Source organism: Bos indicus x Bos taurus, chromosome 13 (genome assembly GCF_003369695.1).
Source record: "Bos indicus x Bos taurus breed Angus x Brahman F1 hybrid chromosome 13, Bos_hybrid_MaternalHap_v2.0, whole genome shotgun sequence".
Taxonomy (NCBI): domain Eukaryota; kingdom Metazoa; phylum Chordata; class Mammalia; order Artiodactyla; family Bovidae; genus Bos; species Bos indicus x Bos taurus.
Window position 1 is genome coordinate 63,898,306 of NC_040088.1, and position 288,358 is coordinate 64,186,663.

Genomic DNA, 288,358 nt, shown 5'->3' on the forward strand with positions numbered 1-288,358 from the left:
TCTTGTTTACTGTCACCACTGCCCTGGTAAATATAATTAGCTCTGCTTTGCATTTGAGGAAATTGAAGGTTTAGGATTGTTATATTTCAGGAGAGGAAAAAGGCAAACCTCACAGAGAATATTCAGCAAGGTTTAGAATTCTCGAGTATTTCAGTTGCAGAAGAATGCAAGGATCGGCTACTCAACCCAGTCACTTTACAGATGAAGACAAGGAATTCCCTGATGGTCCAGTGCTTAGGATTACGTGCTTCTGCTGCTGAGAACATGTGCTCAATCCCTGGTTGGGAAACTAAGATCTTACAACCTGCGCAGTGTGGCAAAAAAAAAAAAAAATATATATATATATATATATATATATGAGGGTAGGGCTGATAGAATGATTTCGGTGTTCTATGCAATGAACTTCAATACGTCTGTTTCATTTCCATCTTTTGAGTTTGAAATAAGAATATTTATGTTAGTTATTTTTCCTAATAATAGAATTATCATAACCACTAATGGCATTGTGCCAAGATGAATGGAAATGTGTGTCCATCTGACATCTCACTAATGGGCAGTGGAGCCCCCAAAATGTTGGGCTGAGGGTAGGAACCAAGGCCCCACACCATCTATGACACTAACCCTGCTTTCAGTAAATAGTTCTCAGACATGCATCTTCATCTCTAAAATTAGGAGTTGGACTAAATCTTTTAAATGTTCTTAGAGTTCTAATGCACCATGGTTCTCATTTTCTTTATATAATTTTTTTGAATGCATAATATATACATTTGTCAGAAGAGATGTAAAATCAGACACTATAAAGAGAGGAGGGAAACAGAAATTAAAAATAGAAGATTACATTCTATTTGACTATATTTCAAAACTAAGTGATCTCTAAAGAGAAAGATGTTGATTTGGTATTTTTTAATGTTGTATTTGCTAGTAGACAATAAATTCTGAAGCGACTGGTTCCACTTAGGGTATGTTTATTTGCTGTTCTCTTCATCAGGTTTTGGGAGTCTGTGTTTCAAATAGGCATCAAATTCTGTTAGTTTAATATGTTGTGGCTCCCCTTGTTCACCAGAGTGTTTCAACAAATCAACTCTTGCAAGTCAGGGAAGAAAAGGGCGGGGGAGTATCTCTCCGGATGAGTCTCTTTTGGTTTGCTTAGAGTCTGTCTGTAGCTGTAATTCTTGGCTGGCAGTACCACCTCATTCCTCTCGTAACCGATTATGTCATCACAAACAGAGATTTATGAGCCCCGACTCTAAAGAAACAGAAGGCAGGATGAATTATGAGAAGTTCCAGGTCTGCAAACAGTTTCTTCAATAATTAGCCTAAGGTGGGGAGGAGGGAGAAATTAACCTCACTAAACTCCCATTTTCCACAAACCAAATAACACACTGCTAGCATCTGACTGAGCACAGAAATTCATCTTGAGGTGATCCAGTTTAAAACCCATTTGTAAATTCAGTGTGAAGGGCTTAGAGTGGAAAGGATGAAGGTCTGGAAAATGCACAGTGGGGACCAGCCAGCCCCTCCTCAGGACAGCCTGGATGGCTTAATAGGGTGTCTCAGCCCTGATGGATGGATCTCTGAGATGGCCCACAGGTAAGTGGGAAATGGTTTTGTGTTTCAAGAGGGAAAGGGTGAGTTCGTCATCATGAACACAAGCTTTTGCATTTTCCTCATGCAAACAGGGAAGCCAATATGCAGAGGAAGTGATGTCCTCTTCAGCCCTGGCTGTGGCAGTGTGAGTCTGCAGGTTACCAAAGGTAAGGGCTACATCCTTCACTTAGTGTGCTATTTCTCAGGGACATTCCATTAGCTATAAAGAGGCAACCTAATATTCAACCCATGCTACATTTGTCTCCTCTCGTAAAGGAGAGGGTACCTTGGGGGCAAGGTGATAGGTCTCCATTAATCTACCAATGAATATTTATTGTGTATCCACCATGTGAGAGAGATTACTATGAGACCTGGTAAGAAATAATAACTAAAAAATACACAAAATATGTCTAGCTCCCAAGAAACTTTTAATTTTTCACAGAAATAGAATAAACAATCCTAAATTTTGTTTGGCACCATAAAAGATCTTAAACAGCCAAAGCAATCTTGAGAAAGAAGAACAAAGCTGGCATCATCATGCTTCTTGATTCCAAATGATGTTACAAAGCCATAGTAATCAAAACAGTATAGTGTTGGCATAGAAATAGACAGGTAGATTAATGGAACAGAGTGGAGAGCTCAGAAATAAGCCCATACATGTGTTTATTAATTTATGACAAAGCAGCCTAGAGTATACAGTGGGGAAAGGACAGTTTCTTCAATAAATGGTGCTGGGAAAACTGAACAGCTACCTACAAAAGAAACTGGACCACAGTCTTACACCACACAGAAAAACTTACTCAAAATAGATAAAAGACTTGAATAGAAGACCTGAAACCACAGAACTCTTAGATGAAAACAGGCAGTAAATGGCTTGACATTGGTTCAGCGATGATTTTTTGGATTTGATATCAAAACAAAAGCAAAGAAAGAAAAAATAAATAAGTGGTACTCCATCAAACTAAGAAGCTTTTGCACAGCAAAGGAAATCATCGACAAAATGAAAAGGCAACCTACTGAAAGAGGGAGAAAATACTTGCAAATCATATATTTGATGAAGAGCTAATATCCAAAATATGCAACTCAGTAACAACAGACCAAAAAATTCTAATAAAAATGGGTAGAGTATCTAACATACCACCCGCTTTTCCAAAGACGACATACTGATGACTATCTGATCTGTGAAATGATGCTCAGTATCACTAAACATCAGGAAAATGCAACTCAAAGTCCCATAAAGTATTACCTCACACCCATCAGAATGGCTATTATCAAAAAGACAGGAAATAACTAGTGTTTGTGAAGATGTGGAGAAAAGGGAAGCTTCGTTTACTGTTGGAAGGAATTGGTACAGCCACTCTAGAGAACATTATGCTGTTTCCTCAAAAAAAAAAACCAAAACAGAACCACTGCATAATCTAGTAATTACACTCCTGGGTATCTGCTCAAAGAAAATGAAAGCACTAACTCAAAATATATATATACCCCCATGGTTTTGTCTGCATAGACTTTTTCTATTATCCTGAGGAACTTCTGGCCACTAGAGGAACAAGAACTGCCGAATTTTCTCTGTAGCCCAGGGTGATTCTCCACTCCACTTGTCAAATGCATAATTTGCAGGGGGGGGGGGGGCGGGCGGAATATCTGGATTCTATGGAGACAGAAACCTAAAAATTCCAGGAATGTAAGCTTACTCTCATGGCCCTGAGTTGGAGCACTCAAGTCTCTGAAAAGGGTGCATCAAAACATTGAGACTAATGAATCACGATGAAGGATGAATCCATAATTTATCCTCTAAATGCCTTAAAATGCTGGACCAAAGAAAGTGGAGACCACAGTTCTTCACCTGGCAGGGGCTCAGGTCTGTATTTGCTTCCTCGTCTTCCTCCAGTAACTTTGAAAGTTGGGCGATAATGGCTGAGTTTGCAGTGAGATGGAAATATTCACCAGGACCGACCTGAATATAACAAATCTTTGAGGATATGGCCTCGATTCATCAGTGTGAATATATCCAGGAAACACCCTGGTGCAAATGTCTTTCTCTTTTTTTTTATTTTTCCTTAATGGGCATTTGCTTTGTCAGACTTGCATTTCAGTGGAGTTATAAATATAGGAATGAAATATTGATGACTTGTCTCAACTCATCTACAACTTGTGTGATATCACACACTGCAGAGCTATGGAAATGGAGAGGATGGGGGTTTGCCAGGGCTTTCAGGAACTGGACTCTCTTGAATGGCTCATTGGCTGAAATTCATTTTCAAAAAGCACTTTTTTTGTAGACTATTTCAAGAACCAGAAGTAAGGCTTAGGATAGACATTTTTCCCATGAAAATTAGGGCCTTGTCGTCTTGCGAATCTTTTCCTTCCCACCCACAGAGCTGGTCAACCTCCATTCATTTGGGTACCACAGGCATGCACAATAATGGTGGTTGCCCAGACGGTGGCTGGGAGAGGCCCACTGCCACCCAGGCATTGACACAGCTCTCAGCCCAGAATAGCAAGCAAGCAGCAAAAGAATAACCCAGGCTTGTTTTGATTGCAGGCAGAATGCAAATAATGCATTCCCTAGATGTTAGGTCAAAACAATCACCAACCTAAACAAAGCAAGAGAAAGAACTTTAGCAAGAGTAAGCAGCTTCTCATTTCCCTAAACTTGTTCTTGGGCAGAGGCTCTATTAGTTTTGCATGGGTAAGGCTGGTGGATGCAACCATAATCGAGTTAAATAAAAAACAGTATTTGGAAAAACTGACATAAGAGATTCCTGATATGGTTCCTTGAGAAGGACAGAACATTACTTTGTGGTATTCCTGCCAAGAATTCACAAGCAGAATCCAAGCATGAGGAAATATCAGTAAACCCACATTGGAGGATGTTCAAAATAATGGACTTGCCTTGTTCAAATGGTGACGGTCAAGGGCAACAAAGAAAGGACCAAGGAGCTGTCACCAATGAAAGATATTAAAGAGACACACAAAAAATACATGAAACGCATAATCTTGAATCAAATATTTGAATATGGACTGGAATAGACAATGGTATTATATCAATATTAAATTACTTGACTCTGATAATTGTACTACGGTTGTATAGAATGGTCTCCATTTGTAGGAAACATAATGAAGTAGTTATAAAACAAACATAATGTTAACTTAGTTTTTAATGATTCAGGAAAGAAAACTATCTATCTAGAGAGAGAGAAGAAAAGAGAGAAAATAATGTAGCAGATGGGACAAAATGTAAACAAATTAGGAAGTCTGGGGACTTCCCTGGTGGTCCAGTGGTTAAAACTCTGCACTTCCAATGCAGGGGGAAAGGTTTTGATCCCTGGTCAGAGAACAAAGATTCCATGTGGCATGTGGAATGTGGCAGGATGCACAGAGTAGCTGTTTGAAGACTCTGAAAAGTCAATTTGTCGTTGTTTAGTTGCTAAGTTGTGTCCAATTCTTTGCAACCCCATGGACTGTAGCCCACCAGGCTCCTCTGTCCATAGGATTTCCTGGGCAAGAATACAGGAATGGGTTGCCATTTAGCAGCTGACAGATTGGAAAATACATCTAAAATTGAAGTATCACTGAACTAGTGGAGAGTTCACTATTTTGTCCATCCTTTGTCATGTTCTCTGACCTAAACCCAATGCAGCCTGAGATCTAGAAGTGGGCCTCATGACCAGACACAGACCAGAAAAAGACCTCCAGTTCTGTCTCTAGGAGCCTAAAAGGGAGCACTGCACTCTCTCTGAGAGTGGGGGAATCATACATCATGGTTCAGAATATCGAGTCAGAGATCTGATAATTGTCTCTGAGATGACTGGATGCAGATGGTGTAGTGAAGATCCTTCACAGTCTCTTTGTACACTTATAATTGTGAGCTGACCCCCTTTCTTAGAACCATCCAACTCTTTTTGCTGGATTTATGCTTAACAACGGAGAAGGCGATGGCACCCCACTCTAGTACTCTTGCCTAGAAAATCCAAAGGATGGAGGAGCCTGGTAGGCTGCAGTCCATGGGGTCGCTAAGAGTCGGACAGACTGAGCGACTTCACTTTCACTTTTCACTTTCATGCACTGGAGAAAGAAATGGCAACCCACTCGTGTTCTTGCCTGGAGAATCCCATGGACGGGGGAGCCTGGTGGGCTGCCGTCTATGGGGTCGCACAGAGTCGGACACGACTGAAGCGACTTAGCAGCAGCAGCAGCATGCTTAACAAGCAGCCTTCTGGTAGTTAGCTCATTTATTCGTTCATCCACTATACATTTCTTGAGCACCATCACTGTGACAAATATCACACTCGGTGCTGGGCATCCGAAGATAAATAACACATATGCAGTGCTCCGAGCAGCTCACAGATTTTGCTGCAGGGTAGAGAGTGTGATGGCCCGCTGACAGGTATTCCAGACCCTGTGGCAGTGATTTTCCACACTGTGATTTAACAAGATAAGGTTAGGTGCAGTCAGTTATTCTCTTGTGAATTTGCTTGACAAAAATAATTTTCCCTGAATTTTACTACACCAAGAAAAAAATTACAAAACCCCAAGATGGGAGCCTGAACTGCCTATTCCAGTGAGGAATTGCCTACATGTGAGATTTCAGTTTATGTCACAACACTAATGATCCACCTTAGAACCTAAAGTTACTTTCATACTCAACCCACACTCAGCAATTTTGCTCCAACTCCTAATTCTTCTTGTTTACTACCTTACACCATCTGTCAGACAACACACCATCCTCACCAGGCTGCAAAGTGAGGGTAGGAACTGAGTTTCCGTCATGCTGATATTCCATCGCTCCATCTCATCCTCAGCAGCTAGTTCAGTGCTTTGAAAATGATCCTGCAAATGAATTGCAATTTATGTTTATGTGAAAGAGGAGAGTGAGAGAGAGAGAAAGAGCGACAGAAAGGGAACAAAGAAAGGCTAAAACCACTTGGAATTTGAAGTTTAAGTGCCTCTTAAGCAAAGCATATTTTTAATAGACATGTACAAAAAATATACTTTTCAATGGGGAAAAAAATGGGCTCTAATTTTGCTGCCACTCATTAGCTATGTTATCTTTATAAGGTAATTATCATCTCCAGCCTTCGTTTTCTCAACCATAAAATGAAATGATTGGGCTAAAGGATTTCTAAATCATTCCAGTACCCGCTGATTCCAGTATTCCTAAAAACAAAATCCTCTCTTCAGATCCTTATCTGTTTTTGTTTCATAATTTGTTTCACCATTTCCGCTTGATACTTAAAAGGACTTTGTGAAAATGACAAGTTTTCCTAGTAGATTTCCAATAAACATCATATCATATATGTTTCCTATTAGGGCTTCTGACATTCCACATGTTTTTCAAAGGTAATTGGAAATACTGGAGACAATTTAAGGGTCATTATTGGGTTAGCCAAGAAAATAGCTAATGATGACTTTAGCTACCGGACTATTCAGCTGATCATAGAACCCATTAGCTCAATTAAGTAAATCAAATAGGAAAAAACATTTAGACTTAAAAAGCCACCCACCACTACCTACTATTTGCCTTTGAACTCCTATTTTATGGTGAATTCAAATTGTTCCTTCTATGAAAAAGACCAGATCATCTGATTTAGCAGATGTAGTGATTCAAGATCACTCAGCATACATAATTATAAACCAAAAATTACACCACATAGCAATTTTAAGAAAGCAGGTAAGACTAGACCTTCTGTGTAAACAGGGCATGAACCTGTCTTGAGTGGCTTATTGCCCGGTACTGGGGCAGGTGTGTGTGGGAAGCAGTTAGTGGTCTTCCCTTCCCTTAAGGAACTCGTTTCAACTCTGGCATGGTCTGTAGGTTCAGATTTTCAGGAAGGCAAGGGACTAGCTTTGAGATGAAGATTTATGACTGTAAACATCCTAATTCTAGCAGTTTATAGCATTGAGAAACTGAGTAGGCACATACGCTTTTAAAGACCACGACTTCCAGATAATGCTGACTTGAACTTGTAGCTTTTTATGATGCAAGTGGGAAGGTCACAGGATGCTCGAAGTGACTCCCAGGGAGAAAAGAATATGATGGCTCATATTATTTAATATTTATTAAGTGTGGTAATTATGTTCAGACTATTATGCTATTGCTGGAGAGAGCTGGTCTATCGAGTGAATGTTTGAAATTAATGTAGCACATATTTTATCCAATTATAGATTCAGCAACTGATGTAACCAGTGATGCGCTGGCAAGTGCTTGACAACCAGCTTCTCAGCATGGATGCCATGGTGTAGACCCTGGTGAAGACCCTCCCCTCAGGGTGGGCGGATATCAAGCTTCTGATATGACATCATCTGACTTGCACAGCTGCTGGAAATTCAACAGTCCGCTCTAGCGAGTAGGAACAAGCAGCTCCAGCACCCTTCCGGATGTGACCTAAGCTAAGGAATAAGCAAAAGGGTGGTCTACATATACTGGAACTCCAAGACATTTCTTAAATGACACAACTAAATGCTTACATTTTTGCCAAACTTAATCCCAAATTGGCAGGGGGTGTTGAGTCACTTAGTCAAAGACCCTTGTGAAGGAGCCTTTTGGAAAAGAAAGACTAGTTTGTGAGAAATCTGCATTTTAAATATCAGCTATTCCTCATCTGCTCTATAACCATGGGCAAGTTATCCCATTTCCCCAGGTGTCATACTTACAATAAACAGATTGCATATCAAGAAGGCCTAAGTTCTCTTCCATTTCTGCTGCTCCGTATGCAGGTCAGTCCAAACTCAACTCTACTGCAGATCATCAAAATGGATGAAAATAGTCAAGTAGGTCATGAACCATACATGGTCACTATCCACTCCAGTACGAGGTAGGAAGTCTCTAGTGCTTCTCCAGGGACCTCCTAGGGGCTTCATCTCTCCCTGACATGGGCCACGTTAATGACCTCACAAACAGGGGCAAGTCTACTTTCTCCAAGGCTGTGTCTTTCCTTCTGCCGACAATCTCCCATCATCTCAGCCTATCCAGTGCTGTGCTTCATCCCACTTAGGTGCTATGGTCTAAGAAACACGACCTTTCTTTCCTATTCCCATTTCACCTTTCGCCCCTATGTCATCAGATAGTGATGTATGACATTATTTCTTATACATGCTGAAATACTCATCATTGAGAGCAAGGAAAAGATCAAATCTGCAAAAACAAGACATGATTTCAGCCCTTAAGTACAATATGGTAATATAATGAAACTCGTCATTTATTGCTGCCTATTCAACTGTACTTTAATATTCATTATTTCTATTGAGACCTATCTATTTAAACATCAGCTCTGCACAGTCAAGCCTGTAAGTATCTGTTGAATGAGTGAATGGATGTCTGATGTTCAGTCTGAACTGGTAAGGCGGCCACGGGTTCCATTTTCAGGTTTTCTAGTGCTATGATACACTTTTCCTATTTTGATATTTTTCTTTAGGTTCTCTGTTCATTTCTAAAGAATGGCAAAGAGCGGCATGCACTGTGGGAGGTAAATTTTGGCGAATTTCACTTTTGGGTGAATTTCATTATCTTTACCTGTCAGCTAACTTCCAGAAATGCATGAACTGGGAGACGGGGAGAGGAGAAAACACAGCACACGATCGCTGACAGTTGGTGGAGCAGCAAGTGCCCCAGAGTGGGTGTCACTAGCCCCTGCTTCCACGCTCTGCTCTGAAGCTTGTACAACAGATGTACTGGGGGTTGGAGAACAGGGTGCTCATTTGCGGAGGTGAAAGAGCAGGGAAAACGCGCCGGCCATGATGGTTGGGGGAGGGTGGGGAAGCCGAGACAGTGCCGCGGGCTGGTGACCCTGTTGCTTCTGCTGGGTGTTTTTCCTTCAGAAATATTTTTAACCATTTGCAAGGCTAGAAGCTACAGAAAACATTGCTAATTTACCCTTTCTTTCGAAGGCCAGAGCACTGGGACTGGCTTGCATGGAGCTTCTTGTTAATTTCATGTTTATTTCTGAGTAGGATTTAACCTCCCTCTTGACAAATATAACATCCCAGAAGGTTTCTGTTAATCATAAAATATTGCATGAACGTAATATAATTCTGGTGTAAAAAACTGAGTAATTTTTTTTCCCGGTAATTAACTGGGAGGTTTTTTTATACTTGAGTACTGAATACTTATTAGCCCTGTTTTTATTTTTAATCTTTTCTTTTATTTTTCTTTTGGTCTTCCTGTCTCTCACATAAGCCCACAATTTACATTCTCATTTCCATATTTCTCCAAGTAAAAGAAAATTCCTAGGAAGTTGAAGCAATACCTATCTATTTGACATGCCAAATACATTCTTCCAATGATCTAATGGTATATTTCCACAATAAAGATGGTTTAAAAAAAAAAAGTTTCTGACAAAGGAGCAGTTAACTCACAATTATCATTTCAGAGTTAATCCGTAACTTCATATTTTAATTAATGTGTATATTTTACTAAATGACTTTTCTGTCTTTATTTGACCAATAAAAAGTTGAAATTGCATAGATTTTTCTGCTCCTCAGAATGTAAAAAATGGGAAGCTATAGAAGATGCAGAACATTCTGACTTTTGAAAAAGCTGGTAGAGGGAGAGACCATGTCTGCTTCTAGTTACACAAACTAGTTAAGAAAAAGAATTTTAAGCCAGCTAATATTTTTCCTTTCATTATTTGTGATTTAAACCAGCTCATCTTTTTCCTTTCATTATTTTCATGACATCTAATAACTGGTCTGATTGAATTGGAACATTTGCAATGGGTTTGTGTATGTTAGAACAAGAGTCTAAAAAAGTCACATATTTCACTAATAGTTTTATACTTTTCATGAAATACAGAACTGAAAAAGGCTATTTCTCTATTCCCTCCGTTCTGATCCTCTGCAATGCAAATTAGGTCATTAGTTATTGACAATACTGTCAATTAAGAGAGTAAAATCAGTATCAACCCACATGCCTGACCTCCAATTGTGTATTTCATTTTAGAGGAATGTTGCATCAATGACAAACCCAATATTTCTGCTTATCACTTCGATTCTAAAGCCACTGAAAGGATCATGGTATAGAATCTTTGTGAAGGTGAAAGTGTTAGCCTCTCAGTCCTGTCTCTTTGCGACCCCATGGACTGTAGCCCTCCAGGCTCCTCTGTCCATGGAATTTTCCAGGCAACAGTATTGGAGTTGGTTACCATTCCCTTCTCCAGGGGATCTTCCTGACTCAGGGATCAAACCCAAGTGTCCTGCATTGCAGGCGGATTCTTTACTCTCTGAGCTACCATGGAAAAGAACTTTTAAAAAAATTATCATCATCATACCTAGTATCTGCTTTAGCTTAAATAGTCTCAGGCCCTAGCACTGCAGCGAGTGGAGATGGAATCATGAAAGATATTGACTGCCCTTGTACCTGCAAGGCAGTCCATGCCCCCTTCACATAGTGAGTCCCCGTAGAAGAGAATAATGAGATAGAGTTGTTAGAAAATGCTTCATGATCGTGAAACTGAGGAGAAATTAGCCTGGTAACAATCAGAAACAGCTTTTGTGGGTTTGGCCTTAGAGCTTGGCCTTCTCTCTCATCTGCACACAAATTTATTAACTGCAGGGGTAGGGGGCTGGGGTTTCCTCTACCTTGCATTCCTCTGTAGCCATGAATTAATTCCCAAATGCCAATGTGAGTCTGTTTTCCTTTTCATGCATCATATGTGGCGAGGCAGCTGGAAATACTACTCTGTGTGCCCCCTGCACTCACTCATCTCAGCCTCTTGTTCACGCAGGGGGGTAAAGCAGTTAAAAGAAATTATTCATCCTTTTCCTTATCTCCATGTGTGCACAATAATTGTCTCAAAATTGGTACAGCTTACTTTGCTAATGAAAACATCCAAAATATGGACAGAAAATAATAAAGTCCATGTCAGTTAAAAAAAAAAAAGCCCTAACTTTTATATTCCATCAGTCAATAATCATAGAATTGTAAAGCAAAAAGAATTTTACAGATCTTGAAAAAAGCACAAGAGTAGAGATGAGTTGGTCTAAAGAGAAAACAACAACACTGAATTTGGAATCAGAAAATCCAGGGAGGTCAAATGTTGTATGAACAAGGAAAGTTCACTGTAGCTTATATGACTTTTATTTTTATGTTTTATTTTACACTGGAGTATAGCCAATGAAATGGCAGAAAGTGAAAAAGAACTAAAGAGGGCATCAAAAGATGAGATAGCTGGATGGCATTACTGATGCAATGAACATGAACTTGGGCAAACTCCAGGAGATGATAAGGGACAGAGAGGCCTGGAGAGCTGCAGTCCATGGGATCACAAAGGATCAAACATGTTGAAAACAACATCGTAGCCAATGAACAATGTTGTGGTAGTTTCAGGTGAACAGTGAGGGGACTCAGCTGTATATGTACGTGTATCCATTCTCCCCCAGGCTCCCCTCTCTTCAGCCTGCCACATAACACTGAGCAAGAGTTCCCTGTGCTGTGTAGTAGATCCTTGTTGGTTATGCATTTTAAATATAGCAGACTTTTATATGTCAATCTTCTGAATGTCAAGATGATACCTTTTAAGGAGTTTTCAACAGAGACCAAGCACTGAGTACAGCATGCTTCTTTTCAAAAGACATGCAAATAAGAAGACAGAGATGTGGCCATTTTAGTACTAAAGGAGACTTTCAACCCAGAATTCTATATCCAGACAAAATAGCCTTCAGAATAAACTCAAAAAAAACAAAAAGACTTTTTCAAACAAACAAAAACTGAGTGATTGAACGTACTGGTAGGAGAGCTGCTTCAGATCAGACAGAGACTTCAGTTCAGTCGCTCAGTCGTGTCCGACTCTTTGCGACCCCATGAATTGCAGCGTGCCAGGCCTCCCTGTCCATCACCAACTCCCAGAGTTCACTCAAACTCATGTCCATCAAGTCAATGATGCCTTCCAGCCATCTCATCCTCTGTCGTCCCCTTCTCCTCCTGCCCCCAATCCCTCCCAGCATCAGAGTCTTTTCCAATGAGTCAACTCTTCGCATGAGGTGGCCAAAGTACTGGAGTTTCAGCTTTAGCATCATTCCTTCCAAAGAAATCCCAGGGCTGATCTCCTTCAGAATGGACTGGTTGGATCTCCTTGCAGTCCAAGGGACTCTCATCTACACAAAGAAATGAAGAGCATTAGAGATGGGATGAACAGCAGTAAAACACATTTTTTCTCATTAATTGCCTTAAAAAATAGCTGTTTAAAGCATAAATAGTGAAAATGTCTTAAATGTTTACAGAATACACAGAAGTAAAGTTTATGACAATACTGCAAAGAATTGGAATGAGGAATTGGAAATACACCATAATGAGGTGCTTTCCCAACAAGAAGCAATAAAGTTTATTTGAAACTGAACACAAATTATAGAAAAATTATATTGTAAATCTTAAGACAACCACTAGCAATTATCTTAAAGAAGTTAAATAATTCAATAGAGGAGATGAAATTGAATTATAATTGCTTAATTAAACCTAGACAAGTCAGAAAAAGAAGGAGAATAAACAAAGAACAGATGGAACAAATAGAAATCAGACAGCAAGCTAGTTGATTTTAACCCAACCATTTCAAAAAATCACTAAGTGTGAAGGGAGGAACTGGATGTTTGGGCCAGATTTGTGCTTCAAATCTTCAGGTAAAATTTTTTAGAGTTACCTATTTTATTCCCCAAGCTCACCTTTCCAGAAAAGAACTGGCTCCCTATGTGAAGCTGGGGTCCCTGTATGCTATCTCCTGGGAAACACTGCCAAGTGCAGTGAGAGTTATCTAGACTGGAATTCAAGGTTTGGGGATTCCAGCTGGACTGGACTCTTGTGGGCCAGTGCTCAATAGTGCAGCGAAGATTATATCAGAGGCCTCTTGATCCAGGAAGAGAGCCGCCTGTAGAACAGAAGAGTCCAAGAGGGCTTTGCAGAGCAGTAGGACTTGAGCTGTGCCTTCCCCAGTGGCTCAGAGGTAAAGAATCTGCCTGCAGTGCAGGAGACTCGGGTTTGATCCCTGATCTGGTAAGATCCCTAGAGAAAGAAATGGCAACCCATTTCAGTATTCTTGCCTGGAGAATCCCAAGGACAAAGGAACCTGGAAGGCTAGAGTCCATGGGATCACTAAGAGTTGGACATGACTTATCAACTAAACAACAATAGGACTTAAGTTGCATCCAGAAGTTGCTCAGTGGCAAACAGCTTTGAATGAAGGGAAGATGGCAGGGTGGTGGAATGAGGCCCAGAGGTATTTGATTTTGCCTAAGATTTCTATCCTACTAAATATTTCAGTAGTTGCTGACCTGAAAAGTGTTTGTCAGCTTTGCAGACTTCCTATTTGCTGCTTCAGAGGTAGAATCTGAATATAGCTATTAAAACATCTTTGGTGGCTGTTTGATCTCTTGTCTGAAGCCTTTGAAATGATTTTCCATCAACTTCATTCATGGTGATTTTGGAGGGAGGTAGGGCCTTTGAGTTACTCTCATTTTTACCTGAAGGTACAGCCTATCCTTTTGTTAAATGCATTTTACTGGTATTTATGGAACAATTTATGCTGTCTAATCAAACAAATTAGAACACTTATTTTTGCTTTCCTCAATTCAGTCAATTGTTAATAATCATGTTGTCATTTTTTCTCAGACTTGGCACCAAAACTTTATTCATTTTCCTTAGAAATTCTGTCACCAACCTACTATAAAAACTGTCATTATCTCTCAAAGTCACAGTCCTGACATCTGTTAAGTAAAGGTTTATTTTACACTTCAAAAGTCAATCTGCACAGCTGACTAAACTCCTTCAGAATTTTACAGCTTGCTCTTGTCAAATATTTGGGAAAATAAAATTTGCTTGTAGAAAAATATTTGGTTTTCATAGAAAAGAAAATACTCTTTATTTATCAAAAGATTCTTTTGTTTCTTCCCCCCCAAAAGAAAAGAACTTTGCTTATCAATTGGTTTTTAGAAAAAGAAATAAGAAAGTTGAATTAATGTCTGTGTGTTTTATTTCAAGTGACACACCGATTTCTTTCTTCTAACATCCCTGAAGGTTGAATAGGTCATCTAAATTCCACAGAACTTAATGGAAAGCAAAGCTGAACAACCTTCTCTAGTTGGCCTGGAGAAGGAGGGGAGACACTGCTTGCTGTTCCTCTGGGTGCCCCTCCAGTCTCTCTCCATAGCTCCCTCACATCCACCCCAATAAACTTGGATTTGACCATGGCTCTCTGTGCTAATGAGCCTCTGTGATTCATTATATTAATCTAGGGCTAACTTTTGGGCCTTGGACTGGTATCTCCCATAAGATCAGCAGCAGCATTAGATTAGAAATAAAATGCATGACAAATGTAATGCACTTGAATTGTCCTAAAAGCATCCCCCCTCCCCCCGGTCCATGGAAAAATTGTCTTCCACAAAATCGGTCCCTGGAGCCAAAAAGTTGGGGACTGCTGTTTTGGGGGACAAATTCCTACTAGTCCTCTAATGTCTCTGAAAGCAAAGGAAGGTAATGAAGATCTAATAGAGTATTTTCTTTATATTGAGGTTTATGCTAAGAATATTCCACAGGCTTCTTTGTTTAATCCTTGCAAGTCCTACAAGATAGGTATTGTCTCCACGTCCCAAGTCAAAGCTTATGATTGGACTCTCAATCTTTGCTGCTTCCCAGCAGCCTCCCTGATACCCTGTTTGATCCTTTTACTAATACACCTTTTTTTTTTTTGCTGTGTTTGGCATCTTCTGATTCCAAGCTTCCAACTTTTCTTTAGTGAGAGTGTGTGACTTGGTAGCTACACAAAATTGTGAGCCTGTAAATTCTTAACTGTCCTTTTGTGCTTTAGAATTATTTCCAGACAAGCTCTGTTCTTGGACTGCTACCTACTTTCTCATGTGGATTTAGTATCTAATATAAATAGAGGTGGGGATGAGCATGGAGTGTACAAGAATCTCTATAGGTGAGTTTAGGTTCCAAGCTTAAATGATTCACTACTGCTTCTGACATCAGATCAGATCAGTCGCTCAGTTGTGTCCAACTCTTTGTGACCCCATGAATAGCCATGAAACAGAAGATGCAATGTACATGAAGTCAGAAGACCTGATCTCTGACATTTGTTCTGTAATTAATTCATCAACTGTTTCACTTTGGATTCTTCCAATGACATTCTTATTTTGGTGCCAAATGGAGAGATGATAGTAACTATCTCTGGTTTCTGTAAAAACCAAGTAAGTCATGTGGAAGTAGTTTGAAAACTAAAGGACTTTCAGAGATGTTTCTAATCAACTTCATTCTTGTTACACCTCTAATGGAGTCTTTTCAGGCTTCTGTTGTCCTTAAGTTAGAAACCAACCTCCTGATCACTCTTCACTGATCCGGGTTCTAGGTTCTAGGTGACTGAGTTCTGATGGACTTAGACAGACAGGGGGGTTTTGTGAAGATGGTGGCAGGCTCACAGAATCCCTGTTTGGCTTGGAAACTAGAAGGACGGAGGGGACTCTAGAGGCCAGATGGAAGGACCAGCCCCTGGATGGCTCTGCTGCCACTGCTGGATGCACAGGTGCCAGTGCCATGAATAAATGCCACATTCTTCCTTCGACTTTGCAACTCCTGCCCAGAGCCAGAGACCAGAGTGATCCAGGGTGTGTGAGCGAACAAACACAGGTCCTGTGACTATGCCTTGGATGCCGGGAGATGGGAGGTGAAGGGTCTCTCTGCTTCATTCTCCATAACAGGAGATTATAGCTGTGGATACAACTGATGTCATGGAGAGTGGGAGATGCCTGCCAACGAAAGAGTGGGTGCATGCTAGATGGTGAAACCGAAACAAAAACAGTTCAAACCTGCGTGACCTAGCCATGCTTCACTCATTAGCTTTATGTGGCACCACCAACACCCTCACACCCATGCTGCACTGACTAATGTTATTTCATTTCCTCTTTTGTGCCAAGCTCTTTATCACCTCCAAGCCACCCAACTGGGACGTTTCACCATTTCATACCTTCTTCGATGAACCCCTCTCAGCCTCTAAGTTTCAGCTTCGGTGAAACTTCTATGGGAAATACTTTTTGGATCACCACTACTTTTGGCCAAATTGAGGTTAGCCCCTTCCCCACACACTCATTGTATACTTCCACATAAACCCACGCTTCTTTTTCATTGCACTTACAATGAAACAATCATTGGTATTAGTTTGTAAATATCTGTCTCACTCACTAGACCAAGAGCTTCATGAGTATAATGTGTTTATCTACCTTATTCACATGTATATCCCAGTTTCCAGTCACGATTCAATAAATATTTATTGGGCAAATGACTGAGTTAATAGACAAGGGTATGAGGATATGTTTACCAGCAACCTGAGACCCTCAGGTAGTCCCACGTCCCTAAATATTAGCAGCCATGGCCCTCTCCTCCTGCCTATGGTGCTGTGAGGTCCTGAAGGACACGCCCACATGCTTACTCCTTTTTGTACCCCACTCGTTGGTATAATTTTAGGAATATGGAGTAAATGGATTACCAGATGAATGGATGGATAGATGCATGAATGAAGCATCTGGAGTTGCGATGAAAAAGCTCTTCCTACTGTTCTCCTCTGAGCCCCTTCAGTATGTCTTAAATTAAATTCCTTTTGTTACTTCAAACTAGGAGAAAAAAATGAGTATGAGCATCTTCTTTTATCAGCTGATCGATATGTACTAGATGTTCTGTTAGGTATCAACAGGGGTTAAAAATAATTTTAAAACTTCATTTTCCCCTCTCCAGGAGCTTATCAACAAGGCAGGGAGGCAGGTCAATAATACATGAGGAAGTAAACAATAAAGGTTGAAGCCAATAACGCAAGACAGTAGTAAGAGAGACATAACAGAATGCTGTATCATTAATTGCCAATAGAGTGCGGACGAGAAGACTATTCATTCCGAGGAGACTGAGGTTTTAGCTTTTAGATTGGCCCTGCTTTCTATACCTGACTACCGTTCATTCACACAGTGGATATGCAAATTCTTCCCAAAGGAATTGCATCTTCTAAAAAACATTTTCTCTACCCTCTCATGGCATCCCCTCCCTGGCCTCTCCACTTTCCCAAGTACCCTTTGAATTGTGCATCCTGGAAACAAGTACCATCCTGTGCTCTAGGCTTGGGGCAGCTGTAATTCTGTGTCTTTCCCAAGAAACTCCAAATGTGAACCCTTGTCAGCCCAGAGGCCCCATAGGAGCTGTTCCATAGAAGATCATCATGAAGGAGAAGATTGGTTAGGAGTTGCCCATTATCTGTTTTGGCTAGACAACTCCTTCATAACAAATTGTAGAAGTTGCTATGTTTCATCTAGTTTTGTTAACTGGAAATGTGTCTATCCTTCAGAATCTTGGATTTTCTCTGTGTCTATTGGACACTCAGCTTGTTCAGGAGTTTGGGCCAAGTCTGAAGCCAGACTAATGAGTTTGAATTCTGGCCCTGCCACTTCCTATGTGTTTTTAATCTCTTTAGGCCTCAGCCTTCTCATCTGTAAAATGGTCACCATAAAAGACCTTGCCTATAAGATTTAGTATGAACGTTAATAAAGAGCATGCAAGTGAAGACAGCACAATCCCTGCTACGGAAGCAGTGCCTGGTCAACTTTACCTTGTGTGTGTATGCTCAGTTACTCATTTGTGTCTGACTTTTTGCTACTCCATAGACTGTAGCCTGCCAGGTTCCTCTGTCCATGGGATTTCCTAGGCAAGAATACTGGGTTGTCGTTTCCTTCTTTGGGGGATCTTCCTGATCCAGGGATCAAACCTGTGTCTCTTGCATCCCTTGCATTGCAAGCACCCTTTGAATTGTGCCACTGCGCCACCCAGGAAGGCCACCTCCAACTGTCGTTCTTAGGTAGCCAAAACCTCTCGGTCTGCCTTCTTTTTTTCCTCTGTGGATTTATTTCCCCCAGTTCCTTCATGTCCTTTCACTCTTTCCCAGCACTGAACTTCATAGGGAAGTTTTCTGATTGGACAGATGAGTGCTGTGAACTTGCCCCTTTGTATGGAAGTCTCAGGGGAACAAGCCAATGTGAGTCCTTCACAGCCAACAGTAGCGTGACTCCCTCCTAGAAAGTGTGTGCTGTTAGGAGTTATCCTGGGGACAGGAACCACACTAGGAGTCAGAGTGAGAAGTGTGAATATTGTGGAGTGAGCACCAGGCAGGAGCAAACAGCTTCAAGATTGCTGCTGGGGCCCTTACAGCCAGATGACAGAAAGTGGGCCTCTCTGATCCGGCCTGGGCTCATCTCAGGGTCTCTGGGTAGGGAGATGCCTTTCCATCTCATCAGGGCTCTTGCCAATCCAGGGTCAGAGTGATTGCCAAGACCGATTGCTCTGGTGCATCAGTAATCAGCAGCCTAAATTGTGCTCATCTCTGTGAGATTAGAAAAAAAATTCCCAACCGCACTCTGGACCTCGCAGTCTGTGCAAGCACACTAATCAGAAAAACAATTTCCACCCGGGCAACTCCGCATCCAGGACAACAAACACCATGTCATTTTTGGGCAATTAGAGACGGTGGCTTCCCTCTCACCAAGGACGTTAAATTGTGTGCATACATCGTAAGACAGAAACACTGCACAGAAAGGGGAGAAAGAGACCTGTGATCACACTTTAATTAGCTTCTTCTCTGACATTAGTCAGGTCTCCCTCTGTCCACCTGTCCTAGGTCCTGTAATCATCTCTTACCAAGGGCGATGAACATATGTCCCTCCTGTTCTAACAGGTACCTGTCTGAACAAGGAAGGAGACCAAGGCTCGCCCCTCCCTCCCTGCCGATGGAGATGTTTAAGCTTTCAATTTCATTCCAGGCCCCTGGGTCTGAGGCCCAATTTTGAACAAGTTGGCATGGGGTGGGTTCTGGTGGTGTACTTTTTAATTGCATTATCCTGAGTGATGAAAATCCTTTCATTCTTCACGCATAAAAGCTCAGGCTGCACGGGGTACACGCTCCCCACCGTGACTTTGAGCTAGGGCCCAGTTCCCTCCCAGGGCCACTTTGTCAGCTGTTCCAAGATCTTTTGTCATCTCGGTGCTATTAATTGCCCTTGAGCAGCACCAGGCTTTTTAATTCAGATTTTCCTAGAACAGCAGGAGGGAAAATGGAATGATTGTAAAAGGGAGTTAATGATAATTGCTAATGTAGGTAGAGGTTTTTGTTGTTGTTTAAGACGGTCCTTTAAATTTTGTAATCTTGAAATAAAGAAGCAAAGATTGGATAAAGCGTCACAGTGCAAGGACCTTCTTGATAAGCTGGAGGAGAGGCAATGACTATGCTTTCTTTTCTCTCCTTGTTTTATGGAATGAAGTTGTCCCACAATCAGAACATCCAAAAGATCTTGCTTGAATCAGAAATGCAGGAGATTCCTGTGAGGACCACCAGTGTATGTCCTGATTTCAGAGACTTGAAGGGGAAAAGAAACATTCAACCTGAGAAACATAAAGGAAAATGTACATAGACATCTTAGGAGACTTTAAATGCCATCCATATTGGGATTTCCCTGGGAGTCCAGGGGTTAAGAATCTGCCTTCAGTTGCAGGGAACTTGGGTTCAATCCCTGGTCAGGGAACTAAGATCTCACATGCTGTGGGGAAGCTAAGCCCATGCTCCATAACTACTGAGCCCATGGGACACAATAAAGATTCTGAGTGATGCAGCTGAAACCAGACACAGCCAATACACACACACACACACACACACACACATACACACCAACTATAGTTCTGACTGCAGGTGAAATAATAAAGTCTTAAAGAAAAGCTCCCAGGGCTTCCCTGGTGGCTCAGTTTGTAAAGAATCCATCTGCAATGGTAGGAGACCTAGTTTCGATCCCTGGGTCTGGAAGATCTCCTGGAGAAGGAAATGGCGACTCATTCCAGCATTCTTGCCTGGAGAATCCCACAGACAGAGAAGACTGGCAGACTACAATCCGTGGGGTCGCAAAGAGTTGGACATGACTAAGTGACTAATACACCACCACCACCAAAGAAAATCTCCTAACCTTTGAGGAGTTTGGAATAAATATTTGAAGGATCAGGCCCTTGACATAGACTTTAAAAGAATCCAGAGAGATTTTTAGCATTAACACGTAAGTTAACCCACCATCTTGATACCAAGTAAAGGAAGCTATCTTTTTTTTAAGACAGAATTATCAACCATTTCCATGGCAACCCCTTCCAGTATTCTTGCGTGGAGAATCCCATGGACAGAGGAGCCTGGTGTGCTACAATCTATGGGGTCACAAAGAGTTGGACGTGACTGAGTGACCAAACAGCAATAGCCATTAAAATTGTGTTTTAATTCTGCTCAAAATGTATCCTTACACAATTTCTTAATATAAAACATCAATTATTGTATTGTGATAGATGAACATTCCTCTTTCCTTAAATAGTAGTCATCAGAAATCCAAAGAAGTGTGGCGTTTTGTCCTCACTGAGCTCCCATTCCAGTCTCTTCTGCATCAGTCTCTCCCCTGCCTCATGCATCAGATGGGAAGACGCAGCCCCTCAAAACCCAGTGGCTTCTTGCCAGCATTTTGGAGGCCACGGTAGTTTTCTTGAGAAACCACTTATGACCTCCACCCTGGATCTGCTGTAAGTTCTGTGGAAGGTCAGTCTCTCCGCATGGAGACCTTGAAAATGATGAACCATCTCCCTGCCCTTGGGCTTTGAAGCCTTTCAGGATGGTTTCAAATGGTGAGAGGCAAGTTGATTTCAAGGTCACTCTGGGTTTTTTGCTTCAGCCACTCTCCTCTCTGAGTTTCAGTTCAGTTCAGTTCAGTTGCTCAGTTGTGTCCAATTCTTTGCAAAACCCCATGAACCACAGCACTCCAGGCCTCCCTGTCCATCACCAACCCCTGGAGTCCACCCAAACCCATGTCCATTGAGTCAGTGATGCCATCCAACCATCTCATCCTCTGTCATCCCCTTCTCCTCCTGTCCTCAATCTTTCCCAGCATCAGGGTCTTCTCCAATGAGTCAGCTCTTCGCATCAGGTGGCCAAAGTATTGGAGTTTCAGCTTCAAAATCAGTCCTTCGAATGAACACCCCGGACTGATCTCCTTTAGGATGGACTGGTTGGATCTCCTTGCAGTCCAAGGGACTCTCAAGAGTCTTCTCCAACACCACAGTTCAAAAGCATCAATTCTTTGGCGCTCAGCATTCTTCACAGTCCAACTCTCACATCCATACATGACCACAGGAAAAACCATAGCCTTGACTAGACGGACATTTGTTGGCAAAGTAATGTCTCTGCTTTTTAATATGCTGTCTAGGTTGGTCATAACTTTCCTTCCAAGGAGTAAGTGTCTTTTAATTTCATGGCTGCAATCACCATCTGCAGTGATTTTGGAGCCCAGAAAAATAAAGTCAGTCACTGTTTCCACTGTTTCCCCATCTATTTCCCATGAAGTGGTGGGACCAGATGCCATGATCTTCATTTTCTGAATGTTGAGCTTTAAGCCAACTTTTTCAGTCTCCACTTTCACTTTCATCAAGAGGCTTTTTAGTTCTTCTTCACTTTCTGCCATAAAGGTGGTGTCATCTGCATATCTGAGGTTATTGATATTTCTCCCAACAATCTTGATTCCAGCTTGTGCTTCCTCCAGCGCAGTGTTTCTCATGATGTACCCTGCATAGAAGTTAAATAAGCAGGGTGACAATACATAGCCGTGACGTCCTCCTTTTCCTATTTGGAACCAGTCTGCTGTTGCTCACATCTAAATTCCAGGAAGGGGATGCACAACTCCAAAGTGGCAGGGACTCCTCTGCGGCAGATGTGGACTCATGCGGGATGAAAGAGCCAGCACCTCACAGAGGACAAAGGGCTGTAAGTTGGAACCCTCTAAGTGAAGGGTTTCTGATGCGGGTGCAAGCACCCCACACACCAACCTCTCCTGGCAACAAATATCCTCACTGAGGTCAGATTCAATGGCTAACACTTAATCAAAAATATTGCCATCTTCAAGTCTCAATATCTTCTTCCAGGATGTGATTAAAGACCCATTTACATGACAGTTGCTTAGAACTGGCAAGAAATGGACACCTCAAGGTATTGTTAGTATTATTTTAAAATTCTCTGGTCCTGTTAAAAACTCACTCTTCCTTACACACATTGGGTCCCTACTCTGCAAAGGCACACTTCTGTGGCACTGTGAGAAATAAGAGTTTATAGGTACAGGTGTCACTTGATACCTTTCCCATTCAGAGTTGGAGAAATTTGCACTTTGTTATCCAGCCCAGCATCCCACTTGAAGGCAAATGATTTCTGCTTATTGTATTCCCTTTTCAAACTAGGCAGGAAGACAGACCTTAGGTTCATCCTATGCCTGAAAACCCTGGGAAACTTGTTTCTGGGAGTCAGCCAACAACCTGAGTAGGACAGTGTACTCGGATTCTGTCTTGCACTTAAGAACCCTGTGAAGAGCTGTAACAGGCCCCAGGCCCAGGCGGCCCCTCAGGGTGGAGCTGGGCTGGGGTTCTGACAGTGCCACTTCCCCTCTGGGTGGCTCTAGGCCAGTGATAGAGTCACTCTAAGCCCGTGCCCTCAGCCGCGTCCTGGGAGAAGGACACCTGGGTGGTAGGGCTCATGGGAAGATTAAAGTACAATCAGAGCACTGAGCAGACGCAGAGAAAGGACATCTGGACATGGGGAGGACGGGGAGGGAGGGGCAAATTGGGAGCACAGCACTGACATACATACACTGCCATGTGGGCTCAGACGGTCAAGAATCTGCCTGCCAGGCGGGAGGCCCGGCTTCGATCCCTGGGTTGGGAATATTCCCTGGAGAAGGAACTGGCAACCCACTCCAGTATTCTCTCCTGGAGAATCCCATGGACAGAGGAGCCTGGAGGGCTATAGTCCACGGGGTCACAATGAGTCAGACATGACTGAGTGACTAACACACACACACACACGGGTGTGTAAAATAGAGAGCTAGTGAGAAGCTGCTGTATAGCACAGGGAGCTTGTACAGCTTGGTGCTCTGTGATGGCCTAGAGGGATGGGTGGGGGAAAGATGGGAGGGAGGCTAACAAGGGAGGGGATACATGTATGCATATAGCTGATTCACTTTGTGGTACAGCACAAACCAACACAACATTGTAAAACAATTATACTCCAATAGTAAAAGTTTTTTTTTTTTTTTTAAGAGTATTTAGAATTATGGGTGGTACATGACAAGTACTTGGTAAACGTCAGCCTGCACTGTGTCCTTGGGCACCTGGGTTACATCGTAGGCACACACCTAAGATGAGAGGGACATTTGGGAGAGTGAGAAGGAGTGCCGTTTTTAATCACACTAGGACAAAAGCTGGAGAAGGCAATGGCACCCCACTCCAGTACTCTTGCCTGGAAAATCCCATGGACGGAGGAGCCTGGTAGGCTGCAGTCCATGGGGTCACGAAGAGTCGGACACGACTGAGTGACTTCACTTTCACTTTTCACTTTCGTGCTTTGGAGAAGGAAATGGCAACCCACTCCAGTGTTCTTGCCTGGAGAATCCCAGGGACGGGGGAGCCTGGTGGGCTGCCGTCTGTGGGGTTGCACAGAGTCAGACACGACTGAAGCGACTTAGCAGCAGCAGGACAAAAGCAGGAGCTAGGACAGCCCCAGACTTAGGTCATCCTCAAGAAGATCACGTCCTACTTCCCCAGCAGAGGTCTTGCCTGAAGCTTTCGGTAGTTCCCGCCTTTGCTTTACTTCCAGTGTGGCATCCCCTCTCCTGGCTCAGATGTGCCTGATGGAGATCCAGGCACTCTTTATCCCTCTCCTCTGGACCCCAACCTAAGCAAGCCCAGCCACTCTGGAGTGTGGGCAGGCCCCAAGCTCTAATGCCACCAGGCTTTGTAGCTAATGCAAAGTGCAAAGCCCTTTCCCGGTGTCTGGCCGCTGGCTCCTTTCATCGAGATAAGGCCCTCTCCAGCAGGGAATTCTAGCCCTCATCTCACTTCTGGCCGCCCAAACATGCCAGCCCCACTCCATCAGCCTGCAGCCGCTGCAGCACTTAGAGCTGCAAATGACAAAGACACTTCGCAGAGGGGATCGATGGCGGTGTGAGCAGAGCCATTTGAGCGTGGGCAGCAACAAAGATGCTCCGGTGCTCAGGCACTGCTCTACCCTCTGGGGAAAAGCGAGTCAACATTTTGTTCTCTGGAGTTGCCACTCCTGCCCACCTGCCTATCCTGAACACAAGCCCCCCCCCCTTTTTTTTTTGAAGACGATCTCCACTAAAAAAATAAAAATCCAGCCATTTGATTTAGCTCTTCTTTGTTCTCACGGGTAGCCATACCAAATTTGCTGTTTGTAAAGTGAAGATTGAAAGGAGAAACACCTCTTTCTGACTATTCTCCCAGAGGAACTTTTAGAGACTTAGAAGAAGTAAAATGAAATCAAACCATATTATTTAAACTTGCAATTGTTGTATGAGAAAAGAGTTTGTAAAATCTACCGTTTTATTTCCTTTCTTCCGGAACAGTAAGCAGCCACAGCTTTTCTGAGTCTGTGAACTGCATATTCTTCCCTTTCCTCTGTGTTCTGTCAACTCAAAAATGTGGGTTAATAATGCCTTCCTCCCAGCCTCTTCAGATTTTCTGTGTAGATTGATGATAATAAAATAACAGGAATAATCTGTGTTTATATGGTGCTGTACAGTTTATAGAGAAAGCAGTTTCACTTAATCCTCACAACGACCCAGTGAGGTGGGTAATATGAGATTCTACACATGATGGGGGTTAAGAGCATCACGCTACAAAAAGCTGGGCATTGTGCTTATTGATGGTGTAACTTAACAAATGATTACAAATTGTGTCCATGTGCTTGGCTCTTCCTGGAGGAGGGTTGGAGCCCCCTTCAGCAGCCTGAGTAAGTCTCAGCCTCAGTATTTTGGCTTCCCAAGCAGCTGGGTGAGCCGAGAAGCAGGGTGGGGGTTGCTGGAGGAAGGGCTAGGACTAGGTCTCTCCTGCTCATGGCCACAGTCTTCCAGGGAAGCCCTTTCTGGATCATGACTCCCTTAGAGTCTAGTATCATCTTCCCCTTCTCCGCTCCAGTTTGGCCTCACTCTTGCCCCCTGTCCTGCTCACTGCCTCCCACAGAAAGAACCTACTTGCCAGGTGTGTTCAACATCAATGACACAGTAGAGAAACCCACCTCCACATCAGCCCAGAAAGCCAACAGGGATTCAGTCTCTTTTTCCCAGGAGGACCAGCACCATCACTCCGTTGGCACAAACATCACCTCTTCCATCCCTGACTAAACTTCAGAGATTAGACTTCTGGAAGTAAATGGATTTTGCAAACGATCACTTGAAATTATTAAATTTCCAATCTGGATTTCTGCTCCATAAATACCAGCCCCTCCACTATGGAATATTTTTCTCTTTGGTCTTGGATGTCACTTCTTTGAGGCACCTGTGTCCTTCTCCAAACTGGTTGCTCTTCCTGGGGCTCCCCTGGCTTCCTTAGGGGTCACCCTACTGAGACAGTGTAAGCCTTTATGTTCCCTTTTCCCTCTCTCAGAAGACTATGAGTTACTTGAAGGCAAGCACTGTAATCTCCTATCTTTCTACTTCAGGGATCTAGCACCTGGATGAAAAATAATTTTCAAATGAGTCAATAAATCTAATGAATTCATCAAAGCAGCCTAGAAAGGAGAGGAAGGTAAACTCAGCACATTCCTGGATTGCACATCATGCGTGACTCATCGGCGCCCATTGGATGACTATATTTGCCAGAATCAAAGTGGCTCAAATGAATCTCTCACCCTCAAGGTTATCCCCACTTTGTCCTATTTTTAGACTACAAAAGCATCATCCTTAAACCAACAAGCTTGCAAGATGATTACAAAAGGGAGTTGGGAGGGTACATGTGAATTTTTTTTCTAAAATGCTTAAAGAAAAATATGAAAATGATTAATAAAAATGATGAACTAACTTTGTCTAAGGCTCACTACCCTGATTTCTTTGGGCTCATGAACACAGAAAAAGCTCACCATCTTTGCTGGTTAAATTGTCCAGCTCGCACGGACAACTGGTCTACTCAAGCTGATGTGGCTGTTGAAGAGCGTAAGTGGATACCACGCTGTCAGGAAGCAGTGCAAGGGCTCTGGGGATGACCCCCTATCAATCTGGGCCAAACATTAGTGAGGAATCTCCTGGCTTGATAGCCAGTGTCTGCTGCTGTGCATTCTTAGCACTCAACTTCTGTCGCACTTCAGTTATTTCAGACAAGTACCACTCTGGGTGATTGATCATTATTTTTACTTTCATGAGGTTTAGGTGGCTGGGAAGAAAACCACAGCAAAAAAGCATGGCAGGAAGTTTCTTTGCAAAAGATTCATGTATTACTTCTGGGTTATGGCTTCTTAAAACCCAAATTCTTAAGTGTTCTGAGGTTAAAAGCTTCCTATTTGCCACAAAGTTGAAGGATGATGATTTACCTGGTGTTATTTTACAAGCACAATTTTACATTCGGCCATCTCTAGATGAATGAGTCTTTAATTTTCACTTGGGAAGGTCATTATTAGAGAAGGAGATTCTGGATCCTGACAGAGCTCGTCAGGGAAACGAAATGAAGGGATTACACTTAAAGTGTACAGCCTACTTCTTCCCTGGAAATGTTTTTGGCTATGGGTGGGAAGGAGACTGGCTGAGTCATCCAGATATGGAAGTTGTATTAGTCTGCTTCCCAATTACTTGAGAAAAATGGAGGGAAAAGTAAGAGTATGGTCATAACTTGTAAACTTTCCCCTTAATTTCATCTTTCTCTCTTGATACATAGATTGACTAGAAAGGAGCATTCAATTCAATGAATCTAATCACAATATAGTATTAATTTTATAATTATAGCTACCATTCACTGGAACAGAATATGTGTACTCCAGTGAGCTGAGTACTGTCATTATCTCTGTATTTCTGATGAGGAAACTCCAACTCTGAAATGGGGAAAGTTACCTCCTTAGGGTCACACTGCTGGAAACATGCAGAGCCAGGATGAACACAGAGGTCTGTCAGATGCCACAGACCAGCTGTGCACTCTTAGTCTACGATTCTTCTCTTCCTTAGAGCATGAGACGAGGATCTCTGCAGGTACTGAAGGACTCGGTCTGCATCTCACCGCACTACTGGTACCGCTATGATGACAGCAAAGGTCTCCAGACCCGAGGCTCTCATTTTGTTATAGCTCTGTGGCACTGTGACCTGACCTGGCAACCATTCAGACATGTACCTGCGATACCCTGAGAAATGTCCAATTGCTTATCATTTCTTGCTTTCTAATAAGCATTCTTTTTGTTCTAACAATTTTTTTTGTAGATTTCTCTTTGTTCTGCCAATAAATTTATAGCTAAGAAGTCCATTTTCTTAGCTCATGTATCTTAATTTCTGACTGGAAAACATGACCACTCTGAAGAGCTGCCCTACGTATAGGTTTGGAACAAAAGTGCCCGTGAGGGATGACTAAGCTACCCTAAGGCTGGTCTGAGTAGGCGGCACTGAGGGAGCAAGTGGGAGCTGAGGGGCTCTGAAAAGACTGACCTGATGTATTTGGACTCATCCACCCACTGTCCTCCTGAGAGTCTCAAATTCCTGGTATTGCAGTCCTTGCTTTGGATTAAAGCCTCACATCACCAATTAAAGCAGGTCCATGCTGTTGTTTAATGTCTCTAGCTATCTTACTGCATTGCATTGAACCAGACAGCTGGCTGACTGGGAACAGGTAGGTGGATGGGATAGGATACAGAGGAGGTAGATTTCAGTGTAAGAAGCAGATTCAGGAAAGAACTGAGGCAGGGGAATGCACTGTCTGGTCAGGGTCAGTCAGGTAGATCAGTGCCCGCTAGGGCACTTTGAGTTGAGGCAGGTAAATACTGAAGAAACAGTTTGCCAGGGAGTAAAAGTAATGGTTCTCCGGTTGGCTAAGAGGCTTTTAGGAAACACTGATGAATAGGTTGTGTAGTTGGTGGATGACATAGCACCAAGTGTTCAAGGTAGAGAACCCGAGAAAGGAGAGGGGTGTGAGAGGGGCAACAAGGGACTGAAGAAGGTAAGTCTGTGAAATACTGATGGACCCAATGTCAGGGCTCCTAACAGAGAGGCCCCAGAAGAACTCAGACCACGTGGCTTCTGGTGTGAGAACAGCAAGGGGCATTGAGACCTGTTGAGTCTGTAAAGGACACTCAGCTCTGGGGGTCCCAGCTTCCTCCCTTATCTGCAAAGCAGGAGTAGCCGCCACCGCCTCCTGCAGCTCTGTGTCCACTGCGAGTCATCGCATTGCCACCCAGTTGGTTCCCTGTTTACTTCTGAGGCCTGGCAGGCATTCACTCCAGGGGGATGAAGGTGGAGAAGGGTCATGGACACCACCGAACTCCAGCATCTCTCTCTGCCACCACTGCATCCATTCTACACCCGAGATCTAACCAGCCTCACAACAACTAACCCCCCGCATTCCCATCAGATCGGTCTTCATTTATTCTAAGATGCGGATGAACACGATGCAAAGCACAAATTAGGCCCCAAGAGTGCCTTGCTGCTAAATTGGTTGGATAAGTGGCAAGTGTGGCGAATCAGCCCTTAGCGAATTTAGAATTTGAGAATCTTGATGATTATCCCTGGATGGGAGAGGAGGCGGTGGGGAGCCGGGTAACCCATCCCTGACCTCCCGTTGTCGAGTAATCAAGGCCAATCATAGACTCGGGCTGAGAGGAGAGGGCTCTGCCAATCATGTGTGCAGAAAATGCTATTTAGGCAAAGGAAAGCCTCTTGAGCACGCATCTTGCCTATTTTGCGGGTTCGCGGGAGAAATTATGTAAGGAGAGGTGTGCTCACAGGAAGTGAAGCGCAGCCTCCAGGGGGCGGCCCCTCCCTCTCGGATTCCCAAGACCGGCCTCCCTTTTCCTAGCTCTACTCAGGCAACAGCACCCCTTCTGCCATCAGTGACTAGCTAGCCCGCCCCCGGCCTCCTGGCATTGGCGTTTGCCCCCTTGGCAGCTATCTAGGTCGATTGCTCCTATTTCATCTGGTACAAGTTTATTCTGAAGCGTTCTCCTGAGCCCTGGCTTCACTGTGAATCCAGAGGCTCTCTCTAAGGTTCAAAGGGCACGTGCCTCTCTTGAGAGTCAAACAGAGAATGTGGTTGGCTTACTCAACGGCTGCCAGCGAAACAGGCCCTTCCCCACTCCCTGGGGAGGACTCAACCCAGAGGATGACAGATCCTAGGGAGCCTCTTCTCCCAACACGAGGTTCACTCCAGTGGTCTTTCCCCACACAGACTCAGGAGATGTCAACCATGTTTAATAGCAGCTTGAGTTCACCAAAGATGGTTCCAGAAGGATTTTTCCTTGGCCTATTTGTTTTTGGGTTTTTCGTTTTTTTTTTTGTTAAAGAGAACAGCAATAGAACTAAACATATATACGATGGCATTTTGAAGTCAGGCGTCTTAGGAAAGTAATACCATCGTTGTTTTTCAGGCAGCCTAGGCTGTGGTCACATGATTTCATTTCTTTATTTAACACATAATTATTAAACACATGCTACATGCTGAGAATTGTGCTGTGCATTCAAGATATGACTGAGCTTGGGAGAGATGACAGGTTTTTTTTTGTTTTTTTTTTTTTGGTCCAGGGGAAAGAAACACAGGCTGTCTAGAGAGACCATCAGAATAAAGAGATCTTTAAATAAGATCCTCTCCTGTGCTGGGTAAGACAGTGTCTCCTCCTTAGATATGTACCTTAATACTTAATAGCTCAACGTTTCTATAGCTCTACCTCCCTGATAAAACTGTTTTTATTCCTTAAAATAAGGAATTAAAAAAACCTTTATTCCTTAGAAATCGATTCCTTAGTGATTCCTTAGAATCACTGCTTTGAGGCTATTATTACTGACCACTTTTTTCTGCCCTAGGATGAAATCTGGACTCTAGCTCAATCAAGTGTTGGCCTGAATATTTGTTTAATAATGTCTGTGAGTCAAAAACATCATTATGAAGCCATTCCTCGAGGTAATGGAAGAAACAGGTAGATTATGAAGACTTCATTGCTGTGCAGGGTTTCTAGCCCCCATTATAAAATTGATGGATCCAGCACATAGGAGAAATTACAAATATGTCACCCTGATAATTGGTACAAGAGGAAATGCAAATAAGAAACACAGGGAAATCATTTATATTTTCACAAGGATAACCAAAGAAGTGCATACCAAAGCAAGTTTGGGGAATCATTTGCTTCTGAATTAGAAAAAAAAAAAAAACTTTTATCTAAACTTTATGAAAAGAATGATCTTATACATTTACTTCAGTTTGTTTACTGTTGGCATTGTTCAGTTCAGTTCAGTTGCTCAGTCGTGTCTGACTGTTAGCAACCCCATGAACTGCAGCACGCCAGGCTTCCCTGTCTATCAACAACTCCCACAGCTTGCTCAAACTCATGTCCCTCGAGTTGGTGATGCCATCCAACCATCTCATCCTCTGTCATCACCTTCTCCTCCTGCCTTCAATCTTTCCCAGCATCAGAGTCTTTTCAATCCTAAAGGAAATCAGTCCTGAATGTTGATTGAAAGGACTGATGTTGATTTCCCAGAAATCTTGATTCCAGCTTGTGCATCACCCAGCCCAGCATTTTGCAAGATGCACTCTGCATGTAAGTTAAATAAACAGGGTGACAATATACAGCCTTGATGCACTCCTTTTCCTATTTGGACCTAGTCTGTTCTGTGTTGGGTTCTAACTGTTGCTTCTTGACCTGCATACAGACTTCTCAGGAGGCAGGTCAGGTGGTCTGGTATTCCCATCTCTTCCAGAATTTAACACAGTTTGTTATGATCCACACAGTCAAAGCCTTTGTTGTAGTCAATAAAGCAGAAGTAGATGTTTTTCTGAAACTCTCTTGCTTTGTCAATGATCCAATGGATGTTGACAATTTGATCTCTGGTTCCTCTGCCTTTTCTAAATCCAGCTTGAATATCTGGAATTTCATGGTTCACGTACTGCTGAAGCCTGGCTTGGAGAATTTTGAACATTACTTTCCTCGTGTGTGAGATGAGTGCAATTGTGCTGTAGTTTGAACATTCTTTGGCATTGCCTTTCTTTGGGATTGGAATGAAAACTGACCTGTGTCCTGTGGCCACTGCTGAGTTTTTCAGATTTGCTGGCATATTAGTGCAGCACTTTCACAGCATCATCTTTCAGGATTTGAAATAGCTCAACTGGAATTCCATCACCTCCACTAGCTTTGTAGTGATGCTTCGTAAGGCCCACTTGACTTCGTACTCTAGGATGTCTATCTCTAGGTGAGTGATCACATCATCATGGTTATCTGGGTCATGAAGATCTTTTTTGTACAGTTCTTCTGTGTATTCTTGCCACCTCTTCTAATATCTTCTGCTTCTGTTAGGGCCACATTATTTCTATCCTTTACTGTGCCTACCTTTGCATAAAATGTTCCCTTGGTAGCTCTAATTTTCTTGAAGAGATCTCTAGTCTTTCCGATTCTATTATTTCTTTGCATTGATCACTGAGGAAGGCTTTCTTATCTCTCCTGGCTGTTCTTTGGAACTCTGCATTCAGATAAATATATCTTTCATTTTCTCCTTTGCCTTTAGCTTCTCTTCTCAGTTATTTGTAAGGCCTCCTCAGACAACCATTTTGCCTTTTTGCATTTATTTTTCTCGGGGATGGTCTTGATCACTGCCTCCTGTACAATGTCACAAATCTCCATCCATAGTTTTCCAGGCACTAAATCAGATCTAATCCCTTGAATCTATTTGTAACTTCCACTGTATAATCATAAGGGATTTGATTTAAATCATACCTGAATGGTCTAGTGGTTTTCCCTACTTTCTTCAATTTAAGTCTGAATTTTGCAGTAAGGAGTTCATGGTCTGAGCCACAGTCAGCTCCTGGTCTTGTTTTTGCTGACTGTATAGAGTTTCTCCATCTTTGGCTGCATAGAATATTATCAATCTGATTTCAGTATTAACCATCTAGTGATGTCCATGTGTAGAGTTTTCTCTTGTGTTGTTGGAAGGGGGTGTTTGCTATGACCAGTGCGTCCTTTTGGCAAAACTCTGTTACCCTTTGCCCTGCTTCATTTTGTACTCCAAAGCCAAATTTGCCTGTTACTCCAGGAATCTCTTGACTTCCTACTTTTGCATTCCAGTCCCCTATGATGAAAAGAACATCTTTTTTGGGTGTTAGTTCTAGAAGGTCTTCATAGAACCTTTCAACTCCAGCTTCTTTAGCATTACTAGTTGGGGCATAGACTTGGATTACTATGATATTGAATGGTTTGCCTTGGAAACGAACAGAGATCATTCTGTTGTTTTTGAGATTGAATCCAAGTACTGCATTTCAGACTCTTTTGTTGACCATGATGGCTACTCCATTTCTTCTAAGGGATTCCTGCCCACAGTAGTAGATATAATGGTCATCTGAACTAAATTCGCCCATTCCAGTCCATTTTAGTTCAGTGATTCCTAAAATGTCAATGTTCACTCTTGCCATCTCCTGTTTGACCACTTCCAATTTACCTTGATTCATGAACCTAACATTCCAGGTTCCTATGCAGTATTGTTCTTTACAGCATCAGACTTTACTTCCATCACCAGTCACATCCACAACTGGGCATTGTTTTTGCTTTGGCTCTGTCTCTTCATTTTTTCTGGAGTTTTTTCTCCACTCTTCTCCAGTAACATATTGAGCACCACGTACCAACCTGGCAAGTTCATCTTTCAGTGTCATATTTTTTTGCTTTTTCATACTGTTCATGGGGTTCTCAAGGCAAAAATACTGAAGTGGTTTGCCATTCGCTTCCTGTGGACCACATTTTGTCAGAACTCTCCACCATGACCTGTCCGTCTTGGGTGGCCTTACATGATGTGGCTTATAGTTTCATTGAGTTAAACAAGGCTGTGGTCCATGTGATCAGTTTGATTAGTTTTATGTGATTGTAGTTTTCATTCTGTTTGCCCTCTGATGGATAAGGATAAGAGTTGGCATTGTGAATTGGTATAAACCTTTTGGGGAAAGTAATTTGACACAGAATAGGGCAACAAAGAAGTTTGTCATAAAGTTTGATCTAGTAATTTCTCTCCTAAGACTTTATCTTAAGAAAATAATTTAGTAGAAGCCAAAGCTCTATGAAGAGTATTCTCTAAAACATTACCAACATGAAGGGGAAAGGACACTCTCTAAATGTCCAACCATAGGATCATGTGGGTACAGTATACAATGAATTAACATGTAGTCACCAAGAGAAATAGCTTAAGAAGAATATATGAACAATGTGAGAAATGTGATGAAACATTATTTTAAAAAAATTAAGACCTTACTGTGTAGCACAGGGAACTCTACTGGATACTCTTTACTGGCCTATAAGGGAAAACAATGTTAAAAAAGAGTGGATATATGTATATGTGTAACTGACTCACTTTGCTGCATACCTGAAACTGACACAACATTGTAAATCAACTACATGCCAATAAAGTTATTTTTAAAATCAGAATTAAAAATGATACTATGATTGTCATATGTAAAATATGCACAATAAGGAAATTGTAGCCATTGTGTTAAGATGACATTTTTCAATATCTTTCTTACATTTTTATGACTCATTTTTAATGAAAAAGTATTCACAAATGAAATCTAAGTCCTCTGTCAAATACATGATGGTCATGCACCATCTCCTAACAGTCTCATGAGTTACAGTTGCACTTTGGGGACTGGGAAATGACTTTTAACCAAGATCTATCCCAAGGATGCTGGGGCTTCCCAGGTGGCTCAGTGGTAAAGAACCCGCCTGCCAATGCAAGAGATGCACATTCAATCCCTGGGTCAGGAAGATCCCCTGGAGAAGGAAATGGCAACCCGCTCCAGTATTCTTGTCTGGGAAATCCCATGGACAGAGCAGCCTGGTGGGTGACAGTGCATGGGGTTGCTAAGAGCTGGACATGACTGAGTGACTAAACAACAACATCCTGTGTTGCTGAATAGTGTGAAGTGTATTAGAGTAGCAGCAGCAAGGAGAAAATGGTCATACTGGTTCAGGCACCACATATCCAGCTCCGTATTGCAGAGCACATTGGACTCAGTGGCAGGCTTCCCAGAACTCCAGCATCCTGGTGGAAATACCCTCTAGAAAGCATGGAAAAGCCAAACCCATGGAGCTAGGCTGAAAGGTTTTTAATTAGATAAGAAGGACTGACTGTGGCCTGGGTTTCACATGACACATGTATTTTTTTCATCTATTTTCTCAGGCAAATACTATTGTTGTTAGTGTCTCTAGGATACAGTCAGCCTAGATTTAATATAATATTATTTGGTTACCTTTTTAGATATATGATAAAAGTCTGACTCTTCATAAGACTTACAGATTCTTTTCTGGGCGTTTGAAAATGAGTCTGTCCTTCACCTAAGTGTACTCTCCAAAATGTCCCCATCTTTTTAATTCAAGTAAAGAGAGACAAAGACCTGAGAGCTGCCAGGAAGCTGGGCTGCCCTTTTGTCTGTACTTAGCACTTTTGATCCAAGACTTCCTGAGAGGAGAGACAGCACAAACCACCCATGCAGGGGGCCAGAGGGCAGCGAGTTTTATATTGCTCTCATTTCCTCTGGAGGACCCCCTGGGTGTGACCTCTTGGCTTTCCACAAGAAACATGGGGACCCTGACGCCGCCTATTTTAATAAATAGATGGTACCCAAAGCTCTCTGATGACACTTTATAAACCCCCCTCCACGAGAGGACCTCTGAGCCTCCAGGCCCCAGGTAACTTCTGAGTCCAGGGTCACCCAGCTTCACCTCCTGCAAAGACTTGGTCCCCTCCAGAGTACTTGTGAGCAGGGAAGAAACACAATTGCTTCCTTTGAGCTGTAACTCATTATTCAAAAGGAATGGCTCCCCCTCTGGGAGTGTTTCTCTGCTTCTTTGTTACTAAATAATAAGTGCAGAATATAATGAAGTTACCACTGTTGATGTATTAATGAGGGCATTGAAATTTGACTAAAAATTCATAACCACTGAACTTACATCATCATCTATATTTTGCCTTCTAACAGTCATGTGAAAATCCCAAGGATGTCAGATTTTATGCCTCTATTATTGGCCCGGGCATGATTCTTTCTGTGGAATCACACCCTACTTTGAAGAGGGGTGTCAGTAAAACAGTTTCAAAGCTGCTTAGCAAGATGCAAAGGGAAAGACTGTATCAAACCTATTTGCTGTAAAACAAGCATCACATGGGGTGAGCATGTCTTGAGTTTTGGAATCCAGCCAATGTTGCTCTCATGGAGAAAAATTCAGAAACTTAGAAAACCATCACCCTCTTCAGGGCAATTTCTAGAGCAAATTCCATCAGTATATATTTCCACTCTGTTCCTTATAAATTAGCACCATCTGTTTCCCCAACAATTTTTAAAATGTAAACTATCTTGTAAGCTATTGTAAAATTTCAATTTAATTCATATACATCAGAATAAAAGTGCTGGAAGTTTTTAAGGGGCATGAGGTAGTATGTATGTGTTTTTAGTCATGTCCAACTCTTTGCAACCCAATGGATGATAGCCCATCAGGCTCCTCTGTCCATGGGATTTCCCAGGTGAGAATACTGGAGTGGGTTGCCATTTCCACTTCCAGAGGATCTTACTGACCCAGGGATGAACCTACATCTCTTACGTCACTTGCATTGGCAGGTGGATTCTTTACTGATAAGCCATTGGGGAAGCCCAGCATAAGGTTGATAGGTATGATGACAAGGATGGAAAGTTAGCATTCTAGCCCTTTCTGTACGGTGCTGCTTAGACTGGCTTGTAATTGCCTCCCTTGGAGCCTAGATTACTAAATTAGCCCCAAGACGGTATCATACAGAGCATCCTGAGAAACTTTGCTCTTTACAAAGCATTTCCTTCTCAAATTTCCAGCTACAGGACTTCCCTAGCAGTCCAGTGGTTAAGACTCTGGGATTCCAATGCAGGGTTCAATCCCTGGTCAGGGAACTAGATCCTGCATGTTTCAACTAAGACACGGCACTGTCAAATAAATTTAAAAAAAAAACAGCTATTTATCCACAGCTACTATTCCTTGGTGACTGAGCAGAGCTTTTACCACTTGAGCTGTTTTGTATCAAGACCAAATAAAATGAACAAGTACAGTGTTTTCAGCCAAAGTCCTGTGTGATAATTTTATTGTGATCCTACTTCATGACTTCATGACTACATTCAGAAAGAAGTTCTTATACAGTCCTCAGTAGCATTCTTAATCTGTAAGAGAAATAATCATAAGGCTGTTATCTTATCCGTGTGCCAGAAGACCAACATAGCAATGGGAGTCTTTCTTCTCTCCTTCATCTGTGGAGCCAGAATTTCAAAAGTAATGGTGGTGGTTGGCAAGAGATTTTATTGGGTATGATTTCACCATCAAAGTTCAAATACAACTTTTCTCATTTCCTATGCATTTACCTCCTTCTCTAAATATAAAACCACAATTTTCTCTCCATATCCTTTATTATCTCCTAAGGAATTGATAAGCCACTCTCTTCCAGCTTCACCTCTAAGGTCTCCCTCCTAGTTTCAGTCTCTTTAGATGTTCAACAAAGCAGAATCAACAGAATTATCTAAGGAGACACGTTAGAGTTACTGTGAGTACGGAGGGCAGCCTTTCTCCTAGTGTTGTTTGCTTTTATGACTGCATGCATTAAAATACTCAACATTGTAACTCTGAGTAAAATAGGATTTTGAAAAAAGTCAGTTCTCTGGTGGGAGGGGAGTGAAGAAGGGGAGGAGGGAGGAAACCTCTCATCAGAACTTACAGATGTTGGGGAGGAAAACCTTCCCCTTCTTCTAGGTTCTTTGGCTACTCTCATAATTAAATTGACACAAGACAGATTAACCAGAGAAAAACAAATTTAATTGTGTACACTAGGGCACCTATAAAATGTGATTCCCCAATTTGGTCCAAGCAAGAAACTTTAATATCTTTTGGACAAGGAAACAATACATTTGTGAAGAATTGACAAAGCAGAAGGGTTGATCTTGGGGTAGTAAATTTGTGAAGAAAGTAACAAGGTTTGTTTATGCAGCCTTCTTGGCACTGAATTCCCTATTTTGGGTGATAAGGATGCCTTTTATCCTCACAGTAAAGGGAGTAGACCTCTGCATGTGAAACTTATTTCCTGCTTTAATAGGGACACAGTGTCCTTCTTGCACTTGTACTTTTGCGGTGGCTTATTTTGCTCCTCTTCAGCTCTGCCTTTGAAACTGAGTCCATAGATTGCTCTATTGAACTCGTCTCCTAGTCTTGGAAGTACACCAGTTTAGTTAAACGACTGTGTCTCATTTAGGAGGTGTGGTAGGTGGGATTCCCAAAGTTAGTCCTACATGATGTGAGTATTTCCACCAGGTTTAAAAATATTAATGAATTTATTTACTTGGCCATACCAGATCTTAGTTGCAGCACCCTAGATCTTTAGCTGTGGCACAAGAACACTTACTGGCGTGTGGGATCTAGTTCCCTGACCAGGGATCGAACCTGGGTCCCCTGCACTGGGAGCACAGAGTCGTAGCCTCTGGACCACCAGGGAAGTCTGTCCATCAGGTTTTCAATAAGACACATTTCTGTGAAAACAAAAACAATGGTTAATGGTCAGAGCAAACCATAATCCCAGTTTCTGAATTTTGAAGGCAATCAGTCCAGAAGATTATCTCTATGTCAGTCTGGAAGTATCTTCAGAGGCTTAAGACCAGCAGTAGCAGTCTGACAGATTTTCCTGGTTTGTGTACCAAAGGTCTTGTACGGTTTTTCCCAGTGGTCATACAGCAAGAGGCATGAAGGTTGGCCATATGTGGGCCACTGTAGCAATCTCTTCAGAACTGACATCAAGTTGTCCAAAGTTACCTTATGTGGCTTTGAGAAAAAAAAGCACTTTAGTTCTCAATGATTCTGAGTCAGAAGAGTGAGAGAAAAATTGGAAACTTTAGTTCGGAGAGTTGCTGCCAAATATTGGAGGAGTTGAGAACAATTCAGTTTCTTGTTCAGTTTACAGATAGAAAACAAAACTTAAAAAAAAAAAAAAAGCTAACAACTAGAATCTAATATCCACAAGTGTGTATTATAGTTTCTACGAAACTACAATTTTTCTCTCTACACAGAAGATGCTATAACTGGAAACTCAGGCTAGAAATAGGGAACAGGGAGCAGTCCAACAAGATTATCAAACTTTCAACTAAATGAGAAATCTTCTGCTAGTTATGACAAGAAAAATGCATGTGTTTGCCCTAGGGAAGACACAACCGCTATTAAAACCACATTATTAAGGGCAAAAAAGCCACATCTTGATGAATAGAATCAGGCTCCCATGCTCTCAGAAACTGGTGAAGCAGTACCGCTTCTTGAAAATTCTTAAGTAATTATTCATAAGAGATGGTAAATATTGTACCTGCCAAAGATCCTTGGGGGGTAGCACCTGAAATTACGTTCTATAAGCCAGAAATTTATTTATAATTTCTTATTTTCACTTAAAAAAGTTCTGTAAATTGTGCTTTCTACCCTTTCATATACTAGTGTTGATTTTAATATAAAAATAAAGTTTTAAAGTTTCTTCTGTGTGTGTCTGGCACACTACAGGGTGTACATGCTTCAATTTAATAAGCACCCAAGTGGAGGTGCTTTTGACCTGCAGGAAGCACTTGGAAACCTTATTAAGATTCAGATTCCATACATCCAGGATGGGATCCCAGATACCGGATATCTAAAGAACTCCAGGTTGTCCCTATGCAGTTGGTCCAACAGCTACATTTAAAATGTCAAGACTGTGGGCCAACAGATTGCACAGAGTAATCTCTGACCAGCAGCTTTAGCATCTTCTGGGAACTTATTAGTAACACAGACTCTTGGCCACTTGTTAAGATCTACTGAATCCAAAACTCTGGGGGTGGGATCCAGAAACCTGTGATTTTAAACAAGCCCTCCATGAGGGCTTCTGATTTAGACTTCTTAACCAGGTTAGTAAGCGTTAAGCCAACTGAGAGTACAGGTTATGGAGGAAACCTGTGATATACGGATGGCTTGAAGATCCATGCAGATAACTTCTAACTAAGAAAAGGAATTTCCTGGACCTGACTCAGGAGTCAAGAATCAGAGCTGAACTCATTGTGACCAGGCAACCTAAACATATTGTACATAAAGATCCATAGGAGATCATCTGGAGGTAAAGCTACAGCGGAGATTAGGAGGAAGTTTCCAAGAGGAAATGAAAGTCCACTAGGACCATTTTATCCTCTTGAGGCTTGGATTTTAGATACCTGAGGTCAGCATTCGAGCCTGATGAGTGGGCAGAGGGGGTTAGGGAAGGGATGGGGAATACCCCTGCATAGCCAATGTGCCATCCGATTGTAATAAACCTGGTATGCAGAACATTGATTTCTACATGTTAGCAGTCACTCTTTTGGGAAACTTTGTTTTAGGCATTTTAGAGTCTCCATCAGTTTCCTAAGGGAAGCTCCCAAATACGTTCTTTAAAAAAATAAAAGGTAAAAAAAAAAAAAGAAAATATATTCGCCAATTTGATTAAAAAAAAAAAAGAGAAAGAGAGAGAGAATACAGACACATTAGGCTTCTTCAACAGGCATATCATCTTGTTTAACATTTAAGAAAGCAACAGAAGGTATTTCAGACCATGAGGCTATGTACTAATGAAAAATGAAAGAAGAAACTTACGACCAAAGCAAAAAGAAACAAATGCTGCCTGAAAAATAGAAATGACCAAAACAAAACAAAAATGATTTAAAAAACCACCTGCAGGATAATCCTGATTCTGTTCTTAAGGAGCACAACAAATCCATTCAATTTCGTCAAAATCAAGATAAGGCTTAAGGGAAATTTGAGATGCATACAATAGTAGTTTAGCAATACTGTCTACTACCCAAGTAAAAATATTGTATGTTAATTAATAAAGAAACAATGGTAGGAGATTTCATGAAGTGTGAATAAAAAGGTTGACATGAATCTTTGTGCAAAATGCTTAAAACTGGGTTAAAACAAAATCTTTAATAAAAATTTAAGATCTAAGTATATAAAAAAAACAATGAATCTGTATAAACTTTTGCTTCTAATGGGGAGAGAAATATGTCCAAATCCATATAGAATTAACTATAGAAAGAGTACAAGGGGTCATGTCTGGGAGTACTATAGCCCCAAGGAAAGTAGCAGGAGCCTCTGGTGAAATGATCAAGCCTCTTGGCTCTCCTGGTGGCTCAGATGGTAAAGAATCTGCCTGCAATGCAAGAGACCCAGGTTTTACCTCTGGGTTGGGAAGATCCCCTGGAGAAGGAAATGGCACCCCACTCCAGCATTCTTGCCTGGAAAATCCCATGGACAGAGGAGCCTGGAGGGCTGCAGTCCATGGGGTCCCAAAGAGTCGGACACGACTGAGCAACTAACACGCATCTTCTGGCTGCCCAAAGGTGCTCTCACTACTTCACCATATTGCTAAAGCTGGACAGCCTCATAGCAAAAAAAAAACAAACCCAAAAAACCCTGGCATTCAGTTTGGAATGAAGCCAAGACTGCAGTCCCCAAATATTTGATATTAGTTCTCAGAAATGAGGTGTTTAGAGATATGAGGTGCAGCTTGTGATTTTATCATCATGTTTCTACCAAAGAGTAAGTGGCAGAGTCATAGCTTCAGCAAAGGATTTCATTTTGTTCTGTTCTCTTTGAGTGTTTTATTTTTTAAGTTTTTAGAGCCAGCCTCTAGTTCATAAGCAGTCTCTGTACGGCAGGAGCTTTGAGGAGTCCCTGGGCTGCCAGCTTTCCCCAAGGCCCCCCAATAGCCTGCTGTAGCTCTGCCCCTTTCTCTGGCCTGTCTGGAGGTTATCCTCACCTCTCCTCCAGATGACAGAGGCCAGGCCTGGTGGACCAGCAGGTGAGAGGATGTGATACCTTGTGTGAACAGCCCTGGCCTGAGTGGGGTTCTTGAGTGGATCAGGATATAGGAACCAGGTCATGGGCTGTCACAGACTCCCATAAACTGTAAGAATCAGAGGCAGGACTGCCCTGGTGGTCGATTGGTTAAGAATCTGCCTGTAAATGCAGGCAACTTGAGTTTGATTCCTGGTCTGGGAATATTCCACATGCTGAGTAACTAAGCCTGGGTACCACAACTACTGATGCCCACACACTCAAGAGCCTGTACTCTGGGACAGAGAAGCCACCCCAGTGAGAGGCCTTGCACTGCAAACATAGAGCAGCTCCCCCTCGCCTTAACTAGAGACAGCCACGCACACAGACCCAGCACAGACAAAAATAAATAAAATAAATAAATCTACAATAGCATTCAAGAAACAATAAGATGTTTCACTCAAAAAATAATAATAATAATTCAGGGGCTTTCTTCTTGTCCTGGCCCCATTTATTCTCTTCATCCTCTATCTAGGACCCTTGATCTTCTTCACCAACTTTCCCTGCACCCTACAATGAATACTTTAGGAAAAAGAAAGGTAACAGTCTAGATGACTGCTCTGAGAGAATTTGGACAAAATACATTTATATAGAAGCCTACATATAAACAGATTGTGTGATCACCCTGCCCCCTTAAATGCTCCATCCAAAGAACACAAAAGATTTAAGTCGAAGAGGTTAACCCCTAAGACCTAACAGGATATTCAGAACAAGAACATCAAATAATTAAACATAGCTATCAAATTGTTAACAGGTGCTAGGTACTATAATCTATAAGGAGACTAAGCAGCCTATGTGCACAGTGAGTTTCTCAACAGCTGTTTCTAGTTATGCTAAGTTTTTCTACAATGTATCCACTTGGTTTTCAGAGAGACAAGGCTTCCATCTGAAGGAAGATCCTGAAGCATAAATCAGACACCCAAACACAGATATTATGAAGATAAAAACTGAACTATACCATTTGTTTTATTGTGTTTTCAAAAGAAAACTTCATTAACCAGCATAGAATATATCTTCTTCATAATCACAGCATGATGCCCAACATTTATTGGACAATTACTAAGAGAAAGTGATATGCTAGTTACTATAGCTCTACTTAACATGATTTAGTCCTTACCAGATCCAACACTGGGGCTTCCCAGTTGGCTTTAGTGGTAAAGAATCCACCTGCCAATGCAGGAGACATGGGCTTGATCCCTGGGTCGGGAAGATCCCCTGGAGTAGGACATGGCTACCCCCTCTAGTATTCTTGCCTGGAAAAATCCCATGGACAGAGGAGCCTGGTGGGCTACAGTCCATAGAGTCACAAAGAGTTGGACACAATTTCTAAGTCAGAAGTGACTTAGCAGCAGCAGATCCTACACGGCAGAGGTGGAAACAGGACAGGAACTACTTGAATGCCAGTCAGTTCCACTGGAATGGATGAACTGAAACCAGTTAATCTTCAGCTTTGCATCGTCACCCCATTGAATCACCAGAATAACTTTGCAGTTAGCTGAGCCCAGGATTTGTGCCTGGTCCTCGGCTCTGCTGTGATAGGTGAAGAAGGAGTTGGGAGAAGGAGTCTCCAGGGACGCAGATGTCTTCCTGACTGGAAGGCGTGCTCCTAATCTGTGCCACCAAGGTTGTGCCCCATGGTAAAGAGGAAAGTCTCCGGAAAAAAAAAAAAAAACAACACAACAATCAGAGCAGTTGTTAAAAAGGCAAAATGTTGGGTACTCAGAAAAGGGAAAAATTCTACTTCAGAAACACCAAAATACACTCAATATAAGTTTTACTTTAAAAAACTAACTAACTTGCTTCCAGCAGTGTTATACTATCCAGAATGACAACTGAATAAAACTTACTAATAAATAAATCTGTTGAAATTCTGTGTCCACTGATGCTATGTCCTAAGGCCTAGTCTCTAAGGTCTTAAGTATCAAGAATTAGTTTCCAATTTAATTCCTGGAAACTAAGAATTTACTAATGTTGTTGACTTTTCAGTTTCCTCTCTACCCCAAAGGGAGCATTAGAAATGTTCTCCAATTTGGAGAACAAAAAAGTTGTCCTTTCCATCCTTAATGAGTCCTCAGAGCCTGGCTCTAAGACCTGAGGCTGAAAAATGAGGAGCAGGAGGAGAAATAAAATGCAGGAAAGGTGGGGAAATGGGCAAAATTTGAAAGGAAAGAAAATAGATAACAAAGTATGGTGGGATGAATATGTGTGTGTGTGTGTGTGTGTGTGTGTTTGATTAAAATCAATCAAATTTGATTTGATTGAAATCAATCTGATTGAAATCAGAACAAATTGGAGGAGGATTATGGAAACAGGGATGGAAGAAGGAGATGATAAGATGAGCAATGAAAGGAGAGAGGGCAGAGAATGCACTGGTCATAACAAACACTCTTCCCACAACAAAAGAGAAGACTCTATACATGGACATCACCAGATGGTCAACACCGAAATCAGATTGATTATATTCTTTGCAGCCAAAGATGGAGAAGGTCTATACAGTCAGCAAAAACAAGACCGGGAGCTGACTGTGGCTCAGATCATGAACTCCTTATCGCCAAATTCAGATTTAAATTAAAGAAGGTGGGGAAAACCACTAGACCATTCAGATATGACCTAAATCAAATCCCTTATGACTATACACTGGAAGTGAGAAATAGATTTAAGGGACTAGATCTGATAGAGTGCCTGATGAACTATGGACAGAGGTTCATGACATTGTACAGGAGACAGGGATCAAGACCATCCCCATGGCAAAGAAATGCAAAAAAGCAACATGGCTGTCTGAGGAGGCCTTACAAACAGCTGTGAAAAGAAGACAAGTGAAAAGCAGAGGTGAAAAGGAAAGATATAAGCATCTGAATGCAGAGTTCCAAAGTATAGTAAGGAGAGATAAGAAAGCCTTCCTCAGTGATCAATGCAAAGAAATAGAGGAAAACAACAGAATGGGGAAGACTAGAGATTTCTTCAAGAAAATTAGAGATAACAAGGGAACATTTCATGCAAAGATGGGCTCGATAAAGGACAGAAATGGATGGACCTAACAGAAGCAGAAGATATGAAGAAGAGGTGGCAAGAATACACAGAAGAACTGTACAAAAAAGATCTTCATGACCCAGATAATCACGATGGTGTGATCACTCACCTAGAGCCAGACATCCTGGAATGTGAAGTCAGGTGGGCCTTAGAAAGCATCACTACGAACAAAGCTAATGGAAGTGATGGAATTCCAGTTAAGCTATTTCAAATCCTGAAACATGATTCTGTGAAAGTGCTGCACTCAATATGCCAGCAAATTTGGAAAAGTCAGCAGTGGCCACAGGACTGGAAAAGGTCAGTTTTCATTTCAATCCCGAAGAAAGGCAATGCCAAAGAATGCTCAAACTACCGCACAATTGCACTCATCTCACATGCTAGTAAAGTAATGCTCAAAATTCTCCAAGCCAGGCTTCAGCAATACGTGAACTGTGAACTTCCAGATGTTCAAGCTGGTTTTAGAAAAGGCAGAGGAACCAGAGATCAAGTTGCCAACACCTGCTGGATCATCAAAGAAGCAAGAGAGTTCCAGAAAAACATCTATTTCTGCTTTATTGACTATGCCAAAGCCTTTGACTGTGTGGATCACAATAAACTGTGGAAAATTCTAAAAGACATGGGAATACCAGACCACCTGACCTGCCTCTTGAGAAACCTATATGCAGGTCAGGAAGCAACAGTTAGAACTGGACATGGGACAACAGACTGGTTCCAAATAGGAAAAGGAGTACATCAAGGCTGTATATTGTCACCCTGCTTATTTAACTTATATGCAGAATACATCATGAGAAACTGGATGGAAGAAGCACAAGTTGGAATCAAGATTGCCGGGAGAAATATCAATAACCTCAGATATGCAGATGACACCACCCTTATGGCAGAAAGTGAAGAGGAACTAAAAAGCCTCTTGATGAAAGTGAAAGAGGAGAGGGAAAAAGTTGGCTTAAAGCTCAACATTCAGAAAACGAAGATCATGGCATCTGGGCCCACCACTTCATGGGAAATAGATGGGGAAACAGTGGAAACAGTGTCAGACTTTATTTTTCTGGGCTCCAAAATCACTGCAGATGGTGATTGCAGCCATGAAATTAAAAGATGCTTACTCCTTGGAAGGAAAGTTATGACCAACCTAGACAGTATATTGAAAAGCAGAGATATTACTTTGCCAACAGAGGCCCATCTAGTCAAGGCTATGGTTTTTCCAGTGGTCATGTATGGATGTGAGAGTTGGACTGTGAAGAAAGCTGAGCACTGAAGAATTGATGCTTTTGAACTGTGGTGTTGGAGAAGACTCTTGAGAGTCCCTTGGACTGCAAGGAGGTCCAACCAGTCCATCCTAAAGGAGATCAGTCCTGGGTGTTCACTGGAAGGACTGATGCTGAAGCTGAAACTCCGATTCTTTGGCCACCTCATGCAAAGAGTTAACTCATTGGAAAAGACCCTGATGCTGGGAGGGATTGGGGCAGGGGGAGAAGGGGACAACAGAGGATGAGATGGCTTGATGGCATCACGGACTTGATGGACGTGAGTTTGAGTGAACTCCGGGAGTTAGTGATGGACAGAGAGGCCTGGCGTGCTGTGATCATGGGGTCGCAAAGAGCTGGACACGACTGAGCAACTGAACTGAACTGAAGTCTTTGATAAAACTTTTTTTCTCATCATGAAAAGGTAAGGGTGGTATAAAGGGATGTGACAGCAAAAATTTGGCCACATGCAGCATTTTTATGGCTTCATAGAAAAAAATCTTCCTAGGATTAGAAAGAGACCTTAAAATTCATGCAGCCTTACCCCAAAGTTGAATCATAAATTCCTCTTTCATAACTTCCAAACGGAAGAATCATGGTGGAGAAACAGAATAAGTAGCCAGCTGGATAAATTCACACATCTGTGATAGGACCTTGATTGACTGTAACTTGACCATTCTTATCCACTACTTCTTTTCTCTAACACAATGTGAAGCTGATTTTTCCATGAGATTTTGCCATAGGCTAGAACAAATCTGACTCCATATTGTATCTGTCTCTTTAACCTTTATATTCTATTGCTTTTGCTTCGATTGTTATTGCCTAATTCTTTTGCTATTGCCTATCACCTCAAATGGACAGGATAGCCCATTCTCAAGGCTCTGACCTTTAAAGGTATAACACTTTCCCCTTCCTATAAAGATAAAAAGTTGAAGAACAGAGAATAACACTTATCCTGTTGGAGGTTTACAGGAACATCATGACATGACCTCCATGGACAGCTGCACAAATGAAGGATTCCAATACCAAGAAGTCTGCAACAACCAACCACACCCTCCCTCTCACCTTGCCTTTAAAAACGCTTTGCTGAAAGCCTTCAAAGAGTTCAAGGTTTTGAGGGATATGGACCACCTATTCTTTTTCATGGCCCTGCAATAAATCTCTGCTCCCAACATTGATATTTCGGTGATGTATGGACTCAGTGTAGGTCAGGTACATGAACTTCTATTTAGTAACAATTGGAGAAACCGTGTTCTTCTATGACGTCAACACATGCAGAGTGAATAGTTGCATTCTGTACTTTAAGGGTTGTATATATTTTTGTTTTTAGGCAACTTCAAGTTATAATTATTGATGAATAAGCATCCCATTGGCCAACCCAGGAAAGCTGATACTCTTTTAGAAGTAAGTTTACAAAAAGTGGCCTTCCTTCAGCCAATATCCTTGCCTGCCTCCTGCCTTTCCTTTCATCATGTTTATCCCCAATTTCCAAACTGTGGTCACAGAAAACTGATGGGGTGAGGAAGCAGATTCTTATCTTTATCTTTGTTCTCCTTTTGTCAACTTAGAAATTCTGTACAAAATGGATGTTTTCTGCATGCATCTAACAAAAAAATGCCTGAAAAATCCACGGTATACATGGCTGTCTGTGAGAGGTATCTTCTTTTGTTGAAAGTTTTAAATCACTAGTTTTAAATTAAAATTAACACTTGATGTCAAAGGGTAGGCATTCATGGCAGAAAATTAACATCTTGGGGAAAAAATTAACTGGTGAGATAAATACACACATACTTTATGGTATGTCCTGTACATTACCTAGTACATCTCATGCATGTTTCCTGGGAATTGTACATGCATGGTTAAAAGCAATAGTTTTTCCATAAACTATCTTGTGCCAATGACTTGCTTTGTACAGATATAAAAGGTGTACATGGATGAATGCTGTCTTTGAACGTAAACCTCCTGGACTCGTACATTTTGCTGGTCACAGCAGTAGATCCGGGAAATATTCAGTTGGTTGGACCTTTCTAGTAGTTTCCTTTTTAAAAAAATCAAAAGCAAAAATCAAAACTATTTTCACTGCAAAACCAAATTCTAAATAACACCCACCAGAATTAGCCAAGCAACATTTCACCTGAAAATCACCTGCGGAATTTAGAAGGCAATTTAGAATTAGTAATGGGTGTGTTAAATGGATATATTGAGAAAATGCTGTGGTGATGAGTCAACACTTCTGAAAGAAACCTCATTTCAGGGTTTCCTGAGTGAGGGCTCTAAATTATAAGCCTACCTACACATTAGCACATGGGTGAGAGAAGTCGGTTCACCCAGACATTGGTTGTGTGCGTAACTTCGAAAAGAATAAACACTACTTTGGAAATTGCTCTGGTTCGTTCTGCCAAAAGGAACACCCTTTCTGGGCACATAGCCACTCGATAGTTGCCCTGCTTTCTTTGTGACTATGGAACCCTGAAACACTGTTTGCAATTTTATCAAAGGATTCACTGACTCAGGGTAATCAGGGAGAACTATTGGTGATTAAAATGTAAAAAGGCGGGCCTGAGGTTCCTTCAAAGAAATCTAGCCTTCATCTTAATACACTGCTGACCTTTTAGGTATTTATTTAAACTTGAATCCTGTCATCTATCTCTATTGCCACACAACCAACATTTCTTATCAACTCCTTTTAAAATTATTTAAATATATTTATTGAAGTATAGTTGATTTACAATATTGCCTTAGTTTTAGGTGTACAGCAAAGTGATGCAATTTATATGTATGTAAATTTTTCAGATTCTTTTCCATTACAGGGTTATTACAAGATACTACTATAGTTCCCTCTGCTATATAGTTTGTTATCTATTTTATATATAGGTCCTAGTTGGTTATCTATTTTATGTATAGTCATGTATATCTGCTAATTCCAAATGCCTAATTTATCCTCCCCCCCCACCACTTTCCCTTTTGATAGCCATAAGTTTGTTTTCTGTATTTGTGAGTCTATGTCTGTTTTGTAAATAAATACAACAGGAGGTCTATAAGACACATTTTCATGTCTGCCACATGGATCCCATATAATTTCAATCAAAATCCCATTGGTATTTTTTTCCCACAAGGTGATGAGCTAGTTCTAAAAGGTACATGGAAATGTAAAGGAATACCTAAAATAATTTGGAGAAAAAAATAACAAAATTTGAAAACACACATCACCTAATTTCAAGGCTAACTATAAAGCTGCACAATCACACATACATCTGAATCAATGAAACAGCATAGAATCTAGAAATAAATGCATGCATATATGGTCTATTGGGTTTTTTTAAGGTGCAAAGATAATGAAGAAATGATATTCTTTCAATAAATGATGCTGGAAAAATTGAATATTGACATGCAAAAAAATGAACTTGGACTCTTACCTCACATTGCATATTAAAATTAACTCGAAATAGCTCATAGATGTAAATGTAAAATCAAAACCCAAAATCTCTAGAGGAAAATATACTAAGATAATATTTATAATTCTTATTTAGGCAAACATTTGTTAGGACATGAAAATCAAGAACTATAAAATAAAAAATTTATAAATTAGAATTTATCATAATTAAAAGCTTTTGCAAATACATTATTAAGAAAATAAAAAGCAAGAAACAGACTGGAAGAAAATGTTTTCAAAAATATACAGATGGCCACCAACTTAAAATGGTTCGATTTACAATATTTTCAAATTACAATGGGTTTATTGGGAGATAACCTCATGATAAGTTAAGGAAGATTTGTATCCAGAAAATATAAGCAAAGCATGTAAAGAGCTCTTACAACCCAGTAATAAGAGAAAAAGCTCAATTTTAAAAAGATAGAGTCAAAACTTTTGACCAGATGCTTCACAAAAGAAGATATATATATATATATATTTTTATATATATATGACAAATAACATAAAGATATGTCTAATATAAAAAACTATTGGAAAAATGCAAATTAAAGCCACAATACTATACCACTACATATGCACTAGAATATATAAGACGAAAAAGACTGACAATGCCATGTGTTGCTAAGGATATGCAAACACTGGAATGCTCATATATTGCTTGTAAAATGCAAATGGTACAACCAATTTGGACACCACTTTGGCGGTTTGTTATAGAGTTAAACAGGCACTTAACATATGATCCAATAACTCCATGTTTTTGTATTAGTATTTACCCGAGATAATGAAAAATATATGTCCACACAAATACTTGTAAATTAAAGTTCATTGCAGCTTTATTTATAATAGCCCCAAATTGGAATCAATCTGGATCTTAGAATATCCATATATTCACACAATGAAATTACTATTTACCAATAGAAAGGAATGCTCTGCTGGTACACACACATAGATAAATCTCAAAAGGACCATGCTAAGTGGAAAAGGCCAGATATAAAAAGCTGTATGATTCTATTTATATGAAATTCTAGAAAAGGGAAAACTATAGTGGCTTATATAGTTTCAGAAAGATCAGTGGCTTCTAAAACCTGGAAATGGTAAATGGAGATTGATGGAAAATGAGCACTGCTGCTGCTGCTGCTAAGTCGCTTTAGTCGTGTCCGACTCTGTGCGACCCCATAGATGGCAGCCCACCAGGCTCCCTTGTCCCTGGGATTCTCCAGGCAAGAACACTGGAGTGACTTGCCATTTCCTTCTCCAATGCATGAAAGTGAAAAGTGAAAGTGAAGTCGCTCAGTCGTGTCCGACTCTTCTCGACCCCATGGACTGCAGCCTACCAGGCTCCTCTATCCGTGGGATTTTCTAGGCAAGAGTACTGGAGTGGGGTACCATTGCCTTTTCCGAAAATGAGCACTAGGGAACATTATTTGGGTGATGGGGTTGTTCTTTATTCTATCAGGGCAGTGGTGGTTACAGAACACTGCATGTTTTTCAAAATTCATTGACTTTTACCCTTAACATTGGCAAATTTCACTGCATGCAAATCATAGCTCAATAAGGTTGATTTTAAAAATTAAGAGAAAACAGATATAAAGTGCAGGGACATAAAGTACAGCTGGAATAAGATTAAGAAAAATGGTGCTTATTCATTAAAGGACCATGGATTTGGTTCTAAGATTTCTCACTGCCATCCTGAAAATGGAAATCTAATTATTTACAAAAGTCACTGTTCTTGGATTTCAGTCCAGATAAGAATTCCCCTATTTTAAAGCAGACACCATATGAAATCAGAACAATATTATTATAATATAATCCACAGTGAATTTCACTGTACTATTTCTCACATTGACCCCATTTTACAGGCAACTCAGTGAAGCAATTGGGGAGATAGTCCTTAAAATATTTTAAATAAGCAGTTCTTTACTGAGTTGTCTTAATTCATGGTGAGATTTCAGAGCATCTGAGGGTACTCTGCACTCTGTAATCTTCAATTATTTTTTCTGAAATGTTATTTCTCTCAACAGAACATTTAACAAACATTGGCAATGAGCTCAAGGTTGCATTTCTTGGCATGAGCAGAGATATAAGCTATTCTATGGTGCCACCAACTCCCGTCCCAAACATTCTACTCTGAGTAAAAGTCAAGGGTTCTAACAAGAAAGGACTGTGTGAGCTTAACCCTTTGAGCAATATTCTCTTTTAGTATTTTCACATGAGAAATACACAGAGGTTAATGCCTTTTAGCTATTAACCTTCTCTAAAGCTTCTCAGAGATTAAGAAATTCAAGCCAATTGTATGTTTTTATGAGGTTCAAGTTTATTAAAAATGAAGATATGCTAAAACAAGCCCCTAAATATTATAATAAAAACAATGCTAGGAATTAATAACTTACTATGAATTAATAGTAGTTCATAAACCTTGTCAGTGTATCTGTATTACTGCTTGTCTACCTTTATTTGGAGATAATGTCAAAAATTTACATTGAAGCCCTCAGAAGTCCACATTCTTAACCATCACATTATAAGGCTGAACTGTACAAAGATGCCAATTGTTCATCATTTGCTACCTACAAAATTAGCAATTTCATGTGGTTCCACTTAATAGAATGCTGAGGTTGACTCCAGCCGTGTTCATATGAGTCTGCATATATGGGACACACTGGTTTACTGCCACTCAAGAATACACATCCACCTTTTATCTGACTTTGGCAAATGCAGTATTTATATCTGAGTGCTTTTTTGCTCCGGGGCAAAGACATTTTAAAATCCATGTCTCCTTTGTGAAGACATGGGAGGCATAGGAAAGTTGATGAGGGCTTAACCAAAAGAAAAGCTTCCTAACGATTAGAGCTGTCAAAGGTGGGCTGAAGGCCAATGTGGACCATGGTGGGGGCCTCTTGCCTGAGAGGCATCCTCGGAGGTGGGACCTGCTATTATCCAAAACGTTTATTAAGGTTCATTCTCTCAAGGTGACTCACCCGGGGCAGGAGGTGGGCACGCATCTGCTTGCCCACAGAGTGGTAAGCTTGCTCTGCTGCCCCCTGTACTGTGGATGCTCTGATATTTATGCTAGATGCCAACATTTAGAAATCAAAAGCAGGGATTTCCCTGAGTGGTTAAGAAGTGTGCCTTGCAATGCAGGGGACACAGGTTTGATCCCTGGTTGGGAAGCTAAGATTCCACATGCCACGAAGCAATTAAGCTTTCACTCCACAGCTACTGAGGCTTCGAGCTACAACTAGCCAGTCTGTGTGCCACAACGCAATGAAGATCCTGTGTGCAGCAAGAGTGACACAAACTAATAAATAAATATTTTTAAGATTACAAAAAAGTAAATCAAAAGCAAGGAAATTCTACTGGAAAATAGTAAACATTCCTTTTGTTTCAGCTGAAAACTTTTGTAATTTACAAAAGATTTAGAGAGAAATAATGCTATGTCTTTAAGAAGCCAAAGTTTGAGAAACTGTATAGTTAATTCTCATAAATTCCTTTCCTGCCTCTAACAGCTTACTAAAACCATCCATTCTTTCTTTTGGACAGATCCCGTAGGGCTCTTTAGATATTCAGCATTGGGATTTAGTAGCATTGAATTTGCTATAAATTGACTCTGGAGAGTAATCTGATCATGGCCACTGCCCTCATCTGCATTTTATTGGTATATGGTGCTTACCTGTGTTCACCTTGATAACAGAACCACTCAAGAGACCTGCTCTAAACAGTGGCCAGATCCCAGGGTCCCGACTAGAGCTGGAAGCCAAAAACTGCTGCCACATTCCACTAACCAGCTCATCCTGACTAGTAGGACCACCAAGGTGAACAACATCCAAGAAACAAAACCCAGGTGTCCTTGAGGCTGCACAGAACTAGGTGGAACATTTCTGCAGGCTAGAACATTTCTCTTTCCTTCCACACTACGTCCACACAGGGCTCGCCTGAGCTGGACAAGGACAAGCAGAGTCCTGTTATCTGTGAAGTTTGGTTTCACTGATTACAGATTGTCATGATCATCGGACTCAGTTAATTCAGTCTTAATTTTCCCAAAAGGCATTTTACGTGGGGACTAATGTGTTTGTCCCTCGATCATCCTCATCAGCAGAGTGTTCAGTGGTAAGGATCAGATTAGAAATCATTTCTTTGATTTTCCTCTAATGTCTCCAAAGGGAGGAGACTCTCTGCCTCTCCCCAAGTGTTCTCTGATGATGCAGACAGCCCTGGGACAGTTGGGATGGGGGTGTCCTGTTTGCGACTCCTAGTCACTCATTGTCATTGGCCAGTCTTTTGACATGTGACTCAGCCATGAGACAAGTGGTTTACCCCTCAAGACTGCATCCTGTTTTACAGCTGTTCTTGGATCTCTGGAGCCAAGAGCAGGGTGAGATACTCATCACTGCCTCCCCAGTTCTATCAGAGGCTGGTACAAGCTTCACTTTCTGCTCATTAGTTTTCTCTGGCTTATAGATCTTCCCTGATGGCACAAGCAGTAAAGAATCCACCTGCAATGCAGGAGACACAGGAGACATGGGTTTGATCTCCAGGTCAGGAAGATCCCCTGGGGGAGGAAATGGCAACCCACTCCAGTATTCTTGCCTGGAAAATTTCATGGACAGAGGAGCCTGGCGGGCTATAGTCCATAGGGTTGCAAAGAATCAGACATGACTGAGCACACATGAACTTATAGATCTTAAACAAAAGCAGCAGCCAAGAGTCTCCTACCCAGCAAAAGTGACCAAGAGCAGGACAGCAGGGCCATGCACCCGGGGTCTCCTCTCCCTGGAGGTCTGCACTGCTTCATGCTGGCCTTGTCTCTTTCCCCACTCCCCATGCCTGCCAGACAGCCCCCAGGCACATGCAAAGTGCCTCCATTTTCTGTATCACTTTACTCCTCTGCTCCCAGGCCTTGGAATAATAAATTCTAGTTCCCTGGATTGGTTCCCCTTTGCATTATATTATTCAATCCTTTCTCCTCCAAGTTTTCGCTTAACATAGTGCGTGCTCAAGGCTGCTGTCTGGGTCTTTATCAGAGGAGAATTTTAAGGTTTTGGCAATTAAGAGAAAGAACCATGGAAAATTCCTTCCACTGCTCCCAGCCAGGTCAAACAGAGGAGAGGAGAGGACAGCAAATATTAAACTAATGCCAGCCATCATCTTCGAATAAAGGCCAGAAAGCAGAAATTATTGCTCTGTGTCAGTGCACATGTGTATTTTAGTCAGCAAATGAAACTGCTGTAGACCCAACACCCCACTCTTCTGTGTAGGTGGCTGGCCCAGACTGAAGGATGGATCTGATATTACATTCTGTGATGTCGCACCAGTGACTTCAATAACCACATTTTCTTTTTACATCCAGATCACATTAGGAACCCATTTGCTTTACTCAAAAAAACTGTAAGCTGTTTAGTCCTGAGTCTCCGGTTATTGTTGACATTTGTACATGACTGAGCACAGTGACTAAAGCCTCTGCTCTTGTCACCAAACATTCAGAAACATTTAGAACTGTGATTTTTACGTTTTAACCTGGGGCTCTTCAGTTTTCCTAATGGAAGAAATCCAGATGATAACATTAGACATTATGCTATCAGATTAGCTATTTTACAAAAAAGAAAACAATAGGGAACAAGAATAAATGAAATAACACCAGTCAGGTGAGATAATTAAACCCATCTTCACACTGAGAGAGGAATGTCAGCCCATTCCTTCTTCTTCTTCTTCTTTTTTTTTTAACTGTGTAAGCTTTAGCTCTTATTTCATTTCAAACAGCTTTCCATATCACTGCTTGTTTTACAGATATAAATTGGCAGAATGAATTAAGTTTTGCTCGCAGCATTTAGTTTAGTGATAATCTGCTTCTCAGAGGAGGGGAAACGAATGGGGAAAAAATTAGCAAAGTGCATCCACCCTACAATGCCAGGTCTGCAATGAGATCTAAAGAGGCTGAGAGAAAAGCACTGTTCAAGAGTATTACAGCCAGGTTTTGACATTATTACTGAACCCTACTGGAGAAAGCACTGTCAAGACCCATCTGAAGTGTAAATGTGAAATGAAAGTTATTCTTTAATGTGGATGAGGAGTGGAAGGATAAAGTGCAGCCGTTAAGGGAGGCCAATAGGTGATGTCCCCAAAGGAGGTGAGATCCCGGTCACGGAGCACTGTGGAAACAAGCCACAAAGCTCAGAAGCCCAGGTGGGCAAGAGTTAGTTTCTCTGTAGTGGTCCTGTGGTATCGTGGAAGGAGCAACCAAAAGGAGAATATATCTGCTTGAGCCTGGGGTCTACCACCTTGGGGCAGTCTGTTTGATGCAGGCAAGCAACTATGACTTTTCATTGTCTGGACCATCTTTTTTGGCACACTCTTTAAGAGCAAAAAGTAAAAGGATAGCAGAAGGATATGAAAAGAAAAAAAGTTTTTTTTTTTTTTGGTTCTCACCAATTTTAGAACACTTTGATAGATTCCTTTGTTTTTACTTTTTAAATGCAAAGTTCATAGAAAAACAGTAATTTTTAAGAGGATATCTGGTCACATGATCCCTCTGTTTAAAATCTCATGGTGGTTTCTCCAGGAGAAAATTCAAATTTCTCAGAATGGCATGCCTGGCATAAAGGGGATATTCTACTTCAGTTAAGTGAATAAGTGAAAAACTAGTATCACTGGCCACTAATCTGTGGTGCCAACAATAATAAGTATGAAAAATGGAGTATTGATAATACTTTGATAACACTAAGCCCAGAGCTTAAGACAATTTTCTTGGCTTCCGTGGAAGATTCACACAGGCGACAAAGGTGTTAAGAACTTTCCAGAACTAAAATGAGAAGTTATCTTTAATCAAAAAGATTGAACGAGAATTAAAGAGACCAGCTTCCACTCAGTGGCTCAACATTGTCTTACACAAAATCACTGGAAAACCATTGGATGCCTGTACTACAGATCTCTCCCTTGGTCTGAGAAACATTATCTTACATCATCCCTTTACACTCTTACTGTTTTTCTACAAAAGCTGACCATCTCTGAGTTCCAGCCCATTAGGAGACTAAAACTAATTTGATAAACTCACTTAAATGGAGGCGTTCATGGATGATAATGGCTAAATTGGTGACGAAATCCCAAAGGGGATCATCCCTGTGTGTATGAATCAAGTCCCAGGGCACAAAACAAAAAATGGTCCAGAGGCACCTTGACAGCCAAGAAGGAAGGAATTGGCATGATTTTCTCCTTTAGGTTGGGATGAAGGAAAGATTCTGGGTGGCCCACCCTCGGAAGTACAAGCCCAGCCCTATCATTTATGTAGTGTAGTTTACATCCATGTGTTGTTAATCCACAGATACTATTGTCGGTCTTCATTCTTCCTCCAGTTTTGTGCTTCCTTCTGGAATCATTTTCCTTCAGCTGAAATTTCTTCAATGTTTCTAAGAGAATTCCTAGAGAAAACTGTTCTCAACTTTGGCTTGTCTGAAAATGCCTTTGTTTTTGCCTTCAGTTTTGATCTCCATTTCCCTGCCATTTTCTCATAGAATTTTAGCTTTTCTTTCTTTTACTTTAGCATTTTACAGGTGTCATTCTATTGTCTTCTGGCTTTCATGATTCCTGTTGAAATGTCAGCCATCAATTTTATTGTCCCTCATTTAAATGTAATGTGCTTTTTCCTCAGGCTAAAGATTTTTTCCTTTGTTTTTGGTTTTTTAGAAGTTTGACTGTGATATACATAGGGGTAGTTTCTCTGAATTTATTCTACTTAAAGCGTACTGAGTTTTGTGAATCTATCGGTTTGTGTCTTCAATCAGTTTGAAAACCTCAGCAATTATCACTTCAAATATTTCTTTGAACCTCTTCTCTATCTCCTCCTGGGATTCCATTAACACATATGTTAGACCTTTTATTGAGCCCCACATTTCTCTTGTGCTTTATCTGTTTCCTCCATTCACTCAACACTCCCCTGAAATGTGTGCTTCACTTTGTTTCTTATTGATCCACCTTTGAGTTCATTAATCTGTGTTTTTATTGTCTTAGTTTTAACATCCAAAGAGATCTTAATTTTGAATACTGTATTTTCCATTTCTAGACCATCCATTTGGTTCTTTTTTCTGGATTACAATCCCCTGTTGATATTCTTCATTGTCATCCTTTTTTGTACATCTTTTGCTATATTTTCTTTAACATATTAATAGTGACTTTAAAGCCCTTATCTCTATGTTTGAGTCAGGAGGTATACGGGCCCCCTAGGGTAAAATAATTGGAGATTCAATCTCTATTGACCAAAACTCCAAGATAAGAATAGCAGGACAATTAAGGGAGAAGGCTGGATTCTGCACAGATCACATGTTTCTTGTTCCTGAAGTCAGGAGACCTCCTTGACCACACATGTGCAGAAAAGGCTCTTTGGAAGCCAAAGGGGCATCATGTCAAGGGATGTTCTACCCGTAGGCCTTTGCAGTAGAATCCATCTTGGCTAAGAGATGCATGTGCACACATGGGAGGATCCTGAGATACACCAAATATGGACTGTGAACCAGACAAATCAAAATGATTGCCCAAAGGAAACCCAGAAGAAATGCCCCATAAAAGTAATTCAAACTACCTTGAGGGCATGACTCAGGAACTCTCCTGCTGAGTCTGCCTGTGTGTCTATCTACACATACTGTACTCTTTTTCCTCTAATAAATACTTTACTTGCTACTCTACTTTCCATCTTTGTGGAATTTCTTTTCTACAAAGCTTAAGGGCCAGGGCCCTTGTCACTGACCACTTGTCTAGTGTCTAGGATCTGGTGCTTTCACCACTGTGACCCAGTCCAATTTCTGGCTGGGAACCTAAGCCCCCACTTTAAGCCATTGTAGGCCGAACCCACCTGAGATCATGTTCATGTCTATGGGTCTCCTACTGCCTCTTATTTTCTCCTGAGTATAGGTGACATACCTACAAAGGTCCATATAGTCAAAGCTATGGTTTTCCCAGTAGTCATGTGTGGATGTGAGAGCTGGACAATAAAAAAGGCTGAGCGTCAAAGAATTGATGCTTTTGAACTGTGGTGTTGGAGAAGACTCTTGAAAGTCCCTTGGACTTTGAAGAGATAAAGCCAGTCAGTCCTAAAGGAAATCAGTTCTGACTATTCATTGGAAGGACTGATGCTGAAGCTCCGATACTTTGGCCACCTGATGTGGAGAGCCAACTTATTGGAAAAGACCCTGATGCTGGGAAAGATTGAAGGCAGGAAGAGAAGGGAATGACAGGATGAGATGGTTGGATGGCATCACCAACTCAATAGACATGAGTTTGAACAAACTCAGAAAGATAGTGAAGGACAAGGAAGCCTGGTGTGATGCAGTCTATGGGGTCTCAAAGAGTCAGACACGATTGAGTGGCTGAACAGCAATAGGTCACATATTTTTGCTAATCACTAGTCTAGTAAGTTTTGATAATATTTTGGACAGTATCCATTTAAAAAGTCATAAAATCTCCAGAAGACATCTTTCACCAGTAAGTATTTACTCTGTTTTCCTGTCAGGTAGCTAAAGCAATGGGTTAATCACTGTGATCCACTTATAGATTGAGCTCACACAGGAGCAGTGAGTAGTCTTAGTGTGACTAACTTCATTTTTTATCCAGCCTTTTTTTGGGGGGAGTGGAGGGAGAAGAGGGGAATGGCCCTTCTGAGATTTCTGATTAAGAGCCTGATGTATATCTATCTATTCAGTCCTGGAAGACTGCAGGGAATTAAATTTTGTACTTCAAAAGTATTAGACTTGGTTATTATATCTCTTATTTTCCTCTCCAACACCCTTCAACTCTTCTCCAACTTTTCCCAATGGCTCTGAAATCTTGTACATCAGTACATATCTTGAAAGGGAAGTCACTCAGTCGTGTCCGACTCTTAGCGACCCCATGGACGGCAGCCTACAAGGCTCCTCTGTCCATAAGATTTTCCAGGCAAGAGTACTGGAGTGGGGAGCCATTGCCTTCTCCGAAATGCAACTTAGGCCTTAGGAATTTTGTACCACCTTGGCCAGTTCTGTGTGGCTGGTAACCTTAGCCACCAAAAAAAAAAAAAAAAAAAAAAATGCTTTTAAATCATTTCCATGTAACAATTAGATTAAAATTTGTCCTTTGAAGTCTGCTTGAGTTGGCATTTTGGATATCACTTAAATTGACAATCAGGGTGTTTGAAGCAGGCCATCTCTCTCTAGTAGAACTTTCTTCTGTAAACCTCCTAAGACTATGGAAAATTTCAAAATTTCTGTGTTTTTGAGAAGCACGTGGAACTGTTTTCAAACCATCTATCTCATCCCAGCTATCTACTGCTGCTTTGCAAACCAGTCCCAAAGGTAGTTGCTTAAAAGAGCAACAATCATTTCTTTTGATCGTGAATCTACCATTTGGGTAAGTCCTGATAGGGATGCCTCATCTCTGTTTCATAGGGCATCTGCTGGAGTGCCTCACCTGGAACGATTTGATCCTGTGTTTGAAAGGATCTGGTTCCATGATAAGTTAACACATGTCTGGCTATTTGGTGATATCTGTCATCTGGGAGATTAGCGGGAGCTATTGGCTGAGATTCCTTTCCACATGGACCTCTCCATGGAGCTGTTTGGATATTCCCACAGTATGGAGTCTAAGTTCTAACAGGCAGGAAATGGAAACTGCAAATCTCTTAAAACCTAGACTTAGGATTTGTTACAGCATCACTTCTGCAGCATTTTGCTTGTCAAAGCAGTCACTTAGCTTGCCCAGATTCAACAGTAGGGGACATAGAGCCTTTGATCAATTGCAGAAATGTCTAAGAAGCTGTAAGTCACCTCATTCATGCCATCCCATAACTAAATAAATGTCCTATGAGACAAATAGACCTCAATTTTAGACCCCCTAAGTCTCTAATATATAATTTCAGCCTTTCATAATCACCAAAAGCCTCCCTAGTTTCTCTTTCCTTTAGAAGAGTGCCTCTGAGTGGGTCACTCGAAGTATAACCCTCTGTCTGGGCCCAGAGTCTGAGAATGTTCTCAGAGCTGAAATTACTCACCTCTGAATGGCATCCCCTGGCTAGGATTCAAGTCCATCTTTGCTGCTTCCAAAGTTCCTCAGCAACTTGAAACCGTGGTTCTTGTTGAGACTGCCTTGTACAATATATTAAAGTAAGAAGAGAAGAGGGCCCAAGAGAGAATCCCAAGAACCTCCAAAGTTAAAGAAATAGAAGTTAGATTAGACTGAGAAGTACCAGCCAAAGAAGTAGGAAGGAAACCAGGGGAGAGCAGAGCCACAGAAGCTAAGGTTGAGTGTTGAACGGGTGAGAGTGGTCTCATGCCACAGACGGACCATTAAGTTAAGGAATGAAGACTGCCTTAGATCTAGGGACAAAGAGACGGTGCAAGCGGTGTTTTGGTACAAGGATGGGTGTAGAAGCCAGAAGTATATGGTTAAGGAGTAAATGGGAGGTGATTGATCAGGTGAAGACACGGTGAGCACACAGTTCTTCCAGTTTATCTAGTTGTAAAGAGGAGGAGAAAGAGGGTGAAAGCTGAAAAGGGACATGAGATTGAGTCAAGGATTTTTTTAATTTAAATATAGGATTAACTTGAATGTGCTTGAATTCTAATGGAAGGAGGCCAATAGAAAGAAAGATATTGAGACTATAGAAGACAAAGGGGTAACAGACAAACATCAACATCTCTTGAGACGCAGCGAGAGAGCTGATCCAGGACAGACGTGGAGAAATCAGCCCTAGGCTAGGATTTGCACAGTGTGACTGAGGAGGAACTGGGTAAATTCTTTTCTTCTATTAAATCGGGAAACAAAAAGGAAAGAATGGGATGCCTGAGCAGCTCAGTTTCAGGTAGGGCAGCAGAAAATGGTAGGGGTTTCTAGAAAATTATTCCGTTTTCTGAGTGAAATAGGAACATAGCTCCCTTCTAAAAGTATGATAAGACATGCAGAGGTAGAAGATTTGAGAAGAGATTAGGTTTGAAATAAGCACTGTGGGGAATAAGAAAGATAGATAAAGATTACTGGGCATCTTTGAGTCTAATCGAGGCTATAAATCAGCATTACGCAGTCTGAGAGGTTTTTGATAAAAGGAAACATAGAAGTCAAACAGTTAAGCTAACTTGGAGTTGGAATTTTATGGAGCACGTGTCTCTGAAGAATAATAGATCAAAGACACTGAGAATTTTGGCAACCAAGTGCTTAAAGCAGTGGTCCAAGTAGTCTAGGCTGGAAGGATGGAAAGATAAGATAAAGCATTAGAACGAATGAATTAAAGCAGTCAGAGATGTGTGCATATGGTCAAGGATCAGGGTGAGAGTTAAGGTAAAAGTTTACAACTAGAGAGTAAGATACAGAAAGTTAAACTTTCAGAGCAAAAGAGTTCTGAGCAATAGCAAAGCAAACAGCAGAAACCTGAGCAGATGGCTAAAGTGAGGGATTGATAAAAGACCACTGATGGTGAGGGAGTCTGAGAGCTTCAAGGCCTGGTTGCTAAACCAGCAGCACAAATGAAATGATAAAAATTGCTGAGTGGATTAGAGGTGTTGATGGGGATTCTGAAGTATGTGACTGAGAGACTCAGACCCAAGGAGTGGGTAAGTGTTGAGTGTGGAGTGTGGGCATAGATGAGGCAGAGGAGAGGACCCAAACTGTAGACGAGAGGACCAGTGCAGTGTGAGAAGTGGTACTGGGCTTCCAGAAGAATGAGAATACCATCTTCCAAGACTGTGGATCACAGAGCTACCATGGGTCAGTGGGCATCATTCTTTTACGGAGACCATCGGCACTAATGGTCTTCAGGGGTAAACCAGGTGTCATCTGCAGCAGAGAAGCTACTCTGTTAGTGCCACCTGCCTTCTGCTGTCACGGGGAATAGATGGGGCTCCACCAATAAATGGGCTGTTTTCAGTTGTGTGCTTGTGACTGCTGCCCTGACCAAGAGGGAGCAAGTCGGCCATCACTTCCTCCAAACCCCTCACCCTTCTGAAGATACCAAGGAGACCCTAGACCCCAAAGCTCTCAGCATGTTCACTCAGGCACAGCTACCTTCCCAGGGAGTTGTCCCTGGCCTGGGCAACCAACAGGGTCTCCCTCCCCCAATCTCATTCTCTGCTGGAGCATCATGATATTAACCGTCGTGGGCCAGCACAGGAAGAACAGAGGCAGATGTCATACATAAATAGACACTCACTTCATGAAAGACCATGGCTCAGAGTGCTAACAAATTAAACTTCGCTTTGATTCCAGTGCAGTAAAGCGAGGCAAGGACCGTGTCATCACGTGCTCCCTTTGTAGCTTTGGATGCGTGAGCAGAACATGGCAGCTGTGCTTCCTACTGAGACATAGCTGATGTGGTTTCTGCAGAACGAGATCAGTCATCCCTTTGAATTAAAGCTGACCATTGGGATGTCACTGACTTTATAGGTTTGCTTCTATTTTGTTTGTAGATTTTTTTCAAAGCAAAGTGTTTTACTATTTAAGTAACATTATAAAGGAACACTGAAATCTATAGATTATTTTTCTGGAAAGAGGGTCTCTCTGTACATGATTGTGAGAAACAAGTGACAAAAAAAGAAAGTTCAACAGTACAGAAGTCTCGGCTGAAGTCCAACGACAAACAGTTATGCTGGGCGAAGCCTTGTAGGTCCTCCATGTTTGCCTGGGAAGCTTGAGGATGAGATCATAGGTCTTCAGTCTTCACTGCAGGTTCCTGGGAAAAAAGAACTCAGTTTTGCAAACACTTTCTTGTTCACGCTCTGCTTTCACTTAAAAAGAAGGGATGGGAGGAGGGAGGGAAGAGATACTTTCATCTATATCTGGGGGTACCCTGGGGAACATGTGTATGGAATTACACTATCTCTTACAAGCACTTTTCATTTGCTATGCTGGCAATTCAAGGATGGCAGAATGTAAGATACCCTAGACTATCAAGATGGCCTCCACTCGAAGTGCTTGGAAATGCCACTTGTAATCTTAAAACAAAACCCACCTTCCCTCTCCAAGAACAGTCAGCAGTTTAATTATGCTAAGTACTTTTCACCCCAGGAGGCTTCAGGTTGCTGTATTAAGCAACAGAGCAGCATTCTTTTAAGGCTTAAGGCTATACATTTAGAAAGCTAGTAAATGTCTCACATCAGAAAGCCTAAAGTCTTTTAGGTAATTTCCAAGGATCGCATCTTACAAACGCACTTTGCAGTTCATGCAAAGAGAAGCCGTATTACCCCTAGCTCTTTACAAAGCCTCCTTGGCCTTGCTAAGCTTTCTTAGATAAATATGGATGGAGACTTTTCCCAACAAAGACAAAAACATTTGGTTGAACATGTAAATGCAATTGTTCAAGCTGTAAATTAAATTCAATTACATACAGAAAGTAGTATCTTAAGCCTAGTGCTAATTATACTGGTGAGTTTCAACTCATTCAACTCGGATAATGCTCAGAAAGAAGAAATCTGGCGGCAGCCAGCCATGCGTCCAACCGGCCTGTCCCCTTTTGTCACTGGGGTTCTGTGTGTTGGCAGAATCATTTGACATTCAGAGTCTAAGGAAAGTAGAGAGAGACATCCAGGGTGTGATGATGGAAAATGTAGACAAGAGTAGGGTTGATGTGCACCCCACGAGGGTATTGAAGAACAAAAAAGCTGCTTCAAGGTACAAAGAAGCAGAGGAGGCCTTTTGAGGGAATATGCTAGGAGGTGATGGATCTGTCCTTGTATCCAACCACCCCGCCCCCAGGGCAACAGTCCAAAGCCAGGCAGATTCCATCGCTCCTCTCCTTGGTGGAGCCATTGCACTCTTGGCTGGGAGTCTCCCCGGGAAGATTAGCTGACTCATCACCCTGTTGGTCGCTGGGGGCTCGTCCCCTCTTTCAGCATTGCTCCCCCTTTTTGCTGTTGACTTTCACTCTGACTTTGACCCCTTGGTGACCAAGTTATCTGATAAGTGCATTCCAGGGAAGGAGATGACAGTGTGCTAACCAAGCCAGAACTGTTTATTCTTAAAAAGCCCTCATGGGGAGTACAGCTTCGGCCCAGAGAACCAATTGCTGAGGTTGAGATTTCAAGCATTCATCAAGGAGATGTGTCGAGAGAGGCAGCCCCTATCCCTGCAACCCCGCAACACTCCAAATCACACTCTGGGTCATTCCTGCTGCTAGGCTGGACTGGATCACAGGCATTGGATTTGTTCAGAAGATGTTGATCCTAAAATCCAGGCATTGCCCTGGGCTTCTGTTGTGGAGAAGATCTTACTGAGAGAGAGAGAGAGCGAGAAAGAAAGAAAGAGATGTGTACCTCTTGAAGAACACAGATCTGAGATTCCAAATTCACTTTTAGCCAAAAGATGTTGTCATATCCTATACAGCCAAGATAATCTCAGCTATCTTTCACAATGTTTTAAAGACTTGACACTGCATCTTTGTGTCAGTTATCTACTGCCATGTAATAAACCACCTCCAAACACAGTGGCTTAAACAGCAAGTCACCCCTTAATTAGCTCAGTGTTCTGCTGAGCCGTTCCTGCCTGGCCCTGGTGGTCTCTGCTGGGCTCTGTCACGTGTCTGTGCTGGCTCATTCCACTAGCCTCATTCACACAGCTGGCAGTTGGCTGGATATGGACAATGGCGGACACTAGGCCACCTGCCTCTCGTCAACCATCAGGTTAGCCTAGGCACCTTAATCTGGAAGAAGCAGGGCCCCAAGGGTAGCTACAGGGCAAGCCCAATGTGCAAGGACTTTTCCAGCGGTTGTGTGTGTTAGCTTCATTGCTGTTCCACCAGTACAAGCAAACCACACAGCCCAGCCCAACCCACTGTCAGAAGGGGCTACCCAGAGATGTAGATCCTGTCGATTTCTACTTAGTGGACTCAGATACTACTCAGAAAGAAGGAATCTGGCAGCAGTAAGAGGGACCATTACTGGAAAAATCAACCCAAGCTACATAAGATATATACATGGTTTTAAACAAAGAAGCAAAATCAGGAGTCCTGCCCTCTAAAGCAGGGCTTCCCAGGCTTTTGAGTTTCACGGACAAATAAAATTTAGTTATTTGACATGAGAGTAAAGCATAGGATTGTCGAGACTCTTATTTTGTGGAAAAAGAATATTAAATAACACTCAGGTAGTTACCATCGACCATCCCGATTATTTTGATAAAAGAAAGGACATTTCAATACCAGAGTAGGAACGAGGCATCATTTTAGAATATACTAGTCCTCTAAACAGAATAAATTTGGTTTTATGAAAAGCTATCTATGTTGCCTTCATTTTTCTCATTTCACTGAAGATCAATGGAAACCTCAATTAGAGTCGCCCTAGTCAGGTGACTGACATCTTGGAGTCATTGAGCTACAGAAAGATAATAGGATAAGGCAGACTGTGCTGATGAGGAGTCATTACGTGTGTATTGAGTGTGCATGAGAGCACCATCTCTGTGCTCAAAGGAGTGAGAGGAAGGGAAGACAGCAATTTTCCTCAAGACATTTATAGTCTTGACTAGAAGTAAATACTAGGCATTCATATGTATGTGTGCTTAATTGCTCAGTCGTGTCTGACTCTTTGTGACCCCATGGACTGTAGCCTGCCAGGCTTCTCTGTCTATGGGATTCTCCAGATAAGAATACTGAAATGGGTAGCCATTCCTTTTTCCAACAGATCTTTCCAACCCAGGGATCGAACCTGCGTCTCCTACATTACATTACTCCTACTCTTTTCTATCTGAGCCTATCAGGGAAGCCCCGGCATTCATATAAATGGTCAAAAATTTGCAAAACAAAAATTCCAAGTGCAGAAAAGAATTGCAAAATTAATAGAGATGAGCCTGGCATACTGCTGTAGCACCAGCTCAAAGGCAAAAGAGAAGAATCATGTTGTTAATTAATTTTCCATTTAGTTCATTAATCCCAGCTTACATGGAAGAGTCCAAGAAGGACCTTGAGAATGATTTTCTTACTTATCTCCAGTGTTTTGACTTGTCAGCTTAGATTCCAGCTCTGCTGTGCAAAAATGCGTCTACATCTAAGCCGCGAGCATGGTAGACTGGCGGGACTGTACTGGTTGCGTTCACTCTGCAGTCCTCCAAACATGTATCACTTTCACCAATCTGCCTGAGCTGATTACACTGAAATGAAGAATGAGAAAATAGAATTTCTGAGCCCATTGCTTTTTAATATTCTTGGAATCTTTCTGCAGAAGAAATAACCTGTTGAGACAGCATATGCTTGCAAGGATGACTGTCATTCTTCCTCTTTTTGAGAACCTGCCCACATTTTCTCTAGTGACGTAGAAAGCACCATTCTGGTGCACCCAGAATGGTTTTGCTTGATTTGGGAGTTTTTTCCGAATTTCTTGTCTGTATTCCTTCTACTCAGCACAGCAGATGGGGGAGATTCTCACTTGAAGATCAGCCCACCAGAAGCTGAAGAGAAACCACTGCCAAAATCTCACCACTTCATTGTTATTCAATGCGATCCTCCATTCAAAGAAGATGCCTTCTGTAAGAAACCACTTTTGGGGAGAGACCTAATTTTAGAATGGCTATAATACAAACATACTGAATGCAGAAGTGAAACCTCAGATCCCATTTTTTGTACAATTTCATAAACACCATTCCCTTTCATGGCTTGTCTCTTCGCCAAAAGAATGGCACAGCAGCTAACCTCCTTCGCTATTTCTAAGCAAATGGTTCTTTGCTATCGAGCGTGTTTTTGAAGGTGTGGCGAAAGATCTTACAAGTTCCGAAGCATGCCGCCTTCACTCACATCACTGAGAGAAACATATGGCCATTTGCACTGGAATGATCTAGTCCAATTTTTCCCTTTTCAGATTGGGAAACTGAGATCCTAGTATCTAATACAAGGTTTAAAATCTAGGTCTTTGAGATGTCGATGCTTTATTCTCTGAAATCTCCCCCCTAAACTAGGTTCTGCCTGAGGAAAAAGCCCTGGCAGAAATGACATGATGTGTTACCATTTGTTCTGAAAGGCTCAGAAAACACTACCCCTAGATCAGAGCTGCCTTCCTCCAGAATCAACTTCTTTTTGTTCATTTCTTCTAGTCCATTCACACCGAAGCAAGAATTTTTTTTTTTCTTTTGCTGCAACCACAGTTTATCATAGCCTGAGTCCTGGGAGCATTATTTCCATTCATAAACTCAGGTTTCTATAAGGAAAAGAGTCAGAATTTAACTAAGAGATAACCTCAGTAATTTGAAAACCTAATCAAAGGGACTTTCCTTCCAGTTCCAGCTTTACTCTAAGTCAGTCTCCTTTAACACAGGGCATCTGTCACTCCTGTGTGCAAAGTCACTCACCTGTGCAGCTCTTTTAAATCACCACCAGATACCATTTTCAGATAAGCAGAGACTCGCGCTGCACGGGGGCTTGAATTTAACATCAGAAGCTCACTTCGGCCCCACCAGCCTTCAGCAGGAACACAGTAGACACTAACAGATGGCCTCTGCTGCTCTCCAGAAGTGACTCCCTTGCTGCGGAGGTCACCAGGATCAGAAGGTACAGGATTGGTCTCCCCTCCCACAGTTACTAACTTTCACCCACCACTGAGCTCCTGTGGTTCTCAGCTTCAGTCTTCATGCTTAGAAAAATTATTCAAAATTCCTTCTTTGCATGAACACGTCTTTTTTTTTTTTTCATGTGCATGTAGGATCCGAATCCAAATTTCTCATTATGTACACTCTTCAGAATGGTGACCAAGCAAAAATGTTACTCCCTATTCTGCAACATGTCCAGTTTTCCCGCTTTTGTCTATCATGATTGTACCAAGACATGAGTGTGTAGAAAACCATGTCTAGATCAGCAGGACTCAGGGGCTGCCTAAGGAGCTGTTGTGTGTTGAAAGAGAGTGGGAGAGTGGTAATGTGGGTTGTCTTTCTAACACTTGTAAGAAACATTCGTCTCAGTTCAGTTCAGTTTCTTAGTCGTACAACCCCATGGACAGCAGCACTTCAGGCTTCCCTGTCCATCGCCAACTCCCGGAGTTGCTCAGACTCATGTCCATCGAGTTGATGATGCCATCCAAGGTGATGTTGTCCCCTTCTCCTCCTGCTTTCAATCCTTCCCAGCATCAGGGTCTTTTTCAATGAGTCAGTTCTTCGCATCAGATGAGCAAAGTATTGGAGCTTCCGCTTCAGCATCAATCCCTCCAATGAATATTCAGGACTGATTTCCTTTAGGATTGACTGGTTGGATCTCCTTGCACTTCAAGGGACTCTCAATTATACCTGACTACTGGAAAAACTATAGTTCTGACTATATGGACCTTTGTCAGTAAAGTAATGTCTCTGATTTTTAATATGCTGTCTAGGTTTGTCATAGCTTTTCTTTCAAGGAGCAAGTGTATTTTAATTCATGTTCAAGTTGGATTTAGAAAAGGCAGAAGAACCAGAGATTGAATTGCCAATGACCATTGGATCATAGAAAAAGCAAGAGAATTCCAGAAAAACATCTGTTTCATTGACTACACTAAAGCCTTTGACTGTGTGGATCACAATAAACTTTGTGAAATAATTAAAGAGATGGGAATATCAGATCACCTTACCTGCCTCCTGAGAAATCTGTATGCAGGCCAAGAGTCAATAGTTAGAATCAAACATGGAACAAAAGACTGGTTTCAAATTGGGAAAGGAGTACATCAAGGCTGTGTATTGCTACCTTGCTTATTTAACTTATATGCAGAGTACATCATGCAAAATGCCATACTGGATGAAGCACAAGCTGGAATCAAGGTTGCCAGGAGAAATATCAATAACCTCAGATATGCAGATGACACCACCCTTATGGCAGAAAGTGAAGACTAACTAAAGAGCCTTTTGATGAAAGTGAAAGAGGAGAGTGAAAAAGTTGGCTTAAAATTCAACATTCAAAAAACTAAGATCATGGCATCCGGTCCCATCACTTCGTGGCAAATAAATGGGGAAACAGTGGAGGCACTGTGTGTTGAAAGAGAGTGATAATGTGCGTTGTTGTCTTTCTAACATTGTAAGAGACATTCCTCTCAGCTTCCCACAAGCCATCACCACTCTCTAGCTTGTGTCACATTTGGCAGTAGTTCAAGGGAATTTTAAGTTTCCACTTGATTTGCCTATCAGTTTAAAACTCAGAACAATCTAAAGATTCTCCTTGAAAAACTAATCCAGGCTCCTCTGTCCGTGGAATTTTCCGGGCAAGAATACTGGAGTGAGTTACCATTTCCTCCTCCAGAGGATCTTCCCGACCCGGGGATCAAACCTGCATCCCTAGCATCTACTACATGGACAGGCAGTTTCTTTACCACTAGTGCCACCTGGGAAGCCCATTATCCTTCAATTTAAAAATAAATAAATTTAAAATTAAAAAAAAAGTAAGAACAAAACTCCCATGTATAAAATAAGCTATAAAGATATATTGTACAGCACAGGAAATATAGCCAGTATTTTATAATAAATAGATATATAGTTTCATTAGTGTCATCTTAGGCAATAATGTCCATTAAAAAAAAAAAGCTAATCCAAGTTCACTGTATTCTGAAGTAGAGTACCTCATGGAACAAAATTGCAATTAGCAGAATTCCTGGTCTCTTTGTTAGGGGGCTCACTTACAGTGGCATTGGTGAATGTTCTCTGTGATCAGGGAAGATGGAGGGAGGAGAATAATTTCTCCCCTGCAGTTATTCTTCGTACCTTATAGTTTCTTTGTATTTTGTTGCCCAAGGAGATGTTTGTCCAGGTGCAAGCATTGCAACAAAGGGTCCCGTGTCCCAGCCTGTGTCAGTATCGATCCGAGGAAAAATTTTCCAAAGTAGGGAAATCCTATCGGGTTAAGTAATATGAATAGAAACTTGGCCTTAAAAGAGGTGCTGTCTGCGATTCTATGTTTCTTATGCTTTGTTAGTAGAAAAAGAATTTATTGAATAAGTAAAAATTAGGCAAACACATTTTTGTCAGCAAAAAAATACATGTCTCAGTCAGCAAGACACACAGAGACACAGGAATAATAAAGAGGAAGAAACTCTTCAGTTTGGGCATTTTTCGAAGAGGAACTAGAGTGGGGTTTGGCAGATTTGTACAGTGGGCATAGAGTGATGATATAAGGATGGGTGTCAACAGAGGACCCCAGGACTCACTGAACCTGTGTGCTTGGGGACACTTTGACTTGCTACCTCTTTAGGGGTCCTTGGGGGCATGCTGGCCATTTCCACAAATAAACCAAAGCTTTGAAGGCCCTCAATTACTCCATTATCTGTCTGATGCCCACTGAATGAGGGACAGCAAAGCTCATTTCCAGGAAGCCTCTAGAGTTGGCTGGAGATGCTGAAGACCCAGAGAAGGCAGCTTTTAATCTGGCTAATTGTTATTCCTCTCCATAGAGGGCTTCCCTGGTGGCTCAGATGGTAAAGAACCTGCCTGCAATGCAGGAGACCCCAGGTTCAATCCTTGGGTCAGAAAGATCTCCTGGAGAAGAGCATGGCAACCCACTCCAATATTCTTGCCTGGAGAATTTCATGGACAGAGGGATCTTATGGGCTATAGTCCATGGGGTTGCAAAGAGTGACTAATGACTGAGTAACTAACCACTTTCCTCCACAGAGGCTTGGAGCTTGCCTTGCATGAGAGGGCATCAGCAACAAGAATCATCCTTATATTTTTTTAATTTTTATTGAAGTATGGTTGATGTATGATATTATATGTGATTGATGTAAAACACAGTGATTCACAATATTTAAAAATTATACTTTATTTATAGTTACCATGGGCTTCCCTGGTGGCTCAGCAGTAAAGAATTCACCTACAATACAGAGACATGGGTTTGATACCCGGGTTGGAAAGATTCCCTGGAGAAGGAAAATGCAACCCACTCCAGCATTTTTGCCTTGGAAATCCCATGGACAGGGGAGACTGGTGGGCTACAGTTCATGAGGTCTCAAAAGAGTTAGGCATGACTTAGTGACTAAGCAACAACAATAACATAGTTACTATAAAAATACAGCTATATTCCCTGTGTTGTAAGCATATCCTTATAGCTTATTTATTTTATACATAGTAGTTTATACCATTTAATCCCCTGCCCCTATCTTGGTTTTTGAACCAAGATTCTTTGCTCTATCAACCTATCTCTCATAATCTAACCAAGTAAGGAAATAAAATAGCAAACCCAGCTGCACCAGAGAATAAATACCTTACAAGTGATTTAACTCTCAGATGTATTTTCTGAGATTGTAAGAGCCTCTTTATACACTGGCCATGTTCTTGGCTAGTGAGGGATCTGTCTTTGAGGCAATACTTAGAGCAAAAGAATTTTCAGTCACTTGTAATTGCTAAGCCTAGAGATGAAAAGGGTACCTGATCCCACACCTTGTGGGTCACGTGACCGATTATGGCTCCACCTCTGTCCTTTGCAATGATCACATTTTTACTTTACGAAAATTCTCTCCTCCTCTGGAATGTGAATCTTCAAGCTAATGTCCTTCTACCTTTTTGTTTCTCTTATGGCAACACCTACCTTAAGCATGGTAGAATAAAAGGGCTCAAAATGGAACTTTCTAGAGCTTAGAATCATTGCATGGAACATTTTCTCCTCAAGTCCTGCACCAATGCCTGCCATACCTCAGTTAGAGTCACCCACTGAGCAGGCACTTTCCTTCAGACGATGCTTCCAGGGCAAACTCGTCAGTCAGGAGGGATAAAACCTGATTCCCTCACACCTATTATCTTGCCTTGGGTTCTCACATTAGCTGGCCAGGCTATGCTTCGGGTATTTCTTAGTTTCCACATATTTTCATAAACAAGATTTGAGCTGATGTTCCCAACAGCCCAAGAGAATCATAAGTGTATATGATCTCCCCATTGCTGGTGAAAAATGTCATATGCAAAGGGTATTCAAGCTATAATGTGGCAGCAAGGGTTAGCACCAGATCTTATACGCCCTTCCATGTACATTACGTACAGCTAAGTGTAGACAAATGTGGAAGGAAAGAGGAATAAGTGAGGGGATCTGTTAGGCAGGGGAAAACTACTAGCCAGGATGCTGAGAGAGGGGTGGGGGGTAGGCAGGAGGATGTGCAGGTCTGAACCTGCAGGTGGGGGGTGGGAAGGGAGAACAAGAGAAGCTGAGCCAGGGATGGCAAGGAACAGTGGTCAACATAAGGAGCCCCATGGAAGAACCACTATGGACCACTGTGTAAGTCACCAAGAGACCTGGGGAGAAACCTGCGGTATTTGGGGCTTGGAGGGAGGCAGTATCAGAAAGAGGGCGCTGGACTGAGCACAAAAGAACTCCCACTGGCTGGGCTCTGCCAGCAACAAGCACAAATGATTTAACCACCTTGTGTCCTCAGGTGTGAAATAAAAGGCTTAACTCAGATTTGCTCCAGTGTCCTGGGAGGTCTTGAGCAGTTGAGACCTGGATGCATGAATGACGTGAGAGGGAGGGAGGTGGGGGCTGAGAGCAGTGGAGGGTGACACGGGCCCCAGGTCTGTCTACACCAACTCCTCATTTCATGGCCTGTCTTGAAGCAGCCTGGTCAGAACTAGATGCTGGTCTTTGCCATCTGCGGACGGGATCCCGGTGACAGCGTTTGAGTGGTATCTGTGATAAGAAAGGACACTTTGACCAAACGGGACTAAATTGAAACCATTTTCTCAAAGTGGAGTCTCTTTATTGGCCACTTGCAGATGCCTTCAGGAGCATAACAAGGATTAAGAGAATTTTAAGCCCATAAATTAGAAGCAGCCCTGAAGCCCTGGGGAATTTGTCTGTCTGGGGCTGTGCCTTGGGGCCAAGACACTTCAACATCCATCCAGCCTTCCATCAGCCACCTTTGACCAACACTAAAAGCCCGTTACCAAGCAGGGAGTGAGAATAATTTCCCTTCTATTATCCTCCCTCTTCTCCAAATGTGGTGCTAGCCACTGGGACTTGTAATTGCAGACATCACCCAAGGACTATGGATATAAATTTCACAAAGGGCAAGACCTTCCATTATGAGTGGGAAGATAGCTTTAATTAAAAAAAAAAATCAATATATTGTTTCCAATCATTAGAATCCCATGTCAGTGGCAAAAATCAATCCTTTTCATATGAAAATGCTTACATTCACACTCGGATGTTATATTACACATGAGTCATTGAGGGGCGTGGCAAGTGGGTCAACCTGGAAGCCTAGCATGGCCTTTGCAGAGAGTCAGGGGGTTTTGGGGGACCCCTGGGAAAGAAGAGATTCTACATGACACCACTGAGATCTGAAATTCTGTGAGATGGAAAGGGCGTCTATCCCATCTTGATAGATTCTCTCCTCATTCTTCCAAATCCTCAAATGAAAGCAAAAATAAAAAGAAAAGTTGAAATCCATTTTAAAGAGTGAGAGGGGATTCCCTGGTGGCTCAGTGGTAGAGAATCCTCCTGCCGGTGCAGGAGACATGGGTTTGATCCCTGGTCCAGGAAGATCCCACACGCCTCGGGGCAACTAAGCCGGTGTGGCACAACTCCTGAGCCTGAGTGGTGCCACTACTGAAACCCACACACCCTGGAGCCCGTGCTCTGCAACAAGAGAAGCCACGGCAGTGAGACGCCACGCACCTCCAACCAGAGGGTAGCTCCCGCTCTCCACAAAGAGAGCGAAAAGCCCACGAACCAACAAAGACCCAACATAGCCAAAATAAATAAATACATAAAATTATTTTTTTTTTAAAGAGTGGGAGTTTTTTTGTTTTGGGAGTGATGTCTCTCCCTCCACTGTGATGGCCGATTTTGACAATCGGGTTCAACTAACAAGCACCAGGACAAAAAGGGCTCCATTTTTTAAAAAGATAATTTATCTATTCATGCAAGAAGATGCCTTTGATTTTAATCATCGGCAGGATTGGATGGTCTCCTCTGGTTTCCTGCGACGTAGCAGCAATGGAGACAGGGTGAACTGACTGGAGAGCATCACATGTTACCGAAATAGACTCTTGACAGCATCCAATTCCCAGAGGGGCTATTCCATTTCCCATACAACATAATAGTAATGATCTTATGAAGAAATTTTGCTTTTATGGAAACTGTTTATTTCTGAGAACATTCGAATGTCAGGCTAAGTGTACAACTTCCCTAATAAAGAAGTAAGAAGAAAACAAGGATTCTAATTAAAAACATTGTTTAAGGAGACACTTGTGAGATAAAAGAAAATCTCACTTTACAAGGAAAACTTAATCATGTATATTGCTGAAATGCACTGCAGATTATTCAAGCTGATTTCCCCAGACTCCACGCCTTGTCATTATTTATGCTCTTCTAGCCCAATTCTTCTGGGTCTGGTTTCCCTTCACTCCAGTTCAGCAGTTGCTCCCTTTGAAGTCAGTGTGAACCCTATGCCCGGAGGGGAGAGGGATGCCTGAAGAATATCTAGTCTATTTGCTGCTTCTTCACATTTCGCTGGGTTAGAAAATGATGGAATGGTCTTGCTGTCTGTCAAGGGCTGCCCAGTTTGATTTCCTGCCTGTGTGGACTGAGCAAACATGCCTGGCTGCAGTGTGCAGTTAGGGCCAGGATAATGCTTTTGTTAGCATTTGAGGACATCATGGGGCTGATTTCAAAAGCTCATCTATTTACCACTTCTTGATTGTTTTCCTGCCTCTGCAAACTAGATGCTACCCAAGTTATTCCTTGCTGCTGATGTGAACGTGGACTCAGCCTGGCTGGACCTGAAAGCCCTTAGGGTTTTCCCATTCCGTAACCGTGGGAAAAGACTTCACCTTCCTGTGCTTCATTGCTTCTTATACCACTTGGGGATAATTCTGGTACCCATATGATAAGGGCTTTTTTTTTGTATTAGGTCATTAAATTTATACAAAAAGCCTTTCTCAGCTAGATAGTAATATCATCCCCATGTTACAGAGAAGGAACTCGGAACTAGGGAAGCTGAGCTGCCCAATACAGAGCCTTTGGGAGGGTCTGTGAATATGATGACATCAAGTATAGCACCATCTATATAGGGAGGGTGCATGTTAACACACCTTATAATAGTTTACATCATCCCCAGTGATATTTAAAAATATTGAACAGAGGGGACTTCCCTGGCAATCCAATGGTTAGGACTCCCCACTTTCACTGCCAAGGGCTCCCCTGGTTGGGGAACTAAGATCCTGCAAGTTGCATGGTCTGGCAAATATAAAATAAAATAAAGTAAAATACAGTGGATACAGATAGAACTCTGGGGAACACCAAGAATCAGGGAGCAGGTCAAAAAAAGAGAGAACTGAGTTCTCAGTCATAAGGGCACAAGGAGCAGCACTTAGGGTCTGACTGTGCCCCCAAGCACTGTGCTGAGGTTTCGCCTGTTTTGACCCATTGCATCAATCATCCATTGATGAGAAGACTGGGGCATGAAAGTTTGGGGATTTTCCCAAGGGAACCTATTTCCTTAAGTATCATACTCTATAGTCCGAAGGGGACTGATCAGAAGAGCGAGAGGCTGAGGAGGAGAACAAGAGACAGCTTAAGACCAGCTTAAGGCGACACTGATTTCTGCCTCCTTCTAATAACTTTGGGTTCTGTTTGCTCTTCTTTCATATGATACTGCTTATATGTAGAATCTATAAACATGGCACAAATGACCTTATTTATAAAATAGAAATCAGTCACCAATGTAGAACACAGACTTATGGTTAGTAGGGGAGGAAGGAAAGGGGTGGATAAGTTGGGAGACTGGTATTAACATATATAAACTACCATATATAAAATCAGTCCTGAATATTTATTAGAAGGACTGATGTTAAATCTGAAGCTCCAATACTTTGGCCACCTGATGCAAAGAGCTGACTCATTGGAAAAGACCCTGATGCTGGGAAAGACTGAAGGCGAAAGAAGAAGAGGGTGGCACAGAATGAGATGGTTAGATAACATCACCAACTCAATGGACATGAACTTGAGCAAACTCTGGGAGATAGTGGAGCACAAAGGAGCCTGGTATGCTGCAGTCCATGGGACTGCAGAGTCAGACATGACTTAGCGACTGCACAACAACAACAAATATATAAAATATAACGAATAAGGACCTACTGTACAGCACAGGGAACTCTATGCAATACTCTGTAATGGCCTATACAGGAAAACAACTAAAAAAGACTGGGGATACATCTATATAGAACATTCTCTTTGCTGTACAGAAGATGTTGTAAATCAACTATCAGTTCAGTTCAGTTCAGTCGCTCAGTTGTGTCTGGCTCTTTGCAACCCCATGAATCGCAGCACGCCAGGCCTCCCTGTCCATCACCACCTCCCGGAGTTCACTCAAACTCTCGTCCATTGAGTAGGTGATGCCATCCAGCCATCTCATCCTCTGTCGTCCCCTTCTCCTCCTGCCCCCAATCCCTCCCAGCATCAGAGTCTTTTCCAATGAGTCAACTCTTTGCGTGAAGTGGCCAAAGTACTGGAGTTTCAGCTTCAACATCAGTCCTTCCAATGAACATCCAATCAACCATACTCAAACACTAAAAAAATAAAGACCATGGAGGGAGGGATCCAGTGATTGCAGGACCTGAGCATTTTAAGAAGCTGTTCAACAACTCAGTCTGAAAAATTAAAAGACTTATGAAAGACTTTTACTTGATACTAGGACAGGATTTGACCATCTTTCAACTCTGAGTTCACCAAGGGGAATTTATTTCAGAATATTTGGATGTCACCCCTTACTTTAAACTCTTCTTTTCTTTTGAGGGGTTGGTGGGTGGAGAGAGTAATCAAAACATTTCTTTAATTAGAAGAAGTCTAAAATGAAGGAGGGGATCAAGATTTCATTGCTTTTTTCTTTTTTGGTTTTTCAAGAAGTGTACCCAATTAAATGCTGTTGGGTAGTTCTGGGAAGAAGTTAATAAATAGGGAGTAGGGGAAATGCAGACACAGAGGGAAGAGAGTGTTCCCAAGTTGAGGTTTTGTTTGCCAAGTTTCATCACAGAGCAAAGCTTAGCTCTAAAGGAGAACCTCTAGGGAGACAGAGTTTAGAATAGCAATGCAAAGAGAAACTCTAAACAGGCGAGCTGGGGAGATGTTTCTCAAAGACAGCTCATCCTCAACAGGTGCTGGCAACATCTGTAACAAGACTATCTATGATAAAAAGCTTCTTATACCTTAATCCACCTTATATTACATTCACTAACATTCTGCTGTCCTCCTTCCCCTGAGAAGCAGGAATAAATAATGTGCCCTTAAACTCACATCTCTGCTTTCTGCCTAAGAACATTCAAAGTAAAAAGAAAGTAAAAAAGTAGTTCCCACCACTACCTTTTCCCCAGGAGAATGCAGATTGTAAACATGAAGATACATCTGGGGTGAGCCAATGGAAGAAGCCCTGCTATAAACAATCCATCTATTAAAAAACCTGAACATGATGCACTCAGTTGACCCTAGGAAAGATGCAAATGATGGAGAGATCTTAATTTAATTCCAGTGTTGTTACTATGATACAAGTGTCCATGTTTGGGAAATAGAATCAAGTTCCTCCTGAGAGATGCATGACAACATCAGGGCCTTCATCCATTCATGCATGCATCCATCCACTCATTTGTTCTCCAACAAATACACATTAACTATTTACAATGTGTAAAACCCAGAACTACAGAAATACAAAGTCTAGAAAAAACTCCAGGAAGCACTGTGTATCACTTGTGTTTTGTGGTGTGTGGCAAAGGTAGCTGGGAATTGGATATATTCCCAGTATTCTTGCCACCTGCTCTAGTATTCTTGCCTGGAAAATCCTATGGACAGAGAAGCCTGGTGGGCTACAGTCCATGGGGTCGCAAGAGTCGGACACGACTGAGCGACTAAACCACCACCACCTGTCTTCCCACCTCAATTACCCACCTTTAAAGTGGGTCTGCTGCAAAATTCAGTTAACCCAGTTCACCGTGTAGCTGAAGGTAGAGCTTGGTAACTTAGTACATAGCCACTCTTCATAGAAATAACATGAGATGATCAGATTTCACGGTGCTGCTCCTTTTGGACTGTACAAGACGAGCATAGCTTTGGCTTCCTCATCCATACCTCACTTTTGACTCACTCATTCCTGCATCCATCAGGACTCTTGCACTGAATTTGAATGACAAGCAGCCATGTGGGATAAGAAAAAAGAAAGCTATCATAGGTGAAGGGAGTGGTGGGAACCATGGCATGGATTGGTGAAGCCACATTTCCCTGGCATGCTTGGGAAACGGTTTACACCTGTTCGGTCAAGGCCTGATGCACAGGTCCAGAGTAGGTGGAGGAGGACTGGAGAAGTGTGAAAGGGGAAGATCCACTGGGTGGTAGCCCTGGAGGTGCTTCCTGCTCCACAGAAGTTTTTCTCTGCTATGACAGCTAGAGAATCCTTTACCTATGACATAATTCAAGCCTATCTTTCTTGAGGATTTTTAAAAAACTAATACAGACTGAGAAAGAAATACAGAGGACCTGAGAGGTATATCTGAGGATGCTAGTTAAAGTGATTCTACAGTTTATTGACTGAATACATGGGAACATGTCAAGAAATTGCTAAAAATAAAAAGCCTATAATTTCAAAATAGCTGACTATAACAATTTTATTCTGCAAAAGAGAGCTTACTGTAATTTACCAAATCAACATGGATTTTTTAAAAATTAGGGGATGATTACCCTGCAACAAGCCATATAGAAAATACTTCTTGAATGTTGAAATAAAGAATATCAATAAATGCCCACAGAAGAATAAACAGCAATATAAACCTCACGATCTCTGTAAGAGAATATACTGTGTATATACACGTATTCACTTGTCTATTTTTATCTTCACTGGTATCCTTTTAAGATTAATAATACCACTGAAACTGACAAAATAAATAGGTTATATAATTCAATGCCAATTTACAGAAAAAAAATCTTGGATCAAACAGAAGTCAGTAAAGTTTTGTTATGTGTTATACACAGAGCATTTGAAGCCCCATCCCCAATACACACAAACACACAGACACATGTACACACACATATATATACATATACAAGATGCACATGTACATACAGGGACTTGTAAATGCATACACAATGCACACACACAGACACACATAGTTACACACACACATAAACACATACACGTTCAGTACACACACATACACACACATAAAAAGACATGTACACACACACACAAACACAATGTACACACGTACACACACAGAGATACACACACACACATTACACACATACAAATACATGCATACACAAAGATACACACACACATTCAATGATGCAGTGCACCGAGCATCACCTTGTGTGTTTTCGTATCCAAATGGACTTGAACCATCTAATCTGGGTCTATCCCATAAAAAAACATTCACAAGAGGGCTGTGAAAAGCAACTCCGATTTGATTGGCCATTTTGTTTTTTACTTTGCTTCGTACCTGAGTCTGCCAAGCAAAGGGCAGAAGGGGCCTTTCGGACCCAGGTCACCAGACTTTGTGGGACACACACTCTCTTGCATCTCCATTCCTTAAATGCCCCCTTTGTCTTTTATCAGATAGGTATCTTCTGTGTCACCAGGCAGCCTGTCAGCTCTGAGTGTGGATCAAGTCTGCATGTCAGAACGTGCCAGGCGCATGGCAATCACCACCCGGTGAGCTGAACTCTGATCAGGTCTGCAGTCTGAAATTTCATTCTTGGTGAACCGAAGACAGTCACCTAATATCATTTCAGCTAAACTGAAATTTATGTTGATGGCAGACCTTTTCCAAAGCACTGGACAGCGTCTTCCAGAGGATCAGCTTTGGGGACAAAAGGGGACATTTTGATCAACCTCAGACCTACCACAGGATGAAAGCTCTGGCTCTTCATCACAAAGGTGAAAGATCAGAGATACCAGCTCAAAACTTCAAAGTGACAATCACATCTGCTTCATTTCAGGGTCACTTGTATTAGATTTATCAAGGTGTTGTTTCAAGAAAATGCAACATCCCAGGCTCAAGCCTCAACTCCCCAAATAGTCTCTCTAAAGGCAGAGCTCCAGAATCTGGATGCATAGAATGTTTCCAGGAGGTTTATTCATTCGCTGAAGTTTGAGGACAACTATTAATGCCTCATGGCTTCCAGAGAATGATGTTCTAGGCAGAAGGACAGATCTATTTTGGAGAGAATGGAGTCCTCAGAGAAGCATCCAGTTTTCCAAGATAGTCACCATGAATCTCATAGATCACAAAGTTGAACCTTTTCCATCCTCTGACCACTTTGAAAATGCACTCCATTGTTTCTCTCTCATCCAAATTATCCTTCCTCAACTTTCCAGTAATTACAAGTGCATGTCCAAAGAGCCTCTTGATGAAAGTGAAAGAGGAGAGTGAAAAAGCTGGCTTAAAACTCAACATTCAGAAAACTAAGAACATGGCATCTGGTCCCATTACTTCATGACAAATAGATGGGGAAACAATGGAAACAGTGACAGACTATTTTCTTGAGCTCCAAAATCACTGCAGATGGTGACTGCAGCCATGAAATTAAAAGACACTTGCTCCTTGGAAGAAAAGTTATTACAAACCTAGACAGCATATTAAAAAGCAGAGACATTACTTTGCCAACAAAGGTCCATCTAGTCAAAGCTATGGTTTTTCTAGTAGTCATGAATGAATCTGGGAGTTGGACCATAAAGAAAGCTGAGTGCCGAAAAATTGATGTTTTGAACTGTGGTGTTGGAGAAGACTCTTGAGAGTCCCTTGGACTGCAAGGAGATCAAACCAGTCAATCCTAAAGGAAATCAGTCCTGAATATTCATTGGAAAGACTGATGCTGAAACTCCAATACTCTGGCCACCTGATGCAAAGAACTGACTCATTAGAAAAGACCCTGGAAAAGAGTGAAGGTGGGAGTAGAAGGGGATGACAGAGGATGAGATGGTTGGATGGCATCACCAACTCGATGGACATGAGTTTGAGCAAGCTCCAGGAGTTGGTGATGGACAGGGAGGCCTGGTCAATGGAGTCGCAAAGAGTCAGACATGACTGAGTGACTGAACTGAACTGAACTTCCAAGGTGACAAGATGTTTGTGAGGTTTAATTCATTAGGAGTTGGAGAGTTACTAGAGAAGTTTTGTATCAGCATCAATATTATTATTTATTTGTCATGCAGTTTGAGAATTTTGGACAGGGAAGCCTACAGTCAATGGACTCGCAGAGTCAGATATGATTGAGCGACTGAAATGAACTGAACTTCTAAGGTGACAAGATGTTTGTGAGGTTTAATTCATTAAGGCTTGGAGAGTGACTAGAGAAGTTTTGTATCAGCATCAATATTATTATTTATTTGTCATGCAGTTTGAGAATTTTCTCTCCATCATGGGCAAAAATGACAAACATCCATTTCATTCCTCAGGGTATATGAGTAAAAACCTGGCTATTGGAAAGCAGGAAATTAGCTCAGTGTTTGCTATAATAACCACCAGTGTGGAGATGAAATAAGAATCTATTAGCTGCAGGTGGAAGGTTATCTGAAGCCCCTAAAGGGGGCTGCTGCTGATACATTCAGAGCTGGTATAAGCAGAGAATCAGACATCCCAGCCCCTCTCCTGTTTCCCTTTAAGAGGTCAGCAGAAAAGCCCAGAAACACCCAGTGTGTGAAGATATCAGTGACAATAAATATTTTTTTTTCAGTTAATGGGTTTCATGGATATGGAGATTTTTAAGTTAAGGCAATTATCTAATTTCAACTCACCACTTGCTAATTTACTAATTCATTAACTTGAGGAAACTGCCACGCTGTGAGATACTGGCCTCCCGACAACGGAGCTGAGTCTTGGCGAGGATTTATTTCCAACAACGCCAGGGACAAAAAGCATGAGATATTTTTGAAGAATAATAAAAAATGGATTAAAGGGAACAGAAATAATTTATCATGTGCAGATGTGCAGAAACAAAAGATGGCGGCTGTGCAGTCTGGTTTTATAAAAACAAAATTACAGTGAAGGCATATCACCCAATCACCCATTTGTGAACACAGGGCTCTGGGCATCTGATGAGCTATCAGGTGTATTAGCTTTCATAAAAATTACATCATCAAAGGAACAGTCAGTAAATTTCCCCTCTTCTGACTAACCCACTTCAGACCTTGCAACCTTGATGAGATGAGAAAGCAAAAAAAAAAAAAAAATATATATATATATATATATATATATATATGGCAGATTCTTTGTTGAACTCCAAAGACTGTGTGCCTGCCAGTGCCTCTCTAAGGAAGTATACAGCTGCCGAAGGACTTAAAAGTCCTCTGCCATTCTCTCAGTAAGAAAAGATGAAAGAGATAAATTGAAGAAAGGAAGAAAATATAGATTGAGGTATGACTTGCAGCTTCCAGAATCTTCCAAGGGGGAAAGCACTTCCAGAAAATACTTAGGGAAATCTTAGAAGTATATTAATTACCAAGCAATCCTGCTTTCATAGAGGGCTGAAATATTTTATCCAGGACACTTACTTAAAAAAAACACAAGAAAAACTGTCATGGTTTTCAGAAGGATTAGCAATCAAAATAGTTACAATTTTTTCCTATTTTGTGTGCTTTTCACACTCTTAAATGTGCCCTTTGATGAGTAATTTATTAATCCTTTTCTATCAAATTAGTGCTTTCCTGTATTATTCAAAAAATAATTCCATACCTTAAGGTCATAAAAATATACTTCTATATAATCCCCTAAGATAGCTTCTAAAAATTCTACTGTTCTGGCTTTTACACTTTGGTCGAGACTCCACTTGGGACTGATTTTTTTCCAATAGAGATATTTGTTTGTTTCAGAGTTTTTTTAATTAAGAAGACTACCCTTTCTCCAGAGATCAAATTGGCAACATCTGTTGGATCATTGAAAAACCAAGAGTTCCAGAAAAACACCTACTTCTGTTTTATTGAGTATGCCAAAGCCTTTGATGTGGACCACAACAAACTATGGAAAAGTCTTAAAGAGATGGGAATACCAGATCACCTGACCTGCCTCCTGAGAAATCTGTATGCAGGTCAAGAAGCAACAGTTAGAACTAGACATGGAACAACAGACTGGTTCCAAATTAGGAAACAAGTATGTCAAGGCTGTATATTGTCACCTTGCTTATTTAACTTATATGTAGAGTACATCATGAGAAACGCTGGGCTGGATGAAGCACAAGCTGGAATCAAGATTTACAGGAGAAATATCAATAGCCTCAGATATGTTGATATGACCCTTATGGCAGAAAGCGAAGAAGAGCTAAAGAACCTCTTGAAAGTGAGAGGAGAGTGAAAAAGTTGGCTTAAACCTCAACATTCAGAAAACTAAGATCATGGCATCTGGTCCCACCACTTCATAGCAAATAGATGGGGAAGCAATGGAAACAGTGACAGACTTTATTTTGGGGGGCTCCAAAAATCACTACAGATGGTGACTGCAGCCATGAAATTAAAAGACGCTTGCTCCTTGGAAGAAAAGTTATGACCAACCTAGATAGCATATTAAAAAGCAGAGACATTACTTTGCCAACAAAGGTCCATCTAGTCAAAGTTATGGTTTTTCCAGTAGCCATGTATGGATGTGAGAGTTGGACTATAAAGAAAGCTGAGCGCCAAAGAATTGATGCTTTTGAACTGTGGTGTTGGAGAAGACTCTTGAGAGTCCCTTGGATTGCAAGGAGATCCAACCAGTCCATCCTAAAGGAAATCAGTCCTGAATATTCATTGGAAGGACTGATGCTGAAACTGAAACTCCAATACTTTGGCCACCTGATGCAAAGAACTGACTCATTGGAAAAGACTCTGATGCTGGGATAGATTAAAGGCAGGAGGAAAAGGGGGCGACAGAGGATGAGAGTGTCATCACTGACTCAATGGACATGAGTTTGAATAAACTTTGAGTGTTGGTGATGGACAGGGAGGCCTGGCGTGCTGCAGTCTATGGGGTCTCAAAAGGTTGGACCTGACTGAGCAACTGAACTGAACTGAACTGAACCCTTTCTCCATGACTGTGCAGGGTCACCTCTTTCTATACAGCAAGTCTCTCTGTGTATAAGGGGCTATCTCTGGAGTTTCTGTTCTATTCCACTCATCTACATTCTTATCTTTGCACCAATACCATGGTGCCCTGTGCTTGAGTTTCCAAGGAGCCTTGATACAGCAAGTCCTCTTTCTCCTCCTCCTTTGTCATCATCTTCTTCAAGAATACCTTGACTATACCTGTCTGCCTTTGCTTTTCTACACAAATTCCACAAAAAAAGAGGAAAAAAAAACTATTGATATTTCAACTAGAGGTATGTTACACTATAGAACAATTTTGGGAAGAATTTAAGTCTGTAATATTAATCTTTTAATACATGAGTCCTTTGTGTCTACTTATTTAGACTTTCTCTAATTGCTGACAATAAATTCGATTTTTACAATTTAATTTTAAAAGAGTCATACCTGACTCTCTAAAGTTTGTGGATTGAGTCTGTAGGTGTGTAATGCAATGCAGAGAATGTGTGCTGGTGCCTGTGTATTTCAAACCTTCAGTTGCTAATTTACCAATTCAATAACTTGAATAACCTTTATGATATAAGCCTGTTGATTAAAATGCTCAGCTCTTAAGAAATTTGTTTTCAGCACTGTATTATATATATCAACATGTTTTTAATTGTAAATATACGCCCACAAAAAATATTTAGGAATTCATACTTTTTGCATGAAGCTTAGTAAATAGGTACTTTTGATAATGAGCTTTCTCCTGGGAGAAAGCATGAGTCCAATTACATTCTGCTTTGCATTTTCTGTTGGGTACTCTTTTGGTTTTTGAATTTATAAACATTTAGATGATATGAGTATAATTTCCCATAAAGCCGTTGAATTATTTTTATATGCCTTAGGAATGACCAGAAATAATTTCCTTTCCTCATTGGCTAACATGAGACCTCTTATGACCTTCATAAATAACAAAAAATGATTAAACAGAGTGGATCTCTATTAGAAAGACACGATGCTACTTGAATAGATTTATATTATTTTACCCATTTATAGTGGGTAAACTATAACTTTTATTTTACCCATTTGTAGTGTGTGGGAAGCACCCTGTATATACCCTCACACACCTCTTGTAATGTATCACAGAAGCAATTCCATGAGGAGTTATTGTAAATAATGATAGATTACTGACTGGTTCTCTAGTAGATTCTCAGTAATCAGTAGTTGAAAAAGAAGGGAGAAAGAAAAATAAGGAGATAGAGAAGGAAGGCAAGATAGAAGGGTAGGAAAGTAAAACAAACTTTAAGACAAAGTTACAGCCTAAAGAATCAATGCGTGAAGCACTAGATGAATAAATGGATTAAAAAATTAATGGATGGATGAAAATGAATAGAGGAATAAAATAGTGATGCTTTAAAATCAATGGATGAATGAGTAAATAATTAAGAAATATATAAGAAGAATAGAAGGAAACGAATAAAAAAATGGATGGATGGATTAATAAAAGTGAGTGAATGACAGAAACAGTAGATGGATAGATGAAGGAAGAATAAAAATGAGTGAATGAAAGAAGACGTGACTGTGTGAACGAAAAATGAGTAAATAACCGAATTTGTGAAAGTATGAGAACCAAAGCGATTAGTCTGAAGCCTTCAATTTACAGACACGGAAACAAGAGCTCCATGGGATTAAGTGATTTCTCGTGATAGTGATGGAGCAGCTGGACGCTAGGTTTGCTGAATATGAATGAATCTTGTACACTTTTCACAGCGTGATTCAGCTTGATTCTCTTGAGAGCAGAGCCCAAGACAAGGACTTTGTCCAGACAGTTTATTTGGGAGGTTATGAAGGAGCAGGAGGAAAGCTACAGAAGTAGGGAGTGGAAAAAAAAATGCACATGCTACAAGTTGAGAAGTATGTTTTATTTAGTGGATTTTCTGAAAACTCAAGACTGCTCTGAGGGACTGCTCTGAAAAGGTAAGGGAGGAGTCAGGATACATAGTAGTTTTTGCAACAAAAACCGGTAAACACCATGGACTGTAGCCCTCCAGGCTCCTCTGTCCATGGAATTCTCCGGGCAAGAATACTGGAATGGGTTGCCATTTCCTTCTCCAGGGGATCTTTCCAAACCAGGGATGAAACCTGGGCCTCCTGCATTGCAGACAAATTCTTTACCATCTGAGCCACCAGGGAAGCCCCCAGTCAAAATATTACTGTCAATTAAAAAAAAAAAAGAAATCTCAATACTTTAGCACTTTTCTGCATATAGGAAGATTGTAAGAGTCTGGGCTCATTGAAATCACTTCTTTGATAGACACCTTAGCTAGCTAGGTTTAGCATCCTGCTTTTTTTCCATCCTAAATCCCCTCAGGGTACACAATCAGGGATGGCTGTATCATCTGATGGCTTGATGACCACAGCCACTTCTGTTTACTGATATGGTGGGCAACATGTTTCATCCACTTCTGCAGTGGCATTGAATCCTTGAGAACTCATCTCCCAGAATCATCCACCCACAGGGCCAGTGAAGTGAAGAGAAAGTTGGTCAGTTCGGTTCAGTTCAGTCACTCATATCCAACTCCTTGTGACTTCATGAACCACAGCACGCCAGGCCTCCCTGTCCATCACCAACTCCTGGAGTTTACTCAAACTCATGTCCATTGAGTCAGTGATGCCATCCAACCACCTCATCCTCTGTCGTCCCCTTCTCCTCCTGTCCTCAATCTTTCCCAGCATCAGGGTCTTTTCCAATGAGTCAACACTTCACGTGAGGTGGCCAAAGTACTGGAGCTTTAGCTTCAACATCAGTCCTTCCAATGAACACCCAGGACTAATCTCCTTTAGGGTGGACAGGTCGGATCTCCTTGCAGTCCAAGGGACTCTCAAGAGTCTTCTCCAACACCACAGTTCGAAAGCATCAATTCTTCGGTACTCAGCTTTCTTTATAGTCCAACTCTCACATTCATTCATGACCATTGGAAAAACCATAGCCTTGACTATGACAAAGCCTTGACCTTTGTTGACAAAGTAATGTCTCTGCTTTTTAATATGCTGTCTAGGTTGGTCAGTGTTGTCCAACTCTTTGCGACCCCACAGACTGTATAGTCCTAGAATTCTCCAGGCCAAACTACTGGACTGGGTGGCCTATCCCTTCTCCAGCAGATCTTCCCAACCCAGGGATTGAACTGGGGTCTCCTGCATTGCAGGTGATTCTTTACTAACTGAGCTATCAGGCAAGTTCCAAAGGCCTGGAGGCAGCAGCATACATCTGTCACTGCCCACTCACCTTTGGTTGAGGATGATGGTAGGGGATGTGAACCCAGGCTGTCAGTGTGTACCAGCAGAGACTCCCAGCAGGCGTTGGAGGAGCGCAGGGGACAAAAAGGAAGAAGGAAGCTTATGCTTGAAGTGAAGATTACTGGCCAGAAGTGAGTGAAAGCCTTACTGCCTGTCCATCTAGGTAGCTAAAATCAGAGGTGAACTTGTAAGCATGTGAGTCATAGAGCCAGAAGAACCAAGAGCACTCGAGCAAATGGATTTGTTCTAGAAAAGTTCTAGAAGATGCTAGAAAAATGTTAGAGAAAAGAAGATGAGTAATCATTCATGATTTAGTGGTATGGCTAATTATTACCTACTCAGCCACAAAAATAAACTCAGGTTTAAGTTTCACTTTTCTTCAGGTTCCAGACAGTTTATAATCCTGTAATAAATCGTAGTACTAATAATAAACTGTTAGAGTATGCTACTGGAGATCAGTGGAGAAATAACTCCAGAAAGAATGAAGGGATGGAGCCAAAGCAAAATCAATACCCAGTTGTGGATGTGACTGGTGATAGAAGCAAGGTCTGATGCTGTAAAGAGTAATATTGCATAGGAACCTGGAATGTCAGGTCCATGAATCAAGGCAAATTGGAAGTGGTCAAACAAGAGATGGCAAGAGTGAACATCGACATTCTAGGAATCAGCGAACTGAAATGACTGGAATGGGTGAATTTAACTCAGATGACCATTATATCTACTACTGCAGGCAGGCATCCTCAGAAGAAATGGAGTAGCCATCATGGTCAACAAAAGAGTTCGAAATGCAGTACTTTGATGCAATCTCAAAAATGACAGAATGGTCTCTGTTCGTTTCCAAGGCAAACCATTCACTATCACAGTAATCCAAGTCTATGCCCCAACCAGTAATGCTGAAGAAGTTGAAGTTGAACGGTTCTATGAAGACCTACAAGACCTTTTAGAACTAACACCCAAAAAAGATGTCCTTTTCATTATAGGGGACTGGAATGCAAAAGTAGGAAGTCAAGAAACACCTGGAGTAACAGGCAAATTTTGCCTTGGAATATGGAATCAAGCAGGGCAAAGACTAATAGAGTTTTGCCAAGAAAATGCACTGGTCATAGCAAACACCCTCTTCCAACAACACAAGAGAAGACTCTACATATGGACATCACCAGATGGTCAACACCGAAATCAGATTGATTATATTCTTTGCAGCCATAGATGGAGAAGCTCTATACAGTCAACAAAAACAAGACCAGGAGCTGACTGTGGCTCAGATCATGAGCTCCTTATTGCCAAATTCAGACTTAAATTGAAGAAAGTAGGGAAAATCACTAGACCATTCAGGTATGACCTAAATCAAATCCCTTATGATTATACAGTGGAAGTGAGAAATAGATTTAAGGGCCTAGATCTGATAGATAGAGTGCCTGATGAACTATGGACAGAGGTTCATGACATTGTACAGGAGACAGGGATCAAGACCATCCCAATGGAAAAGAAATGCAAAAAAGCAAAATGGCCATCTGGGGAGGCCTTACAAATAGCTGTGAAAAGAAGAGAAGCGAAAAGCAAAGGAGAAGAGGAAAGATATAAGCATCTGAATGCAGAGTTCCAAAGAATAGCAAGGAGAGATAAGAAAGCCTTCCTCAGCGATCAATGCAAAGAAATAGAGGCAAACAACAGAATGGGAAAGACTAGAGATCTCTCCAAGAAAATTAGAGCTACCAAGGGAACATTTCATGCAAAGATGGGCTCGATAAAGGACAGAAATGCTATGGACCTAACAGAAGTAGAAGATATTAAGAAGAGGTGGCAAGAATACACAGAAGAACTGTACAAAAAAGATCTTCACGACCCAGATAATCACGATGGTGTGATCACTCACCTAGAGTCAAATATCCTGGAATGTGAAGTCAAGTGGGCCTTAGAAAACATCACTGCGAACAAAGCTAGTGGAGGCGACGGAATTCCAGTTGAGCTGTTTCAAATCCTGAAAGATGATGCTGTGAAAGTGCTGCACTCAATGTGCCAGCAAATTTGGAAAACTCAGCAGTGGCCACAGCACTGGAAAAGGTCAGTTTTCATTCCAATTCCAAAGAAAGGCAATGCAAAAGAATGCTCAAACTACCACACAATTGCACTCATGCATTGGAGAAAGAAATGGCAACCCACTCCGGTGTTCTTGCCTGGAGAATCCCCGGGACAGAGGAGCCTGGTGGGCTGCCGTCTCTGGGGTCGCACAGAGTCGGACAAGACTGAAGCGACTTAGCAGCAGCAGCAGCACATGCTGGTAAAGTAATGCTCAAAATTCTCCAACCCAGGCCTCAGCAATATGTGAACCATGAACTTCCATATGTTCAAGATGATTTTAGAAAAGGCAGAGGAACCAGAGACCAAATTGCCAACATCCGCTGGATCATGGAAAAAGCAAGAGAGTTCCAGAAAAACATCTATTTCTGCTTTATTGACTATGCCAAAGCCTTTGACTGTGTGGATCACAATAAACTGTGGAAAATTCTGAAAGAGATAGGAATACCAGACCACCTGACCTGCCTCTTGAGAAATTTGTATGCAGGTCAGGAAGCAACTGTTGGAACTGGACATGGAGCAATAGACTGGTTCCAAATAGGAAAAGGAGTACGCCAAGGCTGTATATTGTCACCCTGCTTATTTAACTTATATGCAGAGTAGATCATGAGAAATGCTGGGCTGGAAGAAGCACAAGCTGGAATCAAGATTGCTGGGAAAAATATCAATCACCTCAGATATGCAGATGACACCACTCTTATGGCAGAAAGTGAAGAGGAACTAAAAAGCTTCTTGATGAAGGTTCATCAACATTCAGAAAATGAAGATCATGGCATCCGGTCCCATCACTTCATAGCAAATAGATGGGGAAACAGTGGAAACAGTGTCAGACTTTATTTTGGGGGGCTCCAAAGTCACTGCAGATGGTGACTGCAGCCATGAAATTAAAGACCCTTACTCCTTGGAAGAAAAGTTATGACCAACCTAGATAGCATATTGAAAAGCAGAGACATTACTTTGCCAACAAAGGTCTGTCTAGTCAAGGCTATGGTTTTTTCTGTGGTCGTGTATGGATGTGAGAGTTAGACTGTGAAGAAAGCTGAGTGCCGAAGAATTGATGCTTTTGAATTAACTTCAAAAGCATCAGCGGTGTTGGAGAAGACTCTTGAGAGTCTCTTGGACTGCAAGGAGATCCAACCAGTCCATTCTGAAGGAGATCAGCCCTGGGATTTCTTTGGAAGGAATGATGCTAAAGCTGAAACTCCAGTACTTTGGCCACCTCATGCGAAGAGTTGACTCATTGGAAAAGACTCTGATGCTGGGAGGGATTGGGGGCAGGAGGGGAAGGGAATGACAGAGGATGAGATGGTTGGATGGCATCACCGACTCGATGGACATGGGTTTGGGTGGACTCTGGGAGTTGGTGATGGACAGGGAGGCTTGGCGTGCTGAGATTCATGTGGTCACAAAGAGTCGGACACGACTGAGCAACTGAACTGAACTAGAGTCTTAAGAGTTACTTTTATTTTTCTTTCAACTCAAGGCAAATTATTAAATTTGAAATAAAAAAGAGAAGGCTTTTAAAAAAGTCAGTACATAGAAACGTGAAGAAAATAGGGTATTTCTCCTGTTGAAATGCCCTTTGCATGTGTGCTCAGTCACTTCAGTCATGTCCAAGTCTTTGTGACGCTATGGACGATCCACCAGGTTCCTCTGTCCATGGGGGTTCTCCAGGCAATACTGGAGTGGGTTGCCATGCCCTCCTCCACGGAATCTTCCTGACCCAGGGATTGAACTGCATCTCTTATGTCTCCTTCACTGACAGAAGGGTTCTTTACCACAATGTTCTTTAGCCCAACAATGTGTGTAGCTCTTACAAGTGTAGGAGAGGGAAAAAACTTTTCTTTCATCCTCTTACATTTAGTGCCTAGGGCCCACAGATTAAACTTACAAAAGAAGATAAACTTACAAAAGATAGAGTCACAGGAGAAAAGGCATAAAAATCTTATTTGATGTTAATATTTTAATATCACATGCATGGGAGCCATCATAAAAAAGAAGTGAAACTCGAAAGAAGGAGTTAGAGCTAGGGGCTTATATGTCATTTTCACAAAGGGCAATGGATTCATGGAGAAGTGACAGGGGAAAGGAAAAGGGAATTGGATTCTAGGAGCAGCAAATTGCAGGGAAGTAAATATATGGGAAACTAATGGAAGATAAGGATTTTGTTAATATGGTTCTTTGGTGTAGACCCATCTATGTGCTGACTTTATGTCTCTTGGGATAGTGGTAGTTTTTCCTCCTCCTAGGGTGGGGTGGGGGATTGGAGGGAAGGAGACCTTCTCAAAGAGAAATTTATGTCCCACTTTTAGGCAGAGGTCAGAGAGCAGAGTGCTTGCTACTTCTTCAGGTCAAAACCACCCTTACATCAATGTGGTAGATCTGGGGGTGATGTAGTCTCATGCTCTTCGTAGGGAAAGCCCACACTCCACGTGTTGTTTCTTGTTTTCCCTCTTATCACAAGTTACGGCAACTTTGCCGGAGGACACTTTAAACTGTGAGAGTGGCTATTTTTTAAGTCTCTGCACCGATAACGGCCAGCTCAGGGTCCTGTCCTCTTCCATAGGCTGAGCAGGAAATACAGCATTCACTGTTTAGGGAATGTTTTCCTTTAAGCTCATGCTTGTCAGGTTCTTCCAGCCATGCCTCTCTAATACCCCCTTAGCCTCCTAATGTGTTCTCACCTGCCTTCACCAGCAAGACCCGTGACCTCTGGATATCACCCGCCTTCCTTCCAATGCCAAGGATTCCAATGCCAGAGGGCCAAGCTGATAACCTAGTTCAAACTAACTCATTTAAGGTTGGTCATGGCAAAGCAGGTATCCTTCCAAAGGAGTGTTTCTATTTTAATGTGAATATTGGTGTTGTAATCCCTCAGAAGAAATAATATAGAAATTTCTGGAACTCTGGAAGGTCCAAGAGAGAGACTGTGAAGGTCCTGAAAGACATTGTCTCCACTGCCCAGCCCTGCAATTAGCCTTCCCTAGGCCAAGAGTTTGACTCCCAAATCTCCCTCCTAACTGGGAACCTTATTGTCCTTCTTCAATCTTTATCTCAGTAATGATCATTGTCGCCAATCCAGTTCTTAATCCAGGAACCTGGACATCAATCTCCACTCCTTTCCTGCTCTAAATCTTCCCCATGCCAATCCTGCCAGCTTTCCTGCCTAATCACCTTGCCCAGTCGTACTTTCCTCTCTTTCAACTACTCAGGCTTCCAGAGAAGTCTTCAGGTAACTTGTACTTGATCAGGATGCCGTCTGCTTACAATCCTTCAGTGCCCCTTGTTGCCCTTAAAGTCTGTGGTCCCTTTCGCATGACCCTCTGCCTGGCAACGCCACCTTTGTCCACTCTCTCCTCACCTTGGAAGTTACATCGTGCTCTCAGTTTCAGAATTTCACACAATGTATTTTTTTTTAAAGGATAGAAACAGATTTACATTTTCTTCTCATCAAAGTGAGACCTCTCAACTAAAAGATCCCTGCACAAATCTCGCCTCTCCTCACCTACCAGCAGCCATCACATCCGCCTCCTTTCATTCTCAGACCCCAAAGTCTTCCTCTAACTGCTCCTTTGTTGTTGTTCCGTCATGCAGTCGTGTCTGACTCTTTGTGACCTCATGAATATAGACCACCAGGCTCCTCTGTCCATGGGCAGGCAAGAACACTGGAGTGGGTAGCCATTTCCTTCTCCAGGGGATCTTCCTGACCCAGGAATCAAACCTGTGTGTCCCACGTCTCCTGCATTGGCAGACTGATTCCTTACCACTCAGCCTTCTTCCCAAATTCCAGGTAGTCCCTGGTTGAACCTACACTGTTAAAAAGCCAGATTCTCTGTGGGCAAGGAAAACCTAGCCCTTCCTCTCAACTTAACTCTTAAGACATGGACACACAACAAGGAAACTGGATGATAAATGCAGTGCACAGAGTTATCACTTCTTCCTGCCTCTACCCCCTGAATACCAATCTTAAATCATTCTTTTATTTCCATCCAAACAAAAGCATCTACTTGTGGAGAGCAGGATGGTCCGGGAGAGACAGATCTAGTTGAATGTGGACAAAGATCAGAGTGGCCCAGCAAAAAAGGCAGGGCTATGTTGATCCTTGGAATTGCAGACCTAAGGATTCTTTCCAAAGCAAACTACTGCACAATCCCCTGTGGGGCTAATGTCTGCAAAGTGCCATTGGCATTTTATGAATTGTATTAATTACACTCTTAAACCCCATGCAAATTACAAAATCATTTTTTCCAATTGAGTTAATAAAGCCAGTTTAGTACAGGCATGCTGCCTTTCAGCAGAAAATTAACCCTGTGCACTATTTGCAGATAACCAAAATTTGGTGGAGGGTGTTCCTGGGTTATGAGTGCAGTACATGCCAGGGTGTCTGCTCTGTGATTTTTTTCTTCTGTGTGAGTGTGATCCATTTCCCTCTGACAGAGTTGGACGTGCAGGGCACGGTCACACTTTCTGATGGTGTTTTATCCATCACTGGGGAGCTGCAAATTCATTCTCGAAGTCTCAATCCTGAGAGATGCTTATTATCACTTGGAGACTTTCAGAGAAAGCAAGATGATTTTTGAAAGTGGCTGGCTAATTCTGACTGATCTCACCTCTGACAGCCTTAGTATCCTTTCCTCAAGAAATCCAGGCAGTGAAAGATAAAGAATCTCCTCTCCTAATCCTGACTGTCTGCAGAGGGACCCTGGAAGAACCAGAATGCCTCCAAGTTTTCTGACCTTGCAGTCAAAGCAGCTGGCCTGAGCCATTCAATAGAGCCCGTGACCATCTTGCTTCATGGCTATTATCAAGCTTGTAGGATGCCTTCGGGAGGTTTAGAAATAGATGTCACCTCCAGGTAGAGCATTTGCAATTAGCTGCCCCTCTGGGAAGTACCCTCTTTTGTGTATTATGGTCTGTGGTAGCAGCCGTTTGCTGTCTACTGATGGCTTGTGTGGGACACACCTGTTCCCGGTGGCCTTTCCCTAAGACAAGTCATGAGATGTAAATAGATGGTTTCTCATCTGTGTTTTGTAAGGTGCCTATCCTTTATTTTGGCTTCCCCAGTGGCTCAGTGGTAAAGAATCTGCCTGCAATGCACGAGATGTGGGTTCAATCTCCCTCGGGAAGGGGACATCTCCTGGAGAAAGAAATGGTAACCCACTCTGGTATTTTCACCTGGGAAATCCCATGGTTAGAGGAGCCTGGCAGGCTATAGTCCATGGGGTCGCAAAAGAGTCAGACACGGCTGAAGAGACTAAACAACAACATTCTTTCTTTCATATCCTCACGGTTACATCTATGGCAGGAATGAACCCAATGAAGTAAAATCAGTAAAAAGCAAGAATGGATATTAATAGTTTAATGTGTTCTCTCCCAGGAGATGTATCTTTATTCAATGTTTTCTGACAAAAAACAAGACTAAAAATGTTGAAATATTCCATATGAGGGTTAGCCAGTGCTGGAATCGTATTTGGGTGAGGAGATTTCAGCTTAGGCCTCTCAGGCAAGACAGCTCTGGACCCTTCAGTCAAGGCAGGAACCGGTCGGTTGCCTCCGATCACCAGGGGACGTGATTTGAAACTGGTTTTGCTGTGGTACAGTCCCGGGCAGCAGGACGACTCACTAACTAGTTTCCCTGTTTCCCCTGCTTTCTGCCATGTTGGTCCCTTCTCTTCCATTGCCCGGAGTAAGGAACCTCCAGGCATTGTTCACTTCACTTTGGTTTGGTACTGAGCCTCGCCCTGACTCTGAAAGCAGAGTTCTCAGCTCTCAACACTGGGCTTCTCTGGGAGGGGATGGTTCTGCTCCCATCCAGACACTGACCCACTGAGAATGACCTGTGTTCATGGAGCATGCGACTGACTTCTCTGGAGGGTCCAGCCTGCATCAAGAATGACTTTCCAGCCCCTGGCACTGCTTACCCATATTTATTCCTGCCCCATGTAGGTGGTCCCTGCAGGTCCCAGCATATCTAGCATTTTGAATCATCCCAAATTAATATCAAACAAGGCTTTTCTATATGGTTCCTCAGATCAAATATGTTTGGTCCCTGGACTTTTGTGTAATTCCATTTATTGCACAAAAAAAATATGATTACCATCTCATTTTATCCTGGCAATGATTTGAGTGAGGTAGATAAATTAGGCATGACTATTCCAGGTTAAGAAACAGGGAGAGATGAGCAAACAGAGGTTCAACAGTGACCGATTCAGACTCACACAGCCAACCCATAGTGGAGCATTTGCCCCGATGTTCAATTCCACCTCTTGTCACAATGCCAGGCTTTCCTCACTGTCAATCAAGGTTGATTTTAATCTAGAGATGGTTCCCATGGGAGAGCATGGTGTGCTGAAGTTCAAACTCCACGGGCTAAAGAACACTTTAAACTTCAGTTCTTACAGTTTTTCAAAATGGAACAGTTCTTTAGGCTGCAAGTGAAGGTTGCAGTTTTCAGGAAACGCAAGAGGTGCCCTGCTGGGAGGTAATTGAGATTTGGGAAATACAAATAGGAAAGACTTCATGATTCTGCCTCCAGCAGAGAACCCACAGGGTTCCATGTTCTTGGTTCCTGGTGACCCGTCCCACCCACACTGGGGTCCAGCAGGCTATGTACCCTCTACAGTCTGCACAGATGACTCCAAGGGATTCTAAGGGAAGTGAAATGATGAATGTGGGCTGGGTCAGGCAGGCATGTTGAATACGAATTTTAACAGGGGAACAGTTGTCCCACAATTGTGGGCAGAATTCTGAATGTGGTGGAGACTACAGTTTTTAAACTCTATTTCCTTTCCAAGTCCCAAAATAAAAGTGATTTATTTATTTTTTATTTTTGTGGTTGACCTTGATCTTATTTTATCCAGTGCAATTTAGCCCAGGTGTCAGCAAATGTTTTTCCTAAAGGATCTGTTAGTAAATATTTTTAGTCTTTGAGGGCATTATTTATGTAACTAAAGGGTGTGGCTGTGTTCCAATAAAACTTTATTTACAGAAACAAGTAGTGGGGACACAGTGTGCCAAGCCCTGGTTTAGACTGATGTTGTCTGTGTGTTTCTGAAACTTAAAAAAAAGTGACAACATTCATTATCAGCAAGTGGCATTCCTACTTCCATACTTACTCAAAACCGTTATTCCAAGCATAAGGGTCTCACCAGAAATCAAAGTCCACTGAGGCTCAATAAGAAAACCTTGTTACTGAATTCAGGAGTAAAATCTGTTTACCATTTCATATCCAAAGTCAACTTACTGCTTGTGTAAGAGTTGTTGTTCAGTCACTAAGTTGTGTCTGACTTCTTTGCAACCCCATGGACTGCAGCATTCCAGGCTTCCCTTTCCTTCACTATCTCCTAGAGTTTGCTCAGACTCATGTCTGTTGAGTTGGTGATGCCATCTAACCATCTCATCCTCTGTCGCTCCCTTCACCTCTTGCCCTCAATCTTTCCCAGCATCAGGGGCTTTTTCAATGAATCGGCTCTTTGCATCAGGTGGCCAAAGTATTGGAGCTTCAGCTTCAGCATCAGTCCTTACACACACACACACGGAAGTCGCTCAGTCGTGTCTGACTCTTTGCGACCCCATGGATTGTAGCCCACCAGGCTCCTCGGTCCGTGGGATTTTCCAGGCATGAATACTGGAGTGGGTTGCCGTTTCCTTCTCCGCATCAGTCCTTAGTACACCTTTATTAACCATGGGATTAATGGAGACAGTTTGCATTATATAAGAATTTTGGAATGTGAGAAATCTCACCTTTTATAGGAAAGATTAGGTGATTTTCATTCTTTGACAGAGGTAGATGCTTTATCTAAACAACCTGGTGGGTAAAGACAACCATGACAAAAAAAATGCAAGCAATAAAGTATGAATAATTCTGTATGTTATGGAAATATATATGTCAATATATAAGGATATATAATATTCCTTTAACATTCAGATTTATTCATATTTTATTTATGATTTAGCATATTTATGATATAGAAGGAATTTCAGCTAATATTTATAACATGAATTAAAAGTAGGTCTATTATGCATTATTATAGAGTATGTGTAATTAGGATATTCTATCTCTCTAATCTCTTTAGATCTCTGTGGAAATGTTGCTTACAGGACAATACTCAGTTGATTAGAGTTTGAACATCTGAACAGTCCTCTGCATCTTCATCTCCAGGCTGGCAGGGCCCTGGCGCCTAACCTCTTTGTCATCCTGCCTCCCAGAAGTGAGAGATGCTATTAGTGGGAATTTGCTGTTCGGGTAAATGGTGTTAGACATGAAAAAAAACCTCATTAGAGCTTCTACACTAAGGCAATCAACTTCTGTGCATCGTGATAATGGGTTGACTTTCCAGGGGCTTGGGTTTCTTCCAGAGGCTCAGCGTCAGCACCGTCAGGTCCAGTGGCTCTCCTGTCACACCACACAGTCCTAGTGGCCGCGTCTTCATGTACATGGTGCGGAAAGAGCACATTAAAGCAGCACAAGGACCATGCTCGATGCCTTTTCCAGCGTCAGACTCCAGTAAAGATACTGAAGCAGGATGCACCAAGGCTGAAGGTGCATCACATATAAGATTTTATGAAGCAGCACCTGGTGAACCCTAAACAAAATGAAAAGGGGCTGGATGTGTGGAGTCCCAAAGGGACACCTCTACTCAGTCTTCCTTAAGCTCATCATCACAGAGGAAATAGAAGGCAGAATCCAGAGGGGGAAATTCTTCAGCCTTCACTCTGGAGGTGCACCCATTGAGCATCCTTACCCTTGACCACCGGACTAAATCTATACATGGATCTGAAGGTAAACTCTTACCAAGAGCAGATTTAATCTAAACCCCAGTTCAATGTCTTTAATGAAATAGTTCTGTAAGAATCTGAAGCTCCTAAATGGGTTGCATACACTTGGCACTTTCTGCCAATGTATGAAGTGCATACTTTAAGCATGGAGGGGTGCCCTCATGGTTTCAGCTGGTCATTTAAGCAAGTTCGTCAAGTAAATACACATCCTGAAGCAAGAGGAAAAAGGCCAGCCTCTCCAATTCCTTTAGAGGCTTTTCAGCCACCCTCATTGAAATAAATGTACTGGAAACAGCAGAAGTAGAAAATAGCACAAAGACGATAACGTTTGCATAAAGAAGCCATTAGGAAGGTGTGCCGATGGAACGGTTGTGTGATGTCGCATAACAAATGCACGCTCTCGTTTAGTTATTTTAAAGATTTCGTTTATCTAGTAGTTTTTAGCAGTTAAAGAGTATGATACTGAGTGATTCTGCTGAGATGCCAGCAGTTCTTGAAAAAGCATTCACAGAATGATTAAAAACCTAATAAAAGAGTAAATCCCAATGTAATATTTATCCAGCCCGAATTTTCGGCTTAATACATCCAAACTCATCCCATCCCCCCATCTGCGCAATCACAGCTTAATAAAGGACATATTTTAAAATGCAGGCTGTTAGAAAACAGTGAGAGGAGCCAGAAACAGAACCACAAAACTCTTCCAAATGCCTCCAACATGGAGACTTACACACACTCGAAACTGGATGGAGATTTTTGGGTGCTGTCTTGAAGTCCCTGTTAAAGGCAGGAGCTGATATATCCTGGATGGCCCGGCAGGAGTGGTCCTGCAGGAGACTGAAGTTCAAGAAAGCTAAATGTAGATGCTCAAAAAGAATATAGAAAAGGCAGCCTCACAAGTTATGCAGATTAAAAGAAGAAATATTTTCTCATCTATCAAATTAGCACCAAGTAGGTTGGGTTTCCCAGGTGGTGCCAGTGGTAAAGAACCCACCTGCCAATGCAGGAGATGTAAGAGACGTGGATTTGATCCCTAGGTGATGGACGATCCTCTGGAGGAAGGCATGGCAACCCACTCCGGTATTCTTGCCTGGAGAATCCCATAGACAGAGGAGCCTGGCAGGCTACAGTCCATATGTCTGCAAAAAGTCGGGCATGACTAAAGAGACTTAGCACGCACGTACAGGTGATGCCTTAACTGGGGGCCCTTTAGTCTCAAAATGGCAACCCACTCCAGTATTCTTGCCTGGAGACTCCCACGGACGGAGAAGCCTGGGGGGCTACAGTCCACGGGGTCACAAAGAGTCGGACACGACTGAGAGACTTCACTCACTCACTCAAGATCCATCTAGCAGGATAGGCTGAGTGAGCCTCACCAGCCTGGAGTCTCTCTCCTGCTTAGAGATTTCCAGGCTCCCTTCCCACTAGGAACAGCAGTGTATCACCTGCTGCCCTCCATCTGCAGCTCCAAGCCCACACTACCCCCAGCCCCTCTCACTGCCCTGCTCATACCAGCCACCTGCCCAGCCCTCAAATTGATGGGGGGCAAGGACAACCTCAGGGCCCTTGTACCTGGATGCTGCCTGGATGTTGTTTCCTTGCATCTTCACAAGGCTTCTTTTCACCGTGTTCCAGGCTTAGGTGTCATTTCCTATCTAAACTAGATAGATCCAGTCCAAAACAACGTCAGCCTGGGACTTCCCTGGCAGTTCAGTGGCTAAGAATCCGCACTTCCATTGCTGGGACCCAGGTTCAATCCCTCCCTGGTCAGGGAACTAAGATCCTGAATGCCTTGTGGCACAGCCAAAAAATAAATAAAAATAAAATTTTTAAATAGCATCAGCCAGCAAGCTCTAATGCTGCTTTACTTTCTTCACAGGACTAATGGTTTCACCAACAATATACTGTGAATGTATTTATTTATTTTTGCCCATCTTCCCACAGGAACTGAGTGCCTTGAAGACAGGAAACTCTGTTGTTGTTCATGGCTATTATCTCAAGAGCCCAGAAGCATACCCAACACACAGTAATAAGTGCTGATGGGATGGACTTAAATGGCATGACATGGGATCATCAAGGTTGTTCTACCTGCATTCCTGTTCCAGGACAGCGCGGAGAGATGTGGGTACAATCAGGATGGGAAATCATCTGACACAGGTTATCAAACACCTCTAAAAAGTTTCTATTCTTTGACTTCATTTACTGCTTTTAGAAATTTACTCTAGAGAAATAATCAGAGATCCAGACAGTTTACATACGAAGACATTCACTGCAGTGTTATTTATAACAAAGGAAAATGGAAATGATTGGAATACATAGTAATACTGGTAAGGAAACAGAATGGCTCCGCTGATTGAGGGCAGTTATCAAGTGTGGAGTAAGGTGCTAAGTGATTTAAATGTTCTGTACACAAGCTGTGTTGAATTTGCAGATGAGGACACAGAGGTAACTAGTCCAGGGCATCATTTAGAGGCGTTGGGGAAAATTGGGACTCAATTTCTTGCTGCCCAGCCCAAGCTCAGAAATCATAGACTGTGCCTGAATTACAAAACGATGCTAAGCATCGTCTAGTATTGGGGAGAGGCTGACTAGGAGAAGGGAGGGTCAGGGGTGTACTGGGGAGGCCGGGATCTAGGGGACCTTTCAGCTCTGAGCATTTCCAGCTCCCCCTTGTCCTCTGAAGTTCTTTGTATGCAAAGGACTTTGCAAATATGTCTCAGTGACCTTTAGTAGATCAACATTCAGCAAACAAACCTTTCCTCTACTCCCACCCTCCCGCGTTCCTATTGTTGCCAGGGCTTCCTCTCAAATCCCTGAACTATCCTCCATGGAGTCTCACTCATTTCCTGTCCAGAGAGCCTTGGCATCCAATCTGTGGGTCAGAAGCAGACGGAGGAGTTAGCAACGCCAGGGCTGGTGTCTCCTATTGTCCTTGGGGAGCCTACAGGCTGTTCTGCTGACCTCCCAGCCCTGGGTGCTGCCACCTGGGTAGAAGGCCACTGGCCCTGCCCCCAAACCTGTGGACGGGTCCCCTTCCAGCCTTGCATCCCCTCCCCTAGAAGGACACTTAGCATCCCAGACGCTTGCAGCTCCATTGACTTCCTGTCTTCAGCTCCAGATGGTCTGGATTCACTTTTCCAAATGGCTCTGCCTCTAATTCCTGTGCTCCTTTTAAGATTGTGTCCCATCCATGTTTTCTCTTGCTACATTTGAAATTGTTTTAAAGTTGATGCTGCTCAGCGAATTAATCAAATTTCTGCCAGCCACACCACCCTCCATGGGCATTTCAGTGTATGTGAGTGCATGTGTGAGTGTGTGTGAGTGTGTGTGTATAAAGGGAAAATTCCTTTCACATGGCCTCTTGTCTCCAGAAATCTGAAAGTGTCTTTGTCTTGGCAGTTGTCCCAGCAACACCACCCTCTGCCCTTTCTTTGGCTTACTCTTAGGGTATTTTGAGAAAAGCCCAAGGGTTTTGCAACAGCTACAAGTAACAAGACCAGTTTAACCCAGTTAGGGAAATCCAAATTTACCCAACAGAGGATTTGCTGGAGCTGAACTGTGACTGTGTGCCTTGGACCTCGGACCCCTTTCCTGGCTCCCTTTGGCACGTCCTCTTCTCCTTCCCCTGATTTCAGTCAGCAGAGGACCCCTAATTACAAGCAGAGTTTCCAGACCACTTCTCTTTTACCTGCTTTGTGTCAATTCCTTGGGGACTTCTGGGGAAAATGAAGACTTGATATGATCAGTTCATTAAACAGGCATTCAGTGTCGACGGACAATGGCAACCTCAGGTGGTATCTCAACTATTTAACGTTTTCCTATAGTATCAACAACATCTTAATCCAAAGGGGTCCTTCCTATGGGAACTTCAACCCCACAGAGTAGACAAATATTCTCAATCACCCCGTTTCTCAAGTTGCTGTGTTTTTGGCCTCTTTCCTTTTACTCTAGACCAGTAGGCTGTGCCTCTCCATAAGAGTGGCTCTGACCTCAGCCCTGAGAGGGGCATATTCTTGGAGGCAAAGCCCTGAAGCTACTTAGGGCGCCTCCGCTCACCGTGGACCTTACCCTGGGAACATGAATGTTCAAAGCAACAAATCCCACGAGAATCTGAATATGGATTGGATTTCTAGCAGTGAGAATCAAAAGTGAACTTCCTTCCTCTTTAACTTACGCTGAGGGTTTCGCTTCTCTTTGCTTTTCTTGAAGCAGGATGAAGCAGGATAGGGGAGGAACTAGCCAGAGGACAGGGCCTTCTTTCTAATACTGTTTTTATTGATGAATAGCCATCTCACCCCATTTCCTGGCGTTCTCCACGGCTGCAGTGCAGTCAATTATACTCTCAGGGTTGTCTGCTACAGAGATCATTCTGCCTTATTCTTTTAGAAATTGGTTGGAATTTCAAACAAAGGGGAACATGTTTTTAAGGAGGAAGAAAAGAGGGGGAAGACTGTTCTGTCTTTCTGGCTGCAGACAAATAACTGTTTGGTGAGCTTGCAAAATCTACCAGGCTGATGCCTTCATACCTGGGTTCATTTCTCCAGTTCCAAAGGATGCCCCGAGTCTCTGCCAAAAGGCCCTACTCTAAGGTATGGCACCCCCAGTTGCTGGAAATAAAGAGGTTGAATGTGGACCAGTGTGCAGGGCAGACCAGGCCCCCTGGTTCTTCTACACCAGAATGACCAGTCAACTCAGACAGAAGAAAAAAAAAAAAAACCTATCAAACCAAACCACCAGTGTCAACAAGCAAGTGTCAACAACAAGTAAGTTGACTGAAGTCATCTTCCAGTGGCAGAATGGGTCAGTAGCCAAGAGAGCTATGTGTAATTTTTAGCTCTGCCACTCTGCCAACTGTAGGTCACAAAACACGCCTTTTACATCCCTCCAGGTCCTAGTCTGCTACTCGATGGGACAAAACTCAGAACACTGGAGCTGTAGGGAGGATAGGATAAAATGTCATTGGTGAAATATGCATCTTAGTTGTGAGTGTTAAGGATACATAAAGGGAATTCCCTGGTGGTTCAGTGGTAAAGAATCTGCCTGACAATGCAGGAGATGCAAGAGATGTGGGTTTGAACCCTGGGTCAGGAAGATCCCCAGAAGGAGGGCATGACAACCCATTCCAGTTTTCTTGCCTGGAGAGTCCCATGGACAGAGGAAAGTGGTGGGTTACAGCCCATGGGGTCGCAAAGAGTGTCCTTTGGTTTCAAAGGAGCATTGGGGAACAAGAAAACAAAAAAGGATTCAACTACAGAAAACTGGGGCTTTATTTTAAATTCTAAGAAACTGCCACTGGAAATCTCCAAGGTATGTCTTTGGAACTAATTTTGGATGTGGCCGCTCACCCTTGTGCCGTGAGCTAATCCCTCAGGTTCATGTACCTATCCCCATGGGGACACAAATGAACACAACGACGATGACAAGGCTACATAACCTGTTGATCTGTGTAACGGGAAGTAGTTTGGTCTCAAGAGAAGGTCTACCATGCCCATCCCACAAAAGGGAAGGCACCCTGTCTGGGCCCCAATCTGAAGGGGAGGAGAAGATCATGCAAGAAACTGGATGGCTCGGAGCATTGTGGGCCCTTCCTAGGACTAAAGGAAACCATGCACTTCCTGTATAGTTTTGTAGATCCTGCAGAGTGACGGTGGGGTCCATCCTGAGTTGGAGATGCAGTCTCTGTTTCTCAAGGATGCAGCATTTCTGCAAAGGACCAGCTCTCTTATACACACACAGCTGCCCACAGGGCCTCTGTACATGGGCCCCATCAGGCCACTCCTTTCTTGTGAAGAGGAAGGAGATGCATGATTTATGGTAAAGTGGGGGTGTGATTCACTTGCTGGTGTATCAGCTTCTGCAAAAGAGTATTAGCTGTTATAACTACCAGCTAAGCATTTCTCAACCAAACTTCATAGGCCCGTGAACTGGAGGGATTAGCTCCTGGCACAGGGCTGAGCCGCCACAACCAAAATTAGTTCCAAAGACATACCTTGGAGATTTCCAGTGGCAGTTTCTTAAATTTTAAAATAAAGCCCCAGTTTTCTGTAGTTGAGTCCTTTTATGTTTTCTTGTTCCTGAATGCTCCTTTGAAACCAAAGGTATTGATATATTCTACCCTGCAGGGAAATCAATAAAAACTTTAATCACAAAATTAAATAAAAACCAAAGCTACTGACATTACACGGTAATACTCACTGAAGCAACAACTTGAAGTTTTATGGTTCTCCTGCGGCTGGACTTATTATTTGCAGGAAAATCAATATCATCTTTAGAGTAATTTGCAACGCATCTTGTCGTCACAGAAAACAAGTTCCTAGTAGGCTTTACTGAAAAAAGGTACAGATGAGGTATCAGAATGTGTCTGCCCATCCAGAAATGGATTATTCCTTGACTGCAGGGAAAAAATACAAATAGAGTGGCCCCAGATGTTGTGGCCCACTGGGTGCCAAAGCTTGTCAACATCCAGCTCTGGGCCACTTTCTACAAGCAGACTCTGCTGCTCTTGTCAATGGGTCACAGGCCTGTCCTGGAATAATGAAAAGCTGGAGGGAGTACATGAGTTAAAACGTCCCCGGAAATGCTGCCCACGCTTCAGAGAACTTGCAGTAATAGCACCCATTTGTCTTATGACCTTAGTGTTGTTAGGTAACGAAAGGTCCTATTTCATGTTTCGGGGGAGGAAAAAAACGGCTTTTGCAAGTCACAGTATCATGGAATCAGATGTAACCTTAAGAGGAGTTAAGCTCAGTAAGTCTAGCCTCTCTGGAACATGGCGAGCAGCCGTAGCTACCCGGAGGGATGTGATTCCTCTCAACTGTCGTATTTCTGGCCTCATCATTCAGCAGCGATGCAGATCCAGAAACATGTGTCTGTGTACAAACTTTTATCTTCATGAGCCTCATGCTTTCCAGTTCTAATGAATTATTAGGCTGCGAGCTTGTTCCTCTCCCCATAACGCTGTCTGTGTGGTAAGCCGCAGAGTGTAAAGTGAAACCATTGGCAGTCTGTACCATCCGGAGTCTCCCAAACAGGGATGTGGTAACACACTTTCAGTGAACTTTTGGAGAACCCTGAGTTGCTACAAAGGTTTATTGGAGTCTAATTCAATATGCTCAGTATGCTCCAGTCCCCCATACTCTTGTGTTAGAACTTCAGAACACCGGGTTTTCAGGATCTGAGGCTGTTCGCTCAGAATCAAAAGCAGAACCAGAGAAGGCGGCCCACTTCATACATGGCAGGAACCCGATGGAGCAGGAGTGGACATTTTGAAATTCAGGAAATGAAAACCAAGAAATGTTGCAAGGGTGAGAACAATCATAAACCCAGCCAAGGTCAGTGCTCATGGGCCTGGAGTCGCCAACCTTGAATCGGCGGAGCTGGGCTTAGAATCCAGACGTTGAGCTTGAGGACTGTTTCCCAAGGCAAGAGTCAGAAATCCTTGGCTGGATGACACCATCCTTGGGAAGCAGGAGGTCTCTACATATGAGATGACTGTGAATCAGGAGGCTGCTCGAGGTCTAATACCAGGGTATTATCTTTTACAGGGATTACTGGTCAGGAAGCCCACTCCAGCAACTGTGGTGGGAGGCCGACAGATAGAGGGTGTGGGACTCTCCGGGTCAGTAACAGCAAAGAAATCAAGGGTCATTCTGACACTTGCTGGCTTCTATGTCAGCTCCCTAGTTCATAGCCCTTCAGTTCTAATATGCTCTTTTGGAACAACTTCCCTGATTAAACCAATAATTGGCTCATCAAGATAACTTCCTAAAGACAGTCTGTTCCAGAAAGTTCTTCTCACGTACACAGTCCGCATCTTCCTCTTTTGTGACCAGGGCTCACCTCCGCCCCTTTTCCAATCCATGCTCCCTCAGCTGAACAGCCCTTTCTTATGCTAAATGCAAACAACAAACAAACCCCAGCCACACATGTTTCTATCACTGAGCAACAAATTGCATCTGAAAGGTTACACCACAGGAAATGGTCAAGAGCCATCATTTTGGACATAAAAATGGGCATTTCATATGGTTCAAATGAAGAATTCTCCCTCTCTGTGTCCGTATCCTCAGCCAGACCGTGAGGAAAGGCTTTGTTTGGTTTTCTGCTTGTATAATCAGACTTTAATATGTCCTGGCACATCACTGGTCTTGGTCAACGGCCGATGGATGAGTGATGGAGTTGATCCTGGGCTTTGGGAGCCAGGCCATCTTCTTGGGGAGACTGTTGGGGCTGAGCATCTTCTGATAATAAAGAAGTTATGTGACCTAGAAACAACCCTTCCGCCTGACAGAACTATAAACAGTACACATTTCTCTGGATAATCTATTTCCTCAATAAAACCATGACCACACTGACAGATAAACACACCATTTTATGCCCTGGCCCAGTGGTTTTTCCCTCAAGTTAGCATGTCCTCAGCACCTCATGGGATGGGAGCCAGGGCCCAGGTCTTACTTTTTTTTTTTCTTCTGCTATTTACATGTGGTAGGCTGACAACAAAGGTCGAGCCATATTGGCTGAAGACACTGGCTTTAAACATTTCTGTACAGCATCACGCAGGGCCAGTCTAGTTCCTGGTTAGGTGCCGACACCCACAGACATTGCCTTCTCTAAAGTGTTGGCTGTTGTGAACTCATGCCCCTGCTGTTTCTTATACCATATATGCTTCAAGGAGCCATGATTAATTTGCCAATTTGTGATCAGGCTGCCTTAATCACTAACGTGTGAAATTCCTGAGAAATCTTGCAGAAGTGTCTTTAAACCAAGATATTTTCTTCATGATTATCTTTGGACTTTTCCCAGAATCAAATGAAGACATCCTTCCAACTAAACATAGGATAATTTCTAGCATAAAAACTTCTTGAGAGCTAAGTGACATCACTTAAAGACCAGGAACTTCGAGGAAAAAGATGGAGGAGGACAAGGAAAAACATTCTGCTAAGAAACATTTGAAGAAGATTTTGGCTAAAAACGATGCTCATTTCAAAATACATATGTCACTGGCTTTAACAACTCTTCAATGAATCTCTGGGTAAAATTAGCACATTTGGTTTTTTTGTTCTGCTTTCACCATTTATTTTCTCTTTTTGGTGGGTGTTGTTGGGGGCAGGTGGAAATTTCAGTGACTTTGGAAAAATAAAGTTTTTGATCTTAACATTGAAATTTCATTCCTAAAGTCAGTGAAGCAATTGCTCTAATGACTAGGCTTCTTTAAGATCTTCTCAGAGTTTAGGAGTCAGATACTGTTCAGAGGGAGGGTCAGGGCAACAGACGATGTATGGGGAGGGAATGCTGCTGAGCTGGGGCGGTCATCGACATTTCAGACTGAATCTCAGGGTCCACACTGCTTTGGCTCCTGGGGCGAAAGGCAGAAGCCGTTGGAGAGATCAAGCTCCACAGGGTTGAAAAGGCATGTTTTACGCCAGTGAGTTGATCTGCACTTGCCCTTCTGATATCAGCATCTATCCAGGAGGAATCAAATCAGATTAGCAGTTTCTTGGTCCTGAGAGTAGTGGGTGGCTTAAGTGATAAACTATAAAGCCCACTTTAAAGTTTCAAGCAGACAGTGAAAAGCAGAGTTCCGCTTATGGATGGTGAAATTTTGTCTCCCACTGCCCCTCTGGGTTTGCCTGATTTAGGGGATCAAGAGGAACAGGTGGTGAGATCTGCCATAATGTAACGTGTTCAGTTCAGTTCAGTTCAGTTGCTTAGTCGTGTCCTACTCTTTGCGACCCCATGAATTGCAGCATGCCAAGCGTGTAGCTGAAGTCAAATGTGTTCTATTTATGTTTGAATTTAGATGACGTGGTGCAACACCTAACTCCTGGTTTCCTAGACTCTGTCTGCCAACGGATCATCCAGGGCTTAGGTGACAATCCCAGTGGTGTTTCGTGCTAGGGTCTGACACTGCTTCGTCACTGAATTCCATATCTCTCGACCAAGGGGCCCAGGAGGCTCAGGCTGCCTTGTCCTCCCCGGTGGTCATCACCGTACCCCTGTTCACCTGGCAGATACCTCTGCCATGTCTGGCACCATGTTGGATCAGCCCTGAAAGTTTCCCCTCTCATCACCTGCTGATGTCCTGAATAGGGGACACTCCAATCTCTCTGTGCAGAACATATGCTCAGCTTTCTGAGGACATAGTCCAGTTGGACCTTCTATACTTCTCTCTTTGTTCCAGAGTTTTCAGAGTCTTTTTTTAATAGCATAGTTGATGTATAATGTTGTGTTAATTACTGCTGTACAGCAAAGTGATTCAGTTACACACACGCACACACACACACACACATATACATACATGTGCTCAGTCGTGCCTGACTCTTTGCAATGCCATGGACTGTAGCCCACCAGGCTCCTCTATCCATGGGATTTCCCAGGCAAGAATACTGGAGTGGGTTGCCATTTCCTACTCCAGGGGATCTTCTTGACGGAAGGATTGATTGAAACTGCGTCTCCTGCACTGGCAGGCAGATTCTTCACCACTGAGCCACCTGGAAAGCCCATACATATACACACACACACGTTTTTTTAATATTCTTTTCCATTGTGGTTCATCATAAGATATTGAATATAGTTCTCTGTGCTATACAGTAGGACATTATTGTGTATCTATTTATGTAAAAGTTTAGATATGCTAACGCCAACTTCCCACTCCTTCCCTCTCCCAATCCCCTCTCCCTCGGCAGCTACCCGTCTGTTCTCTGTGTCTTTGAGTCTGTTTCTGTTTCATGGTGGTGGTGGTTTAGTCACTAAGTCATGTCCGACTCATATAATCCCATGGATTGTAGCCTGCCAGGCTCCTCTGTCCGTGGGATTTCCCAGGCAAGAATTCTAGAGTGGGTTGCCATTTCCTTCTCCAGAGGATCTTCCCCACCCAGGAATCGAACCCAGGTCTCCCGCATTGCAGATTCTGAGCTCATACCAACTGAGCTATGAGGGACACTCCTTTCTGTTTGACAGGTAGGTTCATGTGTGCCATATTTTAGACTCCACATATAAGTGATGTTGCTGCTGTTGTTCAGTCACTAAGTCACGCCCAACTCGTTATGACTTCACGGACTGCAGCACGCCAGGCCTTCTTGTCCTTCACCATCTCCCGGAACTTGCTCAAACTCATGTCTGTTGAGTCAGTGATGCCATCCAACCATCTCATCCTCTGTCACCCCTTTCTCCTCCTGCCCTCAGTCACCACATATAAGTGATATTGCATGGTATTTGTCCTTCTCTTTCTGAAGACTCTTAAGTGTCTTAATTGCATGTCCTTGCTGCTGCTGCTGCTGCTGCTAAGTCGCTTCAGTCGTGTCCGACTCTGTGCGACCCCATAGACGGAAGCCCACCAGGCTCCCCCGTCCCTGGGATTCTCCAGGCAAGAGCACTGGAGTGGGTTGCCGTTTCCTTCTCCAATGCATGAAAGTGAAAAGTGAAAGGGAAGTTGCTCAGTCGTGTCCAACTCTTAGCGACCCCATGGACTACAGTCTACCAGGCTCCTCCATCCATGGGATTTTCCAGGCAAGAGTACTGGAGTGGGGTGCGATCGCCTTCTCCATTGCATGTCCTTAGGACTTGATTATTGTCATTTATTTGCTAAGTTAAGTCTTACTCTTTTGTGACCCCATGAGCTGTAGCCTGCCAGACTCCTCTGTCCATTGGATTTCCCAGGCAAGAATACTGGAATAGGTTGCCATTTTCTTCTCCAGGGGATCTTCCCGACCCAGGGATCAAACCCACCTCTCCTGTGTTGGCAGGTGGATTCTTCACCACTGGCCCACCAGGGAAGCCCCAAGGACCTGATTAGCAGTCCCAAAATTCATTTTACCATTTCTCCGCAGGATGCATGAGGACCATAGCATTTTATGCATCAAAAAAATCTGCATTGATACACCAGAGTTCTTGAATAAAGGTTACCTTCCCCTACCCACATCTCAGACATGACCCTCAAAATAATCACAGATCTTCAAACGGCTAGTAGAAACCTCCTAGGAATAAAGTTTAACAGCTCTGTTTATGGAAAAGTAAATGGAAACAAAAGTGGTCGTCATTTAAGTAGTGAACTATTTGTAGGGACTGGTCATTTATAGAAATCGTCTAGTTAGGAAAGAAGGCAGTGAGTTACTTGTCACTGCCCTGACCCAGAGCTGCCTGGTGGGACAGAGACCTCTTCCAGAATTGAAAATAACACCTGTGATGGAAGAAAACACAAGATTCTCACTTACCTTCTCCAAGGAAAAATGGTATTTCCTTTAAAAGAAGTTCTATTTTTTCTTTTAAATGGAAAAAAAAAAAGACTGGTCAATAGGCAACTATGCTTTAAAACATCCACTTGGATGTATTTTCATATGGTTTTTAGTAGACACATCTCCTTGGGCTAAAATAACATTTAAAAGAAAATCTTTGGACAATGTGTAAATGTTCAGTAGGTCATATAAATGCATGGATTTTTTTGTGTATTTGACTTCTCAGCATGTGAAATGTTAGGGTTGCTGACTGTATTTCACGATATCCCAGAACTACTTTGCCTGAGCTTGAATTTTAATTTTGGAAAGCTTTCTCACAGAAGTGGGGAGATTTATGCAGAAGTGAGAACCACACTTGATCAGGGGTGATAAAGCTCCTCTCCAGAGAACATACAGATGTTTCAGGCAAGCGCTCAGGATCTTAAAGGACTTGCTAGGAACCAGAAGAAGCCTTTCAGAAGGCATTGGCCTGGGGCTTCAGCCTTGAGAGCAAACCCTGGGAGTTTAGAAATCACTTCCCAGAGACAATGAAGCTATACCAGCGTGTTGGAGCCAAGACTGGCCCTCAGCATAATTACAAGTTTGTTCTGAATACTTCTTTGCTTCATCTTCCCCGTCCACCTGACACCATTACGCTCTTGAGATTCCCATCTGAGAATGAAGGCCCCGAGGTGCAGACCTTCCCTCCATCACCGTGTTCTCTGTCTGAGCCCCCGGCCCTGAACCCTGGCTGCCTTGATGTTCGTGAACCCATCCAGGCTCATGGATTGCCCTCCACTCGGAAGAGATGTTCATTTAAACAGGGGCACCTTGAAAAAGCTATTCGCCTTCATCCAAATGAATTCAATCATAGAAATGTTAAATGCCAGAGACTCAAGTGGGGACCTATTCGGGGGGCAAGAGGGGCCCCTTAAATTACATCATGTAAATGGCTCTTCTGTCACATGTAAGTGTGACATGCTCTTATACTCCGAGGAGGTCCTTTCTACATCCCCCAGACATCAGAGATCAATGTCAGCATTATCACTAAGAGCTGTTCTCGCTCCAAGAGCAAGCGGAAACCTTTCTCCCTCAGACTGTCAAAAAGGACAATCTGAATTAGCAGAGGATGAACTGTGGAATGTGTTCCTTTTTTCAAATGTATACAATTTATAGATCTCAATTTTTTAAAAAGTTTAGCAGAGGTCCTTGGGGAGTTTTAATGAACTGATAAGAATGATTTGTAATTCAGGCAATAATTGCTTATATGTAAATAGCTGCTTCTGAGATGCTGAACGTTCTGTTTGAAACCAGTTGTTCTCTTTAAACCTTGGCCTGCCATTTAATTTGCATTTGCAGTTTACCCCCAGACACTTTATTTTGTAGCTCATGCAAAGGTAAATTTCAGCAAACTAATCCACATATGAGGTCCAAATTTCTGTGGCTTTTACCAGAGTTGCTGATTTTTGAAACCTGGGGTATCTGATGTTTTATTATGATGGATACTCAGTTTTAAGGCACATTTAAAACATGCAGTTTTGCTGTCTTTTCTTTGTGATGCTAATTTTAGCCAAGGCTGCAGTTATAAAAAAAATCTACATAAATAAATACATAAATAAAATCTACAAGGCTTCCTGGAACTATCCCTTTCCTGAAACAATAGTTTCCAGAAATGATTCTAATTAGTGAGCATTCCATTGGCTTCAGTGGGCAGCTTTATAGATGGTTTGCATTTGCAGGAACTTGTTCACAGCACACATCTACTTTCATAAACACACACAATACACGTGTGCATTTTCCGTTAGTTTGTTGGCTTCGATTACGTACCATCCACAGTCCAAATCATCCTGCAGCTAAATATTAAACATGGACGTGTAGGGTTCAGCTGACACTCTGAGCACATAGCATGGTGGAAATAACACAGAGCTCTCGTTCAGAGATCTGGTTGCTGATAAATCTGTAATCCCTTTTCTAACATTTCTGTACATTGAAAAATAGGGATTCAAGATCCCAGAAATACACACAATGGAAATCCCAATGGCAACGAAAGGGATATTGTGCAGGTGGCCCCCTTCAGTCTTGGGAAAGAGTTGACTTCCCATGTAGCTCTTCCAAACAGCTGGAGAAATCCAACCCCAGTGTCAATCAGATTCCAGCAAGTGGGGGTCAGCGCTCACATCTGGCTAGCCCAGTTTCCTGCAGCATACCCTCACACCCTGCTCCTTCCCGCACGTGTTCACTCTTCAGGAAATATTTTATTTATTCCACCATCTGCAAAACAAGATGGCCTCTGGAGCATAGACGAGCACTGGACCTCTTCTTCCAATTCGTCTTAGGTCAGGGAACAACTGTGCAGCAGAAAGGAATCTTTCCACACTGACAGGGTGATTAACAGTGCTCACCTCTCTTTGGGGGGAGCTGGTGCTTTTATTACATCTCCTATGAGCAGAGATGTAGCCATGAACTTACAGCGATTTTCTTTTACAGGGTGAGAGAACGACAGCATCGTATCAATTAGTGTTGGCACGAGAAAAATGAAACTCAATAGTTTTCTACGTCCCAGCCTCAGGAAAACACTTTCTGTCAGAGTTACCCACGAGGCTTGTGACAAGCCGCAGCCTCACCAAAGGTCCACACCCCTGACTTTCCTCTTCTGATCCAGGGGGAGGGGCTGCCAGGGCACCGCGAGCAGTGGACTGGCTCCAGACTCGGGGACTCTAAAGATGTAAATTTCTGTTTGTGTTGGAGGAGCACCTTCAAAATGTTGGCGGACCATGTAAGGGATTTTTCCTTTGTTTTGGAACTTGCTTGAATGGAACCAAGCTCTGCTGGAATTCTCGTCAGAACAGGCTCTCTCATGGTTTCTACTATTTCCTGTCTCTGGCCAGCTTGTTGTGATCCCAACAAAGCTTCTCATGGTATTTTATCCTGTTTGGACTCAGTTCCAGGACAAACCTGAGATTAAGTTGAGGCAACGGAAAATGGAAGAGAAACATTGTTGAGGAAAAGCTTGGCCTGGCCCCTCCATCCCAGCTAAAAGACCCTGAAAGTTTATTTTTGTTGTTTATTTTAGTGGCAGGTCGGTGGAGAGGAAAGTTCACCATATTAAAGCCAAGGACCCGAGCTCCACCTCTTATTCTGCTGTTGCTTAAGATTGAATTTGCAAAGATATTTGGCCTGATCTATAAAGGAGACTGGAATTTCTGTAAAAGTTCATCCAGCTTTCTCAGAGCCTACGCATATTCCGGGTGCTAATGCATTTCATTCTGAAAAGGCTTCAACACTTGGAAAGGCTATTTTTCTGACTGAGTTCTTGACAACTTAGGTCACAGCACTGATCATCCATGGAGAGTCTATAACTCGACATTTTTACTTTACCACTGATAGTAATATTCCAAGCAGGTACTCTGGGAATTAGTCACAAACACCTTTACTCTAGTTGATGGTTTTGCTGATCCAGGAAAATTGAAAGATTTTTGTCCTTTTGAAAATGGGAACATCTGGACTTCCCTGGTAGTTTAGTCATTAAGAATCTGCCTATCAATGCGGGGGCCATGGGTTCGAGAGCTGGTCTGGGAAGATTCTGCATGCCACGGGACAGCTAAGCCCATGTGCTTACTGAGCACTCGCTCTAGAGCCCATGCTCTACAAGAGAAGCCACTGCAGCGAGAAGCCACACACTGCAGCTAGGGTAGCCCCTGGTCTCTGCAAGTAGATAAAGCCCTCATGCAGCAATGAAGACCCAGAACATCCAAACATAAATAAAAATTGCAAGAAAAACGTTAATAGGAAAATCTGATGCTGTTTCTCCCTTTAAATCTTTCCCTAACATAACAAAAGAAAAGGAGAGAAGGGACGCCCCCCCCCCCTTTCCAAGCTTACCCAGGTCCTCCCTGTCCAACTTCTCAGGTCGTGCGCTAGACAATAGAAGGCTCTATTCACCTGGAGGTGGTGAAATGACACTTTTGGAATCCTGCAGAGTGGTGGCCTCTCCCGTCACACCTTCCTACTCTAATTGCAATGGATGACCTGCCTTTTCTGAAACAAGTCGGACACGTTCCTGCTTCTTCTATCTTTGTTCACAGATTCCCCTGCTTGAGACCTCCACTACTGCATTATAAGTATTGCTTTTGGCCTCTTTCCTCAAACACAATAAAATCCTCAAAGGTGGGCATGCTGCACGGCGCCTCCCCACACAGGTAAACAGAAGTCTTCAGAAAGCAGCCCGTCTTGCTGTGTTTTGCCTAGTTTACATTTTCCAGAAAGACAACTATTAAGAAGAGGGAGAGATCACACGTAACATTTTAAGTGACACACAATTAAAAATGCCTCATGGGAATCTATGCAAACCAATTATAACCTGTCTTCTCTTGCACCTAACGGAACAGCCCCAACTCAGTCAGGGTCTGTCTCCCTTCATCGTTGTTCTCTGTACTGGCTTGTTCTTGAGGCCCCCAATGTTCAGAACATTCGAGAGAGGCAATAACAAGTTTCCATATTTCTTTCAGTTTGATCTTTCTTCTGTTATTCTGATTATTGCCATTTTAAACAGCATTATAATACCAAAAGAAAAAACTTAAATGAAGGCCCACAGAACATTAAAATCCAGGTAACTGGGATAAGAGATAACATGTAAGGGGGTCAGCAAAGATAAAATGCGTAGATGGAACTGTAATATTAGCAGAGTCCTGACAGGGATACGCTACAGGAAAACAGTTAGGAGCACTGGACCCTGAAGCCTACAGACTGAATCAGAGCTCTAACACCTGTTTACCTTCTCTGTGCCTCAGAGTTCTCACCTTTGAAATGGAAATAATCTGCAGTTATGTGTAGTATTTATGTTCTATAAAGTCATCAAGAACTCTGAATTAGTGAATACCGAACCATGACTCGAGAAGAAACATGGGCTTAGCTTCCCCGAGTCTCTGGTCCCAACATTTTTGTCAGTTGACCAGTATATAACCTTACTTGGTGTGTGTGCGCGTGTTTATGAGACTTTTTAACTGAAGTATAGTTGATTTACAATGCTGTGTTAGTTTCACGAGTACAGCAAGGTGCTTCGGTTATATGCATTCTTTTTCAGATTCTTTTCCATTGAAGGTTATTAGAAGATACTAGATATACAATTCCCTGAATTATAAAGCAGATCCTTGTTGTTAATCCTTTTTATATATAGTAATGTGTATCTGTTAATCCCAGACTCCTTATTTGTCTACCACCCCCTTTTTCTTTGGTAACCATGAGTTTGTTTTCTATGGCTATTAGTCTATTTATGATTTGTAAATAATTTCATTTGTATCACTTCCTCTAGATCTGCACATCTAAAGCAACATCGTATGGTATTTGTCTTTCTCTATATGGCTTACTTCACTTAGTGTGAAAATCTCTAGGTCTATCCCTGTTGCTGCAAATGGCATTATTTCATTCTTTTCTATGACAGAGATAGTCCGTGTGTGTGTGTGTGTGTGTGCTACATCTTTTTCCATTCATCTGTCAATGGACACTGAAGCTCTTTCCACACCTTGGCTGTTGTAAATAGTGTTACTGTGAACACTGGGGTGCATGTAACTTTTCAAGTTAGAGTTTCCCTTTTTTCCGGATAAATGCCCAGTTATATGTGTTTCTTTAAATCCACTTTATTTACTATACACTGTTGACTCATTAGCACTGAACTCACATTCACAGCCAATAGCACTGTGTAGCTCATGACTGAATGAAGCTTATCCGACACCCACATTTTCTTCGTAAAGCCCCGCTCAGCCTTCTTGTGCTTAGGACACTGGACAGCACTTCAGCACATGTCAGGGATCTACTTTAAACAGCAAAGCCACCACCAAGACACGCAAAGATGCAAAGCCACGGCACCAAATAGACAGCAGAAAGGACGACTGTTTACAGTCGGAGCTGAAACAAGCAGGCAGAATGTTGCTCTGCTTAGCCTCAGATGGAAATATGCATGTGTGGTGACAACAATCTCTCATCCGTGTCTACAAAGGACCATGAAGTGACCACATTGATTTATTTGGAGATTATAAGTAGTTTTTAGTGTGTAGATGAATTTACATATACAGAATCCACAAACGATGAAGATCCATCATTTAAGAACTAAGGATTTTTTCTGGCACATGCTAAGCCCCGTATACAGTGCTTGTTATTATCACACAAGATATTATTATACCAGGTTTTATACCCATGTGATGGCTCATTTCTTTGCTGTGGTGGTGAATTTTATGTGCCAACTAGGTTACTCAGGTATTTAACCAAATAGTAGTCTAAATGCTGCTGTGAAGATACTTTGTCGACATGACTAACATCAACAATTAGTTGAATAAGTAAGGGAGATTACCCTCAACAGTGTGGGTGGGCCCCACCCGAGTAGGTGAAGTCTCTAAGAGCAAATATGGAGGTTTCCTGGGGAAAAAACATTCTACCTCAGCATCGACTCCTATCTATTTAGCCTGTTATCTTGTTACTCCCCACTGTCACATGAGTGAATTCCTTAAAGTAAATCTCACTCTGTCTCATACACACACACACACACACACACACACACACACACACACACACACCTCCTATTGGTTCCTCTGGAGAGACCTAATTGATAAATTCACTTTGGATACTTTTCTTTCTTGCGATGACACAGTCAAGTGGGGGGGTGCTGGACTGAAAATCAGGAGGACCAGACCTTGTCTCATGAGCATTTCCCCATCCCGTGTCTAGACTGGCCATTCTCTGCGGTTTTTCCCAGCGCCCAGATTCCCCAGATGGTGGAAATACCTGAGCACAGGCCTTCCCCTCCCCTCCCCTCTCTTAGGATTCTTTCCCTAGAATCATGGAGTGTGAGAGTTGGATAGAACCTTGGAGATTATATCATCCAGGCTCTTTGTTTCTTTATTTCTTCAAGTACAAATGGCTCACATTCCCTTTCTCCTTCCTGACAAGGGGCATAAACTCTTGTAAGACCTACTCGATTTGCTGCCAGATTCTCTGAACCTTAGGGAAGTCCTGCCAAGTGAGGCCCCAATGACAAAAAATTAGGAGAAATTAGTGGTGGGGGTGGAAGGGGTAGGCGAGATGGGATTCTTTGAAAGCCCTGAAATGCTAGCAGAAAATTGATCAAAGCCGAGATGAATTTCGCCCATCTCTTCTAACGAGCTGCTAATATTGGAGTGGCAGTCCTGTCAGGATAATTTGTCACACATGTCCCCGTGTGGGCTGGAGCCCCTTCAGAGTCATCTTCCCAACTCACTGCCACAGGCAACTTGTCTGAAACAAAGCTCGAAGACATAATGGAAAGGGAAATGTGGGCGGTGGAGGGAGAGGGATGGCCACCCACTCCTCAGGTCTCCCAGCCTCCAGCATCCACCATCATTAGGCTGGAAGAACCCGATGGGACTTCCACTACATTTGTGCTCCTGCCAAGGCTGCAGTGTCCACTGCTGCAAATACGCTGTCCAGAAAAGAACACCACCTCCTGAAAAATAACACGGTGTCAACACTAGTTAGCAGACCCATTAAGCTCTGTGATAAGCGAGATTTCTCGCTGAGGCAGGCTGGCAGGAATTTCTCTGCCAGGGCAAAGTTCTCTTGGGCAGAATGACTGCCTGTGACCCCAGAGGGGCCTGGGTCCGAGCACCCGCTGTGGGATGCTGCTTACACAGCTTGTCCATCCATCAGAGGGGACCCTGGAACTTGCCTAAGTGGCTCTCAGGCACACCATCAATTGCACACTCTGTTGTCACCACTGAGCCTTACAAAGGTTCCATTCTTTCTCTCTGCTTTTAACATACAAACAGCAACAAAACATCTGTTGTGTGTTGACCAGAGAACAAAACGATGGAACAGAATTCAAGGTGCAGTGGGTATTGGGGTTAAAAATAATGCCGATGTTGGAGGCCAGTTTATAGAAGGTCTCTTCTGGACTGAGCTGTTAGTGCAGAGAAGAGAAGGTGAAATCTCCCCTTATTTTTCCTTAGCTTTAACAATATGCCAAATACTTTAAAAACTGTATTGTGCTTCTTTAAGGAAGACTTCTGAATTATTTCTATGTTTATAGACCTATTTACACATACCCTGCTCCAACTAAGGGCTTCCCTGGTGGCTCAGATGGTAAAGAATCTGCCTGCAATGTGGGAGGCACAGGTTTGATCCCTGGGTAGGGAAGATGTCCTAGAGAAGGGAAAGGCTACACATGCCAGTATTCTTGCCTGGAGAATCCCACAGACAGAGGAGCCTGGCAAGCTACAGTCTATGGGTTCGCTAAGAGTCGGACATGACTGAGAGATTAACACTTTCACTTCTCCAACCAAAGTAGGTTTGAGGATGCATCGTTTCTGAAACAACATTAATTGCATACTCTCTTTATATGGAAGCTATTTGACTAAGTCATGTTAAAGAAAGACCAGTCACAAGTATCCAAGGATGCTGTGGCTTGAGGCATCTTCCACACCACCCAGCCAGGCCAAATCCATCATTTATCAGAAAAGTGTTTTGTCCAGATTAGTGAAGTGAGTTTTCAAAACTCATATTAACACATATGTGTGGAACCTAGAAAAATGGTACTTGTTTGCTGGGTAGGAATAGAGATGCAGACATAGGAAATGGACATGGGGACAGTGGTGCAGGGGATTGATTGGGGGGTTGGGATTTAAATATGTATACTACCGTGTGTAAAATAGATGGCTAGTGGGAAGCTGCTGTATAACACTGGAATCTCAACTTGGTGCTCTGTGATGACCTAGAGGGATGGAATGAGGGATGGAAGAGAGGTCCAAGAGGGAGGAGATATATGTATACATACAGCAGATTCACTTCACTGTACAGCAAAAATTAACACAAAAGTGTAAACAACTATATCCTAATAAGTTTTTAAAAAACCGCTCATACAGAAGCATGTTTCAAACCTAGATGTCCTCAAAATCCAATGTTTCTCCTATGTGTTAGTGTTAGTTGCTCAGTCGTGTCCGACTCCTTGCGACCCAGTGGACTGTAGCCCAGCCGGCTCCTCTGTCCCTGAGATTCTCCAGGCAAAAACACTGGAGTGTGTTACCACTTTCTTCTCCAGGGGAATCTTCCTGACCCAGGGATTGAACCCGGTCTCCCACATTGTGGGCAGATTCTTTACCATCTGAGCTACCCCACCATGTTAGTTTTATAGGAGTAAAAAAGTGAAAATCTGGGAGAGCTCTCTGTGGACAGAGAGGAGCATCTCAAATCCAAATCGTCAAGGCTCAAAACTCAAGCCATCTGGACTGGACAGGTAGCTGGAAAGTCAGGCTTAATGCCAGACAGCAAGGAAAGAGTATCCTAGCAGGGGAAGGACATAAGAATGCAGGCCACCAGGAGATAAGACCAACTTGAATAGCTGAACAGAGAAAGAGTTAGGTTAATATGGAGTAGACTTGAAAATCTTAGGAAAAAACTACTCTGACTATGAAATCACTAAATCCAACTTAAATTTTATACTAGGAAAAGTAGAATCTATAACCTTGTTCAAAGACTCTTCTGAGAAATGCACAGGATCACTTACCCATCCGTCAAGGAGTTCCTTAACATGCAGATGTGAAATTGCCAACATTGTTGATGACTGGCAACCCAGGTAAAGTCAAGGCAAGTTAGAGAACACAGCATAGGTACGTCCCCACACCCCGGCCAAAGGTGGGTGATAACAGTGTAGGGGAAGAAAGGGAAGCAAAGCTCGATAAAGTTTTAATTAATCTTCCAGGAGGAACGGCAAGGGAGTATCATGCTATAGAAATAGCTAAGGAGAATGAACAAATGTTTTCTTGTACCTTTACTCCGCTCTCTGCCTTTTCCTCTGCTGTATTTCATGCCTTTTTTCCATCTGGGTTTTATATAGAAGGATATATATAGCAAGTTAATTTGGTAGGCATTTTTGGGGGGCAAAAGTCCAGAGAGAAATATTCCTCTAGCTAGACGTTAGAACTCACCTTTACTCATCTTTGTTCTATTGTTCTTGTTTGTTCATGTTCTTCTTCCCCAGTCAGCCAAAATCAACAGAATCTAGATGTTAATGATCTCCATGAGGCAGAGTTTTAAAGAGACCCATTTATCATCCAGCATAAAAGCAAATGGGAAGCAGAGGAGTAAAAGGGCTCTAATACATGACCCCAGCAACTGGGAGTCTCCGTGTCTTGCAACTTTTCCCAACACAGAAATTGTTGCAGAGTTTCTCATCCTTGCTTAAATCTGTTGCTGAATTGTTGAATTCACCTGCCTCTTTTCTGACATGCGAATGATTCAAATCCTTAACTGCAAAGCACAGAGAGGTTCTGGACAGGTAAAGAAGACGATGCTTGTAAAGCACAAAGAGCCTGGCGTGCATAAGCGTGTTGCAGCCACTCTCGTCATACTTTCTGTCTCTGCCTCCTCCTCTCTTGCTCCTCCTTCTCCTCATCATCTTTATTATCATCTCTAAGCCGTGGTCTGACTGATAGGTCACATTTTGTTTTTCTGAGTTTCCTATCAAGGATGAATGAATGTTAAATTTTATTATAGCCTTTCAAATATCTCTAGGGTCTTTGATGAGTAAGTATACAGAGTTGGGGGAGTAGCTCAGGGTTTAGCAAATACAGAGTTTTCTTCTCTCTCCCTCCCTCTTTTTATCTTCCATTCTCTCTCTCTTTTTCCATGAGTATCTCTCTTTAACTTGTTTCCTGGGAAGATAGAATGTCTTAAATATTTTGAACCGATATAAGACTGTATGAGATCACATGATTTTTTAACTATAAAATTTCACTCTCATGGTATATATAGTTGAAAAATCATTTAAAGGTTTAGTGATCAAGTTTGACAAGTAAAACTATGAATCACCTTGCATTTAATATCATTTTGTATTATTATAACATTTTTAACATTATGCAAGTAATGCAACTGCTTTCTCCATTGCTTCTCATTATTTCCCTGAAATTTTTTTTTTTTTTAAATTATAGTCTGTCTTTAAATGATAGTTTAGCTAGGTAGAGAAGACTAGCTTCTATAAATTAGGAATTGCATCTGGCTGCATGCCATGTGATCAATAAGGCTGGTTTGGGAGACTTGTCAAAATAGAGATCTTTTTAATGTAGTAAGAAGTTGGATATTGGAAGTCTTATGCTATTGCAATGGCTCAGAGAAGTCATCAAAAGCTTCTGCTTTACAAATCTGCACCCCTCACCATGCAGTTTTAGTTCTCAGTGTCATAAACGGTTCACATATCAATAATCATTAAGTCTATGTTCCAGGCAGAAAAAAGGAAACGGATAAGGAAAACATGTACAAGGCAATTTTGTCCTTTTTTTGGGAAAATAACTTATTTCCAGGAACCACTGCTCAAATAACTTTCTGCTTTTATTTCTGTGTCACATGGCCAATCCTCATCCTGAGGGAGTTTGGGGAAGTGAGTATTTTTAAGTGCAAACATTGCTGTTCCAAGTAATGCTAGAATTTTATTAGTCAGCAAGAGATGAGAATAAAATAGATACTATATAGAAAACCAACAGTGTTGGCCACACAGATGTATAATTATTTCTTTTCCATACAAGAAATTGCCCAATATTTGTTTTAATCTAGTTGGTGGGAAACCTGATGCTCGTCTGTTTTTTAAGTCCTCTTCTACTTATTCCATTGTTCCTGTAGTCCTTGCGTAAGTTCTTCCATTTGTTGATGGCATTGCTTCTCTTTCATTTTGTTGAATTTCATCAAATATTAGAGGATCCCCAGGCGCCTGTTTCTGAAGTTGAGATTCTAGGTTAGTCCACTGGCTGCCTTTATGGCACTGCTGCTTGACTTGACCTTCCAGGGTAATTTGGGGTAACGATGTGGGGGACAACTGTAGCACACGATATCTCAGCATCTAATCCTCCAAATGGTGCAACTCCGTACTTTCTGGGAGCTGCAAGCCAGCCCAGATTCTGCCAGTTCTTTCATAAGATCTGACAGTCACTCTTCTTTTATGAGTCAGATGCGTCTACTGCTGTTGCTTGTAGGGTGGGGAGAGCAAAGCTCAGGGGTAAACCCTGAATAAAGGGGTTAACCTGACCCCTCCCTCTGAGGTATCACAACGAATCACCCTCCTGGTTGTTCTCTTGCCTCCAGCTCCCACCACCCCCAGGCAGGAAGTTCGTTAGTGCTTCTCCCATCTGTATGTTATGGCTTCCTCCTAGGCCTGTCCTGGTCTCCAGCCTTGTTCCTTGGCTGATGGCCCCTCTGAAGATTTTCATTTACATTCTTTTAAGATTTCTCATAGTTCCTGTTCTCTCTTTTTTCCAAGTAAGACAATGCATATACATTCATTTCCATGGTTATGATGGATTTGATGTGAGAAAAGCAAGTCTGCAGTGTTTTTCTCCAACTAAAAAATTAAAGCCTGCTTCAAATATATTGTGAAACACATTTATATCCTTTCTTTCATGAGATTATCTCTGTTGCCCCATAAAGTAGCTTGCGTAGTTATTATGACACACAATTCACAGATGAGGAAATAGAGAGTAGGGTTAATCATGCTTATCTCCTACATCTAAGATATACCTTACTCTTTGCATGGTATTTTTATAGTTTTTTTTTGTCATATGTCCTTCTGCTTATGTTTTCATTTCTGAAAGCTACTTATTGCACCACTGGGGAAATATGAAAGACAAAACTCAGCTCTTTCTTTTCTGAGTGATAAAGCTCAGATTCCAAAACAGAACCCTAACTCACACGGCATCCCAGATCACAGCTGTCTCCTATCTTCTCTTGGGCCTGATGTTCTTGCTTCCACAGCGAGGTTTCTGCTTGATCTCTCCAGTGCCTTCTAAAACTTCAGAATCGTTCTCTTTTGTGTCTTCAGTTCCTTACCCTCTAGTCTAGAAAGAAGCCAGGAAAGTAACTGACCCCAAGCTTTGGTGCTTAGAACCAGAGCTATAATAGCTTAAAATTCATGTCCCCAAAATCCAAGGTACAGAGAGTCCAAAATGAATCTAATCTTGTCCTTTACAAAGTTAAAAGGAAGAAACTCAAGGAAATGAACAACAGTAGTTAATCTCAAGAGATAAACATGGTAGTAGGATCAGAGACAAAGAGTAAAAAATACAGAAGAATAAGAATAGCAAAGAGGAACAAAAAGAAGAAGGAAGAGAAAGAGAAGAGGAGGAGGAGGAAGAGGAGGAGAAGCAAGCAAGGGAGAGAAGGGCGGGGGAAGAAGAGACGCAAAAGAACAATCATCACCACTACCATCACCTTCACCATGGAGTAAGGGCCTTAAGCAATTTTCTCAAATTGGATTATGGTACGTGAGCTCAGTGTTCCAGCTCCCGGTAATCTGGTCCATTGGTGGGTATGGTTGGTGTAAACACACAGGGTTGGAGTCAGCATCCCTCATCTTTTCTCTCAGGCCCCGTTTCTCCATCAGACAAATTAGCTGTTCTGATGAATTTAAGTGAAGACTAATATGTTATTTTCTTCTATGTAGTGTATTTAGAACTAATTTCAGGTCCTATAAACATCTCTTTAATTTACTAATGAGATTTTGAGGCTTCATAAGAATACTAGAGTAGGTCATTTGGGAAATGTGATCTTCTATATTTTGTGCAAATTTGGAATTATCTTATTGTCGAAGGCAAGCCTTCCCAAGAACAACAGTAATTATTTTCAGCTACTCTAAATGGTCCTGAGTGAGTGAAGATGAGGTGTGTTTATGCCTATCATATATTAATGGAAGACACACCCATTTTGCTATCAATACCTCTTTTAAGTTAGAGCAACCAATAACAGATTTAATAATGATTAGTAGAAAGAGAAATATTAGTTTTGGAAAGCTTTGATACACTCACAAAATAGATGTTAATGGGGAAAATATATTTGCCCAGTTTCAATTTAGAGTTATTTCCCCTGACTGTTACAGACAAAAGCCTAATGAAACTGATGGGTAGAAGATGATGGAGTATGCTGTGTTTCTAGCATATTCTCTATGAGTGATGCCTCCTTATAGATTTTGCCATCTTTCCTGGTACATGTGACTCCTTTCCTTTCTACCAGATTTAGCAAGAAAACTTGCTTCCTGAGAGTTTGTTTTTGTAACTTCCAGGATCTTGATATTCCTATGGCATACTTGCTCCTGCAGAGCAAGCAAGAAGAATGTAAGATGACAGAAACAAGCTGCAAAGTTCAAAGCTCAGTTCTCTAGATCCCTGCAAAATCTTGCAGCTGCGATCCGGAGAGATGCCCATTTTGCATATTTCTCCACTAAACTCTCTCAGGTGTACCCTCACGCCACCAGCTTTGTTAGGAAATAACCCCATTTTTCCTGTGGGTTCTGGAGGAAAGAGCCTGAAATGACCCGAGGGATAGGCTAATGGTCCCAGAAAGAATGTTTAACGGGGATGAAGGTTGCTCCAAGCTTACTTAAATTTCATCTCCTTCATAAAAATTTATCTGACTACCCAACTGAGGATGTTTTTCCAGTTCTCTGAATTCCTAAAACCCTCGGAATATATCACAGAAATAGTAACAACGTGAAGTGATAGATACGTTCATTAATTTGATTGTGGCAACATTTCACACGGTACACTTATGTCAATCAAGGTACACTTTAAATATACACAATTGTATTTGTGAATGTTACCTCAGTAAAGTTGATAAATAAATAGATATCTGCTTACACAAATGAACAAATAAATACATACAAAAGGGCTTCCCTGGTGGTTCGTTGGTAAAGAATCTACAATACAGGAGACACAGGTTCAATCACTGGGTCAGGGAAATCTCCTGGAGAAGGAAATGGCTTCCCACTCCAGCGTTCTTGCCTGGGAAACCCTATGGACAGAGGAGCCCTGGTGGGATACAGTCCATGGGGTTGCAGAAGAGTTGGACATGATTTAGTGACTGAACAGCAACACACACACATACATTTTTAAACAGAGACTCCTTTCCACATTGAATTACCTTGGCACCTCTTTCAAAATCAGTGAGCCATATAAGAGCAAGAGTGTTTCTGGATTCTCTATTTTCCATGGGTGTACATATTATTTTTATGCCAGTATTCAACTTTCCTGATTACTGTAGCTTTATCGTAATGTTTGAAATCTTGTAACGTAGGTTTTTCAGCTGTATTCTAGTTCTCTTCTCTTTTTCTGAAAACTGCTTTTTTTTTTTTTTAAGCCCCTTACTTTTATAATATCAACAGAACCCACTTGCTTACTGGGATTTGTATTATGAAAGCACTGATTCTATCGACCAACATAGGGAGAACTGTCATTTTAATAATATTAAATCTGCCAATTCATGAAAATAATATATTTCTCCATCTGTGTACAGTTTGCTTCCTTTCTCTCAGGTTTGTCAATATGCTTTTTAGTCTACAGGTATTAAGTATGTTTTGTTAAATTTGTCTCTAAGTATTACATGTTTCGGATACTAATAATGGTATTATTTTATTTCGATTTTCAGTTTTTCAATCATCTCCCTTCCTATTGAGGTGGCCTGCACATGATAAAGCTAGGGTTCCACCCCTGCTTCTTGTACCAGCTCTCACAATTCTTCGCATGAGCGCTGGGTGTCTATAACTTGGCTGTGGAAACAAGATGCTAAATAAAGATGTGTCTTCAGAAACTCAGCTGTCTGACCATCCTCCCCTTCGAACTTTGGTCCACAGGCTTCTTCCTCTGCTTAAGATTTTCAATTGTTCAGAAAATTAAGACGATATTTATTAAAGAGGTCTGCAGTGTCTGGATTCCAGTTGTTGTTTTCTAAACAGTGGCTACTAGCAACTGTGCTTGCTGGGTTCTGATTGCTACACACACTTCCTCTTCTATTCATTAAGGGGTGAATCATGTGTTTACTAGTTGAAGCACACCCCCCTGAAGAGTGCTCATGTTATTAGTCCCATCTGAGAGCAAAGGAAACAGTTTCAGTAAAAGCACATTATAAAAATGCTTCTTCCTTGCACATCAGGCTATACCTTTGCTTGCATGAGCTCATCTGCTTTTCAGAGAGACCCCCCTGGCTGGGTGAGTTACTTGCTATGACCTCTGTTGCAGCCGATAAAGAGACAAGAAGGGTTTGGGGCTAATTATTGGGTCCAAGGTCCCATGGAAGGTCGGCGGGGGAGCATAAAACAGAACATTGGCCTCCTGCTTCCTTGGCTCAACGCTCTGTCCACCCCCACATCCTCTTAAATTATAGTGACTCAGTGGGGTGGCAGGATGGGGTTTGGACAGAAGACAAGGCGGCGCTGACGTCAGTGAAATGAAAAGAAGCCAAGTCAAGGACATGTCCTGATTGCCCAGAAGACGATGAGGACTCTGGTGAAGGTCCTTGCTGACTGAGCGCACATCTTTCACTGCGTGGGCACAGCTCCCAGCCCCGGTCTCCTCCAGCCTAGAGAGCTCAGGGACTAGAGCCTTGAGCTCCAGATCTCCACACACTACTAGCCTAGAAGTTTCTCCTGCATCACCCCTGCGTCTCCTCTTCTTTCAGCCTATTGGAGCTCATCAGGAGGAGCGCTCACCAGAATGCAAGATGACTTCAGAGGGGAGGTACCCTCAGGAAAAACGACGCTCTCCTCTTGCCCTGGTACTGATCTGGGTGTTCACTGAGGCTGGTGTCCTTTGCTCAAGAGAAGGGAGCTGGGTTTTTCTTTTTTCCTAGTGCATTTCCAAGCACTTAGAACTATTTCTCTAGAGAGCAAAAGGGTGATTATTAGTAGGAAGAAAGAGGTGACCGAGGAGCAAGTCCCAACAAGTTCTGCAGGAAAGTGGCTCAGTATTTCCCTTGATTTGCTCTAGTGGAAAGAAAACGCCAAAGGTGACTCCAAGGTCAGCAACGGACAGCTCTTCTCCTCTACTTTGAAAGAGATTTTTGCAGCAATTCTACTTGGTTTTGGATCAGAGGCAGAAAAGGAAACTGACGTTTAAAACTGACATGGGAAGAATAATATATGGGGAGAAGCCCCGTGAATATTACAATTTCAGGGTTAAGAGGCAAACAACAAGATGATCCCAAAGATAACTGCGATATTTGTAAGGATGATTGTTATTAAAGTAGCCACTATGTACTAGGCACACCAGCATATCTATCTGTCTGTGGATATGCACGTGTATATGCACACAACTCATTAAGTAGGCATGACTATTCCTATTTTATAAATTAAAACAGAAAAACAGAAACAATTGCTCAAGCTCATCAAGGCAAAATGATTTTCCCAAGGCCTGAAGTTTGTAAATAGCGTAAATAGAGTTCGGAAATAATTCTATTTGGGTCCCCAGATCACAATCTTTGCTAAATGTTTACGTGTTTAGTGCTGCAATCAAAATATGTATTTCTCTAAAACTGACAATATCAGGGACTGGTGCCTCAGACTGAGGCCATTGCACCTCAGTGGGATTACCACATACGTCAAACATTAAGGGTTCAGAAATTCAGCTCTATGCATCCATCCAATGGTGGCAAAACATTGATGAATTGATTGGACTGAAGGCAAAAGGAGAAGGGGCGGCAGAGGATGAAGTGGTTAGATAGCATCATTGACTTAATGAACATGAATTTGAGCAAACTCTAGGAGATAATGAAGGACAGGGAAGCATGGTGTGCTGCAGTGCATGGGGTAGCAAAGAGACAACTTACTTACTCAACAACAACAAACAAAGCCAACTTTATAAAAGTGTGTTTTTCATACCAGTAAATTGTTCACTTTTAGCAGAGTGACTTTTCCTTTTTGAGCATATTTAGTCAATTCCTTATAAAGATTAATCTAGCACTTGGAAGTAGATAGAACTGGATCAAATCAAAGAGGAAGATGGAGCGAGCAGTTTGAATAAAAGTAATAAGTAGGATAAGGGAACTGGAAATAGACAAAGAGATATTTAAACTAGACACCTGCAGACTTGGCAGATGCCTGAACTTAGGTGGAGAGAGGAAGAGGAATTAAAGATGTTTCTGGGTTTTCCTTCATGATGAACAGACAGGGGTTCCCATCTTAGGGAGATAACTGATTACAACATGAGATGCCTTTAAACTTGAACATGGGGACTTTAAAGTTCAAGTAAGTTCAACAGAAGATGCCAATTAGCACCTAACATTGCAGGATCAATTAGGATAAAACAAAACTTTAGGATTTTCAGGGAGCACTGCTGCTACAGAGGATACTAGATTGAAATTTTATTGGGGGCAGAGATTATGACTATTTACTATTTGCATCCCCTGTAACACATCCCCTCTACCATCCAGCCACAATGCCAACTCCATTCTCAGCACCCTAGATTCTTCTATAACATCATGTCATGGGCTATGAACAAGCTTTGGTTACTTGATGGAGTAAAGGATATATACTGGGATGCCTTTGTTCTCAGCACAAGAGAAGCACTACCGGCTTTCAGGAAGGTGGTCTTTATTCTGGGGAGGATGTTTCCCTCCTCAGTTTAGATACTGAGTATTTCTATAGGGCCACCTATAGGCTTTTCCCTTCCCCACCTGTGGAGAAAAGAAATCTTAGGAGAGGAGGATGCAGCCAGCTGATGTATTTGGTGGGTATCCCAGGGCCTATCACTTTAAGCACAGCTGGAAAACGGAAAGAGTTTTAAATACTGTGGGAAGAACTGACTCCTTTCCCACATGGAGCCTCCAAACGACCTGGAAATGTCCGCGGACCAGGCATCTTGCCATAGACGGTATGAGTCAGGTTCCCTGAGGCGCTCAGACATGTCCAAAAGCCTCATTTGGCTTCTTCTCCTCTCTGAGACACTCAAGACTCAGAGCAAATCTCACCATAGTGGTGAACAGCAAGGGCTGAGTAGAAGCGTCCAGCCAGAGGGTAACTAGGAAGTCTTCCTCGTGACCATCATTTGTTAAAAAAAAAAAAATTGCTTAGTCAGAAATGCTCCCAGGACCCCCCAAACTACTATTCTTTCTCCTTGTAAAAAACTATTTTAATAATAAAATAATTATATCTATAAATTATAATATGTATTATGTATTAGATAATATTAGCTCAGTTGGTAAAGAATCAGCCTGCAATGCAGGAGACCCTGGTTTGATTCCTGTGTTGGGAAGATTTGCTGGAGAAGGGATAGGCTACCCACTCCAATATTCTTGGGCTTCCCTTGTGGCTCAGCTGGTAAAGAATTTACCTGCAATGTGGGAGACCTGGGTTCGATCCCTGGGTTGGGAAGATCCCCTGGAGAAGGGAAAGGCTACCCACTCCAGTATTCTAGCCTGGAGAATTCCATGGACTGTATAGTCCATGAGATTGCAAAGAGTCAGACATGACTGAACAACTTTTACTTCACTTCAACATATCATGTATATTAATATAATTAACATTTATATTGTAATATATAATATACATAATATACAATTATAGCATATATAATATATTTGTTGTAGTCGTTTAGTCACTCAGTCGTGTCTGACTCTTTGCAACCCCATGGACTGCAACATGCCAGGCTTCTCAGTCCTTCACTATCTCCCGGAGTTTGCTCAAATTCATGTTCATTGAGTTGGTGATACTGTGTAACCATCTCATCCTCTGTTGCCCCCTTCTCCTCCTGCCCTCAATCTTTTCCAGCCTCAGGGTCTTTTCCAATAGGTCGGCTCTTCACATCAGGTGGCCAAAATATTGGAGCTTCAGCATCAGTCCTTTCAATGAATATTCAGGGGTTGATTTCCTTTAGAACTGACTGGTTGATTTACTTGCAGAACAAGGGACTCTCAAGAGTCTTCTCCAGCACCACAGTTCAAAAGCATCAATTCTTCAGTGCTCAGCCTTCTTTATGGTCCAACCATCATATCTCTACATGACTACTGGAAAAATCATAGCTTTGACTATACAAACCTTTGTTAACAAAGTGATGTCTCTGCTTTTCAATATGCTGTCTAGGTTTGCCATAGGTTTCCTTCCATGCAGCAGGTGTCTTTTAATTTCATGGCTGCAGTCTTTAGACTATATTAATAGAATGGATTTATCTTATTTGATTTTCCTGGTGGCTCAGTCGGTAAAGAGACTGCCTGCAATACAGGAGACCTGGATTCAATCTCTGGGTTGGGAAGAGTCTCTGGAGAAAGAAATGGCAATCCACTCCAGTATTCTTGCCTGGAGAATGTCATGGACAGAGAAGCCTAGTGGGCTACAGTCCGTAGGGTCACAAAGAGTCGGACACGACTGAGTGGCTCACTTTCACTTTATCTTATTAATAATCATCTAACAATAGCAATAGTTTACACTTATTTTGTGTCAAGTACTGTGTGATGCACTTCACAGTCATCAAATTTAATCCTCACAGCAATTTTGTAAAATTTTTTTGGTTAAGTAATTTTTAACCCCTAATTTGTTACCTATTTTGTAATCCTAGACTCTCAGAAGGAAGAGCTTTTTCAAGACCATGCAGGCTAGACTGAGTCATGAACTTGGCAGTGCCTGTTATCTAAGAGTAAGCCTATCTGATTCCCACTGTTTCTAGGCTTCTTGAACCAACCTACCAGTTATGTCTTGGATTCTATATCTCTTGGAGTGTTTGCCTCAATGTTCATCCCCCTGACTACCAATGGACACCTAATCCTGATCCCTTAAGCCCACAAGACTCTGAGAGGTTCTTTTGTCCATGTAAAAATACTAAATTCATTTACTCCCATTAATCTCACCCAGTATGTGGCAGAAACCACTTCTTTATTCTGAAGTTATAGGAAGCATTTGTGAATGAATGACGTGCCCTGTGCAAAGCAAGTGAGGAGCCCTGCTCTACAGTTTTGCAGTGACCTTATATGGCTTATGGCAGAAACCCTGTCAGGGGTTTATACCAACCTGCCAAAGGACTTCCCTGGTGGCTTAGACGGTAAAGTGTCTGCCTACAATGTGGGAGACCCAGGTTCAATCCCTGGGTCAGGAAGATCTCCTGGAGAAAGAAATGGCAACCCATTCCAGTGTTCTTGCCTGGAAAATCCCATGGGCAGAGGAGCCTGGTAGGCTACAGTCCATGGGGTCGCAAAGAGTCAGACACAACTGAGAGACTTCACTTTCTTGTATACTCATATGAACACCCTTTTCTACCCTACCTGCACATCAATATTGAGTTATTTGTTGTTCAGTTGCTCAGTCGTGTCCGACTCTTTGCAACCCCACGGACTGCAGCACTCCAGGCTTCGCAGTCCTTCACCATCTCCCAGAGTTTGCTGAAACTCATGTCCATTAAGTCAGTGATGCCATTAAACTATCTCATCCTCTGTTGTACCTTTCTTCTCCTGCCTTCACTCTTTCCCAGCATCAGGTCTTTTCCAATGAGTTGGCTCTTCGCATCAGGTGGACAAAGTATTGGAGCTTCAGTTTCAGCAATAATCCTTCCAATGAATATTCAGGGTTGATTAATTTTAGGATTGACTGGTTTGATCTCCTTTCTGTAAAAGGAACAGTCCAAAGAACTCTTGAGAGTCTTCTCCAACACCACAGCTTGAAGACATCATTTCTTCAGGTCTTAGCCTTTTTTATTGTCCAGCTCTCACATCCGTACATGACTACTAGAAAACCACATCTTTAACTATAAGGACCTTTGTAGGCAAAGTAATATCTCTGCTTTTTAATATGCTGTCTGGATTTGTCATTTCTTTCCTTCTAAGGAGAAAGCGTCTTTTAATTTCATGGCTGCAGTCACCATCCATAGTGATTTTGGAGCCCAAGAAAATAAAGTCAGTCACTGTTTCCATTGCTTCCCATCTATTTGCCATGAAGCGATGACACTAGATTCCATGATTGAATGTTGAGATTTACGTCAGGTTTTACTCTTCTCTTTCACTTTCATCAAGAGGCTCTTTAGTTTCTCTTTGCTTTCTGCAATAAGGGTGGTATCATCTGCATATCTGAGGTTATTGATATCTCTCCTGACAATCTTGATTCCAGCTTGTGTTTCATCCAGCCTGGCATTTTACATGCTGTACTCTGCATATAAGTTAAATAAGCAGGGTGACAATACACAGCCTTGATGTACTCCTTTCCCAATTTGGAACCAGTCTGTTGTTCCATGTCCAGTTCTAACTGTTGCTTCTTGTTCTGCATACAGGTTTCTCAGTAGACAGATAAGATTGTATTCCCATCTCCTGAAGAATTTTCCACAGTTTGTTGTGATCTACACAGTCAAAGGCTTTAGCATAGTCATGATATAGAAGTGAATGTTTGCCTGAAATTCTCTAGCTTTTTCTATGATACAAAAGATGTTGGCAATTTGATGTGGGCAAATTGAGTTATTGGGAAGTGCTTATTCAACGCCATCAATCTCTACCTTAACAAAGTCACTAACTATCTAGCCACTCAACAAACAGCAAATGATGGCATTGAAAAGTATGCCCCGGGACTTCCCTGGTGACGTACTGCATAAGAATCAGCCTGCCAGTGCAGAGGTCATGACTACCATCCCTGGTCTGGGAAGATCCCATATGCCACAGAGCAACTAAGCCCGTGGGCCACAACTCACGAGGCCTGCATTCCCAGAGCCTACGTTCCCCAACAAGAAAAACTGCTGCAATGAGAAGCTCATGAACTACAACTGGAGAGTAGCCGCCGCTCGCCACAGCTGGGGAAAAGCCCAAGCAGCAGTGAGGACCCGGGACAGCCAAAAATAAATAAATGCAATTAAAAACATATATATTTAATAAAAAATTGTGCAGAAAATTATTATTATTTTTTTAAAGTATACCCATGAAAATATACCAAATCTCGATTCAGAGTCTCCTCTAGGGACTACTCTGATAGTTCAGTGGTTAAGAATCCACCTGCCACAGGCTATGGAGCGACTAAGTCCACACACTGCAGCTGCTGAAGCCGTGTGCTCTGGAGCCTGTGTGCCACAACTAGGACCTGGCCCAGCCAAATGAAATAGATAAATAAATGTTTTTAAAAAAGAATCTCCTCTAGATGGTTAAGTCATCTATTAAGTCATATAAGACAAAAGAGTTTGAAATTTCACATCACAAATGTTTGCTTAGAACAGATTGGTGAGTCTCTTAACACACATGGAGTGGGCTGTCCTAGATTTGAATTTGACGTCATCCAGATAGACTTTGATCCACCAACACCTTGCCTATAGGCAGCTGGGTCTTGGCTGCTGTAATGTGAGTTGGTAACCTGTGTGGAGGATCTAGTTGGCAGGTGGCATGAGAACCCCCCACCTCCACAGTGGACACCGTTGTAGGAATTCTCAAGATGGAATGCACAGAGCAAGTCGACAGCAGCATGAGTTAAGTGGCCTCCCTCGCCGGTCAACACAAGGGGGCTGCTGTGTCATGATTCACATGTTAGCGGTGCACCTGTGCCGAGGGGATCAAGAACAGCCAATACCCACAGTCTCAGTGAATTTCCACTTCTAGAACAGTAGAGTTCAAAAGAATCTGATAGGCATTTCTTTTATCTCCCAAATTCCTTGCCAACATAGGTCCATTGAGCCAAATCTTTCTGTTCAGTCTTTTTTCTACAAAGATAGCAGGGACTTGGGATGAAGACAACTGGAGTGCTGTGACTGGTTTCATGTTGGCTCAGGTATATTTTAATTGAAGAAATACTTAGTTCCACTGCAGATCTTATCATCTCTGCTTCAAAATCAGAATGGGGTGCCCTAATATGCAAACAGTGATGACTAACTTTGAGTCCTGGCACCCTATGGCCTGCAGGAAGAATGGCCAACTCCCTGGGCCTGATTTACTAGGAGGCATTAACTCTACTGCATCACATCCCCAAGGGTTGGGAGCAACACGGAGCGTGTCCAGCTTTCTGGAAAAAACTAGTCCCTGTCTTGAAACCAGATCCACTCGTGCTTTGCTTAATTGCATCTGAATTTTATTTTTCCAAGAATCCCAAATTAAACCACTTTTAAGGGCATGATTCAAATATTTTTCAATCTATGGTGGTTTCTGTGTTTTTCATCTCCATTTTGCCCATTTTTTTTTTTTTCTGCTGCAAAACAAAGGCAGACTTGAAGGGAGACAGATGGGGCAAACATGTGTAAGGTGGGGCTGTTTTAAATGACAGCTCTGGGGAGGGACAGAAATGGGCTCTCCTCATTATGTTTATGGAACACTAAATACAAAGGAATCAAGCTGCTTTAGGACTCAAACGCTTATGGTAGCTCATATTGCATTGGGAGAAAATGTTAACATTAATAAGTTATGTAAGAATAGTCTCCAAGATCAACACATTCAAGGCCAGTATAAACACCAGCATATACATTCAGATATGCAATTCCACCAGCTTCATGAACTCACAGGAAAAGAAAATTCCAGTTTGCGTGGCTGTGAGGTTTCTTTCAGTTGCCAGCAGTTTCAAGGGTGTATTGGAATTTTTCAAATTAACTGAGGACATTTTACTCAATTTTATCTCTCAGTGCTTTTGTGTCACTTTTTCTTCAAGGTCTGTGCATTCTACTGATTGAAGTGCTCATACGTTGATTCCTTGAAAAGGAACAGATCATCATTATGAGATTTTTTTTTTTAAAGAAGAGTGTCAGAACAGTCCTGTCTGACTCTTTGCAACCCCATGAACTGCAGCACGCCAAGTTCCTCTGTCCTCCAGTATCTCCTGGAGTTTGCTCAAATTCACGTCTATTGAATTGGTGATGCTATCTAACCATCTCATCTTCTGATGCCCTTTTCTCCTTTTGCCTTCAATCTTTCCCAGTATCAGAGTCTTTTCTCTCCATTTACTTTCCCTCTTTCTAACCCTGCCCTCTCTTTATTTCCATCACTTCCCTGCTTAGTCATTTATTTCTTCTCCGAGAAACTTTCGCAACACCTGGTCTTTAAAAAGGATCCTTCATTAATCCTAAAGCATTCTATGAAGAATCAGCTTCCTAAAGTCAGAAAGAGGATTCCCTGTGCATGCCTGGGTCTGGGACAGGGTACAGGAGACCTGGAAATGCTGGCATATTAATACAATCTTACATTTCAAATTCTGCTCAGTGGAGCCATGCTATCTGAGCTCGCTGTAAATGGTAAATAAACCCAGCTTGTAACTTAATGATCCTTGTGTTTGTGTGTCTGTGAATACATTAAGAGCTCTCAAAGCAAAAATTGTGTAGTCATAAATAAAAGATAGAAGTGAATCACAGGTAGTCACATAGAAACAGGTCTCAACCCTCCCACTCTATCAGTGGGGTTATGAACACAGGATTCTTTCCCTGTTCAGCTCACAATGGCAGCTTGAATCCCACTCCAAGATGCAGTGGCTTGGGCCGTGAGGTTTAAGGGTCTTCATTTCATATCATCTGTACTGCAAAAATCATCCACTTTACTTGGAATTGATTTCAAAATCAGATTCATGTGGTGCCTGCTATACCACAATAAACAAATAAATTAGCTGCTGAGATACGGAAATTTACATGATTCAGTGTACTTAAAAACTGTTAACTATGAACTTATTAATTGAAAAACCACAGGATAATAATCAGCATGTCCTTCAGTGGGGAAATAAAAAACGAATCTCTGGTTTAAAGTGAATTTGTAAGGTAATAAAGATGTATTTCTTCAAACAAACCTATGCCTCCAGCCACCTGATGTGATATTTTTATCTTTATCTTTGGACATCCATGCTTTGTTTGTGGACTCCATATTGATTTCCTTCTGAAAATACGTAGTAGAACTCTACCTCTCTACATGGGCTTTTTTTTTTCCCACTGCTCCATGCAGGTTATATTCATTTCAGTCAATCTTGTTTTTCTGCCTCCTGTCTAGAGAACTTTAATTAAAATGATCTGCTAAAGCTTGAATCTCTTAAAGGGAGCACTTGGAATCTTAAATGACGTTTTCATCACAGAAGTTTTCAGGAAATATGCCTTCCCCCTCAAACATATGCTCCAAGGGGAATGTTTGTCTAGAAGCGACTAGGTGGCACTGAGGATCAGCATATAACAAACTGTAGGGGGAAATAACAATGATCTTTACATCCAGGCATTCAAGCAGGCACATTTGTGAGGTCTGGCTGGTCGAGCTGGCCAACGCACAGTTCATCATGATCCTCGTTCAATCTCAAAGAAGAGGTCAGTAGAAGATGAGGCTGCCTGTTCACTGTCGCAGCAGGCAGATCCTGTGGCCTCTTGGAAGTTGTCTTCTGAAACTGTCCAGCTGTCGCCGATGTGCACAGACCGACTTGAGGAGGTTCCTGAATGGTTCTTTCATGTAATGATTAAAAACATGAAATCTGGTGGTGGTGGTGGTGGTTTAGGAGCCAAGTCAGCTAAATGCCTGACTCTTGGGCCCCCACGGACTGTAGCCCATCAGCTTCCTCTAGGATTTTTCCAGGCAAGAATACTGGAGTGGGTTGTCATATCCTTTTCCAGGGGATCTTACAGATCCAGGGGTTGAACCTGTGCCTGCTGCATTGTAAGCATATTTTTTACCATCTGAGCTACCAGGGAAGCCCTCATGTAATGATTAAAAAAAAAAAAAAAAAACATGAAACCTGGCTTAGACCATTTAGTTAAAATTTAGTTTAAATTTGTTTCCAATGTCTTTACCAATGTTACTGTTCCCTCTAAGAATTGTATGGAAACCATCCCCTTCACTCTTCATCTTTTTCCCTTGTATTCTCCTTTTCTGGTTGACTTATCAAGACCTACTTGTGAAGTGGAAAAAAAACAAAAACAAAAACAACAACACCTGTTGCTCTTGAGGGTTTCCTTCCCACAGAATTTAATTCTGAGGGTTGTGAGAGTTTCAGAAAGGGCTGGTGCCATGAGCCGTCAGCTCTCCTGGGACAGACAGGACACCCCCACCTGTGGTGAGCTGGAGTTCCTGGCTTCAACAGCAGCTTGGCCCCAGTGGCCATGTTTAGGATCGAGCATCAGACCACTTATGAAGACGGCATTGATGAACTGCAGAAATTATATGCATAGTTCATTAGAACCTTGACCATCACACGTCACTGTAATGTACTCAATCCGCCAAGTGTGTGTTAGTCATTCAGTCGTGTCTGACTCTTTGCAACCCCATGGATCATAGCCTGTCAGGCTCCTCTGTCCATGGAGTTCTTCAGACAAGAATACTTGAGTGGGTTGCCCTTCTCTTCTCCAGGGGATCTTCCTGGCCCAGGGATAGAACCCAGGTCTCTGGCATTGCAGGCAGATTTTGTTACCTTCTGAACCACCAGCAAATGCAATGCTTTTAAGTATTCTACTGATCTTTGGACATGTCTCCAAAGCTGACACGTAAAAACAAACAGAAGCTCCATGTGAGTCGAGCATTACAAAGGCGTAGCCTTTTTGCGAGTTCATCCTTTCTCTCTCTGAAGAAAGCCTTAACAAAAATGTATTCTCATTTTATGAGACTGGATAGATTTGGCAAGCTGTTAATCAGATGCCAGTTAGATGTGGTTTTTTAAAATATGACTTCAACTTCTTTGACATTATTCCACTGATAGATGGGGTGCAGGGGCCTCTTTCCTTACATCTGGACAGGCTGGTAACTGCTTCAACCAACACAATGAAAGATGCTTTGTGACATGTGAGACTAGGTCAGTGAAGACTAGGCAGCTTCTCCTCTGGTTCTCTCAGAACTTGGACCCAGTCCCATGCTGTGAGAAGCCTGAGCCATGTGGAGAGGCCACATGTCAGTGCTCAGGGGACAGCCCCAGCTTAGCCCATGTGCCTGGCGTGTGAGTGAAGAAGCCTCCAGATGATTCTGGCTCCCAGCTTTTTGAGTCACCAGCGGCCATTCACATCTTCCCAGCTGAGACTCCAAACATCACAGAGCGGAGATAAGCCACCCTGCTGTGCCCTGTCCAAATTCCTGAGACATCATCTGCAAGCATCAATAAAGCGATGATTGTTTCAGGTCACTACATCTACAAATAACTGGGACATACAAAGTAACAGCTGTCAAGGAAGGTAAGTACAGAATAAAAATAAAGATGCCTTCATATATTCCAGCCAAATGCTTTTAAAGGGAAAAAGAGACTCAAAAGCCACTGGCATATCCTTTGCGGTAGACTTAGATGAAGACACGGAAGGTGGCTTTATTTGCTCTGCAGCTCACACAAGGTTTAGAGGGATAGGAAAAAGGTGGGATTATGAAACCAGCTCAATAAGTGCTTGTCAGAATGATACAATAAACCAAATCTCACAAGATGAAACAAGATGAAATATAACAGCGATACATGCAAATGTCCCATCTGTGTTAAGAAATGAATAACCCTGAACAATATGGTACGAAGAAGATGTGACTTAACTAACCAGGAACAGCATAAAAGGCTTAGATGTTGAGAGTGAGCTTCGCATAAACCAAGAGCCCATGGAGGTTGTCTTGAGAAAGAACGTGGTCTGAGGTTGCCTAAGAGAAAGGATGTAGCCAGAATAAAAATGAGATGGCGTGTTGGAGGTCCCCCTCTGCTCTCTGGTATCTGGGAGTTCATTCTGGCCATTTCTCTTCAAGACCAACTGAAGCATCCCACATGGTCTAGACCAGTGGTCCCCAACCTTTTTGGCACCAGGGGCCAGTTTTGTGGAAGACAATTTTTTCATGAATCAGGGCAGGGGATTTTTTGGGGATGATTAAAATGTATTTGTGCATTTTATTTCTGTTATTATTACATCAGCTGCACCTCAGATCATCAGGCATTAGATCAGGCATTAGTTAAAAGATCTTGAGGGTTGGGGAATCCCTGGCCTAGAGGGTATTTGTGAAAGACCTCTTATGGGGAATGGATGGAGAACCTGGGATATTTACTCGGAAAATGGAAGCATATGGGTTTCACAAAAACTGCTTTCAATTATATGGAAGGAAGTAAAGTTACAGTGGATGAGAATCCTCAAGCACAGATCCAAGGATGGGGCCATGAACACTCTGAGTGAAAACTCAGGGGAGCCACAGACGTGCATGCGTGCTAAGTGGCTTCAGTTGTGTGAGACTCTTTGTGACCCCATGGACTGTAGCCCACCAGGTTCCTCTGTCCATGGGGATTCTCCAGCCAAGAACATTGGAGTGGGTTGCCTCACCCTCCTCCAGGGGATCTTTCCAACCCAAGGATCAAACCCGCATCTCCTGTGGCTCCTGCATAGCAGGTGGATTCTTTACCACTGGAGAAACCCCAGGGAACCACATGGAACCAATAGAAAGAACAGTTTAACACAAAGGCATCCATTCCAACCAAAGCTGGAACTAAGCGCTGACAGGGGCAGTGAGTATCTCAAAAGAAAAGTGTTTGGTAGAAATGACCCAGAGGGGATTGGAAAAACAAAGTCTTTAACATTTAGCCACTGAGTTTCTCTAATTCTTTTGGAGATCGCTTCTAGTTCAGTTTGTTTGAATGAATAAAATGTCTTTTATCCACTTATTTGTCCATGTATTCAACAAATAATTAAGTGCCTATGAGCTAGGTACTGTGCCAGGCCATGTAGGGGACAGAAGAATGACTAAAACTTCATCCTTACTCTCTAGGATCTCTCGATATGGTAAATGGCTTGAGGTGAATAACAGAGTTAAAAGTATAAAAGAAAAACCTGTAAAGAAAGTCAAAATGCTTTTTTAAAGAAACTTTGTTTATTTTATAGTGGATTAGTGATCGTTTCAGGTGAACAGAGAAGGAACTAGCCATACATACATATGTATCCATTCTGCCCAAACTGCCCTCCCATCCAGGCTGTCACATAACACTGAGCAGAGTTCCCTGTGCTAAACAGTAGGACCTTGTTGGTTATCCATTTTAAACAGCAGTGTGTACATGTCCATCCCAAACTCCCAACTGTCTCTTAATTACATGGAGAGTGCAGTGCAATGGTCCTGAAGTGTTTCACTGTTGCCTTTTAGTGGTATGCTGAAATAGACCCTGACCCACGGTACAGTAAGAATCTCACATCACTACCTTATTTGCATCAACTTCAGGCTCAATGTTGGGCCTCTGTGTGAGAAATCTATGAAATCAATATTGACATTTTGTTCTAGAAACACTCATTCAGAGCTCCCCAGTTCCCAAATTTTCTGATTTTGGTCCCTTAAAAAAAAAGCTTTAGCAATAGGAGATAGTGATAAATGAGGAAGGTTATTTGTGTGTGTGTGTGTGTGGTTAAAGAGAAAGAGTAGGATATCCCCTGGGTGTTCAAACCAAACACAAAGATTACAATATTCATCACTATGCTAATGATGTGCCATTCGTTGTAAGTATCACCTTAACGATAATTATATCAGCTTGCCCAGGAGAACTCTCAGTATCAAATAAATTCAAGGGACTCACTTAAGGTTGGTTTAGTGTCGAACATATTGTCTGCTCTCTTATTGCTGCAGTGAAATCTCATTCCCTCCCCCTGCTCGCAAGCAGAGACTACTGGGTGCTTTGACAGTTGACATCAGGGCTCTTCATTGGCCAGCTGTCAGGGGTGTCTCTCCCCAACAGGCGGCGTGCCTTACAGAAGCGGCACATGCATGCTGCTCCTCCTAGCCTGGCAGCCAAGGCAGGCAGACCCTCAAGCATGCAGTCCTGGCTTCCTAGTGCCTCCTGTTGCCGCACACGGAGCACCTCAGCTCTCCATCAGGAGGGAGGACAAAGAGCCAGAGAGGGTCCTACAGCCATCTTAAAACTTCTTAAACCCAAACCAGGCCTACAGCTTTGGGTTTGAGAAGGTTTAGGGTCAATCCTAAAGGAAATCAACCCTAAATAGTCATTGGAAGGACTGATGCTGAAGCTGAAGCTCCAATACTTTGGCCACCTGATGAGAAGAGCTGACTCACTGGAAAAGACCCTGATGCCGGGAAAGATTGATGGCAGGAGGAGAAGGGGACGACAGAGGATGAGATGGTTGGATGGCATCACCGATTCAATGGACGAGCTTGAGCAAGCTCTGGGAAACAGTGAAGGACAGGGAAGCCTGATGTGCTGTGGTCCATGTGGTCACAAAGAGTTGGACACGACTGACTAAACAACAACATCATCTATTAAACACCATTGAAAGATGGCTGTTCTGAGTAGAGGGAGATGGCTACCTTGGGGTGATTACTCATTCTTTCCATCTTCAAAGTCTTTTATTGAACATGTCAAAATATTGATTTTGTTGTTTATATTTTGATTTTTCAGCCACGAGGCATGTGGGATCTTAACTCCCCAACCAGGGATTGAACCTGCACCCTCTGCATTGGAAGGCGAAGTCTTAACCCCTGGATCACCAGGGAAGTCCCTCCCCATACTTTTACAAGTTCTCTCTGTATTAAAATAAGACTGGAATCCCCATGATAGTTGATGTGGCCCTCATGGTCCTGCCCTCCTCCATTTTTAGAACATATAGAAAGTAGCATATGTCCATGCCCAACCTCCAATCTTCTCCATCCAGAACAACCCTCATGCCTCTTATCATTTCTTCTATGGCCTGATTTCCATCTTCTCATCTTCACTGTGACCTACTTGGACACTTTCTAGTTTACTCCTTGTCATATGGTTTCCAGACTTTGATTCAATACTGCAGCTGAATTAACCTGTCCAGGGAACCATGCAGCTACCACTTCCTTAAATTGGCACATCTTTCCTGGATTTGACATCTTTATATTCTGTGTCTTCATTTCATGCCCATTCCAAGGCCATACAGAGCTCGGACAGAAACCCTGATAAAGACCTTCCTCCATGTAAATATAGATCCATTGCTCAAACTTCACAAGTCCACCTAACCTCGGAATCCAGATCACGGTTTCTTTCTCTTCCTGAGGATCTTGCTCATGTGTTAATTCACCAAGATTAATTGAGCACCTATTCTGTGCTAAGTGCCATACTAACATTGTTAAATTCTTGGCTGAAATCGATTTATGTTAAAATTAAGACTATTTCACATTTCCTTCTCCAAGGGGGAGGGAGATGGGTTTGATGTGGTGAAACCATGCTGTTTCCCAGCTGTTGTTGTTTAGTCTCTCTGTCTTGTCCAATTCTTTGTGACCCCCTGGACTGTAATCTACCAGGCTCCTCTATCCATGAGATTTCCTAGGCAAAAATACTGCAGTGGGTTGCCATTTCCTTCTCCAGGGGATCTTCTCGAGCCCATGTCTCCTGCATTGCACGTTGCCAGCAGGGAAGCCCACTATTTCCCAGACACTCCTCTTATTTTCAAAGTACATGCAAGCCCTCACACAAATAATCTATTTCAGGGGTTCCTGTGGGTCTCTATTAAGCTTATCAAACTGGGGTTGCCATCACCTCCTTTTCTCAGCTTTTTGAAAATCTGAATGTTTGCCCATCTCTAGGATCCTGATTCTCAATCTATAAATTCTCAGAAGCCTAGAGGGTAAACTTCACTGAAGCCTAGAGGTCTGGACCCATTTTAAAGGTTAGGTGATCTCCTTGCCCAGCTAGATGTCATCCTTTCCAATTCTTGAAGAAGAGCGAAAAAGCAAAGCAGGGCTGGGAGGCTGTCTTCCCTCTGATAGCCGTGAGCTTCACACTATTGTTCTGGTCAGGATCTGGTTCCTTTCTGCCTCTCCTCTCAACAGAAGGAGAAGTTGTTTCTGTTGCCTCAGGTTCCAGCTTTTCCTGACACATGACGCTTGATAATTTAATGAAGTGTATGCCATATCTTGGACTTACCCTTTTATAAGAGAACATTGTGAACAGCAGTAAAGTTTCCTCTGGCCTCTGCCTCCCTTTTTCTTCCTCAATGTAATCGTGAATGATTGTGCTGTCAGAGTTTGCTTTTCCCTTAGATCCTTCCCTCTTTAATGAACCACATTCGCATTTATGGTCTATAACCAGGAGGCTATAACATATTTCCTTTGAAGTCTTTGAAATCTGCTTTCCTAAAATTCCATGTTTATGCCTAACTGCTGCATATTTAATTTCCTTGCTCATCTGGACTCCTGGGTGAGACTTTCACTTCATTCCAACATCTCCATTCTATCTTCATCCTCAGTAAGATCAGGACGAGTCTAAAGTAGACTGTATCTTCTGGACCAGAGAGTTATCAGCTAGGAAAAGCAAAGCTTTATGAGCCCCTGCATTGCAGTAATCACAGTGGTTATGTAATTTTATTGAAGCAACCACCAGAGGATGCTCATATAATTATTCTCCTTTACTAATGGGGACATGGAAGTTGGCAAGGATAAGCTCCTCATATGAACTTGGGCAGGTGGCTTCTTTCTGGGACTGAACACGCTTCCCAGCTTCCCTTGAAGTTCAAGCCAGTGGAATGTGAGTGGAAGCAATTCACTCCATTCTAGTCCAACCCGTTAAAAAAAAAATCCCATTTACCCAACCCACGCACTTTCTTCATCTACTGGTGTGATGCAGATGCAGGCAGGTCCTGGAAGCCAAATGTGGAATGTGGCAGAGCTAAAAAGATAAAGGAAGCTGAGTTACTGAAGCTGTGTTTGAGAAAAGTCTCCCATTAATCAGGAACACCTTTCTGAACATTAAGTAAGAATGAATTTTTCATAAACCATTGAGAGTTGAGATTTTACCCACTCTTGCCACCAATGCTACCCTCATTAAAACAGCAGAGCAATTAAAGGTACCTGGAACGAAAGTCTATACTTAATTTTAACCTTCCATCTTCAAGTTTCTCCCTTATAAAAGCGTGATGGTAAACGTACTATCTCAGTGCTTGCTATGGGAGCTGTGTGAGATAACACTGGTCAAGTGCTTTGCAATGAGCAGTATGCCCAACATTTAGGATCTGCTCAGCAAAAAGTCTGATGCGACTTAGCAACTAAACCACCACCACAGCAAATACACGGCAGGACTAATGTTATCACTATGTTGCACTTCCATGGAGCCATATCTGCCTCTAAATCTACCGTGTGATCTCTTTACAGAGACTTTATCTTTGTCATTTCCTTGGCTGTGTTGTCTGGTATATCATAATACCAGCACATTTTTTTTCTAATTAGCCTTCCCTTGCATATACACACATGTTTTTCTCTGTGATTCCATCCTTAGGTTAGTGCAATCTTACATAGAATAATGAAAACCTTTTTTATTATTATGTGTGTAATCCACTCATTGCAGATTAACTATACCTTTTCTCTTTCGTCATGATAAAGCTCATGTTGTCAACTATCCTTCGGTATTCATGGGAGATTCGTGGATACCAAAATCCAGGGATGCTCAAACCTCATATAAAGTGGCATGTGTGTGTGTATATGTGCATGCATGCTGTCACTTCAGTCACATCTGACTCTTGAGACCCTATGGAGTCCCTAGCCTTCCAGGTTACTCTGGCCATGTGATTCTCCAGGCAAGAATACTAGAGTGGGTTTCCATGTCCTCTTCCAGGGGATCTTCTCGACCCAGGGATTGAATCACATCTCTTACATCTCCTGCATTGGCAGGCGAGATACTTACCACTAGCGCCACCTAGGAAGCCCATAAAATGGCATAGTATTTCCAAAAACCAATGTAGATACTATAATATACTTTAAACCATCTCTAGATGGCTCATAATACCTAATAAAATGTAAGTGCTAGGTAAATAGTTGCCAGCATGTGGCAAATTCAAGTTTTGCTTTTTGGAACTTTCTGGAATTAATTTTTCTGAATATTTTCAGAATATATTTTATCAGTATTTTCTATCTGTGGTGGCTTGAATATCCAAATTCAGAACCCAGAGATATGGAGGACCAATTGAATTACCTTGGAGATAAAATCTGACTGCTTGGTTAAAATTTTCAAGTGACTTTATTCCAACTTCTGAAACAATCATCCCATTGAAGTTCTAATATAGTCTTTTAGAGCTGTGCATCACAAACTTTAATTTATAGACAAATGACCTGGAGATCTTAGTAGAAGACAGAATCTGATTCAGTGGAGCTGGGGCAGAGACAGATTTTGCAGAATCAATAGCCTGGAGTAACAAGACTCTAGAGTTTTACATAAAAAAAATTCATTAACCACCAATTTGGTTGCATTTCATTTAATTCATGCCAGATGATAAACTTATTCTTTGCCAAAGCCCAATAAAGAGGAAGCTAAGCCATTCAATAAAGAAGAGAAATTAATAGGTCCTTTACAGCCAAAATAAGAAAAGTCCATGTAGAAAATAGAATTCTATTTTTGAAAGATTTAGAAAAACAGTCTCATAGTCTTTTAATGTATCATATAAGAAAGTAGAGAAATGCATTAAGAATGAGAAGGGTAAGAGAAAATGTTGTCTTTTACTAGCAAGAGTTCTTAAATTCTCAGATTTAGCACACATCAGTATCACCTTAAGGCTGTTTAAAATTTGGATTGGGCTTGTCTGGTGGTCTGGTGTTAAGACTCCAAGCTTTTAATGCAGGGGCATGGGTTTGATCCCTGGGTCAGGAAGATCCCTGGGGAAGAAAATGGGAACCCACTCTGGTATTCTTACCTGGAGAATCCCATGGACAGAGGAGTCTGGTGGGATATAGTCCATGGGATTGCAAAGAGTTTAACATAATTTAGCAATTAAACCACCACCACTGGGAACTATGATTCCACATGCTTGCTACATGGTGCAGCCAAAAAAAGACTAAAACATGTACTTACTATTCTGTGGTCAGATTGCCTGATACTTTGCATTTCTTCCAAGTGCCCACATAATGCAGATGCTGTTGGTCAGAGGACCATGCACTAAGAATCTCTGGATGAAAGGACAAGGGAAAATTGCTGGCAAATTTCCACAAAGTCAAGCTATTCTGTTTTAGTCTGGACACAGAGAAACCTGGGGATAGAAGAAAGAAAAATATGGCAAAATAAGAGAAACAGTTAAAATCCATTGCAGTCCCTGACAGCTTGAACTACAAACACTTAAGGACATGCCCAGAGTAATTTCAGCATCATTAGCTATCCTTTTAAAGATTTTTTTCTTTTGACCAAAGCAAGGATGGAACAATTCAGATTCCTCTTCAAAATGGAGAAGGAAAATGACCCCCAAAAAGCCTGGACTTCTAACTTCTCTACATAGGAAGTTAGAAAAAAGGACAGAAAAAAATAATCACAAAATCTATCTGTCAAGCACCTTGAAAAGAACAGGGCAATGAGTAATAACAAGAATTGCTTTCCAAAGAAAGCGTTCTTTCACATGGTTTTATATCTGGAAAAGACCTTAAAATCACACGGCTCCAGCAACTTATTCTAAAGATAAGAAAACTGATGTACAAAGACACTTTTGGCACCCAGGTTCATGCAGCAGATGGAGGTGAGGTCTTGGTCTCCCGGGTCATTCCTAAAGCAGTTTCGAGTTCTGCTGCTTTCAACTGTAGGCTCAACTATACTTAGAACTTGAGCCCATCTGATGATGGAAGACACCTATTGGGAGCCCCAGGGTGCATCGTGGCCAAGTTCAACCCATGTGCAGCATCCTGGGTTCTATTTCCAAGCCCTGTCCTGTATGTTGCATGGCCTCTCAGACTCTTCCAGTCATACAGGGCAGGGAAGGCAGACAGTGAGCGGGTTGGGCGTCCGAAGGAAGCCTTGCATCACACTGCCCTATGACAAGACCTCTCATTCCACGTGTGAAATAGACTCATCGATACCCTGAATAAGACTAAAGTGTACAGTCACCCATATGGCACTAATAAGAGCCTGCAACACACAGGGAAGCATTGCTCGACACCTGAAAGTACGAAAGGAGAAAGGTTTCCTTATCCTTAAGTGCTTACTGGGTCCACAGCTGTATCATCAAAGGTCCATCATCTGCACATTCGTGCATAGTACCATCTTTAGCACAAAGTGTGCAATGTGAGGTGGGTTAGAACTCTTCCAGTCTGACACCTCCAGATTACAGTGCCCACAGGTGAGGCTTGGTACATTAGGTCGTGATTCTTTGGTAAAAACATGGACTGAGGGCCCTCCATGCCCTTCCCCCAAGTGTCATTTCCCTTTAGGGATCTCTTTTACTAACATCACCACCACCATCACCATAACCATCAGCTTGTCATTGTTGTCATTTTGTTGTTAAGTCGTGTCTGACTCTTTGTGATACCATGGACCGTAGCCCGCTAGACTCCTCTGTCCATGAAATTCTCCAGGCAAGAATACTGGAGTGGGTTGCCATTCCCTTCTCTGGGGGATCTTCCCCTGGAGAACCAGGTCTCCTGCTTGGCAGGCAGATTCTTTACCACTGAGCCACCTGGGAAGCCCTATCACCATCAGCATCACCTCTAAATGTTGGATCAGCTGTTCCCCTCAGCCTTTTCCTTGGCTCCTGTTATGCAGATGATAAAGGCTCTAACATCAGTCACTTTGCCGAGAGCAAGAGGAGAGAAGCAGAAACAGGGCATGGGATAGACACAGGCTGCTTCCCAAAGCACAGCTTCTGGAGTCCACCTGAGCCAGCTAGCCCCCTGAAACTTATAGATGCCTTCCCATTCCAGTCATAAGTCCAGTAAAGAGGGCCCCTTTCAGGGAAGACTCCTCACAGCCCCCTTTTAATGCTTGGCCTCTTTTTCCCAATTGAGATCAGGTCCTGCGTGGCTCTCCAGCAGTGGCTTCTGTGACAAGAAGAATGTTGTTCTGCACAGCCCTGTCCAATTCAGTAGGCACCAGTCAACAGCCAACGAGCCACTGAGCATTCCAAAGGTGGCTTGTGCAACCGACGAAATGAATTCTTGCTGTATTTAATTTTAATCACTTTAAGTTTAAATTGTCATATGTGGTCAGTGGTACTACACAATAATGCCATTTAAGGCGTATTCCATTCTGCATAAGAGTTGGACCTTAAAGAAGGCTGAGTGCCGAAGAATTGATGCCTTCGGATTGTGGTACTGGAGAAAACTCTTGAGAGTCGCTTAGACTGCAAGGAGATCAAACCTGTCAATCCTAATGAACCCTGAATATTCATTGCAAGGGCTGATGCTGAAACTGAAGCTCCAATAATTTGGCCACCTGATGTGAAGAACTGACTCATTGAAAAAGACCCTGACGTCTGGAAAGATTGGGGGAAAGAGAAGAAGAGGGCGGCAGAGGATGAGATGGTTGTATGGCATCATTGACTCAATGGGCATGAGTCTGAGCAAACTCTGGGAGATAGTGAAAGACAGAGAAGCCTGACGTGCTGCAGTCCCTAGGGTCGCAAAGAGTGGGGCATGACTGACTGAAAACCAGCAAAATTCTGCAATATCTTTCAGCCTCACTCAAGTAAAAATGAGTTCTTAGTTCTGAAATGAAAAACAAAATAAAATAGATAGGGCCCTTTTGTGGAGTTGCTTCAGAAAGAAGGGCAGTGAAATATAGTCCATGACCTCAACATGAGCTAGAAAACTCTGCCATTCGGCTGAGCCACAGCCTGGATAAAAATTAAATGAACCACTAGCTTCATCATTGACAAAAACCTCTAACACACCAACACTTGATTTGCACTGGGGGGAAAAGTCAAGTTGAAATGTTGCAACAGCCACCTTTTTTCAAGTTTCCAGCACTTCCTGATTTCTTTGGTATCAAATGACTGCTTGTCACATTCCTGTGACATTAGCACTTCCTGGTTCCATAAATACTGGACATGGACATTTTGGGATCCCCAAACCAAACAAAGCAAGGCACCAAGGTTTTTGTTTTTAGTAACTTAACCTTTTGAACCTCCTTGTTGTTCATTCCAATGGGTAACAAGGGCGGGACTTAGATCCCCAGATAATCTGAAAAGCAAGAAAGCAACACTTAATTCTGAGAGTTAGAAAGTAAACGATTAGTTAAAATCTCTAATTAACAACTGAGCTTTTTAAACCTTTGGTGGTTCAGACCGTAAAGAATCTGCCTGCAATGCAGGAGACCCGGGTTTGTTCCCTGGGTCAGGAAGATCCCTTGGAGGAGGGCATAGGAACCCACTCCAATATTCTTGCCTGGAGAATTCAGATTGCAGAGCATTGAGAAATGGAAGAGGGAAGAGAGAGTAGGCCAGCGCCTCGGAAGCAATCCAGACCTTCACAAGAAGGGGCCGCTGCATGGAGGCAGGAGATGGGATAGCACAGCCTGTGCATTTACCCCAGCCTCTCCAGCCCAAGGTCCATGGGCGTAGACATGACTGAGCGACTAACATTTTCACTTTCCTCACACCCTTAACAGTTGTCTCAACCTGAATTAAGTTGCCTCTCCCACCCTCTCCCTTCCCTGTGTCTGGCCCCTTGAGCTCCATGCACAAATGTTTAAGAGCTGGTCTTTGGACTCAGACTGCCTGGAGTTGAAAATTCACCTGAGTATCTGGGTGACCTTGGGCCAGCTACTTAATACTCTAGCCATATTCTCTTTACATGCTAAATGGGGATGATAACAGCCTCATTCACAGAGTTAAGAAATAGATGAGTTAATGTTCCTAAAACGCTTAGAAGGTCTAGTGCATTTGCTATTGTTTACTCTCTAAGTCGTGTCTGACTCTCTTTTTCGACTCATTTCTTAACTGCATTTAAGCAGTCACAATTAGTGACATGAAATTTTTGCTCTGCAGCCCACTGGTTATCGAAACTTTGTCTGTGTGCTTCCCTTCTAGGACCTTCTGTTTGTCTTCATTAAAAAAGAACAATCCACTCACGCTAAGAGGACTGTCATGAAGAACGCAGGAGAGGGTGCTTGTGGAAGTGACATTAGATAGGAAGCTGGTGGACGTTCTCAAAGGTTCAAGGGTAATGGCAGCTGGACTCCCCCAGAGCCTCGGGAGTGTCCACATCCACATCCAAGTCCGCTTTGCAGACTGGAAATCTGATGGGCAGCATGAGAGGCAGACACATCCCGCAGCAGCAGGGCAGAGGGGGCTACTGACCACAGCCACGCCATCGTGCGCTCCAGAAAAGGCATTTCCTGGGTGGAGGAGGTGACCCCAGGTACATCCCTCTCTGCAACAGGCTGAGGGTCCACTCCGGGTCAGACTGGTTCCTTCCTCAGCCTGAGCACTCTCTCCCAGTGCTGAAATAAGCATTGCCAAAATCTTGCCCCCTAGACCCACTCACACGAGTTGCTGACCAGCACGTTGCTTCCTAGAGGCACACAGGCTCGCTGGTTATTTCCTGGTCCTGCTGACCAGGAAGTCATCTGGTCTCTTTTTACCTTTAGACGTCGATATCATCGATTGATGCTCACAGGGTAATCTTTTTCCTTCTGCTTCTCAGGGACTGCCTCCCAAGTGCCTATAACCAAAAGGCTAAAACAGTATGTGATTGTTTCAATGCAGCTAGTGGTTAAAGGTTATAGTTTCATCCTGAAAGCGTCTGAAGCCATTTTGTCCCTAGGGTGTGTTTATTTGTTTTCTTTGTGTGCCAGTGCTTTCCCTTTGATCTTCCAGATCTACACTCTGTCTTCTCCACCCTGCTTCCTGCCCCAGAAAGCTGGTGGATATGGATTCCATCAATGGACTCCCTGACTCCAGGCTTGGCGGAAGGCAGGGAGGGCAGGGAGGAGCTCGGGTTATTTACTACCCTTGGCCCCTTTCTGAGATATTGCCGTGGCCTATTTGCATTGCTCCAGCAAACGTCCCTGCCCCTCTCCGGAAGGTCTCCTCTATTAGTGGCTTAAGAATTCCAGACACCACTGGCCCCCTCCCTCCTGTTGTCTCCCCAGTCCTAGTCGTGGTGACTTCTCTGCTGCTATTAACCCCAGGTTACTACCATATTCCTTTGTGCTTCTCCACATTTTCATAAAGGGCCTCTTTGTGAACCAACCTTTGAAATGTCCTAATTCCAGTGAGCCATCTGTTCCTTGTTGCTGTCTTGAATGATGCACTTTGTTTCGGGTCTTAGTGTTTGCAATTTTCCACGTAGATGTATGGAATGTTAACATGTTAAGTAGTGAGCAAATGACCTCACGGCAGAAATACTTCAATGGCGTGGGAGGCAGGGACGCTGGATTCCCGGGCTCAGACCCTGATGGCATCATCCACCAGCCAAAATCGCCACCCACAGCCTCATGCCCTGAGCCACAGCTGCCGGGACACAGGAAATGAATGTCTCAGCAGTGCACACAGCCCCTCCAATATCCAAAAGGACCAGTCACAGCCATGAAGAGCAGCAGTAGGAAAATTCACAGTCAGTGTATTTTTTATTAATTACAGACTCAATTTTTAGTAGTAAAGAGCCTGCCTGCCAATGCAGGAAAAGAGACTTGGGTTCAATCCCTAGGTCAGGAAGATCCCCTGGAGGAGGGCCTGGCAACCCACTCCAGTATTCTTGCTTGGAGAATCCCGTGGACAGAGGAGCTTAGTGGGCTACAGTCCATAGCGTCGCAAAGAGTCGGACACAACTGAAGCGACTTGGCACACATACACAAAAAATTTTTAGAGCTAGAAATTTCGTTAAGACCCCCACCTTTCATTTCCCATGTAAAGAAATAAACCCAGTCCTACCAAGCCATTGAGCCTAGATGTTTCACAGAACCTGGTCAGGGACCCAGTTTCTTTAATTTCCAGTCCAGTAACTTCTAGAAGAAGACAGCTACTCCTGAAAATTTAAGAAGCCAGTCTTCCATCAGAGGTTTTTAAACATTTAAGGCATTTCATTTGCTTAATACAGAAACTGTACCAACTTGCTTTCAATTTAGAGTTCCACTAAAACTCATCAAAAAGAAAAAAACAAAGCATGGGGATAAAAAGATTTTTTTCAGATATATCTATTCTATTAGCACAAATGTGTGTGAAGGTATGTGCATGCCCACATGTGTGTATGTGCCTGTGTGCTAACCTGTGTGTATATTTCCTTTTCAGCCTGATCCTGGCTGTCATTAGTTTAGCTTGCTGTAGCCCTAGGCATGTGCCTCTCTTTATGGCTGGGTTAGCATTCACACTGGGGAATCGTGACAGGCTTTTCCAAACCACGAGGAGCAAGTTGGATACTGGATAGAAAAATTACCCATCAAATCACATTTTCTTGATGTGAGTTAACTTACAAAAAAATTAAGAAGAGTCATTTCTTAAACCTGCTATCTGAAGGTAAAAAGGAACTTCAGGCAATGCCAGAATATTGAAATATAGGCAAAATAGGGAGGATTGGATTCACTAAAGGCTTGTCATAAGTACTTTGACTTTTTATTCAAATTTTATTTTGGGCGATTTTTAGGAATTGGAAGTTTCATTTTGTCACTTGAGAATGCCAAAAGCGAACATTTTCCATTTTGATATAATTTTCTTGTTCGGACAAAATCAAGTTTAAAAAGCCAGATGGCATCTATGAAGAAATGTTGTTCTTCGAAACCCATCACTTTAGCTAAGCCCAAACTCTGGGGGCCCAAACCCCAAGAATCAAGGAGTGAGATTTCCTTCTGGGCTGTGTCTTGTCTCTGGTGACCTGGAAGACACAGTACTGCATGGACAAAAAGACTGACTCTACGTTCTGCAACAGAAAAAGTGACTCTTAAGAAGAAAAGCCAGGAGGGGACCCAGTTGAAGGGTCTGGAGGCCCGTGTGCATTTTTCCAACTTCCCTCTCAGAGCAGCAGCTGCTGGACTGGGGTCCCAAGGCCTGGGGGAGTCAGTGGGTAGATGTCAGGGTTGAGCCAAAGACAGCATCCAGGAGGAAGCTGTGCCTGAAGGCTCACCGGACTGCCCAGAAGGGCTCTGCAGCGGCTGTTCAAGGCAAGTCCAGGTACAAAGCTGTAGGACCCAAAGCAGGAGTGAAAGCGGTTGTCATGGGGACAGAGCGGCATCTGGATAAAACACCTGAGTCACTGGAGCACAGAAACCAGGATGCTTTACCAGGACCTCAGAGGGGCTTTTGGGATGCCTCGCTGCCCCAGAGACAGAGGGCCTCGCTTTGCAAAGCGGTTTTTCTTTGTCTGACAACTTGTATTTGAAAATGGACCTACTTAGAAAGCCAAACTAAGAGAAACTAAGGCACAAAAGGAAAGTCTAACGATTTCTTATATATTGGTTTGCAAATGTCTGGGTGGCATCTGAAAGGCAGGAGTGGAACATACGCTGGGGATGTGCCCCAGTCTGTGCTGTTCAGCTCAGCCTTCTGGAAGATTCCATGATCTTCTCCGCCTGGGTCAGGGCAGGCCCACCTGGGTGCAGTGGTTTTGCAGCATTAGAAAGAGTTCACATGGTCTGAGGACACTTCAGTGCAAGAAGCATAGATGCCTATGGAAGTTTCATCAAATAGACATTCCTGCCACCACATACCACAGGGAGCCTCACTGAGGAAAGGACCTCCCCCTGAAGGGACTCTGGGGCATAAGAATGGATGAAAGTGCAGCTGTTGTTGGTTTCATTCCTGCCTTCACGACTCCCTTGTCTTTATCTACCCTCTAGTCCCATCCGCAAACGAAGCATTTAAACATCTGCTGATGCCAAGACCCTGGTGAGCCTCACACACGTAAACATGGCTATAATCAGGCAGCCAGTCCCCAGTGCTGACCACAACCTGCCATCTGCTATTTTTCCACTTTCCTTGTTTATGTGTATTTACTATGCAGCCACCGTATTATCTCATTTAAAACATAGATTTAAAAGGTCTGGTGGGTTTGAGCTTTTTTCCCCTCCAAAATTATTGATCTGGGGAGAGGACAAATGACAGGAGAAACTGTCAAGTTGAGCTCCTCAAGGGACAAGACTCTGATATGTTAAAACAGCCTTAGGTGCCTGCTCCCCTCTCTCAGATGCTGGTTTTGAAAGCCAGCCAACTGGGTTTGTGACTTGTCTCCACCATGGACTGGCTGTGAGAACATCTTCCACGAGCTATTAGACCTTTCCTAGCCTCAGCTTCCTCCTCTAGCCACTGGGGATAATGAGAGGGTCTAGCTGAGATTGTTGGGAAGGTTAAATGTGTTTGCATCTGTAAACGTGCAGAATGGAGTGGGGCTCAGACTAAGCACTGGGTGTGGGTACGGGTGTTGGTGGTGACTGCACCCTGCATTGGTGTGGGAACTTTCCTGGGTTCCAGGAGCTGAGTTACAAAACCAAACACGCCTGGAATAAAGGGAACCTTTTCCCTAACACTGGGAAAGCCCTGTCACGCATATTTAGCTTGAAAACGTATGCCCCTGCAGTAATGCATGCGGACATAGAGAAGAGGCTTGTGGACATAGTTGGGGAAGGAGACGGTGGGGTGACCTGAGAGACTAACATTGAAACATTGTATTACCATATGTACAATAGATAGCCAGTGAGCATTTGCTGTACGACTCAGGGAACTCAAACCTGGTGCTCTGTGACAACCTAGAGGGGTGGAATGGTCCCCTCTAGGAAGGTCCAAGAGAGAGGGGATATAATGTGTACCTGTGGCTGATTCATGTTGATGTATGGCAGAAGCCAACACAATATTGCAAATAAGTTATCCTCCAATTAAAAATAAGTAAATTAAAAAAAAATACTGATAGTTTTCAGGGCTCTACAAGTGACTGTTAAACAAACCTCTCCATTTCCCAGTGTCATCAAGTATCAATGCCTTCTCCTCACTTACGTGCTGACATTTTTCCTTGAGATGTTGAGCCCTCTCTCTAAATAGATCAGCAAGGATTCTTTCAGAAATCTGTGTTTATTAATGTACCTTCATCTTCTGTTCCAAATGTTCTTAATCTTGTAAATTAGTAACCACTGAAGGTGACCATTGCTGATTTTAAATACTTCGTGTTGTTTTTAATGGGTTTTACAGAGCTGGGGTCTGATGAGCATACATGTAATAAAAATACATCCTCCTCTTTTTTTTTTTTTCCTTAAACACATTTTCCTCATACGATTTGGCAAAAAGGCAGATACTTATAGAGTAAGTTCTTTTGCTGTTTATATTTCTCCTGGCAGGGCTCCAAAGAGCATTTAGCAGTGTATCAATCAGCCAGAATGGGAGCTCAACAGACCACTGCATTTTCCCTACTGCACCTGAGAACTCCAGCTGAATACTCAGCACTCTTGTTGAGCCAAAAATATCTTTTCAGGGTGTATTGAATTCATGGATTGCCTATTCTCACCTTTCCCTTCCAGGTGAAGGCAGAGATTGCTAGTGGGACCTCCTAGCCCTGGGATTGTGGCAAATGGGAACCATTCGCTCCTCTAGATGCCGGGAGAAAAATGGTGGCTTGGCTCTTACTCATATTACACCTTAGTGTTCAGACGAATTGCCAATAAGGGTGTAAGATGAACATAGCCATGAAAATGGGACAGTGTGATTAGTTTATCCTCTCCTTCGTGATGAATTTGAACAGGGGTGGCAGGAGCAAGCTAGACTTGAATGAAACTCAGCTGTTAGGTTTTAAGTAAAAATGGAATAAAAGGATGAAATGGATTTTTGATATTTTAGTACAAGAAAATCCAAAAAGTCAATTTATCTTCCTTTATTAGATTTGTGCAGATCTAGGAAATATCATACATTTCAAGTAATAATAGCAGCTTTTCTCTCTGCAAAGATGCTGTGCTTCTAGGTCTTCCCGGGCAAGAACTGCTTCTTGCCTTGTCAGTTCTTCTTGGAGACTCTTTATATAATAAGCTGAACGTGTGAGTCGCCAGCTCTCAATTACACAAGAGAAAGGAACGCTGATCTCAGAGGCAGAGAACTGGAGTAATTGCCTCAAGGAAGATGAAGTCAACAGTGTGCCCAACGCTGGAGAAATAGTCTAGAAGGAACAACCACCTTTTAACAGTGTTGACATATCAGCAAAATTAAACCTCTGGACATGAGCATTCTTTAAATTGGCCTCATTGCCTCTGCTTGTGAAGAGTGGGTGTGGATGTGGGTGGGTGGGTGGTTGTGTAATGGCTTTTGCATGCAAAGCTATGCTGTGAAAACATAGCTTGGCTTACGAACTGCCCCAAAACAAACTTCTGAGCATAGTATTTCCTTAAAGGTATATCTTGCATACAAGGAAGGCTCCCATATTTGTATATTTTCTCTGACTTTGTTTTATTCTTGGAAATCTGAGGAGTTGATTCCCTGGAGCCTATTTATAACGATGCTCCAGGTTCAGCTGCGTGTCCCCTCTGGCTTTCCTCCTAAAGCAGAGAAGCATTTGCACAGAGCACACCAGGTGTTACTTTCATATTCTCAGACATACTAGAATACATTAGCACAAACACTAAATCAAAACATAGCGAAATTAATGATCATTGCCTGGATACCTAGACCAAACTCCTTATTACCGCGCAGGGTCTGTGTGCTTTGCGTCTCTGTTCTCATTTGATACTGAGATTGGACAATTTGGTACTGATACTAATCAGTATTTTTAACTGTGAGTGGATGTTCACATAAATTACAGACCAGAATTCATCATCTCTTTCAGTCAGCATCATGTCATCCATTTCCTTTGGCTTGTTAGATAATGACATATCCAAAGCCTGGGTTCTTGGGGTTTCATTTTGCTGGACTGGACCCAAAGAAAACTCACCCTGCTGGCTTGAGCCCCAATTTCATGCCTGGGAGCTAAAGCACATGACAACCGTTCGTCATCCCCATTTCTTTCTTTTATTTTTTCCCCTACTATTTGGAAACCAATTCACCAAAGGAAACTAGTAAAAAGTCTCTTGTAAAACATTAAAGAAACTGAAGCGTGTGGGTGTAGCTTTCCTAAAGATGCTGAAGGGCTCAGAGATCCTGGACATTCCATAGAGCTTTCTAATTGTATCCATGCCGGGCAGCTGTATATGTGCCTCGTCCTTTCAGAGATAAACTATATCCCATGTAGCTCCTGGTGGTTCAGACTGTAAAGAATTTGCCTGCAGTGAAGAAGACCTAGGTTTGATCCCCTGGTCAGGAAGATCCCCTAGAGAAGGGAATGGCCACCCACTCCAGTATTCTTGCCTGGAGAATTCCATGGATAGAGGAACCTGGTGGGCTACAGTCCATGGGGTCGCAAAGAGTCGGACATGACTGAGCAACTAACACTTCTACTTTCTTTCATGCAATTAAAGCAAAAGCATAATTATCTGTCATGGCCTCTATTATCTGTACATTCTTTTTATTAGGCACTAATACAAATGTTTCTATATAAAATATCATCTTATTGTCTTTCTAATTATACTTTTAGCCATAGTAACCCAGAAAAAGGAAATGTAGACTTTTCTCAAAATCTATAGGTTAGGAAAATAAAATTACTATCAGGTACCTGTATTCTTCCAGCTTACAAAAACTGCAGAAGTGAACAGAATCGGTTGCCATGAAGAAAGGAATGAAAACAAATACATCTCATTCAAATTTCTCAGTCACTGGGTGTTTCCCATTCCCCACAAAGGAATGACCAGTTTTCTGCTTACAGTAGTAATGGAGGATTGAGGAGGATTCTGTTGATCCACTGGGAAAAATACCAGGGAAGGATCTGATCCAGAGCATCCCTCAGAGACCACCTTTCCAGACTCTAGGTCCATCTTTCTGTCCAAGATAAATCTGAACAACAGTCCTGAGAAAGTTCCTGAAAGGCCAGGAACGTGTATTGAGTAATAGGTGACCAAAGGAGATATAGAATTCCCTGAAGAAAGCAGAAAAAGATTTACTCATCAACAAGGGAGGTAGATATTGCTAAAATTATTGAGTCAAAACTTTGCCCTTTTGTTCACAGAGGAAGCTGGGGAGAGCTCACGGAAGCAGATGGTAATTTCCAAGTTGGGGATGGAGGAAACCCTATGTAAAGAATAACAAATATTCTGGTCTTCCAATGAGTCGAGGATTCAGAATTTTCAGGAGCTTGTGCAATTTCATTGCCCCGTAGATCTGCCACTAATTTCTGAGGATGAAATGAAAAGAATTAACCCGTCTAAGACCCCATGAGTAACTGTAAATTAGAGGAACTATTTTAAAGAGTGAGGACAAAGGATGAGAGGTTGACAGGGTAGGGGGTTATTTTAGGGTCTATCCGTGGTGTTTCTCTGTACCTGCTTCCTCAACCTCTCCAATTTTCTCTCTGCTCGATATCTACTCCTAGGCACTAACCAGCAAAGGAGTTAATGTTTGGTGCATTTTCTGAGTTCCCAGGATCCTGACAAAAAGAAGACGCCTACAACAAACCTGTTGGCCTCAGAAATTGCTGCAGGTGTTTCTTCCTACTCTCTCTCTCTTTTTTTTCAGTTTGATTTTTTCAGTTTGAACCAGAAAGTGACTGGTATGCACTTAGTGTGTGCTAAGTTCTGTGCTGGACACAGGGATACAAAGATGGGCAGGACCAAGTCCTGACTACAGGATGCTCAGAATGTAGTGGGAGGGGCAGATGAAGAAACCAGCCAGTGACTGGGTGCTGGGTGTGAAGCAGTGATGAGGAGGAGGAAGTACAGAGGAAAAGATGACTCTGACTCTTTACTAGGGGATCTGGGAAGGCTTCCCAGAGGACATCAGAGACATGTCTCAAAAAGGGAGGTACAAGGTGCAGAGAGGCAAGGTGAAGAGGCATCCAGAGATGAGAATGTGAGGAAGGGTGCTAAGGAGGTGCCAGGAACGTGCAGGCTTTAGAAGCTACCAGGAGTTGGACGCGGGTAGATTTTTGTCTGTGGCGGATGAAAGGGAGAGAAGAGGCTGGAGAGGAGGGCAGAGTCCAGAGCCTCTCCTCACATGACAGACCAAGGAGCTCACAGTGGTCTGTAGAGGATGCAGTGCCGCTAAAGGACTGTAAGCAGAGAAGTGACACCATCAGCTCTGGGGCCCAGTGTAAGGTATGAGCTGAAATCTGGCAAAACTAGAGAGTTTGGGTGCTGTCAATTTAGTCACTAGGTTGTGTTAGACTCTTTTGTGAACCCATAGCCTGCCAGGCTCCTCTGTCCATGCCAATGTAGGAGACAAGGGTTTGATTCCTGGGTGGGGAAGATCCCCTTGGAGAATGAAACGGCAACCCATTCCAGTATTCTTGCCCGGGAAATCCCATGGAAAGAGGAGCCTGGTGGACTACAGTCCATAGGGTCACAAAAGAGTCAGACCTGACTTAACAACTACACGACAACAACAAAAAGATAGTCCAGTAGACATGAGGTCCCTGCAGTGCTCCAGGGGAGGAAGAGGAACATCCAGCTGACCAGTCACCGGAAGTCCTCCTGTTGAGCGGAACAGACTGAAGCAAAGGCTCTGCCTTCTATCTGGTCCTGCTTCCCTTCTCGGAGCAGTGCTGTGATCCTCTAAGTTCCCACAGATTATGCAGGCAGGAAAGGACTCTCTGGCGGTATGGAAAGAGAATAAAAATGGGCTGATTCTCTAGGCTGCACGTGGTCCCAAAGGTACCTGATGGAAAGTGTCCACATGAGTGGTACCTGCCACGGAGTTCCATGGGTGGCGACCCTGGAGGCGACCAGGGGAGCAGCCCCCCGTCACAAAATGGCACTCGAGTCCACACCCTGCCTCAAGACCAGCCAGGGTAAACTCATCTTCCAGAGTCACCTTAGTAAGTGCAGAGTTTTGCACACTGGCCAATTTAAATCTATAATTCAACTAAAAAGTGAAAATAAAAAGTTTTTTGAAATTTTCTCTTAATATGATTTTCCCAAGGTTTAGAATCTCCTCATCCATCAGCCTCACCACCAAAGTCAAGACCTGAAACAACATAAAAAATGCTTTCCTGATTGCTTAAATAATATTTTTTTATATCGGAATTTACTTCCTCTACTGGTCAACATTTAGAGCTTTAGTTCACCAATATGACGTGAATTAAAGCAGGTTTCATCTGTCAGCAAGTGAACAAACCTTTATGGCATGCCTCTTGGGTCTGGATGTTTTCAGTTATGGAAGATCAAGACCTAGTTAGGAGTGGCTTAAGCAACCACAGATACGCCTTATCTCACATAAGAAGTCTGAAGGTGGGCTGGTTCCAAGTTTGGTTAATTGGCAGTAGCTTGACAATGTTGTTCGAGTCCCAGAGTGTCTCTCCTTCCCATTCTGCCTGGGAGCTAAAGGAGTGGATCTTAGCTTGTGTTCTCGAGTTGGGTCCCCTCATGATGCCAAGATGGTTGCCACAGATCCAGATGGTTGCCCTTTTCAAGGGCAAGGATAACAGTCACAAAAGCATAGAACAGGTCCATTTCTAAACCAACCACTAGCAACAAGAATAGGAAAACCTACGATTGACTTAAAATGATTAAAGTGCAGCCTCTGGGCCAGGCTGAGGACTGGCTTTTCTGAAGCAGTGAAAATTAAGGATTGTGTTGGCAAGGAAGAAAGTGTAGTGGCTGATAGATAATCAATTAACAATGTTGTTTAGTTGCCAAGTTCTGCCCGACCCTTTTGTGACCCCAAGGACTGTAGTCTACCATGCTCCTCGGTTCATGGGATTCTCCAGGCAAGGATACTGTAGTGGGTTGCCTTTCCATATCCAGGGGATCTTCCTCACCCAGGGATTGAACTCACATTTCCTGAATTGGCAGGTGGATTCTTTACCATTGAGTCACTTGGGAAGCCCAGTCAATTAAAAATAGCTGCTCCTTTATTCTTAGTACAGGAGACCCATTAGCACACAAGCCCCAGGAGATTCTAATGTCAAGAAGCTTGCCTTCTAGTTGAGGGGTGAGGATGCTAGTGGCCAACTTAGAAGAAGAGGGGGCCTTAGCTGTAGAGTTACCAGCCTCAAGAAGTGAAGAACATGAGGCATCTCTCTCTCAGTGGGTGGGTTTTAGTTTCATCAAGTGTATACTAAATATATTAAGTATATTTAACATACACTTAAGCAAGACATCCCCAGCTCATGCCCGATGCTTAGCTTGCTCTTGCTTCTCAGACCAGCCTCCCCTTGGTGGCCCCAAGCTTGTCTTTCAGCATCGTGGTTGTCAGTTTTTGTAGTTCCCAGCTTGTCGTCTGTCTCATAAAAAGGCCCCCACTGGGTTCCCTCACAGCTTCTCCCCAGCTACTCCACGGCTGGGAACCGGGGCCCTTGGCCATCCTACAGATGCTGAAAACTATGAAACAAAAGAACTGAAATTGTCCCCAGCCTAGCAGAGGTCCCTCGGCCTCGCCCACTTGGAGATGCCCTGCATAGTGAGAATACTGAATCAGGTTGAGGCAAGCCTGGAGCACCAGCTCTCAGAGCAATTTCAGACACATTACGTAAATTGCACAGCCTGTTTAATACCTCAGTTTCACCAGCTGTAAAATAGCAATAAAACACTCTGACGCCTGCAAAGGATCATAAAGGTATTATGAGACTCAAACGAAACGTCATGCATGAAAGCCATCTGAGAGGGACGAGTCAGAGGACAACATGGTGAGCACGGGGTTATGGTTCTGGAGTCCTAGAGCCACAAGCCTGTCATGAGGAGGTGCTCACCCTTGCCAGGGGGCCCAGCCTGCTGCCACCCCCCACCCGTCCGTCACCATATGAGCAGCAAGGCTTGAGGGTCCCTCTCAAGACACCATAGCACGGAGGCTTACACAGCACAGACCTACTTTCTCATGGCTCTGGACACTTGGAGTTCAAGGTCAAGGTGTTGGCAGGGTTGGGGTCTGATGAGACCTCTCCTCCTGGCTTGATGATAGCTGCCCTCTCCACCCACATAGCTTGTGTGCAAATAGGAGAGCGATCTCTGGCATCTCTTCCTCTCCTCATGAGGACACCAGTCCTATTCGATCAGGGCCCCACCCTTACGACCTCACCGAGCCTTAATTATCCCCTCAATGGGCCCATCTCTGAGGACAGTCACTTTAGGGGTTAGGTCTTCAAACCTGGATTTTAGGGGCTTCCCTGGTGGCTCAGACAGTAAAGAATCTGCCTGTAATGCAGGAGAGGCGGGTTCGATCCCTGGGTAGGGGAGATCCCCTAGAGAAAGGAATGGTAACCCACTCCAGTATTTATGCCTGGAGAATCCCATGGACAGAGGAGCCTGGAGGGCTACAGTTCATGGCATCACAAAGAGCCGGACATGACTGAGCCACTAACACTAATGCTTTCAGTTCAGTTCATAACAGACGCCCAGAGAAAGGACTGGGCTGATTGAGTATTTTTAAGGAGTCAGGTGATCTCTGCCCTGTGCTGTGGGCGTTGTCTATTACAGAGTCCTAGCCAAGCCCATGGGGCTTCTATTTTGACGGATTCCAGAACAGGAGGACTGCTGACCAGTCAGTATCCATGAATATAAGTCAACCTGCAGGAGGGTGCTGTACTTTTAAATGGAAGGAGAGATGTTTTTGTTAATGTCATTGCTGTTTTATTAATTTGAATAGAACCACCTGAGAACATGGAGTAGGAAACGGCAACCCACTCCAGGATTCTTGCCTGGAGAATTCCATGGACAGAGGAGCCTGGCAGGCTACAGTCCACGGGGTCACAGAGAGCTGGTCATGACTGAGTGACTAAACAAGAACCTAAGAACAGGGCGGTTAATTCCGCCCCAAGGCACACTTCCCGGGGCTGGGGAAGGGGGGTGGCGCAGGGCTTGGAGTCCTCTGCAGGGAAGTTAGTGACGGAAGCTGAAGGGAGCTTAGAGCCCACCATTCCTGGTACGAGGTAGATCTGAAAAGTGGCAGTCTAGGACATGACACCTCTTCAGTCAGGCTCCTGCCAGCAGGGCTGGATGGACAGGTGCAGAGGGAGTGTCAGGTGAGGGAGGTGGAAGAGAGATTGGCTTCACAAGGAGGAGGGCAAGAATATTTCAATACCATATTTCCATTACTTCTCTGTCTCCACAAGCTGGTGAGCCCTGGGGCATTTGGGTTAGGTGATGACAGTGCTGGATTTCAAGACCCAGATTGAGGCAAGGGACAAAAAGAAGCAGAGAGGAGGAATTTCTGAAGATGACTGAGCCTGATCTTCCCAGTATAGGTGGAGATCAGTCCTTCAGATATTGGTGCAGAGAGGTTTGAGGTAGACTCTACTGGCCCCACGTCTCTTGGGACAGGACACTCATGGTGTCTAATCAAAGCATAATGGATAAGGAGATTAACCAGTTCAAGGATTGTGGCCGAATAAAGGATACAGCAGCCAAGGCTCTCTTCTCCTCTGGAGCAAGGTCAGCGGGACTCAGAAGACCAGCTCTTATCTTGACCTTGTTTGTCTGACCAGAGAGGGTAGCCAGTACCTATCAAAGGAAAGATTTAGCAGCTGTATCTACACCCCGATAGAGGTCAGGTGTGGGGACCTTAAACTTTACTGATGCTTTAACAAGGGGAGCAGTTCCCTTGGATGGCTCACCTGCTTATGTGAACACCATCTGAAAAAGCCCATGGGATCACAGCAGGGGCAGGATGCCAAGAGCAGAGCAGCCTGATGCCAGGGATGGGGCCTCAGGAACACACTGCCACAGGCTCAGAAATCTCCCTAGGCATGGCTCTGTCACCAGAGGAGACAGCCGGAGTGTGCGATGACTCTATCAGAATTGGGCACTCCAGCCAACAGGGCAGGTGGGACGCTGTTTGGAAGTTGATCTTGGAAAAGCCAGAGAGAATAAGCATCCGCCTCTAGTTCACTGGAGGATCTTCAGCAGGCAGGCAGGGAGGCTGGACTCTGAATAAAGCTCATGATTTCGAAAGGAAGAAAAAAAAAAATCTCCATTAAGATCTCCTGCTCACAATCTCTGAATGAGTTCCGATTTATTTCAAGAACACATTTTCCCCCTCCCCCCAGCCCTGAAATAAGTGTGAACCGAACTGTGAAAAACAGACCGTGACCATATTGTTGTCACTAGCAATTCACAGCAACAATCTTCAGTTTCGAATTCTCACCCTCTTTTTCTTTTTTGCATGGAAGGATTTGGAGATCCAAAGAAATCTCCAGCCAAGATGACTCAAAAGATTTCCATGTTGGAAATCATGATCCTTCTTCTCCCAGCCTGCAGCTCTGCAGAGTATCACCCAGGGGTGCTCCCTGAGACATGCTTTGGGAGCAGAGGCCTTCCTTGCCCTGGCTTCCGGAGAAGTCCCTCCAACATAACTGAGCCCTTCTCTGCAAAGACAGGAAACTCCCCAGGGAAGTCAGACCTCAGCAAACCTCCTGCACAAACCAAGCCTGTTCTTTTCCATCACATCCTCAGCCCATCTGAATGCATTACAAACCACAGAGTTGCAAATTGTACTTGATTATTTATAACCATGAAATAAATGGAATAATGTAGGTCTTGTGAATTTTTTTTTTCAATGACAGATAAGGCAAGGAATAGAAAACCCCCTGGTGCAGCTAAATGATGAATGCATGATGAATTCATAGCCTGCTTGCCTTTGACGACCTTTCTGGAACAAGTGGGAACCAGTTTCCAGGATGCAAAGCCCATATGTAGTTTCCACAACTTTCAGATTTCCTAGCCCTGAGTTATTTCATAAAACACTGGGGTTCAGAGAAATACATAAATTTTGAAGAAGAACACATATTCCGCCCCCCTCCCACCCACTCCCCAACCCAGGGAAGCTCATCTTCTTGTGGCAAAGGCCACAAAATAGCATCCTCTCACCTGATTCTAATTTGGGATAAAGGCAGAAATAATATGCCTAGATATTTACTTCTGAAATCATGCTGGAAGAATACTCTGAGATGAAAGGAAGCCTTGTGAGTTGCTATCTGTCATTGGTTTCGTATGATTAAAGGTAGGGTACCTATACAACCTGGACAAGCCACATCAAAGCCTTCATTAGGCCAGCAGGTACAGTCCCTAGCGTCTGACTACAGTGAGGCTCTGAAGCTAATATGCTTTTGTTTGATAAAAGTCCAGATTCCTGACGAAACAGCGATATGGAGACAGCGATGCTGCCCCTCTGTACTCCTTTCTTTGGACGGACATCTGTCCTTGGTGAAGCTCTGGGTAGCTGGACCACAAACTTCCCATAGCTGTTGTTGGTGTCAGTTTGATGACAGCCAACATTTGTTGACTTATACACTCGGCACTGTGTCAAATACCCCAGCCATGCTAGCTCACGCCATCTTCCCACTGAGAGTGTGAGATGGGTTTTACAGGTAAGGAAGGTGTCTAACCTCTCACAGCAAGGAAGGTGCACTGCCAGAGCCCCCAGGGGGCCCCACTTACCTAGACTGCTTCCTCATTTCAACTTCCTACTTTCCACTCGGGGAGGGTAAAGGAAAAACCCGGAGCAGACTGGCCTGTGAATTCATTCAAGGGTTCTTTCGAAGGGCCCCTAATCAGTGAGGAGTCATGGAAAAGGCAGATGAACCTGACTGAGGCTGCTCTATTTTGGAGCCAAAGCTAAGGGAAAAAAATCACCCATTTGATTCTTTCTGTTCCTAAACCTTATAACCTCTACAAAGAAAACTAAATGAGCTCAAGAACTACTCTGCCTTCCTAAAGCATTCATAATCTCTTGTGCTGTGCTGTGCTCTGCTCAGTCGCTTCAGTCATGTACAACTCTTTGCAACCCTATGGACTGTAGCCCACAAGGCTCCTCTGTCCATGGGATTCTCCAGGCAAGAATACTGGAGTGGGTAGTCATGCCCTCCTCCAGTGGATCTCCCTGATTCGGGGCTCGAACCTGGGTCTCCTGCATTGCTGGAGGATTTTTTACCCACTGAGCCACCGGGGAAGCCCTCATAATCCTATCCTGGTCCCCTAAGTATTACTATGGGCTTCCCTGGTGGCTCAGTGGTAAAGAAATCTGTCTGCCAATGCAGTAGATGCAGTTTTGACCCCTGGGTTGAAGAGATCCCCTGGAGGAAGAAATGGCAACCCACTCCAGTATTCTCGCCTGAGAAATCCCATGGACAGAGAAGCCTGGTGGGCCATGGGGTCACAAGAGAGTCAGACGTGACTTAGCAACTCAGCACGCAAGGGTTACAGCAGTGAAGACCTTACACTCCAGCAGAGGGAAAGGGAGAAGCAGTAAATACAAGAAACTTCCACTCCCACAGCACAAGAACCCTCTTTGAGAACACCTGCTTTCCATGGGCAGACATGCAAGCTGAAAGTAATCAACTATAAAGTGGATGTCAAGGCTGTGAGCACTGCCAATACTCCCGGCCAACGTGAGCTGACTGGTCACACATACGATGCATGGACCTACCCAGCGGGAGAACTCCTGAGCCATGCAAGTACAGCTGCCACAGCTCCCCTGAGTGTGTGTGTGTGTGTGTGTGTGTGTGTGTGTGTGTGTATTTAGTCGCTCAGTCATGTCCAGCTCTTTGCAATGCCATGGATTGTAGCTGCCCAGGCTCCTCTGTCCATGGGATTTTCCAGGCAAGAACACTGGAGTGGGTTCCCATTTCCTTCTCCAGGGGACCTTCCTGACCCAGGGATGGAACTCGAGTCTCCTGCATTGGCAGGTGGATTCTTGACCAGGCTTCATGGTGAAAACCACCCCCACTTTTAAAAGAGACTGTGCTAGAAACTTAGCACCTCTCCTACACCAAGATGTAAGACAGAATATCCACCAGGCCTCTGCAAACAGCTGTGAAGTCTAAACCCATACAGTAAACTGATGTTGCTGCTGAAACAAGCACACTTACCACAGGGAACTACTGTGCCTATGACATTCTCTTTTTAAGCTGTTTAAAATTATAATATAATTGCTTTGCACGTTGTGTTAGTTTCTGCTGTACAACATTGTGAATCAGCCATATGTATACATATATCCCCTCCCTCTAGAACTCCCCACCCGTCTTGGTCATCACAGAGCACCGAGCTGAGCTCCCTGTGTTATGCAACAGCTTCCCACTCGCTATCTAATTTTACACACGGAAGTGTATATAAGTCAAAGCTACTCTCTCAATTCGCTGCCCCTCTTCTTCCCCCATTGTGCCCACAAGTCCATTCTCTATGTCAGTGTCTCTCTTCCTGCCCTGCAAATAGGTTCATCGGTACCGTTTTTCTAGATTCCATATATATGCGTTGCTCTTAAGTGGTAACAAACTCCATGGCTGCAGAATTGGACACGCATCATCTGTATACATCGATACCATCACGCTTCCTGGCATTCCCGAAAGTTCATCTAGAGAAAAACGGTCCACATCTTAATATCTTTCCATACATTTTATTTTCCAGAATCAGGGAAAGATAAATGTTTGCTAATACAGAATTAAATCAGCAGGTGCCAAAACGCTCTGGTGCTTTCCTCTGCCCGACACTTTGCGTGGTGGGAGGACAGAAAGGTCCACAGGAAGCAACCAGCACTGCAAGGATGCTGATGTCTCTGAAATCTGGACTTTTTTTCCTGTCTTTTATGGCTAACTTTCAGAAGTAATTAGGGCACTCATTTCTAAGCTAATGCCTTCTAATGGTCACTTAATTCTGGACAAACTGCAGAGTAGAATGCTTTTGAAACTAGAATTAATTGTTTAAAAGACATTATTGGGATTAGTCTGGTAAATGTAGAGAGAGAGAAAAAAGATGTTTTACTGAGACATTAAAAATAATGAAGTCCCCTCCAGTCCCAGACCTCATACGTTTTGTGGGTTTCTTTCTTTCTTTCTCTCTCTGAAAGTAATCAGCCCAGAGAATGAGGCAATACCAGAGACCTTTACACCTGTTTATGAGAGTTCAATGATGTCTCCTATCATCGCATCAAATCAGTCAGGCTAAGAAAGGGAACGCACAGAGCAGGAATGGGCTTTGCTGCAATTATTTTTCTCTCCTCTCTCATTTCAAAACATCCATCTAATCACTGCTGTGCTCAGAGTCTCAAAAAAGCCAGTAGAAAGCACAAAGGGAATAAGTTGCAATCTTCTACAGCTGCAGGCTACTGAGGGACTAAAGCGTGGAAACAGCAAAGCACACTGAGGCAAAGGTGACGATCGGAGTGGAGGGAGACTTCTGTAAGAGTCCATAAAGTGAGAGAATTTTGAGTGGGAAAAACCTGGGCAGGTTTCAAAGCCTTGACGTGTATGTGGAGAAGGAAAAGAAGGAAATGCTGGTTTCAGGGAACAGCTGGAGCAGAGATCCCGAGGTAGGAAAATGGACAAGCAGCTTAGGCGTATCTGACCGTCTTGGGTGTAAGGTAAGAGGGTGGCCACAACGGGGGAAAGTCCAAACGCTACAGAGTCAGGACATTGATGTAGGAGAAACCGTGAGTCATGAATGGTTTTTGAGTAGAAAACTACCTTAATCAAAGCTGTAATTTCAAGTTTTCATGGTGAGTTTCTTTTCTCCGCATAGGAAAGATGAGACAGCTATAATTGAAAGGGAAAGGAAAAAAGAGGGAGACTTCCTTGGTAGTCCAGTGGTAAAGAATCCACCTTTCAGTGCAGGGTTCAGTCCCTGATCGGGGAACTAAGATTCCATATACCTCAGGGCAGCTAAGCCCGAGTGCCACAACCAAAGAAGTGCACAGCCCACAACTAGAGAGCCTGCGTGCCACAACTACTAAGCCCTTACGCTCCAGAACCTGCACAGCACAGCTAGAGAGAAGGCCACACACTGCAATCAGAGATGCTTGGACACTGTGATGAAGACCCAGCACAGCCCGTAAAATAAGATAAAATAAATTTGAAAAAAGAAAGAAAATTGATTAAAAAAAAAAAAAAGGATGAAGAATCATGGGGGAAAAGGTGGAAAACAGGACTGGGAGCCTCAGTGATACATATTTCTACTTTGGCATGCTGTTTGGGGAAAACATTTTCTTTATCTACCTTGGCATTTCCTATTTGTTGTTTAAGTGTTGACAGTCTACTCTCTTTAACTTCTTTGCAATATTTAAATATCACTTCAAAACTACATCACTGTACTGGACTTCCATCCTGAGCTTTTGTCCCAAATGTTCAAATGCCAACTTGGCATATGAAGATAGATACGCCATTGATCTTCAAATGCAAGTTTGGCATATGAAGATAGATATATGCAATTGATCTTCAGACTGGACAGAGCCAAATTTCTCTTCCAAAATCTCCCTGATTTATTCGGTCTTCCCATCACTTGACATCACCTCCATCCTCCAAATCACCCAGACAGGAACTACAGAAGTTATTTTAGGTTATGCTTCCTCTCAACCCATCAACATAAAACACCTGGTCAAATCCTGTTACAAATCCTCTCTTAATATCTCTGCATCCACCCCATTCACTTAATCCCCTCTGCTGTGGGCCTATTTCAAGCCCACTAGCTTCTTATCACCCCTGGACCAGCAGATGAAGCTCCTGATTGGTGTCCTTGTCTCCAGTCTCTTCCCTCGCTAATCTGTCCTTCAACGTGTGGCCAAAATCACATATCAGAAGGTGTTAGACTTTTTCTCACAAACCTTTGTTGATCTCTCCACACTGCTACACAGTTAAGGCCACCACCTGAATATGACATCCAGCATCTTGGAAGGATCCACCCAAACCTCCATTAAGCCCTCTGTGATTTCTGGATCCCTTGTTCTCCAAGCCTGGACCTTTTCCTCCAGATTTGCCTGTTGAACTCCTGCTGATTTTTCAAGTCCTAGCTCATTCCATGGGGTCGGGAAGAGTCGGACACGACTGAGCGACTTCACTTTCACTTTTCACTTTCATGCATTGGAGAAAGAAATGGCAACCCACTCCAGGGTTCTTGCCTGGAGAATCCCAGGGATGGGGGAGCCTGGTGGGCTTCCGTCTATGGGGTCGCACAGAGTCGGACACAACTGAAGGGACTTAGCAGCAGCAGCTCATAGGTTGTTCTTGTTTTTTAGTCGCTAAGTTGTATCCGACTCTTTTGCAACCCCATGGATTATAGCGTACCAGACTCCTCTGTCCATGGATTTCCCAGGCAAGAATACTGGAGTGGGTTGCCATTTCCTTGTCCAAGGGATCTTCCAGAACCAGGGATTGAACCTGCATCTCCTGCATTGGCAGGCAGATGGATTCTTTACCGCTGGCCCACTGGGGAAGCCCAGCTCTTAGGTTACTACTGCCGCAAAACCTTTCTGATTTCCCCAGCACAGCTGAATAAATGGCTACTTCCTCTTCATGTGCATGCATGCATGTGTGCACACACACACTCAAACACACACACACACACACAAACACACACACACACATATAAAAACACGGAGTTCCTCAAGTGTCCTACTTCTGTCTGTTATTTATTATTTTCTGTGTTTCCCAATTTTAAACTCCTTGAGTATAGGGTCATGTTACATCCATAGTATGTTCCCTACGATCTAGCATAATGGCTTGCAAGTAATGGACTCTCAGAGAATGAATGTAGATTTGATTTATCCTTGAATTTCTTCCCAAGCATTAAAATTTCTATAAGATTCCTGACCAGGAACCAAATCAGCCAATTAAAATGAAAATTGTATCCTTACCTGTTTATTAAGTAATTTGGGCCTTAAGTTCTTAATGGTTAATCCAATATGTCTTGGGTCTTAACTATGCATTCTAATAAATAATTTATTCATATACTCGTTAAACAAATATTTATTAAACGTTGGCTTTGCTCCTAGGACTGTTCTAGGTGCTACAGACATGGTAATGAACAAATGAACTAGTTCAATTGCATCTAGTTTAATTTCTAATGGGAAACTGATGTTTAAAACTGGAGAGAAATACATAGGGGGATGAAGATAAAACAAAGGAATAAGATACTTGGGTATCTTATTGGGGAGTCAGTTACTTGGGTAGTCAGTGAAATCTCTCCAAGGAGATGACATTTCATCCTACAAACCCAGGTGCCTGCAGCAATAAGGGTACATATTAGAGACTGCAAGGAACACCAGGCTTTTATTTTGTATATAGGTGAATTCCTGGATCAGAAGCAACACTGTGCATTAGACCTTAGTGATATTTTCTTGCCAAGATGGAAAGGCTGCCACTGGATTGCTACTGTCTACCCATACCCTCACCCTAGGAATATACTATATCAGGGTTTCAAGGCTACTTACTGATGCTAATAAGTCTCTTAGGGAGGGCAGTATCAGATAAACTCTACTGACAAAACATCCAAGCTGTTGAAGCTATGCTGAGTCTCACCTCTGACACCATGGTCACTCCGGTCATACACCCATGGAAGAGTCTAAAATAGCTGGACAGTGAGGCTGGCTAATATCCACAAGGATTGTTGTTTAGTTGCTCAGTTGAGTCTGACTCTTCGTGAACCCAGGGCCTGTAGCCCGTCAGGCTCCTCTGCTTATGAGACTTGCCAGACAAGAATACTGGAGTTGGTTGCCATTTTCTTCTCCAGGGAATCTTTCCGACCCAGAGATCGAAGACACATCTCCTGCCTTGGCAGGCAGATTCCCTACCTTTGAGCCACCTGGGAAGCCCTCATCCATAGAGATAACTCATCTTGAAAATCTAACAGCCAAGACATATTTCTGTCACAGAATCCTTTTGGTGAGCATTTGTGTGCATCAAGAATATCTCAGTCTGGACCCATTCCAGTAGGTCCATCCACATGACGCCCTCCCTCCCTCATCGTCTGGCGAGTCCTTCAGTATCCTTCCTCCATGTATCCAACTATAGAGCCACATCATTAACTATCCCCAGAGCATAAGCTGGTACAGATTCTGATCTCAGGCTCTCTCTCCTTTCTGACAGTGTGGCTTTGAGATATTTCTATTCAGTTATTTGTGCTGGAAAAATGTCCTTTCTCCCCTCCCCTCAGGACCACCTGTGATAAATGCAGCTGTAATAACACAGCAGTCCCTTCCCAGTGGGCCCAGCACACTTGCACTTAGCAGAGCCATCTGGAAACCAGGCTTAAAAATGATGCCTCTGTAGCCATCTTTTCATGGGACCTCCTAGGGGTTTGCAGGGCAGATTAAGGAGGGTGTGGCAGATGAGGGGGGCAGTTACCCTGGGAATGTGAGCCGTGTGCTTACATAACTGACTTGTACCCTCACAACCTGCTGATTCCTGCCTCACGGACATTGCTTCCATGTGATGAAGGCCTGCTGGGGATGTCTGATTTTCTGGCAACAGCAATCAGATAATCCTTACTCCATCATGGGCAATGTGAGTCACATGGTGGCTTGGAGTTTGTGATACCAAAGCCGGGTATAGAAAAGCTTTCTTTCAAAAGAAGAATATGTTCTCCAAAATATGTTTTGCTCCCCAATTCTGGTGATATCCCATTAGATGCTTTCGTGTTTCATTTGGTGTCTCATGTGGGCATTTTTATTTTTTAAGACGCTTAAAGCACCAGCAATATGTGAACTGTGAACTTCCTGATGTTCAAGCTGGTTTTAGAAAAGGCAGAGGAACCAGAGATCAAATTGCCAACATCTGCTGCATCATCGAAAAAGCAAGAGAGTTCCAGAAAAACATCTATTTCTGCTTTATTGACTATGCCAAAGCCTTTGACTTTGTGGATCACAATAAACGGTGGGAAATTCTGAAAGAGATGGGAATACCACACCACCTGACCTGCCTCTTGAGAAACCTGTATGCAGGTCAGGAAGCAACAATTAGAACTGGACATGGAACAACAGATGGTTCCAAATAGGAAAAGGAGTATGTCAAGGCTGTATACTGTCATCCTGCTTATTTAACTTCTATGCAGAGTACATCATGAGAAACGCTGGGCTGGAAGAAGCACAAGCTGGAATCAAGATTGCTGGGAGAAATATCAATCACCTCAGATATGCAGATGACACCACCCTTATGGCAGAAAGTGAAGAGGAACTAAAAAGCCTCTTGATGAAAGTGAAAGAGGAGAGGGAAAAAGTTGGCTTAAAGCTCAACATTCAGAAAACGAAGATCATGGCATCTGGTCTCATCACTTCATGGGAAATAGATGGGGAAACAGTGGAAACAGTGTCAGACTACTTTTTTGGGCTCCAAAATCACTGCAGATGGTGATTGCAGCCATGAAATTAAAAGACGCTTACTCCTTGGAAGGAAAGTTATGACCAACTTAGATAGCATGTTAAAAAACAGAGACCTTACTTTGCCAACAAAGGTCCGTCTAGTCAAGGCTATGGTTTTTCCAGTGGTCATGTATGGATGTGAGAGTTGGACTGTGAAGAAAGCTGAGCACTGAAGAATTGATGCTTTTGAACTGTGGTGTTGGAGAAGACTCTTGAGAGTCCCTTGGACTGCAAGGAGATCCAACCAGTCCATTCTAAAGGAGATCAGTCTGAGTGTTCTTTGGAAGGACTGATGCTAAAGCAGAAACTCCAATATTTTGGCCACCTCATGTGATGAGTTGACACATTGGAAAAGACTCTGATGCTGGGAGGGATTGGGGGCAGGAGGAGGAGGGGACAACAGAGGATGAGATGGCTGGATGGCATCACTGACTTGATGGACGTGAGTTTGAGTGAATTCCGGGAGTTGGTGATGGACAGGGAGGCCTGGCGTGCTGCAATTCATGGGGTCGCAAAGAGACGGACACAACTGAGCAACTGAACTGAACTGAAAGCACCAGAATGCTGCTAGGCCAGGAGAATTGAACAAATGGCTCATCCTCAGCTTGCACTGACCAGAAATGAACATTTTTCTGTAGCTTCTCCCCAGTCTTGTAATTCACCTTGTATTAATAAATGGATTAGAGTGGGGCATGCAGACATTGTATATATTACCTCTCAAACCCAAAGAGGCTCCCACTTAGTGATATGAAGTCCAAGTATGGTTTTTTCAGGACCTCCTAGAAGTTAGCAGTCACCATAATGTCACCAAAGTGGTTGTGCCTATACTTTCAAGAGATCTACCTTAGATCTTCTGGTTTGCATGTGTCTTACAGGAACATCATGACCTGACCTGCAGTGGACAGCTGAAGAAAGAAAGGATTCTGACCCCACCTGGCTGTGTGTAAGTTCAGACTTAGAGGTGGAGAAATGACAGGCACCGTGTTGGAACAGGAAATGAGCCAGCATAGCCCAAAGCAAAGGGTAGTGCTAAGGAAGCTTAGTGGAATTAAGACATTAAATGAATCCACGATTCGGCCATTGGAGGGTTCATCTTTAAGTGTATTTGAATAATCTTAACTCCACAGAGTCCAACAGGAATGGGAAATGTTAGTAGGCATTCTAGTCGCCCCAATTCCCTAGTAACTCATTATCAAATGCTAGCTCATCCAAACTCCAGGAGCAGAGGGACCATAAACATCTTTTATGAGAAGCTTTTTCTTTGATCCGTTCAGGTGAGACAGATGAATCCTCGAGTCCTTGTTCCAAGAAAGCTCTCTAACTGCTGAGACTAGACTTGGTTTCATCAATAAATGAGCTGTTAAAATTGATTTCTCCTCATTGAAAGGCACTTCATTCACAAACATTCTCTGCCACATGGAGACCGTTTTAGTCCACAGTCTGGGCTGTTCCAAATGGAACTCTTTCATGACAAACACGCCTTTCAGAACTCTTATTGGTGGTGTCAGTGTGTAAAATCTTATTTTTCCACAGATTCACAGTACCTCCAACTTGAATGTCAGCCAGGGTTTCAGGGCTCTTTCATCCTTAGAAACAAAACTCGTGAGTTTAGAAACCCTTTTATTCCTATCGCAGCCCCACCAGTCAACTATTTGGGAAAGATGTGTGTGTGTGTGTGTGTGTGGTAGTTGCTCGGTTGTGTCTGACTCTTTGCGACCCTATGGACTATAGCCCTCCAAGCTCCTCTGTCCATGGGATTCTCCAGGCCAGAATACTGGAGTGAGTTGCCATTCCCTTCTCCAGGAGATCTACCCAACCCAGGGATCAAACCCAGGTCTCCCACATTGCAGGCAGATGCTTTACCGCCTGAGCCACCGGGGACGACCTCTATTTGGGAAGGATAAATATCACTTAAGGAAAGACAGTTTGTGATTTTCTTCTCGATATCTCATGATAGCACGATTCAGTGTAGCACACGAGTGAGAGAACATTTACTCTGTTACTCCCATTCTCGGGGAGAAAAACACCTCTGCCAGAATAACAGTGGTCATATTTTTGGAAATAGGGAAATGTATAAAAATTCAGCTTAAAAAAAATGTGTGGGCTGTCAAATACCGTCTCCATTCTTTTGACAGACAGGCAAGAGCAAGAAATTAACAAGCCGGCACAGGGTTAGGAGAACTCTGCAGGGGGAACTGCCGATGGACACCATCTCCCTGTCCCAATTTTGCTGCCTGTCTCTTGTTTCCCTCCGAAACTCAAAGAGGGAACCTACAACAACGTGCAGATTCATTGGTGAGCACATTTGAAAAGATGTCTGGGATCAACCTGTTGTGAAATAAATATAATTATGGATAGTATGCTAAAAGTGCCTGACCGGAAATGTTTAAATTTCCAAGATGATTAATACTGTTCAGACTCAGCCAAACTCCTTGCTGAACTCCTGGTCCACTGTCGCCCTCCTCCACAGTCCAAGGTGGACGCTCCCTCTTCTCTACTACACACCCCCAAAGCATTCTGTATTTGCCTGTGCCTAGTTCTATACGTTTCTTGTGACATCTGCTGGTATTTCCAGTTAAAATAAGAAGAGTATTGTAATTTCCAACCATGTCTCTTCTCATTTGGAGATGTGAGCCATTTTACAGCGCCTTATCCATGAAGGCTAGGATTTGTTTGGCTTCCATGTGAAACATCTTGGTTTAGGAAAATGCCTTTTGTTTTTTTGCAGAAATACTTGAAAACAGTCCAGGGTAGGGAGCTCAGCTCTGGGGTAGGCATGGGACAATGAGGCATTCTTATTTACTTCACCTTTTGCTTTTTCTCAAACTGTTTACAATAAGAAAGGGAGGGAAGCTTTTGTTCCTTAGAAACTGAGAAGGAAAGAAGAAAAATGATTATCCTCTACAGATAATGGGTGGTCAGCAATTATATAAAAATGGAACAAACACTCGGAAGGGCCAAGCTATTCTATCAGCACAGCTGCACAATGACAACCATATGCTCTGGCCTGAGGGGTTAACTATTACACTGAAACTGATTAGAGTAGTTTATCTTCATGGAAAACAGCTCCATCTGAACAGATCATTACCCGCAATAGGTAAACATCAATGGGTTAAGAGCTTGCTTTATGTACCTCCAACTATGCTCAGAGTATTATCCAAGAATTGATTATCCAATCAGACTTGAATTCACACACTAACATTAAGGAAATGTTTTAATAGCATGAGGTTCTAAACAGCTGAAAGGATTAGAAAAAAAGGCAGTAGACTGTCCAAGAAAGGTTCCCATTTAGTTGGAACCCCATGTTAGAGAGATAGAGCCCTAAAAATGTTAGATCGCAGTTCTCAGTGGATGGGAGAGATGGACAGAGCTGTCTGGGCGACTTTTTCAGTCTGTCCACCAGCCTCATGCTTGTTCTCTTCATTTCTGATGTGTTTCCATAAGATTAAGCTAATGTATGTGAGTGTGTGTGCATGTGTGCACACATGTGTTCACAGGTCAGTCTTTTTTCCACTGTTTTTATTCTTTGTCCAGAATTAGAAAATACCATGTGTGGATCCAAATGGAAAATGGCTTCTCTTCTCCTGCCTTGATTAACTGATTCATCCATTCATTCAATGGCATTTATTGAGATATTGTCTTAGGTGTTGGGATATATTGGTAAATGAGATGTAGAAAGGCACTAAATAAATAGCATATGTAAATGTAAACTCATCTCAAAGCTTAACTAGGATGTAAAGAAGGACAGAGACCATCCCTAAAGTAATCTGCATGATGAGAAAGTGGTAAAGATGATGATTATGCTCATTATTAATAATAGCATGATGCTTGTGCACTAATTTTATATGCATAGTATTTCAATTGTTTAAAACTATTATCATGTGGTATGCCATCTGTCTACATTATATTATATATATATGTATATATACAGTTTATAATGACTTATGAGACTAATTATTTTACACGTGTATGTGTGTGATCTTCCTGAGTAGGTTGTAAATTCCACAAAGGCAGGTCATGTGCATTTCATTTATTTATTAGCTGAGTTTTTAAATTTATTTTTTAATTGGAGGAAAATTGCTTTACAATGTTGTGTTGGCCTCTGCCTTACAGCAATGCAAATCAGCCGTAATTATCCGTATATCACCTCCCTCCCATCTCCCAACCCAGCCCTCTAGGTCATCACAGAGCATCAAGCTGGGCCCCCTGTTTTATGTAGTAACTTTTCCCCAACTATCTATTTCACACATGGTAGTGTTTATATGTTGATGCTGCTTTCTCCGTTCATCCCACTCTTTCCTTCCCCCACTGTGGGGGAGGAGATTAGTCCGTTCTGTGTATCTGCGTCTCTGTCCCTTCCTGCAACTAGGTTCATCGATACCAATCTCTAGAGTCCATATATATCCATTAATGAATGATATTCGTTTTTCTCTTTCTGATTTACTTCACTCTGTGTAACAGGCTCTAGGTTCATCCACCTCTTTTCATTTCTTGGTCTTTCCTAATGACTATCAATGTGCTGGGGTTAAAGTATGTAGTAAAATATTGCCTCCCATTTATACAAATCTTAATCGTTTCCAAACACTTTTATAGATTATCTCATTTGATTTTATAATATCTTGTTAGTGAATTCCAATGATGAGAAACGAGAAGTTCGACGAGAATACCTTATTTATTTATTCAAGATCACATAATTAGTTAGAAGCCAAGTCCTCTGTCCTTTGTCTTTCTCTTTCGCTTAATGCTTTTTTTTTCATTGTGCCATGTGGCTTCTCATGTGGCTGTGTGTATCGGATTTTTCAGGCACATGTCAGATATATATCAAATATCTATTTATATACTGTGAGGAATGAACTCATTTTGGGAAATTAGGGATGCAAGCAGAGAAGATTAGATTGCCTGATAACTCAAATCAAGCTGCTTATCTTCGGGTAGCCAAGATGGTCTGAGAATTATGTGAGCAAAGGCAGAGATGTGACTGCACCACAGCTGTGGTTCAGGGGGACTGATGAGCTGAGGCCATTCACAGAGTAAGTTATGAACACCCAGAGTCAAATGAAGATGAGTCTCTGTCATCAAAGAAAGCATTTGAGGGCGTGGCAAGAAACAAGGGGCTGTGGAAATGATAACAGGGCCAAAGTGAAGCAGTTGCCCCAGCCTGCATCCCAGCCTTGCTCTTCGTGCCTTCTCCCTGCTTTTCTGAAAATGAATGCCAGTGCCATTCCAGGGCTTTCTTCATTCATGTTGCAGGTCTTGACATAGAATATATTAGTCTGTCCACAGAAATGTGTAGCTTGTGTCTGATTATCAAGCAAGAGATATAAAAACAATTAAAGCCACTACCAGCCCTAGAACTCGATGGGGGGACAGGACACAAACTGTGTTTCTCCTGTTTCTGAACATCACATGGTTCCAGCTAGACTCAGCCTCGTTTGTTGCAAATACACGTCCAGAAAAATCAATCAGGGATTCATGTCCTGCTTTTCTACAATTTAGCAGCAAGCATCAAACAGCAGCAATGTCAGCCATGAGACATAACTTTTATGCTAGTTTCGGCTATGCCCTATAAAGTTTTTTTTTTTTTCCCTCAAATCCGTAAGGTCACAAAGACCTTCTCCTTCAATAACATAACTTAGATGTACAAATTAAAATTCCATTTCCTGCATCCTTTCCATTCATAAGACGCAATTAAAGTAGAGGATCTAATATACTCTGTGATGTTGGCAAGGACCTTAATCTTTATTTGCCTCAATGGGTGCTGCCAAAATAGCTCTTTCATTTATTAAAGCCATTTATGATCACCACCAACTTTGAGCTGAATGGCATCCCAAGGCCAATATGTTCATTCTTCCACTTGTTTCAAGAAGCAAAACCCACTAGGTGAGCCATCAACTGATTGCATGCTAAGTCGTTAGAGTCGTGTCCGACTCTTTGTGAACCCATTGACTGTGGCCCACCAGGCTCCTGTTTCCATGGGGATTCTCCAGGCAAGAGTACTGGAGTGGGTTGCCATGCCCTCCTCCAGGGGATCTTCCCAACCCAGGGGAACCCTCATCTCTTACATCTCCTGCATTGACAGGTGGGTTCTTCACCGCTAGCTCCACCTGGGAAGCCTGTGCCAGTTTTTTATATTAGCATCTTTATCTCCATATTGAAACAAAATACACAATAATGAATACTGTTGCTTTTTTTTTTTTTTTTTTTTTGCAGGAAACTGCCCTCAGCCAGAAACCTGTTTTCTTGTCAGTTTAGCCAAGGTACATTGTAACTAACTTTTAAATAAGGCACCCCCAAGCTCTGGCCCTAGCACATTTTTCTAATCTTTGATAGCACAATTCCTTGCCTAACCTGTTAGCTATATCCATAGATCAAAGAAGTAGAAATGAAGAATAAGTGTTTAACAGAGGCCCAGATCTCTTCCCTGCTTCCTTTTCAGTTATCTCATGAACAAACTGTGTGAACTGTGTGAACAAGATCACATCTGAAGATAGATCACGAGAAGCCGACAAGCTTGCACGCAGTGGGGGGATGCTGACGATGCTGACCCCCTATCTCAACGAGTAACTGTGCGTACATCCCTGTTTCTCCTTAACAACTGTCATGGCTGAGCAGAGTCTTCGGAGCTGGTTTTGGGGGACATGAGTCTTCCTCCTCCTGATATTGCCAGCTTTCTGATCAAAAGCAACTTCCCTTGCTACAAACACTTGCCTCTCTTTGTGTTGATTTTTGAGCAGCAAAAAGCCGGACCTGAGTTTAGTAACAGTAAGCCTCTATAGAACATGCAAAACTGTGCCAGCAGTGACGGAGATTGTTCTGCAGTTTTAGCCTTTTGTTTGGGATGGTCAGAGTTTGGCTGCCTGTGGCAATACACCCTCAGAAATCAAGCTGGGCTGTCCTGGGAGTAACAGAAGCCCACCTGGCAACCCCACCTTGGGCTGCTGGTCGTTGCAGGCTAGGAATCATAGAAGGCAGCTATTGTGGTAGGAAGCAGGCCCCAGGAAGAAAGCTCGTGGTTTCACTTTGTGGGAGGTGAGAAAATGCACACTGATTTTCCTCTATTTGTCAGGCCCCTCCACACAAATTGGGCTTCCCTTGTGGTTCAGGTGGTAAAGAATCTGCCTGCAATGCTAGAGACCTGGGTTCAATCCCTGGGTTGGGAAGATCCCCTGGAAAAGGGAACAGCTACCCACTCCAGTATTCTGGCCTGGAGAATTCCATGGACTGTATAGTCCATGGGGTCGCAAAGAGTCAGACATGACTAAGTAACTTTCACTTTCCCACAAATTATCTCATTTATTTCCCACAAGCGTGTGAACTAGGTATTATCCCACTGTGTAGATGAAACAACCAAGGATCCGACAGTAGCTTGACCCAAGTTCAGAGAGCTATTAAGCTATGAAACCAGGCTTTCAACCCAAATCTGGCTTACTCTGGAGTCTCTTTCTACTTCAACAGTTTTCATGTAAACTCAGTAAGATCTCTGAGTCATAAAAGTGTACTTATACACATAATACAGAAGCAGCATAACAACTCTAAAATAGCCCGAATAAGTACAGTGTGAAAATACAAATAACAAAGTGGAGAAATACACATAGTCTTCCAACCATTATCTTAGATAGTTAGAGGGGGGAGAAAACCCCTTTTTGACTATTTTATCTATAGGCTTCCTAGGTGGAACTAGTGGTAAAGAACCCACCTGCCAATGCAGGTTAGATGAAAGAGACATGGATTTGATCCCTGGGTAGGGAAGATCCCAGGAGGAAGGCATGGCAACCTGCTTCAGTATTCTTGCCTGGAGAATCCCATCATGTCTGACTCTTTGCAATCCTGTGGACTGTAGCCCGCCAGACTTCTCAGTCCATGGGATTCTCTAGGCAAGAATACTGGAATGGGTTGCCATTTCCTTCTCCAGGGGATCTTCCTAACCCAGAAATCAAACCTGGGTCTCCTGAATTGCAGGCAGATCCTTTACCATCTGAGCCATTAGGGAAGCCCATAGACAGATAGATAGAGATATACATATCTATAGATATAGATATAGGCTCCAAATGGCAGGTTTGGTGAATGATAACAAAAATACTATGTTAAGGGTGGAAACTGGAAAAAACAGTCCATTGGAACCCTGTCCCTGGTGGCAATGCCCTGAACATTTGCCTGAAGTGGAACCCGCATGATAACCCAAGTAGAAACTGCCCAGCTTCTGTGTATGTGCATGTGGGTGCTCAGTCGTGTCCGACTCTTTTTGACCCCATGGGCTGTAGCCCACCAGGCTCCTCTGCCCACCAGATTTTCCCAGGCAGGTATACTGGAGTGGGTTGCCATTGCCTTCTCCAGGACATTTTCCTGATTCAAGAATTGAACCCACATCTCCTGTGTATCCCGCATTGGAAGGCTGGCTTCTTTACCACTGAGCTACCTGGGGAGACCTGCCCAGCACCTGAGAACCCTCCAAATGGGTTCGGTCATGATTTTTTAAAAAGTATTTGTTGATTCAATTCCCTCCTAAAAATTAATCATACAGAAAGATCTATTAGATTATCTGTCTTAACAACAGAGGTCATGTCTAATTTATCTTTATTTTTTATTTACTTTAAAAAAATTTGAGGGAAAAGTCACATAATATAAAATATACTCCTTGAACCATTTTTAACTGTATATTTCAGTGTCACTAAGTACATTCACATTGTTGTGAAACTCTCACCATCATCCATCTCCTGAATTCTTCACTTTCCTAAAAGGGAACTCTGTGCCCATTAAACACTAAGTCCCCATTCCTCCTCCCTCCCCCTCCCTCCACTCCCCCGCTACCCCCCACCTCCAAAGGTATCTTGTTGTGGTGGCTGTTTATTAAGTGTCAGGTTTAGAAAGGAACATCAGCCATGTGAAACCTACCCTTCAAGAACTGGCATCATGTTAGCTGACTCGGCCAGTCAAGCCTTCACTGGAAGCTTGCCAGTTAATTGGGACTAGAGCAAGGACACAGCCCATTTCCCCAACCAAGGGCTTAACAGTCTGGCTCAGGGAAAATAACATATTTTTTTAACGTGTATACTACACAGAAGGGGCTTCCCCAGTGGCTCAGGGGTAAAGAATCTGCCTGCCAATGCAGGAGATACAGGTTCGATCCCTGGGTCAGGAAGATTTCCTGGAGAAGGAAATGGCAACCGACTCCAGTATTTTTGCCTGGAAAATCCCATGGATAGAAGAGCCTGGCAGGCTACAGTCCACAGGGTCGTAAAGAGTCAGACAAGAGTGAGCACTCACATATGCAGTGATACTACACTGTGATACCAAAAAAGGAGATACCAAAAAAGTGTGACTGAGATCTCACTCTACAGAGAACTTATTATGCTTGGGACATCTTCTTAGTTCACAAGGATTCTTCTTTCCAATGTCCAGATCTTTCTCCAGAGAAGGCAGATATGTCTCTACAAAACACCCATCCTCTTGGCTCTAAGCCCTTCATGCAGGACTGGACCGTTGGGTAACCAAAGCTAAACTGGCTCTATCAGATCTTCTCTGTGGGAAGTCAGAATTTCCCATCAAGAGTCTCCTGGGTAGGAGTCCTTGCAGCTGAATACTGTTGGCTTTGATACTCAAGAGAGGAAGTTTATGCTGTTTGGTCCCTGAAGTCACTAGAGCTGCCCTTCTTTCTTCCCTTCTGAAGTTTTATTTCTTCATTTTTTCCTGGAATTCTATTCTATCCTTTCAATGAATTCCTTCTCTTGATTTCCTCAGAGGTGGTTTCTACTAAGTGCAACCAAACGAAATTTCAGCATTTCAGAAGTGCGACTAGATGACTCTAAGAATCAGCATAGCCAGAACTAAGTGAGCTGAAACTGGAAAGAAAGCAAATATGCAAAGCTGAATATAGAAAGAAACATTTTTTGTAGTACAACAGAGTGAAACAAAGTGACTCAAAGTGAAGGAGGGGACTAAATGACATGGAAAACATAGCATGGAGTCGACTGGGAGACTGGGAGTGAGGAGGAGAGCTCTGTTGCCAGGGGAACCATGGGCTCTATGCCAACAGTCAAGAGAAGATAATTGTGATGGAGGCGGTTGGCCAGATACCTAGGTAAAATTTAAGGGTTTCTTTTTTTGTTATTCCTTTGGGCTGGGACTTTATGAAGTAGCATTCCATTTTACAGGTGCATGTCACAGTAACTTTGTGCGGTGGCTTGGCATATCATAGCACTGATGGCTTTGCTATATGAAAGGACATTTAACAAGGAACATCTTATATAGAACTTCATATCTGATGCATTTTGAGGGATGAGTGACCCTGATGGCTGTCACAGGACAGTTAAACCCCACCTGCAACATGGGATTACCTGGGGCTTGGCCAAGGCCTTCCACGCCATGGTGGCTAGACCTGCCCAAGGACTGGTTGAGGCAGTCATGATCAAATGCAACATCTCGTTGGCAGGAGAGATCTCCTGGAGCCATACACTGACAAAATCGGGGAAGATTACTTGATTTGAGTTTTTTATTTTGGAAGATGCAGACCAAGCTCTCTGTTGGCCCTTGGGGGTTGGTGGGTCCAGCCCATCTCAGTGTCAGTATGAGGAAGTGGTCCACGCAGGAACAGCACTTGTGACTTCACAGCCCACCATGGGTCTGGTTTCCTCAGACCCTCATCCCCTGCTGCAGCTTTGGATTCAGTTCCCTAGCCCTGTCAGCCCAGAGAAGCGTGTGAGGCATTTATCAGTTTTACTTATTTAACACAGTGAAAGCAAAGTTACATATATTTTGCTTAAAAAATTTAGTTCCGAGGTCTGGTTTTCCTGAACCAAGTTCATACATATCAAAAGCCCAAGGAATCAGAATGCAGTGTGTTTTTTTGGCTAAACCTGTTTCCATCACATCTTCTATTCAATGTCTTCCAATATGTCCTTTGAATCCTTCCAGTAAATTTTCTTAGCATGAGGTGTCAGAGACTAAAAGGTAATTTTGAGAGTGATGACTGAATGTATTTGACCAATTGGATCTTCTTCAATTAAAAGTTAAGGCTGATGTAGTAAATCGGTACAGTTTACTGTGGAGAGCAGTGTAGAGGAAGTATGGAGGTTACTTAAAAAACTAAGAATGGAGCTACCATATGACCCAGCAACATCACTCCTGGCTATATATCCAGAGAAAGCATAATTCGAAAAGACACATGCACCCCAGTACTCCTTGTAGCTTTATTTATAGTAGCCAGGGCATAGAAACAACCTAAGTGTTCATCAACAGAGGAATGGATAAAGATGTGGTACATACATACGATGAAGTATTAGTCATAAAAAGGAATGAAATCATGCCATTAACAGAGATGTGGATAGACCTAGAGACTGTCACACAGAGTGAAATAAGTCAGAAAGAGAAAAACAGATATTAGTATCATATAAAATTGCTTAGATGTGGAATTTAGAAAATGGTACAAATGAATTTACTTGCAAAGCAGAGAGAGAAACACAGATGTAGAGAACAAATGTATGAATACCAAGGGGGTAAGGAGCATGGGATGAATTGGGAGATAGGGATTGACATATATCTAACACTATATATATAAAACAGATAACTAATGAGAACCGACTGTGTATTGCACAGAGAACTCTACTCGGTGTTCTGTGGTGACCTAAATGGGAAGAAAATCCAAAACAGAGGGATATATGTATACATATAGCTGATTCAATTTGCTGTACAGCAGAAACTAACATAACATTGTAAAGCAACTATAGTCCAATGAAAATTGTTTTATAAAACCCATGACTTCCCAAATTTTACCATATGAGAACAAATTATGCCTCCAGAAAATGACATTGGCTATCAAAATCTAATAGTATTAGTAATTTGCTTCAGGGCTCACTGACCCAGTAAGTAAATACTTTCCTTAAAAAATAATTTCTCACCATGCTAAAAGCATTTAGAGAAATGGTTAATTCTTAAAATGATAAGCAACTATTTTCATTTCAGTAGGTTCCTCTAATTATAATTTTCATTGAGGACTATGATTTAGTTCTATAAATTTAAGTGCTAAATAAACAGCATACCCTAAACTTCAGTCCAGACTCTGTCCTGGCCCAAAGGAAACTGATGAACAATTTTTCTTTTGCACTTTTTCTTTTTGTCAGAGTCCTAAGTGAAGCACAGAAATATCCCCAGAAAATCCGTCCTCTTGGTATTTGCAACATGAGGAAGTTCTGAAAGTCTTCTGAGAGCAGGTTAGGGAAGTTCTATGACGTTTCCTGCCTACTGTAGGATATTTATCCCAACCCAAATCTTGTTTTTTAAAAAGATTCATTTATTCCTAGTTTTGGGTTTCACACTGGGCTTTTCCACTGACCACAGAAATGCAGCAATAATCTTTGCTTGAGTCTCTGCAGAAAATATTAGACATCTGAAGCAGAATCTTGAATTATAACAGCTCTTAAGTAACCAGTTCATCTTAATAACAAATCTCCCCCACAAACTTTCCAAAACCATTCCAAGGCATTTGGAACCTGTCTTTTCATATTGTTGCTTTGAGAACAAAATGAGTTTCTCTTGCAAGATTAATTAAAACGGACATGTTGTGGAAGCACAAACAAAACTAGAATTTGTTCACTATAAATGCTTGTCATGACAACATTTGCTATAATGTCAGTTGACATCTTGCTTTATTTCTTTAAATATGAAAAAACAAATAAGGGAGGAAGACTTGCAGTAAAAGAAAAAAATTATGTCAATCCCATTTCTTATCACAAACATAAAGGAATAAGGGTTAAAAGTTCTCTCTTCTCTCCAGCTGGATAAAAGTTGCACTAGGAAAAACAAAGAGACAAATTTGGCATTAATAAGAAGATTATTAGCAATAATCAATACAGAGAGAAATGCTTTCTGAAGACTAGTGTCTGGCAAATTTGTTGTTTTTCAGTTGTTAAGTCTTATCTGACTCTTTGCAACCCCATGGTCTGCATCATGCCAGACTTCCCTGTCCTTCACTATATCCTGGAGTTTGCTCAAACTCATGCCGATTGAGTTGGTAATGCTATCTAAACATTTCATCCTCTGCTGCCCTCTTCCCCTTTTGCCTTCTATCTTTCCCAGCATCAGGGTCTTTTTCAGTGAATCAGCACTTCACATCAGGTGGCCAAAGTATTGGAGCTTCAGCTATAGCATCAGTCTTTCCAATGAATATTCAGGGTTGATTTCCTTTAGGATTGACTGGTTTGATCTCCTTGCTATCCAAGGGACTCTCAAGAGTCTTCTCCAGCACCACAATTTGAAAGCATCAGTTCCTCAGCCCTCAGCCTTTTTATGGTCCAACTCTCACATCCATACATGACTACTGGAAAAACCATAGCTTTGTCTATAATTATCTTTGTTGGCAAAGTGATGTCTTTGCTTTTTAATATGCTATCTAGGTTTGTCATAGCTCTCCTTCCAAGAAGCAAGCATCATCTAACTTCATGGCTGCAGTCACCACCTGCAGTGATTTTGGAGCCCAAGAAAAGGAAATCTGTCACTGCTTCTACTTTTTCCCCTTCTATTTGCTATGAAGTGATGGGACCTGATGCCATGATCTTAGCTTTTTTTAATGTTGAGATTTATGCTAGCTTTTTCACTCTCCTCTTTCACCCTCATCAAGAGACTCTTTAGTTCCTCTTCACTTTCTGCCATAAGAGTGGTATCATCAGCATATCTGAGACTCCAGCATGTGACTTATCCAGCCCAGCATTTTGCATGATGTACTCTGCATTTAAGTTAAATAAACAGGGTGACAATATACAGCCTTATCATATTCATTTGCAAATAATCGCAAACAATACAAAATACGTGCATGTATATGCATAACTGAAATGCATTGCTGTACACCTGAAAGTAACGCAACATTGTTAATCAACTAGACTCCAATATAGAATAAAAATTTTAAAGTAAGTCCTTCTAATAACTTACCTGCAGAGTAAGAGATGAGAATATGAGGCACTTTATAAAAGAAATAAGGTATAATAAGTTCTTTCTGAAAATGGACTTGATTTTTGAGGTTAGGATGATTGAAAAAGGGAAGGAAAGAAGAAAGTCTTCAAATTTGAGTATTATGTGCAAAGTCAAGGAGAAACTGACTTAAGGAGGAAGATAAGTTCCTTGGGAATGGAAATGTTGGGAGGGCTGCAGACTCTCCCCCCCCCATGTGGAGTCTGATAAAGGTAGAAACATGGAACTGGAACTCAGGGGCCTTCTGGGCTGGAGATGGAGGCAGCAGATGTCAGGGTGGGAGCATTAAAGGAAGTCGTGGTCAGAGTTTAGCCCATTCAGGAAACTGAAGGAGGGGCTTGCTAAAGACAGGTACCTGCAATATTCCAGAGTGGAACAGGGGAAGCATTTCATGAGAAATACAAAGAAAAGAAGGAAGAAAAACAAAGAGGGAGTGGTATCATGAAAGACAAAAAAAGGACCTATGTACAATGAGAGTGTAGACAGCAGTGACAAATGTTCTGGGGGAGTAAGGGTCTGAGTGTGTGGGGTCTTCAGACCCTGTGACCTTATGCCTGCAGTGCTCTTATAAGGTGGAGAAGACAATGGCACCCCACTCCAGAACTCTTGCCTGGAAAATCCCATGGAAGGAGGAGCCTGGTAGGCTGCAGTCCATGGGGTCGCTAGGACTCGGACACAACTGAGAGACTTCATTTTCACTTTCATTCATTGGAGAAGGAAATGGCAACCTGCTCCAGTATTCTTGCCTGGAGAATCCCAGGGACAGGGGAGCCTGGTGGGCTGCCATCTATGGGGTTGCACAGAGTCGGACACGACTGAAGTGACTTAGCAGCAGCAGCAGCAGCAGCTGTTAAGGAAACAAAGACCAAGGAAAATTAAAGCACTTGTTACTCATACAGCCAGTTAGGAGGGAGCCAAGACCAGAACTTAGATCCTGGACTTCTTGCTATGCTGTCTCTGCTCTGTCAGCCTGCACCTTGGGTTAATGGAACCCAGTTTCACCAAAGGAAAAATGTAGGAGATCAGGTTTAGCAAGATAAGTCCAGGTGATGCTGAAAAGATACTAAAGTAGGGGTTTTAAATGTTATTCTAAGGAATGAAGATTCACTAAAGAACTTTGAGCAGGAGAGTCTTCCTAGCCAAAGAGGTATTGGGGAAATATTTATGTGGTAGTTTTCAGATGAACTGTCAATATTTTGCTCAGATCAGTCTTAGATTGAAGAGTTATGAATTAATTGCTTCCCCAAATGATTTATACTGAATAAAATGCCTTAATTTTATCAGAAATTAATAATGATAAGAAAGGGAAAATCTCAACTCTAAAGTCATCTATTATTTAACTCTATCATACCACCTAAGAAATATCTAGAAATAAAACGAAAGGTCCAACGATATTTGGAATCACCCCAATCTTTAGGTAGAAGCCTGATTTGGCCTGAGTCCTCTATAGCCCACCCCTACATACATCCATATCTCTCCTAAGACTAATGATTAGTGCCATATGGTGATAGCTTATTTTACAAGATCCCTCCCTTTTTCTCTTGTACATGTGCATCTGTTAGAAAGAAGAATAAAAGCATATTCTTGTACCTTTGGAAGAATGCCTTAGGGAAAATGCCTTGCACACAGGGCAGACTTTGTCTAAAGGGGCTGCCCTCCATGAGCGGGTTGCTCTGGCTCCAGCCAAAGCCCTGGATGAGCTCTGCTGGGTCCTCCTCTCTCCACTCAGATCTTTACAGCTTTGAGATTCTCCAAAGTCAAGGTAATGGTCTGCCTCACTGAGGGGCAATACACTGATGGGTAGAAATTGACCTGACACTACGAAAACCCCAAGGTCCCATGGTTCCCGAAGTCTGATTAGCTGGTTCATTGCAAGACGAACATCAAGCACTGGAACACAGGGGAAAAAATGCCACAAGTAGTGCTTCAAATTGATTTTAGGGTCACGGCCATCTGCACTTCTGACCCTGACTTTGACCCCCCCTCACATCTCACTTTCCATCTCTGCTGCTATCCTGACTGTACACGCTCTGAGCAGAGAGCACGCCCGCTTTACATGTGCTTGGGCTGAACACCGCCGTGGGATTGTTGCCGGGCAACAGCAGCCAGAACAATTTGTTTGGGGAGCATTTTGAGAATGATTGCACTTGCGGGTTGGGGTGGGTTGGTAGTGTGTCGTCGTTCTTTTTTTTCTTCCTGTGGTACCTATTCCTGGATGTTGTAAATATTCATCTGAATTTTGCATATATGAGGGGAAAACGTTATTTAAATGAGCTTGGGAGGGTAATTTGCTCGGGTGCATCACTACACTCTTTTATGTTTTACAGGCAGTCTGCTGCAGAAGGAGGAAAAGCCATTTTGTGACCGTTATTGACACAGATGACAATGCTATGCTGGCTTGTTTCAGTTCCGTAGAACAATGGGAGCAGAAGAAGATGCAGTTTAATGAAGGCATTTAGCAAATTGTTGGTAAATGGTGGGGATACAAGGGCCCCAGCGAAGTCATCAGGCACATTTCCTCTCTAATGTGGCTGCAGTTACTCTCCTGGCCTCCCCGCTCCTCCTCTCCAAGAGACAGACTTCCTCTTCCTCTCCTTTCCACGCTGGAATACAGCACTTGGCTAAACCCAGGAGAGCTGATTTGAAAGGTAATGGGAAGAAACAGTTCCTTTCCAAAGGAATCTGGCAGCCTTAAAGATCTGCAGCGCGCCGATTTCAGATAAATGCGTTGGAGAGGAATCGCAAATAACTCAGAAAATCATCAGTGTCAATACTGCCCACACCCCTGGGATATTAATATGTACACACACCCACCACCCCATGGAGATGCGTTTATTTCACAATTCACAAATGGTAAAGAAACCTTGCCTTAATTTCTTTTCTTTAGGGACTTGGGGAGCCAGGAGTAAAATTGTGATTCTTCCAAATGCTTCCCCATATGACTTATATACTCCCATTAAAGTGAATTTCCTCAGTCTACACACATTCTGTGGGTCTTAGTGACCAACTTCCTGACTCATGAAAGACAAACTCTCCTTGAGGCTGCTATGTCCCCTCTCTCGGCTGTGACTTAGTCAGGAGCCTCTGACCCTATATGACAGAATTCGAGGTTGTAACACCAGCCAAACACAGCAGTTGTGTTTAGGGCTCAGTCAGTTACAAACTCCGTCTCTCCATCCCCAGGGACATGTCTGTGGATGTAAGACAGGCCTCTAGGCCATCTGAACATGTGAGCCCCTAAGTTGTGGGCTTCTGGTCCAAACTGTGTTCAAGTAGATATTTTTTCTAAAGGAGTCCCATCCCAGGGCTATCATCCCAGATCTTCGAGCTTATTTTTTAAGTTGTCTTATACAGGAAGCAGCTTTTGGCCAAGAATTCAGTAAAACTCTTTCTGGTTCATGGTTACCGCAAGAACAAGTCAAAGATGAAGTTTCATTTTGGGTGAGAGCACTCAAATATCCAGGATTCAAACTGGTGTGGAAGGAGCCTCCACACTGTTCTCCATAGAGTTACCGCGTGTTGTTGTTCGGTTGTTCAGTCGTGTCCAACTCTTTGTGAGCCCATGGACTGTCATGTGATCCAGTAATCCCACTCTAGGCATATATCCAGAGAAAAAGCTAATTCAAAAAGATACATGCATCCCAATGTTCAGAGCAGCACTGTTTACAATAGCCAAGACATGGAAGCAACCTAAGTGTTCATTGACAGATGAATAGATAAAGAAGATGTGGTTAAACATATACAATGGAATATTACCCAGCCATCAAAAAAGAATGAAATAATACCATTTGCAGCAACTTGGATGGACCTAGAGATTATCATACTAAGTGAAGTAAGTAAGACTGCTGCTGCTGCTGCAACAAAGTCGCTTCAGTCGTGTCCGACTCTGTGCGACTCCATGGACTGCAGCCCACCAGGATCCTCCATCCATGGGATTTTCCAGGCAAGAGTACTGGAGTAGGGTGTCATCGCCTTCTCTGAAGTAAGACTGAAAAAGACAAATATCATATGATATTGCTTGTATGTGGAATCTGAAAAAAAAGATACAAATGAGCTTATTTATAAATCAGAAATAGACACACAGACATAGAAAGCAAACTCATGGTTAGCAAAGGAGAAAAGTGGAGTGGGGTATAAATTAGGGGGATTAACATACACACTACGAAGTATAAAATAAATATCAAGTACCTAATGTATAGCACAAAGAATTATACTCAAATTTAGTAATAACCTATAAGGGAAAAGAATCTGAAAAAGAATATATATATTCATATATATATGACTGAATTGCTTTGGTGTACACCTTGAAACTAACACAATACTGTAAATCAACTATACTTCAATTTAAAAGAAACACAAACTGGGGTGAAAGGTCAATAGTAAAGAGGATAGAGACGTAGGGGGAAGCGAATTCAAAAGTGAATGCATTGTTTACCATTCATCAAGGCATCCAGTGCTGGATTAGAACACCAGGTCCCTCAAAAGTTTCCATCTGGACACCGCCTTCAAGACAACCTTGAAAGCCCACAACTTCTACGAAAGTGAAAGTGAAAGTCGCTCAGTTGCGTCCAACTCTTTGTGACCCCATGGACTACAGAGTCCATGGAATTTTCCAGGGCTGAATACTGGAGTGGGTAGCCTTTCCCTTCTCCAGTGGATCTTCCCGACTCAGGAATTGAACCGGGTCTTCTGCATTGCAGGTGGATTCTTTACCAACTGAGCTATCAGGCAAGCCCCCGCAACTTCCATATTTCCACCAAACCTGTTTGTTGAGCATGTGTTAGGTGTAAGCCATGTTCATAGGTCTTGCATAGGCTATTTGATGGTAAGATGCAGACTCTCCCCTCAAGATTGCAGGCACAAGCTTTCTCGTGGCTTTGGCAGGAGAGATTCAGCCTCAGGCAACAGCACCTCCATCAATCCAACACCACTGTGATACAGCACCCAGCCCCTCAGAGAGGACGTCTGACTCTAGCAATGACCTGCAGCCCCCTTTGCTTCTACTTCCCTTTGAAAGATATCCTTTATCTCCTAATTCAGAGTTTACCTCCGGGAACAACCCTTCTCTTTTGCTCACACCTCTAGGCGAAGAGCGTATGTTACAAATGCCACAGCCATATTTAGATGTGTCTGTTGTTCAGCTCCTCCGGGCCTGCCCCCAAGTTACCTTCTCCATGGCAATTACTCATGAAATCTGAACAAGCCTGCAAATTAGTGTTAGGTTGCTTTCATTTCCCAATTAAATGCCCACCTGCTAGTATACGATTCTGGTTTGGCATGGTCAGCCTTTTCCCCTTCAGCTTTTAGGAAGAATAAAAAAAGGTACCCACCTTCTTTAGACAGAGAATAATTATCGTGCAGAGCTGTCCACCTACGGCAACAATGCAACATGCATTGTGAGTGTATTCGAAGAAGAGCCGGACAAGGATGAAGAAAGTTCCATGGTATAAACATTAGACAGACAGGTGGATGGGTTTGTATAGACCATATGGCCCCCTTCTGCCTTGAAACATACAGAATTATATTTTGTGAAAATCCCTTCAAGAACTGTGTCTAAACAGAAAATCATGGCAAAGAAAATTCTCGTGATGCCTTAGCCGTGTCCATTATTTTGATGTCGATTTTGTATTTCTGGGGATATGTTTTCAAGATAGAGCTAACACACTTGTCGTAGCATAAATGAGGTGGCAGAGGGTAAGGGGGAGAGACAGGGAAGAGGAATTCAGTCTTGTTTTCTCAAGAGGAATGGATATATACTTGACTAACTCGTAGACGAGGAAAACGCTCGTACCCCTGCGCAGCCCCTGGAAGCAACCACTGTGATGCGAATCCAACGTTCCGAGCTGAACGACAGACACAAAACGCACCAGATAATGAGAAACAGTGTCATTTCTGGAAAACATTAGAGAATATTTTTCTCCCCCTCAGGAAGGCAGAGCATATGATTCCCATTCTCACATTATGACAGAAAACGCTGCGTGCACTCTATGTGGAGGATTGCCGCCTGAAATTCCGAGAGCCCATACTTGATGAGGGGCTTCAAACATGCTTCTTCAAGCCCAGTTTAATTGACATCCTGGTTGACAAGATAACACAGTTTTGACAGCAACTCTGCACTAAAAGCATTTCTCTTCCGATTTTCAAGAGGTTCTCTCCCAGAGGTTGGGATATGAGAAATCCATAGCCTTTCCAAGCAACTTAGTCTGAGCTGTTGAAACATGGCCAGTGTTTGGTGAGACCACTCCAGCCTAAGAACAGCAGTAAGGTCCTTTGCATTGTGACAAAATGGTACTTCTCTGTCTCACTCACCTCTGGCCACACACGGGCAGAACGGCCTGCCCCTCTAATCCGCACGCTCCATCCCAGGGGACCCTGGAGGTTACTCCTTTGTGCCTGAGGCCTCTTAGGTCGTCGGTGGCCCCTTCCATGGCCCTTTGATCTGGCTTCTTGCTGAGATGCCTCTAGTTGCTACTGACACTCAACTTGTCACAGTGATGCCAGCAGCCTGATCCTTCCACTAACTCCTTCAGTGTCCAGGGCCACCATGATACTTCCAAGGTGGCACCAGAGCCTGCAATGCTTATGGAAATGCACCAACCCAGAAATACCTGTGTGGCTACTGGGGCAAAGGCCCTTGCTGGAGCTATGTCATGTCCCGGCAACAAGCTGGAAGGGAGAGCACTCCCTCCATCTGCACTGGTGCTGTGCTCTCATGCCAGCCAGGATGCCGTGGCTCCTCGCATGTGACACAGGGCTCTCAGGGAAACAGCGCTTGTCTGTGACATTGAGGTCTTTGTCATTACTTCCTCTTCCTAGGGCTGCTGTCTGAGTCCTTGGGGGTTTGGGTGAAAGATATTAGAGAGACAGTTGCTACAGTGCCCTTAATCATGTTCTTCCACGTGCCTCAATACATACTCAGGCCGAGACCTTCCCCAGGAGGATTCCCCGTCGTCACGCAACTAGACACCCAGCAGGGTGACATCAGCACCCTCAGGACACTGTCACCAAACTGGGCCCCATGTCACAGTGCTAAGAATGGAACAGAGCAGTATTTCCACACACCCTTGAATTTCACTTTTATGTAAACTAATACCAAATCTCGTGAGAAAGTCTAGCAGGTGTTAGATGATTCTACTGCAAGTAAAAACAGATTCCATGAATCTGTAAAGAGGAATAATTTCACTTTTTCCTCTGTTCTCTTGTCATGGATGAGACTACTGGAGAGTGTCAGGAGGTAGTCCATCCCTCCGAAGTTTGGGAGAATCACATTGTTTACAACAAAGAGAAGAGCAAGTAAAATATAGTAATACTAAACATCAAAAAAGCAAAGGAGCTAATCAGATAGTCTTTTCAATCTTTTGTCTACTCTGCTGGCAAAACTAATTTAGATGATAACTACAAGATATCATACTAACCTATTGGCCAGCAAAAAAAAAAAAAAAATTAGGCATTTAACCAATCCTTTTAGCTATATAGGGCCAAGTAATTGGTTTGATTCACTTTTTCCCACCAACATGACTGATTCATAGATTGCCTTGGTTGGCTGGCATTTGATAAACACACTAACGGGAGACTCCAGAAGGAAGTCATCACCAGCCTCCATTTAAAAACATCCTTTCTTTTTTAATGCATCAAATACAATAAAAATAATTTTGTAGGCAATGTTATATGTTTTCTCAGTTCGTTTAATCATGCAATCCATATGGCTCAAGAAATAAGGAACATGTTTATAACCTTTAAAGGAATATGATATCCTTCTAAACTTTTAAAAAACTTCTTCTAAGCTTCTTTCTAAAAGTTCAAGTCTGGGTAAAAGATTATGCTTTTCAACTATTTCTCATTATGAAAATGCCAACAGTACCAACCTCCTTGTTTTATTTTATTGCTTAGACTTACTGAAGCTACGCAAGATGACTGCAATCGATATTTGTGAGAAGACCAAAGTGAGAAGTCCATCTTTTAGACCCTGAAAACTGAAAAAGGGGACTGTGCCCCTCTCCATAAACAACATAAAATGCTACCCATCAGGGTTCATCCTGAGGTTAGAAACCTGCCAGTTTCAGAGGGAGATAAGCATCTCCTTCAAGAATTTTAGCCTTTTCCCCATTTCCTTGTATCACTTAACAAAACAAATACAGTCAGCCAATACACCCCAAGAAGAGTATCAGTGTATTGCCTTTTCAGTTTCTTGTGAATTCAAAGCCATCAAAGACATAATTAAAACACTTCCACAAAAAGAAAGCCCAGCCTGAGACAGCTTCAATCCACAATCCCTGTCTCTTCAGAACCTGTAATTACTCCGTGTACTCAGTGCACAAAATAAGGTTTGCTTATAATTTGGGGACCATGCTTTCTCTTCAATGTGTAAAGAAACACTTGTGTCAAATGATACCGCATTTTACAGAATGGCAGCTCTTGGTGGCTCAGTGGTAAAGAATCTGCCTGCCATGCAGGGGACATAGGAGACATGGGTTCGAGTCCTGGGTCAGGAAGATCCCCTGGAGAAGGAAATGGCAAACCACTCCAGCATTCTTGCCTGGAGAATCACATGGACGGAGGAGCCTGGTGGGCTAGAGTCCATGGTATCATAAAGAGTCGAACATCGCTGAGCGACAAGACAGAGACAACAAAGGTCTCCCTGCACTAAAAGACAACAGCGCTTGGCTACCTGGACGTGGTCCTGGGAGGGGACGATTACAGTGAACGCGACAGAAACTCACACCCTTTTATAAACTACCTCAAGAGACAACAATAATTTTAATTTTCCTGACACCCTAGCTCACGGGTCTAAAATATATGCTTTTAGAAGACAAGGACTGCAGAACACCAGCGACAAAGTGTGGTAGTTACCCAAAGGTTGGGAATTCCCCGGATAATTCGTCTATCAGAAAGGATCATCAAGACTTCCCTCGCAGTCCAGTGGTTAAGATTTTGCCTTCCAAAGCAGGGGCCGTGGGGTGGATCCCTGGTTGGGGAACTAAAATCCCACATGCCTCAACAGCCAGTAAACCAAAACCTAAAACAAAAGCAATATTGTAACAAATTCAATAAAGACTTTTAAAATGGTACACATAAAAAAAATTTTTTTAAATAAGGAGCATCATCTGTATTTGGGAAATCTGCACCAAACAGAGGCTTCTCAGATTTCTCACCATTTCCAATTTACCCTGAATTATGGGCTATACTTTTGTCTCTGAGGGGGTCTGGTGAAGCACAGAGGTAGAGAGGATGGATTTCTTGTAGAGATCCCTCTGTGTATATCCTGATAGAGTGAAGGGGTTGAAGAAGGAAAAAAAAAAAAAAAAACAAGCATTTGTGCTCATCCACTCCCCTTAAGACATCAAAGCACCCACCAGAGCACTCATTTTGTGCTAAATACTGTGATAGATGCTTAAGACGAGAAGCCTTCAAATGCGCTTTACAACCAGGGGCTGGCACACATCCATCATTGGTTGAATCTCTCATTTCTCAGCTACTCTCTGATGCCTAAGTGTGAAAAAGTCAGTATGCCTGAATTGAATTTTTAGATCGCTTTACGTCAATACACATTTGTTTGTTTTCTAAATCAACAACAAATGCAACAGTGAACATTCGGGCTGCTCAGTTGTGCGGCCTCGCCTGCTGCCTGGTGCTGAAATGGGGTTCAGCTTGTTCACGTCTGGATTAAGCCTCATTCCGTGAAGGGGAGTAAATGATTTCCTTATAGAAAACCAGCACGGTGGCTTGTGCACACCTCTGTGTGTGTGTCTGTGCATGTGGCATACGTGCCTGCGTGTATACATGCTGGCAGTTGTTTCCACATTGTTCAGAAATAGCTAAGGAACAGTCTTAAAGAGGTGGATGCAAAGGCAGGGTACTCAGTTTTGTCTGGGGCTGACCGAGCCAATTGGAACCCCATATTTAGTTCTGATTTTAAAGTGAAGTTGCAGTTTGCACTGTCCACAAGCTGGAGAAAGCTCTAGTCCCTCTGAAGAAGCAAACATGTGGGGAAAGGCTGACTGGATTAAATATCAGAAATTTTGTTTCCAATTAGTCTCACAAATCCCATGGATATAGCCTTGAGTTAAAAAAATGCAAATGTGAAGAATATCCATAATTTAATAAAGACAAACCCTTCATGATTTCTGAAAAGAATTTCTGCCTAACCAAGCAAGGGAAGATGGACCAGCTGTTCTTGCTGAGTGAGGGAGCAATGCTGTTTCTCTCAGATCCCAGAGGGCATGCCTGCTCTCTAGGGAAGCACCACCCACCCGAGTATCTTCTCTCCTGCTCTTTCACCCTGCAAAAGAAACCAGGTTGAGAAGCTTCAGCATGGTAATTTAGGGTTTGAAAGACTTGTCTTCACTTATTCATTCATTCAATTGTACATTAGCTCTTTCCATCTATGTAAGTCTATAGATGCCTCCTTGCTGCCAAGTTCAAGCTCATACCGCTGATCTCACGACAGGCTGATAAATCAAGAGCTAGGGTGTTGAGGAAAGAAGTAGTACTGCTATTTGGAAAGTCAGCAGACAGAGAAGATGGTGGACTAGTGCCCCCGAGAACAATCTTACCAGAGTTAGAATTCAGACTGCTTTTATACTAAAAGGGAGGGCTTGTGGCTGGTTATTGCAAACCTCTTGATGCTGGAATCCTTTGTTCTTACAGCTGTCCAAGTAGGTCTGGTCACAATGTTTCTGTAAACCTGCAACAAGACAATTGCTATTCTCTGTTCTGCAAATTTTTATGTCTATGCGAATGGGAAAATGTTATACCTTTAAAGGGCAGAGCCTTGAGAATGGGCTCTACTATGTATTTCAGGGTACAGGCACCATTCTTTTACAAAAGGTACACAGTCAGCATGGCTAAGCTCAGACAACACAGCACAGCGTTAGAGCTAAAGGAATACACTCAATATGGAAGTCCGTTCTCTCAGATTTGTTCTTCTCTGTTACATCCTCAGTGCCACTTGAAAAGACTTAAACTTCACAGCATGTCCTTGAACTGAAGTCAGAGAAAGTAGCAATGGATAAAGAGAGCAAAATGAAGAAACTAAAGGAAATGTATTCACATCTTTTATAGTTCCCTTGCAGCTAGAGTCTGACCTCCAAGATTAAAGCCATGTTTGACCATGGGCTTGGTCTAGTGCCCACAGTAGAGCCACGAGCAGTTTATCTATTGTGAGGGTTTCCTCCAGCTGCGGTGGCAGTGAGTCCACTCCTAGGTAACCTGACCAGGGATAGGCTTCCTCTGAGGACGTCTTTCCTCTGGGGCTCCCGGTCTTATGACGCGCATACCCGCTAATTCCCCTGCATTCACTGACAGGGAGGGAGGTGAGGTGATATGTTAGTTTCTTAGGGCTGCTTGTAGAAACTACCACACACTGGGTGATGTAAAACATCAGGAATGTATTGTTCCGTGGTTCTGGAAATCAGAAGTCCAAATCAAGGTGCTGACTCTTCTGGAGGCTCTGAGGAAGAGTCTGTTCCATGCTCCTCTCTGAGCTCTGCTAGCTCCCTGGCCTTGTGGTTGTATCACATGTTTCTGTAGTCACACGGCATTCCTCTGTCTGCATGAATGTCCCTGTCTTTTTTTCCATCTTCATATGAGTCGTGTTCGATTAGTGACCTACCCTACTATTCAGGATGACCTCAGTTCAGTTCAGTTCAGTTTCTCCATCATGTCTGACTCTTTGTAACCCCATGGACTGCAGCACGCCAGGCTTTTCTGTCCATCACCAACTCCCAGAACTTAATCAAATTCACATGTACCGAATCAGTGATGCCATCCAGCCATCTCATCCTCTGTCGTTCCCTTCTCCTCCTGCCTTCAATCTTTCCCAGCATCAGGGTCTTTTCCAGTGAGTCAGATCTTCGCATCAGGTGGCCAAAGTAATGGAGCTTCAGCTTCAGCATCAGTCCTTCCAATGAATATTCAGGACCGATTTCCTTTAGAATGGACTTGTTGGATCTCCTTGCAGTCCAAGGGACTCTCAAGAGTCTTCTCCAACATCACAGTTCAAAAGCATCAATTCTTTAGCAGTCAGCTTTCTTTATGCTCCACCTCTCACATCCATACATGACTACTAGAAAAAACATAGCTTTGACTAGATGGACCTTTGTCGGTGGCTTCATTTGAACTAATTTTATCTGCAAAGATCCTGTTTCCAAAAAGGGTCACATTCACAGGTATCAAAAATACGATTTGAATCTTACTGTGGCACACAGTTCAGCCCACAATAGATGGCAAGTCATGTCATACTCAAGGGCCTCTGTATACTAAAATAAAGTATAATGCTTTTTCATTAGAGTATAGTTGGTTTACAATATTGTGTTGATTTCTGCTGTACAGTTAAGTGAATCAGCTATATGTATTACTCAGGTATTAAAAGGAATGGAATTGGGTCATTTGTAGAGACATGGATGGACCTAGAGACTGTCATACAGAATGAAATGTCAGAAAGAGAAAAACAAATATCATATATTAATATAAATAGGTAGAATCTAGGAAAATGAGCAGGGAACCTATTTGCAGGGCAGGAATAGAGATGCAGACATAGAGAGCAGAAATGTGGATGTGGCAAGGGTGGGGGATAAAATGAACTGGATATTTACATATAGTTTTAATATTATTCAGTAGGCAGCACAAGGGAATGGAGGAAAGACATGGGAGACATAACGAGAGGAGAATCCTAGAGACCTAGACAGAGGCCATTGCGGCAGCTCAGACAGTGGAGGTGTGGCAGGAGCAGTGGCCCAGCTTGAAGAGGGGAGGAGAAGCCACAAACCCCTTCTGTTTGCCTGCTCTGTGAACAGGACAGCCCACACACAGCCAAGGTCCAGAGCTTGGACCTAACAGACTGTTCCTACCACATCAAATCTACAATTGGCTGCATGTTTATAGTGCAGTATCTTGAAAGACATAGACAGCAGGATATTTCCAACTGATAGGGGGAGGAATTTACTTGTAAGTAACTCTACGACCCTGAAAAACTCACAGGCAGAAGGAATCCTTCAGTGTTCAGATGACCCTGACTTGGGAAGAGGTGGCCGTGTGTCTTCTCAAGACTCCCTTGGGATGGAGGAAGGCATGCGACTGAAAGTGAAAGTCACTCAGTCGTGTCCGACTCTTTGTGACCCATGGACTTCACAGTCTGTGGAATTCTCCAGTCCAAAATACTGAAGTGAATAGCTGTTTGCTTCTCCAGGGGATCTTCCCAACCCAGGGATGGAACCCAAGTCTCCTGCATTGCAGGCAGATTCTTTACCAGCTGAGCCACCAAGCATGAGAGAGAAGGAGCCAATTCCATTTAGGAATCCCTCTGTCGGGACCTGAAAGAGAAGGGATGATGGCAGATCCCAGGCTGCAAGTGGCCCTGCTCACTACACCCAGCCACCCACTCAGGGGGTAGAGCTCCTGTGGGGACTCAAGAGGCTGGTAGATGGGCCGATGGGCTAGAAGTCCATCCAGAATTTCAGAGGCAGGAGGACCAAATGATTGATGCTTTATTCACAAGATCTGCATTCTCTGATGCTGTGTTCTGTTCAACATATGCTTTTCATCAATTTGTGTAGATGGAAACCACCTATGAAAGACATTTTAAAAAATATTCAGAAACTACTGAAGAAGGGAAAGCTTCTAGAACTTGTCAGTGCTGGCTTTCACTTTCACATCACGCTGGGGTTCAGTTGGCAAGGATGGGGTGAGACCAACATCATTATTTGATGTGAGAAATCTAATAGGCCCAAGGAGTGAAATTAAAGACTGGGGCACCCCACCTTCTCTGTGAATGGTTGTACCATTTCCCATAGATTCAATCTGCTGCCCTTGACCTCTTACCACCAACCAAAGATGGAATTTTCTATTTGTCTCTCATCATAAAGCTCATCACTTTAAAAAAAGAAAATTGTGTTAAATTTGACTCAGGTAATAGAATTCTACAGGCTGCTGACTTGTGAGGAAAGTAAGACAGCTGTTTTCATGTGTTAAGAAGAACTTGAATCGACAGTTCACATAATCTTCTGTGAACATTTTTCCCCACCGTGTGTAGATAACTATGTTTGGCTTGAGTTGTTGAATCTCTGAATTTGCACTTATGTATTGATATGCAATGAGCCGCAGAGAACTAATCGTCCACAGCATAGTCTGACAGCTCATGTTCCAAAGGAGCACTCTTTCCTGGGGTCAATCACCTTCTAAAAGAAAAATAAATCTTAATGTTTTCCTCTCAACCAACAGGGACCTTTCCTGTGTGCCGTTGACAAGACGTGGACAGACCTGGTCCAGAGTCCTGAGGCTAAGACCGCACAGGTGTCTGTGCTGGTGTTCAAGCAAGCAGTCAGCAAGAAGAGCGACTGTCCAGCAGCCCTGAGAGTGGAGCTGAGAACTGTGCCCCTCCAGGGGGAAGGGGAAGCTGGCTTGGTTGAAGGCAAGCCAGCTGGAGGCCTTGCAACAGGCAGAAAGCACTGACTGCATTCTCTGAATTTTCAAAAATGCCCAACAGGAAGGGAAACCCAGAAAAATAAGCATCAGCTCTATCAAAAAGGGGAAGATCTCAACTTAGCAGAAGGAAGAAGGTCTGTGCTCCAGGACATGAGATGCTTAAATGGCATACCACATTTGGCGATCTCTAGGACAACACGGGGCTTCCCAGGTGATGCTAGTGGTAAAGAATCCACCTGCCAATGCAGGAAACTTTAGAGATGCAGTTTCAATCCCTGGGTCAGGAAGATCCCCTGGAAAAGAGTGTGGCAACCCAACCAGTATTCTTGCCTAAAGAATCCCCACAGGGAGAGAAGCCTAGCAGGCTACACTGGCTAGTCCATAGGGTAGCAAAGAGTCATACACAACTCAAGTGACTTAGCATACATGATGCATGCACGCATGACCACCAACTATCTTGCTCTCAGGAGATTTTCTTCTACTTCTTTAAAAATAAGGGGTAGGAATGGGTGGGAAGTGGGAAAGAGATTTAAGAAAGAGGGGATTTGTGTCCATCTGTGGTTAATTCATTTTAACATATGACAGAAATCAAACCAATATTGTAAAGCAATCATCAATCAATTAAAAATAAATAAATAAATATTAAAAATAAATAAAAATAATATTTAATAAATGTATATAATATGTAAATCCTACAATGAAGCAATAGTGTAATATCAAGAGTAAAGTAATAAATACATGAATAAAATACATAAGTAATAAACACTAGTTATACAAATTATAAACATTGCAAATAAAGCTGAGCTTCTCCCAGACAATGCTCTTCCCCAGACCTGATTTCTGTTTCAAAATATGTGTTATGCAAATAGGTAATCTTCTCTGTCCTTTTCCAGATCTTTTTCTTACATGCGCACACATGCACATACCCAGTACATATTCTTGTAGGGAGTATTCTATTCACACATGATGATAGATACTATCTTACTACACATGTTATTCTATATTTTTCATTTCAAATATATTCGTTTTGCTTATCTTCCCATGTCAGTATATACTGAGCCACCTTTTGCAAAGTATTCCATGATATGGATCTAAAGAGTTTATTCCCTTATTATAGATATTTAAGCTATTCTTAATTTTTTTTGCAGACAATGGTGAAAGTATCAACTTACAGGCAGCAATGTATAGAGAACACATTTCCTTCCACACTTGCCAACACTTGGTATCATTATTGGGTCCTTTAAAAAGAAAGTGTAAGCCTGATCTCTCCTGGGTGACTTGGTCATTCACTTACTGAAAGACAGAAAGTCAGAAGATCCCTCAAGGTCCACAGCAACTCTTTGATTCAATGATGATGAATAAAAGGATTCTGCGTGTTCTACAGGAAGATTACCTGGAATGGCATATTTTTTAAAGGTTTGTGTGTGTGTGTGTACCCCAAATTCGGAGAAGGCAATGGCACCCCACTCCAGTACTCTTGCCTGGAAAATCCCATGGACGGAGGAGCCTGGTAGGCTGCAGACCATGGGGTCACTAAAAGTCAGACACAACTGAGCGACTTCACTTTCACTTTTCACTTTCATGCATTGGAGAAGGAAATGGCAACCCACTCCAGTGTTCTTGCCTGGAGAATCCCAAGGATGGGGGAGACTGGTGGGCTGCCGTCTATGGGGTCACACAGAGTCGGACATGACTGAAGCAACTTAGCAGCAGCAACAGTACCCCAAATTAATATTACTTCATTGTATGCCACTTAGAGTTTCTAATTTTTAGTTATTATAAAGGGTTACCTCAGTGGACAATTGCATATGTGTTTGTGTGTAGATAGCTGGATAAATAGATCATTTTCTTAGAATAAGGCCTACTAGAAGACTGACTAGGTCAAAGATGATGAGCATTTTTGCAATCCAAATATGGATCCCAGGTCAGCTTTTCAGAGTCATCTGTGCCAGGAGCTGCTGATTTGGGGCCAGTTTCCTTTGGCGAGGGGTGGACCATCCTAATGGACAGTTTTAATTTATCATGGGTATCATACCAGTTGGCAGACTCAAGCCTCTGTGAGCTTGGCAGCAATGGGTTCCATCCAAGGCTGATTGTTACCTCCACCTGCCCAGAGTTCATTATGGACCCTGGAGGAAGGCCCATCCATCCACAATGAGCTCCTCATGGGCAGAGAGAACAATGGTGGCCATTGAGGTGCTGGCAGGAGATGTCAGCTTTGTGAAGACAGCTGCCTCTCCCCTTCAGTTCACCAGCCGCCTCTGGAGAGCTAAGTGAACTGCTCCCCCCTCAAATGTCCTTCCTCTCTGTATGAGGGAGAAGGATAACGAATGTCTACTACATGAAGCAATTAATCTTTAGAAAAAATAAGAACTAAAGTGGGAAGAGCATCTGTAGAAGACGCTGTATTCTATTTTCGGCAAAACGTGAGCATCTATAGATAAATTGCTCTGTCTACAGCACATTCAGATTTTACCACCTGTGAATTTAATTGAGTCAGTACCTAAGTACCGATTTAAGTAATATGCTCACTTATAAAGTTGGTGCCTGTAATGTATCCTTACAACAAAGAGGAGTTGGTTTTCTTTGGATTTTCAAAGTTAAAAACATGGTTATCTTACCTTAGGTTAGCTTAAAGTTTAAAGGAGGGCAGTGACCCAGGGTCATCGGTCACTTTGTGCAAACATCTGTTTTCCTCTGGGTCACAAAGACACGTAGCCTCCCTGTTTTCAATTATTGCATCATTCTCAGGGCTTCAGGGAGTCCCTGTCCAGCCACTGTGGGTTCCCCAGGCTTCCCTCAAATAGCAGCTCTGAAATGGCAGCCAGTGCAGAATCCGGGTTTATTGGCAACACATGGACAAGGGAAAGGATGTGTTTGGGAATGAAGCAGTTGACACATCTGTATAACGAATGTGCGGGTGTTTGATAATTATGATCAACCTTGGATCACTCACGGGAGGCATCTGCACTGTGCAGGTAGCTCGGCTTTGCCTCAGCAAGTCAGTCTCTCTGTGGTTTGAACTGGAAGCTGATGGATTCTGGATGTGCATTCTTTGCAAGGAGAGATGGCCACAGTATCCTCCATATCCATTTTCAGAGCCCAGCACTTGACTGAGCCCACACCGTGGCAGGAAAAGGGTCTTAACATAACAGATACTTCTCATGGCATTCAGATTCATTCTAGGGATAAAACCTGGGAAGAGATGTCTCCACTGATCCCACGGCCAATATTGTTCCTCTAGTGAGTATGTATGAATGTATCGTTCCTTTGTGTGTATAGGTGTGTGTTTCCCTGCCAGACTCCCAAAGTATTTAAAGGTGGTAGGATTATGAATAGTTCTATTGAAAGGTGCTTTATATTCTTCTGTATTTCCCATTTCTACCATAAACATATTATATTAGAAAATAAATACGTATTTAAAATTCTTAGGTTTACAGTTGAAATTTGTCTTTATCATTCAGAATCTCCTGAAGACATTTACTGGATTCCTAACTGTATTATTTTTTAAGAAGTGCTAACCCAGTTGTCTCAAACTACCCTAAGTCTTTCTAGATATTTCTAGACCTATGGACTTTGAAATTCCAGTCTATTAATCCCTTGATACTGTCTTTGAAATATTTAGCAGGAGATGGGTGGGGGTTAAAAGGAAAAAAATTTTTTTAAATGAAGAGTAGATATTTAAGGGATTTCCCTGGCTGTCCAGTGATTAAGACTTTCTTCTAGTGCATGGGGTGCAGGTTCAATCCTGGCTGGGATTGATCCCACATGCCTTGGGGCCAAAAAATCAAAACATGAAACAGAAGCGATACTGTAAGAAATTCAATAAAGACTAAAAATGGTCCAGATACAAAAAAAAGAGAGAGAGAAGATGTTTAACATCTTATATTTTCTCACTTATAGATCTTTAAATAAGCTTTCTGGTTGTTGGAACCTAAAAAGATGCCAGAGGTACTGACAACCCTGCATTTTGTTTACCTACTAGAAGGCAATGGCACCCCACTCCAGTACTCTTGCCTGGAAAATCCCATGGACTGAGGAGCCTGGTAGGCTGCAGTCCATGGGGTCGCTAAGAGTCGGACACGACTGAGCAACTTCACTTTCACTTTTCACTTTCAGGCATTGGAGAAAGAAATGGCAACCCACTCCAGTGCTCTTGCCTGGAGAATCCCAGGGACGGGGGAGCCTGGTGGGCTGCGGTCTATGGGGTCGCAGAGAGTCGGACACGACTGAAGTGACTTAGCATAGCATAGCATTAGGTGCAACCAGGATCCTCCAATGGTTTTATTCCATTCCATCCTCATTCGGACCTTCCAGAAGTAAAGGAGTTAGGCATCAGGCAAACACACTGAGAAAAACTCATTTCTGGTTTGGCTTGATTCTCTGGAAACCCCTCCACTCAAGCCCTGCATCCCAGAGCCACAACTGATGGTCTCATGTCCGACAAGCACTTTACTCTGGGGTTAACACAGCATTTGTAGCAACCCAGGACATTTACCATGGGCTGGAGGCCTTTGTGTAAAGCACCTTGTCATTTTTATTGCCTTTCTTTGAAGAAATATTTGCCCAACAATTTTTTTTATTAATAGATATATTTTTCTTGTAGCAAGAAGGGATTATTTGCAGACACTAAAGTATTTATTTTTCCCATAACCTTTCAAAGTATTGGCCTCGGGTTTGGAATTCACTTTCCCTATCAGGAGACTAGGATAGAAAGAATTCCTCAAACGTGACCCGTGAAGATAAACAGGCCAGTTGAGGAGCCTGCTTTCAGCAACGCCAGTCATGCGAACATCTTTGTCTTGCCAGAGCAGAAAGGGCATGTTCTGACCTTCTCCCTACCATGTTCCCTTCTGAAGAAGCCCAGGGACTCAGCTGTGAAAAAGAATGAAATAATTCCTTTTGCAGCAAGATGGATGGACCTAGAGATTATCTCACTAACTGAAGTAAGGCAGACAGAGAAAGACAAATATCATATGATGTCACTTATATGTGAAATAAAAAAAACGATGCAAGTGAACTTACAAAACAGAAATAGACTCACAAACAGAGACAAGAAACTTATAGCTACCAAAGTGGAAAGGGGGTCAGAGGGATAAGCTGGGATTTGGGGAGTAACATGTGTGCGTGCATGCTAAGTTGCTTCAGTCATGTCCAACTCCTTGCGACCCACTGGACTGCAGCCCTCCAGGCTCCTACGTCCGTGGGGATTCCCCAGGCGAGAATACTGGAGTGAGTTGCCATGTCCTGCTCCAGGGGATCTTCCTGACCCAGGGACTGAACCTGCATCTCCTGAATTGGAAGGCGGGTTCTTTTCGACCAGCACCACCTGGAAGCCACTGGGGAGTTAACAGATACACACTGTTTTATATAAAATAGATAAGCAACAGGGACCTACTGAATAGCACAGGGAACTATGCTTAATATTTTATAATGACCTATAAGGGAAAAGATTCTGAAAAAATAAATTTATGTGTGTATGTATAAATGAAGAATTTTATACATACACACACACACACACACATATATAACTGAATCACTTTTCTGTACACCTGAAACTAACATAACATTGTAAATCCGATATACTTCAATTTTATAAAATCTTAAAAAAAAAAAAAAAGAATGAAGGAGCCCAGGGCACTCAAATACCCTGAGAGTCAAAAAGGATCCAAAAAGACGGTAGCTGAAAATCTCCTAAGTTGATGAAAAAAGATAAGGCAAATCAAAAGGAATCAAAATGCCAAGTATGTTACTGTTAAATTAGACTTTTAAATACGCCATTGATATCAGAGGGGTTGGAGTGCAATTGTCTCCTTAAATTTGGCAGGGAAATCATTAATCATTCAATGTTAAAATTATACAGATTGTTGAATAAATGAGCGGCAGTAGGCCCACATGGTGGTGAACCAAAAGGAAAAAAAAAAAAGAAAGAAAGAGGGAGACGAGAGAAAGGAGAGGGAAGAAATAAAAAATTCCTCTTTGCAGGCAACTGAAAAAGTAAACCCAAACTTCATGGTCATTTCAAGCCCCAGTCTTTGGACTCTTGCCTTCCTAAATGGCAAGTTGTTTTAAAAGTTTGAAAAAGCTTCCCAGGTCCAAAGATAGAGCTTACTCTAGTATCAGGCAGCTTTTAATAGATGTGAACTCAGCGCAGATACGAGTGTTGCATAACTTTGGGGCTTATGGCGTCCACTTGCTTGTCATCTGGTGAGCTGCCAGGGCTCCTGTCATCACTGGGCACCAACATCTACAGTCCAGATGCTGAATGGCGTTCAGGGGACACAACGCTTCTGCTTTAATGGGGCTTCATGAGTGTGACTTTACAACTTTCAATCCACGTGGCTTCCAGATGACACGGATTCCCCCCTGCCTCCTAACACAGTTGTACCAAACCAGGTTTAGGGACCCTGAGTTCTACTTTTGCTGTTTGCCTAACAGCATGGTGAGGGAAAGCCTGCAACCTAACACATGCAGATGGCAGATTGAGGAAGCCAGAGAGGTAAAAATCTACCAGATTTCTGGAACAAGCTGTTTTAGCATATCTTCTATTAACTGGACATCTTATCCAGTGAAAAACTGTCAGTTGTGTAAACTTCAGTAGAACAGCCATACTGGGCCTGCTTTGTCTTATGACAATATGTCGTAATAATGTGTCATATTATTCAAATGTTCACAAGTCACTCAGTCAATTATCCATCAGAGTTTTTAATTGAGCATCTATGTACTTAGGTCATAACACTGTATAAATACTACAGAGATCATGGGAATGGAGATGAGGTCCCTGCCATCAAAGACCATGTCCGTAGCAAGCTTGCTATCTGTTTCCTAGCAGGAATTCCCAAATCACCTCCCCTTCCAGTCAAAGACATTTATTATTTCCTTGAGCAACTTGAGACTCTGAGTCATCTCGGTCGGTGAGAATATTAAGCCATCACCAACCTTCTTTATCCACCCTGCACCCATCAGATGTGTTTCCCACACCCCAGGTCATGGTTCCCAGCCCACCTGGCCTCACTGGTGATGGTCTTCTCCTATGTCTCCATAGATCCGCCAATCAACCTGCACAGGTGAACGGATTTATCTTACAAAAATTCCAGTTCCATTATATCACCTTCCTGAAGAACCCGCTGAAGCTCCCCACCAAGATCCAATCTGGATTCCTTCCTGGGCACTCGGATGGAACCCCGTTATGGCACCGATGCAAAATTAGGAGATGTGCTAAGCTACTCAGTCATGTCTGACTCTTTGCAACCCTATGGACTGTATCGAAGCAGGCTTCTCTGTCCATGGGATTCTCTAGGCAAGAATACTGGAGTGGGTTGCCATTTCCTCCTCCAAGGGATCTTTCTGATCCAGGGATTGAACCTGAGTCTCCTGCATTGGCAGGCAGATTTTTTACCTCTGAGACACTGGGGAAGCCCAGTAGGAGATGTGGCAAAACTAAAATAATCTAGCCAGTGGAATTCCCCATCCAATCTAAATACGTTAAGTGAGAATCACAGTTGAATCGGCCTTACCTGTGGTATTTTGGGCTGCATTAATTTTTGTGAGTGGCACCCACCTTTATGCATATAAATTAAGTAATTATACTAGTAAATTGGAACTTTTGCATTTAGAATCAGCACCTGTAAATAACAGGAGTCAAGAGAAAGAAGTCCAATTGAAACTTTGGCCCTTAATATTTGAAAGCAGCACCTTGTAGACAGCTTGAAGACTGAAAGATTTTGAAGAGACCTCACAGATAAAGAGAGGAAACAAAAAAAGAGCACCTAATCGTTTTGTTTGTACATTATTTTCTATTTAAAGATAATAAGGTGGTACAGAAAAGTTGAAACACGAAAATTATATATTTGGTCATCTCATCTCAACTTCCTGCAGAGTAACAGTTGTCACAAAATTACCATACTTGTGTTGGACATAATTTGTTACAACTTGATGGCCTGAAAGCTCACATCTACCCTGATACTGTGAATCCTGCCCTCTCTGACTTTCCAGGAAAAGCAGGGATGATAAATGGAGTTTGTTGAGGATTAACTTTGTCAATCAGCCATCATTGATAATATTCTGTAAGTGCTGATCTGGAGTAAAACTGGATTAAATCAAAGCCTCATTTCTGCCACAAGGAAATTGACCATTTGAAAAGTGACATTAACATTGTAGGTAAGCCTGCAATGCATCTGGCCATTTACCTGTGCTATGTCAACCCATCTCAGTAACACTGTGAATTAGGCAGTGTTGTCCCTGTCTTATAAATTTAGGAAACTAAGAAAAGTTCACTAACCTATCCAAAGCCCCTTGGCTGGTGAGTGGCAGAACTAGGACTCAACACCCTCTGGTTTTGGTGTGGGTCGGTTCTTAACCAGAGATGGAGACGCTGGCAGAAGACCTAGTATCTTTCAAGCTACCCCCCTAGCAGGATGCCCCGGGAGTCTGAGTGGCGAGACAGCTCAGTCACTGTGGCCACCAGGATCTTCTTCAGTAATGTTAACGTACAAAGCAAGACGGAAAGCTTTCAAAACTCTGTCATTATGTGTCTCCCTGCCATTTTAAAGTCCTCTTCCAACAATAAACATTAAACATTTTAAATCGCTAGTCGTGAAGCATCAGGACCTTTGGATTTGGCCTCTGTATCATTTTATCTCTAATATTATTTTCAAAGCCAACATAATATTCAGGCTACTCATAGCAGGACCTGAGAGAGGAAACGACTTTCCTGGACAACTTTCCCTACTGGTCTGGACTCCGTGCTCCTTCCCAGGGCTCTGCTTTTGGTATTAGTGCATCACCAGCGTTTGCTAAAATTTAAACTGAATCTGGGAGTTTAACAAGCTCAGCCACTAACATCTTCTGCAAGCCTGCGCTTGTGCTTCTATGCATACACACACACACACACACGCATACATGGACACACCCACACGCATACGGACACAGAGAAAAAGACACACACACACACGTGCTCAGGCAGTTCATGGCAACTAGATTGAGTCTATCAGGTTATTCTTTGCCAAGTGCAGAGTCCAAAGAAGGTGGGCAAGAAAGGAAATCTGTTTAGACGGAAAATGAGATCAGAGCAGATGCAGAGCCTGGGCCCTTGCTGGGTGGCCGTCAGGTGGGGCACCAACCAGCACAGAAGGAGAGCCGAAGAAGCTGATCCAGGGCCCTGAGAGGCCAGAGCAAGCCCTCTACTTTCCAGACACTCCCAGAACTGCCTCCAAGGATGCTCCGGTCCCCAGCACTCTGACTTGACTGTGTTGACTTTCAGGACCTGGGCCGTTATAATCCACTCTACATAAAGCTGTTTAGAGGCCAAAAAAGAATGAACTGTGGTTCCCACAACGCCTGCATGAGGCCTGAGATGGGAGGACACAGATGCTCTCACAGTGGCTGTGATCCACTTGCTCTAGAAAGTTTACGTAGACGCTCTTGCAGCACTCAGAGGCCATCGTTACATACGAGTGGGGCCAAGTGTGTTTATGGAAATAGCCACGTTCCGATTTACCCAGGGTTTATCTGTGAAATCCTCATTCACAGTAGTGAAGAGCAAAGTTTGGCCTGGATGGGGGAACTGTGATTATTTGTTGAAACAGTTGATGCTACATATTAAACAAGCAGCTGTTTTTAGGCTCTGAAGTTCTCTTTTATTTCCACAGCAGCACTTACATTCTGTACTCACTCCCAAGGAAAATAAAAAGAGCCGTAGCCCAAAAAGGTGCTCAGAGCTCCAGAAAGCTACAGGAAGAGATGCCATAAATAGGAAAGTTAAGTGAGACACTAATTTACTTAAAATGATGGCAGTGATAGCAGCCATCTCTGACCTCGACATTAGTGCATTGTTAACTCATGAACTGGAGAAGGCAATGGCACCCCACTCCAGTACTCTTGCCTGGAAAATCCCATGGACAGAGGAGCCTGGTAGCTGCAGTCCACGGGGTCGCTAAGAGTCGGACACGACTGAGCGACTTCACTTTCACTTTTCACTTTCGTGCATTGGAGAAGGAAATGGCAACCCACTCCAGTGTTCTTGCCTGGAGAATCCCAGGGACGGGGGAGACTGGTGGGCTGCCATCTATGGGGTCGCACAGAGTCGGACACGAGTAATGTGACTTAGCAGCAGCAACCCATGAACTCTCCCAACAACAGCCACAGGAGGTGGGTACTCATATTACCCCTGTTTTATGGATAGAGACACCCAGGTACAGGAAGACTAAGTTGTCCAGGGTCATCGAGATATAAACCCAGGCAGCTGTGTCCTTACCTTCTTGAGATCTGAGTAAACACACTTGGACCAAGTCAGCCTGGAGTTCTTATAGCCCTGCCTTTCTGCAGAAGAGCATTTATCCCAGTGGGGGCGGGGACAGAGGTGTAAAATCAGAAGTTAATGCGAATGACCCACATCTGTGCTGTATCATATGCCAAGTCCAAGTGTGGAAAACTGGAAGTTTTCGCTTTCTTGGAAAACTCCAAGTTTTCACTTTTCTTCCACTCTTGGCATTTCGAGGTGATAGAATCTCTGTTTGTCATAAACAGACTAAAACAACAGCAACAAAAGGGACCAAAAACACACAAAAACTTAGGAACCGCTTCAAGGTTTCTCTCTGGGAACTAAATACATGCAGGATTTCTGTTATCTCTGGCATATTTTCGCAATAATCAACAAGAGATTTTCTCCCCAGGGAGAAAATGAGGACTGGAAATACCAGCTGTATTAGACGATGTTGTTTTCTTTCTTTTTTTTTTTAAATTTTTTAACCTATGGATCTATTTTTCTAGAAAAAATGAGCTACTGTCACCTCAAACAAGTAGCTTTGCCCCTGAGTGTCATTGACAGGCCTTCTGAGATAAGTCAAACATGTAGTCCCTTTAGACAGGTCTCGGCATCTGTTGTTCGTCTAGAATTGTAGGCAGGGCAGAAGCTAGGAAGGCTGAAAGGAAGCTATTTACAGAGAGAAGCCTAAACAATACTTGAAAGCTAATTTAGAATGCTGGAAATGCTATCTTCCTTTCTCATCAGGCAGCACTTTTTTCCAACAAGATTTGGGGATAATGATCTGGTCTTTGAATGTAGGTAAAGTTTATGCTCAGAAAGGACCACAGCATTTAGTTACTGTTTTACTGCAAAACTGAACCCAATTTTGACCACAGCCCTTACTAGCAACTTGGCTTTTCCATAACCCATCAGCTCTGCCCTAGGCTTCTGTGGCCTAAGGCATCATTTGTTCTTTTAAGCACTGGCACTCGGCCATCTTTTCTCTCACACATTCCACCTTCACATGTCTGTCTGGTGATAGGCTTTCCACTTTTCTCTCCTTACTCCACGAACGTGCCCTGTCCTATGGCAGGGTTTTTTTTAATTGACTCTCAAATGATCTTGAAGGTAGGTCATAAAATCAGAACCCCAGGCTCTCCTCATGGCTGCCAGCTCTGAGAGCTCTGTGTGATCTTTTAAACATTTTTGAAGAAAGGTGTCTGTGTGTACTAATCCTAGCAGCCCCCAGGGACCCTTTCTTCCCCAGACCCCAGTGGCCTCAGGCTGCATTTCCCATTAAGGATTTATTTTCTGCTAAGAAGTGATGTTCCTGCCCCCTTGCAAAAGTTTCTATTCCCATTTAGTGCCTGTTAGAAGCTCCTGGGTTGAGCAGGCGGTCTCAGGGTACAGGTTTCAAAGCACGTTATTCATACAGAAAATAAAATTAGGGCTGAGAAAGCCCAGTTTTGTGATAGGTGGGAGGGAGGCAAGCCGTCATTCTTGGTTGATCCTGGGCGATGCACTGAGCCTGTGTCTTCACCCCTGCAGAGAGTAGAGGGAACCAAACTAGTTTCCCTCCCCACCTTGTGAGAGCCTCCTGGGGGCAGTGACATGATGCTTTCGGAGTTCTTCGGTGTCCTTGCCTGGGGGCTGGAAGAATGATGGGTACTACACTTACCAATGGTCCCATGTGAGATGGGCATTTTTTGGCTGACACGCCATCAGAACTGGATCTGAATTGTTTGCGATGCACCGAGGCACAGCCTGTTGATAAATAGGAATCCAGGACTCTCACATGGGCTGGCCTCGGGTAAACCACAGCTCACGCTCTATTTTTAGTTAATAGAGCTGTGCTGAAATATGGCGCTGAGTACAAGCCTCCTCACCCGTGGTTCGTCTGGGTCACACGTAATAGCTGAATAGAGTAAGGAGGTCACGCTGAGCCATGTTAAGGTATTCAAGAAAAACTGAGCCTGGTGTGGGGGTCAATAGCCATACACACCCCAGCATCACTGTCTCCCTTTGGGCGGTGATCTCCACACCGTGCCCCACTGTTCCCCCCAGGAGCCTGGCCAGGTGCTCAGAGCTCACCCTGCTTTGTGCTGAGCACCCCACGCTCCCACAACGGGTGTCTACTCGGATCGAGACAATTATGGCCATCTCACTTTCTGCAGCAAATTGTCTCCACTCCGTTTCATCCCTCCTGCCACAGCCAAGCCCCTGCCTGTTGACTCTGATGCATTTTTCACACAATCTCATTTTCATCCCTGTCACCAGAGTCCAAATGCCAACGTCCTGATTATTCTCGCTGTGACAAATACAGTCTCTTCAGCAGTCTCTTCAGATCTCGGTCTCCTGGGAAAACAATTCCCTCCTCTCTGAGCCTTCTCATAATACCACACCCTCAGATCACCGCCATTCTCCTGCCTCGGAATCCTTCACAAGCTCATCTTGCCCATTTTTCATATCTATTCTGAGATGGCATCTTTGTCCATGTTCCGCTTCACCTGCTTCCTGCCTGTCAGTGTGTCTCTGGGCAGCTCCTTGGTCCACGAGACATATCCTGCTGCCCCTGTAGGTGGCTGCCAGGCTTAATTTTAGCGCTCCACCAATTACAGTAAGTCCTGTCATCAGATCAAAGCATCTGCTTGCTGGCCAGAATGGGGATAATTCTTCAGACACAGCAAACAAACTCGAGAATTTCTTCTGAGTCAGCTGTGGGGTGCTCAGGCATGCGAAATCACAGGGCAAGTTCACACGTTCAAACCTAGTGACGGGGAAGTTCATTTGATATGAAAGTCAGGCTTGTATGCTAGCTGCCCCATAGGCCAGGCTGAAGGACGCGCTTCTGTGGAAATGGTTCTTTGGAGCTTAGTCCATCTCAAAACACCCCCACTCAGGTAACTGCGTCCTAGGAGTAAATTTGATGTCCTTTTGATAAAGAAGCCCAGGATGCCCAGCCAGTCCCTCCCATCTGTGACCACAGAGAGGTCTTCCTTAAGCTTTTGGATTGAAAAACAGTCAAATGACTATTTCTATAAATATTTTACAATGTTGATAAGTTATCAATAAAAAATTATCAAATGAATTATCAACCTTACTTCTTTCTGTTTTATATATGCCCACTAAACTTTTCAGCAAGGAAACCATCATTCAGTTTCACAAATAGCAGGTCAAGGACGTTCAGATCATTACTCAACTGGTCCACCAAGAATATCCAGGTCAGTAGACAAGGCCCAATATGCCCATGAGGAAAGGTGGAACTCAGATTATAAAACCAGATACTGCCCACCATTGCCTCAGCTCTAGAACCGCCCCCTTCCCCCTGGATGGTCTCAGCAAATGCCTCCCTATATAGAAATGATGTGTTCCAAAGAATCTCCCCTGATCAGTGGTTCCAGGTTTGTAGAATCTTTTTATTGGCCTATTTTGCTATTTAAAAAACAATTGAAAAGACCTCTCCTCGGCTCTTACCAGTGGCGTTGGGGAGAGTGGTGTGTGCCCACAGCCGACTCCGGACTGCTCTCTCTGAGTATCTCTGGTATCCCAGGAATTTAAACCTTAGGGATGTTGACAGGAGGGCTGACATTTCCCATCTGAAGTCTGGAAGGAGATCAGTCCTGTGAAACAGATAGGCTGCTCTTGAAATAAAGTTCATTGGAGTATGATTAAGGGAAAATCTCAGAAGCCAAGGATTATCAGGTAACAGAGGTGACTGCCAGGCCTACTGTGAGCAGTTAAGTTGCTATATATGTGAAATGTATTTTGTTTCAGAAAATGAGTAAAATTTTAAAAATAAATCAGGGAAGTGAATTTTGTTCTTTTGTTCACATTCCCTTCCTTCATCATATAAAAATGTGGAGAAAACAGATCATTCGCTCTTCTTGTTCCACCCTACTTGCTACACATTTTTATTATCTTCCTATATATTAATTATTACAAAAATATTTTAAAGTAAGTGAAAGTGAAGTCGCTCAGTCATGTCTGATTCTTTGCGACCCCGTGGACTATAGCCCACCAGGCTCTTTCATCCATGGGATTCTCCAGGCAAGAATACTGGAGTGAGTTGCCATTTTTAATCACCAAGTTAAATTAAAAATTGATTCATGTCATATAAATGAAGATATACACAGTATTCGAAGGTCCTAGAAGGCAAGGAACACTGAGTTCCACAATTTGGCAACTTACTGATGGGGGAAAGTTCTCTAGGGAGGCATTCCACTTTCCACAATGCTCAGCACATAGTAAGCACTCACTAAACACTTCAATTAATGGATGAATGGAGGAATTTAAGAAATCTACTTTACAGGCTTGGGTTAAGAATTCAATGAGATGACTGTTCCTGGTACAGAGTAGATATTCAATACTTTCTCTTTTCCTTCCCCCACAAAATAGAGAAAACTATTTCAGACCACCAGTCAGTATTCACAAATAGCAGGTCAAGGACATTCAGGTCTTCACTTGACCAGTCCACCAAGAATACCCAGATCAACAGGCAAGGGCCAATATGCCCATGAGGAGAGGTAGAACTCAGATTATAAAATCAAATACTTCTCTATATTGCCTGAGCTTTAGAGTCCCCTGGATGGTCTCAGCAAATGCCTCCCTAGAGAAAAGATGTGTTTCAGAGAATCTTTCCCCCATCAGTAAGTTGCCAAGGCCATGTCCAGCTCTGTGTCCCTGCCCGCGGCTGCCCTTGGCCAGAGAGAAGTTTGAAGAAGGAATCTAGTTCTCGTTTATCTGGTCAGCAACAAGAGCTGAGCAGCAAAGGGATGGTGAGTAATTCTAGATTGCTCTACACTTTTTATCTTAAGGATGCTGGGATCTTGCTCAGATAATTTGAGTATGCTGCTGCTAAGTCGCTTCAGTCATGTCCGACTCTGTGCGACCCCATAGACGGCAGCCCACCAGGCTCCCCCGTCCCTGGGATTCTCCAGGCAAGAACACTGGAGTGGGTTGCCATTTCTTTCTCCAATGCATGAAAGTGAAAAGTGAAAGTGAAGTTGCGCGGTCGTGTCCGACTCTTTGCGACCCCATGGACTGCAGCCTACCAGGCTCCTCCGTCCATGGGATTTTCCAGACAAGAGTACTGGAGTGGGGTGCCATATAATCCTTACCTAAAATATGGCAACAGGCTTCAGACCTCTTGAGTGTTTTCCATCCCTAGAAATCTTGGAATGATTTAAAATACCTGCTTCGTTCCTCCACTGGGAAACTCCCTCAGGTGGTGGGACACACAGTATTACCTAAGCATGCGTGAGTACAATCTGGCCAAAGGAAACCACAGTTGAATAAACTTAAACATCACACTCCTTGGAACAATTCCTTCCAACTCATCATTTTTCTCAAATAAAATGGCAATACCAACTGTACATTTTGTTTAAGCAAATGTTTGAAAAGTCATTATAAAGTAACCATGGAAGATCAGAATGTTTTTATTATAACCTTAGATCAGTATTTGCACTAAAGAATTAAAGAGAAATGGAACCAGTATGCAACAATTTTATTATTTTCATGTGAAGTTTCAATCCTGTTTGGTGTCAATTTCCTTGGTTATATCTTTAAATTTTACATTCGGTAATTAAGACCCCTAGGAAACAACAAGTAGAAACCTGGCAGCCATCTCCATGGCCAAGTAACCCAAGTTAACATCGCCAGGCATGGCACCACAGCTGCATGTCTCCCTATGTGATGCACTAAGAAGGAGATGGCTTCATTTTTGTAGTATTATTACCAAAAATTCACAACTTGAATCTATTCACAAGGAAACATCACATAAACACACACTGAGAGCGGCTAACAAAATAAACCTGTACTTTCCAAAAATGGCAAGGTGTGGATGATTAACACTGAAAGGAAGTTTCATAATCATTTCCGCTTTTACTTTTCCTCCTATGCTCTCCTCCCCTCTTCATCTCCTAGTGTCTTGGCTGGGGTGAGTTCATGCCTACTTATTCAATCAACAACCAGTGGCAAGAATTGGAATTTAGCTTTGACCTCTGATGAGTCTGGGTGGCACAACAATCCAGGTTTCGGTTTGGCCAGAACCATAAGCAAAGATCAGCAAATTCTGGCACAGATAAGAGGGAAATTCGATTAACGATCATTTGATGGAATGGACATAAGGTGAGTCTTGACTGTTTTGGTTGCAGAAATTTTCACACACTACGTGTGAACACCACCTGCTATCTTTCTTTGTACCTAAACAGAGACACTGGAAATGAACCGAGATACCAGAGACGGTCAGAATAATTCTTGATGTATAAGGTTTAATGTACAAAAATCTGACCCATAGAAAAATGTTGCATTAGTTCTATCCAGTTTAGATAGGAGATTCCAAGTGGATTCCTGTAATATATAGTTTACAAATCCTCTCTAATCCTCACACTTCCTCTCTTTTAGAGACCACAGAGAAGCAATAAATGTCAGTGACATATCCACAGAGCCCTTGTTCATTCTAAGAGCTTGGGGGTGGGGGGTGGTCCACACATTTTTAAACAGTATGTGAAACCATTAGAAATCATGGCACCACTGCATGGCTTTTTTCACACCCCTATAGATAGCACTGACCCACTGAAATAGATTACTTCAAAAAACATAAAAGAAGTAGATGTAGCACCTTTATTTTGTCAAGTTGGATGAAATCAGACTCCTTGCATTTGGTACTATCATGACAAAAGGAACAATTTCAGCTTCACTGTACAGTAGAAAGATTTACGGCTGGAATGCATTCTTCCCTCCCCTGGGCAAGAACATTTGGAATTATTAACAAAAATGCTGTGACTATTTCTTGGCTGGAATTTTTTGTACTACTGGTGTGGTCCAATCAACTGGAGAAAAAACTTGGTTTACATATATATAGATATTTATATATGTATTGACATAGTGAGAGGGGAGAAAACATTTTTATAATTTAATTCATGAGTTTGGGGCTTTTCATGCACAAGATTATGCTTTTAGCCATCATAGTCTTAGGTAGTTAAAAATGACAGTTTCTCAATGTAAATATTTGCAAAATTCCAGTATAGTTCAGGGCACTTGAAAAATAGTGTATTTACAATCCTCCAGTAAAGACCTCTAAAGTTACTATCAGCAGTGGGACTCTGTTTATTTGTAGTTGGGATGACCAAGAAAATTGAGGTGAGATATTAACCACAGGGAAAATTCACTTATAATGTATGCAAACATTCAAGAGATGAAACTGGCTAGTTGTAGGCCTAAATATGTTCTTTATCATGGGCAGCTTCAAAAGATACTCATAATCTGCACTTGGAATCCCTGCCTTTTACTGCCCTGGCTTAATTTTCCTCTGTCTGAAGCCAAATGGAAAAGGGAGATGAAGGAAGTTAAGAACATTAATCCACTTTAGAGGTCCTGAGAGCAACGGATGAAATTGTTCAGCAAAAAGCAAAGTCTTTGGGGGCACATCAGAGGTGCAACTTAGGTATATAATATGACTAAGAACTGGGGCCTCTGTTTTACATTCCCATCACAACCCCCATGTAGATCCCCAGCTTCCTGTTGCCTCCAGGTTTGGACCACCTGGTTCCCATGTGACAGCTTAGATGTCTCACCATCCCACCCAACACGAGGTCCCCTCCCTCCTCACATTCAAAGTTTGATGAATCCTTCTCATTATTCTGGACGTTAACCATTGATTTATTTTGACCAAACTTCATCTCTGATTTAAGTGTCTCCCTTTTTTGTTTTTCTCACCAATTAACGCTTGGCCTTTCCAAAACCCTGTATAAAAAGACGTATCACCTCTGATACTTGAACTTTCTTAGTTTGCTCCCCTGCAACTAACTTCACAGTTCTTTTGTTGCCTTTTTTGCTCAGCTTCAGCTATAATTATTTACTTGTCGGTGTTTTCCTTCTCTGTTACCTATTTTCCATTAAAAATTTTTTTTTTACTGGAGTATAGTTGATTTCCAGTGTTGAGTAAATTTTAGATGTACAGCAGAGCAAATCAGTCATACATACGGTGGCTCAGATAGTTAAGAATCTGTCTGAAATGCAGGAGACCTGAGTTTAACCCATGGGTCTGGAAGACCCCTGGAGAAGGGAATGGCTATTCACTCTAGCATTCTTGCCTGAAAAATTCCATGGACAGAGGAGCCTTGCAGGCCACGGCTACAGTCCATGGGGTCGCAAAGTGTTGAACATGACTGAGAAACTAACACTTTCACTTTCACATACATATATCCATTCTTTTTCAGATTCTTTCCCATATAGGTGAATACAGAGTACTGAATAGGGTTCCTTGTGCTATAAGTGGGTCTTTATTAGTTATCTATTCTGTACATATAGTATAGAGCTTCTCCATCTTTGGCTGCAAAGAATATAATCAATCTGATTTTCTTATTGACCATCTGGTGATGCCCATGTGTAGAGTCTTCTCTTGCATTGTTGGAAGAGGGTGTTTACTATGATCAGTGTATTCTCTTGGCAAAACTCTATTAGCCTTTGCCCTGCTTCATTCTGTACTCCAAGGCCAAACTTCCCTGTTACTCCAGGTATTTCTTGACTTCCCACTTTTGCATTACAGTCCCCTATAGTAAAAATGACATCTTTTTTGGGTGTTAGTTCTAGAAGGTCTTGTAAGTCTTCATAGAACCGTTCAACTTCAGCTTCTTCAGCATTACTGGTCAGGGCATAGACTTGGATTACTGTGATATTGAATGGTTTGCCTTGGAAACAAACAGAGATCATTCTGTCATTTTTGAGATTGCATTCAAGTACTGCATTTTGGACTCTTTTGTTGACTGTGATGGCTACTCCACTTCTTCTAAGGGATTCTTGCCCATAGTACTAGATATAATGGTCATCTGAGTTAAATTCACCCATTCCAGTCCATCTTAGTTTGCTGATTCCTAAAATGCCAAAGCTTTTTATTGTGTGGATCACCACAAACTGTGGAAAATTTTTCAAGAGATGGGAATACCAGACCACCTGACCTCCCTCTTGAGAAATCTGTATGCAGGTCAGCAAGCAACAGTTAGAACTGGACATGGAACAACAGACTGGTTCCAAATCAGGAAAGGAATACATCAAGGCTGTATATTGTCACCCTGCTTATTTAACTTATATGCAGAGACCATCATGAGAAATGCTGGGCTGGATGAAGCACAAGCTGAAATCAAGATTGCCGGGAGAAATATCAATAACCTCAGATACGCAGATGACATGACCTTTACAGCAGAAAGTGAAGAGGAACTAAAAAGCCTCTTGATGAAAGTGAAAGAGGAGAGTGAAAAAATTGGCTTAAAGCTCAACATTCAGAAAACAAAGATCATGGCATCTGGTCCCATCACTTCATGGCAAATAGATGGGGAAACTGAAAATAGTGACAAACTTTATTTTGGGGGGCTCCAAAATCACTGCAGATAGTGACTGCAGCCATAAAATTAAAAGACACTTGCTCCTTGGAAGAAAAGTTATGACCAACCTAGACCGCATATTAAAAAGCAGAGACATTATTTTGCAACAAAGGTCCATCTAGTCAAAGTGATGGTTTTTCCAATAGTTGTGTATAGATGTGAGAGTTTGACTGTAAAGAAAGCTGAGCACGGAAGAATTGATGCTTTTGAACTGTGCTGTTGGAGAAGACTCTTGAGAGTCCCTCGGACTGCAAGGAGATCCAACCAATCCATCCTAAAGGAAATCAATCCTGAATATTCATTGGAAGGACTGATGCTGAAGCTGAAACTCCAGTACTTTGGCTACCTGATGTGAAGGACTGACTCATTGGAAAAGACCTTAATGCTGGGCAAGATTGAAGGCAGGAGGAGAAGAGGACGACAGAGCTTGAGATGGCTGGATGGCATCACCGACTCAATGGACACGGTTTGAGTAAACTCCAGGAGTTGGTGATGGACAGGGAGGCCTGGAGTGCTGCAGTCCATGGGGTCGTAGAGTTGGAAACGACTAAGCGACTGAACTGAACTGGACTGTATATATATAATAGTGCATATTTTCCATGTTTTTTCTCATCTGCTGGGTCTTTAACTCTAGAACTACATTGAAAACCGTGATGCACTTGGATGCAGGTTGTGTGAAGAGCATTACTTCAAAGAAAATTGCCCAAATGTGTGGCAAAAGCTTCAACCTCCTGGCTTGCTCTTCCCAAAGGATTGTTTGGAAAAGTGTCTGGTTTCTACCATTTTCCCTGATTTGATTAGTTTATTCTCAGTCCCAAACCACAAAGTTGGTTAGACACTTAAGGGAAAATTTTAAGTTATTAGAATGAAAAAAAAACCCACAATTTTTTGTGTTTTTTTTTTAAACAAAGTAGTGAAAGATATAAGTAAGAACATAATAAACCATTAACTGAAGACCATTGAAAAGGGATCTTTCTAATTTGGCAAATTGTTTAGTATTTATTCCTGTTAACAAAGTTTAGGTCCCTACTTGGACCGTATTCCATGGGACAGAAAGATGGAGAAGAACTTTTTGTTTTCCCTCTCAAGCTGAGAGCAGCAAGAATGCATTTTGTTAGTTGAACTTATTATAAATCATTGCCAAAGGGAGAAACTTTTTTGGAAGTTTGTCACGGTAAATCAATGTATTTGTCATGGGTTAAAGAATGGCAGAAGATACATGAAAACCTGATGCTGATCGCTTGGTTACAAATGACTTGCAGATGTTAAAATGTGTTTCCTAATAAAAAGGGGGAAAAAAGACAAAATGCCAAGCTGCCTGGCAAGAAGGGGCCAGACACCTGCCTAAAAAAAAATTGAGAATCAAAATAAGCGGCAACCACTGAGATAGTCTGGAAACTTCCTTCCTAAAAGCTAAGAATAGCCCCTTCCATATTCTTTTTTTTTTCATGTGAACCACAGATTTCTAGACTAAATACATACCAAGTGCATCATGATCATTTCTTTCTCAGCGCAGATGAGACTGACTTGCTTTTGCAACTTTGGTGACATTGTGATTTAGCAAGGGTCTGGTGCTAATCCCCTCATCGCTCTATCTAATGATAGTAGAACACTCCTTCAGATATTCTGGCAAAGTCCTATCACCTGCCTGCTTGTTCTTCATGTTCATCATAGAAGTTCAAAGAAATGTTTACAATGTGACAAACACCATTGCAATAAACCCTCTGAGTCTCTTACCAGTGTGAGATAGAGATCAACTCTTAAGTTGGATCATTTCTCAGAAACAGGTCAATCAAATTCCTGGAAGGCATTCTAGCCTGAGATGAAGGAGCTACAGGTCACCCAACACAAAAAGCAAGTGTATTTCTCAGGTCAAGAGACAAATACCCAATTACCTTCTAGAATAATCAGACCTCACTGAGACCCAACTTTCACATTTATAGGCAAGTCTGATGAGTGGATTAAAGGATTTGCAGGCTCAAGAAGCACATACAGAAAATGGATTATGATAGTCCTCAAGGATTAATCAAACACTCTGAACTTCTTATTTTACTGTAAATGTTATAAAGATATCATTGTGATATGGTTGTAGATACACTGCAGTTAGACTCTGTGAATATAAAATTTTGATTCAAAGACCAAACAAAGAATCCTTTTCAAAGTCCTTTTAAAATAAATTTAGGAAAACATCAAATCAGTAAGCTCTCCAGATAAGAAGACAATAGGCACTACTTTTAAAAGAAATCTCTTTCTCTCCACAAATAGTAGGAAATGTTATTTCTTTATTCACACACAAGGGCTCTTCCCCAATGGCTCAGTGGGTAAATAATCCTACTGCCAATGCAGGAGATGCAATGAATGTGGGTTCGATCCCTGGGTCAGGAAAATCCCCTGGAGGAGGAAATGGCAACCCACTCCAATATTCTTGCCTGAAACATTCCATGGACAGAGGAGCCTGGTTGGCTACAGTCCATGGGGTTGCAAAGAGTCACGAACGACTGAGTGACTAAGCAAACAAACATCTTATTTGTGCTTTGGGAGGATTTTAATTTCCAGTAGAAATTGGTATGGGGACTTTCAGAATTTGAGTTAATGTTTATTCTTTAAATATTTGTTTTGGTCAAATGTGAGCTAACTGCATCTAAACCCATTTAAAAGGTATAATTAAAAATAGGATGTTGAGGCCAAACATTTTTAGAGTCTATTGCTTTGGCAGTTTAATTTTATGCAAAAAAACAAAAAACAAAAAACAATGAAGCCCACTTAAATGAACACCTGCTCAAAGAATAGCCTTGTGGAAAAGATCATTTCTGAAATCAAACAAATATAAATTTAAAAAAGCCACACTATAAAATGATACATCGTTACTCTTGGTAAGCCTACAATGAAATAATGAACATTTATACAATACAAGTATATAGACAACCACATAGTCTATTTTTCACTTCCAGTCTCAGTTAATCACAATCATTCTTGGTAAAACAATTCTCAGGTGAAAATATAAACAGATATAAAAGCTATTAAAATGAAGATATTCATAAATTTATTCATAGTCTCGCATGGCACACAATGCATGATAAAGGTACACATGCAAATATCGAACCAGCAGCTGAAAAATGTCCAGAGATCCGCCTAATTAAAGTAATCTTCATTTCTAACATTTCCATAGTTTAATTAAAGGATAAGCTATCTGTTTGTGATATATCATTCCTATGGAATTTTGTAAATGTCATTTACTTTTATAAATTCAAAAACTCAGAAAAGATATGGCTTATCTTAGATATTACTTAGATATTGTCCGTCCAATTCCATCGTCTAATAGCTATTCAGAAAATTTGTACTCTAAGATTATCCTATTTTACATTATTTTTACATAAGCTAAGGCTATAAATTACATTTAGGGCCCTGAGATAAGATTTCAGCTTCTCCTTAAGCATAATGATCTGATCGTACTTCAAACATTTCTCCAGAGTCAAAATTCTTTGGACAGAGTCCATGCAAGAAAAGTAATATTTATTTCATTACAGAATTTTTTTTTCTGATGTAGAACGTGTAAGCTCGATCACTGTAGTCCGTGACTCATTCTGTATTTAATTAGTCATAGAAGATTCCTGAGTTCGCATCTGATATGGCAGCCACCTCACATGAAAACTCTAGAAGCTTTCTGACCAGCATTTCAGGAGTCCTATCTAGTGGAGTTTCTACAGAGTAACACTGTTGGGAAACGTGCTCTCAGAACATGTTTACAGTCTTAAAGAGCTGGCATGACTCCTGAGGTGGTTTACAGAGTTCGTATCCCAAACTTACAGAAGAGGAAGTCTTGATAAGATATTGACATTAGGGGAATAAAAAGCAAAACAGGCTTTTCCTGTGATTAGCACAATGGAAACATATGACCATTCTATTTTTATTTATCCCATGTTATTAGCAGAGCTTTTGTACACTCTAATTCCCCTAGAAAAACGAGGAGATTGTTAAGAATTTCTATTAAGTTTTGTAAATGCTGAAATGGAAGTGAAGTTCATTCGGGTCTAGGGGATCGTCATGTTTCAGAGATTCCCATGAATAGAACTGCAGCCCCTGAGATGTGCACAAACCCTGGTGGCCATATTTTCACAGGAACACACCAAGCAGAAGGAAGGGCAGCTTGAGAGCCAGAGACAGTGCCTTCTCATGTAATCTGTGCAATTACTTGCTGCCTTGAAGGATGCAAATTTGCCTAGAGAAGGGGCTGGCTCCTGCAAAGTGGAGGAAAATAATAGAGGAAACCCATAAACAGCAAAGAGCAATGTCTTTCTTAGCTCACCATTCCCACTCCTGGTTCCATGATGCATCTTCTTCCTAGTTACTAAAGATGAATCCTGGCCATGGTGCCAACCAAGGTTCAAGCACTGATCTCTCTTTAATTTTGGTCTTTATGGACCAAATTTTCATCATAATTCAAGGCAATGAATTAATAACAACAGTATCAATATGTCTGGAGTTTCTATCATGGGTCAGGGGCTTCACACATGCTGTTGCTTAAACTTCATAATAACCCTACTGAAGAGGAATTATTCTCAGATGTTCCAAATGAAGGCTTGGAGAGGTAAGGAATTTGTCCAATGGCAACCTCTCATCAGTGGCAAATCCAGGATTTGGAATCAGGTAGGTTGAATGCCAAATCCAGTGGTCATGCCACTTCACCACACTACTTAGGTATGAACTTTCAGAATATGTGACAAAAGATAGGGGAGAGGTTGTTTTATAAAGGTGTCCTTCTTGTCCACCTTTATTCCCATCACCTTTCCACCTGGCTGACTTCAAGACCATATTTCTTCTAAGGGTTACTCAGTCTTTTTTTTTATATATTGCTTTACCAAATCCAAGTACAGTCTCTTAACCCATAACTCTTAACTACATGACTTAGACAGTATCCCAGATAAAAACTTTATAAATCATCACTAGATTAGAGTGAGAGTTTAGGTTAATTGAGTGGCCCCAAACGGGATTTATTTCATCTTGGGGACAATTTGGTAATGCAGGGAACTGCTGCATCAAGACAGCCTCTGAATCCTCTGGCCTGGATTGGCTAAGACCAGGGAAGCCTGTTAAGGCTCCTCCCATCCCTGCCCCACACTGTATAGTGTAACTGCCCAAAGGAGATGAACTTTGTCTCATCTTCCAGTTTCTTGCTTTCAGTGCACTGTACGAGCCTCTGTTCCCCTATCTGTTCTGTCCTTCCCCACCACAGCCTTCATCTTGTGTCTCAAACTTCCTGGGTCTGTAATACTCCTATGTGTTCACTGATTCATTAATAAATATTTATTTTCTACCATGTGTTCAGCATCATGAACACGGACAGTGAGGAAAACATAGACTTCTCAAGGGTTCTTATCTCTTACTCCTGATTGCCTTGGTTGGTAGAGATCAGACATAGAGCACGTTGCCCAGAACTAGCTCAATAGGTCTCTGCTAGTCATAGTCCAAGAGAGAAGAACAAACCTGACTCCATATTGGATGTATTCCTTCAGCTCTAACTCTGTGCTCTGTTGCCTGAGCTTAGCCATGCTGGCTCTGCACCTTTCCTAAAAGAATGTTGCCTACAACCAGGAAAGCACATCCTTGAGGTTCTGGTACAACACTTTTCCATTCATATAGAAATTAAAAAATTGCAGAACAGAGAATAACTATTGCCTTCTTGGAGGTTTACAGAAACATGTGACCAGATCTATCTGGACAGGTGCAAGAACAAAGGATTCTAGCACTGAGAAGTTTGCAAGAAGTTCACAGCCCCTCATCTTTGACTATAAAAGAAGCCCACATTCTAACTCAGGTAAAATAGTAATTCGTGGCGCTAGTCCACCATTTTCTCTGTCTGCTGGATTTTCAAATAAAGTCAGTATTCCTTGCCCAAACTCCTCATCTCCCAATTTATCAGCCTGTTGTGTAGCAAGCACTATGGGCTTGGACTAGGTAACAGTAAGCAAGCATGGATGAAGTTGATAGAGAGTTAGTGCTCATTTCCAGAGCAGCAAAGACTGCTACAGAAAGTACTACTTCCTCTGTTGCCAGAAGGGCTGGTGTCTCTTGAAGAGTGTGGATTCTTCTAAGCATCTGGGTTTGGATGATTAAAGAACATCCCTAATCTTGATAAATTGTCCCTTGGTCTTTGTTATTTTATACGCAGGTTTGATAACATCTTTTTATCTGGCAGCAGAGGGGCTTCTGAACCAGAATGGGTGGATGATTTTCTCTGGAAAATGGAGAAAGGTGATCTGGTTGGTTTCCTTTGATGTTTTTGAACAAGACAGATGATTATCCTGGGTCCAGTGATTCGCATGTGTGGGAGACCCTCCTTTGTAGTAGGGAGTTTCTTTCTTCCCAGGCCTTCCCTAAATGAAGTTTTATCTTACAGATCCATCTCTAATTTGAAATTCCTTGTGAATGACGTGAATAAACCTTTGGCTCTTGAACTGTATGATCCTCTTGGCTTCTTCAATATTGAAATGAATTCTTGAGTAAGATCTGTAGGAGGACAGTTTGCATTAATTATGATCACATCTGAAATTCTTGTCTTGACCGTTCACTAATCTAATTATTCTCATTTTTGTCGTCAACCTAAAACAGAAGGAAATGATAGAGTAGTTAGAAGGATTTGTCTGGGAGGTATTTAGATCAGATACGTGATTTTAAAATCACATCCTCTTTTTTTTTTTCTTTTTGTTTTTTTGCAGTAGTGTCCTTTCTTCCAACAGTATTATATATTCATATATAAAAAGATCATAGAATTGTTCTTATTGAAACAGAGTACAGAACCTTCTTCCATCTTGCCCCTGCTTTCCTTTCCTGTCTACACTCTTTCCCATCATGTGGGACTTTGGGAAGGGTCTATGTGAACCTCTAGAAGTAGAGTTTGAAAATGATAAGACTAGATTATCTATGTCGGCAATCAGGCTAGCTCTAAAATTAACATCATTGATTCCAAGGTCAGTCTCAGCCTTATCACGATCATGTCTCTCCAACATGACTGTTTCAAGATCTTTGGAATCTGAATTTTGGTGCAGATTATAATTACTGCTCCCGTCACAATGTTAGTTGCTCTTTCACTGTGTCATATGAGGTGTCCATTTCCTGAGTTGCCCTAGTAAAACTGTATCTTCCATAGAACCAAGCATAGAATGAGATACATTATATGTTTTTCAGTTTATAGATATTTGGCCCCCTACAGATCAAATGTTTTTTTTAAATGTCTGTTGCTTTATGGAATTCTCTTAACAAGCCCAAGAATTAAAAACACTACGCAGGACAAGGTCTACGAGGGCAGGAACCATGTCTGTCTTCCTCACCTTTGCAGTGCCAATGGCACGGAGCAGGTGCTCAATAAATACTCATTGAATGAATAACATTAATTAATTTCCATTAATCTACTAAATGTTCATTTTATCTTGTTTTTCTAATTTATATCACTCTATGCTTCTGTATTTTCAGCTGCAAAACAGTATCTGGCCCCTAGGGATTGTTGGAGAAATTAGATGCATTTAGTGCAAAGTAAGCACTTAGTTAATATTTGTCAATAAGAGAAGAATGCTGCCTTTTTAACATAAGCCAAGTGTTCGAATTCACTGAATTAGTCATTTGCTTTATTATCTTACTGAGGAAGGATTATTTTTTTTTTTAACCTGGAAATCAGACTGACCAACAAATAGTAATAAATCTGCCTTTTACATAACTCTTAGAATGTTATGAGGATTTCTGTTCAGATAACTTTCTTTGTTGAGTTTTGCAGAGATTATAAAACAAAGTATTTTACAATGGAAATAGCCATTTTGATTTAATTCACCAATAACTCAGAAGCAGCTGCAGGCAATCTTTCTCTTATGTTCCAAAAAGAAAAGAAAAAAAAAAAAAAAAAAAACTGGCCTAAAAAAAGAAGCAAGGAAGAATTTAACCCCAAAGGATAATGTTTTGGAAAGTTTCAATGGACTGAAACTTGGGGTTACAATAGAAATGTCTTACAAACCTAACTACAGCTTCCACTAGAGTGAAGAGCATAATGCATATTGTGGTACCAACTTAATTTACTCTGTAATTGTACCAGACGGCAAACAGGACTCAGACAAAGAGAACAGCAACGCCTTGTGAGATGAATAGCTGGTCAGAGAATATTGACGAAGGGTATTTGTCAGCAAAAAAAAAGCAGAAGTGGGGCTATATGGACATAGTTTTTCCCTCCATTCCTTGACAAGGTATTCATTTAAAAGGAATTCGCTATTCTCTCATGTAGTTTACTTGTCAGATGGTACAATTACAGTTATTTTGCAGAGTCAATTTTCTGTTATATAATCACACAGACTTGTGTCTAATGCAACAGAAAATTGCCCGGGTGGAATAACTTTCAGGTGTTGGTTTGACTCTTGGGGGTTTCCGTTTGCTTTTTGGTCCCAAAGTTTCCTTTCTGTTCAAATCCATCCCAGAGAAATCTGAGTCCCAACCCCACTCAGAAGAAGCACTACGTGTCGCTGTTAAGGGAATGAGTGTTCAAATCAGACACACCAGTGTTCACAGGGGTGAGATTCTGGTCCTACTGCCTAGCTGCCATTTATTTGTGAGTCTATCCAGTTGCCAACACATCTTATGAGACAAAGATGAGTTTAGTACTTACTGCCTTGATGGACAGTACCACCTCCAAACTGTTCTGGAAGCATCTTGGGAAGAAAAAGAGAAGATTGCATCCTACTGAGGATTTGAAGTGTAGTTCAAAGGGAAGTTTTTCAAAAGCTGAGCCCTGATTCAAATTGAGTTAGGATTACAGTACAGCAGTCCAGATGAATGAAAAAGAGTGAGGTGAGGGTTTTCAGACTAAGGATTCAAAGAATGTTAGGACATCAACCATCCATTTATACTTTCCATTGAAGGGGTGGTGGATCTTGTGGTTACATTTCTAGCATGAACATTCCAACCGTTTGGCCGGCAACATGCTTCCCGGAACAATAAAGCAAGGCTAATTCTACCCGGTGACAAACTTCTTGAAAAGAAGTATCATACTTCTACGTTGTCTGTGCCACGGAACCGACTGCATGGCCTGAGCTCAAGAAACAGCTGCTGATCAGTAGTCTCCCCACTCCATGCCTCCCTCACCCCACAACCCCTCTAGTCCCAGACAGAGGGTTAGAGCCTGGGCTCAGAAGATTCCGTGTTTCCAAGGTCACAATGGAGCTGTATCTGCTTGACATTTTAACAGTGTAGTCAAATTCAGTCTAAAAATCGAACCACTCCAGGTGTCTTTAACTGGGGAGAGAATGCCTGAGGCGTTGGGAAACATGCTTCAAGACTTACTGTCTTCCCTTCAGCCTACTGGAGTCGTTGGGCAAGGGAGCATTAGAGGTTGCAAATAGGAGCTGAGGTTTTCCTGCTCAGAAGCAGACCTTCCTGTGGATCTTGGGAATCTCAGCAACATGGAAGGCACTGCCCATGCAACTTCTTTGTGGAAGATTTCCTGCCATTGCACATTCTCCCTGGCAGTCATGTTCCAGACCGAGATGTGCTGTGAGCCGGATGGACTTGTTCTCCTCATTAGAATCTCAAACGTCCCAGAAGAAGAAAAGGACCATTGTATCTGGCACACCTTGGCACTACCTGGTCTCAGCTCAGTTCTGCCTATTTATTTCCCGTGCTTTCTTTTTCTCTGAAGCCCTTTGGTATTATTCCGGCTCTTAATAGCCTACATTCTGATGTTTTTCCCAAACAAAGCATCCTTGTGTCAGCTGTCAAATACTTATATTCGACTTTGCTTTTTTTGGACAAATAGAAGGAGAAATGTTTTAGTTCTCTTCATTACTCTAAAACAGCAATTAAGACACTGACCAGAACTCTCTTGCGCCCGATTGGAAACAAAGCCATCCCACTCAGCCTTCCCTAGAATTGAATTATGGAAGCTTGATGTCATTTTGGTTTCCATGCAGTACAACCCCTTAAGAGCAATTTCATCCTTTCTTAGGCCTGATAACCAGTCCGAGTGCCAATTCTCTGAGGTACCAGGGATCGAATCTTACAAGACCATAATTTCATTTTCCTTATCTGTATTATATCATTTCTTGCCACATAACATCTCTTAACATTGTTTGTATTGCCTTTATTATATCTGTGAATGAAGTTAATAAAACTTAGGCCATTTAAAATACATGGAAGATTTTAAAATCATTTTGGTAAAATAATTTTAGCATGCCTGGTGGAGCTGGCTTGCCTCTTCCAAATGATACTGCAATCACACCATTCCAACACCTCATAATAATTTTTTATATTTTTCTTACGAATTAAATTCTTTTGATCAATTTTGTTATCTACCTAATACCTTTCTGCTCAGTTTAAGACTATCAGTGACCAAGTTCTTTACATGTGTTTTGTACCAACCCCTTGTAATAGGCTTCAGAGTTGAAAGATCAGTCTCTTTTCTTATAGATAACCAATTTTCATTTTAATGGAAAAATAATAATTATTTTAGTTGTACTATTTCTTTAATGGAAATAGCAATCAATGACTCTGGAACTAGTCTAACCATCTTGGCTGCACTTTGAAATAACAGTCTTATTATTACAGGAAAGAACTGAATTTGTACTGTCATTTTAACTTAATCTAAAAAAACAGAAAAATGTTCTACAAATTATTGTCATGGAACTGAAGAAGGTTAAACTGCCTTGTAACTAGTTTCCAGGAAACCAAGATGCCCATCTCTTCCTCAGGCTTGCTCTTTACGTTTTGCTAAAATCCCTTGAGTCCCTTGGAAGAGGACAGGGCAGGATCCCCTAAATATGTGTGGGCTGCCTCTGTCATCTGCTACTGTATTAGCATCTCAGGAGCCAGCGAAGTGGTCTGGTGAGCTATGGCTAACTGTTTAATAAACTCTGCTGTAGTCATGGCTTCCCTGGTAGCTCAGTTGGTAAAGAATCCACTTGCAAAGCAGGCGACCCCAGTTTGATTCCTGGGGCAGGAAGATCTGCTAGAGAAGGGATAAGCTACCCACTCCAGTATTCTTGGCCTTCCCTCATGGCTCAGCTGGTAAAGAATCTACTTGCAATGCAGGTGACCTGGGTTCGATCCCTGGGTTGGGAAGATCCCCTGGAGAAGAGAAAGGCTACTCTCTCCAGTATTCTGACCTGGAGAATTCAATGGACTATACAGTCCATGGAAAGGACTACTCCAGACACCATGTGTGGGTGCTTCCCCCACACCAGGCAACTCTGCGACACCAGCAGCATGTCCTAGAATTTGATTCAATATGTGCTCCAGGCTTATTTGTGTCCGACTCTTTGCACCCCATGGACTACAGCCTGCCAGGCTCCTCTGTCTGTGGGGTTCTCCAGGCAAGAATACTGGAGTGGACTGCCATTTCCTCCTCCAGGAGATCTTCCCGACCCAGGGATCAAACCCACATCTCTTGTGTCTCCTGCATTTAACTCAATTCTGACACTATTTACCTGCAGGTAGCACCACATCTCACAGGTTAAGGGCTCAGTCCCACTTGGGATGCCAGTCACAAAGAGTAGGTCCCCAAATTAGCTGCAACTTCCATCTGACTTGGCTACAATTCAGAGGTTCCCACAATGTCCTCCTCAGGTTCTATTAAATTGCCAGAGTAGGTCACAGAACTCAGGGAAACAGAACTTATATTCACAGAACTTATATATCCACTCTAAAGGATAAAGTGGGCTTCCCTGGTGGCTCAGTAGTAAAGAATGCTCCTGCCAATGCAGGAGATGCAAGTTCGATCCCTGGGGCGGGAAAATCCCCTGGAGAAGGAAATGGCAACCCACTCCAGTATTCTTGCCTGGGAAATCCCATGGACAGGAAAGGGATCACAGAGTCGGACACGACTGAGCGACTAAACAACAACCAAAGGATAGAGTAAAGGATGCAGAAGAATAGCCAGATGAGCGGATTCACAGGGCAGTTCTGGGAGGGCCCTGAGGGCAGACTCCTCAGACCCGTGGACTTGGGCTGCATTACCTCCTGGTCCGTGGATGTGTTCATCAGCCTAGATACTCCCAGAACTCCACACCTTTGGGATTTTGTGGAGGTTCCATCACATACAGATTAATATGCTCTCTCTCTCCAGCCTCTCTCCCCTCTGGAGGACATGGGTAGGGCTAAAAATTCCAAGCCTCTCATCATGATTTGATCTTTTTGATGATTGCCCCCTGAGTCAGGAGTCTACCTAGAATAGCCTTTGCTGCTGCTAAGTCGCTTCAGTCGTGTCTGACTCTGTGCGACCCCATAGACGGCAGCCCACCAGGCTCCCCTGTCCCTGGGATTCTCCAGGCAAGAACACTGGAGTGGGTTGCCATTTCCTTCTCCCATGCATGAAAGTGAAAAGTGAAAGTGAAGTTGCTCAGTCGTGTCCGACTCTTAGTGACCCCATGGACTGTAGCCCACCAGGCTCCTCCATCCATGGGATTTTCCAGGCAAGAGTACTGGCTAAGTCACTTCAGTCATGCCCGACTCTGTGCGACCCCAAAGACGGCAGCCCACCAGGCTCCCCCGTCCCTGGGACTCTCCAGGCAAGAACACTGGAGTGGGTTGCCATTTCCTTCTCCAATGCATGAAAGTGAAAAGTGAAAGGGAAGTCGCTCAGTCATGTCTGACTCTTAGCGACCCCATGGACTGCAGCCTACCAGACTCCTCCATCCATGGGATTTTCCAGGCAAGAGTACTGGAGTGGGATGCCATTGCCTTCTCCGAAGAGTACTGGAGTAGGGTGCCATTGCCTTCTCTGAATAGCTTCAGTGGAACAAAAAACATTCCTATCACCCAGGAAATCCCCAGGGATTTAGGAGTTCAGTGTCAGGAACTGGTGTCAAGGACCAAACGTTAGAACAAAGGGTGATCCTGGTGCTCTTATCACTTAGGAAATTACAAGGGTTTTAAAACCTCTGTCCCAGGAATCGGGGCTGAAGCCAAACTAAAAAATATATTTTCTATGATAAGGCACAATATCTTCATCATGAAAAACAGAAGCTCAGGTCCTCTCAGAGAACTAAGCTGGAGTTAATATTGGTGTAAGCAGGGTTGCTGTGTACAGTTGTACATGTTCCGCACTGCACAACCAATTGAGTGGTGTTCCCTGGAGCTGTATGGATATCCTGTCATCCTTCAAGTGACATGGTATAGATGTTTCCATTTAGCCTTAGACTCACCATAAAAGGAACGCACATTTTGCTTTCTTAGCAGGGCTGCTGCTGCTGCTAAGTCGTTTCATTAGATGCCAACTCACTCATCGCCATTCCCTTTGTCACTGTGAAATTTGGCTGGCTGGCTCAGTCAACAACTTCTGTCTGCAGTGCTCATGTGAAGGAGAAGAGACTTTTATGTTATATTAATTTTTTCTCATAGTTTCAATGATACACTTCATACATCAGTTTTAAGCCAATGTGTCTCGAGAGTTATGAATTATAAGTAGATAAGGATGAGGTCTCTGAGTTCTCGAGAGGATGATCAGAATTCTTTGCAGGATGGGGAATTATGTGTCATTGCAAAGAGCTATAAAATAGCCTTTTATATTAGGGAGAAACAATTCTTAGCAACATAATCTGAAGAAAGCAAAGATTGACAAGATCTTCCCTGGGCTGATAGTCAGGTGACTTTCAGGCAGGTGGGATGTTCTCCTTCAGGGAACATATTGGGACCCTTACGGGAGGGGGAGTAAGGGGACAGTGGTTTCATTTTTCTAAACAACATGGAGCATGGATTATAAAAGAACACTCCACAAACTGCCATGCGTAGATTAACCTCTAGTCCGACTAGAGGTCATATGTGCAAATGTGTTGAGATTCTACCAGAAAATAGCAATAAAAGCAGACTTGCAATCAGACGGACCCTTGGCTCTACCATCTTCTAGCTCTGTGATCTTGAACAAATTATTTAACCTCTCTGAGCCTCAGTTTTATCATCATAAATTGGGGTTACTTACTACTCATGATCTCTTAGGAAAAAGCGTATGAAAAAATAATGCACACAAAAAGCAAGTTGCAGAAAACCCTCACTAGATTATTTAAATTTAAATTTAGACCATCTTTTGATTTCATAACTGTTACTCAAACTCTTCCCTTTTCTTAAAGAAATCAGAGATCCAGAATCTATTTGTGTGTATTTAAAAGTTTTAGTGTGAAATGCAAGTGACATTTGCCTGTATCCACTGTCAGAGAAACGTCAGCAGAGGCTTAGCTTACTACCAAACCAGTCACAAAAGACAAGTGAGAATGTCTGTGCCTCCAGGAAGTTCTCCTGGTCTTTGGAGGCAAAAGAGTCAATTTCCAGGACAGAGAATTTCCTGGGAGCCCCGGAGCAGAGAAAAATTACCAGGCAGAAGAACACATCAGAGTGCAGTTACTTCCATAGTCAAGGGTGCTACTTGCTTGCAGGACGCAGCTCTGGACAATTTTCCAAATCCAGATAAAAGAGAGAGATATCGAGCCAACTCAGGCTCTGTCTCTTTGACTCTCCACTCCCACCCATATTCAAAGACAGCCAAAAAATCTGGCCGTGTAGATAAAATACTCATTTTTAAGTTGAATATTTCATATTTTTATTTGGATGTTTTACAGCATGTATTTATGTACTTATGTATGCCCTACGTACCACCCCCGAGGGTTTGAGATGGCAACATCACAAAGACAGCCTTAGGTTATAATTTGCTCTAAAAACCCTCCAACACACGCCTTACAAAAACAGTGTTTGAAGAGGAGTTCTCGGCCTACATAAACATAACACCACTAATTTCGGTAGTAAATGAAATTAATAAACAACGTATTAGGCATAAAATCAAATCCACAAATGTATCTTAAAATGCCAGCATGTACACAATCATTTTAACCAGATGAGAACACTCATCATTATTATAAAATTAATCTGCAAACCCACTTGTATTTTTCTTCATATCTGACACTAAGACACAATTTAAAAAGCAAACTTCCTAAAGCTAATGTTATTCCCACACCACTCTGGTCAAATGTGACCAGAGTGAAAATTCAGTGGGTCCGTAAATGAAAAAAGAAAGAACATATTAGGGAATTCCCTGGTGGCCCAGTGGTTGAGACTCAGTGCTTTCAGGGCTGAGGCCCGGGTTCAATCCCTGGTAGGAGACCTGAGATCTCATAAGCTGAGTGGTGCAGCCAAAAAAAAAAAGAAAGAAAGAACACACATAATATCACACCAGGATAAAGGCTTCATTTCTTCACATCAATCACATAATACAGCCAAAAAAGGAACTCATCAAATAATAAATAGTGACCACAAGAGTGACAGCCACCATTGCTTTAAACACACAAAATATACTGGTACTGAACGAAAGCCTGCCCCTAGTTTGGGTTGGGTACTTCGCATCACTAGATCTTCATGGTCATCATTATATTTTATTAATAACAAATTAAAAATAAGGAAAGGGGTTAGTTTATAAATGGTGCAAGCATTCAGTTCCGGCCTGTAGTAGTCCAGCAGCACTCGGCAAAGGATGCATTTTCTCAGCCCAGTAGATAGAAACATTCCCCCAAGTGTGAAACTGCGCCCATGGCTGCCTCACCAAGATTCCATCAGGCTCCATCCAGGCTCACGTATTTGTAGCTGTCTTCAGAGCACACATCTCTCTACTCGCCAGACACAAGATGACCTCCTTCGGCTTCACCATAAGTCCATGAGAAAGTTAGTGTGCTTGCCTTACAGTGGAAGGAACAGGAGCCCAGAGACCTCAGACCACAAGTAGGACAACAGAGTCTTATCTGCTGGGTCCCAAAGGCCCTGCCTAGAACCTCCACACTGTCTACCCTGTCCCCAGACTCTTGTTGGTATTGTTATTGTTTAGTCACTTAGCTGTGTCCAACTCTTTTGCAACCCCATGGACTGTAGCCTGCCAGGCTCCTCTGTCCATGGGATTTCCCAGGCAAGAATACTGGAGTGGGTTGCCATTTCCTTCTCCACAGGATCTTCTCAACCCAGGGACGAATTCACGTCCCCTGCGTTGGCAGGAGGATTCTTTACCACCATGCCTCAAGGAAGCCCGTCCCCACATTCTTATCTCATGTTTAATTCTTACTCTTATTTCACATGACTTCTCATCCCCAGTACCAAGAGTATTAGTGAAATGAAGCTCACTGTCAGATTTCTATCATTTTCTTTAATTGTCTGTGAGTAAAATCAAAACACTAAAATTATGGGTTTGGGGACTTTTCCGGTGGTCCAGTGGCTAAGACTTTGCCTTCCAAGGCAGGGAGTGTGGGTTTGATCCCTGGCTGGGGAGCAAAGATCTCACATGCCTCATGGCCAACAAACCAAAACATAAAACAGAAGCAATATTGTAATAAATTAAATAAAGACTTTAAAAATGGTCCACATTAAAAAATCCTTTTAATAAATTAAAAAAATAAAATTATGGGCTTACAGTTCAAGGCCCTGGCACATAGACCCTGGGGTATGGCCACACCTGAAGGTCAATACAGTCAACGACAAAGGAGGATAATCTGATGACCGCCATGCTGACTCTTGGTGACCGAAGTACAAACTTCTTTCTCACTCACAGCATGGGTCTCAGTTAGCTGCCCAGAGAGACTGTCAGTTGGTTGAGAACTAGGACAGAACCTTACACAGTAATTCTCCTCATGGAGGTTAAAACATGCAGCATAGTCCTGTGCTTTGATATAGTGAGTGTATATTTTTATCTGATGTGTTCAGTAAATATAACTTGCTTGCATCAAGATGGTGAGTTCGGGTTCCCAGCCTGCCTCTCCACCCCGTGCTGCTCCAGCCCTCAGAAAATGCTGAGCAGATGACAACAGATATAAGCCTCACGGGTACTTGAACTTAACCTCCATGACACTTTGGAAGCTCACAGTCATCACTGAAAACCCAGCCTTTTTAATAACCACAAAGAACAGCTCAGTGCTAAACCACCTCCTAATCTTACTGTTGTCTCTCTAAATTCCTCCGTATTAATCTAGTCAATCATTCAGCAAAACCTTAAGGATCTAATTCGGGGCAGGAGGAAAGAGAGATGAAAGATGACTGTGCCCACCTTCAGGGATCACACCATCCAGTGGAGAAAAGGTGAGAAAAACATCCATTGCGATCCAATGAGGTTTGGAGAGGTGCCTAAGGGCCACTGTGAGGGGGTGCCTTCCTGAAAAAGTCAGTGTGGACCCTCCCCAGTCCTCTACCTGGTCAAGCTGAGTCGGGCCAAGCATCCTTCTCCTCCCCTTTCCATCCTGCATGTTCTTAGCAAAACCAAGGGGAGAAGGGCCCCCACACTTAGAGCATCTGCATTCCCGTCTGCCCCCTCACCCTTAGCTCTTGGCTCAGCCCTGTCAATGACAGAGGCTAGCCACCAGACACAAATCCCTGAACGTCTCACATCCTGGAAATGCATTTATCACAGTGCATACTCTCTTCCTGGGTGCCTGCATGGAGCTTTGGGCTGGCACCCTCTCCTGCCTCCTCAGGGCACTGGTTGCCTTAACAACACCTCATCCAGTTTCCCCAGCCAGAAACCAGCCCGTCAAGATCCTCACTTGCACAGCCTCCCATTGAATCAATTACAGTGTTTGGCTACATAAGTCTCTTTCAAAAGATTTCTCCTGAATTACCTCTCAAAAATGCCCATTCATCTCCAAAGCAATAATAAGGTGAGCAATGGAAGTTGGGTCACATGACTCCTTTTGCTTTTCCATGGGCATTCAAGGCCTTTCATCATTTCCCTCCTATTTACTTCCCAGGATTCAAGTATTCCAAGGCGGACCACTTTCATTCACAGCTTTTTCGTCATGTGATCCAGACTTCTTTCTCACCAAATGCTAAGTTCCAGAAACCCGGAAACTACTTCCTTGGACATGTCATGCTTTTTCACATCCTTGAGGTTTTCTTAAAGTTTGCGTCTGAATTACCCTAGACCCCTTCTTTTCCTTCACTGTCATGTCCCCATGGTCACTCTGTCTAGCTACTTCTATCTCTTCAATGGCTGTTTAACATGGCATTTCTATATCCGACTAAGTCTTGTTTGACGGAAAATTGCTCCTGCTCCTCCAGGAACTCTTCCCTGGGACCTTTCCTCCAAAGGCTGCCTCAGGTGCTTCTTCCCATCCTTGTTTCACAAGGGATAATCTGGCCTCGTTTTCTGGCCTGGTTTTCTTGCTTCTATGTGGGTGATGGGCCCCTTGGGGTTAATGGTGACCTTGCTTCTCTGTAATCTCAGTGGCTACTATGATGGCCAGGACATAGCAAATACTCAAATTGTTGCAGAATGGATGAGTATGGTAGAATTAGGAGAAAAATTAGAATGAAATGGGCTATTTGGTCCTTCTTTCTGTCCACGGCTGTCTAAGTTTTGGGTTCTTAGTGCCTGTTCTCATGTAAAAAGGATAAATGGCCAATATTTGGCCCCGTTTCAGCCAACCCCTCCCTGACCATTGAAATACTATTCATCTCAAAGATACGAATCGGGGGAGGGAGACTAACTGTAGATGGTGGAGAGAAATTGACATGGTTTCATGGTTTTGTTATGAAAAAGCTGGTTTAAATAGCTAAGACACACACTTCCCTGGTGGTCCAATGGCCAGGACGCCTCACTCCCAGGGCTGGGGACCAGTGTTCGATCCCTAGTCAGGGAGATGGATCCCACGTGCAGCAACTAAGAGTCCACATGGCACAGGGAAGATTGGGGATCCTAGAGCGCTGCAGCTGAGACCTGGCACAACCAAACAAATAAATAAATTGGATTCCTTCTTTCTCTTGTCTTCGATCAGCCAGCCCAGCCTTTGAAGCTGAGGGTAAGAGGTGAGCCAGGGGCTGCTACGAACGAGGGGGCTGGGCAGTTGGTTCCACTCATATGGGCTCATGCGTGCTATTACATATGGTGATGTTGCCTGCTTCCCATTCTAGGAGCAAAGATTTTTTTTCAAGCATTTGTCTTTCTCTATGGATTTTTCTTTGAGAATCTTGAAAAGACAATACAAAGCTGCTGTTAAACTGTGGGAACATGTAGATCATCCAGGACAAATATGTGCCACTTCCTTCCTGCCATTTTCTCCCCCTTCCAAAGAATAGCAGTGTTTTTCACTGGTGTTTTTGAACATGATCAGAAGGGCTACCCTGTAGCACCATTGATGGAGGCCTCCCAGCCGAAAGCTTATAGCCACCGCCATTCTTACAAGCCATATCCTGCCATTGATTTTTACATAGAACTCCCCATTGATTGCAATAGGGAGTTTTTCCCCTAGATCGATGGCAGGATATAGCTAGTGACATTAAGCATAGATAAAAGATCCTGGCGTTAACTGTCAACAGAACGAAAATTTAGATGTAAACTCATTTAACAAAAATTGACTTTCAAAGGTTCATCAGAAAAGAAGGCATTTCAAAATGCCTCCCCTCCACCCCTTAAGTTCAATGTAAATAAGATTTCTTATTCCCAAACCATGATTTCCTTAGATATGTCTTTTTACTTTTTATGTTTATCTAAATCCAATTTTCATTAGTACTTCCAATGGCTTTAAAGATTTTTTTTTAAAGAAATGTGGATTTTGCCCTCAAATAGCACTAATATCTAGAGGGGTAGAGAGATGGGTGCAGGTATAACTCTAGCACAAAGAGGGAGGGAAAAAGAAAGCAAACAAAGAAGGGACAGGGTGTTTCAAACTCTGGAATGTTAAGAAAGATGTGTGTGGAGTATTTATATGGGTTCTCAAGTACTAGAAGGAAAAAATCAAAGACTTAACCATCCAAATTTTTCATTTCATATGATGCACACATTTATCAATCCTAATAGAATACCAATAGGTATACCTATATTCCCAGCCAAAAAAGGGAAATTACCGGTAGGCACAATGGGAAGGAAAGCTATGACAAACCTAGACAGCATATTAAAAAGTAGAGACATCGCTTTGCCAACAAAGGTTCATATATTCAAAGCTGTGGTTTTTCCAGTAGTCATGTATAAATAGGAGAGTTGGACCATAAAGAAGGCTGAGTGCTGACGAGTTGATGCTTTCAAATTGTGGTGCTGGAGAAGACTCTTGAGAGCCCCCTGGACTGCAAGGAGATCAAACCAGTCAATCCTAAAGGAAATCAACCCTGACAATTCATTGGAAAGACTGATGCTGAAGCTGAAGCTCCAGTACTTTGGCCACCTGATGTGAAGAGCCGACTCATTGGAAAAGACCCTGATGCTGGGAAAGATTGTGGGCAGGAGGAGAAAGGGGCAGCAGAGGATGAGATAGTTGGATGGCATCACTGACCGAATGGACATGAGTCTGAGCAAACTCCGGGAGATAGTGGAGAACAGAGGAACCTGGCATGCTGCAGTCCACGAGGTCACAAAGAGCAGGACAGGACTTAGCAACTGAACAACAAGAAGCATGGGCTGTTAGCAGGGTCACCTTACCTCCCGGGATTTCCAGGAAGTCCCAGTTGCCCTGATGCAATAATTAAGTAATTATTAAGAGTGCCCCTTACACTCTCAAAGGTAACTCAGTTAAGCTGATAAGACTCCACGCCCGCACTGTTAGCAATGCTGATGTCAAAATCTTAGTTGTGGGAAGTGAATAAATGAGAATAGAATAGTGGGATGTGGAGGACAATGATGTGCCAGTTGGGGGTTCAGAGCCTGAGGGCCTGAGGCTGGAGGGTGGGGGCACGGTGTTGCCCCCCGGCCACCTGCGGCAGTGGAGATGGGAACCTTGCTGTGATATTAGATTCTTTTCGATCTTGCCTCTCCTTTTCCTCTTTTTTTCCTTTTGTCCATTGTTCTCTGTCATTTTCCCATTCTCTGCTTTTCCTTCCCTCCTAGAGTCACCAGTTGGTTTGGTTGGTTTAGTCACTAAGTTGTATCTGACTCTTGTGACCCCATGGACTGTAGTCCGCCAGGCTCCTCTGTCCATAGGATTTTCCAGGCAAAAATGGAGTGTGTTGCCATTTCCTTCTCCAGACTCACCAGTTGCTGGATGGCTATTCCCAACATCACCTGCTCCTCTGGCCAGAATCTCTTGTTGGGAAGCCATCCTTTCCGATCTGCCAGCTGGTCTGTCAACAAACGTTGGCTCGACAACCGTTTGACGCTGGGCAGAGTGCTAAGTACTATGGATCTCATGGGGGAAAAGTCATCAAGAGCTGTGATTGTTTATAGATGTGGATTTTAACATGGGTCCACCTTGCAGGACTGGCTTCCCTGGTGGCTCAGCGGTAAAGAATCTGCCTGGAATGCAGGAGACACAGGTTCAGTCTCTAAGTCAGGAAGATCCCGTGGAGGAGGGCATGGCATCCCACTCCAGTATTCTTGCCTGAGAAATCCCATGAACAGAGGAGACTGGCAGGCTACAGTCCATGAGGTCCCAAAGGGTTGGACATGACTGAATAGACTGAGCATGCACATACATACCATGCAAGACAGGCATATAAACATGATTTCAAATTCGTAGACAAACTTGAGGTTTCCAGTCTAGCTGATAAAGAGCTTAGAAGTCATCGCCCCACCCTAACAGCAAGTAAAACCTTAACAAACTGAAAATCAACAACGGTCATTTGAGCCAGCCTAGAGGCGAGGTCCGGAGAAGGCAATGGCAACCCACTCCAGTACTCTTGCCTGGAAACTCCCATAGACAGAGGAACCTGGTAGGCTGCAGTCCATGGGGTCACTAAGAGTCAGACACGACTGGGCGACTTCACTTTCACTTTTCACTTTCATGTATTGGAGAAGGAAATGGCAACCCACTCCTGTGTTTTTGCCTGGAGTCCCAGGGACAGGGGAGCCTTGTAGGCTGCCGTCTATGGGGTCACACAGGGTCAGACACGGCGACTGAAGTGACTTAGCAGCAGCAGCAGCAGCAGCAGCAGCAGCAGAGGTGAGGTCACAGGACAAACTGCTGCTTCCCAAATTGGAGACACTGAGAGGCAAATACAGAAAATCATGACTTACTGGAGCAGAAACCCACAAGCCACAACCCTCCTGGGAAACAGTGCTGGGGCAGGGAAACTTCAACTGTCATGGACTGAACTTGAACTGAATTCCTGGAGCCTCAGTGTGGACAAGTCTGAGAGTTAAAAACTCCAGGGAGGCCCAGTCACGGTGGAGGGGACGAAGGAGGACACTCCTAGTCTTGGGTGAGTTTTTGCCTCCTGGAGATCTACCTGGTTCTCATAAGGAAGAGCAGAGCAAACTCTCTGAGTGCTTCAGTTGGGGAGGGAAAAGCAACCATCACGAAATATTCCAGACATTTTGTTCCATTAACCAGGGCTGCCCTCAGGAGAGACTAGTTAACCTCAGCCTCACCTACTGGGGTTTCATCAGACCCCACTGACCACCAGGAGGGGAAATACCCAACTGCAGCCCACTATCCTGTGCCATCTAAGGGACAGACTATGGAGCCAAGAAGCATGTTTGAAGTTCATCGTCCAGAGTCACAGGCTCACCAAGACCGAGACCTCTTCCTAGGACCCCAGCATACTCCCCACCAACCACCACCCAACCTCACCATCACAGCCCTAAAGACCTCCTTACAGCAGTGCCTTCTACCCAGCTCAGCATGTCCACTATCAAGAAAAAATTCTGAATTTGCTGATAAATTTGTGAACATATAAAACTGTCTTGAAGGTTTCATCAGTCTGGACAACTTAAGTTAGAGTCAGGAACTCTGAAACATTTTTCTAATTAGTGGGGGAATCAGGTGAGGTTGATTCATGTATATTTGAAAATTGACATTAATCTCATTCAAACATGTTTAATGAATAATCATTAAAATTTGATATAAGTAGACTTCACAAATTATTCCATTTATAACAGAGGAATTATGTGGATAAAATGAAGCATAGTAGAGCTTTGCTCTCTGCACATAACACTATCTGACCAGCAGATTCAAAAGATGTGTAAGGCTCATGTGTCAAAAAATACTTTTATATTTTTAGGTGCTTTCTTTCTTTTTCTCCCTGTTCATACACCCACGTAATGAATCTCAGATTTTACACAAAATAAGCTGCTTACGTTGACATCCTGGAAGTGAAATCTTAAATTTGAGGAAACGGCTATGAACCTTCGTAAACTTACAGTTCGTACATCTCAGACGTTTGGCTTCCAGAAATTTCAGTGCACAAAGGGAAGTTTATATAGCTCTTGAAATTATTTTACAGGAAGCTGAATTGTGTGGCTCTCCCATCCCAGGAGACCTGCCATCTTTGTCCACTGATTACCCGCTCATTGCACCCAGCAATTCAGAATGGGCCTGGATCTGGATATTCAGATGTGAGTGTGGCATTTGGATTTAGCCTGATTTGCAAACAGCATAATTCCCAAAAACCCATGTGAGTAACAAAAGAAAGAGGACAGAGTGGTGGGAAGCTGTAATTAACATGAACCCGAGGATTCGCAAGCTGGGAGGCAGAAGCTCCCATGTTGACCTGGATTCCAGAAGAGTTTGCCACATCCATAAAGCACTAATCATGCAAAAGATAGGTTAGAGCTGGGAAGATGATCAAAAAAGATCACCCTCTTTTTAAGGATTATCCTTCGGGTGAAAAGGGAAGAAAGATGTGCATGACCCCCAATTTCTTCTGTGACAGATAAAATCATTACACAAGATTAGAAACCCAGAGGGTGGGAACTGCTTCCCTACCAGAAAAGCCTTTCTTTTCTTCTCCAAACCACCAGGCTTCCTGCTGGTGTCCTGAGCGGATGGCCAGCTTTTGGCCTCCTGTTTGAGACAGTTCGATTCCTCTCTCCTCTCCGGGGCAGAGAAGCTGTTCAACCATACTCAGCTGTCCCAGCTTGTTTCTAGCTCAGCAGACAGGGGTTCTTTATTACTATTATTATTAATTTTTATTGGAATATAATTGCTTAAATGTTGTGTTAGTTTCTACTGTACAGCAAAGTGAATTAGCTGTCCATAAACATATATTCTCTCTTTTTTGGATTTCCTCCCCTTTTAGGTCACCACGGAGCACTGAGTGGAGTTCCCTTAGCTATACAGTAGGTTCTCATTAGTTATCTATTTTATACGTAGTATCAATAGTGTATACATATTGATCACAATCTTCCATTTCCTCCCACCTCCTCCCTTTCCCCCTTGGTGTCCATATGTTTGTTCTTTACATCTGTGTCTCTATCTCTGCTTTGCAAATAAAATCATCTATACCATTTTTCTAGATTCCACACATATGCATTTGTATACAATGTTTTTCTCTTTCTTACTTACTTCACCCTGTATACAGTCTCTAGGTCCACCCATGTCTCTCAGTTCAGTTCAGTTCAGTCGCTCAGTCGTGTCCGACTCTTTGCGACCCCATGAATCGCAGCACGCCAGGCCTCCCTGTCCTTCACCAACTCCCGGAGTTCACTCAAACGCACGTCCATTGAGTTGGTGATGCCATCCAGCCATCTCATCCTCTGTCGTCCCCGTCTCCTCCTGCCCCCAGTCTCTCCCAGCATCAGAGTCTTTTCCAATGAGTCAATTCTTCTCATGAGGTGGCCAAAGTACTGGAGTTTCAGCTTTAGCATCATTCCTTCCAAAGAAATCCCAGGGCTGATCTCCTTCAGAATGGACTGGTTGGATCTCCTTGCAGTCCAAGGGACTCTCAAGAGTCTTTTCCAACACCATGAAGCAGTTCTACTGTAGTTAAACACCTGGATGCATAAGAGATTTACGGGGGCTGGGGTGGGTATTATTCATATTTCTATAAGGTTGTTTATAGTCAGTCTTAGTTCTTCACTTCTGCATGCACACACACACTCACTGGAAGTTAGGAAGGGCTTTCTGGAGTTTTGCATCCCCCACCCGGCTATCTGGGGTTGGCTTGCATGCAGTGTGCAGTGTTTGTAGCTGTGAACATCATCAGAGCTGTCCAGAACATCTTCCTGGATTTTCTTCTGAGCACATAGTAGGATTGCAATTCCTTGCCCTCCTAGACAAGTATGGACCTGTGATCAGCTCTGGCAAGAAAAGAAATAGGAGTGACATGCTCCCTTCCAGGGCAAGCTTGAAAAGCCTACGTATGACTCACACTCTTTTTCCTCTCTGTTGAGTTGACTGGCAATTTTTTAGCTGATGTTCTATCAGACTAGGTCCCAGACACGGGACAAGGCAGAAAATGGACAAGTGCACAGACAGAACGTGTATCCTGTTTTTTCACACTGCTGAGATTTAGAAGTTGCCTGTCACCCCAGTTTAACCTCAAAAATTTCCCGGACTTCTGAGAAATTCTTGTGTTTACACGGCCTGTCTTAGAGCAGAGTCTCAGAGACCAACACTTTCTCTGTGTGCTTTCTTTGAACCCCGATGGAAGTCCGTCCCGCCAAGGCCAGCACAGACGCCTGCTGGTTTCCATATCAGCCAAGTGCTTCATAAAACCTCCCCAAAGCTCTTGACATCAGATTTAGGCTGTGCACCTCTTCAAAGAAGAAAGGGTCACTTTAAGAGTCTGAGCCCTTAGTTGTTGAAACGAGCTCTTGGTCTTTATCCCTTTCCTACCTGAACTCACTCTCTCATAAAATTCTAACAAAGACAACTAGCCCATTAGACATTAATAAAGACATAGGGCCGCCAATCCATTTTGGGAAATACACACTGAGTCATCCATTTCTCCACCTAACTATTCATCTGCCCCCACTTCCAGGAATTATTTCTGTCGAGAACAGCAGTTATTCATTCTCCAGTCCCCAGTCTTCCTTGGCTCGGCCATCTCTCAACCCATAATAGGGCAATTTGAAACACAAACCAACTCGGGGAAGCGGTCTGTCTCTGAGCACGTGTGTTTCTGCCTCGGTCTCCTCCAGGAGCCCCTCTGCTGGCGTTGCCCTGTCAGCAGCCTCTAAGATTAGTTGCTGCTCTAAGATTCTCACCTTCCGTCAGCTCACAAATAATCACAGACTCTCCGCATGCGGCTCTCAGCAAACTCTAGATTCATTAGCCTGCATTTTAAAAAAATCAATTGATAATATCAGAACCTACTCACTCCCATAGATCTGAAAGGAAAGAAACTTAGGTGGAAAAAGCACAGTGATGCTGGAATATTCAAATATGGGATTTACATGATAATGGAGGAATAGATTCCATTCTGCACCATCCTACCTGCAAATGATCACAGCTCCCTTGGCACAGCAAAAGCAGATCGCTAGATTAAACCTGGAAGTTCAAAAGATTGATGGACATCTTTTGCTCATTTCCAAAACAAAGACAGCAAGAGACTCCTGACTACACCCTGGATTACTGGTCTTTCTTTCCAATCTACATAACTGAGCTTTTTATCTCACGTCAAAATCCTCTCTGCTGAGACTATCTGTAAAGTGGATTCAATTATGCCACGTTGTTCTGAAGACATTTCTGTTTCTGGAAAGTGAGGCCTCTCTTTGGGTTGGGTGCCCCTTCTCTGTGTTGCCCCAGTAGCCCTGGCACCCTGCTTGTGTGTGCTGTTCACGCTGATGGGAGCCTAGCATCCTTATCTGACTGCATTCCTCCAGGGAGGGACCACATCTGACTTCATTGCTGCATCCTTGGCAGTGAGCAACATGCCTGGCACAGAGCAGACACTTGATAAATACTGAATGTTGAGGACTTTCAATGATGCCACTTTTGAGTATCCCAGACTCTCCTGCTACCAGGATGGCAGTCAAGGGAGAGCTGGGGTCCCCTTACAAGCTGTCTTCCCAGGAGACTCCAAGGAGCTGTCCTCACCAAGAGGACGGCTCAGTTACCAGGAGCATTGTGGATCTGCTGAGAAATCAAATTCAGCAGACGGCATGACGTCTGTGATTACCAAATGGGAGTGTATTCCACTCCTAAGCCGACTGACAGCTTGATTTGGACTCAGAGGTTACTGAAGAAGGATGTGCCATCTCTTTCCATGCATGATTCATACAACAGGAAAAGCTTAAGAGAAGTGCATTTCTTTGGCTCAACACCGCACTCTCCCAAAATAAAATACATTTCCACATGAAGTCACAGGTGCCTAATTTTTGCAAATATACAAGCAGCAACCACTTAGAATACTATAAAATGAATTTCTACAAGATTGTGGGAGACACTGTCTAGTGCTCCTTCCAACCCTAAAAATTGTATAACTTTGGAGATTTATTTCACTTGCAGAAGATTTCAGATACGCAGATATTTCTAGTTCAGTGAAAGAGAGATCAGAAAAGAATAACTTTATAAATGATACAGAAGGAATTTAATCATGGCCACACACAAAAAGAGCAGCCGAGACTCCACTTTGAAGCAAGTGTCTCAGAAAATCACCAATGGTGGTTTCATCTTCAGAGGCTGATTTGTCCAAACAGGAAGGACCAGGGCCATGGAGCCATTTCAGAGGGTGGCCATAGGACAGGTGATCAGAAAAATCAAGTCATCCTCCATCTAAAACAGTCTTAAGTAGATATTCTTTCTTCAAGAATTTAGGGCTTTCCTGGTGGCTCTGATGGTAAAGAATCTGCCTGCAATGCAGGAGACCCAGGTTCAGTTTCTGGGTTGGGAAGATCCCCTGGAGGAGGGCATGACAACCCACTCTAGTATTCTTGCCTGGAGAATCCCATGGACAGAGGAGCCTGGCGGGCTACAGTCCCTGGAGTCACAAACAGTCGGACACCCTTCAAGAATTTCTTTTTGTAGCACTGGTTCTAAAATTGAGGGAGAGGGTAGAGCAGGGTTCTAATAACCATATTAGAATTAACCCAGGAGTCTTTCTAAATTACATGTGCTTTCATACAACCGACTAAAAAATGTTTACTTTCATTTAGTAGTCAAAGAAAATAAAATAATTAGACTACGGGGAAATATTCTCTTCCTTCTCAAAATTTTCAAGGATTGTTGAAAAAAGAATACATGCAATATAAATCGATGCATACTATTTTGGACTCCAGTTTGGCAATAGATCAAGAACTTTGAAACTTTCTTTAACCAAATGATTCCATTTCATGGAGTTTGTCCCAACAAAATAGTTTGAACTATGCACCCTGGTTTAGCTATTCAACTTATCATTACTTGTAATGATGATAATTATATACTCCATATCCCAAATAAATGGAGAAACCTGGAAAAAAATAAAATAAAAATTAAGAAATAAATATGTCCTTATGGAGAGGCTGAGAGAGTGGGTGGGGGAGGGGTGATAAGGCAAGAGTATGTTTGAAAGGTTCCTCAGGTGATTCTCTGCTTCAGAATCATTTCACAGAAAATAGAATAAAAAGAATTTTCCTTCCTTTCCATCTATTTTGTTAACCATTTTTCCTCCAAAGTTGGCTTCACTTCTCACATGGCCTGACTTTCCTTCTTCTGGGTAGGCTGTTAAGGAAATGACTATAACAATTTATTCAGTAAAACTGTCTTAGCCAAGTCTAAAAGGTTCTCTCTCTCTCTTTTTTTTTTTCTCAATTTCAAAAATTCTATTAATTTGTGGTGATAAAAATCTTTCTCATCTTGAGAGTTCAGTGAAAAAATTCAAAAAATACGTGACTGCCAAAAGCTGTGGTAAATTCCCTTTTGTGTTGCTGCATAAATAAAAATTTACCCCAACCAGACCTCCCATGTTTAGGGACCTTCCTCAAACCCCTTGACTTTTTAAGATTATGAAACATGCTCTGGGTCCAAGCCTCTCTGAGTCCACACCCTCCCACTCCAGGAGGAGACGGAACATCTGTTCCTCAGCTCTGTGGGAAAGTATATTAAATTATTGGATGCTTTCCTTTTCAAAATGGTGCTGGCTTTTTTCTTTCCTTTTTTTCCCCCTAAAGTCTCCAGGGCACAAACAAAATAAAATAATCCCTTCGATGTTTAAATCAGATAACAGCATCCGCATCAACAAAAATAACAGTTAATAGCACAAAATCAGGTCTTATAGACCTGCAGAGAATCAAGAGTCGGGATCAGGCATTGCTCTTCTCAGCCTCCATGAAATAAATTTACCTCAGGAGAGTTGTGGACTTCCTTGGTGGCTCAGACTGTAAAGAATACGCCTGCAATGCAGGAGACCGGGGTTTGATCCCTGATTTGGGAAGTTCCCCTGGAGGAGGCGTGGCAACCCACTCCAGTATTCTTGCCTGGAGAATCCCATGGACAGTGCAGTCTGGTGGACTACCATTCATGGGGTTGCAACAGACCCGACTGAGGGACTAACAGTTTTAGGAGACTTGTAGATGCGAGGGTGGGCTGAAAACTGCACAGTGGGAGAGTAGGGGAAGATGATGGAATTCTGCACATTTGAGAATCCCACACGATTCAATTTGTGTGTTTCAATCCTGGCAGACTCTATGGAGAATTGTGTAGGTGCGTGTGCCTGAGAGAGAGAGAGAAAAGGGATACATCGGAGGAGGATGGAAACAAAGTACGTAAGTTTTCTTCCTGAGAAAATATGACATCTTCCACATCATGTTATGAAAGACTGAAAAAATTAGAAAAGGGATTTCACTGGAGTCAATCTTGAAAAAAAAAAAAGTTTAAGTAAGTGTGAGCCCAGCATCATTCACATTTAAACACCAACCAAGGACCAGTAAGACCTTTGTTTTTGTTGCAGATTTGTAATGTGCCTACCGTCTTCTTTTTTAAGTCATGCTTTTCTAAAAAAACAACAAAAACTAGCCAAAAAGAAGTTTGCTTTTGTTTTAGCAAGAGCAGAGAGGAATAAAGAAACCCACCTCAGTTTTGATTCAGTTCAGTGGTTATTTTCGAACACTTCTAAGCCTGAGTCTCTGCCCTCATGAAGTGGATGTTTAACAGAGACACACAATCAAAGACATTGTAGTTCAGCTTGGAAAGGAAGATTCCCAGAGAAGTGTATCCACACTTGGCTCCCAAACTTCCAGAATTTCCAGGGGAGCCTTTGAGACTGCTCAAGCCTGGATGTCTCTCTCTGGATTTTTGGAATCAGAATATCAAGGAGAGGATAGTCTGTTCAAATTTCCCCTGGAGAAGTGGAAGCAGTGGTCCGACCCCGGGTTCTGGGAGGAGGAAAATGATAAAGGATGTCTAGGAGGCTGGAGGTGAGACAAGCTCATTGGAGGGAGAGCTGAGAACTGGATGGGAGTGCTTGGCTCTTGGGAGCAGCTCAAGCTTAGCTGCATGATCAAACTGGAGAACTGAAGTGGACAGATGAGAAAGGGCTTTGTGTGTACTGTCAAGATGGTTGGACTTCACCCCGGGACAATACAGTTGGATGAATGGAAGGTGACAAGTTACCAGGGGCAGCAGAAGTGCTGGGAGCTATGGGAATAAAGCTGAGAGGTGTCAGGAGCCATTCCAGATCCACACTCTTCCCACTCGGGGTTTAGAGCATTGTTTATCCCTCCACCTTTACCCTTCTGTCTACACTCTACACAATTCACCTTCAGGGAAAAAAGATGAGGTGGAAACATCCACGTTGTTTAGGATGGGCTGGTCCAGCTCCCCTTTCTCACATAAAGTAACAGAAATGCACACAGCTTCACCCAGGGAGAAAAGACACAGCCCTCCATGCTTTGCACCAAACTCTCCAGGCTGCCTGGTGTGCCTTCTTGCTCCACCTAAGGCTACTTTAGATGCTCATTTTAGCTGATCTCACTCGAAAATAAATTGTTGGTTTCAGTCTCTCTCTGACACTGGTGCTCACCCGCCATAGGATGACACGCATCCTGTCGTCCTGGTCACATGACCATGGCCTCGGAGTGTGACTCTCCTCTCTGGCTTCATTAGAAAGTCTTGATGTCCTAAGCATCTGAGTGCACACAGCAGGGAGGAGCGGCTCTATCACAGAGGAAAGGCTGAGCTTTGTCTTCAGGAGTATTGATGCAGCTCAACCAGCAAAACTGGAAAATGGGGACAGACACTGGTGGGAAGATTTAACGAAAACATCTCGTGGTAACAGGTCAGGAAGGTGGATCTTTGAAAACCACACATTTCTCTTCTGTTTAAGTAAATATACTTGTACTAATAAGTGAGGTTTCCCTACGTGGAGGAAGTGAGAGATAAGTGAGAGGAAAAGCACCCCTAGATAACAGAGGTTTTTTATCTTTGGCAGTAGCCACATAGAAAACAAACTGTATTGGGGAGGATTTAAAGCCATCACACACTGCTATATTTTAAATGGATAATCAACAAGGACCTACTGTATATCAGACGGAACTCTGCTCAGTTTAGGTGGCAGCCTGGATGGGAGGGGGACTTTGGGGGAGAAATGGATACATGTGTATGTATGGCTAGTCCCTTCGCTGTTCACCTGAAACTATCACAACATTGTTTGCTAATACGCAATACTCCAATACAGAATAAAAACGTGAAAGCAACCCTCCTTCACCCAGAAGGTCTGTAAACAGCGCTGTTGTTGAAAGCATCAACCCTCGTGGAGAATCTCGGTTTAACGTAACTGCTGCTGCTAAGTCGCTTCAGTCGTGTCTGACTCTGTGTGACCCCGTAGACGGCAGCCCACAAGGCTCCCCCATCCCTGGGATTCTCCAGGCAAGAACACTGGAGTGGGTTGCCATTTTCTTCTCCAATGCATGAAAGTGAAAAGTGAAAGTGAAGGCACTCAGTTGTGTCCAACTCTTAGCGACTTCATGGACTGCAGCCTGCCAGGCTCCTCCATCCATGGGATTTTCCAGGCAAGAGTACTAGAGTGGGGTGCCATTGCCTTCTCCGAACGTAATTGCAGACATTTTCTAACAGGCCACTACCTTCTCCCCACAGCTGCCCATGGCTGGGTTTCGATGTTCTCAACTTTACTACGCCTTCATACATTGCTGTGGGGAAAGCAAGGGGCCGAGATTAAGAGGATTTATCACAGAATGACTGACCCAAAACTTTGTCTTCTACATTGTCTGACCCGAACAAACAATTTGAACCCTTATTCAAAAGAAAACTCAGAAATCTCCATCTCCCCTACTCAGAAAATTTTTCTCTTAAAGCTCTGTTAGTACATTGGAAAGAATATTCAGAGGTTGAAACTAGTAAAAGCCATTATGAAGATCTAGAAATTAATTTGGGTGAAAGGAAGCCTTAACCAACACATGATTTTACGGAGTAGGGAGAAGTGTCTTTGCATTAAATTCTTGTTTGGGGAAAAAAAAAAACCTAAATGTGAATTGAATTACTATTCAAATGCTACGGTTTAATTCATTTGTTGAATGAAGCCAAGATCCAGATTAAAAGAAAAGCAATTTAAAATACAAATCTAAAAGATGAGCTCATAAGTGAACTCTTGAAAAAAAAGAGAAAATCTTTCACAACAGAAGCATCCCAGTTTTGAGCTATTCTCTCTTCCCAGGAGAAGAAAAGAGAAATGAAGTAATAAGCAGAAACAGAAAGACACAAGGGGGAGAGGTAAGCCAGAATATTCTGTTTTCTGTGGGCAGGTAACTTGTCTATGTCTCATATCCCATGTGTGCATGCCTGCTAAGTCACTTCAGTCATGACCGACTCTGTAACTCTATGGGCTGTAGCCCACCAGGATCCTCCATCCATGAGATTCTTCAGGCAAGAATTCTGGAGTGGGTTGCCATTCCCTCCGGGGGATGCTCCCAGCCCAGGGACTGAACCCACATCTCCTATGGCTCCAGCATTACAGGCAAATTCTTTACTGTTGAGCCACCAAGGAAGGCCATCTGACACCCCACCTGAACCCAAATGCTGAATGTTTAAGTAAGAATAATAACCCTTTTAGGGGGTGTTTGACATAGTCTAGTAAAACTTTTGACTGTAGTTTCAGAAACATCTGTCTCCTGCATCCATCATTTGTCTTTGGTGTGCCTTAGACTACAGTCTTGGGTGGAACTAATAGCTTAATTCTGCAAGCTCATGCCTCCAGGAGAAGGAGGTGAGAGCACAGAAATATTAGGTCACCATCAGAGAAACGACTTGAAAGCCAGCAGCTGACAGCGTTTAGTTTCATCGACTTAACACGGACTATGTAGCTTTTAAAAGTGAATTATGAAAGCAGTCAGGGGTTTGCTCAAGGCAAATGTTGGTAGGTATCACAATCAGACTGCTTGTGGCTACTTCTAAGCTTCCAGCAGACAGGACTTTGTGGTCAAGATGGCACAGAGGATTCTTCAGGACCCGGAGTTCAGCTTTTCTTAGTCTGATGCCAAACCCAAGAGGGGCATGAAAACCGATTTTTATAGAGTCCAAGGCACCGACAGTATATAAAGTTTTATAATCTGATTTCTACAACACGATCCTTGCTGTGTAAATTCTCATCCTGCTGAGAAGGCAGAATGGAAGACATGGGTTGTGAGGGGCAAGTCTAGACCTGCTCAAAGCCCAGGGGTTAACAAGTTGATACCGGTAATTACTTAGGCGGTAAGCCTGAAAAATTCAATATCGAGATCAGGGCTGGTTCGACAGAGATAACCCTGGGTGCTAGGAGGGTGGACACAGAGGCAGCAGGCATGTGGCAACTGCCTGGCCTCTAACACTTTGGAGCTGTGGGATCTTGCTAAGTTTTCTTATGAAATCAAAGGCAGGGCAGATTTCTATGTGCAGCCCCTTCGTGCTGTCCTGACGGCAAATATCAATATGTGCAATATCAAGGCAATTGTCTTCCTTTTTGGCTCAAAAACCAGATTAAGTACATGCGACTGAAATTTAAAAATTTAGCCTCACTAATGACCATCCCCCGCCTCAAAAAAGATCTGTGATATAAGCAAGTAAACAAGGCATTAATTCTGACCCTGCACAGCCCCCCTCTAGATGTATGCTGATATTAATAAATCAGGTATTCCTTCTGACTCTGCACTTAAGACATGCTCAGCATTAGCACTCTGCTTTTCACTTATTTTATTCATAATTATTCAAAATCATCCACTGAGGCATAGAATGATTTCTATGGCAATTTCATGGTCCTGACTTCAAAGAAGTCACATTATTTTCTGAGATTCACCCAACAGTCTGAATGACAAAATCAGAGAAGTGCTTATTTCTAGCTCTCTGCTTGGCAGTGACCCAGATGAGTGATGGTGTGACGTGGGCAAACACTTCATTTCGGGTCCTGGGACCTGGTTCGGGGCCCCAGCTCCAGACCCCTCCTGGCCCGGTGGTGTCAGATGAGTCTTCAGTGAGGCCTTGCTTTATTTTTGTTTCCTTTAAAACCATAGAGCACTGACATATATACTCTACCATGTGTAAAATAGCTCATGGGAAGCTGCTGCATAACATAGGGAGCTCAGCTTGGTGCTCTGTGATGGTCTAGAGGGGTGGGATGGGGGTGGGGTGAGAGGGAGGTTCAAGAGGAAAGGGATATACATACACTTACAGCTGATCCACGTTATTATACACAGAAATCAGCACAATATTGTAAAGCAGTTATCCTCCAATTTAAAAAGAGAGAGAAAATAAAGGGGGAAAGAGAAGGGGGAACCATATTCCCATTGTTTCCCTCCCTTCTGAAATTCTTCAGCCTTGCCATCAAACATTTTTACTATGCTCACTAGAATTATGCTTTTATGAAACATTGATATGCTAAAGAATACAATTTCAAGCTACCTAACCATTGCATAAATACAGCCTGGAAGGAGATACCATAGTGACTCACATAAAGTTAATGAAAAAGAACGACTAATGCATAGCAGAGTGTTAGATGGTCTGTTTTTATGAAATCAATATTCGTGCATAATTTACAGAGTAAAATGTACTACAAAGTTTATCATGGATAACGAGAGGCATTCCCTTCCCCACACCTCTTTCCACCAAAGTCCTGCTGCCCAGTGGCAAGAGCTTCAGCTTTTTAGCTGATTCTTTCAATGCTTGCTTTCATGTTGCGAAATATTATAATTAAATTCAGACCGGATATATCAATTCTCTTTTAAAATAGGGGAGGATTTAACTCTCTTATACCAATACACACACACACACACACACACACACACACACACACACACACACACACACACACACACACAGTTCTCTGTTACCCATTATCCTCCCATAACATTATGTAACAAATTTGCTACCCTGTGCAATTATTGTTTCCAGCTGAATCACAGAGTGAACTGTGACAACGTTTCCTTTTGCATATAAATTTTTTTTCAGTTCACAATTGCCTCAGTTTGGTTGGCTGATTTGATTTGTTTTGATGCCCCATCACTCAATCATTCTTTGATAGAGATGAGGCCTGCTAGTATGCCCACATGCGTCATAAATCCTGACCCTTTTTTTGATTCGTGTTCCTGGAGCCTCCTGCCGCTTGCTCTAATCTGTTCTGTTTTCAATGAATGGCTGCAGTTCTGTGCCTTCTCTTCACCATCAACCCAGGAACATTTTTTTTCTCCTCCTTTTCATACCAAATCCAGTTTCCTGGTCTCCTATCTTTCTCTTTACTCCTTTGTCTTTCTAGAGCAATGTTCTAGTGGCTTCCATAGACAAGACCTAGGGATGCTCACTGTTTTGAGATTTTAATAAGCCTTTGAAAAATCTTCACTTTCATTTGCTAATTTTATTCGCTCAATAATTTCAGGTTAGAAAACAATTGATTTACAATTTTAAGGGCATTGTGATCTGTTTTTCCAGTTTCCACTAACTCAATCCTTTGTGTGTGCCTGTGTGTGTGTCTGTTTTTTTTTTTTTTAAATCTGTAGAAGCTTCTCGGGTTTTTTTCTTTATTTCTGTTGCTCTGGAATTCCATATTAATGAATCTTGGGTGCTTTTCTTTGTATTTTTCTGTTTTTAGTATTTTGGAATCAGTGTAGAAACTCAGGTCCTTCAGTTTTGCAATTTTTTCTTGGATTATATCTTCGATAATTTTCTCCCTTCTTTTTCCTGTTTATCTTTCTGGAATTCCTATTAATTAGATATTTTACTTACTGGATTGTAAGTAAAATACTTACGTATTACTTACTGTACTTTTCTTCTTTTTTTCTTTTGATGAGGATAAAAGTCATCTTTATTCTTCTACTTTTTGAATAATTTTTAATTTTTCCCCTCTCTATTAAATATTTTTTTACTATTATTAATTTCTAAAAGCTCCTTCTAGTTTTCCCATTGCATATTATTCTTATTGAACTACACATGCTCAGTCCACCTTGATGTTGAATAAGGACAATTTTACTATTGTCATTATTATCAATGATAATAAGTTTATCCATTAGTATTTCTATTAATAACCGTTGCTCATGTCCCCTGGCCACTGTGAATAAGAGGTAGTTTAAAAAAAAAGTGTTATTGGTGAGAACTCAGAACCTGGAATATTTCACATGTTTTTTGCCTGACTCTGAATAGCTCTTTCTTCTCCCTTTCAACTTGATGGCACCTTTTCATTGGCTTTCCCCAAACTTTCTGGGCTCCTTTCCTCCAGTCACTTTCTAATCAGCCCCTGACTACACCATGACCTCGCTGTGAACCCTCTGGCTCCTGGCAAGTCTTTCTCTCGCAAACCCATCTTCGTGTTTCCACATTTTCTTCACCTCTTCCTGGTTCCAATCGCCCTGGTTGGCTTTCTCCTTGTCAGGTCATCAGCAGGATCTTGATAATTTGGCTCACAGATCACTGACCCAGCAAGGCATAATTGAGCTTCAAATTAAGTCCTTTAATTGCAGCATGTGGCCCTGAGCTCCTCAGAGAAAAGGCTTCGTGTGGAGCGGAAAATAATCGAGGAAATAAGAACAAACAATGGCTTCTCAGAACACATCCCACGATTCCACACACAGTGAAGGGAAACTGCGCATATCCAAGTCAGAGGGGCTTATTCTCTGACCTGAGCTCATAGAGAAAACACAGGAGGGAGGCTGCTCTGAAGTCTGCAAAGACCTCACCTCTGCCCTGGATGACACAGATGGAGAAATATTGGGGTATCTTTCCCCCTTCTTAACCTGGAGTTGTTCACTGAGACAAGCCAAAATCCTTTCTTTGCCTGGAATATGAATTACTGGCAACCCTTCCCCATTGACCTTTGAATGCAGAGACTCAGATTTCTGAAGAAAGTGTCCATTTCCATTCCTGGGTCTTTCCGTCATTCTCCCTAAGTACCGCATCGTCTTCCTGCAGAGAACTGGAACTGTGGTTGCAAATGAGATCTCTGCTCTTTTGAATATTTCTCATGCCCTTGGGATTCTCCAGCTTACTTATTTATTTATATACAACAGAGATGGAAGTGCCCCAAAGAAGACCTTCGTGTGCTGAAACTTCTTGGTTTTTGCTAGAGCTTTCAATTCTGGAGTGAAAGGGCAGAGGAGAAAAAGAATGCGAGGAAATATCAAAGGCACAACAGCAAAAGTAACAGCACCTGCAGGGGACACGAGCGAAGGGTAATTGTTTGACAACTTTCTGCATGAGACCACAGTGCAAGAGCAACCTAGGAAAAGATACACAGTGAATCTTGCAAGCATGTGAGTATGGTTTAACAACAATACTGTTGTCTGGCCGAAAGCTCCTGAATTGTTAACTGTTTAATACAAAGAAATGCTGGCAATACCTCAAGTTAGAAACCCCTGGTTAACTCTCCACTCCCACCCTCCCTCAGTAAACCTCCCAGTGAGTTCAGGAGGTTTGCCAGTCCCACAAAATATTTTGGTTTAGAATAGAAGATTGTTTATCTTGGCTGCTAAAATTTCACATGTCATCTCCGACCTTTTCTTGGGTTGAAAAATACTGAATTCGCAGAAGAGATAAGAAACCTCGCCCTTCAGAATAAAATAAAGAAAATACATTTTGATTCCTCGAATACTTCATAGGAAGATTAAGTCATGCATGTTCTTTAAATGTCCCCCCACCCTCTGTTGCCTCCCCGGACCATACTCCCTGCAGACGGACATTAGTAAGGCTGAAAAGGGGGACTTTATACCAGCCTCAGACCATTCAGGATATACTCCCTGCCTTTTTATAATAAAGCCCAAATTTAAAAATTTTGCCCAATCACAACAGTGAGGTAATCAGTTTTCACCATCAATATCCAATTGTGAATAAAATAATAAAAATAAAAGTGTAATTTATCCCAAAAGTGACTTTCAAATAATTCTTTCATTGATATTTTTCCTGGTAAATAAGGGATCTTTGTAATTTCCGTAGGAAAATTGAAGTAATTTATGTAAAAGAAAGTTTGGGTGCTTTTTAATCAATTGAGAGAACCATAGCCAGTGGAACAAAGTGGAAGATAAAAGTGATAATTTGGGAGGGGGGGAAGTATTTCACTAACCAACCCTTAAAAATACCAATATGGCTAAAGTTTCTTTATCTTCCCCAAAGCAGGGACTTTGAGATTAATATTTTAAAGCCTGCCCTGTGAAAGCAAGGATGCAGCTGCTGGCCTGTTTTTCTTGGCAGGCACCCGGACCCTTTGTGGGTACTGAATAAATCCAACTCTAGAACGAGGCTGCTGCATGGTTCTCCTGAGAGTTCAAACACTTGAGTGAAAAGATATGTATAAAACTCACTTGTTGGGATGCCAGGAAATACGGACACTTAACCAGGTGTGAAAACACGGCTGAGCTTCTGTAAACGTGGTGTCGGATGTCACCGGTCTCAGGAGGTGATGGGAAATGCGCCTTCTCGGGCTGCAGACTCTTGGCAAAAAAAACCTCAGCTCCCCAACCTGCACCAAGAAATGACCATCTATGCTTTGTGGACCATCTCTACTTTGCAGTTTCCTTGAGGCTTTCAATTACGAAAACATTCCTTTTCTCTTTTGTCTGTTTTCAAGTTTGGTCCAGGTCAGTAAGCACCTGAAGCTTTTTTTTTTTTTTTTTTTTTGGACAGCAAATAACAAGCTTCATCAACTTCCTGATGAGGGAAAATGCTTTTGGAGTCTTAGCACTTGAGCCTTCGGCATTCTCCTATGCTAGCTAAGGCTAGATAATATCTGAGATCAAATGCACTTGATGAAGTTTGAAGTGCCCCAAAGCTTACTCCATTTTTTTTTAAAAGAGAACTTAGTCCAATTACACTCAAATAAAAGTGGACCACTTAGCTTCCTCACCAGAAAGCTACCATTTTTAAATAAGTTTTTTTTAGAGCCAGTATCTAAATGTACCGAGAAATTTTTATAGCAAATGAGTTGCCCCTGGGATGCTAAGAAGCCAGGAACAGAATGCTGCCACTTGGAAGACAGCGGAAAAACATAATCTTAACATTTGTAGAAGTTACTAAAGTATTTCATTTAAGAAGGGCTGAGAGAAATTGAAAGAATAGTTTTATAGAAATAAACAATCCTTAAGGAAATCCTGGTGGCCCTTTCACAAGCACAGCAACTGTGACTTTCTTTGGCCAATTTGCTTAGTTCAAGTTACTATTCAAAAACAAAAGAAGACATTCACTATTTTATATTTACCTATTGTTGCTAGGATTAAATCCATAATTCTCAGGTATTTTTCTTGATTTGTGTAAATCACTGGGTGACCAAGACGCTCTGTACGTTTCCTCACGCAGCTCACTTACAGAAGATGATCACTGCTCCTGATGACCAGAGCATCTTTCAGAGCACCTGAATCAGTCCCTTCAAGATGTATTTTACCTCATACTCATGATTAACTGATAGGCAGAAACATACACAAAGCAATTACACTCCTTGTTAAAGAGCCGAGAGTCTCCTTTTTCTCCATGTGGTCTCTAAGCCCCTGGATGGAACTGGAAGGGAAGATCTGAGTCATCCCATTAAGATGGGGACTTGTTTCAGTCAACTCAACCACAAAGCTCATCTGCCCAGAAGACATCTATCCAGTGGCACCTGACTTGTGGCTCTCCCTTTTAACGTCTACTTAAAGTCTCACAGACACAACTTCCTCCTGATTCTGCCTCCTCTGGCTCACTCCAACCCCCTCCTTCCCTGCCTAGCCCCAAGGTCTGCTCTGCACATGAGGCTCCCGGCAGTGTGCCAGGCAATGGTCGCCTCATCCCTGCTTCATAATCACAGTGAAAGCACATTGCCGTGATGTCATGGGTAATCACAACAAAGCGAACATCATCCCTGTGACCCAGTGGAGGAAACTCAAGGATGACACCTGTCCTGGTCAAAATCAGCCTGTTGAGAGAGATGGGAGGGAACTGAGAAGTGAAGTTTGTATTTTAGACAAAGCTAGGGCACATTGGTTTGAAAACAATACCATGTTACTAGATCTCCAGCAAATAATAATGTTTCAAATAGATTCAGCTTATTCCATATGCTGGATTACAAGAAAGTTGAGAAGAGCTGTACAAAGAGGCAAGCCTTGAGCAAGATTTTGAAGAAGAGGCAGAATAAGGACTCATCATGCAGAGGCACCTGACTTGTGTGGTCCCTGTCTTTTTATAAGAAGAAGAAATAGTAGCAGCAAAGGTGAGAGGGCAGCAGGGGAGGGGGGAGGCAAGACCCCAGGAAGGCAGCTGGAAGGTCTCTAGTTGGCTGGTCTGATTTCCGTGTGGAAGTAGGTAGACTCTTCTGCAGCAGAGGGGAGCCCTTGATGGCTTCTGAGCAGAAGATTGTCATAATCAGAGTAGTATTCTCAAGGAAGATGAATCTGACCATGCAAGTGGGTTGGAGGCAGAAGAGCAGAGCAGACAGTACCTAGGAAGCTGGGGCACTCATCTTCAAGGGAGATGAAGGTCTGAGTCACTGGTGAAAGTGGGGCTGGAAGTAGGGGACAGAGGATGCATCAAAGACTTGGATATGAGTTGGACCTGAGGAGTGAGGAAGGAACTGCAATTACTCTGAGGTTCACAGCCCAAATGACCAGAAAGGCTGTGTCACCAAACAGGGACCCGAGGAACTTATCCTAGATGTTTCAGTGAGGGAACAATCAGATGTCCAAGTCCAGCCTTGAAGACACGGGCCTGCAGGAGAGAAATGAGCTAAGAGCCAGAAATGGGGATGAGTGTGTGGTGTGGGGGGCAGGGATGGGGTCTGCATAAGGTAAGATCCCAGGGTGACTGGCAAGGTGCTATTCACTTCCTAAGTATCGGTTTCTAAAATGGATGAGAAAGGGAGAAAAATATGAATATATATTCATTAGCACCCCCCCCAACTTACAGCAAAAATGGAATCAATGAAATTCAGAGACAAATAAAAGCTGGAAAGTACAAGAGACCCAAGGAAGCAAGTGCTCTGAAAAAATTTAGTTAAATTGAAACCATTCCTGCCATCTAGAAATTACTTAATAAAATAGGCATAACGTGATGTAATTATATCACAGAGCATAACTTGCCCTAATGAACGACAACAACCACTCGCAAAATTCAAGACTATTTTTTAAAGTACCAAGAGTACTGCTCTGTTCAATAAATCACGTAATCAAATAGACCTATGACATTCTTTCAAAACAGTAGGTATTTCTGAATTTGAGAATCCGAGCATCCTGCTTGCCAGAAGTGGCTTATTACATGGGATGTCCAATCTTTGGAATCTCTCATTGAGAACAATGTTTCAGGTCATCAGCTGTTGTAAATAATTTGGTTTGTTTGTTTATTGCCTCCTGAAACTAGTAACAGGTCATAGCAGTGAAGTTATAGACAATAGTTATCCCTTTAAACGATTGCTTTCTCACTTCTTGAGAGGTTGGTTGTTAGTGGAAAATCTGAGTGTACTTGTCCAAAAAATTGTCAGGGGCAGAGAAGAAATGGGGACATGTAATAATATTAACAATTTGTATTCCCAAAGCATCCTCACTTCAAAGAGTTGAGGGTGATTTTAGAGCTATTTTGTAACACCAGTGTAGATAGAAAATGTGATGGTTTTCATTCATGCTAGTGATTTTTGAGTTTGGTCAATAAAATTTTCTGTACTCTGTGTGTGATCAGTCACCGAGTCATGTTCGACTCTTTGCGACCCCATGGACTGTAGCCCATCAGGCTTCTCTGTCCTTGGAATTTCCCAGGCAAGAATACTGGAGTGGGTTGCCATTTTCTCCTCCAGGGGATCTTCTCAACCCAGGGCTCGAACCCACATCTCCAGCATCTCCTGCATTGCAGGCAGATTTTTTACCACTGAGACATAGGGGAGGCCCTTGCGGTACTCCACCAATAGAGTATTATTAAGATGTCAATTCTTAGATCTGAGTCCTCTTTGAAACAACGGTCAGTCCTTTCTAAACCTTCACGGTTAATATCTCATCTGAAATAACCCGCACTAAAGTTCCCCTGGCTCCAGGACTAAGAAGAAATAATAATTGGAGGAATCATAGCCTTCCATTTCAAAAGAAAATAAGTTTGCTACAGGAGTGATGGTGGGGGATAGAGGTAGAAAGGAGGGCTTTTGCTGGGAGATGGGAGTTGTATAGGGAAGCCACCGTATGCAAAATTTAACTTCCATCAATATGTAAATAAATAAACAGACAGATGGACATTCCAACTCTGTTAGTGAAGTCCAGGAACATCTGTCTCCACATTTTCTCAACCCAGCTGCCAAAGATAAAGTAAAATGTATTCCAGCTATTGGAATTCATAAATAATTTGTACAAAGTCCAGGCATCTTTCAATTTCCACATCCTTTTGTGTGGTTCTCAAGCAAGTTGGCAGCTAAGGGATCTAAAATCACGCTCAGCCACCATCCTCCCCCCACAGCCACGAACCCTCAAAGGCGCAGAGGATGAGGTCCCCACGATTCTGCCTTCCTGGTCCATCAGGTGGTTTCCCTGAGGACAGAGGGGAGCAGAGGAATGATCTGTTCCAGTTATGAGAGAATTAGCAAAGGTGGAGAAGCCCAGCCCAGACACCCTTGCACTGAGTCCACTGACACTCCTGGAGAGCTGGTCTTGGAGGGATTCCAACTCCTGCCCTTGGGGCTTCCCAGGCGACACTTGTGGTAGAGAACATGGCTGCCAACGCATGAGGCTTAAGAGATGAGGGTTCAATCCCTGGGTCGGGAAGATCCCCTGAAGGAGGGCATGGCAATCTACTCCAGGATTCTTGCCTGGAGAATCCCATGAACAAAGGAGCTTGACAGGCTACAGTCCATGGGGTAGCAAAGAGTCGGACACGACTGAAGCGACTGAGCATGCATGTAGGCACACACTTGCCCTTAAAAAATATATCAACGGGGAAACTATGATGCTCCCCACTTGCTGTCACGGTTGGAGATGGCTGGGCCCAGGGACGGACCTTTGCTCGAGGGCCCCCTTGGGCTGTGTGTATCCCTCCCACTACCGCCTCTTCTCAGCCCAGGGAATGGAGAGGGCAAAAGTGTGAATTGCTTCCTTTGTCTTGGCCCCCACTCTTTCCTCTGTCACCATGCTGCGTCCTGTCTCCCTCACCAGCTGTCTCAGAAACACCAGCCTCCAGCTCCCACCTCCCTCCTGTCTCTCAGGAAAGGGTCTGAGGTCAGTGGTTGAAGAAGAAATGCCAGCCTTAAGATCTCAGGCTTTCAGGGAGAGGTGTCGGGACAAAGCCAATTGGTTGGGAGTAACCCAAGTTACTTTTTTGTCTTCAGGCTGGATGAGAAGACTGCATTGAAATAGATAAACAGGGCTGAGCCTGTTTCAAAGCTTATAAGCAAAGGGAAGTAAAACTGGCTTCTAAGCTGCTCTGTGACGCCACCAAGACCACAGTTTTCATTGTATTTGGTGGATGAGCTAATTGTGGTCAGAGAAAGTGCTGGGGCTTGCAATGAACTGACACATTTTTTTTTTCCCCTAGGAAACACAGCACACAGGTGACATCCTTATGCAATTCAAGTGTTTCCTCAAGGGTTTGGAAAGATATTTAAACCAAAAGAGTTCAAGATAAAGGGGAAGGGGGCAGAAAAGAATATCTGTGTGTGATTGTGAAGGTTGAGTGGTGAGCAGGAAGAGAAGTTCAAAAGAGATAGAATAATGGCTCACAAAAGACAGCGATATGTGGGAAGGAACAATTAATTGAATCAGTCTGTTAAGGCTCAAAACAGTCTGATAGAGACGACGTAATATCCTGATTCCAAGCTAGGAGCCCGAGTCTTCCATATGATTAGTAATTAAAGCCAGCTCTGGGGAAATGCATTCTTTAATTTGTATATTCAAAAAGGGCAATGCAGTTAGCTCTCTGACCTCAGTCCAAACTTTCTTTTGGGAAGGTAAATTCTTCAAGATCCTTGAAAAAAAAAATGTGTGGAAGCATTCTATGTAACCATGACGAACTTGAGGTCCTAATGAAAGAACCAGGAAACAGCCTTCACTTCCTAATGTGCAGCCAACCACATCCTACCCAAAACCCCAAAGTCTGCCTTTGATGACTCAACTGCTAACCTTCATGAACTTAAAGGGATCTTACTGACAATGATGTCACTAGCTTTTCTATTTCTTCCTCCATCTTGTTAGCTGACGCACATACTCACCATACCCAATGTGTGCTAAGTTCGGTCTAACTCTATGCAACCTTATGGATTGCAGTCCGCCAGGCTTCTCTGTCCATGGGATTCTCCAAACAAGAATACTGGAGTGGATTGCCATGCCCTCCTCCAGGGAATCTTCCATGACCCATAGATCAAATCTGTGTCCCTGCATCTCCTGCATTGGCAGGCGGGTTCTTTACCACTAGTGCCATCTGGGAAGCCCCGGGTACCCATATCCATTCACTAAAGCCACCAGGAGCCTATGGCCACAAACAGAATCATATCAGCCCTGGCTTGGGGAGAGCCATGGGTACCAGAGGAATGGTGTTCCTGATCTCTGTCAAACAAGTCACTAGCACAGTTAAGCTGAGTGTGGAAGAATTCTTGATCATCTTATGCTGTTTTCAAACTGGATAAGGCTCCTCCTCCTCCTCCAACTCTGGGAAGGTGAGTTATACAAGCTTTATGACCTAGATCATGATAAGCAAGAAAAAGCCACGTAATGCAGTACTTGGATGCAATCTCAAAAATGACAGAATGATCTCTGTTTGTTTCCAAGGCAAACCATTCAACATCACGGTAATCCAAGCCTATGCTCCAACCAGTAACGCTGAAGAAACTGAAGTTGAACAGGTCTATGAAGACCTACCGGAGAAGGCAATGGCACCCCACTCCAGTACTCTTGCCTGGAAAATCCCATGGACAGAGGAGCCCGGTAGGCTGCAGTCCATGGGGTCGCTCAGAGTCGGACAGGACTGAGCAACTTACTTTCACTTTTCACCTTCATGCATTGGAGAAGGAAATGGCACCCCACTCCAGTGTTCTTGACTGGAGAATCCCAGGGACAGGGGAGCCTGGTGGGCTGCTGTCTATGGGGTCGCACAGAGTCAGACACAACTGAAGTGACTTAGCAGCAGCAGTAGCAGTATAAAGACCTACAAGACCTTTCAGAACTAACACCCAAAAAAGATGTCCTTTTCATTATAGAGGACTGGAATGCAAAAGTAGGAAGTCAAGAAACACCTGGAGTAACAGGCAAATTTGGCCTTGGAGTACGAAATGAAGCAGGGCAAAGGCTAATAGAGTTTTGCCAAGAGAACGCACTGGTCATAGCAAACACCCTCTTCCAACAACACAAGAGAAGACTCTACACATGGACATCACCAGATGGTCAACACTAAAATCAGATTAATTATATTCTTTGCAGCCAAAGATGGAGAAGCTCTATACAGTCAGCAAAAAACAAGACCGGGAGCTAACTGTGGCTCAGATCATGAACTCCTTATTGCCAAATTCAGACTTAAATTGAAGAAAGGAGGGAAAACCACTAGACCATTCAGGTATGACCTAAATCAAATCCCTTATGATTATACAGTAGAAGTGAGAAATAGATTTAAGGGACTAGACCAGATAGACATAGTGCCTGAAGAACTATGGACGGAGGTTTGTGGCATCGTACAGGAGACAGGGATCAAGACCATCCCCATGGAAAAGAAATGCAAAAAAGCAAAATGGCTGTCTGAGGAGGCCTTACAAATAGCTGTGAAAAGAAGAGAAGCGAAAAGCAAAGGAGAAAAGGAAAGATATAAGCATCAAAATGCAGAGTTCCAAAGAATAGCAAGGAGAGATAAGAAAGCCTTCCTCTGCTATTAATGCAAAGAAATAGAGGAAAACAACAGAATGGGAAAGACTAGAGATCTCTTCAAGAAAATTACAGATACCAAGGGAACAATTCATGCAAAGATGGGCTCGATAAGGAACAGAAATGGTATGGACCTAACAGAAGCAGAAGATATTAAGAAGAGGTGGCAAGAATACATAGAAGAACTGTACAAAAAAGATCTTCATGACCCAGATAATCACGATGGTGTGATCACTCACTAGAGGCAGACATCCTGAAATGTGAAGTCAAGTGGGCCTTAGAAAGCATCACTACGAACAAAGGTAGAGGAGGTGAAGGAATTCCAATTGAGCTATTTCAAATCCTGGAAGATGATGCTGTGAAAGTGCTGCAGTCAATATGCCAGCAAATTTGGAAAACTCCTCAGTGGCCACAGGACTGGAAAAGGTCAGTTTCATTCCAATCCTAAAGAAAAGCAATGCCAAAGAATGCTCAAACTACTGCACAATTGCACTCATCTCACACTCTAGTAAAGTAATGCTCAAAATTCTCCAAGCCAGGCTTCAGCAATATGTGAACTATGAACTTCCAGATGTTCAAGCTAGTTTTAGAAAAGGCAGAGGAACCAGAGATCAAACTGCCAACATCCGCTGGATCATGGAAAAAGCAAGAGAGTTCCAGAAAAACATCTATGTCTGCTTTGTTGACTATGCCAAAGCCTTTGACTGTGTGGATCACAATCAACTGTGGAAAATTCTGAAAGAAATGGGAACACCGGACCACGTGACTTGCCTCTTGAGAAACCTATATGCAGATCAGGAAGCAACAGTTAGAACTGGACATGGAACAACAGACTGGTTCCAAATAGGAAAAGGAGTATGTCAAGGCTGTATATTGTCACCCTGCTTATTTAACTTCTATGCAGAGTACATCATGAGAAACGCTGGGCTGGAAGAAGCACAAGCTGGAATCAAAATTGCTGGGAGGTTATATTAATAACCTCAGATATGCAGATGACACCACTCTTATGGCAGAAAGTGAAGAGGAACTAAAAAGCCTCTTGATGAAAGTGAAAGTGGAGACTGAAAAAGTTGGCTTAAAGCTCAACATTCAGAAAACGAAGATCATGGCATCTGGTCCCATCACTTCATGGCAAATAGATGGGGAAACAGTGTCAGACTTTATTTTGGGGGCTCCAAAATCACAGCAGATGGTGACTGCAGCCATGAAATTAAGACACTTACTCCTTGGAAGGGAAGTTATGTCCAACCTAGATAGCATATTGAAAAGCAGAGACATTACTTTGCCAACAAAGGTCCGTCTAGTCAAGGCTATGGTTTTTCCAGTGGTCATGTATGGATGTGAGAGTTGTACTGTGAAGAAAGCTGAGTGCCGAAGAATTGATGTTTTGAACTGTGGTGTTGGAGAAGACTCTTGAGAGTCCCTTGGACTGCAAGGAGATCCAACCAGTCCATCCTAAAGGAGATCAGTCCTGGGTGTTCATTGGAAGGACTGATGCTAAAGCTGAAGCTCCAATACTCTGGCCACCTCATGCAAAGAGTTGACCCATTGGAAAAGCCCCTGATGCTGGGAGGGATCGGGGGCAGGAGGAAAAGGGGATGACAGAGGATGAGATGGCTCAATGGCATCACCGATTTGATGGACATGAGTTTGAGTAGACTCATGAATTGGTGATTGACAGGGAGGCCTGGCATGCTGCGATTCATGGGATCACAAAGAGTCGGACACAACTGAGCGACTGAACTGAAGTGATTGGAGAGAAAGATATAAAAAGGAAAAATTTATTTTCTTGCAGGGGGATTTTATTCTCTGCTTCCAGGAATAGACAAGGGTTCTCTCCACACAATAGGGAGAAAGCAAGCATAAAGTGGCCACAGGGTTAGGAAGAAACAATGGAGGATACACTGTCCTGCTGGTGGGCCAGTGGGGGTGCGGGATACACCACCTGGAGGAAGCAGTCACAGAGCGTGCCGTGGAGTCTGTGAATGAAGGTCCCATGTTGAGGGTGGATGAGAGCAAGGCCAACACCAAGGCTTAAAGAGCCCAGAGAGCAGAAGGTACCTCTAATCAGGGTTCAGCATCCACAGAATCACCTGTCATCATGCCGGGAGGGAGGGGAAGGGGGGGTAAGGCCTCCAGCCCCAGAGGTTCTGGTTTGGCAGGTCTGGGATGGGGCCAGTACATTTGCATGTCCTACAAATTCCCAGGTGGTGCCAAGACTGCTGACACTGTTGATAGATATATTTCTGCAAGGGAGCTTGGTTACTATGCAGGACTATGACAGGAAACGAGGTGTCCACGTGCCTTTCATGGGCAGTGCAACAGTCTATTCTAGCTCATCGCTGAGAGGCACAGAGTGTCCAGTGGGGCCCACGGTCTCAGGAACCAGAGACAGAGCTCATCGCTAAGTGTCATTTCTCTGCCTTGGGGAAAAGTTTGGTTCAAATATATACACAGCTTTTCGAGCCCTTCTCTAAACTAATGGAAGGTGTCGCTATTCCATGGTTCCACTTCTTTGTGTTCTCCATTTCAAGATAACACAAGAAATCCCTATATTTTAGGCCAGGATTTTTTTTTTTTCCTCTCCTTCTTCAGAAGCAATGGTTTGTATCCAGGCCTATTTAAAGTCCTTGGAGATATCTGAACACCTGTTCAGAAAACCGAGAATCACATTAGCTCTGGAGAAAGCTAATATGGATCAACACCTTGGCTGTTTGGTGTTGAGTCGCTCTCCACGGGAAATTACGGTAATACACACCATCCTTTTAACTGAAAGAGTCAGTGACTCCCAGACAGATATATTCCATTTGGCCATCCAGAAATTGTGTCCCCAGGTGATCAGAGTGAGACAGTCACTTTAGCTATTGGTTCAAAAGCCTCACTTCCACTGTAAAACCATTTCAGCACTTGTTCATTAAATTTAAAACATCAAAGAGGATTCGCCAATCTGGAAAACATTTATGAAAAATTTAAATGGGGTGTCACTTTGGCAGTGTAAGTGGCACAACTGTTTGATTTTCAACTATTTACAGATGTATCTGACTCTGGGATTAATGCTTATATTTTTCCTGGAGAAATGGTGTAGGCAAAATTTTGACCAAATTGGCCTGAAAGAAAATTGGTCTAAATATATGTAAGGTGGAACGATTCTCCTGACTATGGTCTATGTCTCTTTGTGCATGAGAAACGAGAAGCATCTTTTTTCAAATTCATCTTGTTTTATAGCTCTTGATACCAGAAATTCTACATCAGAAAATTTAAGGACTTCATGTCCTAGCCTCATTTTTGTTTGGAACTCCTGAGTCCCAGAGTTGCCAAATCCTTTCTTTCCTAATTCATATTTATGTTTGAAAACTTTCTTTAAATAACTATTTGGGAACTGGTCACATAAGACAGCGCCAAAAGACAATATGAATTGGGAACATGTCTGGCCGTCCACAAGTCTAGAAGTTTTCTCTGATATTGTTTTTCTACTGTAGATTCCAGTAAATGAATGATGCTATGACTCATAGCTTCAACCCTTGGGGAAAAAGAGGAGAAAGTTCAAGTCTTAGCCTAGAATATATTTGAAAGATTAAACATTTTCTGTAACATATTTTAGTTATTATTTATGTCACTTCTAACTCTTAAAATGATTTGCTGTGACTTACGTAAGCATATACAATACTTTTAAAAGCAAGCCAAGAAAATGAGGGGAAAAAGAAACAATAATCGCTATAAGTACACTTCACTAAAATTCTGCTGTATATTGGGATCTACAATTTCTAGCAGCCAGCCCAAAGAAGGAAACACTCTTTTTGAAACTATTAGGAAAGAAAGCAATTGCTCAAGAGAAGTATAATTGGTTTTGGTTCCAAGACCCGAGTGAAGAGTTTAACCTGGGTCAGTTTTGAAAGAATTCTCTGTATTCTCAACAGCTTTCCTACTTGATAGAATAATGATTTTTAAAAGACTTGGATTCTATACATCCCTGAATGCATGCCAGTGGTTCAACCCCAGAGGAGAGTTCAATCAGAGAATGCCATGATGTGGTCCAGAGAATTCCAGAACATTCCAGAGAATCCACTGTACCCTGGTGTGGCTTAATCCAAGACAATGTGGTCTATTTAGAAAAAAATGGATGGATTGCACATCTTTAAGGCAATTGTCCCTTTCAATTATCTTGAAAACAAGCCTTTGGACAATGTAAAGCACTGACTCATAATCCACCTCGTGCATTTCACTTGCGGAGCTTTACAAATGCAGTCATCTTCATGGTCTTCCTGAAATCTCAACCCTTGATCTCAACCTTCTCTGCTTGCTCTCTGCTCCTGTCCTAGATCGGGTCACTGCACCTCCCCTGGAATTACAACTCCAAGATCCTTCAGTCTCAACACTTTGGGAAGAGTTAGAATAGTTCAGATGGAATTATTAATAAGTTTTAGATTTCTAAAGTACACTTCTGACTTACTTATTTTCTTTTACTTACAAAATTAGCTATATCATCTTTGGATCTCATCCTGTCTTTCCAAGCATTTTTATCCCATACAGATTCTGCCCTTGCATCTCTTTGCCAGTGCTCACACTGTTTCCTCCAGGGGAAATACCTCTCTGATACCAACAGAAATGAAACCCCATACCCATCTAGCACTCAAAGTCAGTTAGCTGTGTATCCCACAGATCGAATAGAACAATGTCTTTCCCAAGTTTGGTGTCCAGTTAATATTGAATGAATAAGTGAATGCATGAATGTTCATCTCAGAAGTTTCTCTTGGCTGTGTTAGGCAGAAAAGTCAGAATTCTCCCACTCTTTTTACTTTATTTAACACAATCCTTTTGTGAGAAAATAGTCATTTGGCCCTGTTTTGGCATTTCTTAAAAACCAAAGAGAAAAGCTTTCATATGTGTTCCCTTCAAGGATCCTTCAAGCGAGCCACGTGTCGTACCCTCTTAAGGAGACCTTGTGTCACACTACGAATCAGAGCATTTGTGAGGGGCGAGTCCAGGCATGGCACAGGGAAACCCACAGGACAGGAATTTGCTCAAGACCTTGAAACCGGGCACCTCTGCTGCTGAGCAATAGCTCAGTTAGTTAGGAAACGAGGTTGCTCTTCACCTGCCTGCTGTTACAGGTTTTGTGACACTACAGGACACTGTGATTTAGCAAAGGAAAATTGCCTGGTAATAGGAATAGAACCTCATTAAGATGAAACAGTGTCTGACATCCTCGAGTCAGACAAAAGAGAATATGAAATTGATGTGGTCAGCATTATTGCCAAGCTGCATTTGAGAAGAATCAAACCAAGTGCAATTGACAGCTCTTGAGGAAGAAAATACCCACAAATGAAACAGTAGCACACTGAATGTAAACCTCGAGTCCTAACTGCATTAAAATATGACTTTGTGTTTGGTTTCCTTCCACAGTGAGATCATTCAGAGCAAATCTGAAAAAGGAACAAGGTGTGTACACTCCACAAAGCCCTCCGGCAGAGGGTGGTGGGAGGGTTAATTTAGTTACCCAACTCTCATAATCCTAAAATAAGTGTGGACTTGTTTCTCATGCTGGAAAGACCAAAAGTGCTCAGGAAAAGGTGACAGAGAAGAACTGGTTTTGTTTGGTGATGCTTGATTGGGAGGGCACCGCTGTCATTGGCCACCGCCCTCAAAAGACCCTTCACCATAAGATAAAGGCCATGTCAGTTACCTGATCTTGTTTCCAGCCACCTCCCAAAATTTGTAGGTGGCATGGAGGCATTTGTCTATAGCGCCCTTAGCTTGTGAGCCATACAGTCTCTATGTATATACAGCCTTGATTCACTGGAATGGAAGGTGGTCGTCAAGCGTCTATCTGAAAAAAAGTGACGACTAGTGGCAGCCTTGGTATCCACCTTGATGATATTGTTGTTGTTTAGTGTTATTTATTATTAATAGAAGAAAACCTGGTGATCCTTTCTTTTTCCAACAAAAATATTTTTATGCATGATTTTCATACAAATTCTCCCAAGATACAACCGCTTCCCTCCCACCAAGGAGACCATGCTGCTGCTGCTGCTTGGTCATTCAGTTGTGTCTGACTCTGTGCAACCTCACGGACGGTAGCCCATCAGGCTCCTATGTCCATGGGATTCTCAGGCAAGAATATTGGAGTGGGCTGCCATGCCCTCTTCCAGAAGATCTTCCCAACCCAGGGATCAAACTGGGGTCTCCTACATTGCAGGCAGACCCTTTACCACTGAGAACCAGAGAAGCCCACAAGGGGATCACGTCCAACCTTTTATCCCCAGCCTTTGATGTCCCTCCCATCCTGAGCACATTTCCAATACAGACAAAGAGCAGCAGCAGGCAAAAGAAAGAGGAGTCGAACGTCTTTTAGAAACCCAACCTCAAGGGCGGCTCAAGGAATGGGTAGATTCCACTGCTGCCTCCTGGCTAAGACCCCTCTTCTTCCTTCTGTTTATTCTTTTCCAAGTGAAAAAAATTATTATTTTTGAAATAATGTGAAGCCATATTTTACAAAGTATGGACACTTAACATAGTCTGCTTCTTTTTATGTTTGTTTATTGATTTTGGGCTGCATCAGGTCTTAGCTGAAGTACACAGGCTTCTCTCTAGATGTGGTCCATGGGCTCAGTTGTTGTGGTCCCAGGGGCTTAGTTTGCCCTGAGGCATGTGTGGAATCTTAGTTCCCTGACCAGGGATCAAACCCAAGACCCCTGTATTGGAAGGTGGATTCTTAACCACTGGACTACTAGGGAAATCCCCATAGCCTACTTCTTAATTTTAAACACTTCAATTGAAATGCACTTATATGTGGTCAATGTTACAGTTTTAAAGAATAAATGTCTTGTGTTAGACTATCTCTCTAGAACAGAATGTTTGCAGAGAGTAAATCTGCAGAGATCATCATCTTACTGGACACATGACTCTTTTCAGCCAGCTGTGATGGCAATAATCAGTCAGCTCTGTTCAGTCGCTAGTCATGTCCGACTCTTTGTAACCCCATGGACTGCAGCACGCCAGATCTCCCTGTCTATCACCAACTCCTGGAGTTTACTCAAACTCATGTCCATCGAGTCAGTGATGCCATCCAACCATCTCATCCTCTGTCGTCCCCTTTTCCTCCTGCCTTCAATCTTTCCCAGCATCAGGGTCTTTTTCAATGAGTCAGTTCTTCGCATCAGGTGGTCAAAGTATTGGAGTTTCAGCTTCAGCATCAGTCTTTCCAATGAATATTCAGGACTGATTTCCTTTAGGATGGACTGGTTGGATCTCCTTGCAGCCTAAGGGACTCTCAAGAGTCTTCTCCAACACCATCGTTCAAAAGCATCAATTCTTCGGCGCTCAGTTTTCTTTATAGTCAGACTTTCACATCCATACACGACTACTGGAAAAACCATAGTTTGACTAGAGGGACCTTTGTTGGCAAACTAATGTCTCTGCTTTTTAATATGCTGTCCAGGTTGGTCATAACTTTTCTTTCAAGGAGCAAGTGTCTTTTAATTTCATGGCTGCAATCATCATCTGCAGCGATTTTGGAGCCCAAAAATATAGTCTGACACTGTTTCCCATGAAGTGATGGGACCAGATGCCATGATCTTAGTTTTCTGAATGTTGAGCTTTAAGCCAGTTTTTTCACTCTCCTCTTTCACTTTCATCAAGAGGCTTTTTAGTTCCTCTTCACTTTCTGCCATAAGGGTGGTGTCATCTGCATATCTGAGGTTATTGATATTTCTCCCAGCAATTTTGATTCCAGTTTGTGCTTCATTCAGCCCAGCATTTCACGTGATGTACTCTGCATATAAGTTAAATAAGCAAGGTGACAATATACAGCCTTGACATACTCCTTTCCCAATTTGGAACCAGTCTGTTGTTCCATGTCCAGTTCTAACAGTTGCTTCCTGACCTGCGTACAGATTTCTCAGGAGGCAGGTCAGGTGGTCTGGTATTCCCATCTCTTGAAGAACTTTCCATAGTTTGTTGTGATCCACACAGTCAAAGGCTTTGGCATAGTCAATAAAGCAGAAATAGATGATTTTCTGGAACTCTCCTGCTTTTTCAATGATCCAACAGATGCTGGCAATTTGATCTCTGGTTCCTCTACCTTTTCTAAACTCAGCTCAAACATCTGGATGTTCACACTTCACGTATTGTTGAAGCCTGGCTTGGAGAATTTTGAGCATTCCTTTACTAGCATATGAGATGAGTGCAATTGTGCAGTAGTTTGAGCATTCTTTGGCATTGCCTTTCTTTGGGATTGGAATGAAAACTGACCTTTTCCAGTCCTGTGGCCACTGCTAAGTTTTCCAAATTTGCTGGCATATTGAGTGTAGCACTTTTACAGCATCATCTTTTAGGATTTGAAATAGGTCAGCTGGAATTCCATCACCTCCACTAGCTTTGTTCATAGTGATGCTTCCTAAGGCCCACTTCACTTCACATTCTAGGATATCTAGCTGTAGGAGAGTGATCACACCATTGTGATTATCTGGATCATGAAGATCTTTTTTGTATAGTTCTTGTATAGCTTTTGTATAGATGGCAATAATAAAGGGTAGGAAAAAGCAGAATAAACAAAAAAGTGCAACATTTGCCTTACAGGGATTTACTTGGAAATGTGACCCATAATAATTGCAAAAGAGAGAAACACTGTCCTGTCATTTTTTAGAAACCCACCTCATCTGAACAAGTTGATCTAAAATGAGGGAACAAAGGACTTTGCTCACTTTAATCTCATTTCCTAAAGTAAGTTCTTCAAAAGGGCAAAGAGACAATGTGGTGACAGACAAAGCAATGGCCTGGCAATGCCGAGTCTCAGCTCTGCCTCTGGGTGATGAGGACCCCAGGAGTCCGTTACTGAAACTGATCCAACTTTCCCCACTTGCGAGGTGAGATTCAATAATTGGCTTCTCATAGATTGAAAAGCTGTTCTAATAATAATAATAATTCATAAATAAGATGGAGGAGAAGAAAGCTTCTTTTGAAAAATTCTGAACTTCATGAATCAAATCACAGTATTTACATTATTCAAGACATTCTCTTAAAAGACTCACCTTCTAGCTTTGACTCTCCTGGAAGATTTTTTTCTAAAGAGCGTTACCATGAGAAATAGAGTTTTTTGGGTCTTTTTTCTACTACAAGATAAAGATGGTGCATGTTATCCATGGAAGAATGAGAGGGAAGGTGAGTAACTTCATGAGTTGCTCCAGGAGACTGTGCCAACAACCCTATGGAGTCATTTTGCCAGTTAAGGGGAGATGGCAAAGTCCACTCCAAAAGTGATGCTGGGGTCAGAAAACAAGTAAGCACTACAAAAAAATTATAACCCTTTAATTCTTACTGTGAAATGTGAACATTTTATTTTCTCTGTGTTTATCATACTGCAAAGACTTGTTAATGAGTTCTGTATTTGGGAAGGAGTTTTTGTGATTTAGGGGAAAAAAAAGTGAAAACCCCACAAATAGAAGAACCATCATTTCAACATTAATATAATTCCTTTTCCCACCCATTTCTCACAATCATGTATACTCTTGATATATTTAATCTTTTGCAATTGTTCCCATAGCAACTCCTCCTGGTAGTGGCAGAGCTGAAGGCTACTGGAATCTTGAAACTCAGCCTGCCCTGGGCAGGTTTCTCTCTCTCTCTCTCTTTCTACATTTACTTGTTTATATTAAATCTTGGGTGTTTTAGAACTCCCTTGTATTTGCCTTCAAAATCCTGCCAGAGATGAGAACGTGAGAGCATGAGATCCTTTTAAGGACAAAAAGATGTATCATTTTTGTTTTGTTTCATTTGGGGGTTTCCAAGCAGAAGTCCTGATTCATTTAAATCTGAACTCTCCATCACCATTTACAAATTCCTTAACAGCACTTAACCAACATGAGGAGGTACTACTTAAGTGATAGGTAGTCCTTAGAATTTGTCCCTAGAGAGTAAAATCATCACCTCTGCTCTGCCCTCAGTTCTGGGGTGACCAGGAAATCAAGGTACTGAAAATCTGTAAAAATTCCTGGGTGACACAGGCAGGGTTTGCAAAGGCAGCTTTGGGACCATGTAATGCTTATAAATTCAAATGCTAGAACATTCTTCTCATTTCCTTCCTGCAATTTGTTTCTCTGCCTCCAGATAATACCAGCTCTGAGGAGTGGGCTTGGGGACCAGAAAATCAAATATTATTATTAATCACTGTAATTACTTTTCTTGGCCAAACTGGAGAGCTGGGAAGCAAATCAAATTCTCTTGAGTTCAGTCTTAACTAAAACACGTTACTGAGCCATGATTACTTCATCCTTAGTCATCTTAAACTAGGACTATTACTGCAAAAAAAAAAAAAAAATGGTTTCTAAAATATAATCGATCTTGTTTATTTACATATATTCAACTCATAGGGTTTAAAGCACTTCTTCCTAAAGATGGAGAAAGATCTTGTCTAATTCCCAAACATACTGAAAACTTCAAGAGAAACAATATTAGTTTAAACGTTACTTACAAATACTGGTATGAGAATATACTTCTGCTTACTAGTTGAGAAAGATTAAAATTTCAGAGTTAATAATACTTAAATGTATTGGTTGAAATTATAGCAGTTATACTTCTAATAAATTAGCTGTACATTCTCTTTTTTAAAAATTTACTTTATTTTTATTTTATGCATATTCTTTTTTGCACCATGCCACATGGCTTGTGCAAGCTTAGTTTTCCCAACCAAGGATTGAACTTGCACCTCCTGCATTGGGAGCATGCAGTCTTAACTGCTGGACCACCAGGGAAGTCCTTGTATTCCCTTTTTCTGATAAAAATACATCTAGGGCCTCCATTGTTGCCAAACTCTATAGAGTACCACTCACATTGAAAAAAGTCATAGATTTAGGTATTTATTACAATTCTCCAGCAAATGAGATTAAACTCCTTTGATCTTAAACAAACTGAAAAGAGCATATTGTGACAATTTTCTGAGAGCAGAAAGCAAAATTACCCTGAGGAAAGTAAACCTTTTTCGAATTTGCACAGAAGCAAATACTAAATATATTAAATGCATTCCATTTAAAGCCACTGATATGGTCTATAGAATACACCAAAATATTTTGATTGGGATTCATGGTTAGATGAAACTCGTGGATATTTTGTGCTACATTCAACAATGATTCAAAAGATTGCTTGAATGTTTCAGCCAGTAGATTTCACCATCAGGAAGTCAGGTTTGAGACCACATGAGTATGACATTCTAGCCATTTGTTAAAATGTCACAGTGACTTAGCTTTACAGGTGGCAGGAAACCAAAACTTTCATTTCTGTGAGCTAGTTTAGACACACTGCATTGTTATGTGATTCAAGGCACATCAATTTACCCCATCCAGGCTAGCTTCTTCACCTAAAAAACACCAATGCTGAAACCCTAAAGTCTCTTGATTGTATATTTTATAAGATTATAAATTTGATCCATAACCTTCAGGAATTCACAATTGCATTGTAGTCAAAGACATACAGCCTTTTTTAAAAAGCTGGCTTTTCATAGGTCAAATGGCAGCATGAGACATTCAAATAGGTCAGCTTCTATTTCCTTTTTGAAAAACATATATTGAGCTATAAATGACATATAATAAACTGTACATAATTAAAGTATGCAATTTGATAAGTTTTGATTCATGCATATACCCATCATCACCACAATCAGGATAATGACCATCTCCATCACCCAGACAAATTCCTTATGTTCCTCTGTAATCCCCCTTTCCTGTTCCCCTGTCCCTCCCTTCCCCTCAACCCCATTCCAATCCCTAGGCAACCACAGATCTGCTTTATTCACTACAGATTAGGGTGGTTTTTTTTTAATTTTATATAAAATTTTTACATTTAAAAATACACAGTAGGAATTATTTTTTGGCTTGACTTATTTCACTCAGCATAATTATTTTGAGATTCATTCCTATTCTTGCAAATATTGATAATCTATTCCTCTTTATTGTTTAGCAGTATTCGATTGTATGGAGATACCAGAATTTGTTTATCCATTAACCTGTTAACGGACATCACAGTTGTTTCCAGTTTGGGATTATTACACATAAAGCTGCTAAGAACATTTATGTATAAATCTTTGGACATATATTTTTATTTCTAAGAACAGAGTGGCTAGATCATATAGTAAGTGTATCTTCAACTTCTTAAGAAGCGGACACACTGTTTCCACAAGGATTATGTGCATATACATTCCCACCTGCAGAATATGAGAATTCCAGTTTCTCCACATCCTTGCCAACTTTGGTATCATCAGTGTTTCTAATTTTACACATTCTAATCAGTGTGCATCAAAATGTAATTGAGGCTTTAATTTGCATTTTCCTATGATCAGCGTGGGCTTCCCTGGTGGCTCAGTTGGTAAAGAATCCACCTGCAATGCGGGAGACCTGGGTTCGATCCCTGGGTTGGGAAGGTCCCCTGGAGAAGGGAATGGCAACCCACTCCAGTTTTCTTGCCCAAAGAATCCCCATGGACAGAGGAGCCTGGTGGGCCACACTCCATGGGGTTGCAAAGAGTCAGGTATGACTGAGCGACTGAGCACAGCACAGCATGTTCAGCATATTTCCATGAGTTTATTTGCCACCCATATGTCTTCTTTGATGAAATATCTTTTCAAATAATTTGCTCGTTTTGATTTTGGCTGTTTATCTTATTTGTTGTTATTCAGTTGCTCAGTTGTGTCCAACTCTTTGCAACCCCATGGACTGCAGCATGCCTGGCCTTGCCAGGCCTTATTACTGAGTCTTAAAACTTCTTTCTGTATTTTAAATTCTAAGTTCCTTAGCTGACATGTGATTTGCAAATATTTTGTTCCCATCAGTGGCTGACAATTTCTGCCTTTTAATTGGAGTGTTAGGCCATTGTGATTTAATGTAATTATAGGTGTGATAGGGTTATATCCACCATCGTGTTTATTATTTTTTTTTGTCGCATCTATTTCTTGTTAAATGGTTGAATTATATCTATCTTTTCACTATTTATTTGTATATGTCCTGTCTGTTTCTCCCTCTCTTTTTTCTTCTTTCTCTGCTTTCCTTTGGATACATTGTTGTTATGTGTGTGGGCTCAGTCACTCAGTCCTGTCCAACTCTATGCAACTCCATGGACTGTAGCCTTCCAGCCTCCTCTGTCTATGGTATTTTCCAGGCAAGAAAACTGGAGTGAGTTGCCATTTCCTTCTCCAGGGGATCTTCCTGACCCAGGAATCCAACCTGTGTCTCTTGCATTGGCAGGCTGATTCTTTATCACTGTGCCACTTGGAAAGTGACTTTAAGATACAGTATCCCTGCTGGCTCAGACAGTAAAGAATCCACCTGCAGTATGGGAAACCTGGGTTCAATCCCTGGGTTGGGAAGATCCCTTGGAGGAGGGCATGGCAACCCACTCCAGTATTCTTGGCTTGGAAAATACCATGGACAGAGGAGTCTGGTGGGCTACATCACATGGTGTCACAAAGAGTTGGACACAACTGAGTGACTAAGCACAGCAAATTTTTTAAATTGCATATTTATTTCAGAGCTATTCATTTTCATCTACTTGATGACAGGCATTAGTCCAGACACTGGAAATACAATAGTGAGTAAAGCAGACAAAATCTCTGTTACTCCCTAGAGATGTAACCTCTAGCTGGGGAGAGAAAGGGGACCAGGATGACTGGAGCAGGGTGTGCCAGGAGAAGATGGGAGGAAGCTGAAATAAGAGGTTCAGCCAGGACTCAGACCACATAAGATCTTGTAGATCATGTTAGGGTGTTTGCCTTTTATTCCTGGTGTCATGAGAAGCTACTGACAGGTTTTGAGCATGAAAGACACATAATCTGGTTTACATTTTAAAAGAATGACTCTGGTTACCGGATGGCAAACCTAGAGGAAAAGCAGAAAGTGCAATTAGGAGGCTGTTGCATTTTTCCAAGGGAGAGAAAGTGGTGGTGTAGAGTAGAATGAAGCAGTTCAGATGTTAAATGGCTGGATTCTAGCTATATTTTTAAGACATAATGGACAGAACCTACTAATAGGTCAGATTTGGGGGAGAAAAAAGAGAAATCAGGGATGATTCCCAGGCTTTTTTCTGAGCAGCTACATGAAAGCTAGTGCCATTTGCTGCGGAAGATTAGGTTTTGCTTTGGATATATGAAACTTGACGCGTTTATTAGATATTCAAACAGAGAAGTCAATTAGAATGACGGACAGGAGCCTCAAAGATGAGGGGAAAGGTCATGTTGTAGCAGAATAATTCAGAGTCACCAGGGGGCTGTGTAAACTTTTAAGAAAATATTTCCATTGGTGCATCCCAGGAGGAGAAGCCCTTATTTTCTTGTGAAGCATATATGCTGCGTTTCTTTGCACTCCAAGTCCAATGCACAGCCTATACTTAGTGTGTTAGTGTAGGTTCTTTCGATCACATACAACAGAAGCTGACTCTGGATAACTAAAGCAAAAAAAAAAGGGGGGGGAGGAATTAGCTAAAAGGAATTTTCCAATACAGTCACAGAATTGAAGGAATATTGGAAACCATGACACAGGAAGGGCAGCATGAAGGGCCAGCTCAGAGACCTCTGTGATAAGAGTTTGAGGAAATGCTATGAATGAAACTCAGGTCCATTGGTGCTAAGTCCTCCATAGTCATTGTAATGCTCTAAAAAGCCAGAAGGACCACCTATCCCTCATCTGTTAGAGAAAGAGATTGAAAGAAATCCTTGCTATTAAAGTGTAGTCTTTTGCCAAATGGTGCAGCCAGTATTACCCACTCCAGTGTTCTTGCCTGGAGAATCCCAGAGACGGGGGAGCCCAGTGGGCTGCCGTCTATGGGGTCGCACAGAGTCGGACACGACTGAAGCGACTTAGCAGCAGCAGCAGCAGTAGCAGCAGCAGCCAGTATTTACTTGAATACTCTTTCAGTCCCACTTTCTTTCTCTTATTCTTCTGAGACTCCACTGATACAAATGTTAGATCTCCTGATACTGTCCCTCAGGTTCCTGTCATTCTTTTTATTTTTTCTATTTCCTTCTGTTGTTCAGATTGGATAAATTCTATCAATCTGTCCTCAATTTCACTGATTCTATTCTCTGCTATTCTCTGCTATACTCAACCTAGATTTTGTTTCTCTTATTTCTTTATTTAGTTGTATAATTTCCATTTGGCTCTTTCTTAAATCACTTTAATTTCTTTGCTGAGATTTTCCTTTTTTTTTTTCATTTGTTTCAAGAGAATTTGTAATACCTTGGTGAGGCATTTTTATGATCATTGTTTTTTTTTTAATTTTTTAAAATTTATTTTTGGTTGTGATGGGTCTTCATTGCTGCATGCAGGCTTTCTCTAATTCCAAGAAGGGGCCACTTTTCATTGGGTGCACGTGCTTCTCATTTCAGGGACTTCTCTTGTTGCAGAGGAGCACAGGCCTCTGGGCGCACAGGCTTCAGTAGCTGCAACTCAGCAGTTGTGGCATACTGGCTTAGTTCTCCACAGCAAGTGGAATCTTCCTAAACCAGGGATTGAACCCATGTCCCTTGCATAGGCAGGCAGATTCTTATCCACTGTACCACCAGGGAACTCCTGATCACTGCTTTAAAAGTCTGGCTTTTTAAAATTATTTCCTGGACTTTTTTTTTTTTTTCCTTAGCAGACTCTAGGTCCTATTTATTAAAGGCTCTTTTATGATACTAGGCAGTCACCACATTTGGGTTTAGCCCACAGGTCCTGGCCTAATTGTGAGACCGTGGTTTCAGCACAAGTTAGTTTTCAGGGCCATGTGATATTACTTTGCTGCTTGTTTTCTTTGGTGCCACTGGGGCTCCCGCTGGTCCCTGATGGTACTTCTTGGGGTGATGGGATGTAGTTTTCTCAAAGTATCAAGTGCCTTTAGGTGGGGGAAGGGGTTCTCTGTCCAAGAGGACCAAGAGTCAACCTGGACCAGGTTCTCATTGTGGTTGGGTTCCTTTTATTTGTGCCACCCAACCATGCTGTGTGGAGGATGCCAATCTCAGGCCTGGAGGGAATTAGAGCACTTCCCTGGCCATTTGCTGTTTTGCAGTAGGATTCCCCTTGAGAGTGCCTCCCGGTGAGGAGCGAGAGTTCTTCTCCTGGTCGTTCATCATTACAGGGCTCCCAGTCAGTCCCCCTGCTGGTGGCCCTGAGCTTCTTGTGTGGCTGGCAAAACTCTCATTCATTGAGGGGAGGTTCAGCTTCTCTAGCTGGCATCATGACCTGGAAATGTTCTCCACATCATACCCTGGGTCATTCATGGGACTCAGCCTGGCTTGTTTCCTTGTCTCGTATCTCTGTCTTTTATTGCCTGGTGGGCCTGATGTCCAATGTCCTGAGGACTTTTGTTTCACCTATTTTTCCTAGTCTTCTAGCTTTTCAAGTGAAAGGGTAAATCTGGTCCATTTTAATTTGTCTTGGCTTACAATACAAATGTTACCCTTATGCCCTTCTATGTAGAAAAGTGACTTAGAATTAACGAGTCAATGTGGGATTTCATTTAGGAGGCTGTGTCCAAGTAAGCCTAAACAGGGAGAGAAGTGGATGGATTTGAGAGGTATTAGGAGGACTCAAGATTGCCGGGAGAATTATCAATAACCTCAGATATGCAGATGACACCACCCTTATGGCAGAAAGTGAAGAGGAACAAAAAAGCCTCTTGATGAAAATGAAAGTGGAGAGTAATAAAGTTGGCTTAAATCTCAACATTCAGAAAATGAAGATCATGGCATCTGGTCCCATCACTTCATGGAAAATAGATGGGGAAACAGTGGAAACAATGTCAGACTTTATTTTGGGGGGCTCCAAAATCACTGCAGATGGTGACTGCAGTCATGAAATTAAAAGACGCTTACTCCTTGGAAGAAAAGTTATGATCAACCTAGATAGCATATTGAAAAGCAGAGACATTACTTTGCCAACAAATGTCTGTCTAGTCAAGGCTATGGTTTTTCCAGTAGTCATGTATGGATGTGAGAGTTGGACTGTGAAGAAGGTTGAGTGCCTAAGAACTGATGCTTTTGAACTGTGGTATTGGAGAAGACTCTTGAGAGTCCCTTGGACTGCAAGGAGATCCAACCAGTCCATTCTGAAGGAGATCAGCCCTGGGATTTCTTTGGAAGGAATGATGCTAAAGCTGAAACTCCAGTACTTTGGCCACCTCATGTAAAGAGTTGACTCATTGGAAAAGACTCTGATGCTGGGAGGGATTGAGGGCAGAAGGAGAAGGGGACGACAGAGGATGCGATGGCTGGATGGCATCACTGACTCGATGGACGTGAGTCTGAGTGAACTCCGGGAGTTGGTGATGGACAGGGAGGCCTGGCGTGCTGCGATTCATGGGGTCGCAAAGAGTCGGACACGACTGAGCGACTGAACTGAACTGAACTGAGGAGGACTCAACAGTATTTGGTGACTGATGGGCAGAGGAAGGAGGAGAAGATGTTAGCATGGCATGGATGCACGGTGACACTGCTCACTGACACAGGGAACTCTAGAGGAGGAGCTGGTTTGGAGTGACATATGTTTGGTTTGGAATACATCCAATTTGACTTGGATAAGCAGGATGTTTATGGAGTGAGGGGTGAAAACTCATTAAAAGGTAAGGCTAGAGAATGAAATAGTCAGAAAGAAAGTAGATTATAAAGAATAGAAATAGAAGATGAGAACTGTGACCATGGGACTTCCCTGGTGTTCCAGTGATTAAGACCTTGCCCTTCCACTGTGTGGGATGTGGGTGGGAAACTTAGATCCTGCATTCTGCATGATATGGTCTAAAAAAAAAAAAAAAGAATTGCAATCACGCCTTTTTGTAGTATTTTATGGATCACTGCTACTCTCCTTTGTGAGAAGCATTTATTTAGCACTTAGAAACAGACATTTCACTGACCACTTTGAACACATCAATAAAAAGTAAAGTTGGCTTCGACTTCTGACTTTAGAATTAGCAAAGTTAAAGCTTCGTATTAATGGAATAGGTCTTTCATAACGAATTCCTTGCTAGTTGCTTTACTTTTACGAGAGTGAAAAGTCATGATTTGTACCATCAGGCTGTTATAAGCTTACATCCTATTAAGAAAACACTGATCCCAAATGTAGATGGCAGGCTGATGTCCAGAGCCGTCAGGGCATTGAGCCAAATTGACAAAGCAAGGTATGAGGATTCACCTCAGGATTCAGACAAGGTAATGGGTTTGGTTGTAACACATCACAGAGAAAAAAAGGAACCTCCTGCCGTCAACTAAGAATTTCCAAAATGAAAAAGTAATTACTTACAAGAAATCTTCATTATAAAATATTTATTCCAGTAATAATAATAATAAAACTAACAGTCCTAATTCTAAAATTGGAGGTGGAAACCATTTCTATTTTTATTGACATGTGAAAATCAGAATTGTTTCAGGCTGACTCTGAACGATCTGATTATGAGCCAACATCAAAAGTGCAGACAGTTTTCGGCAAGGAAAGCAAACACCTGCTGAACTTCCCATCATGGTTAATACTGTGCTGAATTTTGAGATATAAGATCAGAGTTTAAATACTTGTCTAACAAAACAGCATCTGGCTGAAGACATTGATCTTTATTTGTCTAAAACACACAGAACACTCTCTCTCCTGTCAGTGAGCATCGCTGTCAAATGCTCTGGGTGTAGCCACGAATGCTGGCGGGATTGCACGTTGAGGCATGGATGTTAAGCGTGCATTTAATCAGCTGCAGAAGGTGAGATGGAGCATCACACTGACTAATTTCAGGAGTAACTGTAATGGGCTCTTAATTACATGTAGTGTCTGGTAGATTCATTTAGTTGCTGATTGCAAGATGTAGAGGCAAATATTGAGCAGGTTATAGATGGTGCACATTTTAAAAAGAAACCCATATTCTCAAGCCACATTATTGTGAGTCTAAATTGGGGGAACGTCGTTGGAGAGCAATTTGACAACACCTATGGAAACTGAATGTGTTTCTATTGCCTTCAACTGAGCAGTGTGGGTCTAATACTCCACCCTGCAGGTAGTTTCACAGTTGTGCACAAAGATATATGGACAAGGGTGGTTATTGCAGAGTGAAGGGTAATAGCAAACTATTGGGAAAAACTTAGGTGTTCATCAGTATGGAACTGGTTAAATAAATTATGGTATTTCCATACGCGAGAATAAAGTGCAACGAGGTGGTTCAGTGGTTAAGGATCGGCCTGCCAATGAAGGAGACACGGGTTCAATCTCTTGGCTGGGAAGATCCCCTGGAGAAGGAAATGGCAACCCGCTCCAGTATTCTTGCCTGGGAAATCTCGTGGACAGAGGAATCTGGCGGGTTGCAGTCCATGGGGTTACAAAATAGCTGGACACAACTTAGTGACTAAGCAACAACAACAAAAATAATGAGATGGTATTTCAATAAATACCAATTTGGAACATTTTCTGAGATATGTAGATATGTGAGGAAAACAAAATTCAGAACAGTGTGTAACATACTCCTATTTGTACAAAGAAGGAGGGGCAAGTATAAATACTCTGCATATATAAGTATATGTTTGGAAGATACATAAGAAATGAGTAATCTTGCTTGTTTCTGGAAAATAGGGAAACGCAGGCAGGGAATGTGGAAAGGTTTACTTTTCATATATAACCTTTATAGGCTTTGAATATTTTACTATGTCATATATAAGCTATTCAAATATTAAAAATTAAAAATCCATCAAATATTTAAAATTATATCAAACTCCATTATGAATTTTGACATGGCTTCATGAAAAAATACTTGCTAAAAGATGGAGTAGAGATACTTAAGAATGTACCAAATCCTCTTAAAATTGCATATTTCAAGGAAATGAGAAGTTTCTGATAAAACAGATGATGATTAACACGGTCGGAAATATAGAAACAAAGGAGTTCCGGTGTTTTCCTTGCTGGGCACATTAGCGTCACATGCTGAGGGGAAAAAAAAAAAATCATGACAGTCTTTCTGAACCGAAGATCCTTAGTTCCTCACCATCCCTCCTCTTCCTCTCAGAAGCTCAGACCCAGGAGTTGCATAGCATTCGTTAGGCTTTTATTAATATATAGGTTTGCCTGACCAACAAGGGAATCAGGAAAGTGTGAAAAGAAAACATTTGAAATTGTACACACATGAAAGAGCATGTTACTGGGATAAAACATTGTACTGGAATAAAAATGCGAGGATAAAAATATTTATCAAATTTCTAGGTAATGAACAGTAACTATCGAAATGACCTTCGTTTGCATGACTTGACCTCCAAGTTTGTAGAAGAACACAGGCCATAAACAAATGCACGTGATAAAACAGGATAAGGGAGTAGTTAGCTCCTGAGCAGCCTGATGGCCCAGAGAAAGAACATCCAGGTGATAGCGAGTGAAAGCGAAAGTCGATCAGTCGTGTCTGACTCTTTGAGACTATGGACTATACAGTCCATGGACTTCTCCAGGCCAGAATACTGGAGTGGGTAGCCTTTCCCTTCTCCAGGGGGACCTTCCCAACCCAGGGATCAAACCCAGGTCTCCCGATTTCAGGTGGATGCTTTACCAGCTGAGCCGCAAGGGAAATCAAAGATTACTGGAGTGAATAGCCTATCCTTCCCAACCCAGGAATCGAACCAGGGCCTCCTGCATTGCAGGCAGATTCTTTACCAACTGAGCCACCAGTAGAGTCCAAGAATACTGGAGTGGTGAGTACTTCTTGGCAAATTTTGCTTGAAGACATAAACTCTAAACTTAAAGTCATTATTTTGCATTTATAAATATTAGAAGCTTTGTTAACTCCTTTTCATATTGAAAAGAATTTTCTTTTAATGGACATGGTTCAAGACCTTACTGCATTAAGGGAGTTTTAGTTTTAGTTAGACATTTTTTAAAAAGGTGTTTTGTTTTCTCTTTTTGGCCAGTTTGAACAATTATAAGCTGATGGACTAAAAGGCTGAATAAGGACAGTAGCCACCAGTTAGAGAAGCGTGTCACCAGGTGCAGGACATGCTTCAAAAATCCAATTGGCCTGGTCATGAACTGTCAGTGAGAAAAGTCACTTTTTAGCTTAAGAATTGCCCTGATCACTCATGAGAGATTCGCAACATTGCTAATCCTCAGGGAAATGCAGATCAAAACAGCAATGAGTTATCACCCCACACCTGTCAGAACTGCTGTCATCAAAAAAGAACACAAATAACAAATGTTGATGAGGATGTGGAGAAAAGGGAACCCTCATACACTGTTGGTAGGAATGTGAATTGGTGCAGTCACTGTAGAAAATGGTCCAGAGGTTTCTCAAAAAACTAAAAATAGAACTATCATATGACCCAGCAATTTCTCTCCTGTGTTTATATCTTTAAAAAAAACAACACTAATTCAAAAAGACACATGCACTGCAGTGTTCATAGCAGTATTATTTACAGTTGACAAGATTTAGAAGCAACCTAAGTATCCATCAGTAGATGGATGGATAAAGAAGATATAGTGTAAATATACAATGGAATACTACTCAGCCATAAAGAACAAAACTTGCCATTTGCCTGGATGGATGTGGAGGGCATTATGCTAAGTGAAAGAAGTCAAAGAAAAAGACTGCATGACATCACTTACATGTGGAATCTAAAAAAATACAAGGAACTAGTGAATATAACAAAAAAGCAGCCGACTCACAGATACAGAGAGCAAACTAGTGGTTACCAATGGGGCAAGGGAAGAAGGGAGGGGCAATTTTATAGAGGTAGGGGATTAAGAGGTACAGACTATTAGGTTTAAAATAAGCTACAAGGATATATTGTACAATACAGGAAACACAA